Raw genomic sequence first — 288,358 nt, forward strand, 5'->3', positions numbered from 1 at the left:
ATGAGGTTTATTGTAAAAAAGGTTCAAAAATGAAGTCGCTTGGATGTTCACCGTAGAAGGGAAAAATACATGCAAATGTAGTTAAATAGAATAATCCATTATCTTATTCAAATCATTAATTCATTTTCTGCAATAAATTATTCTTGGTAATATACTGATTCAAGGGATAACCACAAACCTGTCTTTTCTTCATTTTGTCCTTTTATACTTCCTTTTATTCTTAACTTCTTTATACAACATAATAATTCCTAACATAATGCATCAAGGCAAGTGAGCCGTTTGAGAGCTGAGTTGACCCGAAAAAGCCGGTTCTCTAAAAAGAGACGGACTTCCTTTCACTACACAACTCGAACTCGTTTGACTTGATTGATTTGCCGTTTCGTGATAGTCGGTGTATACCGGATGGTACCCATAATTGACAAATTTGTGTACAGATTTTCTTGTACATCGTACACGTCTTAAATTCATAATAAACATACTTTGTACGGCAAAAACGCACAGGTTGACAGGCAAGCATCTCAGTAAGAAGTCACTTTTCCTAGAAAATTACATTCACACATTACTGGTGAGTTATTTTCAAAATCGGTCGGTAGGCTACTCAGGTGTTCCAAGGGGGCTACCAGCAGGGTTGGGTAGGGTTACTTTAACTGGATTATTTTCAATGACTTTTGGATTACTCCAATACCAAATATGCTCATAAAAGACAAAAAAAAAACTAAATATGAATAAAATGATGACTCACAACACGTGGTAAGCTTTCTCTCCTGGCTTTGATCTCTTTGATCTCCGGCAAAACTAACATAAAATGCAACACAAAATTTATTAATTTTATTCATATTTAGTTTCTTTTGTCTTTTATGAGCATATTTGGTTTTGGAGTAAACCAAAAATAATTGAAAGTAATCCAGTTAAAGTAACCCTACCCTACCAGGAGCCTGCAGGCACCACAGTGGGGACCCTCGCTCCATACGATTGACTTGCGACGGGGAGAATTTTGATTTATTCCAAGATGATTCAAACCAAACGTGTTACAATTATGACACAAGGGACATATTCGATATCAGATTTGACTCAACCACCATGATTCATTTCCACCGCGATACGATTCACTCAATGATCATATCGCACGATTAACATGCAGTAGAGTGCTTGACATGTTTTGCATAATCATTTGAATCATTACGACTCCTTCATTATTCACATGCATAAATCTGCCTGTTTTTTTCCTCCAGATTAGGCGCATTTCCCTCAACGCAGCGCACGCACATGCACTCACACAAACACACTCGCCAGAAGCGCCTGCTGTTACATGCATATTTTATGGACAACCTTTCACTCCAATTTTCGCTGCACAGTCTGCAGGGGGCATCCTGGTCAAAAAGTCACTGGGACTCGCTGGTCGGACCAAAAGCAAAACAACAACTCCACGCAATTATTTCCTGGAATAAATGCCTCCAGTTGACACCTTTATTTTTTCCGTCGCGACGCCAGAGCACGGAAGGTCTACGGGGAGGCCATGATGACATCGTCGGCGTCTCGTGTGGACAAAGGAGCGGGAAAAACAAAGCTGAATGTGAATAATGAATTTCTGCATCTCAGGATTCTCTGATTTGCCGATTTGTGTGTATTTATATTTTTAAAAATAGTTTAAATATTATATATATATATACCGCAGCCATATCCCCCTAGTGAGAGGTGGCTAGAGTCATTTCTGACTCTTTTGGGGAGATTGATTCAGAGGAGGGGATTCCCAGCCCCCTCGCTCAACCCAACTTAGGTGTTGGGAGTCATTAGGTGACCAAACCCCCCAATTCCAACCCCTAATGCTGAACGCCAAGCAGGGAGGCAACGGGTACCAATGTTTAAGTCTTAGGTAAGACTCGGCCGAGGCTTGAACCACAACCTCCCAGTCTTGGGGCGGGCGCCATACCCACTCGCGTAACGTTTCTCACAGTTTATTGGGAGGAAGGAAAAGGATAGCACACACGATCCGGAGATTGCTGCTCGCGGGGAGCATGCTGCTCAGACGCGGAAGTAGTATTTCCGTGGCGAGCGATGGCGGTGATCGGGCATGAAAAAACACGGGTCAGTAGCCAGGGTAGAAGAGCAAAAACGCGATCGGGAACGGAAACGAGTTGAAAGCCAGGAGAGGAGAGTAGACGTGTTCGAGAACCAAAATGGATCGTTATTCGGGACGGGAGAACCAACGTGGTCGAGATCAAAACAGGTTGTAATTCGGGATGGGAGAGCAGACGTGGTTTAGATCAAAACAGATCGTAACAGGAGACAAATAAGAGCAAAAATCAGGTGAAAAAGGATTTGCCGGGTAAAACAGATTCGCAGACGGACCGACAAAAGATAGTATTATTAAAGCTTTGAAAACTCTCTCGGTGTACCGTCTTTCTTTGTAAATATGTGTAACCATGTATAATATGTATTTGCAACTGAATATTTATGTAATGTATTTATTTTAGAAACTTATTCTGATATGTTTTGTACAAGCAAATGAGAAAGAAGGGGCGGGGCAAACGCGGGCTGACGGGAAGTGGAGTAAAGGTGAGACGTGTTTGTGGATGCTGCCGACAATAGTGGATATATATTTTACCCACCCTTACATTTGGAAATAGACACATTTTTTTTCCTTAGATTACTTTCAACGGGCACCTGGACTCTGCAGGTCTGCATTAAATATTAAGTACCGGTATCATTTTTCGTTTACTTTGACGGCTGTGTTTCTTGGACGGTATCGGGTATGGGTTAATTTCACTAACAAAGATGTCATATAATGAAATTGTGAATATGTTTGATTTTCGAGAAGGTTTGTTCAAACCTCACTTTGTGTTTGCTGTTAAAAACGTAATATTGGAATATAATATTGTGAATGTGCTTAATTGCTGTTGAGATTGTCATGATTGTTTTGTGTTTTTAGTGTCAATAAATATGTTCAAACCAAAAATTTCGTGTTTGTATTGCGTTTTTTCAATGTGGGCGCATGCGGCTAATATACAGGTGTGGCTTGTGTATGTACAAAATCGGTTCTCCCCCCGAAACGTGGTGGGTGCGGCTTATAATCAGGTGCGCTCTATAGTCCGGAATTTACGGTAATTGAATTTCTCCCCCCCAAAAATGCACAATAAGAGCTTGCTGCTGTTCCATCCATTCGAATCACTCCTCCATACCTAAGTGAACCGGCTTTGGGTACAAAATTCCTGGGCTGTAAAAGGAACCAACTTGTAAAATGTCCAACCATCCATTCATTATCTGCACCGCTTATCAGTTGGGTCACGGGGGTGCGGGAGCCCATCCCAGCTATCTCTGGGCTGGGGGCAGAGGACACCCTGGACTGGTTGCCAGCAATTTTCCGAATGTGGAAAGAAAACGGAGTGCCCGGAGGAAACCCCACGCAAGCACGGGGAGAACATGCAAACTCCACACAGGGAGGCTGGATCTGATCCCATGACCTCAGAACGGCACCGCGGACGCACTAACCACTCATCCCCCGTGCTGCACTTGTAAAATGTAACCTTACAAAATATTCTTGTGAATTCTAAAATAGACTTCAACGATTATTATAGTCCATCATTAGGAAATGATTCATTCCAAACATATTTCTTAGAAAGAGAAAATTACTCCTAACAAACGCTTATCTCATTTGCATTAATCACATCACGGGATCAGAACAATTATGGCCTGGAGAATAACATAAAGAACCAGATGCAATGGGGCGTTGCGGCTTTTAACAATCATATTTTGGCTGCGATTCAAAATTGCTTCGTTTGCAACCAAGAGCAATCCAAGCCTTCAGGGCGTTGTCATGAATTTACCCTATTTTACATGCTACATTTTATAAAAGACTCCCACATTCTCCATAAACTGGCCATATTTGAGCAGTAATTAATAATTGCCTTGAAGCCAGTCTCTTAAAAATCAAATGGAAAACGCAGTGGAGCTCTACCGTCCTCTACAGGTCAATTGTATACTAGTGTACAGTACATGTTTAAGCAACGGTTCACAAATAAAAATCATGTCATATTAGCATATTGCGGATGATAAAATGTTATATTAACAGGGTTGGGTAGGGTTACTTAAACTGGATTACTTTCAATTACTTTTGGATTACTCCAATACCAAATATGCTAATAAAAGACAAAATGACTAAATTTTGTGCAGGCTTGGGGAGTAACGGAACACATGGGACGGCAAAAATGATGTTGGCAAGCTTTTTGGATTTATTTTCATTTTGTTTCCGTCGCATTTGATGTTAGTTTTGCCGGGGATCAAAGCCAGGAGAGAAAGCTTGCCGCGTGTTGTGAGTCATCATTTTATTCATATTTAGTTTCTTTTGTCTTTTTTAGCAAATTTGTTATTGGAGTAATCCAAAAGTAATTGAAAGTAATCCAGTTAAAGGAACCCTACCCAACCTTGTATATTAATGTATCTGTTAGTATTTATATGTGAATATACTCCTGTTGTACTTGTATATGCCGATAATTAGTAGGGTAAAAATAGGTCAACAGAGTCAACCACTAAAACATTTGTATCGTAGAAGAGGAGTGATTTTCATATATGTAATATAGTCCAATTTGAAGAATTTTGGAAGAATTTATATTGTGATTAAAGACTGATTATGTCAACTGTGTTTGGCTGGTAATCAGTTCAGGGTTTCCCCTGCCCCATTCCCGAATTCAACTAGAATGGGGTCCTGCATTGAGGTTAAATATTAAGCCCGAGCCCAACCTGAAATTGGGGCCTAAAATGTCAATTATCAAGTTTGGGTTGGGGCTGGGTTTCTTTCTCGCTGACTTTTTTAATCCACATGTCATTGTTTGTGATTTGTGATTGCAACATCCTTTGCTGTCTGGTAATCCTGAAAGGGGGATGCCACATGTGCGGTCCCTTCTCAAGGTTTCTTCATTTTCCTCATATTGAGGTTTTTGGGTTTTTCCTTGCCCTTATGTTGGTTCCAGATCAGGGGATGGTGTAATAATAGTCTGGAAAAAATAGTCTGTGTAATAACCTGCGAAGCCCTTTGAGACTCTTTGTGATTAAGGGCTATAGAAATAAAAATGACTTGACTTGACTTGTTTTTCTTTGTCTCTCTGCCTCTATCTTTTAAAGTGCTGGAAATACTTAAAATTATTCCGCCAACTTAAAAAAAAAAAAAAATCTGTCAATGATGAAATATTGTCGGTCAATGTAACCTCTGCAGACATAGGAACATCCATCCATCCATTATATACACAGCTTATCCTCAGTAGGGTAGCGAGGGTGCCGGAGTCCATCATAGTCATCTTCAGGCAGTGGGCAGGGGACACCCTGAACTGGTTGCCAGCCAGTCGCAGGGAACACAGAGACAGACAACTCACTCGCTCATTCACATCTAGGGACAATTTGGACCGGCCAATCCACCTGAAATGCATGTCTTTGGAATGTGGGAGGAAACCGGAGAAACCCACGGGGAGTACATGCAAACTCCACATGGTGAGGTTGCGGAAGCTGGACTTGAACCCTGAACCTCTGCCCCGTGGGGCTTCGTGCCAAACACCAAGCTGCCGTGCCGCCCCACATAGGAAGATAAGAGATGTCTTGCTTAACTTTGAAAAGACAGGCTCTAAGTGTCACGCAAGGAGTATCCGCCGAGCAGTCTTAGGGGCCGCAGCGTCGGACCCATAGAACTGGGCACAGCCCAAATCACCTTTCCTCCTCCGGAGTCCTCACAAATAGAAAACAAAATTTTCAGGTTTCCTTCGGGTCCAGCAAATCAAGTGAATTAGTCGGGCTCGGCCTGGGTCAGGGTTTGATACCAAGGGGCCCAGGCCAGGCTGGATTTTTGAGGCTTGATCTTTTGTCTACTCCTGCATTCTTGCCACCTGGAAAATGAATGAATGAACAAACCAACAAACGAACAAACGAATGATCATGTCCATGATTTCTCACGCCAGAAATCAAAGTCCATTTACATTCCGAACAAAAAAAATTGTATGTTCAAAATCCAATGGTGCTAAATTATAACCTTCGTTTGCAACATTTGGGAGTCTTTAATTTATTACTGCTGCATGAGCAGCATTGACGTTCATGCTTAAATTATATGTTTGAATACTAGATGATAGTTTGTCCCAACAAATACGAAGCACTGTACAGTATTACGTTTTTTCACGGGGGTTGCGTTCCAAAAAGGGAGCCGCTATATTTAAAGCTAATGAAGTAGAAACATTTATTTATTTATTTACGTATTTCTCGATTTATAACCCTATTTAACACGCTAGTATACATTGAAATCAAAGAATAAAGCCTATTTACAGGCTTAAGCATTTCTTTAACATATATTGCTACTGTACTTTGTAACTTTTTTTTTTTACAAATAACTTTTGTACTGTCAAATTATAATTTCACAAAGTATCGTCCTGCCATATTGCACTACTATATATATATATATATATATATATATATATATATATATATATATATATATATATATATATATATATATATATATATATATATATATATATATATATATATACATATATATATACTTTAGTTGCTTGTTTTAGTCTTGTTTTATTTTTGCTTTATTGTTGTGTCCTATTATATGTACAGCGACTTTGGGTGTCCTGAAAGGCTATGTGCGCCGCTAGCAAAGTGTTGGGCTGGCATAGCCGGCCCAAACATTAGCGCAAGCTAGCTGTAAACACTGCTGGTGATCAGTTGGGCTGGCGTAGCCAGCCCAAGTATTAGCGTTGAGAGGTTGATGCTATGCTTACTCATGCTAGCAGTAAAAACTGCTGGTGAAGTTGGGCTGGCTAACAGCTATGTGCGCCGCTAACAGCTATGTGCGCCGCTAGCAAAGCCAGCCCAAGTATTCGCTCAAGCTAGCTGTAAACACTGTCAGCAATGGGTTGGGCTGGCACAGCCAGCCCAAGTATTAGCGCAAGCTAGCTGTAAACACTGTCGGCAATGCTAACTTATTCATCGTAAAAAGTGTTGGTAATGACTACATTTTAACGACTTCATATTTACAAATTATGCTAAGGGACTCATGTTAATGAGTTATGCTAACAGGTACATTCTAAAAAGTGATGCTAACGGCTAAATGCTAACTTTTTAATGCCAAAATTTTTTGGTAAAGGCAATATTTTAATGACTTCATATTTACAAATTATGCTAATGGCCTCATGTTGACGAGTTATGCTAATGGATACTTGCTAAAAAGTGATGCTAACGGCTAAATGCTAACTTCTTCACGCTGAAAAATTATTCTAATGCTAACATGCTAACGACTCAGCAAATTGTATGGGCTCAATGCATTCCGGATGGGCCAATTCAAATCGAACGGCCCATTCTATTTGAACATGTATATTTTAAAAGTTTTTAAAGTGTAATAGCAGTGTTATTACTATGGTTTTACCATGAATGTGTTTTTTAGACCTCATCAAAGCATATCCTTGTTGCTAACGGTTGTGGGCCCATCTCAAATGAACTTGCCAGAACCGGGGGGGTGTGGGTGGGCGGAGTCCCCCCACAGAACCAAGTAAAAAATGACGGAAACATCTCTCTGAGTTAAAAACTTTATGCTAACTCATAATGCTAACAACCGGGGTTATATATACATGACGGGATCATCTTCCAGATCAATCACAACTCTTACAATTGCCGCGGGAATTGTCTAGTTATTATTATTATTGTTATTAGTATCATAAACTGACCCCCTCATTTCAGTATCTTATTCTATAGTTGTAAATCCCAGGTCACTGGCCTTGCGGTAGAGCGCCTGCCCCGAGACTAGGAGGTCATTGGTTTGAGCCTCAGATAAATCATACCTATTTATAGACTTACAACATTGGTACCCATTCCCTCCCTGCTTGGCATTTAGGGGTTGGAGCTGGGGGTTTTCTGCACCCTAATGACTCCAAACATCAGGTGTTGCGACACATCGGTTGGGTATAACTATTGCCATATGACTGTGTACGGGATCCGACCCATGCTAAGATGGAATAAGGCAAGGAAAAGAAAGAAGATTTTAAAGTTGTAAATACAGTGTAGATGTGAGTATATACAGCAGGGAAAATATCTCCATGAGGACAAATTCAGCGTCTTTGTACTCTGTTAGTTGTACTACCAAACCTGTCAACCTCCACGGCTTCATGCCCGTACAAACTGTTGTATTTTCCCTTACAAAACAAAATAATCTTACACCTATTTTGTTTTTCGGAATGATGCATGATGGGAAATCCCCAGGCGGCAAACGCATGCGCACAGTAGCATCAAACCACTCGCTTCGTTTGCAACGATAAAACCGATACCGAGATAGAGGCTACCGCGGTGAACTCGTTAGACTTGATTGATTTGCTGTCTCGTGATAGTCGGTGTTTACCGGATGGTAACCATAATCGACAAATTTGCGTTTTTCCGTACAGATTTTCTTGTACGTCGTACACGTCTTAAAATGCATAATAAACGTACTTTGTTCGGCAAAAACGTACAGGATGACAGGTATGTACTACGCCTTTCAGTCTTAATCGTTGCTGGTAGGAAAAGGGTTGTTATTTACATCTTGAGCGAACGAAGATAGAGAACGTTAAAATCTTGGTCTGCTTTTAATGAGTAGCTGGGTATTGCACCATGTTGCAATGACAGTTGAGTTACAAAACGTTATCAATGAGTTCCAATACTCATTACCGAGTAAAGTAATTGCGTTCCAGAAAAAGCATTAGTCCCAACCAATGTTCCCTGTAATTTTCCACGGGTCTGAGCGTTCACACAAAGTCAATGAGCGTTGCTTGAAAAAACAGTGAGCAACAGCAATCCCAAGTGTGGCAACTAAATCAATATCAAACATGTGCAAAACTTGACATCAAGTTACATTTTGCTGAGTTTCTGGCAATGCAAAAAAAAAATCATTTTTGAATGAATTGACTCATGTATTATTGCAAAAGTTGTACGGCCTACAAACGTCATTTGTTTTTACAACAAATCTTTCACAAGATTTCCATTTCTTTTTTTTCCTGGTATCTTTTGTCGCATAATATTAACATTTTGGGGGCTTATTTAGTCGGTTGCACGATATACAACTGTATTTAATCACATTTTTAGTGGAAGTACAATGTTGGCAACAAGATTGACTTGGTATAATTGGAAATTATTTGAATGCAACACAAACTTTTTCTTCTTTTTCCCTGTTTTTTTTTTTTTTTAATTTTTTTTAATTCCTTTTAAAAAATCTCATTGTGTTTATTTTTTCCTAGCTGTTCCTTTTTTTCCTTGGTTTCTTTTTTTCTGTTTTTTTTCTGAATTTTTCCTTTTTTTTTCTCTTCCTTTTGTTTCTTTTTTTTCTCAGCTTTTCACTATTTTTTCATTTTTGTATTTTTTTTCTTCCCCCTTCCTTTAAGTCATTTTGTGCATAATTTAACATAGTATTTGGTCATATAGCGATGAAAGAAGCAAAAACAACCTGAAGAGCCGTTTAGGACCCGAAAGAACCGGTTCCTTTTAGTGAGCCGAGCCGAAGAAGCCGGTTCTCGAAAAACTCTACTGACTTTACTCAACTTCGTTCTACTTCGGCATTGACTTCAAAATACCGCATTTAGAACACAGCGTCAGGGGAAACTGTGTATTTTTACCTTCATGCACGGTAACTATGACTTAATCCGCTTCTTGATTAACAATTTCGAGCCCCGATTTCTGTGAGCTGGCTCGATTTTCTTGTGCGCGAAAAGCTCTGAGTAGTGCGCAATTGCGCACACATGCAGCTTAGAGGGAACATTGCGCTGGATAGATTTTCTTGTGCGCTGAGAATGTGCGGGCACTGCGCGTTTGCAGCTAAGAGGGAACATTGGTCCCAACCAGGGTTGGGTAGGGTTACTTTAAGTGGATTACTTTCAATTACTTTTGGATCACTCCAATACCAAATATGCCAATAAAAGACAAAAGAAACTAAATATGAATAAACTTACTACATTTTGTGAGTGCTTGGGGAGTAACGAAATACATGGAACGGCAAAAATGATGTTGGCAAGCTGTTTGGATTTATTTTCATTTTGTTTCTCTCGCATTTGATGTTAGTTTTGCCGGAGATCAAAGAGATCAAAGCCAGGAGAGAAAGCTTACCACGCGTTGTGGGTCATAATTTTATTCATATTTAGTTTCTTTTGTCTTTTATTAGCATATTTGGTATTGGAGTTATGCAAAAGTAATTGAAAGTAATCCAGTTAAAGTCACCCTACCCAACCCTGGTCCCAACGCTGGTTATCTTTCATAGAGATACGTGGTACCATTGTTGTAGACCTTATCAGGCGGACCCCGGTTCGTAAAGGATAGGTAAGTATCGTTAGCCTGTATGGTAACACCATTAGAAAACAGGTAAGTCCAAAAGTGTCCGCTATGACGGTCAATGCCGGTGTGGCAAATGACAGAGGCAAGCCGAAAAGTCTGCTTTGTGTTCTCATCCACATCCAGATCGAGTTGCTGCGGGGCGTTGACGCGATCGTGGCTAACGAATCCATCGCCGGCCACACGGTTCACAAAGAAAGTCAAAATGTCCGGGACGGTCCAGAACTGCTTGCAGACGGTCTTGTTCCCGCAGGTCTTGCACCGCCTCCGCCGCCGACTCGTAGCACGCTTCATCAATGACACCAGGGTCTCGCCGTTGAGGGGTTTGGGCAACCTGACAAAGTGACCCAAGTTGGAGACGGACGAAGAGGTATGGTTGCACTGAGGACACCAGATCACGTTGCGGACTTTGATACCGGTGCGGATCCCGCACTGGTCGAACCACGAAAGGAGCGGCTCCAGCAGGTCTAAGGAGTCGTTGTTCTCGTACAGAATGAGCGCCGGCACGCAGTTGCAGAGCTCGGCCAACGCCACGCAGAGTTCCGCCGCCGTGAAGCACATACCCGGGTTGTCCAGGGCGCTCAAGTAAAGGCAGGCGAACGCCGGCATCTCCGAGAGTAAAGTCACAAACTGCTGGATACGCCTGGGTAGCTGATCCCGCACCACGTTCAGATGGAGCGTAGCCTGCAGGGTAGAGTTCATCCAGCAGTTGTTGCAGTAGTTTGCAAAACGGCAGACCTTCTTGAGCGGGATCTTCTTAGGGTCCCTCGACCCTCTAAGAGGCTCCTCGTACCACAGGTCGACGCTTCCCGCTCGAACTGTCGGGTTGGGCGAAACGGCGGTACGTTTTGAGCGTTCAACCTGGCCGGATACGATGACGGTTTCAATACCAGCAGGTGAATAGCGTTGCTCGCCTACGACGACCCTCAGGGTTTTTGTGGCCACGGCTCCCAAGGCAAAACCCAAGAGGAGAAACGGCATATTGCTCTGGTTAAATCCAGCGATTCGCTGATCAACAAACAGCCTGGAAGACACCATGAGGGAAAAAATCCTTCTTTGTGACATCACAGGACTGAGGTCATTTTTCTGTTGACTGACATCACAGCCTCTTTGACACAGCTTCCTTAGAGTGACATAGTATCCAAGCATTTCTCCAGATACCCTCCTCCATCATGATTCAGCCTCATGCTATTCAAATGTTTTCACTTTTACCTATTCAACTGTGGTTCTGGATTTGTGTACGCTGCCCGGCCTTTGCGCAGTGGCAGTATCGTAGCCTATGAGGTTATGAGAACCCAAATGTATCGGCACGAATAAGAGCTTGCTCTGTCCACTCCACGCATCGGCAGTACTTCCGGGGAACGGTGCATTCGCAATGATCGCAGCAAGGCTTTAAGGCTAGGACCTTAGCTTGGCCTTTTGGCTGAGAGTAAGAGTCCCGGCTCCCAGGCTTTGTAGCGCATTATAACCTGAACGATAACGGATAATGGATAATGAATAAAGAATATAAATCAATAACCCTTAAAAAATCTCCCCCCCCGCCCGGCCATGGCTCTGTGGCTGGGACCTTGACTCGGCCTCTTGGCTGAGAGCAAGTGTCTCGGCCCCTTGGCTTTGTAGCATATTATGATTTGACCGATAACGGATAATGGATAATTGATAAAGAATATACTGTAGAACAATAAACCTTACAAAATCCCTCCACTCATATTGTTGGAATATGATGTAATGAAATTGTGAATGTGTTTAATTGCTGTTAAAAACGTCGACAAAAATTGTTCAAACGTCATATTGTTAGAAAATGATATAACGAAAGTGTGACTATTCTTAATTGCTATTAAAAGTGTCGAGAAAAATTGTTCGAACCCCACATTGTTTATTTGCTGTTAAAAGTGTCAATACATTTGTTCAAACCCAAAAAACTTAAAGGAGAAGTGGGTGAAAATAGCAAAAGGAAAACTGGTAAAAATGAAGGAAAATATCTCAGAAAACTGTACCACCCCAAACGAGTGCACAAAACTGTGAAAACATATCTTGTGACTTATCTTGTGTTTTTTCCTTTTTGTTTCTACTAAATGTTATGGCGCGAATGACAACTAAGATAATTCATTTCATCCATCCATCCATTATCCGCATCGCTTATCCTCAGTAGGGTCGCGGGGGTGCTGGAGCCCAACCCAGCTATCTTCGGGCAGTGGGCAGGGGACACTCTGAACTGGTTTCTAGTCAGTCGCAGGGCACACAGGGACAGACACTTGCAAATTCACAACAAGGGACAATTTAAACCGGACAATTTACCTAAAATGCATGTTTTTGGAATGTGGGAGGAAACCGGAGTGCCTGGAGGAGACCCACGCAAGCACGGGGAGAACATGTAAACTCCACACAGGGAGGCTGGTAGCTGAATTGGATCCCATGACCTCAGAACTTGGGCGGCAGTAGCTGAGGAGGTAGAGCGCTCGTCTTGGGTTCAAGGGATCCCAAGTTCGAATCCCGGCTTGTCCGTGTTACATGTCGAAGTGTCCTTGGGTAAGACACTGAACCCCTAATACCCCCAATAAGCAGGTTAGCGTCTTACATGGTTGCAATACAAGGCCGCTATTGGGAAATGTGAAGCACACTGTAAAGCGCTTTGGGAAGTCATTGACTTGAAAAGCGCTACATAAATGCAGATCATTTCATAACTGTGCCGCAGACCCGCTATCTACTGCGCTGCCGTGCCACAATCCAATATTTCAAATATTTCAATTAAGAGATAATTAGCTGGATAAAATTGAAATGGTTCTTTAAAGAATGAAAGGTTAAAAATAAGTTACCTAATTACACAAATACATGATTCAGTAAAATGGTTCCATTAAATAGCAAAGTTTTTGTGGAAACAGTTCCATAAAATTGAAACTATATACAATGAAAAGTGGGGCAGCACGGTGGTTAGCGCATGTGCGGCACACTTCATGTCTTGGGAACCTCCTGCGTGGGTTCAAATCCAGCACCAGACTTCCTGTGCGGAGTTTGTATGTTTATACACTTGGATTCTATGAATTGTCATTGATATAACAAAGCCATTGACGCGGCCATTCAAATAATTTGATAACGACCAGTGGACGTAATTGGTGAGATATGCTAGCTATATAGTTTTTGTAGTTTTAGTTCTCTATCTTGTTTCAGACTGATCGTGATGTTTCTGCGATGAGAATATTTTAAATTGGTTATCATATCTTGAATCTCAAGAGTTAAAGCTATCCAATGATATGTGGCATAACATATTTCAGTGACTGGTGACATGGTACAGACACAGGACGTTAAGGCGCTAGCATTGCTAATGCTATTCTCAGTTATTCTAAATAGCGCCCTTTGTGTTCACTACGGGTTACTACCGTCCATCATGGTGCCATCACGTGGGTAAATCACGTGAGCAAAGGGTCAATATTCTTAGGGAAAAAACAATTTTTTTCCTTTGCTGTAATACAGGAGTGTCAAACAGGCGGCCCGAGGGCCACATCAGGCCCGCTAAGTGATTGAATAGGGCCCATGAAACAACGCTGAGAGGAACGCATGAGAAAAACGAGCTGCAGGTTGAAATATCTCCACTTGATGTTGACAAAGCCAGGTGCCTCTCACACACGCTGTACTTGTATTTCTCTCTCTCTCTCCTCCCTTTTTCTCTCACTCTCTATCTCTCTCTTTCCCTCTTCCTTTCTCTCTTTTTTTTGTTCCTTTGTCTCTTTCTCTCTCTCTCTTTTTACCTTATTTTGCTTACTTTTCTTTTTTTCCTTTTCTCTCTCTTTTATCTCTTTCTCTGTCTCTCTCTTTTGCTTTCCCTTCTCTTTTTTCTCTCTTTCTATTTCTCTTTGGATTTCTGTATTTCTCTCTCTTTCTTTCCCCCTCTTTCACTATTTCTCTTGTTATCTCTTTTGTTTCTCACGTCATCTCACTCTCCCCCTCTCTCTTTCTCCCCTTCTCTCTTTCTTTGTCCCACTCTCTCTTTTTCTCTCCCTCTCTCTCTTATTTCTCTTTCTCTCTCCCTCTCTCTTTCTCTCACTCTCTATCTCTCTCTTTCACTCTCCCTGTCTCTCTTTTTCTATTTTTTGATCCTCTTTGTCTCTTTCCCTCTCTGTCTTTTTACCACATTTTGCTCGCTTTTCGTGGTTTTCCGTTTCTCTCTTTTATCTCTTTCTCTGTCTCCCTCTTTTCTCTCTTTCTATTTGTCTTTGGATTTCTTTCTTTCTCTCTTTTTCTTTCTTTTCCCTCTTTCACTACTTCTCTTGTTATCTCTTTTGTTTCTCACGTTCTCTCTCTCTCTCTCTCCCCCTTTCTTTGTACTACTCTCTCTTTTTCTCTCCCTCCCTTTCCTTATTTCTCTCCCTCTCTCTCTTTTCCTTCTCTAATCTACTAGTCCGGCCCCAGAAAGAATGTTTGTTCTATCGTGTGGCCCCCGAGTTAAAATGAGTCTGACACCCCTGCTACAATAAAACAGTGTACATGTACTTCCCCTTTAAGAGGCCGGGCTTGAGTTGGGGATGAGAAGAGGGACAGGGAAGCTCATCCGGGGGAGGAGGTAAGAAAGGGCACCGGCATTTTTTTCCATCGTTTTCAAAATGTTCCCCTTACCTTTTTGAACTCAATGACTATTTCCCCACGAGGAGGTGTAAAGTGATCGTTTCTCGCTGAAATGCGCCAGGTTTTAGGTTATTGACGTTGCATGGATGCGATGCAGCGCGGCTCGGTGGAGATGCGCCGCCCCCGTTGCAGCGTCGAGGCTGCGTCCGGACAGAGGACGTGATCTGCGGATTAGGGGGAAGGAGAGTGCCGGTGACCCGCTTCGACTGGCTCTGCGGTTCTCCGCCAGCATGGCCAGAGCCATGCGGAGACTCCTTCATTCACTGCTTTTCTGCCCTCTTTCCAAAGGCCTGCAGGTACACTTGATTATAGAGTACTGCGTCACTACTCTTATAAAATAATCAGTGCATCAAGATGTCGTCATTTTTTTTGCAAATACAGCATCAATCTTTTCTATTTTAATGTATATCGGGAGAATTCTACAAGTGTCTTAGGTAACAGCCAGTCATGGTTCACCAGTTTTCTAAAACCAAGCAATCATTGGGTCTTGCAGGTCACCTGAGCCCTGAGATGGAATTTTTGGTGGTACGAGCAAAATACTTTCAAAATGATCCATTCAAAATGATTTACCTACCCCCAAAAAAGGAGATCTAAGAGCAATCTAGCGTTGTTATTATTAGTGGCATTGAATGCTCACAATGTTTCTCAATGCATGCGTAACTCAAGTCATGTTTATTTGTGACGCCCTCAATCACAAAGAGTCTCAAAGGGCTGCACAGACAGCAGATTATTGCAAACCACAGACTATTATGACACCATCCCCTGATCTAAAACCTGCATGAGGGCAAGGAAAAACTCAAAAACCTTAGTCAAGTCATCTTTATTTGTGACGCCCTTAATCACAAAGAGTCTCAAAGGGCTGCACAGACTGCAGATTATTGCAAACCACGGACTATTATGACACCATCCCCTGATCTAAAACCTGCATGAGGGCAAGGAAAAACTCAAAAACCTTAGTCAAGTCCAGTCCAGTCAAGTCATCTTTGTGACGCCCTTAATCACAAAGACTCTCTAAGGGCTGCACAGACCACAGATTATTGCAAACCACAGATCTAAAACCTGCACGAGGGCAAGGAAAAACTCAAAAACCTCAACATGAGGAAAATCAATGATGCCCCCGAGGGATATAAATTTCACTGTATTGCAGTCTGATTAATTGGAGCAAAAAATAATGCTCTGTACTCAAACTAGGCAGATTTGTGGTTAAAGTTCCAACATAGACCTAAATAGTAATTTAATTGACAGTAATTTTTTTTCTTTAATTACTTGTAAGGTGTATCGATGAACTCAAAACACCATACATTTTATAATATATTACTAAAATGTAATATTACATTAGATTTAGACTCTTAATCATTAAATACTTATGCATTATAAGCAAAAAAAATAATAATTTTAATAAAATTACAATCTTACATCGACAAAATTTAGAGCCCTCCAATTTGCTACTGCTGCTAAGCAACATTGATGTCTATGCTAGAATGCCGCGTTTAACCGCTAAATTGCAGCACGTTCGAACAAATGCAATGCACTCAATACGATCTACCAGTGATCCACTGGTAGATCGCGATATACATAATGAGCACCCCTGCCTATAGTATGCTTTTAAACTTGTAGCACATAAATTTGATTGACCGGCACATACATCGTGACTACAAATTGTACACGTCAAGCCAAAACAATGTTCTTCCCTGCAAAATTTTTTTTTTCCTTTTTTGGAATTTTTTAAAGGTGTTACCTTAAAATGTTAGTGTTAGTAATGGAATTAAAAGTTTGATTGCATTATTTCATGAGGAACTTACTACTTAGGCCAGTCTACAAGAACTACATTGTCATAGTATTACTTTAACTACTGATAATTCTGCACTACAAGCCGCTACTTTTTTGCTAGGTTCTAAACACTGCGGCCTTAAATACAGTGGCGTATGGGTTGACGGGTATGTGTGCAACAAATCTGTCTTTTGTATTCAAGGTCAAGTACCTTCTTTTGGCGTGGTTGGGTGTTCTGGTGGCCAGTTGGGTTCTCTACGTGCAGTACGCCTCCTACTCCGAACTATGCCGTGGACACGTGTGCCAGGCCATTATTGTAAGACTTCGACTGCTTTCTTTCATGTTTTTTTCTCAAGTTTTTGTTTGAATGCTATCATGTAGCCACCTAGCATTGTGATGGGGCACGTACTACCACCAAGTACCATTCAAGAGGCTGGAGGACAAGGACTGAAAAAAAAGGACTGTAGAATTGTTTGTGAAGGCAGTATGTAGCTAGTTAGCATTGGCAAACCGGACCATGAAAATGGATTAGTCTACATCTTATCATCTCATCTCATCAGCTGCACCGCTTATCCTCAGTAGGGTCGCGGGGGTGCTGGAGCCCATCCTGGCAATCATCGGGCAGTGGGCAGGGGACACCCTGAACTGGTTGCCAGCCAATCGCAGGGCACACGGGGACAGACCACTCACTCGCTCAGTCACACCTAGGGACAATTTGGACCAGCCACTTCACCTGAAATGCATGTTTTTGGAATGTGGGAGGAAACCGGAGTGCCTGGAGGAAACCCACGCAAGCACGGGGAGAACATACAAACTCCGCACAAGAAGTCTGGAGCTGGATTTGAACCCACGCAGGAGGTTCCCATGACATGAACTGTGCCGCACATGCGCTAACCACTGCGCCACCGTGCTGCCCGGATTAGTCTACATGTTCAATATAAATCCGAGTTGAAATATTCTTATCATGCAGTTCTATTTTCCTTGATTTGAGTTCAGTGAACCCTTGTTAGGTTCTAAAATCAACCTGTGATAGGCGAAATCCATGAAGTAGAACGGTTTCTTTTTGTTTTTTTTTACAATTACACAATTAAAAGCAGTAGACCCCCGGGATACAGCATAAGACGTTTTCTTTAAAGGACTCCAGAACACAACTGCATAGTATTTTTCATGCCCCAAAAACGAATGACACAAAAACTTTGTGGTGTTAGTTTGTACGACATGTGACATCGCCAGGATACCTGTCTGCCAACGGTCGACGTCCTAAAATGTTGCCCTGATATTGGCTGAATTACCTCCCACAATGCCTTTCTCTATCTTCTCTCGGTTTAGAATCTTGTTTGCTTTGTAGTCTTTGGGTGTCAGCTGATACATGCCACATTTTCTTGGTACCGTAAACGTTAAACATTATTGGAAAACAAAAATGTGGCTTGAAAAATGCTTTTACCTTACTTTTTCATGTCAAGAAATTAGAATTTTGTCGGCAATGGATAGTATCTTCTTCTCTCTTTTGCTGCTTTTGTGGGTCGAGAGTGTTTCGTTAACATGACAGCTTTCAAAGAAACTAGAAATTAAAAAAGGTATGCGAGTAAAGTAGGCTTGCAATGGGGTTTTACGTAGAGTACGTGTACAAGAATATGATGAAAGTCCGCAAAGTAGTGAAACTGCAAAAAGTAAACCGTGATACCGGGAGGAATTATTGTACTGTACACTTCTTAACATTTATCTATGTATTTTCTCCCAACACCTACTTCGTTAGCAGGGTTGGGTAGGGTTACTTTAACTTGATGACTTTCAATTACTTTTGGATTACTCCAATACCAAATATGCTAATAAAAGACAAATGAAACTAAATATGAATAAAATGACTAAATTTTGTGCAGGCTTGGGGAGTAACGGAATACATGAAACGGCAAAAATGATGTTGGCAAGCTTATTTTCATTTTGTTTCTGTCGCATTTTATGTTAGTTTTGCCGGATATCAAAGAGATCAAAGCCAGGAGAGAAAGCTTACCATGTGTTGTGAGTCATAATTTTATTCATATTTAGTTTCTTTTGTCTTTTATTAGCATATTTGGTATTGGAGTAATCCAAAAGTAATTGAAAGTAATCCAGTTAAAGTAACCCTACCCAACCCTGTTCGTTAGTGACTGTTTAGCCAATCAGAATGCAGAACACAAGCAATTCTGATAATTAGTGAAGCAGCAATCTCGAGAAAAGCGCATTATATCAAGGGATTACTGTTATGCTGCAACGTAGCTACTTGGTTTCACAGATTTTAGATTTTTCAGTCATCTAGCACAACCATGAAGTCTTTTCTGGACTATGCCTTAAAAAGTAGATGTCCGGCACTTTTCCACCAAAACACTTGAGAAGTCTCCACACCGTCTCTAATCTATTTCCTGTGACTGATTTCCTGTTTCCTGTGTCAGTGTGACCATTACAGCAGAGGCGTCATCTCCGGGTCATCCTGCAAGGCTCTGTGTGAGGAGAAAACGCTGACCATGCGCCACTGCATGTCCACCTCATCACAACATCAGGTACACGCCATCCGAAGAAAGCAGTCTTGCATTTTACACCTAGGCCTTCAGTCTGTACCAATCTAATCCTCTAACTATTTATGGCTACAACTGTGACGCGTATAAACAAGGATGAATAATAACCTGATAAAATTGCACTTTTGTTTAGGAATAAAGTCACATTTAACGCACCAACAATCATTTTGATCATGCTCAAATCTATCCTCTTTTATTTCTTCTAGAAAATTTTAATTACTCCTACATATATTTACAGATCACTCAGTTCCATCAAAAAGTTTATTTTCTATCGCCATTGGAGCTAATTCTTAAGTAAAGCCTGCCCTTAAGTATTTCTGGCATAATTATTCCATTCAGGGCTAAAAAAAAAATGTCTGTTCGACATAAACATCGGAAAGGGGAGACTGCAGTGTTCATTTTACCTGTGAAAAGTGATGGGTCCAGGGGACTCGCATGCTCAAAAATCTATGGGTCCCAACAGAGATCTACAGGTCCCCAAAAATTAGTGTTATCAAGGTTGAAATTGTAAATTGGCGACAAATATATAAATCTATATATTCATTTAGTTTTAATCATCACACTTAACTGCTAATACAAAGCAGTTATCACTTCAGATTTTTCAGTTCACAAAAATATTGTACATTATACAAAATATTATTGCTGAAATATTAGTCTATATATTCATGCAGTTTTAATCACTTCAGATTTTTCAGTTTATATATTCTTCGTGGTTTGCTGTCCCGCCACAGTTGTAATGCCTTCTCAAGGTCCAATCGCAGCAACGGAATTTCCATAGCGAATTTGTGGTTTTCATTGTCGTTGTGCCGATCCAATGTGCTTTTCTGAAAGTTCGTATTGCGAATGCAATCCAGTTTTTTTGTCACGCTGGGTGCACGCATCACAGAACATGTAGCCTCCATTATCATCCTCCTCATAGCGTAACCAGGAATATAATTGAGTCCATTTTGGCAGAAAAGTCATTTTCTTGCTAGGAGTAATCTTTTGTTTATCTTTCGTCGAATTGTTCGCTTCAAAACACGTCTTTTCCTTGCCATCGCGGTCTCCTGAAGAATTTTTCCGCCGTTTTTTTATGCCAGAAATATTGCCGTTGTTACCACTTTATGTATTATGTTTCGACTTATTACCGACACTGAAGAAATTACCAATTTTTTGTTGAACTGCGCCTAATACCAACTGTTCCTACGGAGGCATACTTCTCTTTCACTCGACAACCACCAAAACAATGACGTCATCTCGAAGCAACGAGATCTCGTTTGCCAAGATCGGCATGAGACCAAAACAACAATGGCGGATCTGCCTGACGAAAAGTTTGTAGTATTGATGGTCAAAATATAATGAACATCACATCATTCAGTCATTTTTAGGCCAGCAGAGAAGACATCGCAGGCCCTGACGGCTCACTGCTGAAGGGAAGTCCAATGCACAGTCACACATTTTGTAACGTTACTTCTTATCACTGTCCGAAGGTGTATGCTGGCCAGTGGAAGGAGAGGCAAGTGGTGATAAAATGCGGCATCGAGGATGGAGCTAATGCCGATGGCGGTCCGGACCCGGCGACCCGGCGGAAAAAGAGCCAGTTTGACAAACCCACTCGAGGGACTTCCGTGGATGAATTTAAGGAAATGTTACTCAACTTCCTCAAGGTAGATGTTGGAATTGTTTATATTGCCCCTTTTGTGGCTTTGATGTTCACTATCAGGCATGTCAATCATAAGGCCTGTGGCACGAATCCCAGCCTGTTGGAAGTTTTATCCACCATAAATATCTGAATATGTCAAAAAAAAGAGTCTCTATGTAATTTTACCAAAAGTTAGGATTTTTTACATAAATGCAAAGTAAGTACTCTCCGACCGCTAGTGGGCAGTGTTGAGTTTGTATAGAGAGGTGAGTTGGTTCAGGTTAGAGGTAAGATGGGACCTAAACAATCAGACCCGCCCTGCGGGTATAAAAGCCCCAACCAGCCCGAACCCAACCGATTATTTTGATTAGAGGGACCGGGCCTGAAGTAAACCTTGCACTTCGTCGCCAAAGTGCAAGCTTCAATTGAAGTACCCTCGGCACCGAAGTGCAGCGCCAAAGTGTGTTCCTCAGGTTAAAGCACCGTTACTTTAGAATAATATTACTCAATTAGGAGTAAAAACAAAGTCATTTGAATAATTACTTGAGTAAAAGTTAGTGCGACAAACCGTGTGCATGCGAGAGAGAAGCTGGCCCAGCACGGCCCAACTGACCTCTACTTCAGGTGTAAAACATTAACTTAATCGTTAAACTAAACCAGTTAACACATTAAATGCCAAAAATGAAGATCTTTTTTCCTCATTGTTTTGAATTATTGCGTTGTGTTTAGAAAGTGTTACTTCTCGTCCATGATTATAATATTTAGGGTAGGTTACTAATCTAGGCTAAATGATAAAGCATAATACAAAAAAACTACGGTAAGCTAAAAATTTGGAGTTTACATTTCTTTACCGATTCGGCCCACCTCAGAACAAAAAGTCTGGATCTGGCCCCAGAGCCAAACTGAGTTTGACATCCCTGTTCTAAATCCTGAGGCAGTGCAACAGCCAAACATCTTGGCGTTAGTCGATTTTGATGTTGTTCTTCTGGCTTCGGCAGTGTCACAGCACTAAATTCTACTACTAAAACCTGACATTGTACAGTAGGCCCCTGGAATCTGTTCTGCTGTGGAGATACCAAAGTGATGGCGAAGGGGATAGAAACCCATGTTAATTAGCGAATGCTTTCCGAACCCCCGGTTTCCTACATTTATCCATCCATCCATTATCTGCACCGCTTATCCTCAGTAGGGTCGCAGGGGTGCTGGAGCTAATACCAGCTACCTTCGGGCAGGGGACACCCTGAACTGGTTGCCAGCCAGTTGCAGGGCACACAGGGACAGACAACCCTAGGGACAATTTTGGACATGCATGTTTTTGGAATGTGGGAGAAAACCGGAGTGCCTGGAGGGAACCCATGGGAGAATATGCAAACTCCACACAGGAGGTTCGATCGCACGACCTCAGAACTGTGCCGCACACGTGCTAACCACTGCGCCGCCGTGCTGCCCCGGTTTCCTACATAAAAACAACAGAATACTATATAATAATTAATACTTACATTCAATATAGGTGCATATGATTTATAAACGTTATAAATAAATATACAAGTAAAGGAAAACTAAAGTCTTTTTATATTTGATGTGGTTAAGTGGAGTTGTGGTTGGATGCGGAGGGATGCAATGGCAGATTGAAAATACATTTTAAAAAGTAATGCCTTTTGAGAATGACAATGTTTTAACCAGCTCCTTTTATTTACTAATAGTCCAGATCATTGATTGGTTAGACTCTAACCAATATTCTTTAACAATAGTAAGGATGCGTACAACTTCTTTGTGTTCTTAACAATCACAGCCTTTGTTTCCACGGTTATCATGTTTTGCTTCTACATTTAGCATCACTGTAGGCCTTGGTTCAAAATAAAAAAGTACAGTTTTGTATCACGGAATCATAAAATCTTTACAATAATAAATAAAAAGCCATTATGGAAGGTAGTTCAGCCAATAGCACATCTGTATTTTGATGATTCAGTGATGCAAAACACCATCTTATTCGACATCAACCAATAGCAGACAGGCATCTTAGAGACGCAACTTGTCACACGCATGAACAACTTAAAAGTTTTTATACTTTATTCTGTAGAGCGTGGCCCAAAAAAATCTTATACAATACATTAACACTGTTCTCGTTTGCCCGCGTCCCTGCGTCCTAGACGCATCATTTGTGCTGGGGACGCAACTTTTTTGACACAAAATGGTCATTATTACCCGACGACTTTTTTTTTTTTTTTTTTTAACAAAGATTTACCGCACTCCAAACTTTTCGTCAGGCAGATCCGCCATTGTTGTTTTGGTCTCGCAGTTTGAGTTCTCGTCTGCACGCCGATATCGGCAAACGAGATCTCCTTGCTTCGAGATTACGTCATTGTTGTGGCGGTTGTCATCGAGTGAAGTATGCGTCTGAAAAAACAGTTGATATTAGGTGCAATTCAACACAAAATTGGTAATTTCTTCAGTGTCAGTAATAAGTCGAAACATAATGCAGAAAGTGATTATAACGGCAATAATTCCAACACGAAAAAACGGCGGAGAAATTCTTCGGAAGATCGCGGAGGCAAGGAAAACACGTGTGTTGAAGCGAACAATTCGACGAAAGAAAATAAACAAAAGAATACTCCTAGCAAGAAAAGGACTTTTCTGCCAAAATGGACTCAATTATATTCCTGGTTACGCTATGAGGAGGATGATATTGGAGGCTACATGTTATTTTGGATAATGTACAATATTTTTGTGAACTGGAAAATCTGATGTGATAACTGATTTGTATTACCAATAAAAAGTGATGATTAAAACTGAATGAATATATAGATTTATATTATATATTTTTCCCCGATTTACAATTTCAACCTCGATAACACTAAATTTTGGGGACCCATAGATCTCTGTTGGGACCCATAGATTTTCTCAGCATGCGAGTTCCCGGCACCCATCACTTTTCAGAGGTAAAATGAACACTGCACTGAAGTAAAAACTGGAAGTTGCTCCCGAATTGTACTCATTGAATGAATGAATCATTCTGAATGATGATTTACTGTTTATGTTTTCCTTTTGAGGTGCATTTCAATGAAACCATGTAAATATTTGAGATGTTTTGGTTTTACTCTAGAAGTTCAGAAAAGAAGCAGATGAGGAGGCTAGCAATTGTTTTCTCTTACTTCTTTGTAAAAAAAAACAGAATTGTAGTTGTGGTAACCGTGGCGACTGCTTCCCCAGTTTGGCTTTATGTATTGTACTGAGATAATAACACGAATCCAAAAACTCAAATTTGTTCCCTTCGCATCCTGCAGGCGAATTTTGGGGATCAGCCGTCCTTGAACGCCCTGGTGGATAGATTCATTTTGCTAGCAGACATCAACCAAGACGGCAAACTGTCTCTGGCGGAGGCAAAGTCCATCTGGGCCCTTCTTCGTGTCAACGAGTTTCTCCTGACGGTCGCTCTCCAGGAGAAGGAACATACCCCAAAACTGCTGGGCTTCTGCGGGGACCTGTATGTGACCGAGCCACTGGGGCACACCTCCCTCTACAGACTGGAAGTGCCGGACTACTTGCAGGCTGTGGTTCCGGGGGCTCTCGTTTCCGGACTGAACCACTGGTTAGCCCCATCTTGGCCCCGCCGGGCACGGATCACTATCGGCCTGCTTGAATTCGTGGAGGAGGTCTTCCACGGACCTTATGGCAGCTTCTTAATCTGCGACGCCAGCCCGCGCCACGTGGGCTACAATGCTAAATATGACTGCAAGATGGCCAACCTGCAAGCTGTTGCTTCTGAGGCGGTGGTGCGGGCCCACTTAAAGGTATTCCCAAGCAAAAATTGTTTTTCAATTATGGATACACCGTGGAGTGGTCCTCCCAGAAATGATGCAAACGTTGCAAAATATTTCCCGCGTCGGGAAACTCGAGATTTACTCTCAAAGTTGTCGCGTTTGGCCTGTTTGCTGTAGAGCTGTGATGTCATCGAGGTAATGCAACTCTTTTTGATTACCTGCCGTCAGGTCGCCGTCTTCGCTCCATTTGAAATGAAATGAAATGAAATGATCTGCATTTATATAGCGCTTTTCAAGTCAATGACTTCCCAAAGCGCTTTACAATGTGCTCCACATTTCCCAATAGCGGCCTTGCAGCCATGTAAGGCGCTAACCTGCTTATTGGGGGTATTAGGGGTTCAGTGTCTTACCCAAGGACACTTTGACATGTAACACAGACGAGCCGGGATTCGAACTGGGATTCCTTCATCCCAAGACGACCGTTCTACCTCAAGAATACACGTCTTAAAGAGAGTTTTTACCCTTCTGCTATTCGCTTGTTCAACGAGAAATGATTAGGTTATTATGTATAGTATTATTATGCCAACGACACTCCTCCGACTTATTCTACTCTAGTCTTGTTATTTACATTTTCTTTCTTTTTAAACTATTCCATATAATTACCTTGTCTTATACACTACAATATCTTTATTACTCTAGTCCTTTACATCTATTATATTATCATTATTGAGAGTTCGCGTGTCAAATGATTTCCTGTATACATCATGTTTATGGTTTAAACTGGCTGAATACAAATAAAGTAAAGTTAAAGTATAGCGAGTCGCATTAACACAACATGTGAGGCTAGCTCCGAAACTGACAGCGATTGTCGTGAACACGTTTCTCTGACCTTGATTGAAGGGCCGATTATGACTAAAGGATGTCCCTGACAAAAGGGTCTGGGGAAAAATACATCTATTGTGCCAGATAATTAGATACGCAGTAATCCCTTGTTTTTTGCAGTTGTTGCGTTCCAAAAATGTCCGGCGATGGTCAAAACTGGGGAAGTATAGGCCTTTAAGTATTTCTTTCTTCCTAAAAAATAAGCCCAATTTACAAGTTTTTTTTTTTTTTTAACATAAAAAAGTACTGTACAGTAGAAACATATTTTTTTACCAATACCTCAATAACTCTCAAATTATTATTTAAAAACTAATCAATCCACTTTACTTTCCATGATACTTTGCCGCCATGTGAACGTTATGGAAAACGGCAGTCATCTTCCTTTTTTGTCCTATAGAAATAACATAATTTTCCATTATCAAAAATTTTTGAAACATCGCAAGCGAGCCACTCGGGAGGTGCCCGCATGTGGCCCTAGAGTACAGGTGTCAAACAGGCGGCCCGCGGGCCAGATCAGGCCCGCTAGGGGATTGAGTCCGGCCCGCGAGACAACACTCAGAGAAGCACAAGAGAAAAACAAGCTGCAGGTTGAAATATGTCAACTTGATGTTGGTAAAGCCAGGTACCTCTCACAAAGATACTGTACTTGTATTTATTTCTCTCTCTCTGTCTCTCTTCCACACCTTTTCTCCCTCTCTCTCTCTTTCACTCTTTGTGTGTCTCTTTTTCTCTTCCTTTGTTGCTCTTTGTCTCTTTCTCTGTGTCTTTTTACCTTCTTTTGCTCTAACTTCATTTTTTCCTTTTCTCTCTTTTCTCTTATTCTCTTCCTACCCTTTGCGCTTTCTTTTCTCTCCTGCTGTCTTTCTATTTCTCTTTGGATTTCTTTCTTCCTCTCCCTTTCATTCCCCCTCTCTCACGACTTCTCTTTTTCTCTTTTTTTCTCACCCTCTCTCTTTCTTTGTCCCGCCCTCTCGATTCTTTTCCCTCCCTCTTTCTCTTATTTCTTTATCTTTTTCTTTCTCTTTAATCTACTACCCCAGCCCCCGACAGAATGTTTGTTCTATCGTGTGGCCCCTGAGTTAAAATGAGTTTGACACCCCTGCCCTAGAGCAAGTTTAGCAGGTTGAAAAGTTCATATTTGTTGGCAATATAAAGCATCTTCCTCTGTTAGCCAATCAGAATGCAGAACACAACATACACAAAAAATCGGCAAAGTAGCGAAACCGCGATAAATTGTCCGCGATACAGCTAGAGATTACTGTACAGCCTTATCGGTTTGAAGCAGTGGTGACGGTTTGGTACCCAATGCCTCCCTGCTTGGTGCTCAGCATTAGGAGGTTGGAATTAGGGGAAGGTTTGGTTACCTATTAACCAGTCCCGACTTGTCAACACTATTTCCGGATGATCACTTTATACAAATTCCGAGACTTTATGAATTTAGCTAAAATGTCTTTAGTTTGGGCTGATTGCCGGAACCCTTCCGCTCTGTCAACTTTGAACTGTGACGGTGACCCGAAGAGCATGCTGGAAGCAGGCATGCGCACTGGATTGCCAGGCAGATTTCAAGCGATAGCCAGTTTGTCTATGTTTGGGAAACTGGGAGCAGATAATAGCAGCACGTACTGTATCTTTGTTTACTAGAAGCAAAATTTTCCTGTTCGGATACTTCGTAACCTGAAACTTTCATATGTAGAGACATTCGCAAGTAGAGGTACCTCTGTATATATACCGTAAATTCCGGACTATAGAGCGCATCTGATTATAAGCCGCACCCACCACATTTCGGGAGGAAAACCGATTTTGTACATACACAAGCCGCACCTGTATATTAGCCTCATGCGGCCACATTGAAAAACCGCAATTCAAACACAAAATTAACCCATACCCGATAAAGTCCAAAAACACAGCCGGCAAAATAAACGGAAAATGATATCGGTACTTAAGGTTTGATGCAGACCTGCAGAGTCCGGGTGCCCGTTGAAAGTAATCCAAGAAAAAAAGTGTATATTTCCAAAGGTAAGGGTGGGAAAAATATAGATCCACTATTGTCGGCCGCGTCCACAAACACGTCTCACCTTTACTCCACTTCCCGTCAGCCCGCGTTTGCCCCGCCCCTTCTTTCTCATTTGCTCGTACAAAACATATCAGAATAAGTTTCTAAAATAAATACATTACAAAAATATACAGTTGCAAATACATATTATGCATGGTTACACATATTTACAAAGAAAGACGGTACACCGAGTTGTCAAAGCTTTATTAATAATATTATAACTTTCATCCCCAACCGTGCCTGTGAAGGGTAGCAAAACGCTACTAGCAACACGCTCTCAACGCAGATAACAGCTCTGTTAAAAAACATACCGTACTTGTAATAAGCACGGTATACCGTCCTAATCTTCCTCATTATAACTGACGTCATCAACATCGTCTTCCTTCAGTATGGGAAAGAGACTTTGTCATGTAGACGTCAACCCACGCTCCCTTATTCACAAACACGCTAGCATCACGCTCGCAAAGTGAAGTTAGTTAAAATTACATGAATTGGCCGCATCACTGAATAAGCCGCAGGGTTGAAAGTTTTGGAAAAAAGTAGCGGCTTATAGTCCGGAATTTACGGTAATTTATGCAAAAACCATGTACTATTTCCTCACATTTGACAATTTGGTATTACCTTTTAAAGGGACAGCGCTGCGAGACCAACAGCGACTGCACCTACGGCCGCGACTGCACTGCAACCTGCGACCGGTTAGCCAAGCGCTGCAACGCCGACGTGGTGCAGCCCAACTTGGCCAAAGTGTGCGCTCTGCTCCAAGATTTCCTGCTTTTCGGGTCGCCGCCCGAGCTGAGGGGGGACCTGGAGCGCCAGCTTCGTACCTGTGTCACGCTCAGCGGACTTGCTAGCCAGATGGAGGTGCACCATTCGCTGGTCCTCAACAACCTTAAGACCTTGCTGTGGAAGAAAATTTCCAACACCCAATACTCCTGAGAGACGGACTGAACACATGGTAGTCTTAAGGTCTGTCCGGCAACATTGACAACCTGATGTGTCCATTACATCCAAAATGGCCGCAGTTGGCAAGGTATCAGGGCAACAGAATTGCGTGTACTGTAGTTTGCGGACTATGAATTCTACCTGATGAAAAACTGCACTAGTACAAACTTGTAAAACTAAAAAAAAAAAACATCTTCACATTTGTCACATTTTGTTTTGGGCAGAAGATGATGTCACCGACTTTTACAATACTAGTATCAGAAAGTGTTGGGAGAATCACTAAAAATCAGTAATCAGTTGGTTACTAGTTACTTCATTCAAATAGAAATTCCGTTACCCCCCCAAAATTACTGACACCCAAAAGTAGCGCGTTACTCTGAAATGAACTATCTAGCTACCAATTCTCGTATAAACCTGCATAAAGGCCAACCCCCTTTAAAATAGAATGGAATATACCTTTATTGTCATTGTTACAACATGGGTTGAATGGCACTCCAGGTCCACATTTTACAGTGAGGGTAAGAAAACAAAGAGATAAAGGAACAAATAAGATGTTTGTACTGTCCTTGTTGCATAAGCTTTGTTTTCCTCCGGAAGGGGATGTATGAGGGGGTGAGGGACAGACAGAGATGGCCGAATCCAACTAGATGTTTGATCTTACTGTAAAAAAACAAAGCTGCAGGTTGAAATATGTCAACTTGATGTTGGTAAAGCCAGGTACCTCTCACAAAGATACTGTACTTGTATTTATTTCTCTCTCTCTGTCTCTCTCTCTCTTCCAGACCTTTTCTCCCACTCCCTGTCTCTTTCACTCTTTGTGTCTCTCTTTTTCTCTTCCTTTGTTGCTCTTTGTCTCTTTCTCTGTGTCTTTTTACCTTCTTTTGCTCTAACTTCATTTTTTCCTTTTCTCTCTTTTCTCTTATTCTCTTCCTACCCTTTGCACTTTCTTTTCTCTCCTGCTGTCTTTCTATTTCTCTTTGGATTTCTTTCTTCCTCTCCCCCTCTCTCACGACTTCTCTTTTTCTCTTTTTTTCTCACCCTCTCTCTCTTTCTTTGTTTTTTCCCTAATTGCTCAGTCCTCGTAATAGCCACATAATAATAGAAATGGAGGAAAACGTGTACAACTTGTGGAAGCAGTGACCCCCTCGGTTTTTTCGGGCTTGTTTTTCGAGTTTACAAACGAATGCTAAGCTGAGACACTCCATATCCATTTTGTCTCCTCCATTTCTGGGGACAGTCCAAGCCGTTCACTTTTTTTTTCTCGAGTCATGGTGTGTGCAAAAAATACTTTTACAAATATAACGTGAATTCTCTGCTCCCATTGAGTTGGTTTAATGAAAATGGAACGACCCCTCCCCTGGCTACTGGTGACACACAACCAAATATGCGCATGTGAGCTGACCCCCTGATTTGACTATTTCATGTTACCGTTTTAAATCTGGCTTAAATGTGAGTATATACAGTAGGGAAAATATCTCCATGAGGAAAAATTCAGGGTCCTCGTGCTTGAGATGGTGCCACCATAACTGTATTAAGCTATGCCCACCCATTATTGCTGCTAGAGAAACAATATGAGTGATGCAGAATGAATCAGCAGTTGGAGATCATCACATTTCATTATCTGCATTTAAAGAGTAACACTGTAGAACTCCATATACTAAGGACACTTGAGTTAAAACGCATCTAAGTTGCATGCTAACAGTTAGCCAAAGCTAAGGAAATGACAAGATATTTTGCCGATGTAATAAGTAATATGGACTCGATAGCAACAATAATAAGGATTTAATATTTTCTCACCTGATATGAAGTATGCGCTGCAAACCTAAGCATTTTTGATGAATACCTCGGTCCAATCTTTTTGCTTTAATGCACGACTCCCTTGTTTTTGATCAGGACTGTCCGCTGGGATCCTGTAACATGTTTTTTCTTCGATTCTGGCTCAAAAACACACATGACAAGATTTTAACACCAAACTAGTCGAAACCAAATCTTGGCTTCTCCAGTTTAATAAATTTATTTTTGCCTCCAGCTATAAACCTCACCCGATTAAAAATTACACTAGTCAAAAATGTATAATTAGGTAGAAAAAAACAGTTACATTTTGTGTAGAAGAAAATGCTACTTTCCAGCATACAGAAATATGCTATTTTTTGGTGTAGAAGAAGAAGCAATCTTTTAGTTCAGATGGTAACAGTTTAAAGAAGACAGCACTAATTTCCGGTGTGAAAGATAATGGTTGTTTCCAAGTAATGCTAATATTCAGTTCCCCGTGCAAAGTACAGTATTCCCTCGTTTTTAGCAGTTAATCCATTATATAACCACCTGCTTCGAGTAGCTGCAAAGCAGTGTGGGACTTGTAGTACGATGAATGATATGCACAAACTCAATTTCCCAAAAAAAGCCTCATGTATATTGGTTGATTTCTTCAGGACGGTTCTCTGACCGGTTTTAGAGTCAGGGTGCTTGTAAAGTGATACCGTAATTCAACAAAATACTGTAACTTATTTTATTTGGCAACTTAATATTAAACTAAATTGTCTGATTCAACAAGGACACACATTGTGTATAAAGGGCAGAATTTTACTTTACAGTTTATAGTCAAAATGTAACACCGACAGACCACATTTCGGCAATAAATCGTTAAAGCTCATTAAATAATGTACTGTATGTTCACTGAGACATAAAAACCCAGACAAAAAACTGTAATAACCCACAAACGCTAGCCAAGCACAGAAAACAATTTCATTGGGTGATCAGTAGGGGTGGGCCGAGTTATGCACCACAGCACGCTTCCTTTTTATACATGCCCACTGCGCTGAAATACACCCATAAACTTTTCATTTGCAGTTTTTGGGACATATTTACAAAAGAACTTTGCTTGCACCCTGTTTTGATACCATTATTTATGAAAGAAATGAAGGTCAAAATGAGCCACAATGATCTTAAAGGGACAGTGTGTAATATGTCGTGCCTCCTAGTGGTACAAACAAACTTTCATTGAGTTAAAAAAAAAAACGATTTGAAAACTGGGCAAAAAAATGCATGATCAATTATACCTAAAAAAAATGATATGTTGAGAAATTTGTATTTCTTTTTCACACTTTTTTACTCTGCCGTAGTCTCTGTGCCATCTAGTGGTCAAATATTCCAAACTGGGGCTTAAAAAAACGGAGATAAGTTTAAAGTGGTATGTTTTTGATAGACCACACAGGCTTTGGCAATTTTATTATTTCATGAATTTAATCAAATAATCTAACCGCACACGAATAAGCTTTTGTTAGTAGAGCCGATTTGGCAGTTTTGCTGAATTCTGTAATAAAATCTACGGTATGGCTCTTTCTTTAAAAAAATCATAATAGTTGCCCATTATGGCTCTTGGAGTCAAAAGGGTTCATCACCCAGGCTCAACATGAAGAAATGTATTTAATTTTTGAATTGAAAGCCAGTGATCTTTTCAACAAGTAGGAAAAGGTTGGAAATGTTAAAGTGTGTAAATGAATGTTTACTAGTACAAAAATCTATCAGAGTATAAGTATCTGCAAGTATGTGATTGAACAATTCACCAGCATATACTGGACTGTCTCAGAAAATTAGAATATTGTGATAAAGTTCTTTATTTTCTGTAATGCAATTAAAAAAACAAAAATGTCATACATTCTGGATTCATTACACATCAACTGAACTATTTCAAGCCTTTTATTATTTGAATATTGCTGATTTTGGCTTACAGCTAAAAAAAAACTCAAAAATCCTATCTCAAAATATTAGAATACTTCCTCAGACCAAGTAAAAAAATAATTTTATAACAGCAAAACTAAATCAAACATTTGAAAATGTCCATTGATGCACTCAGTACTTGGTTGGGAATCCTTTTGCACGGATTACTGCATCAATCCGGCGTGGCATGGAGGCAATCAGCCTGTGGCATTGCTGAGGTGTTATTGATGCCCAGGATGCTTCGATAGCGGCCTTCAGCTCATTTGCATTTGTAGGTCTGGTGTCTTTCATCTTCTTCTTAACTATACCCCACAAATTTTCAATGGGGTTCAGGTCAGGGGAATTAGCAGGCCAATCAAGGACAGTGATGCCATGGTCAGTGCACCAGTTACTGGTGGTTTTGGCACTGTGGGCAGGCGCCAGATCATGCTGGAAAATGAAATCCTCATCTCCATAGAGCTTTTCAGCAGATGGAAGCATGTAGTGCTCTAAAATCTCTTGGTACACAGTTGCATTTACTCTGGACTTGATGAAACACAGTGGACCAACACCAGCAGCTGACATGGCTCCCCAAACCATTGCTGACTGTGGGAACTTCACACTGGATTTCAAGCAACTTGGATTTTGCTCCTCTCCAGCCTTTCTCCAGACTCTGGCGCCTTGACTTCCAAATGAAATGCAAAACTTGCTTTCGTCTGAAAAGAGGACTTTGGACCACTCTGCAACTGTCCAGTGCTTCTTCTCCATAGCCCAAGTCAGACGCTTCTTCCGTTGTCTTGAGTTCAGAAGTGGCTTGACCATGGGAATACGGCTATTGTAGCCCATTTCCCGGACACGTCTGTGAACTGTGGCTTTTGATACCTGGACTCCAGCTTCAGCCCACTGTCTTTGAAGCTCCCCCAAATTCTGGAAGCGGCTCTTCTTCACAATTTTGTTAAGGCTGCGGTCATCTCTTGGTTGTGCAGCGTTTCCGGCCACATTTTTCCCTTCCAACAGACTTTTTGTGGATATGCTTTGAAACTGCACTCTGTGAACAGCCTGCTCTTTGAGAAATTTCTTTTTGTGTCTTACACTCCTGATGGAGGGTATCAATGATGGTCCTCTGGACAGCAGTCAGATCAGCAGTCTTCCCCATACTTGTGATTTAGTTTACTGAACCAAGCTGAGTGTTTTTAAGGCTCAGGAAACCCTCGCAAGGTGTTTCGAGTTAATTAGATGATTCAGGTGATTAGTTGAATAGCCTACTTGTATACTTTTTCATGATATTCTAATATTTTGAGATAGGATTTTTGAGTTTTCTTAAGCTGTAAGCCAAATTCAGCAATATTAAAATAATAAAAGGCTTGAAATAGTTCAGCTGATGTGTAATGAATCCAGAATGTATGACATTTTTGTTTTTTTAATTGCATTACAGAAAATAAAGAACTTTATCACAATATTCTAATTTTCTGAGACAGTCCAGTAGTCCTGTTTGTGAAATATTTATATTTTACCATGTATAGATGGCGCCGGAATTATGAAGGTATAAGCTATGTGAAAAATTCGTAATCTTGGGGGAAAAATGCTACTTGTTTTTTGGGGGATCTTCTACCAGAACACATGAAACTTAGATTTAGAGATACATAAATGGAAATTGTTCTTTAATCAATATATTCTCATCATGTTTTTAAAATGGAGCATAGTTGTTACACAAGAGTAGACCATGGCGTATTTGAAAACATAAATATTCTGCGTTTGATAAAAAAAAAAATTGACGAACACTTAAACCAGGGGTCATTGACATTTTCTTGGAAATACGATTTATAACTGGTGGAAAAATAATCGGGTGTCATTTAAACATGGGTCCCGTGGGCTGGATCAAGCCCGCGAGACAACGCCGAGAGAAGCATGGGAGAAAAATGATCTGCGGTTTTAAATATGTCCACTTGATGTCGCCAGAGCAAGTCATTACTTACTCTCCTCTTTCTTTCTCTCTTTTTCTCTATTTTTCTTTGTTTCTCTTTCTCCCTTGTATTCTCTCTTTTTTTATATTTATCCAATTCTTTCTTTCTCTCTTTTTTCTCTATTTTTCTTTGTTTCTCTTTCTCCCTTGTATTCTCTCTATTTTTTATATTTCTCCAATTCTTTTTCTCTCTTTTTTTTCTTTTTACTCGTCTTCTTTTTTCCCTGATTCTTTCTCTTCTCTGCTCTCTTTCTTGCTTTGTCCCTCCTTTCTTTTTTTCTTTTGTTCACTCTTGGTTTCTCTCCCTTGATTTTTCCCATTTGCATTTTTATATCTTCTTGCTTTCTTTTCCTTTCTTTCCCTCTCGATATATTTTTTTTCGCGCGCTCTTATCTTTCTTTCTCTTCTTTCTTTCTATTTCCTTATTTTTACTTTCTCCCTCTCTTTCACTTTCTTTCTCTTTTACTTGTTCTCTTTCCTGCTCTCTCTTTCCTTTTGTTTTTTTTTCTGTCTCTATTTCATTCGCTATTTTAAAAACCAGCCTATAGTTTATATATGTAAAACACTCAGTGCCCTCATACAAGGCTGTTATTTTAGTGGTTGACTGAGCTTGTTTACCACGACTTCTAATAAACATAACCTGGTAATAACATAATTTAACAGTTATTTTGAAAAATGAAATCAAACTGGTTGTACCTTGTGCCAGTCCAACAAAAACGTAGCGCTCAGCTTAAAAAAAGGTTTGTGACCCCTGATATAAACAGAAGTCATTTTTCGTTTGGAATATATTGTTTATTTCAAACTGCAGTCAAATAATTTAAATACATAACTGAAATGACATGGGCGTTGTTAATAGGTAAGGCGCAACACATGATAAACTGCATTTACTTTGAAACACAACCACATTTTCAGATCTTAATTATGACTTGTATATCATGTAAGAACACTAAAGTGAATGGTTATATTAAACAGAAGGAAAGTGTTGTAAAATATTCTTACCAACAGATGTATGGATAGTAAAAATGTACCTTTTGAGGAGTTCATCTGTATAAATGGCAACTTGAAACTGTAATGGTCTATCCAATGAAATGCATTTTAAAAATGGAAATTCTGCATTTTTTTAATGAATATTAACTTTCGTTACCTTGATTTGACGCATATGTTTACCTTGGCCGAGTCATTCCTAAGACTTAAAAAGTGGTCGGCGGCGCCCTCTGTTGGCTGCGGCTGCATCGGCTCGCTACAACGGGTCAGGTGCAATCGACATTTCGTTCTGTGTACATTGTTACACAGAATGACAATACAAGGAAATTATTATTATTATTATTATTATTAATAAATATCTGTATTATAATGGTAACAGCCGCAAGGTGGTGCTAAAGCACTTTTTTTGCTTTGGACGATGACGTTTCGCGGCTCTAATGTGAAAATATGATGATTAATAAAATAAATAACTGAATTACAGTTGGGAAAACTCATCACAATAGTGACTTGGCTTTTTTTGGTTACATTTCAATGTTTATTTGAGGTCATCCGAGAAGACTCTTATTCTACGGGTGGACCCAAATACAGGGAAGCAAGGTAGGGGTTTCAAAAAATAAATGTGTTTGATAATAAAGTCAAGAACAAAAAGAGCAAAATTATTGACACCAGAAACATAAAACAATGAATCGACCATGAGTGCCGTTCAATATAAAAGCCTGGGGTAACTGAAGACCGGTTTGGTGGGGAAGGGACTCAGGCGTGCACAGTTCTGCCAATCCCCTCGCTTGGCACCTTCTTGGGGAATGTGTCGTGCCAGATCCTGACACAGACAAAACTTAAACATGTCATCCATATCCAAGTGTTGGTTTTCATTATAAATTGGGTCATATCAACGATTTTAGTATAATCCACATTTTAAGGCGCACAGCCCAAAGAAATCGTCGTTTGTTATATATTTTCATGTGAAAGGCGCACTGGAATATAAGGCACCTGGAATTAAAACTACATTATGAGCTAAATAATACATTTAAATTAAAGTAATTCATGGAACATAAATTAACATTATGGCATCTGGTTTCACCACTAGAACTAATTTTAGCTGTAAAATGCACCTCATTATTTTTGAAAAGAAATAGGAAAAAAGGATAAAATGAAAGAAAAAAAGGAAAAATGACCCCAAATAAGACAAAGAAAAATGACAAGAGAAAAGTAAAAAATAAAGAAGACAAAAACAAAAAAGTGAAAAGAAAAAAGACAGAACTTTTTTTTCCCGTTTCTTCTTTTTACCTGTTGTGCCACCGAAAACGAGTGCTAAAAGCCCAACGGAAGAAGACAAAATACGGTGATTCAAAGAGAATGAAATGCACCTTGTTATTTCTTAAAAGAAAAGAAAGAAAAAAGGAAAAACTGACAAAGAAAAAAAAGACAGAAATGAAAATTAATATTGAAATAAAAAGAGAGAACAATAAAAAATGAATAGTAAAATAGAAAGTTGCAATTTTTCCTGTTTTTGTCTTTTTCTGTCGCGCCACCGAAAACGAGTGCTAAAAGCATATACTGGACTGTCTCAGAAAATTAGAATATTGTGATAAAGTTCTTTATTTTCTGTAATGCAATTAAAAAAACAAAAATGTCATACATTCTGGATTCATTACACATCAACTGAACTATTTCAAGCCTTTTATTGTTTGAATATTGCTGATTTTGGCTTACAGCTGAAAAAAACTCAAAAATCCTATCTCAAAATATTAGAATACTTCCTCAGACCAAGTAAAAAAAATAATTTTATAACAGCAAAACTAAATCAAACATTTGAAAATGTCCATTGATGCACTCAGTACTTGGTTGGGAATCCTTTTGCACGGATTACTGCATCAATCCGGCGTGGCATGGAGGCAATCAGCCTGTGGCATTGCTGAGGTGTTATTGATGCCCAGGATGCTTCGATAGCGGCCTTCAGCTCATTTGCATTTGTAGGTCTGGTGTCTTTCATCTTCTTCTTAACTATACCCCACACATTCTCGATGGGGTTCAGGTCAGGGGAATTAGCAGGCCAATCAAGGACAGTGATGCCATGGTCAGTGCACCAGCTACTGGTGGTTTTGGCACTGTGGGCAGGTGCCAGATCATGCTGGAAAATGAAATCCTCATCTCCATAGGAGCTTTTCAGCAGATGGAAGCATGTAGTGCTCTAATATCTCTTGGTACACAGTTGCATTTACTCTGGACTTGATGAAACACAGTGGACCAACACCAGCAGCTGACATGGCTCCCCAAACCATTGCTGACTGTGGGAACTTCACACTGGATTTCAGGCAACTTGGATTTTGCTCTTCTCCAGCCTTTCTCTAGACTCTGGCGCCTTGACTTCCAAATGAAATGTAAAACTTGCTTTCGTCTGAAAAGAGGACTTTGGACCACTCTGCAACTGTCCAGTGCTTCTTCTCCATAGCCCAAGTCAGACGCTTCTTCCGTTGTCTTGAGTTCAGAAGTGGCTTGACCATGCGAATACGGCTATTGTAGCCCATTTCCCGGACACGTCTGTGAACTGTGGCTTTTGATACCTGGACTCCAGCTTCAGCCCACTGTCTTTGAAATTCTGGAAGCGGCTCTTCTTCACAATTTTGTTAAGGCTGCGGTCATCTCTCTTGGTTGTGCAGCGTTTCCGGCCACATTTTTCCCTTCCAACAGACTTTTTGTGGATATGCTTTGAAACTGCACTCTGTGAACAGCCTGCTCTTTGAGAAATTTCTTTTTGTGTCTTACCCTCCTGATGGAGGGTATCAATGATGGTCCTCTGGACAGCAGTCAGATCAGCAGTGATTTAGTTTACTGAACCAAGCTGAGTGTTTTTAAGGCTCAGGAAACCCTCGCAAGGTGTTTCGAGTTAATTAGATGATTCAGGTGATTAGTTGAATAGCCTACTTGTATACTTTTTCATGATATTCTAATATTTTGAGATAGGATTTTTGAGTTTTCTTAAGCTGTAAGCCAAATTCAGCAATATTAAAATAATAAAAGGCTTGAAATAGTTCAGTTGATGTGTAATGAATCCAGAATGTATGACATTTTTGTTTTTTTAATTGCATTACAGAAAATAAAGAACTTTATCACAATATTCTAATTTTCTGAGACAGTCCAGTATATGTATATATATATATATATATATATATATATATATATAAAATTTATATATACTGCCCAATGATTGCTCAGATGGGCTCCAGCACCCCCGCGACCCTACTGAGGATAAGCGGTGCAGCAAATGAGATGAGATATATAAAATATATAATTTAAATTTTAGCTTAAATATAAATTTATATATATATATATATATATATATATATATATATATAAAAGGCTAAAATTCACACAGAAAGCAAAGGGCAAGGTGGCAAAGGGGCCACTGCCATCATCTGGTGATTTTTTTGGGGTACAAATTTATCTTTATTGGCGAGCCATATTTTTCATTTCATGACAGAGGCCGCGGGCCAGTAAAATTTTAATCACGGGCCGTAACTGCCCCCTGGGCCAGACTTGGGGCATACTTGATGTAAAGGTATCAAGAAAAAAAAAGTAGTTTGACTAAATTTGATGACTTACTGTATCCGCCGCCCAAAATGTTCATATTGATGCACCTAAATAGAATGTTTCAAATGCAATGTCAATGTTAGTTTCCATGGATATCTACTAAGAATACATATGACTTGTTTTTTCATTTAAAAAAAATCAGGTTAGTATATATATATATATTTTTTAAATATATAGATACAATTTCCAAATAAAATATGTGAATAAAAAAATCATGATTTTTAGATCTTGAATCAATCGTGTATTTGGTTTTGAGGCAAATGTATCCCCATAAGTACAATGGCAAAGCGAAGCCACCAAAGAGCAGTTTTGGTGTCATTTTTAAGCAGACTTGTTGAAAAACATGGCAACAATTTCAAGCATTTACAAGCTCTTCGCCTAAAATTCAACGCAACATTAAAATTCAAGCAATCGCTCGGGGGGAAAGCGGTCATCTTAGGCCCAAAGAAGTCGCAGGTTTGATTCCCGGATCTTCCGAGTTAAGTGTCCTTGGGCAAGACACTAAACCCCTAATGTCTGATATGCAGGCAGTTGCCTTGAATGGCTGACTGCTATCGGGGTGTGTGTGTGTGAATAGGTAAAATGTTAAAGAACTATATAAATGCAGTGAAATTAACCATTTAGGGCAGCACGGCAGGGCAGTGATTAGCGCGTGTGCGGCACAGTTTTAAGGTCATGAGATCGAACCTCCTGTGTGGAGTTTGCATGTTCTCCCCGTGCTTGGGTGGGCTTTCTCCGGGCACTCCGGTTTCCTCCCACATTCCAAAAACATGCATATCAGGTTAATTGGCCGGTCCAAATTGTCCCTAAGTGTGAATGAGCGTGCGAATCGCCTGTCCCTGTGTGCCAGCGATTGGCTGGCAACCAGTTCAGGGTGTCCTCTGCCCACTGCCCGAAGATAGCTGGGATGGGCTCCAGCACCCCCACGACCCTACTGAGGATAAGCGGTGCAGATAATAGATGGATGGATTAACCATTTATTTCAAGAACCCTTGTAAACCACAGAGGAATTTATAGAATTTATAAACAGCTTACATACAAAGAAAATAAACACATGAAAGATGAATGTCTTTTTATTGAAGAATTGAGGGCTTCACGGGTCAGGTGAGTTAGGTGCCACCAGCCCGTAGAGCAGTTCCACCTGCTTCCTCTTGTCCTTACCGCGCCGAATGGCCATTTTAAAAAGGCGGCAGTAGAGCTCCAAGGCGACGGGGGTGTCGTCGTTGCCCGGCACCGGATACATGATCAGACTGGGGTTGCAGTTGGAGTCTACGACACCAACCGTGGGGATATTCATCTTGGCGGCGTCCCGCAGGGCCACGTGCGATTGGAATACGTTGTTGAGCGTATTCAGGAAGATCAGGAGGTCCGGCAGCCGGACGCCAGTGCCGTACTGGATGTGGGCGTTGGTCAGCAGTCCGCCTTGCCAATAGCGCGTGTGAGCGTATTCGCCGCACTCTTTGGCCGTGCTCTCGATCAGGTGACTGAATTGGCGACGGCGGTTGACGAAGAGGATCACGCCTCCGCGGTACGCTATGTGGGCCGTGAAGTTGAGGGCCAAACGCAGGTGCTCGGCTGTCTGATCCAAGTCGAAGATGTCTTGGTCCAAGCGGCACCCGTACAGGTATGGGATCATGAGCCTGAAATGCGTGGTTGTGAATTTATTTCAAATAAAAAAACAGAACTGCCGTTTGAGTATTCCGAAGCCGCACCAGATTTTAAAACGCATGCTAACACAGTGATAAAAAAGAACTTCACGTTTTACATTTACTACATAAAAAAAGAAATAAAACACGGGGAAATGCCCAGAACAGAAAAGTAACAATGTGCCGCGATTAAGACACTCTCGTTTGCGGATTGTATCCGCAGCGGTCAAACTGTATTAGAGGTGAGATCTTACACCCCAACCTTAACCCAAATCGAAATTAGGGTCGGGCCTGAAATGTCTATCATTAGTTTGGGTTTTTCTCTTGCTGCAGGGGTTTTTTTTTGCTCTCATGCTTTTTTAAATACACACAGGAGAATAAACTCCTGCATATACCCGAAGCTTGCCAAGTAAGTGGAATCCATGCGGTGCATACCCGCACCCAGCAGCAACAGTCAGTTTTTAGCGCAGCGGGTGGGCACGATAGATCCAAGGAGAATGTCCCTGAAACCTTGCTCAGTATACAGGCACTGCCCTACTTATACAGGCACTGCCCTACTTACCAACAAGTTCCGGACGATCGTTGGTAAGTTGAATTTGTTCTTAAGGTGCTTCAGTGCTATATTTTGTATGTTTAAGGTTTATAGAAGTATGTTCAAGGCTTGTATAAGTAACCTGTAGTTTTGTACAAAAAAAAAAAAAAAACATTTCATAAAAATAATATGGTCTAAGATTTTTTTAAAAAGTCAAGTTTAACTTACTTTTGGAAGATGAGCTTCAACAGTTAGGCGCCTTCCTGCTCCGTGGTAAAAAGTGGCCGAAAAAAAGTGTTCCGACCATTTTCTCAACCGCATAAAGCTTCCTTATTCCACTATCTTTTCAAGAGAAACAGCTCACGTCTTCCTTACACTTTACACCAACCATGTTGAATGGTTGCACGAGATATTAAACAGTAATAATGTCAAAGATCTTAGCGTGCTGGAGAGACAGTATACAGTAGTATGTTTACACACGAACTAGGAAGAGGATTTCTTCTTTGGGGTGGATGCTGGGTGACCTCTTACAGCGCCACTCGGCGGAAAGAAGCACTATAGTAATGTCCTCTACTCGGAAAAAGGTGCACACAATATAAAATCTAACAGCAATGTTCGGATATTTTTCGACATTCCGAAGAAAATGTTCGTATCTACCGTTTTACGTAAGTCGAATGGTTGTAAGCAAAATGGGTTTGCTTTGGGTGCGGTCCTGTCAATCAAGTTAATTAGTCGGGTTTGGGTTGGGTTTCAATACTTGCGGGCTGGGTCGGGCCGGGCTAGATTTTTTAGGCCCGATCTTGCCTCTAATCTTAACTAGCGCAGAAAACTATATTAATTAAATTGGCATTAACATATTCACATTTAGAAATAATGTCAAAACTAAACAAAGTACTGGATTGAGTAAAATTAAGAAGAAATAGGACAAAAATATTTTTTATGTACTCGCATGATCTTAGCGCACATGACAAAGTGATGGGGAGGAGACCAAGTATTGCTATGAGTACATTAAAAAATCAAATCAGGCTTCTAAATTTTAGTCATTACAGTACAATTAATTTTGTTTTGAGAATGCTTATGGCACACTAGTAGATTTGCTAATGCCAATTTAATTCATATTGAATATAGTATCGCTTTATAGCTGGCACCACAGTTTGCAAGCAAGCGTCTTAATTGCTGCCCAATTTGTTACTTTTCTTTATTTGGCATTTTCCAGATGATCATACATCATTCATCCATTTAAGTACGTTATTAAGTATAGGATGAATCATTTAGCTACCAAACGGAATCATAGTTACTCCTACCGTTTACCCGTCTTTCATTTAATTTCTTCACTTTAACATTCAGAGCACTGAGCAGAATTTAAATCACATCATGATGCGCAGCAGGCCTTAGCGATGCTTTGTTTTAATTAAACAGTCAGAATCCCCTGTTCTGCACCAGTAATAGAAAATAAGTAGTGGTTTGCAGTCAACAATGTTTTTATTTTTTGAAAATTGTTTGCTTACCTGTGTCTGCATCCTTTTTTGTGGCCAATGTGCACTCTAGCATCAAACAAGTTTTTAATAGTGAAAAGTTCAGACACACGGAAATAGTCCGGCTTCTCCAAAGGAAGTCTCGTAATTTCTTCTGCAATAAGACACCACAGACAACTTTTATAATTTTTCCCAGCGTCTCCCGCAACTCTTAAAAAATAAATACTGTAATCCCTTGTTTATCATGTGTATTGGGACCAGAACCACACAACCCCCTCGAAATATGTGAAAATCGGCAAAGTCGCCCTCCAACCCACAATTTAGCATGGCCTATGCTTGCAGCACTTTTCAAATGGGGATAATGGACCATGCTCATTTTAAGCGGAAAGAACAAAAACAAACTAAAAAAAGACACCCATGACAGAAATGTGCTTTTTTGATTTCCTCTTTCAGAAATAGTCGACTTGGGATAATGGATTGTAGGAAAAAAATGGCACACTTTATGTTAGGTGGGCTTCAGTCGGAACAAAATGAATACATAAAAAAATAAAAATAATAAGCGTTCTACTGGTCCCTGTTCTCAGAAATAGTTGACTGGGGACAATTGATCACGGCCATAACCATGGATTTTATGTTAGTTGGGGCTGCTTCTGACAAAAGTGCCTTATGCCAGTCCCCGGGATTGGGGATAATGGGACATGAGGCCGCATAAGTACAGCTCACTTTTTGGTGCACCAAATGGCAAAAAAAGCTGCCAGGCTCGACAGAAATGTTCTCTAGCAGCACCCAATTTCAGCAATACAAGATCGGATACAGGAATGGAAAAAAAGACCTACTTCGGCCCGATCTAAGTGCACTATGCAGTCCCCGCGATTGTGTATGATGAAACACGGCTACAAGAGTGCAGTTCACTTTTTAGTGTCCAGAACAGCGAAAAAGTACCACCAGGCAAGATACAAATGTGCTCTACAGATACTAACTCGCACCTATGTGCAATCAGGGATAATGGATCACGGCTGGAAGTCTAGTTCACTTGATGGACATAATGGCAAAAAAAGCCGCCAGGCCCAAAAAACAAGTTCTTTAGTGGCACCTGCTCACAGCAAAATGTGATTGGGGATAATGAACTGCGGCCGCATGAGTAGAATTAATTTGAAGAGGAAATACAGCAATGGCTAAAATGAACCACTAGCCTTGACGACAGTGCACTATGCGACTGGGTGATAGATCACGGCTGCAATAGTGCAGTTGACTATTAAGTGGACAGAACTGCGTAAAACTGCCACCAGGTCGGATAGAAATGTGATCTGATTTGCAGCGACTAGGGATAATGGATCGCTGCACATGTCTAGTTTACTTTGGAATGGACATTAAGGCAATAACATTCGCCAGGCTAAACAAAAAAAAAGCAATTTAGCGTCACAATCTTGAAGCATTATAAGATCGGGGATAATGGCTCGCGGAGTATTTTTCAACCTGTGGTTCATTGAGACAGAGGAATAGCAAGGGATTACAATACATGAAGTTAGCAACATTAGCTTACCTAAGACTTGGTCTTTCTGCAGTGGTGGAGATTTAATAGAAGTTGCAGTGGAATAATTGAAATACTGATAACGTCTTAGTCCCCATAGACCTGAAAAAAAAACAACATTTTAGCACCCAACTATTGGTTTCAGTGACAACCTCCTTTAAAAATGACAGCGTTACGTCGCGAATAACGCTGTCTACCTAGTGTGTCAGTACAAATTTAGGACCGTCTCACGTTCAAGCAAACTTTTGCAAATATACATTACTGAAAGCAGTAATAATTTAAAATATTTGGAGACATTACAGTACCTCTTGTTATTGTACGAGTAGCCATGCTTGCTTTTAGCACAGAAGGTCAGCGCTAATGCTTATGCCGTCTTCTTCTTTTAGGAAAAAATGCTAAACATTGACTCACTACTGCCACTGACAGGTGTTAGTCCCACATATGCAGTATTGTGGTAATACTGTAAACAGTTTCTTCTATTATTTAATTTCACATGATCTACTTTATAACGATCTTTATTTTCACTTTTATGTTTTCGTTGATTTAAAATGTTTGGTCTTAAATACTAGCGTAATGACAATAATAAAAGTGACACAAATGCTAAGTAATTAAATGTAATATTTAGTCATTCCATTTCGCAATATAGCTCGTGGGTCACCTGGACATAGTCTGAAAAAAAGCTCACCAGTGACTGGTCACAGGGATTTTCTAGGAAATTTGATTTCTTACATGAGTAATCAACACACGGGCCTTTGAATACATGATTAATTCTTCCAAAAATGTTTAAAAAAATCATAATACAATCCATATTAGTTAATCACACAGCACCATTAAATAAAAAAGATGTTTCGGTGGTTGACTGAGTTTATTTTAACGGTACTTATTTTACAACCAGGTAATAACATTGTAGGAATGCATTATACAGGGTTCTGACGCCATTGAAGGCAGACTATCATTTCAGCTCCCTTCGAGTATATATACATATATAAAACGTTTTTATGTACAATATATTTATTCATATCTAATATTTATAGATTGCTTATTATTAAAATAATTGTCCTCATGCTGAGTTTTTTTTTTAGCTTTTCCTTGTCCTTGTAAGGTTTCAGATCGGGGGATGGTTAGATCAGCTGTAGAGCCATTCGAGATGTCCTGTGAATAAGGGCTATACAAATAAACATGACTAGAATTTTGCAGGGCCATATTAAAGAGCGTTTTAAAGGACATTATAGGTATTATTTTAATTTCTCCAGTACCATTCAAAGAAATCCAATGTGAATCAATACATAACCCTTTTATCTCAGGTCACTGTGTGCAGCTTGTAAGAAAAAATAATCCAAAAATGTGATAAATCCTAGGGAAAACATTAAACCAGTTGCTATCATTCAGTGAACCTGGCATAGAAAATAAAACTGTCTGTGCCGAATTTAATTAGAGTTTGCTGGTTTTTTTGGGGGTCTGTGGTGTTCTTATTTTTCTTACAAAAAGCACTAGATGACGTTAGACTGTAGAGAAAAATAAAGCCAAATCTTCAGATTATGTGTTGAACTAGAGTCTGCGTCATTTTTAAGCAGACTTGTGTTATTTTACTTTATTTGATGCGTTGGTTATCGAGTCAGGCTGGAGAAACATGTTCCAGCATTGACAAGCACTTTTAAACTTTGATAACATAACATTAAAAATCAAGCATTTTCAAGGATTTCAAGCACCAGTACAAACCCTGAAAACAAACTGGTAGCTCTTCGCCTTAATCAGTGACAAAAAAAAAATACTCTCGAATTAAAAAAAGGTAGGTGACCTCATTTCAAGATGAAAATTATCAATAAAAACAAAACTCCACCATGTCCTTAAAACAGGAACATTTATAGTAACAAGAGACCGCTGGTACAGTTTAAAGGCAACGTATAAAAACAACAATCTGCAGTCAAAAAGCGATGTGAAGGTCACATCATCAACTCAACAGAGGCGAAATAAAACAAACATGGAGAAGTGCTGAGCATTCAACTATCTAACATAGAAAATGTGCAACATTGTAGATGAACCCAACTTTTTGCCAACGATGAATTTAGCGGGTACGGCGTATACGGTTTTCGTCATTCCTCCTGTAACAAGACGAGATGATGAGTTTTAAACCAATCGAACGTTGACAACAGCCACACAATACCTGTTAACGGGAAGAAATTGAAGCTTTCTTTTGACATTTACCATCTCGTTTGTCTGCAAACAAATCACTTTTTAAAATAAGAACATCAGGTGCATTGGCAAGAGAAAATCCCAATTCCTACCCTTTCCAAAAAGTAGTGTTTTCCATACTACATGTCGCACCTAAAATCTCTAAATGAGCCAGAAATTTTAAAATGCGCCTTGTGATCCAGTGATAACATTGGAAAGGCAGTTACAATTAAATGACAATGAATATGGTAATTTCTGGTGAATTGGCCGGTCCAAATTGTCCTTGGGTGTGACTGAGCGAGTGAGTTGTCAGTCCCCGTGTGCCCTGCGATTGGCTGGCAACCAGTCCAGGGTGTGCCCTGCCCACTGCCCGATGATTGCTGGGATGGGCTCCAGCATCCCCACTAAGGATAAGCGGTGCAGCTGATGATGAATATGGTAACTGTTCTGCCTTTGAGAAACAGGGGTCTTTTGAGTGTTTTCCTGTGGTTAACATTTTTTTGTTATTAAGGGGAAACCAAAGAAGCGCAGAACTTCAATGACTGCTCAGCAAACTTTACCAATTCTCTTTTGTTGTTGCCTTGGACATTAATTATCAGTAATTATGGAACTCTTTGGGATTACTTGAACACAATTTTTGACGGTAACATTTTAGATAAAATTACGTACTCTTGTTTGAATGGTCGTTAAATAATATGGTAACTGTTCTGCCTTTAAGAAACAGAGTGGTCTTTGAAAGCTTTATTGTGGTTAACATTTTTACTAAAATGAATTTTAGTGATTAAACCAGATGTCATTTTAACATGTTCTATGAAATACATTGAAATTAAAATTATTTTTATGCAACTCTAGCCCTGTTTTAATTTTGTGCGCCTTATAGTCCAGTGTGCTCTGTAGAGCGCAGTGAATGAAAGCTGCGCTGTGACTGTGTGGCATATTACAACACAGTTCTAGACTATTTTAGATTTAGATTTGTTGTAGATTTCTGGGGGGGAACTAGGGAATGATTTGTGATTTTTCCAGAATGTTTTTCAAATCATTGTGTAATCTAAAGCAGTACAAATGGAGAGAAAATTACGCTGGATTTGCTTTTAGGTGGTAAATTTGTTGCAATGTCAGCAAACAGAAAAGTCAGATAACTTGAACAACCACAAAGAAGGAAAAATAAGTCGAACTGCCATTGTGCATAGGATGAGACAACCTTCCAAAAGAGGATACCTCCTTTTGGTATCTTCTGTAGAACATGCTTCTGCGCTCCTCTGTAGAAAGAGCGATGCACGGCCTTATGTCGATGCCGGGGTCGATGGCGGTGGACAAGGACCTGCATGGGCGAGCAGGGTTGGGTAGGGTTACTTTAACTGGATTACTTCTAATTACTTTCGGATTACTCCAATACCAAATATGCTAATAAAAGACAAAAGAAACTAAGTATGAATAAAATGACTAAATTTTGTGCAGGCTTGGGGAGTAACGGAATACATGGAACGGCAAAAATGATGTTGGCAAGCTGTTTGGATTTATTTTCATTATGTTTCTGTCGCATTTGATGTTAATTTTGCCGGAGATCAAAGAGATCAAAGCCAGGAAAGCTTAATACGTGTTGTGAGTTATAATTTTATTCATATTTAGTTTCTTTTATTAGCATATTTGGTATTGGAGTAATCCAAAAGTAATTGAAAGTAATCCAGTTAAAGTAACCCTACCCAACCCTGTGGTGGAGTCACATCTTGTCAAACTCACCTATCCTGTCCCATCCCAGAACCGTCAAAGAAAATAAAACACAGCATAATCGCCATGAATGCATAAAATAGGAAAAGAAACCCAACTTGTTGCTTGGATTGCACTCTTTATTACACAGATAAAAGACACGGCAAAAAGAAAAAGAAAATAGGTGAATAGTTCATACAAAATATTTACAAGACTGGCAATGCACAGCATGTTCAGTTTTTTTCAATAAACAAAAATAAATAGCATCTTTTTTCACTGGGATGAACATAATAGAGAAACCTAGAGACGACTTAAACGAATGGAGTTCAGAAGTCAGGACAGAAAGTTAGGGGGAAAAAAGGAGTGAATTTCCATCATGCCACAAAGAAAGACCGAAACAAAGCACGAACTGATAATCGCACGAGATTCTTTGCAGTGGGCTACAAAGAAAAACAAGGACTGCGAAAAAATTGTAGTCCTTTTGCGAGGAACTGACAAGTGAATTGATTAATCATGTCTTGGAGGAGACCAAACCAGGCCACAAGGAAAAGGAGAATATGTTTGTAAATATTACTGCAATTGACAATTATTGGCAAACAAATGCGTTAAGTACATCAGATATGTCACGCAATGGATATTTCGCATGACATTAACACTTGAATATTCAGGTCTAGTTGGTTACCAAAATGGAGCTGTGAGTCAGTGTGAAAGATGAGTAAAAATGGCATGAAATTGGTTAATCTAGTCTCCATCTGTGAGAAATACTAAATGGGTGAAGACAATAAACACAGTCATGTCATAAAGCTTAATAGAAGAGTCAATTGCAAAAAGTAAGAATGGAATAAACAAATTACAAAATTCTCCCAATTGCTCCGAGCGATTTCTCAAAAAGACAGTTTACATTGTTGCACAGACATAGTTTTGCAGTTAAAAAGTCTGATGAGAAAACGGTTGATGGATTGACCATTCAAACAGTCATTTCATAGCTATGCACTTGGCTAAAAACAGACAAAACGTTTTTAATAAATACTTTAGCCACATCAACAAATTATGAATCGACGACTGGTTATTAATTTCTCAAAGCGACAAAAACAGCCAATGACAAGTTGTGGCCACATAATAGACCGTGCACTTGAAAATGCTGTAGGTAACTCAACTATATTTAGCGATTAGGGACAAGTGATCAATTAGAGGACCGAGTGCACAGTCTTGACATATATAAATAGTATTGTTAAGTCCTCCTATCATTCTCCATATGATATTGGCACGATATTCCCGTATTTCTCAAAAAAAGCAGTCAAGAAAAAGTACAATAGTCTACGGTGCAATAACATAGAATGGTGTTTTGACTGGAAATGTAGAGAATCAAATTTCGTTGAGGTCAGATTTAATAAAACATGATGGGTGGCGCTGTTATGATTCTTAGGAAAAGAGCGCACAACCTGCCATTGTTTTACCATTATGAACAATGACTAAAAAAATCTAACGACAATTATTGAATAAACGTCATTGAGGAAAAAAAAAACAACCTTTGAGTAAAAACACCACTAGACCTGTGCAAAAATGCTGGTAATGTTGGGGGAGTAGACTGTTAAGAGCAGCTCTTGTTATGTTTTTTTGTTTTTTTTAACAGTTTTCGGTTTGTACCATCTTTCACGCAAACAAAACAGATTTCTCATGAAACTGCATTAAATTGTGTGGAATAAAAGGTCACGTCATCCTCCAAATAAATTCTAAATTGAGTCTTATGAAGCAATAGGACACAGTCATAATTCAAATCATACATAATCTAATTCATGTGGTTTTTCATCTTGAAAATCTGTGACTTTTTTTTGTTCTGCATGCCAAAATGTGGCAATATTGCTTTTTGGTAATCTCATGGCACAAAACACAGTTATCGTCGGCACATTTCCTAAAGTCCCAGACGGGAAAACGTAATAATCCAAAAAAGCAACACGGATGGCCACACCGGGCGGGACGTGGGTCGGCTGAAGGGATACTTACAAAGTGCTCTTTTTCTTCCCTGGACTCTCAGCCTCTGACTCATCTATAAACTCGTCCTGGGCTCCCTCGGGGCAAACGTCTCCACCAGCTTGGCCCTCGCCAGCCCCGGCGTTTCTCTCATGGCTCTGCACCTGGACGTGGTTGGTCCGACCAGACTCGAGCTCAACAAAAATGCTCTTGTCTCTCGGCACATGAACTGTGCTGGCCGCACCCTGACGCTGCCCTCCAGGGAGCACATCAGAGAAAGGTTTAGAAAGCGGGCTAGCTGCCTGTGCCTTGGCGGTTTTGTCTGTCGACCACAAAGGTTTTGCAGAGGACCAGAAAGGGCCTGAGGTGGGAGTCTTGAGCTTGCCGTTTCCCTCTTGACACAAAGACGCTGGCGACAGACCAGTTTGCATTTTGGACGAGCTTATATGAAAGGGCGTTCGGCTAAAATTTGTAGTGGGGAGCCCAAAACTCTGGCGCCACTTAGTGGACTGGTCCAAAGCCGGGACCTTTTCGCTTTGAGCGACCTCAGCCCTTTCAGGTGTGGCAGGATTTTGCTCTGTTTGAGCAGACCACGGCGAAATCCTGGGATTGCAAACCTTAGGTAACACAGGGCAGTCTGGTGACACAGGCTGATTGTGATTTGGACTCAAAGGATTTATGCTTGGATTTGAAATTTCAGCCCGCTGATTTTCATATTTCACATTACGTTGCGACAAAGAGAGGTTTCCAGCTTGAGCAGACCAAGACGAACTTCTGGAGCTGCAGGACCACGTCAGATCAACCGCATGATACACAGGGCTGTCCGGTGTCGTGTGCATGGCTCGGTTTTGAGCTGGGCCTGAAGAACTTATGCTTTGACTTGGAATTTCAGCCTGCTGATCTTCCTGTCTGATTTTGTGTTGCGGCGGGGGTGGCTGTCCATTTCCAGCAGACCAAGGCCAATTTCTGCGGCTGCAAGACCCCATCAGACCACCTGCAGGGCTGCTCGGTCTCACAGGCACAGATCGATTTTGACTTGGACCCAAAGGACTTATGCTTTGACTTGATATTTCAGCCTGCTGACATTCTGGTTTTATTTTGTGTTGCAGCAGAGCGAGCTCGCCTGTTTGAGCCGACCAAGGTGAACTTCTGGGGCTGCAGGACCACGTCAGACCAACCCAAGGCTGTTTGCTGTCATGGGCACCGATTTGTTGTGAGTTTGATCCCAAGGACTTACACTTTGCCTGGGAATTTTCAGCCTGCTGATCTTTGTGTTTGATGTCGTGTTTCGGCAGGGCAAACTGTCCAGGTTGAGAAGACCAGGACGAGTTTCTGAAGCTGCAGGACAGCGTCGGACCAACCTCTGTCATGGGCACCATTTTTTCGTGAGTTTGACCTGAAGGACTAATACTTCGAGTTGGAGTTTCAGCAGGCTGGTTTTCCTGTATGATGTCATGTTGCGACGAGGCAAAGTCCTCGGCAACAGTGCCGTTCTCGGGCGCCTTGGAATTGTCAGTTTTTTCAGAAACCTTCTCAGCCTTCTTGGCAAGGAAATTTTGGATCTCCTGTTCAATACCATCATCACTGTCTCCTGAGCTGCTTTCCCCTTCAATATGCTGAGAAGTTGAGGGCAAAATGTAATTATTTGGTGGTCTCTTACTGAGAGGCGGGTTTGGTAGAGGTCTTTTCTTTGTTGGCCTGACTGTGTCCTTCGAGTCGCCCTTCCTTTTGTGGGCCTTTTTAGAAACTGGGGGTGAAGAATGCTTAATTGACTTTTTAGAGTCAGCTCGAGTTGGTTGCCCTTCCGCCACTGAATGCTTCCTGGAATCTCGTGCAGACCTTGTCATCTTAGACTTTTTTTTTGTCTTGAGGAGGGCTTTGATGGCCGTGTCGAGATCCTCATCGCTGTCTAGCGAGCTGCTTTTGTCTCCGCTTAGCGACCTCTTTAATGCCACATGTTTGGTAGGTTGATCTACCATGCACATACTGGATCCAAAGTTGTCTTTGCATTTCCGCCTTTTTGATAAGGACAACCTGGGGGGTTTCTCTTCAGTCACTTCATGTGGCGTAGTCATTGTTGGGGGTTCTCCAGGTGGAATTTTGAGCATCTGTGCTTTCTGCTCGAGAAATTTCATAATCTCTTGCTCGATCCCCTCTTCGCTGTCGACAGAGCTGCTGTCGTCCTGCTCCGGAGTTGTGGATTGTGGTGCAGCTCCAAGCAGGGCACAGCCAGTCGGGCCAACATCCAGATGGGACGTGAAGCTCCCTGGCATGACGGTTTTGGAGATGTCCAGTATTGCTTCGGCGCACATCAGCTCAGCTGTGGTATTGGCTTTCGGGAGGGACAAGGTAGGCGGACCATGGAGGCTTTCCACCTTGAACGAAAGCAAACCATTGCTTTTATTTCTCTGATTGGCATTGATGGAGTCAGTGAAATAAGTTGGAGGTTGCAATGATTTTGTCTCCTTATCTGGTCGGGTCTTTTTCTTTTTTAGTTTCCGTCTTTTAGCAAAGTCAAGGCCAAAGGCCTTGGGCAGCAGTTTGTCTTGTGGTTTAGGGACACTCTTATCTCTGAGCTGTTCACGCTGATAGCTGCGAATGGCCTCCTCAATGCCATCATCACTAGACGAGTTGGATTCTTTCATTGAGGCAAGCTGTTTGAAAGTGTTCTGATTGGTCTGCTGCTCAAGTTGGTACAGTTGGATGGCCTCCTCAATGCCATCGTCACTGCTGGAGCTGTTGGAAAGGTCTTCCGCTTTGATATTACAGACGATACTGTTTTGCTTTATGAAGTTGGTTGTCTGATCCTGCAGCATGATGCGCGCCATCTCGGAGTTTCTGCCTGCGGCCTCGTGAAGAGAGGCTTTGTGTTTAATGTACTTTTTGACTGGCGCAGTTGCTGGTGTCATTTGAATGGCACTTTTGGGAAAGTGGCTTCTCGTTATAGAAAAGGCCTGGCTTTCAGACTCGATTTCAGGAGTGGTTTGCCGAGATGACTGAATAAAAGGTTCTGCCTTACATTCATGGCCATTTTTCTCCTTCAGGTATTCAAGTATGGCCTCCTCAATTCCTTTGTCCACTGAGTCATCACTATCACTGCTCTGTTCTTTGAAAGTAACACGTTTTTTGGTTTTACACTTGGCCGCCACAAGGGAACCCACCATTGACTTACAAGCCTGAGGAGGCCCCTCCTGTCTCTGAAGCATATTTCCCTCCAACTCGTCGCTCATCTCGAGTGAGGACTGACTGCTCCTTAGGCTCTCAATGATCATCTGGACGTTATTTGTGATAGAAGAAGCCTTGGTTGACAAATCATTATCAGAGTCATTGAGGCAGGCGGAAATGCTATAGACTTCGAGTGGTCCGCATGCTCTCCAATCTGTCCGAGGCGCTGCAACACTGGGCGCGTTCAAGTACATTCTACCCGAGTGATGTGAGATTGTGGACCATTGGGAGTGCAGCTGCCTCCTTCTGGTGTCACATTCTTAATTCTGGGAGGGGAAACAAAAAGAAAAAGCAAATGAGAAGAAAATAGTAGAGCAAATATTTGGCAAGAATTCTCGTATATGCAGTGCTCATTTCATTCTTGGTAAAACACTTATGATTTGGCTGTGTTTAATTAGACTCCTCGTAAAAAGCAACACGAGGACAGACATTTCATGAGGAACAAGCTTAAAATGTGTTAACATGAGCTTTGTGTACTCAACCTCTGACCTGCATACTCCATCACAATAGTAGATGCTGGGTGAAAGGGAGCAAACAGAAGAACCTTACAGAGGCACATAAACACAGCCCAGAAAATTATCGTCAGCTCTCTGCCCAGACTGGAACAGTGCCAAGCCACAGAGACATTATTTTTTACCTTTATCACTCGGGCCACAACCTTTTGAATTTGGGGATTTGGGGCTGAATCTGGCCAAACTCGTTTTAGACAAGTCTAAAATTAGTTATTTTAACCCATCTAAAGTTCATCAAATTAGGTCTAAAACAGTCATTGGATTTATCTTGACCAAAGTGCTCCAAGTTTATTCCCATAAAAGTTGTCTAAAGATATATTTTTTAACTTTCATTCTGCAACCAAATAAAAGAAATTTGGAAATAAATAAGCATATTTTATAACCATTTTTTCCTTGATTGTATTTGTTATTGTTCTTGCCTTTAAAGTCATTTATTTTGCAGATTCCAAAAAAGGATCCAATTCGTGACTCTGATCCATGGACCGACCCGGGCTATGAGTTTTCTGATCTGTTGCATCTAAACTGAAAAACAATTTAAAAAAATTATGAATATATGATCTTCAGATGCAAAAATTTTAAGGATGTAAATAATAAATAATCCTTTGAGACAACAGTCAACAGTCAATTAAAAGAAACAAAAAAAAAATCTAGTTCTGTCACTTTCCATGGAACGAGTCTTTGAGGTCTCATCAATATCTCATAACAAAGAGCTCTTGGGATCTTAGGGCTTTCACAGTTTCCGTACCTCAATCCGATTATTTTCCTTTTTGAACCTTTTTTCTTACCAGTCGCTACGTCTCTCCCGATTGTTCATCGCTATCATGGCTTTCGTCTGATGGATTTGGTATTTTATGGTCTTGTCATGGCATTACTGATATTGTTCTATCAACATGTGGATATAAAACGCACGACACAACAAATCAATGAACTGATCCGTAGCTAAAGCTTCCAATCATTGATTTTATCAGTTATTTTGTTGCAGCCTTAGTGTGAAATACATTGTAAAGCACTTTGGGAGGGCTTCAATTACTTGAAAAGCACTAAAGAAATGCAATCCATTTACCATTTGTTCTTGTTCAGTTACATCTAGTAAGTGTGTCGGCATTATATTTCATGGTTTCTCCGTCTTGCTTTCTCATTGTTGAACTGTAACGTGTGGGAATGTTTCTTATGTCGTCTTGCTTTCGTGTTTATTTTTTCCAGTTGGTGTTGCAACATTGTGTAGGTTTATCCATGCGAGAGTATGTTCCCTGTGTCAACTTTTTTCTCTGGGTTCAGTTAGAACCTGTTCTCTTACTTTCAGTTTGTGTTTCAACCTATACTGCATCTCATCATATTCATGTTTTTTCATTTAGATCCAATTAGTGTTTTGACTCAAACAGGCTCAAATAAATTTTCTTCCCGAAAGCCATGACCCCCCCAAAACAAGCGCACAAGTCTGAAAATATATACATATATTGCCCTAAAAAAATGATATTCATATCTTATTTATCGACTTATTCAGAATTTTGTTGCTGCTTAATGTTATTGCAGTATTTTTCAGTTTCAGTTGTATTTTTCACTTCTCTATTGTTCACATGCACTTACAATTTAGGACAGTGTTCAAAAAACAAAAATACAAACTCGTTTTTTATTCGACCAATCTCGTCTTGCCCATATTGGCTCTAACCCGGAATGTCTCGGTCACTTGTAGAATACAACAACATCGTAGATTGCTTATATTGTTGCAGTACACTAGCAAATGTTTACTGCAAGTAGGGAAAAAAACTATGAAATATTCTGAAATAATTTGTTGTGTTGTTTATTTGGTAAGTAACATTAACACAAATCATTTTTATTCTACAAAGTCTGTCTTGCTCTGAGTAAATAGGTGACAATTTGTGTTTGTTAAGTTTATTATCGCTTGATAAGGGGAATTGCAATCATTAAGGGGAACAATTTTGACAGGCATTTTATCCTAAGATTATTTTCATCGTATTCTTTTTCAAGTCTTTGTTAGGTGTTTAACCTGGAGTACAATGTCTAATCTTGTTGTAAACAATGTTCACTCGATTGTTATCAATGACTATCCATTCAATTTCTTCCGCTTGTCCGGGGTCGGGTCGCGGTAGGTAGCAGCCTCAGCAGGGAAGCCCAGACCTCCTTATCCCTAGTCAGTTTATCCAGCTCATCTGAAGGGGTCCCAAGGCATTCCCAGGCCGACATAGAGATGAAATCTTTCCAGCCTGGGTCGCCCCAGGGGCCTCCTGCCGGTGAGACATGCCCGGAACATCTCCCGAGGGAGACTTCCAGGAGGCATCCTTATCAGATACTGAGCCACATCAACTGGCTCCTCTCAGAGCGGAGGAGCAACATCTCTACACTGAGTCCCTCCCAGATGACCGAGGTTATCACTTTATCTCAAAGGGAGAGCCCTGTAGAGAAAACTTATTTCAGCTGCTAGTATCATGTTCTTTTAGTCATGACCCACAGTTCAAGACAATAGGTGACAGTAGAAACATAGATCGACCTGTAAATCGAGAGCTTTGCCTTTCGGCTTAGCTCCTTCACCACAACGTATCGGTACAGGGTCAGCATGACGGCAGACGCTGCACCGATCAGTCTGTAGATCTCCGGTCCATCCCACCCTCACTCGTGAGCAAGACCCTGAAATACTGGAATTCCTTCACTTGGGGTAGGATCTCATCCCCAACCCAGAAGGAGCTATGGTCTCGGACTTGGAGGTGCTGATCTTCAACCCGGCTGAGAACCCCTCCTGAGAGACCTGAAGATCCCGGGATGCAAAGCTGAGGCTTTCAAAACTGGACCTCTTTCCCGCCAAGACGGTGCCAAGAAAATTTTCCCATAAAAGTTAAGAAGGGAATCGATGACAAAGGGTAGCCTTGGCGGAGTCCAAATCCCACTGGAAACAAATCTAACTTACTGTTGGCAATGTGGACCAAACTCTGGCACCGGACATACAAGGACTGTAGAGTTCTTATTGACGACAATAAAGACAAATCTAATTCTAAAAAGATGTTGTGTTGTAGATGTGTAGTTGAACATGTGCTACTGTAACTTAGAGTTTTGAAATCCCTTTAAATTCCATTGCTTTGTTTCAAAACACTGACACCAATTCATTTTCTAGTACTAAATTAATTTCTAAAATCTTATTTTGTGTCTTCAATAACGGGATTGACTTCTACGAGTCATGCTGCAACCTGGCAGAAATATTGTTAATTAGTTTGCTGTTGTAAATGTACTAAGAACATTATTAGACGACAGAAATACAATAATTATTATTATCGAAACTGGAGACAATAATGCAAAAGCACCTGCCAACATCAGAATTTGAATGCTGCATTTGAAAAAAAAAGTAAATAATAGCAATTTACGTACATATTTAAAACAGAATTTACGTAGAGCTAAATGTCCTCCATTACATGACCCAAACGATATGCAGCGGATGCTAACATGGAAGTCGGCGTGTTTTATCCAGCCAGCACCGAGACGAAGGGGGCACCTCAATCCCTGATCTGACTACTCATACCACATCCATTCCACCAGAAAAACACAAACACACACAAAAACCCACATAATATAAATTCCCTTCTTGCTTGTTAGTGAGTATTTCAAGAAAAAACGGAGATAACGTGGGCCCGAGTTTGGGCCATTACCATGACCGGCTAAAGCCTGCAGAGGCGGCCGGAAATCAACTGCGCCAAGCGGCAACATATCGTCTCGAGAGCCGCGCGAGTTATCGGAGAAAAGACAAATAAAACCGAACTGAATCTTGCAATATTTCATACAAATCTGAGAAGGAGCACCATAAAATACGTTTACAAAGCGTTTACGATACTTAACATGCCGCACACGGGAGGTTTTGCCACGGAGCAACCCCCGCTCTTCTCGTCTCACTCTAGCGGTGTCGAGAGTTCTCTTGCTCGGCGTAGGGGCGCAAAGAGATGTCGCAGAGCTACCGGCACGGATTTCAATTATCAACCGGTGACAAAACGCATGGTTAAAAGATAATTCGGAAGAAAAATGATTCGGTTGTAAGATGTGGAGCTTGTCCGGTAGTGAGAGGCGACATAAGATGCGGTGGGCGGCGAGCAGAAAGGCGGGAGCGGGGCCTCCCGGCTGCCGCAGCCCCGGCATTTTCTCCGGCTAGGGAAGCCTTTGTATTCACGCCTCGAGCATCGGTTACTACGCCAGCTTCAAAACACTTGAGAAAACAGCAAAGACGAATTGAAAACTTACCGGTTTATGATAGCGCAAAATGGAAGAGAGCGTATTTGAGGTACGCAGCGGCGGTGGTGGTGCTGCAAGAGGCCGTCTTCAGAGCCCTAGCACCGGCCGTTTGAGTCGAGGTATAGCGGCCACCTTCGACTGGCGGGCGGGCAATTGCTGCCCGGCTACAGCCGAAAGGACCCCTATCAAATAAGGCTACAAAATCCTCCCTCCACCCCTTATGAAATCTCATTTTTGTTGTTGCTATTTCGTGTCCAAAGAACTTAGATCAAAAGACGAATTCAACAAGCTTGAATACAACTTGAAATATAATTTAAGTTTGGGCGGATGATGAAAACTTTTATTTTCAGGCACTTGAACATGATACCAATTAAAATTAGTTTTTAATTGTAAACAAAGTGGGTACGAAGATGACACTGATACCAAAATCTCGAGCTTTCATTAATCCTGATACCATACACTGATATATGATACCATTGAATAATAAAATTCCTGTTGTAATAATAAATAAAAACGCACTATAAGGCGCACCAGAGTATAAAGCACACACCCAGAAAATAGTCTTGTGTGATATAGTTTTCATAAATAAGACGTACTGGGCTATCAGGCACATTGAATTAAAACTATAATGAGAGTTTAGGTTAAGTCAAGTCATTTTTATTTGTATTGCTCTTAATCACAAAGAGTCTCAAAGGGCTTCACAGGTTATTACACAGACTATTTTTTTCAGACTATTATTACACCATCCCCTGATCTGAAACCAACATGAGGGCAAGGAAAAACTCAAAAAAAAATCAACATGAGGAAAATAAAGAAACCTTGAGAAGGGACCGCACTTGTGGTATCCCCCTTTCAGGATTACCAGACAGCAAAGGATGTTGCAATCACAAATAATACAGAGATATTGTCCACGAAAAGTATTGGTTATTCATATGCTATAGCGTAGAAGTGCGTCTTAAGCTTGGATTTAAACATTTCCACTGAGGTTGCAGATCAGATCTCAGGAGGAAGAGCATTCCACAGCACCGGTGCCCGGATGGAGAACGCTCTCGAACCAGCGAAATACTTCTTGGCTCTTGGGATCACCAGAAGACCGGCGCTCTCAGATCGAAGGCTTGGGATCGGAACATAAGGGGAAATCAGATCTGAAAGATATGAGGGAGCAAGTCCATGTATGATTTTGTATAATACTAAGAGAACCTTGAAATCACATCTTAGGCTAACAGGGAGCCAATGCAGGTTAGCCAAAATCGGCGTGATGTGATCGGACTTTTTTGTCCTAGTTAAAAGCCTCGCTGCGGCATTTTGTACCAGCTGAAGACTTGATTCTGGACTTCGGGAGACCGGAGAGTAGTGCATTACAGTAATCGAGACGGGAGGTAACAAACGCGTGAATTATAATCTCCGCATCCCACTGAGACAGTATATGACGAATTTTAGCAATGTTACGAAGATGGAAGAAAGCGGTTTTAGTAATTTTCTTCACATGTGTTTGAAAGGACAGATCGGGGTCAAATATGACACCTAAATTTTTAACTGAGTCACTCTGTGTGATGTGACATTTGTCAATGTTCACAGCAGTTTTTGAGAATAAGTCGCGGCATTTAGATGGACCAATAACTAACATTTCGGTCTTTTCAGAGTTAAGACGCAAGAAATTGAGTGACATCCACTCTTTTATCTCAGTGAGGCAGGCCTCCAAATTTCCACAATTTAGTGTGGCAGATTCCCCCAACGGAAGATATAGTTAGCAGTGTCATCTGTGTAGCAGTGGAAACTGATATTATACTTGCGAATAATATCACCTAATGGAGGTTGCATACAATATAAATAAATACATTTGTATGTAAAAAAATAATATTATAAAACATAAATTAATATTAAGAGATGTGGTTTCACCACTGAAATTAATTTTAGCAACAAACAATTATTATGCTAACCACAAGAGGGCACTCAAAGACCATTATATATGTTTCTCAAAGGCAGGACAGTTAGCGTTTGTTGCATCATTTAAAAACAATTCAAACAAATAGCAAATGGTCTGCATTAATATAGTGCTTCTCAAGTCAATGAAGACCTCCCAAAGCGCTTCACACTTACCCATTCACACACATACTCACACACCAAGAGGCAGTCAGCCATGCAAGGTGCCCACCTGCTTATTGAGGGCATTAGGATTCAGTGTCTTGCCCAAGGACACTTTGACTACTGTATTTTACGCACTATAAGGTGCACCCGATTATAAAGCGCACCCCCAGAAAATAGTCTTGTGTGATATAGTTTTCATAAATAAGACGTACTGGGCTATCAGGAGCATTGATTTAAAACTATAATAAGAGCTTAGGTTGCATACAAAATAAATAAATACATTTAAATGTAAAAAAATAATCTTATAAAACATAAATTAATATTAAGAGATGTTGTTTCACCACTGAAATTAATTTTAGCAACAAACAATTATCATGTTAACCACAAGGGGTTAGGGTTAGTTGTATATGTTTCTCAAAGGCAGAACAGTTAGCGTTTGTTGCATCATTTAAAACAATTCAAACAAGAGTAAATAATTTTGTACAAAATGCTACGATAAACAAAAATATTCATTCAAGTCATCACAGTACATTACGTTTAATACTTACATACAATTATCATTAAAAGCGACAACACATTTTGAAAGTTGGTGTCTGAACTGCTGTCAATGTTCTGCATTTCTGTTTTGTTTCCTAGAAAGTTTCTTTAGAATTGGGATTGTCTTCATTGCCATTTATAAAACATTAATTGCAACAAAAAAATAACTAAAGATGAAAATAAGATCAAAAGAATGTCAGGATAAATTAGCGAAAAATATTTAGAAGCTAGTGCTTGGAGAATGGCTTATATTATCAGTGCATAAGACCAAAAGTGTCATGATTACCGATATGAATTACCTGTGCCCCCTCCTTTGGCGCCAACTGCCTCGGACTCTGAGTGGCTCCCTGTCCCTATTCAAACCCACTCCGATCTGTCCCCTTTTGTCAGTCCATCTGCGAACCTCAGTTAACACTATGCAAGACTTTTTCGACACTGACTACCATCTGTTTTTTGCTCCTGTCTGTCCCCCGGCTTCGACCAGTTTTTGATCCTGACCACGTCTACTCTCCCGTCCCGGCTTTCGACCTTTCGTTTTTGCTCTCCTGTCCCTACTGACCTGTTTTTTCGTTCGCGACACCGCCATCACTCGGCACGGAAGATCCACTTCCGCGTTCAGAGCGACCTGCTTCTTGCGTCCAGCAATCACTGGATCGTGGGCGTGACCCTTTCTCTTTCTTCCAATAAAACTTGTGAGAAACGCAACGCAAGTGGGTCCGGTCTCCGTTCTAGTCCTGACAAAAAGTGCAACAACATGTAGCAGCAACATAGTTTCAAAATAAGTTCAGATTTCATTGTATGTCTTTAAAAATAAGAGTCTATTTATTGCAGAGGGTAAGGAATTTCTATGTGAGTTTTTCCCTTACCCTCATGTAGGTTCCAAATCAAGGGATGATGTAATCAGTAACCTTTAGTCTGTACAGTCCTTTGAGACTTCTTGTGATTAAGGGCCACATAAATAAACATGACTTGACTTGACTCCCAGCAACTGACAATTATCATGTTAACCACAAGAGGTAACATGAAGACCACTCTATGTGTTCCTCAAAGGCAGAAAAATTACCGTATGCAGTATCATTTAATTATAGCTATATATCTCCAAATTTATCCATTGTATTCTAGGCGTACCAAATTTTAGACCGTGCATTGTAATTTCTGGCCAATGGAGGCTTTAAAGCTACATCTTAAAGTCTGGAGAATATATTATTTTGAAATCCCTTTCGAGTGTTCTCCTTTCTATAAAATAGATTTAATGTATATTTAATATTCTTTTAATTTCAAGTTCGTGAGTGTTAAATGGCGAGAATAAGTCAATCAATACTACACCGTACTGTTGGTATTGGTATTCTGCCCATTTATGAGAAAAGTTCAATAAATATATCGTCACAATTATACATCTTAATGGAACTTGTTGTGCGGGTATAAAAAAATATTCATAATGATACTAATTGGCAAAATTTTCAGTAATCAGTCATTTAAACATCCATTGCAGCCTGGTCATCCTGGAAGGTGGATTACCTCATGTGCGGCCCCTTCTCAAGGTTTCTTCATTTTCCTCATGCTGAGGTTTTTGAGTTTTTCCTTTTCCTCATGTAGGTTTTAGATCAGGGGACGGTGTCATGATGGTCTGTAGTTTGCAATAGTCTGTGGTCTGTGCAGCCCCTTGAGACTCCTTGTGTTTATGGGTGTCTCAAATAAACAAGGCTTGATTTGACTCGATACTCATACTAGTACGGATACCATTGATAAAATTCCCTTCCCTCTGTAAAAGCTTTTTTATTAATTTAATTTTTCCAAATTTTATTTTATGAAATGAAATGAAATGAAATGATCTGCATTTATATAGCGCTTTTCAAGTCAATGACTTCCCAAAGTGCTTTACAATGTGCTCCAAATTTCCCAATAGCGGCCTTGCAGCCATGTAAGGCGCTAACCTGCTTATTGGGGGTATCAGGGGTTCAGTGTCTTACCCAAGGACACTTCGACATGTAACACGGACGAGCCGGGATTCGAACTGGGATCCCTTGATCCCAAGACGAGTGCTCTACCTCCTGAGCTACTGCCGCCTCAAATTTTATATTAATAGTAAAGGCATTCATTTTAGACAGATGCGATACCAAAATATTTAATAAACATTTATACTGATGCCAAATATATGAAAGGTTTAACACCTCATCTCATCTCATCTCATTAGCTGCACCGCTTATCCTCAGTAGGGTCACGGAGGTGCTGGAGCCCATCCCAGCAATCATCGGGCAGTGGGCAGGGGACACCCTGAACTGGTTGCCAGCCAATCGCAGGCCACACAGGGACAGACAACTTGCTCGCTCATTCACATCTAGGGACAATTTGGACCGGCCAATCCACCTGAAATGCATGTCTTTGGAATGTGGGAGGAAACCGGAGTGCCCGGAGGAAACCCACGCAAGCACGGGGAGAACATACAAACTCCGCACAGGAAGTCTGGTAGCAATCAATCAGTTATAAATGAATCCAACATTTGCGTGGGCTGTATTTACCTTAAAGGGACAGTGTGTAATATTTTACGGCTAGATGTCGCCATATTGTGTAGGGCAACCAAAAAAAGAGTGCTGTAAAGCGCAAGGTAGAAGACAAACTACGGAGACTCAAAGTGACCAAACTGCAACATCTTTCCTCTAATTCTCTGACCAGCCTTTTGTGAACAAAGAAAAAAAGGATCAAATGAAAAAGAAGAAAGGACAACAGAAAGGAAATTAAAAAAAATATTTTAAAAAGGAAGAAAACGATTTAATAAAGAAGGAAAGAAGCAAGAAAAAAAGCAAGAAAAAGGAAAAGAAAATGGTTAACCCAAAGAAGAAAGAATAGAAGAAAAAAAATTCAAAGAAAAAAAGAAAAGAAGAAAAAAAGAACAAAGATAAAAAAAGACAAAAGAAAAAAAGAAAAATTGAGAAAAAAGAAAACAAAGAAAGGACTGAAAGAATTAAAATAATGTTTATTTTGACTTTTGGGTTTTCCTGTTGCAGCAAGATGGCGGCTGATCATGTCAACTCACTCTCGATGAACTCTTAGGGAAGATAAATGGAAACTTATCAACCTATGAGAAATTAACAAATGCATTTTTTATTTTTAGTTCAAGTCTTTTTTTCTTATTTTTCAATCAATATTATTTTAATGTTTTTTTCCACCACTTGAGGCCACCAAATAATACACACTGTCCCTTAAAACTTTTGTATTAAGGCGAGGGTCTCAAACTGTCATCCCGCGGGCTGCAATTGAAAACCCCTGCTGTAACACACCGTCAAGGGTGTGTTGATTGCATTCAAATGCTGCCGGAATTTACACCTACTTTGCACTTGCTCGACTCTAAAACGAGTTTGAAGCAAAAAACACTCCCTTCCCTCGAAATCACACAACCACCCCATTCAATATTGGATGGGCAATCTGACAGATCAAAAACATATTTGAAACATGATTAGAGCTCTATGACCACGTGACGTGAGGAAGAAATGAAAAAAAAACGTCCGCAGTCCAACTACGGGAGGCGTGACGGTATTACCGAGGTTACCTGAATGCAACATTGCCTCCTTCTTCCCAACACACACAGATGGAGCAGCCTGGACTGGTAGCGGCTGCCCGTCGACCAGCTTCCCGGCTATTTCTCCTCTCCAAAGAAACGGTGACAGTCGGAGCTGGGTAATGTAGGCTTCCATTGACTGATTCAAACTCTCCGTTTTTATAACGTTTAGCGCCACGAACACCTGGCTCACCGGCTAGCCAAAAAGCAGCTGTCTCCCATGGAACTTTATCCATATTGTTAGCATTAGCTACCACTGCTAACTAGCATGGCGATGTATCGATGTCCGGGACTTTGCTGTCTAAATAAATATCCGTATTGATTTACAGCTGCCCGGTAGACGACAGCAATGCGGGAATCGTTCCGGCCGGCCGGTGTCGGATTACTGGACGTGCTGGTGATGCGACTCAGAGTTGGGCTCGTTACTGAAAACAAGTAATGGTTTACAGTAATTAGTTACTTCATTAAAAAGTAATTGCGCTACCCTCCTAAAAACGGACACCAAAAAGTAGTGCGTTACTCACAAAGTAACTGTTTACAAATTACTAGTTTCATCACAGCAGATCCCTTTAAACTGCTTCAAAATAGCCACAAAATAAAGAACAAAATGTGTACTGTGCATGAAACATGGACGCAGTAAAGTCCCCATATGTCTTGTCTTGTGCACCCTCGAGAGCTAGCAAACAAACAGCCCGAGACACTCCATATCCATTTTGTCTTCAAACCACTCAAGGATTTCCTTCTACTTTTCTGAGTAATGTCCAATAAGTTATTTTTCTCCAGGTATGGCTTATTGCAAAAATAATTTTACTACTATAAAGACTGAAATGCAGCACACTTTTACCACAAATTCTGTGCTCACGTTTGCCCCATTTATTTCGTTGTTCCTGTATAAGCCACACTCTTTCCCTACGCACTGCCTACCATTCGCTACCAGTGACACACAACCAATTATGCGCTTTTAAATTGACCCCGTTTTCAGAATATTTTTATAGTTGTAATGCGGCTTAGCTGTGAGTATATACAGTAGGGTTATGTCTGAATGTCAGTAGGGAGAAATTACGCGGGCTCGTACTATGGGCTTGAGATGGCCCCACCGTAACTGTATTCAGTTGTATTTTGTGGATATATATAAGCACGCCTAACCTTCATTTGATTATTGTATCTGTGTCGTGTTGCTGGCAGATCGAAAGACTAACTAACAAAAAACAGAAAATATTGTAAAACCTCATCTGCTTTTATAAAGTAGCAAAGTAACCAACCATGTTCTAACTTCAGTTGCGTTTCAAAATTTGATCGCTAACGCGTTACAATACTCCATACTGAGAAAAGTAATTGCGCTCCAAGAACAAGTTCCTTTGTAACACGTTACTCCCAACACTGGTGCGACCTCGGGCATCATGAGCGACAGCTACCGCTGCAGAACGTCGCAACTGGCCTATGTTGACAGCGGGGATGGCGAGGAGTGTTGTGTGCCCCTCTCCCCGGTGTTACTCGACGCTTCCGGAGCACCCATCATCCCAGTGCCCGCTCTAGAAATCCGCGCTTCGGGGACGCTAGGGGAGAATCTGAATAAAGCAGGGCATGAACATCGAAAGGTCCTCTTCAAAGGAATCCGAAATGTGGTGGGGAGCAAGTGGGAGAGAAACGGGAACTACGCGACTGGTCAGGACGATGGAGGCAAACTCTTCAAGAAAAGGAGGCCGGTGACTGTGGACACGTCCAAAGCCAAAACCTCCCTGGAGGGACTGAAGATCAGCATTAAGCAGCTCAAATGGAAAGAGGTTTGTTTCATGAGAAATGCAAATTTGACTCATTTTAAACTTGAAGAGTTGCACTTGTAATAATTAGGCTCCATTCCTGCTAGGGATACAACTCACGACTATTTTAATAGTTAACTACGACTATTCAAGCAATTAGTCGAAAAACTGGATAATTGTTCATTTATTTTTTAATATAGCATTAAGTTCATTTAATTATATAGCTTTATTAAGGTACTGCTGTGATATGTAAGGTCTGCTTTGGAAACTTTGCCATATCCAGGATAAAACGCTCCCAAACTTTATAAGTCTGGTATGCATACTTGATACCGTCATTCTGTATGTTACCGCTCGAGACGAAGACGCTATTGCTCATCATTGACTCTCAGCAGAGATTATAATCATGTAACAGGGTTTGTACAGGTGCTTGAAATCTTGAAAATGCTTGAATTTTAATGTTGTGTTTTTAACGTCAGGAAACTGCTTGAATTTTGGTTCTTGAAAGTGCTCGAAATTATTTCCATTGCCGTGTTTCCTGCAGTCTCACTAGAGTCTCTTCCTTTTGAAGAGGACCTAGTGACTAGACCGTGCTTTTAGATGGAAAAAAAAAAGTGCAAGATTGACGCCGATGGTGGCACCAGTCCTCATAATGTGAAGCATTACTTACCACTACTGTCGTATCTAAGAGGACAGGTTTAATAGATTAGTCATAATAATTCTAGCTCCTTTTCTAGAAGGGGCTCTTTTGGCTTGGCTCACTGAGAAGAGCTTTTTTGGCCTTAAACAGCTCCACAGATTTTTTTGGGGGTCTGAAATGTTATCAATGATAAAAAAACATTATTCACCAAATTATTTAGTATTGATTAATTTTATGTTTTGTCAGGGATCCCTGGAAAACACAAGAAATATAGATTTAAATATTCACAGATCTTCAAAATAGTGTAAAATACATAACAATTCTAGATTTTTACACACTAAAGTGATTTAAAATCGAAGAACAACACAAAATCCCTGCAATGCAAAATAATAAATTACAGATTAAAAACAACTTCTTCAGTGCTATAACTGAATGATAAAATGAAAAAAAAATGAATAGAATAGAATTTACGTTTATTGTCATTCTTTGTAACCATGCACACAGAACAAAATGTCGATACACCTGACCCGTACAGTTAAACTGTAGCGAGCCGATGCAGCCGCAGCCAAACAGATCTTCTGAAAAACACGCAAAAATATAAATTAAAATAAATTAGAATTAATTAAAACAAAAGGCAAAAGGTCATCAGTTTTTAATATTGAAATATTGAAAGCATTCTGCTCCGGAGCAATCAAAACCACTTAATTTGGCTAATTTTTCTGCTTTTTATACATACAGTACTTTTGCCATTTTGTGTGAAAATAGCTGGGAGGGGCTCCAGAGATACAGATGTTGGCTGTACTAAATCACTAATGGACAGACAAAATGGTTTACCACAATCTTATACTAGCAAAACTAAAAAGAGGGAATTCCTCACAATGCAAAATCAAAAATACCTGTACAGTAAGTTCTTGTTTAAACCGTTTATAGAAGGTTCTGATATAACACTCAAGGCCACTTATGGATACAAAATAAGTACAACTTAAGTAATGGAAAAAAAATATGATCAAGTCTGAATAAATGAACAAGTTATAATGACTGAAATAATGTTATAATTAATAAAAAATAGGCAGTGACATATGTCAATATTATAACAATAATTAGTCTTTGAAACCCGTCTAAATTTGTAAAGTATTCAAATCAACTTATGCATCTTTTTCCATTGTCGCTTGTAATCCAATAAAGCGGCTGCTTAAAAAGTCACATGACCCTCTGGAGCCTCCATCCGAGGGGCTCTAGCTGTGACCCTTGGGGAACACCACCTTTTGTAAAGGCCTGTTTTGAGTCACTTAAACAAGATCTCATCTGTCTCTGTTGTGAAGGAGGTGATAACAATTTGGGATGACTTGCAACCTGATTGCGACAGGTTGTTAAATATTTACGAAGCTGCTAATTGATCCTTCGTACTCCTATTATTGGGTATTGCTATGGTGGCCGCGACTTGAACCCACTTATGTGAAATGGAAGACCAATTGCTTTATCTAGTTGGAAACTGTTACCCATTTCAGCTTCAATACATTTGCTCGATCTTGCACGGTGAAAATAATTATCTGTCGTCAAAGTCTTCTTTTGAGCGTAGTAGAAATAGCTAAATGGTTGTCAGAAACTAGATTGTCCACATCAAAACAAAATATTTTGATATCAAAAAGTAATGAAAAACACAAAATATGCAATTACTGTAATATAGTAGTACTACTGTTTAATAAGTATATTTTACACATACACAATTAAAAATGCTAATACATTTAGAATGTGTTTATGATGCAAAAATTGAAAGAAAAATGTTTGTATGAAATGTATCAACATTAATTTTTCTCAGTAAAATAGAAACACTTACATGTAAGTATTTGTAGATGTTATTTTTCAGCTCGTCTCATGAGTAACACAATACTTGAGCATTTTCCATGCATTTTCCTCTGGCGGCTGCCCTCCCTCTTTGGCACATTTGCATGCTGACTCACTAATGGGATGCTCTTGTATAAGTCTATCAGGGCTCATCCTCCTGCTAAAGTCCAGGTTGCTCGTGCCAAGATGGACGACGCTGTCCCGTGAAAGATGTTTTACTAAGCTTTTGTTTTGCCAGAAAGCACCAAATTGAAACATCAAAACTTGGAAATGACAACAAATACACTTAAACCCGCAACTTGAAATTAATATCAATGCATCACTTGTAACATCCATCTACATCAGGGGTCGAGAACATTTTTTAATCAAAGAGTCATGAAACCAAATATTTAGATTTTTTTTAAAGGGAAAACAATATAAAGCCACATAACTCAAGACGAAAGCAATTTATTGAGTTCACTTTTTTCTGTCTAATGTTTGATGATTTCATCAAATATATGAAATAGTTATAATTCCAGGGCCTGTGTCCATATCAACAAATGTCCCACTTTATTATTAGTCTCCCTCCCGCAGTTACTCAATATCATTGAGGCTCATATTGATTGTCATTTTTGTCATGAATAATGGTTTCAAAACAAGGTGCAAGCAGAGGTCTTTTGTGAAAATGTAATGAAATACTGCAAGGAAAATGACACAGAAGTATTGACCTTCAGCTGTGGGACAACACTACAGTTCTTCCTTTTTTGAACGTAATGGTCAGTATTTGTCCTCCAATCTGTTTTATAGATGCGATTCTTGGACATCTTGGAAGTTTACAAACATTCGTCTTAAAAGTTCTCATGCCCAAACTTCACGCTTGAAAAAAAAATCCTGTAAATCTGAAGGTTGGCGTCATACTCATCTCATGCATCTCATTAGCTAGGAGCCACAGGATAAATCCTTGTTAATTTTTTTACAAACCTTAAAGGTAGAAAAGCACTACAGCACTAAAAATACGGCATTGCAGTCCCAGCCTAAGTGCGTTTCAACCGTGATTTTTTATCTCAGAGCCTGTTGTATTCATAAAAAGTGCCACACCTGGCGAGCAAGCCATACTTTCCTGACCCCTGATCTACTTGCATTGTCGTGCCTACATTTTAAAAGCCAAAATATCATGTATCTGTGTCATTGTATTTGATTAACTGGGCACACTAATGCCAGATACTTACATTATTTATAGTGGCTAAGATGATAAACATGCCCGATTGGGTGTCACCACGCGGTGCCTTACGGCCAAAGGATCTTTAAAAGCATTGTGAAGTGTCACTTTCACAGCTCAAGGCCATGTAACCTGCCCTAGCAACAGCTTATCAAGATTATCCCTCCCAAAGAACGGACCTACGCTCTAATCTCTTTGCTCTGATGTAAAACGCGCGTATGTTTTGCGCTCACCTGTCGAAAATAACACCTGCCATTCATACCTGTAGATTCCCATGGGAAGACGAGCCGCATGTGACATCTACTGGCACGGCGTCTCCTTTCATGATAATGAGAACGTCACGTCAGGCCAGGTGAACAAGTTCCCAGGTACGTTAAGGTCTTTGGTGTTGATTCCATTGACATCACTCCCTGCAATGATTCGAGTGTCTGCGAAACGCGCCCAACTGTTGTCCCCTGGCAATACTGAAAAACAGTAAATAGTTACAGTTACTAGTTACTTAATTGAAAAAGTCTATGGGATTGAACCACTTGAATACTTCCTTCTCCATTCCTGGGTACTGTCCAAGATGTTTTTTTTCTCTCCTGGCTCAGTGTATTGCACAAAAATTCAGCACACTTTTACTGAAATTCTGTTCCTTTGTTTTTCCCCTTTCCTGTTGGTTTGTTGTTCCTGTATAAGCCATGCCCCCGTCGCCACGCACTGCCATTATTTCTGTACTGGTAATACACAGCCAGTCGCATATAAGCTAGCTATTTTATATTTGTAAATTCAGATTAGATGCAAGTATATACGGTAGGGAGAATATCTACATGAGGTAAAATTCAGCATTCACCTAGTTTGTGCTTGAGACGGTGCAAACTTGACTGTATATACGGTAGGGAGAATATCTATATTAGGTAAAATTCATCATTCACCTAGTTTGTGCTTGAGACGGTGCAAACTTGACTGTACTGACTTTCACTTGCTAAGTAAATACATACATGCCCACTCGTTAGGAAGTGTAGCTGGCGGATTAAAGCTTGTATGTGACAACATGATGGATGTAGTCGTACTCAACAATCAGTGAACAGTGTTACATATTCTCTGCGTTTATTAAATAGCCGAATAATATGGAAACGTTTTATTAATTACGTGTTACTGTACTCGTTACTGAGAAAAGTAATTGCGTGCCTTTGTAATGGGTTGATCCAAACTACTCTCTACCATTTGACAGGAATGGTGGAAATGTCCCGTAAGATCAACCTGAGTCGAGCCGTGCGTATTATGCAGGAGCTCTTCCCCGTAGAGTACGACTTCTACCCACGATCCTGGATCCTGCCCGATGAGTACCAGCAGTTCTCCTCACAGGTCAGTGCTAAGAAAAATGGGTAAGAAATTTGTCTTAGAAAAGTCATGGTTTCAATAAGCCACAATGGGGGCTGTCACTTGCCATGAGGTTTTCGTTTTTCTTTTCCTTTTTTTTCTCCATTTAAGGCATATGTGTTTTTGGGTGTCTTGTTTCGGACTGATCGCCGTGTTTCTGTAATGAGTATATTTTTAAATGATCAGCATATCTTCAGGCGATGGTGTAATTGTAATCCTGTGCAGTCCTTTGAGACATCTTGTGATTAAGGGCTATACAAATAAATGTGACTTGACTTAAATCCCAAGAGTTTAAGCCTTCCAATGATATGTGACATGACTTATTTCAGTGACCGGTGACATTGTACAGACACTGTGTTTGTACAAGTCTGAGACCTGTATTTGCTTCTCAACCATCAACGTTAGGGGGTTAATAAAGTTTGACTGTCCTATCCGATTGTTTTGTTGGTGTTCCAACTATAGCGCATTTTAGTCCGGTGCACATTATGTATGGAAAATATTTGAAAAAAAGAAATTTTTTGGGGTGTGTGTGCTTTATTGTGCAGAAAATACTGTACATATTTGCAGGTGTATAGCATACATTTGATCGTATTGTTATTTGACAAACACTTGGGTTGTTTTATTGTTTTCTTTTTTATATAGAATAATTTGTGCATATTTTTCTATCCGTCTAAAATTTCAATATTTGAATATAGGAGTATATTAAAAATGTGTCGTTTTAAAAATCTGACCGATTCATTGGTTATTAAAATTTCCTGTTGACTTGTCTCGTCGGCTGTCGTCAGCTCCGCCTGGTGAAGGAGCGCGACGCCACGCTCAACCCAACGTTTATAGTCAAGCCCGACGGCGGCTCTCAGGGCGAAGGCATCTACCTCATCCGTGACCCCGCTGAACTGAGGCCGGTGACGTCCCGGCAGGCCGTGGTTCAGGAGTACATCCACAAGCCGCTGCTGGTGGACAAGCTCAAGTTCGACATTCGCCTCTACGTGCTGCTCCGGTCGCTGGAGCCGCTGGAGATTTACATCGCCAAGGAGGGCCTGACCCGCTTCTGCACCGAGCCCTACCAGGTCTTTAGTCAGTGTTTCTTCTTAACATTTTATGTTTCCATTGTTGAAGGTGGGGTGCGTCGATTGAGGTGTCCTTAAAAAAAATTAAAGTTTAATATTTTCTCCAAGGCTGCACAATTTTGGAAAAAATTGTGATTTTTCGGAATAGTAATGCAATATTGATGCGGTTTTCGACTTTAAAAGTACAGAATTTTTCTTTAGAGAACTTAATCATTGTGACATGCAAATTTACCTTGAGATTATGTCATTACGGACTTAGAGTATACGACTGTAACGAAACAACAACCATTGGTCTACAATTAAAAACAGAATTGCTGTTGAATAAATTATCTTTATTTTCATAAAAATTGCCATGAAATTGGAGGGCTTCTCCTTTCAGTGCAAGAAAACGATTTAGAGGTTGGCTGGAGCAAAGTCTCCTCGATGATTAAAACAAAACTGTCTCTTATGTAGTGGTTTTCCACAAGTTGTAGCTCCTGGTTATCCGTTTCTTGGGTAATTGATATGGTGTTGCTGAGATACAGCCTGCACAAGGGGGTGGCTTAAGAGAGGTTTTAGCTTAGCCATAGCAGTAGGTAGACTTTTGCTTTTGGGTTCGCTCCCGACGCCCCCTTATATAATTTCTTGGACCCAATAACAATCCACGGAGCACCCGCTGCCTTTCACCATTTAAATGCACTCTTCTGACTTTCCTTAGAGACCAATTTCTTTTCAATGTAATGAGCTGCGAAGACTACTAGCTTTCTTGTCGTGCTGTTGTTTGTTGTGGTGGCCAATACAGCCTATATGTTACGCACATACTGCTTGCAAACTTTGCTTTGTCTTTATTCACTAGTTTTTGTAAAAAGGATTGCAAAATAAAAAAAAAATTCTCAATTAGGCCTAGAACGCGTAGTGTTAGCTTGGTCTGCTTTGCAAATTTTGCAAGTGGTGTTTTTATTTGCTGTAGCCAGTTTCTAATGACGCTGTCATTTCCGTTTGTTACCGCTTGAGACAGAGACGAACATGTAAGATGTCTCACTCGTGTCTGGTGATAATAGTCAACAGATTTCTTTGTCGACTAGTTATACTGACAATTTTTGTCGACAACGTTTACTAATCATTATAGCCCTCTTGCCCCCACCTCTCTCAGGCATTTGCAATGATACCTCGCTGTTGTGCTTCAGGAGCCGAGCCAGAAGAACCTAGGCCAGGTCTTCATGCACCTGACCAACTACTCGCTCAACGTGCACAGCAGCAACTTTGTACACTCGGAAAGTCAAAGCACGGGCAGCAAACGCACGCTCTCCAGTGTACTGCAGCGTCTGGCCAGCAAAGGCGTGGACATTAAGAGGGTGTGGTCCGACATCATCGCCCTGGTCATCAAGACCGTAATCGCTGTGGTGCCTCAACTCAAAGTTTACTACCAGGCCGACATTCCGCCTGCCAAGCCCGGCCCCTCCTGCTTTCAGGTGAGACGTTCACATCCGTAAAACGGGGTACAAACAAAACAACAGATTCTTAGCCTATTGGTGCTCTTTTTATTTGTTTGATGGAGAAATGTATATAGTATATCTTTCCCGCACTACAAGGTACACCAGATTATAAGGCCGCCCCCCAAAAAAGTGTCTTCTGTAAGGCTGCAACAACGAATTGATTATTAAGGGGTTGGCAACTAATTAATTCATCGGTTCATTTTGTTAGGCGATAGATGAACCAATAAGCACGTTAAATCAATGTGAATAAGTGCATTGAATCTCGTTGTGAAGTTGAGGATTGTACTCCACTGTGGTCTGGCAAAGAGTGCCTTAAGACCGTTTTCATAAAAGTATCTTACTTTTTTCATATCATTTTTTTCATTGAACAGTGCATCATTACGAAAGAAAATAAGCATAAAACAGTCAAACTAAAAAAATTTCAAGGAAACAGAAAGTAGTGCAGAAATAGAAAAAAAAAACAATCTGGAAATAAAGTTATAAAATAAAGTAAAAAAAAAAATAATGCCGTTTAATTCAACACTGAGGGCAGATTGTTTAGAATATGAATTATCATTTGCACATTGGGAATGTTTTTCATATTTAAAGATTTTTCTAAAAAACTGATTTCATTGATACAATTTTGAAAAGTGGGTTTTTATACAGTAAAACTCCGTTAATATGGATTCAAATGAACTGGGAAAATGTTTGAGGTTTCATGTGAAAATATGCTGCGATATCATCTTCATGCCAGTGTGATCATTACGGTATTGTATGATCTTTAATTTTTCTCCTAATCTCCGGTCCTCTCGACTCCTTAACTGACGCCGTGATGTGACACCCGGCGTAGTCTCCTTCAGTGTCGTTCTGCACAAATGGATCGCAACTTGAATCGAAGCACAATGAGATAGTCAGTCAGTGATAACCGGGAAGACGTCCCATAGAGGCATAGAGAAATTCGTTTGTCTATGGACAAAAGGATGGCATACACTTTCCAGGAAAGTTGCGTCATCCGGCCTCCTCCGGGAAGAAGTCAAAGAGGACATATCGACTTGGAATACGACTCCGGAATAAACATGGCAAAATGCATAGGATTGGATTAAAATGGTTTGGATTTTTATCCGGAATATATGGATTATAAAATCCGGAATATGCATAGATTTTTCCGTAAATCATACATTAGAAATCATCCGGGCCAAACTTTTTATCCGGATTTGGCGAAGATCCGACTAAACTGAATCTGGATTAACCAAGTTTTACTATATTTGATATTAAAAAAAAAAATGTATAGCTCTTTCTTCATTTATGTCCAAATGTATTATCATCATTGGGTAAGGTGGTAGGAAAACAGTATCTTACATATTTGCATTTGTGTAGCATACATTTTTTTATATATATTTGTGTATCGTTAAGTTATTCGACACTTTTTTGTATTGTTTTATATTAAATAAAATGTTGTGTTTTTTTTGCAGTATTTTTCTATCTGTCCAAGACTGCAATATTTGTATAAAGTGGAGGAAATAAAAATGTGTTATTTTTTTTAATCGGATGCATCGATTAATCGAAAAAATAATCGAAAGATTCATCGATCATTAAAAAACTCGTTATTTGCCGCCTTAGTATTTTGTGAAACCTTTTTGATATGTATGGTGTACTAGACTATAGGCACATATATTTAAACTACACTAAGCGCTAGGATTTCACTAATAATAAACTAGTACATTATTTGTGAATTGCTTGATCAGACAAAATATATTGCTGATCACCATTTACAATTTTTTATGTCAAAAAGAGAATATTGTCAGACATTACACCAGTCCATGGTACAGAGAAGGTCGGGGACCACTGAAATACAGTATTGTATCGCCGACTCGCACGAGTTCTGAACTGAATTGTGAGAAAAGCATTGTGGGAAGTAATTTGATCATCCTAGAAGATATTAAAACGCATGGCCATACGTATTCAACCACGTTTGTCACTTGTAATGCATAGTGTGAGTTAAGAAAAAGTGAAACAAATTTCATATGAATCAGAAATCATGTAACATTTGATGAGTTATAGTGCCTTTTCCTGCATAATCCATGCTTGTAAGGGCATGCTGGTTGGGATACTGTGACCTTATTGTCAGGTTTGATTTCCGTAGCTACCATTGTTATGCAATTATGGTCAGCAATAAATATCAACTGATAAATGCGCAAATATGATAATATACTGGTATGCATTTCCAATTTTTCCATACACAAGGTTCACAGGATTATAAAGGTGCGCTTTTAAAATTCTGGCCAATTTGGGTTTTTGGGTGCACCTAATAATAGTCCTGAAATTACGGTATACTTATGATTAAACTAAATTTACTGTACAAAAATATATCCCCATCATGTCAAACTATTTCACTTTTCTTCTCAAAGAAATAGAACATCTCCTGGAAAAAGTCCTTAAACAAACAAAAAACAAATCTTTTTTTTTTTTTTAAATGTGTCAATGGATTACGCTCTAGATTTTAATGTAAAAGGAAACGCATTATTTTAATCCCAATCAATGCAATCATTCTGTCAACCCAAGAGATATTTTTAAAGTTCAAGCGATATGCTGAGAGCACCAAAAGGTGGCAGTGTTTCTTTGCATAAAATAAACACCCCGCAATGAAACCACAACTTCTTTTGCGACAGGAGTTCTCAACGTATTCCTAGAAAAATACAGATTAAATGATAAGAGAGCCTCTTTTTTTAAAATGCATTCTACGAGGATCACTGACATCTGTTTATTTTTCCTCCAAACCTCAAACGAGCGTTTTTTCAGGGTTAAGTTGAAAATATAGAAAAATAATACAGGATAATAGTGCCACTTATGAGTTTTTCTTTTTTCTACTATACCAAACTCACCGGTATCCGTTATTTTCATTCCCAGAACAAAGACAAACATTTGTAAATGAGATCTAAGCCCCAACAAGAATATATTACGTTGTATACATTGTGTATGTTTTCCCTAAAGTTTAGGATTTAAAATGTAAACAAGTGAAATCTTATGTATTTCCTTTGGATACACAGAAGTGTTTTCAATTTAGAAAACAATAAGGGCTACAAGTGCCACCATGATTTTTAAAATTTGATTTATATTTCACCAAGCACATTTTTGCCCTGAAAACTCGGAGCCTTGTCTAGGGTTGATAAAACATTTTCAAAAATAATATTCATTTTTCTAAATGTTACTTTAAAAACAAATGAGTCTGCATCTGCTGCTGTATTGACTGCTATATATATATATATATATATATATATATATATATCAACCATCCATTTAACTAAGCTTGTTCAAGTTTAAAGGGACAGTGTTTAAAATAAAAAAAGGATTATGGATTGCTTTAAGTGGTTAAGGATTAAGGGTTTCTTGGTCAGTCGGTCCCAATTATCCCCTGCGCCATATTTTGGACACCCAAGTTTTATGTATGTTAACTACAGTATTTTCCAAACAATAAGGCGCACCCAAAAAACCCAAATTGGCCAGAAATTTTAAAGAGCAGAATACACTGGCTAAGATTAGTAGGAGTGCCGTACTACACAAGGTTTTTTGCTATAATACCACATTCGTACGATGACGGAGCAATTGATAAACATCGCTGACCAAAATCGCATTAGATTGTATGCAATGGGATTCCCACCTGGGTCTTGGCAATGAGAGTGCTGACACTTTACCACTGGACCATTAGGTGACATGCGAAAAGGCATAATGGAGAAAACAAGTTTTTTCTCCGCACGTATACATTCGACCTGCACGATTAACTGACATTGAATTGATATCGTGATATGACATAGTGCGATTGTGTAATCACAAGACACTAGTTTTTTTCATAGATTGATAGTTTGTTATTTGAGTGATTGAGTGTTTGGCCAACCAGATTAGTCACAGTTCGAGTTTTAATGGCGACGGCCAATCATAGGCGAGTGTGTGTTGGGTGTGTGAGCAACTGCGATTGGCGGGGGAATGCTGTCAGTCAAACTGGCCACCCAAAACGAACGCGACGACAGCTAGTAGCTTTTGTGGCTCGTTACATTGGAAATAAATAAATCTGATAAATCTAATAAGTCAGAAGAGCGCAAAGAAATGCTGATCACAACCACGTGCACCGTGGATTGTTATCGCATCTGGGAATCGACTGAGGTGGCGTCGGGAGGGAAAGCAATAGCGAAGCTTCAGGTCCGGCCTACTGCTACGGCTAGACTAATTATTTACCAATCCTGAACCTGTATCGCACCAATGCCAGATCCATTACCCATGAAACGGATGACTTGGAGCTACAACTCGTGGGAAACCGCTACATTCTGGACTCTTGCATTTTATTCATCGCGGAGACCTTAGCAAAGTCACGGTTACCAGATGTTATGTATGAACAATATGATAGACATTACAGATGTTGTTTTGTTTGTACCCCGTAATTTTAACCTGACCTGTACAATTATGCCTCAAACTACAGTTACTACTTGCATGTTTTTTGTTGTCAGATTTTAGGTTTCGATATCCTCCTGATGAAGAACCTCAAACCCGTCCTGCTAGAGGTGAACGCCAACCCCAGCATGCGCATCGATCACGAGCTGGAGGTTTGTCAGTAGATCCCTCGTCGTCTTTCCTGGCTCTTTATCATTTTCCGTTTTTGCGTTCCAGGTTTCGCCAGGAGTGTTTGAATGCGTCCCAAGTCCGGTGGACGAGGAGGTGAAAGTGGGCGTGATCAGGGACACACTACGTTTGGTGGACCCCGCACTCAAGAGACTCTCTTCGTATGTCTACTGTCCAGCTCAGTCTTTTTGTTCCTTGAAACATGGGTCACCAACACAGGCAGCAGGTAGCCCCCAAAGAACACCTGAGTAGCCAGCGGACAGGTTCCGAAAATAGCTCACCAGCGATGGGTCATAGTGATTTCTTAGTCAATTTGATTTCTAATTTACATGTTTTTGTGGTTGACTAATCCTGGTAATAACATACCGTATTTTCCGCACTATAAGGCGCACCTAAAAGTCTTAATTTTTTTCAAAAGCTGACCATGCGCCTTATAACACAGTGCGCCTTATATATGGCTCAATATTAAATTCGCAAGGTCTCGCAACTTACTCAACAGCCGCCGACTCGATTTTACCCCGAACGTGGAGTAGTCAGCGGTGTATGCTGGGATTTATATACCGGCGTTTCATTGGCTAACCAATGTGTCAATCATCATTTGAATCGATCACTATTGGCTGAAGTTATTCGGAGCCTCGGATTGGCTAGATGGCCAAAACAAACCCTGCAATCGGCAGAGTTTAGCAATGGCGTAGCAAGTCCGCGGTGTATGCTGGGATTTATATACCGGCGTTTCATTGGCTAACCAATGTGTCAATCATCATTTGAATCGATCACTATTGGCTGAAGTTATTTGGAGCCTCGGATTGGCTAGATGGCCAAAACAAACCCTGCAATCGGCAGAGTTTAGCAATGGCGTAGCAAGTCCGCGGTGTATGCTGGGATTTATATACCGGCGTTTCATTGGCTAACCAATGTGTCAATCATCATTTGAATCGATCACTATTGGCTGAAGTTATTCGGAGCCTCGGATTGGCTAGATGGCCAAAACAAACCCTGCAATCGGCAGAGTTTAGCAATGGCGTAGCAAGTCCGCGGTGTATGCTGGGATTTATATACCGGCGTTTCATTGGCTAACCAATGTGTCAATCATCATTTGAATCGATCACTATTGGCTGAAGTTATTCGGAGCCTCGGATTGGCTAGATGGCCAAAACAAACCCTGCAATCGGCATAGTTTAGCAATGGCGTAGCAAGCTTGCTAAAGTACGCCATAAAGAAACATGTTTCATTAGTCTGTATTTGTAAATATTCTACTCTCCTGGATTTACTTCACTCACGGTTGTAAGAAGACCATGATTGCGTATCATTATTGAACGTGAGAACTTAGGTGAGTTATGCGGCTTTATATTTTCCCGGTATCTTGTTTAAGAACGATCTTGATGTTGCTGTGATGAGTTGAGTGAATTAAACTCAATTCCAAGTGTTTATTGTCATATGCACAGTGAAGTTGTGAGCGAAAAAGAAAATAGAAACATAGAAATGTTTGGCATTTCTTGAATCCCAAGACTTCAACCTTCCGAATGATATTTGAAATGACGCATTTAAGTGACATCGTACGGACACCGCATCCGCACGTGTCTACGACACGTATTTGCTTCTTTGCAAGCTTAGGGAATGTTAAGGGGGTAATCCGTTTGACTGAATCATCTTGTCGACGTTCCCATTGTAGCGCCTTATAATCCGGTGCGCCTTATCTATGGAAGATATGGGACCAAAAACTATTTTTGGGGGGTGCGCCCTAAAACCCGGTGCGCCCTATAGTGCGGAAAATACGGTAATTACAACATGTAACAACAAAAGTTGTTTTAGCAATGTATATCAAATCGGTATCCCTTTGCCCTAATCAGTAGTTAAATGTAGCTCTCTGCTTTAAAAATGTTGGTGACCCATGAAAGCTTTTTTTTACTTTTGAAATATGGCATTAAAATTAAAGATGATAATCAAAATTATCTTGGCCACCAGTTATGAAGAGATAGGGAAAAAAACAGCACAAAATGTTTGTAAGAGTGCCAGTTTAAAATAGAATTTAAAAAGCCTTTTTTTATCTTATAATAATTTTGGAGGGGGGTGCAACAACACATTGTTGTCAAAATATATGTGTAAAATCCATCACATGAAAAAAGCAATTTTTCTGTGCTCAAAAGGCAATCAAAATAAAAATTTTTTTTATGTAGAATCTTTTATTTGTATGTATATGTATGTGTGTATATATATATATATATATATATATATATATATATATATATATATAAAATCTACAAAAAAGCTATTTGAACTCAGTTAGGCATTGTTACCACATACTTAATAGAAAAAAATATTTAATTTTAAACTTTTTAAGGGCACCTCAAACTACTCACTCAACCCGGAAATTTTTATATATACATTTCCGGGTTGAGTGAAAGTTTAAAGTTAAATTAAATATTTTTTTTTATTAAGTATGTGGTAACAATGCCTAACTGAGTTCAAATAGCCATTTTGTAGTTTTTCCGGCGGGGGGTGTTGAGTGACTTACCTACTGGTTGGTTTCAGTCTAGGATGAAAAATGTGAAAGACAAAGGACTGTTTCAAATACAGTCCAAATGCCAACCCAAAACTAAAGATGACAAAAGAGTTTATCCAAGTGCATCTAAGAGAGACATGTTCGTGCACGCGCAACACAAGCAGCTTGACAGAGGCTGCAATGATGATTTTTGGCAAAAATGGCGTCCGCAAGTAGAATATTTTGGAAGTTATGGATGCCACCTTTAAAGGTGAAAGCTAAAGATAAAAGCAGAAACGTGCAGTGAAAAAAAATATATTAAGGCTCTTTGAACTTAGCTGGGGCAACACAAACATAATAGAGAAAATATTTAATTTATTATTAATTTATTTATTAACCTCAAACTATGCGCACCCGACCTTCAACTCACCCCCATTTAAACAAAGTATAAAAATAATTGTGAACGTGTAAAATTTCCTATTCATATGAAATCACTTTTTTTTTTAATAATATGATTTACAAAAAAATCATTTATTTTCTAGTAAATTATGAATTTAAAAAAAAAAAAGAAAAACGTAAGTATATGAACTGTGGTTTGTGCACAATGTGTAAAGTTGCCAGAGGAAGTCGGGAGACGAGGCGGCAGGCGACGGGCAATCCAGGAAGCACCCGGACGGCATGCCCTCTCCGTGCCTGAAGCAGGTCTACCCCAAGTACAGCCGGCAGTTCAACTACCTCCGGCTGGTAGAGCGCATCGCCGCCCTCTTCGTCCGCTTCCTCGGCGTCAAGGGCAACATGCGCCTCGGGCCCACCGCTTTTAGAACCTTCATCAGGTACTACAACGTTTTCATAAAATACTTAAAGGTATTCCCAAAATATTAAACATGCAAAATGTGAGGGTATAGTTCATGGTTTTTGCATAAAATCTACCGTATTTTCTGGTCTATAAATCGCTCCAAATTAGTCGGCTCAGCCGAAAAAATGCCGAATTATTGATCTATCTATTTTGGTCATATCCCTCAAAAGGGGTGACCGACAGCAAGACAAACACATACAGTAACAAATAAAATAAAAAGAAAAGAAAAAAAAATAAAAAGGGGAAAAAAGCACAAAAAAACCCACAACATTTTTTGGACCATGGCCAACCCAAATGCCTAAACACCCAAACGGTTAGGCACTTCGGCACCTAAGTTGGTCATGCTTTCGTCCCTCCAGATGAAACGGGACACAAGAAAGCGGCCATGTTACTCAAGTCAGGGTGACACAACACACTTCTGTTCAGCAGCTGGGCCCCGACAACTTTCACTGGTTTACCCCTGCCGCATCATACAGGTGCCCTCCCAATCCATTAAATCGCGTCCAAACATCCCACTAAAGCAGGGGTATCAAACTCATTTTAACTCGGGGGCCACACGATAGAACAAACATTCTGTCAGGGGTCGGACTAGTAGATTAAAGAGAAAGAAAAAGAGATAAAGAAATAGGAGCAAGAGTGAAGGAAAAGGAGAGAGAGAGAGAGAGCGTGAGAAACAAAAGATAAAAAGTTTTGAGAGAGGTGGAAAAGAAAGGGAGAAGATGAAAGAAATCCGAAGAGAAATAGGAAACCAGAAGGAGAGAAAAATGAAAAGAAAGCGCGAAGGGTATGAAGAGAGAAAGAGAAAAGAGAGAAAAGGAAAAAAGGAAGTTAGAGCAAAATAGGTTAAAAGACACAGAGAGAGAAAGAGACAAAGAGCAACAAAAGAAGAGAAAAAGAGATACACGGAGAGTGAAAGAGACAGAGACAGAGTGGGAGAAAAGGGGTGGAAAAGAAAAAAAAAGAGAGAGAGAGAGAGAAATAGATACAAGTACAGTGTCTTTGTGAGAGGCACCTGGCTTTGGCAACATCAAGTTGACATACTTCAACCTGCAGCTTGTTTTTCTCTTGCGCTTCTCTGAGTGTTGTCTCGCGGGCCGGATTCAATCCCCTAGTGGGCCTGATCCGGCCTGCGGGCCGCCTGTTTGACACCAGTGCACTAAAGCATAATTAAAAAGGAAAAAAACCTAGTTGCAAATGTTTTTGATAAAATCATACAGCGAAAAGCATACGTGTCATTTTGAAAGGCAATTTAAAATAAAAGAGAGAACAACAGGCTGAATACTTGTGAATGAGATGCCTTGTATTGTCGGGATTCATGTACTATTATTATTCAGAAAACTCTAGCATAAAGAACATGCTTACCAAACTATCAATTTCACTCCAAATCACTAAATCCAATAAATTCTTTCTCCTCGGTATCATTTTTAAACAACTACCCCAACTCGGGAGTTAGACAATGGGCGCTTCCTCTTCTATGTGGTTTACGTCAGACTCACGGTCACCTCCGCTTCTCGCTAACTTTCTTTCTGCTTTCCGCTGGATATTTCTCTATTGGCAGCTTGTAATCTGCAGAATATGATTTAATTGTTGGTGCCGTTTCGGTTAAGCCCTTCTGTGTTGTTTTTATGAACTACCGGAGATGTTGAAATGATCAACTCAGGCCCATAGCGCGCCCTCTTGCGGTTTAGTGTGAAAATAACACGTGAAATTATATAATAATGTGTTAACAATTCCACACAAAAGAAGCACCAGAGTAGAGGTCCGATCGAGCTTAAAAAAAATCCAGCCTGACATGACACACCCCGCGGGTATTGAAGCCCAGCCCTTACCCGACAAATTACCTTGATTTGAGGGACCCATCCCAAAGCAAACCTGAATATTCAAATTTTTATTTGTAAGCAATTGGGAAGAGGATGATTTTTTTGCCTGGCAGTACGGCGGCTGAGTTCTGAGGTCATGAGATCGAACGTTCCTGTGTGGAGTTTGCATGTTCTCCCCGTGCTTGCGTGGGTTTCCTCCGGGCACTCCGGTTTCCTCCCATATTACAAAAACATGGATGTCAGGTTAATTGGCTGGTCCAAATTGTCCCTAGGTGTGAATGAGCGAGTGAGTGTTCTGTCCCTGCAACCAGTTCAGGGTGTCCTCTGCTCACTGGCCGAAGTTAGCTGGGATGGGCTCCGGCACCCCCGCGACTCTACTGAGGATAAGCAGTGCAGATAATGGATGGATGGATAGAGGGATGATTTTAGCCAGTTGTTGTCTGTTTCAGAGCTTACCTCAACGGTATTTGTCATTTTGAAACTGTTGTGTTATTTCAATGACGTCACACCTCCACAGCAAACAAGCCAGAAATGTTAAGTTTGAGAATACATTTTTTAAGACCAATAGCACGTGGAATATTTTGCAACATTTTTGCAAAATTGTGGGGAGTAGCACTGAAAAAATATCTGTTTGGCAATACCTTTGAGGAAATGATTTCAGGGATTTTTACAAGGCTATTGTGTGCAGGAACTGCAAGCTGAGCAGCGGCAACTTCACAATGGCGTCCGTCGACATCCTCTACATCGACATCGCTAGGCGCTGGTCTGCCGCGTTGCCTGATTCTCGAGAAGGAGGTGAGGAGGGAACCAGAATCGACTGGCACCAGCCTTGGGCCGTCGTGCAATTGAATAGACATTTCCTTTGATTAATCCGGGGCATACTTTCACTTTGCCTAATAATGACGCCCTTGTGTGCTTCGATCTGACTCCTTAGAATAATTAAAGCAATTTTGTCATTGGATTGAAGCTTTTCTAAGGAGCACACCTCTTGGTGGCAGATGAACCGGACTTTCTGTCCTTACAAGACAAAATTTGTTTTTTTTCCACTCTAATATTAGTTTCCGGCGCGAGTGAAAATTGTGTTACAATCAGATCCAATGTAATGTAATGCCGAATGGTCTCGTGGTCAAGTGTCAGTGCTCCTAGTGCCGGAACGTTGGTTAGATTCCTGTAGCGATTTTTTGACTGATCAAAAAATACTGTGTGCGTTTCCAATCGTATCGATCACATTTTGCGGTGTATATAAGTCACACAGGATTATAAGGCTCACTTTCAGATATCTTGCCAATTTTGATTTTTTTTTAGGTGCGCCTTATAGTCCAGAAAATATGGTAACTTTAATCACCGAAACTAAAGTTTGCTGCCTTAACGCTTAATGATCTTTTTAGGAATGGGCCTACAGGCCTTTGTGGAGGCCTTCCTCCACTTGGCGGGACGCAGATTCAAATCTCAGACGCCGTGCGAGCAGGCGGCGGCCCTCCTGGATCTGTGCGAGGCCCAGTTGGAATCTCACACCCCGGTTCCTGAAGAGCGCCGCTCTTTGAGCTGCGGACGCTCAGCGTCCCGCGGTGTGGCGGCCGTTCCCAAAGTCTCGGGACCAGTCCCGCTTTCTCCGGCTGCCGCGTCTTTGCCGCGTCGAGCCTCCAGCCAGGACTGCCGGCGAGGCAAGCCGCGATTACGAGAGGCCCACGCTGAGAACTGACTGTTCTTTCCGGGTAAACGTGCACACGCTTATCCAGGGATGGGCAAACTATGAGCCAGGGGCCACATCACATTGTTAGTGTTTCTTAGAGGTAAGATCGGGCCTAAAATATTCAGTCTGACCCGACCCAACCCGATTTGCAGGTACAAACAAACCCTTATATTTGTGAGGACTCAGGAGGAGGACAGGTGATTTATGACAACAAATTAAAGTAACAAAAGTTAAACAAACTGGATAAACATTTACATCAGGCAAGTCAAACAACGGCCCGCAGGCTGGATAACTTTTGAAATATGTCAAAAAAAGATAAAAGTTTCTGGGTCTATTCTATCGAAAGTTATGATTTTTTTTTAAATAACTGCAAAACAAATGCTCTCTGCGGCTGCTGGATGGAAGCGATGAGTTTGTATTTAGTGTGGGGAGTTGATTCAGGTTTAATACTGCATTCCCTTAACTGTTCAAATAAACCAGTTAACGCATTCAATGCCAAACTCAAACAATATTTCCCCCATTCGGTATGTGAATAAACGCATACATGCCAAACATTAAAAGGCGGTAGATTTTATTGCACACTTTTTAAGTGCTTATAAAAACCGAAATCGGATGAAGCATTTAATTCACGCACAGAGATTTAGGCTGAGTCCCATTCTTCGCACTTTCACTCGCTATGTGCCCTAGTCACTCGGTTTGCGCGTTCACGTGAAAATGGGGTGTGTCCCGATACTCTCAAGACCGAGGCAGAAGTGCCCTCAAACCATGTCGTAGCCACTTCAAGACCGAGGGGGCTCTCGACCTCACTTGGCGGCGAAGTGACTACCCAGAAGGCTTTGCGAATTCTCAATATCAACAAACATGCCCGGAAAGGAACCGCACAAATGTAAGTAGTTTTCCACAACCACGCATGTATTTGCAACAAAATGTATTGAGATATCTTAGTTAGACGTAAATGCAATAGAAAATCGTATTTTCGCGTTAAAACACGAACATTGCAAAATCGCTACTTTACGAAGTGCACTAATCTACCAAGGGAGCTGGCAAAAAAAAAATCTTCACGCTACAAACTTTAAAGTAGGATAACTGGGCAGAAAATCACGGTTCAGCCCATCCCTGTTTTTATCTTAAACGAGTCGTCCTTTTACATCTACTGTACATGGCCAGTCGCTAAAGGAGCATAGTCAGAATACCGTTCTGGACATAAGCGCTTGTTTACTGCACACAATTTCGGGTGTCGTGTTTTATTTACAATATGATTCTTTCATGTGAGATCAGAATGCATTAGTTTTCATCATGCATTATGAGTAATGTCTCCGAATTTCACGTGGAAATACAGTTGAAACAAACTACTATCACATAGTCCACTGCCTTCTCTGTAAACACATATTAAGTAAACTAATTACCTTCTCAAAATGTTGTCCAAATGTGGAGACAATTCTAAAGCATATGTGATGCTGGCCAATAGAAGGCTCATACAGCCATAAGAATAACATGTCAATTTTGTGTATCTATTCACTATCAAATAATTATCCAGAACACATCCTATAATTTCCTGTCTCACATCAACTTGCTGAGCATCCTATACTCAGTTGTTTTTGTACAATACATCAGCATTAAGTAATTCTTGTTTTTTCCACCCAACCTAAAGGCCACTGTAGAACGTCCCGTGGAAGAGCTGGTCACCATCACAGCTACCACGCCATCCACACCACCGGGCACGTCGTTGGCACCTTCTAATCCGGCGCCAAACCCCAAATCACCCAGAAAAAAAAGGAAGCACGATACACTCCTTGACTTTTTGAAAGCGGAGTCTGCCGGAGTGAGGAAAAGGCTCGAAGAAACTGTGGCCAAAACTGAGCGGTTCCCGTCCTTTTTGGGAAGCTCGTGGACAAATTTCCAGAACAGTGACATCTCTGCAATGTTTCCCTTTGTTTTATAAAAGGATAATATTGTTTTTTTTATTAAGAACTCAATGAAGTTCCAGTTTGTGTTTTCCAGCTTCATGGAAGTATTGGTATATTTTTGTTAAAATTTGTGACACATTATTTACTATTATGTATTTTGGCCCAATGTGAGTTTGTTTTTCTGAAAGTAAACTATTATTTAAGCTGGAGTGATTTGTAGTTGTTTTCTGTCCAACAGTCACATAGTTCACACACAGTATCTCACATCATTATGAAATAAACCACCAAGGTGTTACTCAAAATGAAGATGTTTATTGAATAGTAATGCAGAAAAGCACATAATGCAAATGTGGGTCTGACTTAAAGAGCCTAAATATGGCTTTTGGGCAATTTATTCCATATTAACTGTGGACAATTCTTTGTACGGTGGACCTGGGAACCCTGAAGACCCGTGACACCACACGGTAGGACAGAGCGTGGGCCAGCCAGTACACGTAGATCAGGACCTCCAGCCACGGCCCTGTTCCCTCTTTAGCAGCTCATGCAGGGCCCACATAACCTTCTTGCTCAACCTTAAGTCCTGAATGAGTTCTGACTCCACATCCAACCATAAGCACAGGATGGGAACATTCCTGTCCAACCTGTCCACGCTTATGGGACAGCCACTCTGGAACACAATAGATAACAATTTAGACATAAAAGTGGGCATAGAAAAGAAAAAGACCGCTTTAACTGTGATGTAAGCATCATGAAAAAATGTTGAAATGACCTTTTTTATATCCAATGACAACTCTTTTGAATTAAATTCCTTATGAACTAAGGTTTTTGGGTCGTACAGGGAAGTTTGGTGACGATATTATGTCAGCTTAAGGGTCAGGTGGACTGTTCTTGTGTTTGTTTACTTTTCGTCATGTCACACATTCAAGACCCCTACTATATGTCATAAAATGGCATTAAGATACTAATAAGTAGGTTGTCATTTATGTCTACACAAACATAGGGTATTATGTGAACGTGCATTGTATGTTAACTCTTACTGTATTTGACCGAACGGGTCATTTTTTTTAATGAGTGTACGTACCTTGTAAAGATGAATCAGCACTACATAGCGCCAAAGCTGTCTTCAGTATAGCACATTTCTCCTCCGTTGATTGGAGACACGGAAAAGATGATGAGCTTTCAGGCAATCGGTAATAACACAGCTGTAGCGGGCATTTTTAACGTTGCACGAACTCTCCAACTGACACACTACGTTGAGACTCGAGTTGTTTACATGTGACGTAGGCGTATACGTCACTAAGGTCTACAGCCAATTAATATTACCGCCATCTCCTGGACAGGGGTGGAACCTTGCAAGTCTTGTCCAAACCTTTTCCGCTTTGCACTTCACTCGCGGAGGGCACTCCTCTTCGAGGGACCTCACTGGAGGGTCCTCAGGGCCGAGTGAGAGAAATGGGATTGGGCCTTAGTCTCGCTTCAAATTGAAGCAGCTGTAGATTTAAACACTAGTCTAGAATCGGGATTATTCTTTGTCGGTGTTCAAATTTAAAATAGGTAGTCTGACGTGTGAAACAAAAGTGTTGCCAGGTATGTGTAGGTTTTAGAAGAGATCCCTTATCTGTGATTAGAATTGGTAGGGTCTTTTTCTAATGCAAGCTGAATGATAAAGAATACTGTATTACTGAGACACAAAGCTAAACATTTTTGAGTTCTTTTACTGATCCGCCCCTCCACAACAGAAAGTCTGCATCCGGCCCCAGAGCCAAACTGAGTTTGACATCTCTGATTTACATCTTTTATAATTCTGTGTCTGCAGAAGTAACAGTAACCAACAATTTTCCATCGTTGTTGGATATTTTTTTTTAGACTTGAAGGAGGATATTTACAGGCTGTCTATCATTTTGACAGGCTGAAAAAAACACTGCAGCAGTACTTCCTTAAAAATCTAGCGCGGCACAATATGAGAGAGTGAGAGGCAGAGAGATTGAAAAAAAAAAAAGAAAAAGAACAATGACTGGTGGATAATGGACAGAGAGAAAGAAATTCTTTGAATTGACATTGCAAGAGGTTAGTACCATATTTTTCTGATTTTGATAGTTTGTCGGAGGGTGCGACTTATTTGCAAAATGATTAACGCTCCATTATATCAATGAGTTTAATTTTTTTATTACCGGTATATTATTTCATATATTATTTTCACACTAAACCACAAGAGGGCCCTATAGGGCTGTGGTAAAAAATTTAACCTTGCTGTGTTGTGGCGACAAAAATCCCCTAGCATACAGCACTCGTGCAAACTTCACTATAAGTATTTTTTAACTTATTTTTTGGGGAAACGCGTGGGCCATTTTTGTATTTTATTTTTATAAATTGTCTTTCGAGATGACATGCATGTTTATGGCGTCGGATTTTATCAACTTGTTTTTCTTTCTTAATTATGCATTTTATGCCTGGTGCGACTTATACTCCAGAGCGACTTTTAGTCAGGAAAATACCAAAGATTGTGTTGTGACAAGGCGATTCGTTTTTTGAGGACTGGCGTCTCTTCGAACCAAAACCACTAACAGCCTCAAAAGTTAGCAGTGTTAGCGTAGCAACATAAGATACTAATAGATACTACAAGATACTAATTCAATCAAGGTTTTTTTGTTTTTTTTTCTGGGAAAAACTTCATAGCCTCTGCAACTAGCTCAGATACTGAATTTAGTATACCTTTTTAAAAACATGTTTAAAAAAAAAAAAAAAGTCGGGCCTGACTCCAACGTAATGATCGCCATTTTAGGCCCGATCAGACCGAAATTCGGGTCGGACTCTGGCTTGGGATTAAGATCTTACCTCTAGGTTTCCTGGTGTCAATATTTCTTTTATTTCTTGTCGATAATTAGAAATATTAGCATACATAGCGAATCTATACTCTAAATATTTGGATTGCCCAAATAAATATAATGGCATGCAGTAAAAGAGGTATAACATTATGCATGTCATAAACTGTTCTTCTGTTAGGATAACTACTGTATTTGCATAGTTTTGCACTTTTTTTAACTTGGGCATTTAATAATTGCTTGGTTTTTTTTTGTGTTTTTTTTTTTAAGGGACAGTGTGTATTATTTAGCACAACTGAGTGATTAAAATAAATTAACAATTAAAATACAATATTGATTTGGAAATAAAAAAATGTTAGTTTTCATATAATCGTGCTGTTTTTAAATAATTGAAGTCTGAAAATTCAAATTTGAAAATGAGAAGTTGCTGCCACGGTAACCCGAAAAACAAAAACACGTTATTTTCCCTTTTTTATTTTCTCTTCCCCCCCCCCCCCCCCCGTTCTTTTTCCCTTTGGTCCTTGTGCTTTCCCCGTGCTTTAAAGCAGTCATTTTTTTGCTTGCACTACACAAAACAGTGACATCTAGTGGTCAAATATTACACACTGTCCCAGTAGAACACTGTTACAAAATTGTTTAAAGGGTTTTTAAATATGCTCCTGAAATATTGAAGTTGGAACAATTTTCAATGCATTATTACAATTTTTTAAAATATATTTTAATTTTATATATTATATTTTTGGAAATACTTTTTTAAGGTACTTATATTTTTAAGTTTTATATATTTTCTTGAGCTACAAGAAGATTTACTATATAATCAGATCTTATAATTATTCGGAAAACAAAAAAATGTATTCCTTTATTTAAAATTTATTTTTATGTAAAATAACATGCTATTTTTTAGTCAATGACTTCATCGGTATATTATGAATGCATCCGTTATTGCATTTTTTGGACTGTGTCTTTAAATGGATGGACACATCAGGGGGGCGGGGCTTGTGCAAGCCAGACAGTGAATTGATTGGAGGTCAAAGCAAAGGGGCAGAAAAGTCCATATTTGATGTCATTGATGAATCAACGACCCGAATGTGGCCCCTCGGGCGCAAACGTTTGCCCACCCGTGCGTTTAGGATTACGCTCCCTTATTTTGCACACGTGTATGCATGAGTCTGTACACTAAAGCAAAGAACAAAACATGAAAGGTAGGTAGAGGTCCATTCTGTTTTGACAATGGAAACAGGGTGGCCGTGGAAGTGGATACTTTGAGTGCTGTTGGAGAAAATAAAGTTTGACAAAGTCAACTATCGGTTTTTGTCACGTTTGGCCTTAGCTTGGTCTCGCTGCTTTTTTTTTTTTTTTTGCTTCGGGGAATAACAACCAGGCAGTGTGGAGGTTATGGGTGTCAATCGTGTGTTCTGTGGGCTGGATCAAGATTGCCAGGGGTTTTATTCGTGTGAAAAAGAGAAGCACAAGAGCAAAATGACTTGCAGTTTGAAATATGTCCACTAGATGGCGCCATTCAAAGTCTCTGGTGCTGAATTTCACTCATTCTGTTTTGTTCTCATTTCTCACTTTTAATCTTTCTTTACATTTATCCCTCTTTACTTATCACTTTTTCCCTCCTCTCTACCTCTCACTTTCTTCCCTCCCTCACTCTTTTTTTCTCCCATCTCCATGTCTCTCTGCTCTTTCGCTTTCTCCCCAGGTCCATCCTTTTTCCTTCCTTCTGATCTTTCACCTGGTGTCTCTCACTCACTTTCCTCCTCACTCTTTCTTTCTCTCCATTTGATCCATTAGTCTGGCCCCATAATAAACCTCTGTAGAACTTCAAACTTTGGGGTGATGGTTAGTAAAAATAGAAATGATAAGCACTAAAGAAAGGCAACTTTTTTAGTTGACATCTAAAAACCATATGTCTATATAAAAACACACGAAAGTTGCATTTGTGGCTCTGTAAAATGATTCACACCAGATTCATTGTTTTAATGGTACCAGAAAAGAAATTGGAAAATTGGCTTTGATAGTCCCTTTCAAATTGAATTCGGCCATGAAAAGGGTGGGAACCCTAAAAGCGCTTCTCTTTGAAAGAAAATGTCACATTTTTGAGGGAAGGAAGGGGAAACCACCACATGTTAAAAATAGCTAAATAAAACTTTAATAATAGGTCTTGTTGCCAATGTACATACATTGCACGGCCACATTTGGACAACACAAGTTTCTCTGTACATTATTGTTTTCTCACGTTTTTCGCCGAATGGAAAAAAAATCTCTCCCCCCAAAAACCCAAAACAGAATTGACTATTAAACAGAACAAATACTTTCAACATACAAAAAAAATATTTTCTACACGGTCATAGAAATCATACAACATACTTTGCTGTATTTATAGCTGATTCATCGTGGAGCTTCTCTTGACTGTAAACTCGGCGGTGTTAGCTTAGCATAGCTTAGCATGGCCTAGCTTAGCAGGGTTTAAACCACTTACGCTAAAACTTTAAATTTCTATTATGGGTGCGGTATCTAAGACTCCTTTTATTCCGGAACAAGAGACTGTGCAACTTTTTTAGCAAGCGGGCTAGAATTGAATTTTGTACGAGTGAGCCAACGCACACGTAAATGGCACGGAGTTGGGATTTATAATGAAAATGAATCCACATAAAAAAGTAAAAATACCATAAAACGTTATCTATAACACGACCCCAAACTTTATTTCCATAGCTACAAAGAATTGCCCATTATACGGTATACCATAGTTGTATTGTCGATAAATAATTCCCAACGTTCATAGCGTGGTCTAAAACAAAAATAGCCGTTTCACGAAAATCTACGAATGTAAAATAAAAGAATACATAAACCTGGTGAAATGTTATGCTCATTGTATGATAAGAATATGACAATGTACCCTTATGTTGTGTTACAATGGAATAACTAAATATGGTTGAGGATGGATGTAGTATCGATTATATTGGGTTAGACTTCTGGTCATAATTGAACCTACAAACTTATGACATCATCCTCTGATTTAAAACCTACACGAGGGCAAGGAAAATGAAAAAACCGTGAAGGGACCATAATTACAAATGACTAAACCCTAAATCATGCTAATATGATTTTACGTGTGTTTTTACTATTTGAATCAATGGTGTTTTATTTTTTAACAACGGAGGAAGCATTTTTTTTTTTACACCACCAGGGGTCGCTATACTTTACACACTAGGGGCTTTAAATACAATTAAAACGGATTGATCTATTTGTTTTTCTATACGGGCTAAGCCACCAATTTAAAAAGGTGGGAAAAGCCATTAGCAAATAGCCCAAATGCTATTTTTTTTAAAAATTGTATATCATGTTAAATATCAACCTCTGAACTTAATTTGACAGTAAAACAAGTGCAAAAAGCTGCATAGTCTCTTGCCCTGATATCCAAGTGATCTATCGTAATCCTCTTAGAAACTAGCACTCCCTTTTCTTTTGTTAGCTAAAAAAAAAAAAAACAACCCCAAAAATAAGCCAACACCAGCCACTCAACGTAAAAGTGCATAGACGTCTGAGCCATGAGAAAGCCTCGATTGTGCTCGCCGATCTCAATCTCAAAAAGCGGTGTGAGCCCCCACCCTACACACCGAAAACGTGTCTGGTTTTAGCTAGCATTAGCGACACAATGCTAGCGCCGCTAGTTTGTATTTACAACACCCGGGATGATACAGCAGAGTTACGATAAACAAGGGAAACAACAAAAGTACGTTTCAGTGTAACCTCGTGTGTGTGTATATAGTTATAAACTGTTTATTACACTTTCTGCGGATTAGTGATGATTAACCTGACGATTTAACTAGATCTTTGACAGGTTGCTCTCCCAATCCGCAACATTAGCCTGTCTACGACTTAAATAAGCAGGGGTTACGATTAGCCGTCAGGGGTTAGCAGGAAAGTGGCAGTTTTTTACGATTTAAAGCTAGTAAGTGTGATGAGTTTTGAGTTAATGTTAGGTAAATATTGAGGCTTAAGTTAAGGACTGAGTTGCTGGAAGAAATCCAGTCTTCTTTGTTATTTGTGAAGGGGTTTAATGTAGTTTAGGGTATAGAGTCAGACGAGCATGGTCTGTTGTGGTTTAAGGAAACAAGTCTCAGCTCTAGTTTAAAAAAACCTGACATTTCTCGGTAGTATGTTCACTAAAGTGTTAGAGGTGTAAGCAGTTTGGTTTTAGTGGAGAAGAAATACTGGGAATATAGACTTAGGGGATTGGTTTTAGTGAATGGTTTGAAGGTAGTTTAGGGTGAGGGTCCTACAGGTTTTGTATGTTGTCGTCTTACAGAAGGGTCTCGAGATAGAGGTCCAGTTTAAAAGACAGGAATTAGGTATTCGGAGATGGTTTTAGTGGACAATACAGGGGATTCAGTCAGTCTTTGGATAATAGTTTTAGGGAAAGTTGGGTTGGTAATCTGACGGATTTTGTATGTTGTGGTACGAAATGAGTCAAGATAGGGCTCTAATTTTTAAGACTAGTATTTTTCTTGACTATTTACTTGAAGAAGTGGAAAGTGTTCGGTTTTAGCAAGGTACAAATACTGTGAATCCAGTCTTGGTCAATTCAAGTTAGGGTCTAGAATCCAAAAGGCGTGTTGTGGTTTTACAAAATGAGTTACGACAGCCCTAGTTTATAGATTCAAATTGTTCTTTTGTCTATTGAATTTAGAAAAAAACTTGGAATGGGTTTGGTGCTAGCAGAGAAGGAATACTGGAAATGTATCCTCACTTTAGTGAAGGGTTCAAATCTAGTTTAGGGTAAGGAATTCTATGTTTTGGTTTTACAAAATGAGTCTTAAAATGGACTGGAATTCGGTATTTGTTGGGAAAAATTGGGTAATAATAGAGTTTTAGTGAAGGGTTTGGAATCGGAGAATCATTGTATGTCGTGGAGTCTCAATATAGAGCTCCCATTTTAAAAACGAATATTTTATACTGGTAAATTCAGTCTTAAAGTGACTAAGGTTAGGTTTGAATCTCTTTTAGGGTCTAGAATCAGACAGGAATGGTATGTAGTTTTCCCCAAAAATAGTCCAAAGAAAGAGCTCCAGGTTAAAGACTAGAACGGTGTCTTGGTTTGGTTTTTAGCAGAGAGTACAAAGAATTCAGTCTTCAGGTGGTGGTTAAAGTAAATGGTTTGAATCTAGTTTAGGTTGTCAAGGTACAGCTCTAGTTTTGAAGACTGGAATCGGGTATTTGTTGGGTAAAATTGGATAATAATAGAGAGTTTTAGTGGAGGGTTTGAAATCAGAGTCATTGTATGTTGTGGTCTGACAAAATGAGTCAATATAGAGCTCCAATTTCAAAAACTTTAACAATTTACACTGGTAAGTTTTGTCCTAAAGAGTCTAAGGTTAGGGTTAGTGAAGGGTTTGAATCTATTACAGGGTCTAGAATCAGACGGGAATGGTATGTTGTAGATTTCCCCCAAATTAGTCCAAAGATAAAGCTCCAGTTTTAAAGACTAGAATGGTGTCTTAGTTGGTTTTTTAGCAGAGAATTCAGTCTTCAGGTGGTGGTTATAGTATATGGTTTAAATCTAGTTTAGGCTGTTGAAATGGACAGGCATGGCATCTTGTGGGTTTATAAAATGAGTCTCAAGGTATAGCTCTAGTTTTGAAGACTGGTATTGGGTATTTGCTGGGAACAAATTGGGATACACTTCTGGTTTTAGCAGACAACAAATACTGGGACCTAGTTAAGGCTATTGAATCGTACAGGATTGGGTATACCCCTTAAGATAGTGTTAAGCATACATTTTCTGAGTCATGTTTTGGGATATTCAAGTCTGTAGTGAAGGACAGGGAATGTCATTATTTCAAAAGGGTTCTACAGGTTAGATGTTGCAAAGGTTTTGGCGGTGTAATTTCGGGTTAACCCCAGAAAGAATATAGAGCCATCCTATATTAGGGACAAATGGCTTGGAGGATTTGCATTCGGGTAAACAAGATGTGCAGCTCTAAGAGTCGATGTGGCAACCCAAAAGGAAGCCTCCTTTACCTCCACCAATCACATCTTTTGGACCTCAACAAATGGAACGGTCCGTTCCCTGGTGGTCTTGCCAGTCCAGTGTATAGCAACATCCATCCGGTGCAAGAAAACCTACCCGTCTCTCATCCTTTTTTTAGAAGCATAAAAATAAAACTCCTAAATAAGTCTTTCACCTCTGACATTATCAAATATAGTCACATGTGTGTGTACTCGTGTGTATAGCCCCCCCCCCCAAAAGGAAATGCATACATCTATATTAAGTTGCATTAATATAGTCTGACATAAATCTCAAGTACTTACATATTACATATACCTTTTTACAAATCCACATCTCGTTGTGCCTTTTTTTTCCTTCCTAAACTTTTTGCAGAAAGAGGGAGCTGTCCAATCAAGTCCGCCGTCCTTAGTTTAAGGCGTTGCATGTACCAATAGCTTTCACAAAGTGCATACCAGGGGAGTCCAAAGGGGGGTGGGGGGTAACCTACCCACTGGTTGGAAGTAGAGGTCATTTCGGACGTCAAATCGGAAAGGTCTTCAGATTCTATTTGGTTCTTGAGGGACGTCGACTCGTATCTAAAGGACGGTCCGAATGTCCTCGACGTCCAGAAAGACGGAGCGGTCAATCATTTTGAACCTACGTAGAAGCTCCGACCGTGCCCTCATTGTTCAGGTCCGTCCTGAAAGGGTCTGGTGGACCTCACAAAGAACAGGTTCCTGTCTTGGATCTTGCTTTTGGAGTCTTAACAGTTGCTGCTGTTGCGGAACTCTCCGTTCTCGGTGATCTGAAGCTTGGTGGGATTGGTGGGCGAGATGCCGTTGCGTGACTGCGTGCTGTAGCGCTCCTTCAACTGCGTCAGGGCGCTCATCAGGCGGGCGTTGGCGGCGTCCAGGGACGCGATGCGTTTCTCCTGTGTTGGGGGAGAGAAGGTTTTTAAGTTTCGTTTCGAAAGACTTTTTCATTCCCACATCTCTTCTAAGGACGTTTTATGGGTTCTTCAAGGAACAGATTTTAAATGGAGTCAACTGCTCTCTCCAGACGGGCGATTTTCCCTGCCGCCCTTAAAATGGCTGTGGTGAGGGCCCCGTCTGAAGAAGAGCAATTTAGACTCAAGGATCCTTGATAATTACTGTCCAGTGTCCAACCTACCGTTTTAAGCCAAGTTTTGGAAAAAAAGTTATTTTTTGGGTGGGTTGTGGGAATTTTACAATCTTGTATGCTTAATTTATTTTACGCAGCAATTTGAGTGGCTTTTTTTTGGCCAGAAATTTGATTGGATTGGAAAATTCTAGCACTTTTCAAGAACTTTCCAGGCGAATTCAAAATATATATTTATATTTTTTGATTGACTAAATAAAGTCACTATCGTGGTGCTAGCACATAATTTGTGCTGTGCCCATCTATGATCTTTTTGTGTCAATGGACTGCTATAAACTGACGTGAATTCTGCCATTCTGCTTCAACAATGCACACGCAGCTTGACTATGTCACAGTTGTTTACAAACACGGGAAGGGATCTATAGGAGTTGGCTAATAAATGAGCTCAATACAGAAGCCAAACCATGTAAGTATGTATTAAAAGCTGAAAAATGAGCCAAATTTGGAACAGTTTTAATGATATTGATTGCTGATATTTAGCTTTTTCATTTATTTTTCATTTGCATGTTTTTCAGAGGACCTGTGTCTAAATTGGGTCAAATAGAATCATAAATAGTTCATCTTTTTGCATCATATCATTTACCGTAAAAATACAAGCTTCGACTTTTCTGCCAAGCTTTCAACCCTGCGGCTTATGCAATGATGCAGCTAATTTACGCATTTTTTCCAACGGGTACCAGGGGGCGCCCGAGCTGAAAAGGTAAGAGCGAGACAGGTGGACTATATGTGTCGAGGAATAAGCAAGTTAAATGTAACTTTGTGCTTTTTGCATGAATAAAACTAGCATGAACAGACAACCATGGAAATGGTGTCAATCGAAAAGGGAGAGCCAAGTACCGACACTCCCCTACTTACGACCTTTCGGCTTAGATAGCTATTTTCCGGCCATTTCCTACCACGGAGGAGGAAGGCGCCTAACTCTTGAAGCTCATCTTCCAAAAGTAAGTTAAACTTAACTTTATTTATCTTCATAGAGTGTATTATTAAAAGAAACGTTTATTTTCTAGTACAAAACAACACAGGTTGCTTACACAAGCCTTAATCATACAAAATATAGCACTAATGCAACTTACAAATTCAACTTACTATCGTCCTGAACCTCATTCGTAAGTAAGGCAGCGTCTGAACCATATTAGGAAGAATTTTTTTCTTATTTGTAAACAGAATTAATGTTGGAAACGAACGGATGACAAAAAGCAACGTCTAACAAAGCAACAAATCTTTCAGGCGGATTTCTATTCATCTGTTGGCAGTATCGTGTATTTTGGAGCAAATATTTTCCATGGTTTGATTTTATGGTTTGTCCTTGATGTAATAAAGCCGTTTTCACTGACGTTCAAGGAAGTTGAAGACTGCTAGGGGACCTAATGGTGAGGTACGCCGGCTATAATTTTATCTTGTAGTTTTTATCGTGTTCAGACTGATTGTGGTGTTTTAAATTTTAAAATGGTCGTCATATCTTGAATCCCAAGAGTTTAGGCTTTCCAATGATATTGTGATTCGAGTATTCCAGTGACTGGTGATATACAGACACGTATTTATCAAAACTCCAGGGGCAATTGTGATAAATATCAATCAGTGTTCATTTTACCTGTGAAAAGTCATGGGTGCCGGGGACTCGCATGCTCAAAAATCTATGGGTCCCAACAGAGATCTATGGGTCCCCAAAATTTAGTGTTATCGAGGTTGAAATTGTAAATTGGTGACAAATATATAATAAAAATCTATATATTCAGTTTTAATCATCAAATTATTGTTGGTAATATACTGATTAAAGGGATAACCACAAACCTGTCTTTTTTTTTCATTTCCTCCTTTTATACTTCCTTTTTTTCTCAACTTCTTTATACAACATAATTCGTAATATCAATCATCAAAGCAAGTGAGCCGTTTGAGTTGAGCCGAAAAAGACTGTTCTCTAAAAAGAGACTGACTTTTCACTACACAACTCGAGATCGGCGTGTAGACGAAAACTCGAACCGCGAGACCAAAACAACATCTGCCGGATCTGCCTGTCAAAAAGTTTGGAGTGCGGTAAATCTTTGTTTAAAAAAAAATGTAATCGGATAATAATGACAGTTTTGTGTCCAAAAAGTTGCGTCCCTAGCAAAAATGATGCGTCTAGGACGCAGGGACGCGGGCAAACGAGAACCCTGATCAATTATTGCACAAAAATGATATTACACTGGTATGCATTTCCATTTTTTCCCCCGTACTTAAGGCACACCTGTTTAAAAGGCGCACGTTTAACTTTCTGGCTGATTTGCAGTTTTGAAGTGTGCCTAATATTCAGAAAATACGGTAACAATGATGAACTTTAACATAGCAACAAGCTATACAGGCAAACGTTCCCATACCTGCGCATCAATGATTTTCTGTTTGGAGTCCACCACCGCCTGCATGTCCGAGTGGTCCTTCTTCAGTTCCTCCTCTACCGACATCAATCTGCGCAAAAGGATCGGCGTCAAATAACAAGCGTCTGGAAACCACTGCGACGTTCTCCGTACCTGCTGATGATGCCCTTCATCTGAAGGTCCTTGTCGTCCTGCTGCCGGCGCAGGCGCTCCTCCGACTCCTCCAGCCGGGCTTGGTATTCCATCAGGACCTTCTGGGCTTGCTCGTCTTGGCCCTTGAGACGGGCTTCATACTCCTCCAGCTTCTGCACCGACGCCCGGAGTTTCTCTTGGAGCAACGCGATCTCTTGCTGGTACTGGACCATCAAAAGGATTTAGTCAGGTTTGATTGACATTAGTGTTTTCTAAGAATTACAGATTTGAATTTTTTATCAAGGATCCTCGAACAATCCATACAAATATAACTGTATGCTAGATCAGGGATGTCATACTCAGTTGGCTTTGGGGCCAGATCCAGATTTTCTGTCCTGAGGCAGGCTGGAACAGTTAAAGAATCTCAACTGCAATTTTTTAGCTTTGTGTTTCCGTATTGTGCTTAATCATTCAGCGTACATTAGTAAAAGACCCTACATATTATATTCCCAGGAGCTTTTCTAAAAACTAAACATTTTATAACAATAGGAAAACAGATTTTCATGGTTTGTATTAAATGTGTTAACTGGTTTGTTTTAACAATTCAGTGAATGCAGATTTACACCTGAACCAACTTACCACGCTATACAAATGTACCGCACTATGGCCTCTAGCGGCCGGAGAGAACATTTTGTTTGCATTTTTTCAAAAACTCATAACTTGATAGAAATGACCAAGAGACTCGTTTCTTTTTTTGAAATACTCAGGAATTTATGGCAGGCCGGCTTAAATCATTCAGTGGCATCTGGCCAGAGAATTTGACATGCCTGTTCAAAGATAAGTTACTATTTATTACCATATTAATTCGTGTATAATGCTCTTTTTTTAACCTAAAAACAACTTAAAGTTTGGGTGTCCATTTTACATGAGGTTTTAAGGTATATAGTCATTTTTTAATCAGGCAAGAATGTTCAAGTTCAATTTGAGAATTTATTAAGAATTAAAAGTAATGGTAGCACTATTTTTTAAATACTTTTAAGTAGGTCAGTTTCTTTTATTTTTTTTTAATTAGGTTATCTCATTTAGGTTTATCTTATTTGTTGGTATATATTTTGGCTTTTTTCATAAATGTGAGTGAAGAAACATTTTAATTATAAAATGATATCTAATTGTAATTTAATAATATTTTTTTTTTAACTTTTTCCCTGTTTTTAAAAGTTTTTTTTTCATAAATGTGATGAGCATTTTGATTTAGTTTTTTTTTTTTATGTGTATTTGGTTTCACAGTAGTTCTGTTTTCACGGTGGTAGTGTTAAAAATTTACTTAGTAAGTGCCAAATTAACACATTAACTGACTACCTCAAAATAAACTATGTTAAATTAACAATTATAACTTTTGATTTATTTTTTTAATAGATACTCAGAAATTTGTTGCATGGTTGGATCCGGCCCGCGGTCAACAAGTTTGACATGCCTGCGCTAGAGGATTCCCCCCCACCTGTTTCAAATAGGAATTTTACCAGGGTTCCTACATCTTAAGACAAGTAAAATTCATGACTTTTTTTTAATGCTTTTTGAAATCAAATTAAGACCAGGTCACCAAAAAGCAATAGAAACAAACAAAACTAAGACAATAAATTTGAAGGACGTTTATAGTTCTTCTTGGATCTTCAGTCAAAACTGGCAGATAGCTACTTTTTCCAAATAACTATTTTACTACATTCATGAAGCATTTTTTCATGATGCATAAAAAGATGACTTCTTGCTCCAGTGTAAAACGTTGATTCAAAACAGCACTGCTATGTTCGGGACCAATTTTGAGTGTAACATCATGTTTGGGGGGAAAAACAGACTCCCTGGATGTGGTCATTTGATAAATATCAATAAACTTTTGTGTTTTGTGCCATGAGGCTCTTTAACTCCACCCGGGGGAGTAAAAGCCCATATTAAACCCCACCCCATATTTGCATATTACCTTATTTTTATTACAGTGTTTATCTTTAGTAGCATCCTTTTACATACTCTTTATCAACACGTTATATAGGGTATTTTTTGTATTCTATATCTAATTATTTTATTTCTCAACACAAGGATACTGCTGGAAGTGTGAATTTCCCTATGGGGATGAATAAAGTATCTATCATCTATCTTTTTTATTTTTAAGACTCTCAAAATTGATTACTTCAATGCTAATTAAGATCTTATTTTTAGAATAATGACTTTAATGCCTTTTAAGACTTTTCAAGGATCTGTAGGAACCTTTTTTACCTGAAAATTAAGGCCACATGTTATGAGACATTTTCTGCAATGAATCACATTGAAATGATTAGTAAATTAGTAATTATGCAGCACTAAACACAACTAGCGGCATCAACCTTCCGAGACGGAGTTAGTTAATGGTGCAAGGATGGTGCCGTGGTCGGTTTATTTCTACAAAAAAAAAATGAAATTAAAAAAAATGCAGATGCACACGTAAGCGTAGCAAATGTACACATAAAAAGACACGCAGACACACTTTACCCTGTCATGCTAAAAAGTAATGCCCTGAACTGCAGTCTCAGACGTATAACAAAGACATATTAGGTGGGGGAGAGGGGGTCTTCAGGGTGGTAGGAAGGTGAAAAGGAGGTGAAGGCAGGTTACCTTCTGCACCTGCGTCAGATCCTCTCTGTGTCTCAGTGTGTCCAGCTCCACGGCCTCATGGTCTAAATACTGCACATTCATATTCAAAAGCCACGCTGCCGTGCGGTCCAGCGCGCTGGGGTTCACGGGGGAGGGGGCCTAGTGGGAACCAACATACACACACAGACGCATGAGCGGGGGGTGCACGTGGCGGGCGGGGGGCGAGTGGGATTGTCGGGGTTTGCAAAGCAAAACGAGAGCACAGCAACGACGGAAAGAAGCTTGTCGGAGGACACGGCGAGCGCATGGGATGGACGGCTTGCGAGTCCTTCGAGGACGTGGGAAAACGGAGTCTGTTTTTTTTTAAACAGGCGGACCTGGAAAGTTCCCACACATTTAAGTCAGTGAAAGCACACTACTTGGTGTCAAGTGTGAATTGTACAGAGAACATCAAAAAGTATTTGGAGTAACAGTAGCCCCTCTACATATAAGCTGCGGATGCTGCCCTACTTACAAACGAGATCGTTTGTAAGTTAAATTTGTTCCCAAGTTGCTTCAGTGCTAAATTTTGTGTGTTTAAGGTTTATACAAAGATGTTTAAGGCCTGTACAAGTAACCTGTATTCTTTTGTACTAAAAAAATAAACGTTTAATATAATGATATGCTCTATAAAGATAAATAAAGTTAAGTTTAACTTACTTTTGGAAGATGAGCTTCAAGAGTTCCTCCTTGGTAGAAAGTGGCCGGAAAAAAAAAGCGATCCAACCATTTTCTCAACCGCATCAAGCTTTCTTATTCAACTTTCATTTCAAATGAAACGGCTCTCCCCTTCTTTACACTTTACACCAATCATATTGGATTCATCTTATTACTGTATTTTTATGTTCAGTTACGTCTTGGTTTTTAGATGTGTTTTATAGCTCTTCAGTGTTACCTTTGATGATTTCGGAAAGCGTGGAACTGATTCATCGGTTTTCAGTCATTTTCATTGGGAAAATTTGGCCACGATTTCAGAAATTCTAGACACCGGTTTGATCCAGTAAGGAATTGATCTTGTATGTAGAGGGTCCACTTTATTTACAGTTTCTCGGTCCCCACTAAGCATGAAATAACCATAGGTACAGTGTACTTGGGTAAAAAATGGGAAATTCAAACCGATTTTGAAAAATCAGGTACAGACGCTGCCCCACTTACTGCCCTGGACGATCGTTCGTAAGTTGCTTCAGTGCTACATTTTGTATGTTTAGGGTTTATATAGGTGTGTTTTGGGCTTGTATAAGTAAACTGTATTCTTTTGTGCTAAAAAATAAACATCAAATAATATGCTCTATAAATATAAATAAAGTTCAGTTTAACTTACTTTTGGAAGATGAGCTTCAAGAGTTTGTCGACTTCCTCATCCGTGGTAAAAAGCGGCCAAAAAAAAAGCGATCCAACTATTTTCTCAACCGCATCGAGCTTCCTTAGTTCACTTTCATTTCAAATGAAATGGCTCGCCTCTTCTTTACACTTTACACCAACCGTATTGAATGGATGCACGGGATATTAAACGATAAATATGTCAAAGTTCTTAGCGCGCTTCAGATACAGTATAGAATGTTTACACAGAAACTAGGAAGAGGAAGCCGGATTTCTTCTTCGGGCTGGATGCTGGGTGAGCTCCCGCAGCGCCACACGCCGGTTGTGGCAGAAGGAAGCACTACAGTACTGTCCTGTCCTGTCCTCGGGAAAAGGTGAACGATGTTAAATCCAACTTACAGCAATGTCCAAGTATTTTTCGACATCCTGAATTATTTTTTCCGTATCTACCGTTTTTCGTAACTCAAATGTTCGTAAGTACGGGAGCGTCAGTATTGAAGAACCATACATGAATGCTAACCGTTTGGCATAAAAAGTGCTAAACACCATCTGTTTACAGAATATTAGAACAAAACAACATGCTTGTTGAAAACCAGAAGTTTGCAAACTTTTCCCAAAATGGAAATCGAATGAGACCGTTGGAGCAGTTTATTTGCGCGCAAAGACTTTGATAAAAGATGAAACTAGATAGACTTAAAATACTAAAAAACAGGGTCCATTTTTACAGTAGTGTTGGTAAGTATGAAAGTGTCAAAAAGCACACTACTTTTAGAATATCTTTGTAGTTAGAGTATCCCCTCTACATATGAGCTATATTAGAGAAAATCCAAGTTACTAGCATTTTAGACTCTACCACTAGAGGGCTCTCTGAACGTGCATCTCGTGGTCCAACCCGCGTACACAGTTGACTCCCTCCATGGTAAGTGCTCATAAAAAACATGTTATTTTGTATATTATCTTATTACTGTTTTTAACTTCAATTTACTATTTGAATGTGTTTTAAAGGTTCAGGCAGCTGTGTTTTATAGCTATTTAGGGTTAACTCGGATGATTTTGGGAGGCCTGGAACGGGATGCATTGGTTTTGAGTTATTTCTTACGGGGAAATGAGAACTTGGATCCGGGCAGGATCCGGAAACAAATCTGGTTTGCAGAGGGGCCACTGTATTTACCGTCTCTTGTTCTCCAATAAGCAGGAAACTACCGTGGGTACAGTTTGAAACGGCAACAAACACTGTAGTTGTAAATATACACACACACGCTTATAAATACCAGGCCAGCTGTTAGCCCCCTCGTGCGTGGAGTTCCCTTTCCCATCACCTTGTGTGTGAACGTGAAGAGAACCTGTTAATACTAAGAGTGCTGAGCGTGCAAATTAGCCAATAAGGAGGGACACGCCCACATTCATTTGGAATGTATTTTTCGGACTGTAAGGCGCACAGTCTTTAGTCATTTATTCATCATACACAAGGCGTACTGCACTATAAAGTGCATGAAGTAAAGACCACATTAAGCTGGGCTTTTTCTATCCTTACGGCATTTGATAGAGCAATAGTTAGCTGATTAAAATGGTAAAATGTTGTTTGCAACAGGAATTGATTCCGGAATGAAGCTGCGAGGGCGCCAGTATTTTACCACGAGACCACCAGAGGCACGGATGTACAAAAAAGTATTGGGGCTTAGTAATACACAATTTTGCCAGAAACACTGATTTGCATAGTGCATTCAGTCTCTTGCTAGATTAGCGAAATGTGTCACGGAATATGTTGTCACTATTATTGTTATTTATTCACCACATCATTATTTTAATATCAACATTATTTGTTTAGTTGTTATAACTGCACTTTATATTTGTCCATATATTGAATGAAGTATTTATTTGCTGCATTTGATGTTTCAATGCCTCTTTTCGTTCAAGTTAAGTTTGCTCTAGAGGCCGCTATACTCTTATTATACCGCATGCAATATCCAAGTTAAAGCCAGTCTTAACAAAAGGTCTCTTGTGAAGATGTGACTCCCTTACTTTAGCTCCTTGAATTTTATTTTCCAGCTTGGTTTCTCTTTTGTCAATCTACGACCCTTTCCTATAAGACAGTGGTGAGCCATTTTGTCTATGCTTGTTTTACAGAGAACTTTGTCCTGATCATAAGACCTAGAATAATCTGATAATTTATTTCTTATTTTGTTCGTTTGAAATAAAACTTTACAAACTAACTAATCTCTTCAGCTTCGTCCAAATACTCTGTCGGAATCTCGGAATTGATCACACGACGTGACATGGATTGTCTACGCCCGACCTGGGCACTCATGTCCTGCCTGCTTTTTGAGGTTTCTCTGCTCTAATACAGGTGATTCCAAGCCCCAGCAGCTTGCTATTAAACTCATAATTTGTGTCACCTGAGTTAAAGAAGAGAAACCTACAAAATCATGCACGACTGGAGTTCCCCAGGTCCGGTCTATGCCAACATTGGTGTACCCGATGCTTTCAATCTCCACCTGTGTCAATGATCTCTAATTTTAATATAACGTTATTGACGCACAGGTAAAGTGGAGGGGCTGTTTAACCTATCAGAATGCACTATGCTTAAGGACTACTTCCCAAATTCATTCAATTCGTGGACTGAGCAATTAGGGAAAAAAAACACTGGACCGTGTGTACAGTAAGATCAAACATCTAGTTGGATCCGGCCATCTCTGTCTGTCCCTCACCCCCTCATGCACCCCCCCCCCCCTCCGGAGGAAAAAAAAGCCTATGCAACAAGGACAGTACAAACATCTTCTTTGTACCTTTATCTCTTTGTTTTCTTTGTCCTCACTGAAAAATGTGGAACTGGAGTGCCACGTCCAATTTCGTTGTCACAATATATTCAACCCATGTTGTAACAATGACAATATGAAATGAAATGATCTGCATTTATATAGCGCTTTTCGAATCAATGACTTCCCAAAGCGCTTTACAGTGTGCTTCACATTTCCCAATAGCGGCCGTGCAGCCGTGTAAGGCGCAAATCTGCTTATTGGGGGCATTAGGGGTTCAGTGTCTTACCCAAGGACACTTCGACATGTAACACGGAGGAGCCGGGATTCGAACCTGCGATCTCATGATTCCCAGACGAGGGCTCTACCATATTCTATTCTATGAAAATCTGTGTTTCTGGCACTGTGAGCAAAAACAGTGTGAGAACTAGGTAAGCTCTAATGCCTTTTTGTATATCATGGTGGTTTAAGTGTTGAAATGTCAGTTCAAAATTCTCACCGATTAGAGATGTTTTAGGTGTGTCTTATAGTCCGGAACATTCGGTACTTTCATTTTGGATTCCAACTTGCTACGAACGCTAATGCTAACCTAGTCCCCGTACCTGTTTGTGCTGCGCCCTCTGTTTGGTCTCTGGACTGTCCCCTTTAGACGAGGACGGCTGCTGCCGCAAACGAGCTCCGCCCATCGGCCAGTCGGGCGAGGAGGTCATCATGCCGCCGCCTGACCCGGGCCGGGCGTAGGGGCCGCTGTTGAGCAGGTTGGGCGGCGTTCGGCCTCGCGTCACGCTCTGAAGCGGAGGCGGTTGGTCTATACGGCGCTGGGGTCCGGCGCTGTTCTGCCGGGGTACTGCGGGTTGGTGCTGCGCCTCAGTCAGGGACAGCTGCCGGCGGGTAAACTCGCCCGAGCGTCGGGCGTACTCCTCGCCGCTGCTCCCGCCGCCGTGGTTGAGGAACGGGAGTTTCCCGGCGGGCGGCACGTCCTCGTTGTTACTGTGCGAGCTGACTGAGCTGTGGCACTCGGACCCCGAGTCGTTGAGACCCCGAGGGGACACCGGAAGGCAGGTAGCCATCTGTAGACACCAAGATGGATTAAGGGTTTGTACACCTTTTCACAGCCACATTATTAAGCAGTTCCCAAAGCCGATTTTCAAATTTCTCCAGTACACACCATTCTGGTCTTTTTACCTGAAAACACCATACAAACTAATGCCAGCTGCAGTTTATCACAAGGGAAGAAGAAATGCAATGGCAGATCAAAGCCACCAGAGGAGTGTCTGTGTCATATGTGCCAAGACTTATTTACCTTCATTTAATTCACTGGTGTCAAACAGGCGGCCTGCGGGCCAGATCAGGCCTGCTAAGGGATTAATTCGGGCCCGTGAGATAACACTCAGAAAAGCGCAAGAGAAAAACAAGCTGCAGGTTGAAATATGTCAACTTGATGTTGCCAAAGCCAGGTGCCTCTCACAAAGACACTGTACTTGTATCTATTTCTCTCTCTTTTCCACCCCTTTTCTCCCACTCTGTCTCTTTCACTCTCTGTGTCTCTCTTCTTCTCTTCCTTTGTTGCTCTTTGTCTCTTTCCCCCTCTGTGTCTTTTAACCTCTTTTGCTTTACCTTCCTTTTCTCTCTTTTCTCTTTCTCTCTTCCTACCCTTCGCACTTTCTTCTCTCTTTTCTCTCCTTCTGTATTTCTATTTCTCTTTGGATTTTTTTCTTCCTTTCTTCCCCCTCTCTTTTATTTTTATCTTTTGTTTCTTTATCTCTTTTTCTTTCTCTTTAATCTACTAGTCCGGCCCCCGACAGAATGTTTGTTCTATTGTGTGGCCCCCGAGTTAATACGAGTTTGACACCCCTGATTTAATGTGTGGTCTATTGAGTTTGACTGCAGGGAAACATGGCAACAATTTTAAGCATTTACAAGCACTTCACCCAAAATACAAGTACCCTTCAATTCTTGAAAATACAACAATAAAATTCAAGCATTTTTAATTTCTGTTTCTCCTCTCTATACCTCTCAGTCTCCAACTGTCTTTCGCCTTCTTCGTCTTACTCTTTTTCTTCGTCTTTCTGTCTCTATGTCGCTTTCTCTGTATTTTTCTCTATTTTTGTCTCTTTTTCTTCTGTCTTTTTCTCCCCTGTCTTGCTCTTTCTCTGTTTCTCACGCTTTCTTTTTCTTTACCTCTTTTTTAATCTTTCTCTTGTTCCCTCTCTTTCTTGCCAGTTCTTTCCCTCTTATTCTTTCTATCTCTTGCAAGCTCTTTCTCGTCTTTCACTCTTTCTTTCTCTCCCTCTCACTTGTTCTCTCTGTCTCTTTTGCTTGTTTAATCCCTCTCTTTTGCTTTCATCTGCTCGTCCGTCCCCCGTCAGAATGTTATTTCTACCATGTGGCCCCAAGCTAAAATCACCTTGGCTGACATTGAGCTGAGAAAAAGTGAAACAAATGTGTATACCAAATTTTAATCGAAAATTAGGGGTACACATTATACACTAATACGTGGATGCATTTCCCCTATATTTACTGCATTTGCGTATTGGATTATATGGTGTACATTTAAATCACTGGCAAATTTGAGGTTCTTGGGTTCGCCCTACTGTCCAGAAAATACCGTAATTACCAAAACATGATGAGCTTAGTAGAATATTTTCCGCTACCTGGTAAACCGGGTTCTGGAAGGACAGCGGGGCAAGTAGCTGGGCAGGTCGTCCCGGGGCGCCTTCCTGGCTCGGGTTGCTCGGAATCTGGCCGGACCGTCTCATGTTGGGACCGCCGGGGATGTTACACTGTGGCACCCTGGCGGACCATCCCAAGGAGGATACCGGACCTTCAACTAGGGTTTCCGAAGGTCCGGGACTAGGGCCGCCGCCTTCCAGACTGCGTGGGTCTTGCAGGTCCACCATGGACAGACTCTTACTGCCGTTAGCCATACCCAAGTCGGGCTCGTTGGTCTCAGAGTAACTCGAACTCCGCGCAGGGGACGGTTGGATCCCTGAACTTCTTGTCACGAAAAATAAGTCCTTGTTTTCTGGAGTTGGGGAGGGTAACCGGGTGAAGTCCACCAATCTGAAAAGAGAATAAAGGTGTGATGCAGTGCCATTGCAAAAGTATTACCCAAAAAAAAACCTTTTGACATATTGCCATTTTTCAGGTTCTTGAACTTCAACAACATGTGAGACACAATTTTGAAAAGAAACCGGATAAATCAACATTTTATAGTGTGCTAACAAATAAAACATGTAAAATAGGCGTTAAAAACATTGTCCCCCTTTAAATTAATACTTCGTACAACTGCATTTTGCTGCAATCACACGCGTAGTATTTTTGGGCATGTCTCTCTAAGTGTCTTGAAAAAAAATATATCCGCCCATTCTTCCTTACAAAACATTTAAGTTCCTCAAGGTTTGATGGTGATCATTTGTGTACAGCATCTTTCAGATATTTCCACAAATGCTCAAGAAGATTGAGGTCTGGACTTTTTCCTGGCCTTTGCAAGAACTTTTCATTGTTACTTTTAAACCATTCCATTGTAGATTTTGCTTCATGTAGAGGTCGTTGTCTTATTGGAAGGTGAATTTGCGCCCCATTTATAGGTCTCTTGCAGCCTCCAACCAATTTCCTTGCGGAATCTCTATTTGGCTCCATCCATCTTCCCATCAACTGCAACGATCCTACCATTCCCTACTGAATAAAAACAACCCCAGAGAATGATGCTTCCACCACCATGTTTGACAGTAGAGATGGTGAATACAGGGGTGTGTACAGTGTTACTTCTACACCAAACGTAACACTTTGCATTCATCCCACAAGTTAAATTTTGGTCTCATATGACCAGAACACCTTGATCCATGTTATTTGTGTCTCCCATGTGGCCACTTGCAAACACCAAACTGGACCTTTTATGGTATTCTTTCAGAAAGGGCGTTCTTCTCTTCACTCTTCCATAAAAGGTAGCTTTATGCAGAGTACAACTAATGGGTGTCTTATGCACATATTGTCCCACCTCGGCTGCACGTACCTGCAAGTAATTTCAATGTGATAATGCACTTCTTGGTTGCTTCTATGGTTAGTTTTCTTCTTGTTTGGCTGGAAAGCTTAGAAGGATCTGCAAGGCCTTGGTAGGTTTGTAGTGGTTTTATGCTTTCTCCATTTTGATATTGTTTGCAGTGTTCCAGAAAATGTTTAAATGTTGACAAATCTTCCTGTATTCCATTCCTGCTTTAAACTTTACCACAACTTTATCTCATTCTTTGAAATGAAATGATCTGCATTTATATAGCGCTTTTCAAGTCAAGACTTCCCAAAGCGCTTTACAGTGTGCTTCACATTTCCCAATAGCGGCTGTGCAGCCATGTAAGGCGCTAACCTGCTTATTGGGGGCATTAGGGGTTCAGTGTCTTGCCCAAGGACACTTCGACATGTGACACGGAGGAGCCGGGATTCGAACTGCGATCTCTTGATCCCAAGACGAGCGCTCTACCTCCTGAGCCACTGCCGCCTCAGTGTGATGTTTGAACTAAATGACCCCCAAGTGCACTTTGTTTTTCATTGTTAGACATTTAGGACATTAGACCATACAAAAGTCATCAGAAAACGTCTTGAGTCAGAGGGCTAAGTTGAGAGAACAGGGGCCTAATATTTTTGCAACAACATTTACTTTTCAGTGTTTTTTGTTCTAAATAGAAAATGTTGAAAATGTTATTCCACGTCAAGATTGTGTCTCATGTTGTGGATCCTTCGAAAATGTTTTTAGCTTAAAGTTTGGACCTGGGTATGTGGCAATATGAATCAAAGTTCTAGGAGAGCATTACTTCCGCTAGGCAACGTATACTATATTTTTTATTCTAGCTCAGAATGGCTAAAATCTTGCTCGGAAGAGTTTTTACCCCGTGAGGTCATTGTCGATGACCATCTTCTGCAGACCACTGGAGATGCTGCAGCCGGCCTCGCCGGGTGACGAGCCCTTCTGGTCTGGTGACCCAGCAGAGGGTGCAGGGATCCCGGACGGGTTGCTAAGCGCCATGCTCACCTCACGTAGGATCCTTGGCAGAGGTCCCAGCTTAGACGCCGCGCTCTTTTTAAGAAAGAAACAGATTTTGTTTAGTGTTGAGGGCCAAAAAATTAGTCAGTGGCCACTGTAGGGCCTCCCAGTAAGTGGGTGCTGCTCTTTATCCACATCACATATACATATAAATATGTGTGTGTGTCTGTTTCAAGTATTTAGTTTTGTAGTATTACTGTAGTAGTATTTTTGTTGTATTTTTTTACTATCAAAATTAAATCAAAATAATATAATAGGTCTCTTTTTATGCACCAAACCTGATATTAAGTTTTGAAGTAACTTTAGAATTTTTGCAGTATTTTTGTAGTATTACTGTATATGTATTTTTGTAGCATGTATGCGATATTACTGTACTGTATTTCTGTATTATGCTCTTCATGTAGTCATATTAATGTATCATATTAAGTTTTTATTAGTATATCTGTATTATAATATTACTGCAGTTGTATTTTTGCAGTATTCTATTTTCAGAATAAAAGCAAATTAATACATTAGGTCCCTTTTTGTAGCACTGAATTTGATATTCAGTTTTGTAGTATTTTCAGATTTTCTGCAGTTTTTCTGTAGTATTACTGTAGATGTATTTTTGGAGCATTTCTTTGGTAGTATTTCTGTAGCAGCAAAGTATTTCTGTAGTATATTATTTCTGTGTTAGTATTTCTGTATTATAGTATTTCTACAGTATAGTGATATTCGTTAGTATTTCTTTTCAGAGTGAAAGCAAAATAATATATTAGGTCCTTGTTTTTAAGCACTAAATTTAGTTTTGTAGTAATTTTGTAGGTTTTTTGGTTGTAGTTACGTAGAAGTATTTTTGTTTTATACACACAAGCGGGCGATAGGCACAAAGCTGGCACCATAAAATTTACATTTTTAGTACGAGTAGTTTATTTAATATAATACTGAATATTGTCATTATGCTTTGACCACTTTTCTTCGACTGATGGGAAAAATTGGTCACTTAAAGTCTTCGTATTTTGTATTTTTCCTTGTGCTTTGTAGCACTTATTTTCAATTGCACTACACAAGAAAGCATCATCTAGAGGTCAAATATTACACAGTGTCCCTTCAAACTGCTATTAGTGTCGCATTGCAAATAAAATGAGTTAATAGTAGAATGACTGAGGTCCAAAAATCTGTCTCTGAGGTTCAGCTGAGCACTGAATTATAAAACAAGCACTAAGGCCTGAATTATTGACGTTTTCTCCAACAGATGGACCAATTCATAAAATGATTAGCAGCTTCCCCGTCTGTTACCGAACGTCCCCAAAAAAGCATGATTACTTATGACCTCCGAGGGCCTTCCGCAGCGTTGCGAGCTGTTTACGTAACGCCGTGATAAATTATTGATCTCCAAACCGATAAGCAAACCCACATATTCTGAGCACGATTTCGGGAAAGACGCTTCCTTAGATGTTTTAAAAATCAAATAAAAAAATCTTTATTGTTGAAGAACTATTTAGTAGCTAATCATGAGGACGGTCGTTCTATTCATAAAAATATGAGATGTTCTTTGTTGTCTCAAAGCAGAGCCAACAGTTTTCTTGGCGAGATTTAATAATGGAGGACACAAAAATGCCTGCATACAAATCATACACGAAAGTAAATTAAATTGCTAACAAAACTTTTAATAGAAAAATAAGTGAAATAAAAAGAAACCCGATAGAATCATGTTCAGTGTTAATATAACACTCACTATTATTCGACAAGGACCAATTGTTCACTGGGGTAGTGTTGAAAATTAACTCTCAAAGTGTTGATTTAACATAATTTATTGTGTTAATTTAGCGCTTACAAAGTAAACTTAACTCTACCACGGTAAAATTTAGTCCTTACATTGAAACTAATTACACATAAAAAAACCTACATAAAAACAAAGGAAAAATAAAACTAAATGTAAAAAAGACGCTCATCACATTTATGAAAAACAAAAATGTGGAAAAAAATACAAAAAAAAATTAATAAATTACAATTAGATATCAATTTATAAAATTTAAAATGGAAAAAGCCAAAATATATACCAACAAATAAAATAAACCTAAATGAAATAACAATTAAAAAAAAGAATAAATGAAACTGACCTACTTTAAAAGTATTAAAAAAATAGTTCTACAATTTACTGAGTGCAGTTTTTACTTTTAATTTTTAGTAAATTCTCAAATTGAACTTGAACATTCTTGCCTGATTAAGTTCGGACTATATACCTTCAAACCTCATGTAAAATGGACACCCAAACTTTAAGTTGTTTTTAGGTTAAAAAAGAGCATTATACACAAATTAATATGGTAATAAATAGTGAATTATCTTAAAACAGGCATGTCAAATTCTCTTGCCAGATGCCATTGAATGATATAAGCCGGCCAGCCATAATTTTTTCTATCAACTTTTTGAATAAATACAAGAAAAATGTTCTCTCCGGCCCCTAGAGGGCAGTGTTAAGTTTGTATAGCCCGGTGAGTTGGTTCAGGTGTAAAACTGCATTTGCTTAACTGTTAAAATAAACCAGTGAACACATTCATTGCAAACCATTGTTTGTGAATTAAAGTGTTGGGTTAAGAGAAGATTCTTCGTCATCCGTGATAATAATATGAAGGGTAGATTCATAATGTAAGGGGACTAAAAAGACAAAAGCTAAACATTTGAAGTTAACATTCTTTTACTGATCAAGCCCGTCAAAGAACAGTAAGTCTGGATCCGGAGCCAAACTGAGTTCTACAACCCTGTCCTAGAAGGCTTCAATTCTGTTTAACATAGGTAAATCTCTTCTTCTGTCTTTAGGCACTGATCTGAGTCAACATCAACATGATTGGCAGGTATAAACCTCTTTCCCCCGGTCTAGGATTTCATACCTGGTCCATCTGAGAGACCACCTCAGACAGGAGGGAGTGCAGGGTGGAGAGCTCCCGGCCCAGATCAATGTAACCCTCGAAGCCGGCCGTGTTGGAGATGGTCTCCGGGTTGGAGATCTCCAGCAGGAAGCGTTGCATGTTGGTCCACTCGTGCTCCAGGAACTGGTTCATAAAGGACATGTACTCCTCCTTGTTACCGAATCTGAGGGACATGACAGCAAGAAATTACATCCCTCATTAATATTTAGATTAAAGCAGGGGCGATTTTAGGTTCGGAGATTTGGGGGTGCTGGGCATCCAGTATCTGGCTGGTTAAAAAGCATGTTTTTCCATTAACTTAAATTTATAACCTGTTCAAAATGTTATACCTATTTTTATTCAAAATGCAAGTTATACACAAATAAACACAGTTATTTTATCAAATAAAGACATAGAGAAAGCATTAGACACATAAAAGTATTGGAGCCAATTTTGCCCAAATAGCTGCAATTACCGTACGTATTGTAACCAAAAAGGGGAGACAAAATTTGGGGGTGGTTAAACACAAGGTTTTAAGGTAGTAGTATATAACCGAATTTTTGCAATGATTAGTCAACAAAAATTGCCGACCATATTTGGGACATATTTTAATGCAACGGGATTGAAACTCTGATCGCAGCGATGAAAGTGCTGATTCTTAACCAATGGATCACTGATTATAGATGACATAGGAAAAGGCTTTAGGTGGGGCTAAACTATGAACATGATACCAAAATACTATTTACAACCTACTTATTTAAGGGTGGGGTGCCTAGTTTGAGGTGGCCTTGAAAAGGTTTATAGAGTTTTTTAAAAACCATTTAAGTTAGTGTTATCAATGCCCAACTGAGTTCGAAGAGCCTTTATATATTTTTTTCCACCACACCTATCTGCTTTAACACATTTACCCTCAGTGTTCTGCCTACGTTGGAGGAAAGGTGGTGGGGGGTGGAGATGGATTGCAGGTTCTGGCTTGGGGATGTTTGGGAGTAAAGGGATTTCACACACGCGCTTGCAGTTTTTCTTTATTCGAGGATGAAAATGGTGCGGGTACGTAAAGGACTGTTTCAAATAAAGTCCAACCCAATGATTTCGATCATAAATGGCGATCGCCAACGTGCACGAAACGTCATCCCTCTCTGCACCAACGATGAAGAAGGGACTTTGTCATTTTATTGGAAATAATAAACAGGAGCTCCGAGCTCCATGCACCACCATATCAGTTTCTTGTTTTGACTGTGAGTGGATAACTGGATGCTCCAAACAATTTTGTTTTTCTTTGACAATTACAATACATTTTCTGAACTTAACTGAAAAAAAAACTGAGGCCTAACTGTCTGTATTGATATCTTCGCTTTTCTCACAACACTGCGCTTCCTCGCCATGTGGGCGCCTACACACTGTCATACCGTGTCATACATCGGATACAGGACGTAAAACTAGGCAGTAGGTGTGTTGACAAAGATCTGATCAAAGCCACTTCTTCCATCTAATCGAGGTTTTTCATGCTGAACTCATTCCCACAGGCTTGGTACTTACTGATTAGGAACACATAGGCCTTTATAATAGTTTATTTTGAATACAACAGCAAAAACAACCTACTCTCTTGTGTGTTATACACGAATAAATAATTGACATCAACTTTCGAGTCTCCTAGTCTTACTTGGCGAAATTGGCGAGGTTCTGCGTGACTTTAGCGATGAGGGTGAGGGTGCGTGCCGTGCGATCGTCGGGGTATTCCTGCATCAAGTTGAAAAGCGAGGGCGACATGATGGCCGGACAGAGGAAGCGAAGGAAGAGCGAGGCGCTGATCAAACGCTCGCTGATGTCCGGACGGCCGCGGTTGCTGCACTCCTGCCGCCAGGACGCGAAAACTTCTTTCAGTTCCCGCGGGAAAACGCTAGGAAAACAAACCCAAAAAAACAAAGTTTAATGTACGGTCATTTCCTGGGATGTTTTTGCAGCCTACACTGCTGCTCACCAATAAGAGTTGATGATCTTGCAGAAGGCCAGCTCGCAGCACATTTTCAGGTTGCTCTGGTGCTCCGGCAGGTCCCCCGAGGAGCACTTAGACGGGTCCACTTCGCAGTTTTCGTCGGACTCGTACAAAGCCTTTATGAACTCGCCTTGACAACAACAAGTGAAGTTGTGCTTGTGAATTACTTGCTGTGGAAACACTTTATAATAATAATAATAATAATAATAATTTCCTTGTATTGTCATTCTGTGTAACAATGTACACAGAACGAAATGTCGATTGCACCTGACCCGTTGTAGCGAGCCGATGCAGCCGCAGCCAACAGAGGGCGCCGCCGACCACTTTTTAAGTCTTAGGAATGACTCGGCCGGGGCGCGAACCACCGACCTCCCAGTCTCAAAGCGGGCGCCTTACTGGCTACTGAGCTGGTATATCCCAGGGGTGTCAAACTTATTTTAGCCCGAAGGCCAGAAGGTAGAAAACACCTCACCGGGGCCACACTAGTAAATCAAATGCAAAAAAGTGGGGTGTTGGATTCTTTTTGGAGGCTCACAATTAAATCACGATTCAGGGATGTAAATTTCATTACAAAAGAATAATTATGGGTTTTAATTCTTCTATGTTTATTGTAGTGGTTATCAACCGTGCATTTGTTTAAGAAAAAAAAGCAAAACAACAATTCAATTCATTTTCACAACAGTTTATTTAACTCGGGGAACTTATGCAGACTGGAAAGGAACAAAATAGCATACAAACACTTGTTTGAATGATTGGTAAAATGATTCAAGTCTTTCTGCTATTTCTTAATGAAAATGTTTACCCAAATATGTAAGTAATACACTGGGGGAGTCAAGGGGGCGTCAGCCTGCAAAGTTTGGGAACCAGTGAATTAAAGCAATCCAATAAGACTGATAATTGTATTTTGTTCGGACACCTTTCCTTTTATTTTGATTGTCTATTAGAGTTTAAACTTATCAAGAAGTTGACCCAAAATCCAAAATATAATAAAGAAGCTAAACATGGAGCCAAACAATGCTGAAATGAGGCAATCATATTTTCCCACTAGGGACAAGTGAATCTATTTTCCTCCCTACTTTTGTTACCCCAGAATCTTGAGTTATCTGTAGATTTCAATAATTTTGCAGACGTCTAACAAACACCACATCCAGTGCAGCAATGCATAATTTACGAGTCTGCTCCAATATTCCCGGCCAATCATCCTCTGGAGCCGGGCCGATTTTAACAAACAACCCATGGATGTGAAATAACACTCCAAAGTAGTCGTAAACAAGCGTCGACTATTTGCAAAAATTCCAGGGAAATGTCTGCCGCTTACCAAGGGCGTCCTGTAGGTACTTCTGGCCCACCAGTTTGAGGTACTCCTCGATGGCTTTGGTCGCCAGCGTGTTCTCGCGGAAGATCAGGTGCTCGTTCTCCCCGCAGCGGTCAACTTCTGACATCATAAGGTCTGTCAGGAAGTCCTGGAGGACAAACAGGTGCAGGGTCAGACCACAAATAAGAATCAAAATTATTGTGCAACATTAAAGCTAGAGATTGTATACACCGTAAATTCCGGACTACAGAGTGCACCTGATTATAAGCCACACCCACCACATTTTAAGAGGAAAAACGATTTTGTACACACACACAAGTCGCACCTGTATATAAGCCGCATGCGCCCACATTTAAACATGTAACACAAACACAAAATTAACCCAAACCCGACTTCAAGTCCCGCGATTGAAACTAAATGTCCTTCATTAAAGTCCAGTCTAAAAATCACAGCCGGCAAAATGAACGGAAAATGATATCGGTACTTAAAGTTTGATGCAGACCTGCAGAGTCTGGGTCCCGTTGACAGTAATCCAAGGAAAAAAGTATATTTCCAAAGGTAAGGGTGGGAAAAATATATCAGATGAACACATTTACTCACGCAACTCCTTTTTCTTTAACCAACTTTTTACCCCCTCTTCTTTCCTTGTCTGTCCTTCACCTTTAGCGGTCCCCACTTAAACTCGGCACCCCGCGTTTGTTCCGCCCCTCATTTTTCGTTCACCCGTATCATAATAAGTGTCTAAAATAAATACAAATACAAACATTACAAAAATATACAGTTGCAAATACATATTATACATGGGTTACACATATTTACAAAGAAAGACGGTACACCGAGAGAGTTTTCAAAGCTTTAAAAATAATAATAATATAACTTTGACAGGGCAGTTAATGGTAGCAACACTCGAGCGCCGCTAGCGGCGTTAGAAAAATGACATAAATTGGCCACATCACTGAATAAGCCGCAGGGTTGAAAGTTAGGAAAAAAAGTAGCGGCTTATAGTCCAGAATTTACGGTATATATATATATATATATATATATATATATATATATATATATATATATATATATATACACAAACACGCTTTGCTCGTGGGTGATGATCTGCTGCCATTATCACAGGGTATTCTCTTTTTTTTTTACCGATTAGCATAAATAAATTACCAGTTCAACGTGCATTCCTAAAATGACTGCTAATCACATACCTGTAAACCTCCGCCAATTGATCCCTTTGTTAATGATTGCAGTTCCCCTTATTAAGCGACAATTAACCATACAACGTGGCGCCTATTTACTCACAACAAGACCGACTATGTAGAACACCAAGACAATATTAGCAATCAACAATTACTTTGTTGGCTGCAACTAGTGACTGATACGATGTGGATGAGAGCCAAAATGGGTAAGACTAGATCAGTCTGACAAAACAAATATATATATCCTTTTCCCATACAAAAATTGTTACATGGCATACACAATTTTATTAGTGTAGCATGAAAATGGTAAATTTAAGTAAAGGCCTGTTTCAAGTACATCACAGGTGAGCCATTTTTAGAACCAGTACAGGCTACTCAGGTTCCTACAGACACCACACTACAGACCTCTGCTGGAGCATGTTTGGACTCTTTCTAAAGCTAGCCATCATTTCTTTCTCGTGTTAAATATTGTAAACGATTGTATTGTAATTCTTCCCAGTTTGTATTTTTACTCTCAGCATTGGTTTATTCCTGCCAACGTTGATTTTGTTCAGGTTTTCTAACGGCCTAAGCCTTGACACTGGACCGTCTAAACCCCTCAGAATCGGAGGTTCCTAGCAGCTTCAGTAAGACATGAATTTTTTTCATTTTCAAAATGTTTGAGTCGGCAGAAACTGTTGTTTCTGGAGAGTCTTGTTCAGATCTTATTCCCGAGACTGTATCTCACAGGAAACACATTCCATGTTGGATACTCTTATGTTGCATAGTTTCAAGTCTTTAGGGGACCTTACAGAAGTTTGCTACATTTCAAAGACAATCTCCTTCCGGAATGAAGATAGATTTTAGAGGGCTGAGAGAACAAACCGAGTAGCCTTGGTAGAGTTTTGCGATTGTTCTTTGGCTTTGCTTTTCCGAGAGGAGCGGCCCGTCTTTTTCGTTTGCTTGAAAGGAAAGGGACGCATCCGCCTTTCTCTTTTGTGCTCCAGCCATGCATTCGTCCATCTACTCGCTTCAGCACTAATAAACAGAAGTGGAACGCGCTTTGTATCGCTGCCACATCTCATTAAGCATCAAGCTTGTCTCGAAAAGATAAAAAAAGAAAAAGAAAAAGGAGGCTGGGATGAAGACACGGTTGATGGCATCTAATGAAAGGAGTCAAGAGAAGCTTTCTGTGGATAGCTAACTAAAAACTTTAGTGACATGATGATGAATGCTTTGAATGTTTTCTTAGAATCTGCTGGTGTCAGTGTGCGTCTCTATATCACAGTAGTTCAACGCCGAATCGCAGTTTACTTTTCATGTTTTCGATACTTTGCAGATTTTTAGCATACATTGTGTTCTGCAGCATACAACACATAGCAAATGCTATCACCGTGGCAGGATGTGGAGGGCTTTGTGGGAGTGTGTAGGGTGGGTGTGACTATGTAGGTGCTCTGAATTTATCTGGTCTGGGATGAGACTGAGGCGGTGTCTGTAGAGACACCAATAACTGGGTTGCAGGTCCGGCTATGTAACATCTTTCACAAGCCACCAATTCCAAACCAGATCCATTACCCATAAAACAGATGACCTACAACTGATAAACGAATTGATAGAATAGAATAGAATATACCTTTATTGTCATTGTTACAAAATGGGTTAACATAATGTGACAACGAAATTGGGCATGACACTCCAGTTCACACATTCACAGTGAGGTAAAAAACCCAAGAAGATAAAGGAACAGAGAAGATAAGGTTATAAAACAAGGAGGATAAGGTTATAGTTATAATTTACACAAAATTTACCCAAGAAATGTCGGCATATAGGATGTTACATATCCTGGGAAAACGCTACATTTGTAACTCTTAAATTTTAATAATCACTGAGACCTGGCACAATTCGAGGATACCCAAAGCTAGCAGGACACTCTCCACATTGCTTTTTTACACTGTATACATGTTAAGTTTCAGAAATGGGAAATCGGGAGATTTTTTTTCCGACGCGATTATTATTATTATTTGAAAAGACAACAATAAAATTTGTTTTTCAATCTACTATATTGTTTTTCTATGTTGATGTGTTGATGTTTTATGTGATTATTACAATGTTTAATGATTTCAAATTTTCTGGTGTTCTTTAACATAGTCATATGTAGCACTCTTGTTCGTCTGCTGCTCTCGAAGGAATGAGATCACGTGGAGTTCCAGATTATGATTGCCGAGTCTCGAGCAAAGCTTTTTCCGGTGTAGAACGGCGAAAAAGACGATGACTACGGATAATACGGCTACATTTTAATCGGCAAAACTTTGTTCACATCGAAATTTTGGCGACAAAAAATAATAATAAATACATTTTTAGAAATCGGTAGGCGGGAAAATCATAGCCAAAGCGGTAGTCTCCCGACCAAATCGGGAGACTTAACAAGTGTGCACTGAAAAGAGAAACCCTCCAATTTTGTTGTAGTGTATAATGACAATAACTACCATCTATTCATTTAACTGCAAATCTGGTTCTGTGTTTTGATTTGAAGCTCTATGTGTTGTTACATATATATATATATATGATATGATAGCTCATATCATGGGACGTTTTGGGAACACAACCCACATGAAAAACAAGGGATTACTGTACTTGGAAAAAGCGAGCAAAAATAACCCAACACAGATTTAAAAACAGATGAGGTGGAGCAAAGGATTTGAATTAAAGTTCTCTATATTTAGATTTCCCTGGACAACATGAGGACACAAAGGAAAACAAGCAAGACCAAAACAATCACACGTTAACATCAGTGTAGCTCTAATGGCGTGCCACAATCTCTGCCTGTTTCAATGTCAAATTAACACGATAAGCAACCTCCAAATGCCCCTGACGTGCAATGGAATTCCAAATGTTCTGCACGGAAAGAAATGAATACAGAGTATTTAAGAACGTGAACGTCTCTCGGGGAGGTGGTGCTGAGCAGACTTCTCCCTCATCAATCAACAGGAGATAGACGCGACTTCTTAAGGTCTAATAATTCACTGCGCCGACGGACCAGGATCGAGCAAGAGAAGGATTTCAAAAAGCTCTTCTCAGGTATCAAGAGATGGCGACTGATGAAGCAGCAAAAAAAGACAATGATGACAAGCGACTAAAAGTCAGAGTTATTTTGGTCCCAGACAATGGAACTGCTTCACTTCCTGTTCTTATTTTTAGAATGTTGCATATATTCAGAGGTTAGGATGTAAAAAGATTGTGTCTGATGAGCAATACGTTCGTACTGTCATGATTACTGATGCGGGGCACCTGAGTCTGCTCCGTTGGCCCCAACAGCCGCGGACGCTGATTGGCTGCTTCCTCTTTTTTAAACCCCTGCTTTTCTGTCAACATTTGTCGGATTGTCTGTGAACCTACACTACACGCTAGGCAAACTTTTGTGACTCCTGACTCTCCTGTCCTGTTTTCCGTCTGATTCCCGTTGCCGGCCTTTTTCTGGACCCGTTTATGTTTTTGCTCCTCCGCCCCGGCCATCGACCTGTTTATTTCTCTCTGTCAACAACTACCGTTGCTCGACACGTAAGTGCCACTTCTGCGTTCCAACACACGTTCCATCTGCTACCCCTGACCGACGATCATGGGATCGCGCATGCAAGTCCTATTCTCCTTCTAAATAAAACTGACTAAAACAAACGCAATTGGGTCCCATCTCCGTTCCTGGTCTGTGATAGTACACCCTTTTCATGACCAATTTCAAGCACTTTTCAACCACATTCAAAGCCAATTTTCCAAATTCTCCAGTACCCCTAAAAGAAATTTAATGTGAATCATTCCATAGCCTTGCTGATTGAGGTCAATCACTGCTGCATGCAAGAAAAAGAAACAGAATTGTATACAGGGGGTCCCTATTCCTTGTCCTCACTGCTGGGCCAGCATTCCACCTTAGCCAGCACAGGTAGGGAGAATCACAATCAAACCCTTGCTCCTAGAACTCCCTCCTTGCTGAAGACTAGTATCTCCAGCCCCACACTTGCCTTCCATCGGACTTTGGTTTCCCCATCCACGCTTAGACTCTATCATTATTTCAATAAGTCCTGTCCTGTGACATGCTGGTCTGAATGTTTCCCGAGTGCCTGACACGCTTGGCTGATTGTACTATTTGAATCACAACAATACATTTGTATAAATCCCATGCCAAACATTAAACCAGCAACTATAAATTCACTGATTGCGTCATAGAAAAGGAAACAGAGTTTCTGTGCCCCAAGTCATTACTGTTAGCTGCAGTCTGTTTGGTCTATGTTGTATCAAATTTTCATGTTCCTTTTCATACTGACAGCGCTCGATAACGTCAAACTGTAGAAAAAGAAAAGTATATTCTTCGAAGGTTTAACTCATGAGTGAACTAAAGCCTGTTGGCCTCATTTTTAAGCATACCAGTTTTATTTTCTTGGTTATGGTCTATCGAGGCGACTGCACAGAATCGTAGCATTTACAAGCACTTCACATGAAATTAAAACACTTTTTAAACCTTGAAAACACAAATTCAAATTTAAGCATTTTCAAGGGTTTCAACTTGGCACCGGCACAAACCCAGGAGTTGCACGATTTTTTTTTTTTTATGTGACCAGACCATGATACTAAAGGGCCAAATCTTGGGAGCATGACATTAATGCTCTAATTTTGGGCAATGATTTCATTGTTATGGCCTCTGTAATGCTTTTTCAGTCTTACTACGTTTGTGTACTTGGACAGCTGAAGTTGCTGAGGACCTGTTCTGAAAATATCTCACCAAAGTCATCGCAATTTTATTGTATAGTGATTTGTGGGGGTTTCATGGGTGACTGGGTCTATTTAACCCTACTTCCAATAATTAACCTGGTCATAACATAGTAACAACAAAGTAAACATGATAGAAATCCATATCAAACAGAGTGCTCTTTGTACTAGTTAGAAGTGAAAGACAATTCTCGGCAAGAAAAAGATTGGAGATCCCTAATCTACAACTACGAGCAAAAACTAGTTTAGAAAACATGTTGAAAACACCGGAGTATAATAGTAAACGAAGTACCAGTACTACTAATAATAAAACGATTACATAAATTATAAAGAAATACATTATATATAAATTATTATAAATTATATATAAATTATAAATACATTTTATATAAATTATTATAAATTATATATAAATTATATATAAATATAATTGGGTGCCAACTTCTTCCCCATTATCCCTTTGAGTGTCTACTACAAAAATGACTACAGAACTACTACAAAAATACTACATAATACAAAACTAAATATGAAATATAGTGCCTGAAAACAATGACCTTTACATTCTGAAAAAAAAAAAAATACTGAAATACAAAATAACTACTACAGAAATACTACAAAGGTACTACTACATAAATAAAACCAAAAAACTATATATATCTATATCTACAGTAATACTGCCAAAATACTTAAAATAATAATACAAATGCCCTTCTTAAATAAATTCTTCAGAAATACAACTACAGAATACTACAAAACTATATTTTAACTTTAGTGCTTAAAACAGAGACCTATTATATTATTTTGCTTTAATTGTGAAAATTCCAAAACAAATTTGATGAGACTAATTTCAAAGAACAAATATAAAGAGGGAAATAACGTGTAGATGTCTGCATATAAAGTTATTAATAAACAAGAAAAATCGTACACTGGTAAGTCTCTAGAACTAAACCAATGCAGCCTGCCAATCCAAAGTTTTGCCCACACCTGCTCTATATACCTGTAAGTCTTTGTTTGGTTGAAAAGTTAAAATTGTAAAAAAGCTGTTCAAAAAACATCTCAAAATCTCGTTCTGATTTAATTTGGGCCTTTTTGGACAAGGTAAACACAATGACTCTTATTGGAACGAGTTTGGACCCAATTAAAAGGGCTCAACAAAACCCCAATTTCAAACATTTTTATTTTTGGACTAAACCAAGTCTAATAGGGACCAGACCAGATTTTGCCGTAAAAGCAATGTCTAAAAAAAAGTCGTGTGCAACTACCCCTAAAAAGCTAAATACGGATTAGAATATCAGGCTACGACTTCAGAGCTTAATGTTCAGAGGTGTAACTTCCAAATATTTTCATGATCCAAGACCTTTCTTTGTCATAATCCTACTTTCAGGTTTGGTTATCCCTCCATTTCTCTATCTCTCCCTCGTGCTTGCCATTGCCTTATTTAGTCACTCACTTCCTGGCTCTAATCAACACACACACACACACTTGGTGTCACTTGTCCCGATTACCCTCCAATCACACCTCTCCCTCTTCACTATTTTAACAGTCAGTTTTCTTGGCTCGGTGCTAGTTAGTTTCCTTTTTTGCCAAGTGCCAAGCTATTTTGTCAAATACTTCTTCTATACAGTATATCAATCACTAGCCTTTGATAAAACAAGTACTGCATGCTGAATTCTTGAATTGCCACCTTTCCTGCCTGACCCATCGCCCGCCTCTCGGACCATGATTGCCGCCTCTGGTTTCCAAGATACTCTTCCCTCGATACCCGACTGCACGTGTGTCGAACTCTGAAATAAAAACGAAGGTACTATTTTGTGCTTCCACACCACCCTGACATTCTTTGGGTCTTGGCAGGCCTAATTCCGAAAAATGAATTCTACCAAGCGCTCCAATTAAATTCCTTGTGGCAATAATTCCAATTCCTCAAACCCTGGGTAGACTTGTGGATTCGTGTAAGCATGGCATCCTATTCTGCACTCCTACACATTCCAAATGTAATGACTAACACCTAATTGTGATATGTATGGAGAGAGTATTTTTTAGGGATGCTTCTTTAGTACATCTTGTGGAGCTGACTCAATTGTGTCTTGCTCTGCAATGTAACAAATTAGGGCAGGAAATCCACATATGTGCTAAAATGTAATTAAGGCTGTTGCATGCTAGAGGAAATAATTTTCCTCTTTGTCCGGTCTCTCGTCTGCAGTATTAGAGTAGCTAGGTGAAAAGTTCACAGCTAGGGCAACGGCCCTTGTGAGAATATTTAGCCTTTATATGTAATAACAGTTCTCTCATCATACCCTGATAAAACACAAAGCTTGGGTATTCTGCTTAGTTCAACAATAACTGTGGAGGGTACATGTGCAGCGTGGGATATAATGCAAAATCATCAAGGGGAGTCCTATTCTTTGGTGAATTGAGAAGTATTTGGTAAGTAATTGTTAAGTATTGGACATTACAGATTTTTGCACTAGAAATGTATGAGTACAATTAAGAGGGTGTGACCCAGTCAATGGTTTTAGAGCCATACGTCGTCTTAAAGCCAACGTTCAAATGGCCCCCCAGCTCGCGATCTTCATTGCAATCCATCTATTTGGCTCCATTACTCCCCTTTAAAAATGAACAGACTCATCAGAAAATTTTCGATACTTTCGTTAGCCTTTGACCTTTTGATTGACACCACTCTTGACCTAGTCCTTAGCCTGTGACAGCCTATGAAGTCCAGTATTGAAAAAAAACAAACGAGCCGATAATGACTGATTCAATGGTGGATTGACACATTGGTACACCAATGAGATTACTAATGTAAATATTTACACATTTACAGTGTGTATTCAAAACAGAGCTGAAAGTAAACATGCGCAAAGCCAATCGTGATTCATTATTGTGTGCACACTCATTCATTGAGTTCTGGTAAGAGAAGCAAAACATTTACAACTCTTTTGCAATGTCTAAAAATTGGCCAAAGTAAAATACACAATTGCAAAGTATTTAGGGACGTGAACTGGTGGTTTCCAAATGGCCACTTTTGGAAAATTTAAGACCCACCATTAGAAAAAAATGGTTGAAGTACAATGTTTAGTTTTTCGGATTGTGATCAAATTTGACAGGGTACTAGGTAAGGCTTCACGCTACTGTCTAACGTATTTTCCAGCTACACCTCTTTTAGAGGCATTTGATTGCAAAAAAAAAAATCCAGGTGAAAATGAAAACCTATTTATGTGTCTTCGAACTCAGATTAACCTATGCTAGTAGTACTTGGAGTGATTATTTTAGTTTGGGACAAAGCTTCAGAGTCTCTTCTTTTAAAAGAAAGGAAAACATCCATATTCCCCCAAACAGTTCAAGAACAAGATTCAATTAATTTAGGTAGATTGGGTTTTTAGGCAGATTTTACAGGAACAGTAAGAGGTTAGGCTATTTTACTAGCTTTTTTTAATGGTTTTACTTGCACCAAAAGAGGAAGCCCTCCAATTTTGTTATACTGTTGTAAAATGACAATAAAGGCCATTTATTCATTCACTGCGATTTAAGGAGTGAGACCCCTGAGCTGAGCAAATGGGACTACAACATGTGTGAGTCGTCTTTGCCTGGTATGTTTTTAAATGGTACAATTTTAAGAACTACAGTGGAGAAATATTGATTTTAAAATTAGTAGAAAAAAAACGTTACATAAGAAAGTAATTTTGCTCGAATTTAGGAACATTTAGCCAAATAATAAATTAAAGCTTGAAAGTTCAAAATAGTGCTTTTAGCGCAAAAGTTGTAAACTTTTAATTGCTGTAATAATAATAACAAAAATATCTCTGCTTTATTTTTTTTCTGGGTTCTTTTTTATTTTTACTGAAGATGAGCATAGTATTACAGGAAATAATTCCATGCCACCACTTCAAGGCTATGGAAAGCAGCCACAACTTTCATGGTGCGTCGGCGCTAAACGATTTCTGATCGCCAGGTGTAGAAACATTTTTAACTTGGAGAAAACATGACACTCGTCAATGTCACATTTAAACAAGCTGACTAATCATAGTGTACGCGGGGCAGGACAACCACTGAACAGGGGGGAGGTTCTGACGGACAAATACGTAGCACAAACACACACCAAAGCATTTGCAATCGTTTATATAAAATTGAAATGTAAAAGGTTTTTTGATTAACTTTGCATTTATATATATTATTAAATAATACACATTTTGAGACTCTGGTGCGACCAATTAAACCAGAATCTTCTTATGTATGGGAAACACTGATTAGCCACTCCTTTGTTCTCCTCTGCTTTACCGTACTCCATTGCTATTGTTATTGTATAGCGACTTGTTTACCTGACTGCCCATTTTGCACATTTGTTTAGCTGCTCCTCTTGCACTCTTGCACTACTGTATAGTACTCAAAGCTATAATTATTTAGTATATCATTAGTATTTCAATACTCCAACTCAATACAACATTTTCTCTATATCCGTACATTCAAGTAAACTGTGCGGGTCAGATGTATCGACATTTCGTTCTGTATAATTGTGTACAAGAATGAGAATTAAGTATATCTGAATCTGAATCCTCCCAATAAATCTCCACTTACTTTAGCTTTGCCGGTGCTCTGCAGGATATGAACCAACGCACACGCCATCTCCTCCTTGTTCTTGACGCTGATGCTGGGCTCAAGCACCGAGCAAAGCAGCATGTAGTTGTTGGTGGTGTACTCGGCAAACTCCTTGTACAGCTCCATGGGGAGGATGTTCATGCTCTGGTAGCGCGCCTTTAAGCGGATCATGGGTCCGGACGTCTTCCCCTTAGTGGGGTTGGGTGTGCTCACCGGGTACCACTTCTCCACAAACTGCCGTCCAGTCACTGTCACCACGGGGATGCTGACCAATCCCACGTAGTTGTTCTTGTCCTTCTTCTTCTTCTTGTCTGTGTCCTTGTAAAGGTGCGCCGTGATGGAGTGCACCGCCGGGAGGTTGTTGAACTCAAAGTGTTCGCCCCAGAAGACGTTGTCCGTTTTGAGTTTGCTGGTGGTGCGGGCATAGAGCGCGTCGTCCAGGCAGAGCTCGCAGAAGTACTTCTTTTTGGCAGGGAGGTCTTTGGCTTCGATGAGCCACAGCCGCAGCATGTTCTCCACCCGCCGGCTGTTGTCCTGCAAGTGAGATGGTGACAGAAAACATGATCATGAAAAGATGTTCAATTGGGATCTGGAATAAAGTTCCGACAATTGCCGTTATTTCTACACACTATAAGGCGCACCAAGTTATAAGGCGCACCCCCATTTTTCACATATTTTTCATACAAGAAGGCGCACCAGGGCAGCACAGTGGTTGGCATGTATGCAGCACAGTTCTAAGGTCATAAGAGCGAACCTTCTTGTGTGGAGTTTGCATGTTCTCCCTGTGCTTAGGTGGGATTCCTCCGGGCACTCAGTTTTCCTCCCACATTCCAAAAACATGCATGTCAGGTTAATTGGCCGGTCCAAATTGTCCCTAGGTATGAATGTGTGTTGTATGTCTCTGTGTGCCCTGGGACTGGCTGAACACCATTTCAGGGGTTCCCCTGCCCACTGCCTGAAGATAGCTGGGATGGTTCCAGCACCCCCGCGACCCTACTGAGGATAAGCGGTGCAGATAATGGATGGATGAAGGTGCACCAATTTACAAATCTCATCCGCCATATTCTGCGGTATACAGGGCGCATCTGGTTATAAGGTGTGGTCAATTGGGGTTTTTAGGTGAGCCTTATAGTCCAGTAAATATGATACTTCTCATCTGCACTCTGTTGGCTGCACTTAAAACCTCCTCACCTTGTTCGGCTGGACGGCCCTCCGTAGGTTCTCCATCCATTTGTCTCTCTCGGCTGAGGAACGACAGGAAAAACATTTGCTCCCTGAAGATGTCGTCACCTGCGGAGTCAAATATCAGCGAGTGAACAGCAATTACAGGTAGTCCTCTAGTTACACTTTCCATTTGCAGATGTGAACAAATATCGTAAAATGCTATTTAGCGATCGCAAGTTTTAGGTGCATTAAAATACTCTACAGCAGACTTTTTACTGGGAGGGACATATTTTCCCTTCTCTGATGAGGAGCTGGGTTCAGTTTGTAGCAGAAAAAGTGACAATTGCAGAAGTGCCTAAATGTAAAAATGTATTGTTTCTCAGAAAGATACAATCAAATAACCCTTTTCTGGATTCATAACAGAACAAAAGTCAGAAATAAAATAATAACACTATTCATGAAATAATAACAAGATTACACTCTGTGGGTTCATGAAACTGTCGCGCCGTCTTAACAGGTCCAAGAGCAACTTAGTTGACAGAGCACTAGAACACTACTGGTTTACAGTGAAGAAAATATGTATTTTAACACCCTGCTATTTTGCTATTTCCCCCCTAAGAAATCAAGGAAGGGTCTGAAATTTCAGGGTCAGAATTCGAGATGATACACAGGTGTTCAAATACTTATTTGAAGCTTTATCACACAAATAAATCGTTAAAAAATCATGCAATGTAATTTCTGGATATTTCTTTTTAGTTCATCTCTCACAGTGGACATGCACCTACGATAGAAATTAAAGACCCCTCCATGATTTCTAAGAGGGAGAAATATTAAAATAGCAGGGTGTTCAAATACTTATTTTCTTCCCTGTATATGACTTGCGAGTTTGGAAGAGTTTGCTGCTTGCCGACTCGGGTTCAAATCCCGTTACAATGAAAAGCGTGCACACCCCTGGTCTAAAACCTAGTGTTATTAAGCTAAACAGCTCATTTTTTCCACATGTATCATTTTTTTTCTCGCCACCTGCCTTGCACCCCCTTCGCACACGCGAACCTCTAGGGTGGTAACTTGTGAGGAGCATGTGGCTAACGGTGCTAATCTCAGGCAGCATCATTCACAGCGCGTTGCAAATGACTGGGTTATCAAGAGGTTAAATCCCACCGCTGGCGACGCAACAGATTACACCCTCTGCAGAACTCGCATTTGTTTTGAACCCTCCCGTAAAAAAAAAATAAAAAAGCACAATCATCTCCAAAGGCGTTCTCACTGAGAGCATGTTACGTCACTGCCGTTTCAATCTGAAATCCTCCCCCAAAAAGCGATATAAGGTGCTTAATGGGTTCTCAGCGTTATAATCTTTATGTAATCTTTAAAAAGCCTCAGTCGGCCGCAGTGCACTCACCCTAGCTTAAGAAAAGCGGGATATTCCTCCTTTAAAAAAAAAAAAAAAAAAAAAACCGGCACTTTCAAAAAATAACCGGTAGAGAGGCCCAATTGAGAAGTATAAAAAATTAGCCAAGGTGTGTTTGTATCCAAACATATATTGTGAGCTTTGCTGTTGCAAATTTCTAAAGTATCAATTTTGTGTGAGAAATACTACATATTTACAGGGTTCGTAACCCTTTTTCATGACCACATTTAAGCACTTTTTAAGGACTTTTAAAGCCATTTCTCCAGTACCATTAATCGAAAATATCCGGTAAGAATCTGGCACTATGGAGCCATTAATATATCTATAGAGTTTAAATTGGCATCATTTTCCAATTCTACCCTCTGCACCAGCGCACAAATTCGTGATGCTAAAGAGATGACACCACACATATTAACCAATCAACCAATTAAGCAAAAGTGAATGAAAGGACAAAAAAAAGCGTGCAAGAGAGCACACCATGGCGTTTGAAATCTTATGTGTAATGACATATCTCACAAGTTATTTTGATCAACTTCGCATTGATATACAGTGGAACCTCGGTTTTCGAACGCCTCTAAGTTCGAACAAATCGGAGTCCGACCAAAAATTTCGAGAAATTCTTGCTTCGCTGTTTGGTCAAAAAATCGGAGTGCGAACGCCGGTAATGCGTGAGTGGGTACGCTAGGGTGCGATGCTGAGCGGCGTACGGGTGTAGATCGCTCTTTTCTTGACCAACTGTTATCGCGTGCGGACATGCTTCGTTTTGTTTTTGCTTTTAATATAGGTGTGCGAAGTGTTTTAGCCCCTATTTATGCCTCCGAAGAAAGTCAGTGCAGGCAGCAAAGTTGCTACAGGTTAAAAAAAAAAAGTAGTGCGTACAACTATTGCATTTAAGAAAGAAATAATAGCAAAATATGAAGGGGTGCGAGTGTCTGATCCTCTCCCCACCGTCCACCTGCGCCTTCTGCTGACCACCACAAAGGTAAGAAATCCTATTCATAATTATTTTCTTTATCCTTTTGTTTATTTTTACACGTTCATGTTAGCGTAATACTTTCGTACGGAAGATTACGATAACGCAAACGTACGATTAGCCTGGGTTAGCATTATGTTTACGTTGAACATTCAGGTAAACATTCAGGGTGTTGGAACAGAGCCCAACATTGAGGGTGTTGGAACGGAGCTCCCTTTCCAATGAACCGCTCACCACTTGTTGTAGAGACCCGGGTGCTAAATGACTTGTAAATGACCTGATTTTTTTATTTTTACACGTTCATGTTGGCGTAATCTTTTGTACGGAAGATTACGATAACGCGGACGTACGATTAGCCTGGGCTAGCTTTATGTTTACGTTAAACATTCAAGGTAAACATTCAGGGTGTTGTAACGGATTAAAACAATTTACATTATTTTTAATGGGAAAAAATATTTCAGTGATCGAACAAATCGGTTTTCGAACAGGGTTCTGGAACGGATTATGGTCGAGAACTGAGGTTCCACTGTATATTAAAAATTATTATTTTTTTTACAAATAATAATATTTTGTAAGATTCTGCCGGGATCAATTCAATTCTGGTAGCCCGCCAAAAATGGTATGGGAAACACTGGAATCATTTTATCATAGTCACATTTATTCAACAACCTTTGTCACTTGCAATGCTTAGTTTCGGATGAGAAAAAGCAAAACGAAATGTTATATTTAATCAAAAATGAGGGGGCGCACATTGAGTCCGAGTCATATATGAATAAATACAATACATTTTGTAACTGATTTCATTGTCACTATCGCATGAGTTTCCTAGCTATATTTAATCATCATATCATTACTTTGACAATCACATTATTCATTTAGTTTCCATAAATACACATTATGCATATCAACATAATTGAATAAATTATTTACTTCCTGTTTTCACTTTATGTTTCATTGTATCCTTTCATATGCTACTTTACCAGCAATGGTCTTCTAATTTGTCTTCCCTTATTATACGACTTTCAAAATCCAGCTGGGTCCAGTTTTAACAAAATACTCTTGTAATGATGTGACTTTCTTATATTGCCTAGTTAAGTTTTATTTTCTATTTTATCAACTCCAAGCCCATTTTCTATAAGAAAGAGGCGAGACATTTTTCGATGCTTGTCTAAGTAATGACTTTATCTTGATAAACTCAGAGTATACAATGTTTATTTTGAAACTTTGTGATAAAAGTGCCCAAATTAACTGTTCTCTTTAGCACTTTTTTCTTCTTTCAAATACGAATCCCGGAAGTTGAACACACACGCCAACAAAATCCAGATGTGGTTTTTGTTATCTTGGCGCATCGCTAATTATTGATAAGCCTCACCTCAAAACAGTAGTCCTGGCCGAGGATGCTGCTGTGCACAGGCTTGATGATGACCTCGTCCTCCATGCTTAAGTCCAAAGCTTCCACAGCACTGCTGGGACTGAGCAGAGATTCATGGGAGCGCGACTCCTTCAGCCTTGGCATCAGATGAGATCTAAGAAGACGCAGATTAAGAAAGGGACTGAGTCAGAAGGAAATGGTACTGCAGTCGACAAGAGGGCTAGCATATGTGGCGCGCGCTAGTTAGCCGGCGCGTGGGCGGACAAGTGTGAGGACGCCTCGAAGGGAGTTTTTCCGCGCCATCATTTTATTCAACAACATCAACATTAACTAATGGATGCTTGCTGTATCACGGCCATCAAGAGTAAGAAGCCACATTGATTATCATTAATGCCAGATAAATGAGGACACTTTTGGGCAACATACACAAAATGGAGCACGCTTGATGTCTTATGAATCATTCACCCATTTGCAACCTAGAAGAAATTCCAGGGCAATGTGTCACAAGTGAGAACTATTTCCCAATAGTGAAAATCGACCAGTTAAATAGTAGTTGCTACCAATTAGTTAGCAAACATTAAATCCATGCTATTGCTTCAACATGAATCCACCCCAAAAAGTTGTATAAGGTACAGTTGCTAAAATACTAAAAATGTGGTTATTACCCCTATTTTCTGCACTCTAAGGCCCCCCCCTAAAAAGTATTTTATGGAACAGTACACTTTTTATTCAGTGAAGAATATACATATTTGCACACCCTGCTATTTTGCTATTTCCCCCACTTAGAAATCATGGAGGGGTCAGCAATTTTCATCGTAGGTGAATGTCCACTGTGAGATGGATAAACTAAAAAGAAAAATCCAGAAATCACAATGCATGATTTTTTTAACAATTTGTTTGTGTGATACAGCTGCAAATAATTATTTGAACACCTATGTATCATCTAGAATTCTGACCCTGAAAGACCAGTTAGTCCGCCCGTTAGAAGCCCACCTGCACTCCATGTATCATCCTGAATTAGATGCATTTGTTTAAGGTCAGCTGCATAAAGACACCTGTCCAGCCTATACAATCAGTAAGACTAACTTATAACATGGCAAAGACCAAAGAGCTGTCAAAAGACACCTGAGACAAAAATGCACACCTCCACGGGGCTAGAAAGGGCTACGGAGCAATTGCCAAGAAGCTCGGTTAAAAAAGGTCCACTGTTGGAGCAATCATTAGAAAATGTAAGAAGCTAACCATGACGGTCAATCTCAATAGGAGTGGAGCCCCATGCAAGATATCCCCTCGTGGGGTTTCAATGATTCTAGGAAAGGTGAGGAATCAGCCCGAAACTACATGACAGGAGTTGGTCAATGACCTAAAAAGAACCTTTCCAGGGTTACTATAGGTAAAATTTGAAATTATGCATGGCACGAAAGGTTCACCTGCTTAAGCACATGTCAAGGCCCGTCTTAAGTTTGCATATGACCATTTGGATGATATAGTGGAGTCATGGGAGAAAGTTCTGTGGTCAGATGAGACCAAAATAGAACTTTTTGGTCCACTAAGCGTGTTTGGAGGAAGAAAAAAAGAGTACAATTCGAAGAACACCAAACCTACTGTGAGGTATGGGGTGGAGCATCATGCTTTGGGGGTGTATTTCTGCACATGGGACAGAACGAGTGCACTGGGGAAATTTGGGGGAACAACCTCCCTCCCTCCCTCAGTCAGAGCATTGAAGATGGGCCTGCTAACACAACAACCTCCCAAAGCACACAGCCAGGAAAACCAAGGAGTGGCTCTGTAAGAAGCATATCAAGTTTCTCGCATGGCCCAGCCAGTCTCCAGACCTGAACCCAATCGAAAATCTTTGGAGGGAGCTCGAACTCTGTGTTTCTCAGCAACAGCCCAGAAACCTGACTGATCGAGAGAAGATCTATGTGGAGGAGTGGGCCAAGATCCCTGTGCAAACCTGGTTAAAGACGCCGTGTCCAGCGTTGGTAAAAGTAAGATAAAATCAGAAAGTCGCAGAGGAAAAATAATATAGAAAAGGCTCTTTGCACACATACTTAAGAAAATATTGTTTTTTCAACTTTGTAAGGAAACCTCAAAGGACACACCCACCTCTATGTCCGTGAAAATGGCTTTGTAATATCAAGGACAATCCAGATAATCCAACCATGTAAAATATTTACTCCAAAACACATAATAATGCCGACAGAAATAGAAATCAGCCTAAAAAATGTCTGCTTTGTCGAACAGACAGGTAAAATTATTCCCAATATGGTAGTTAGCCCTCCCCTTTCGATTGACACCTTTTCCATGAGGGTCTGTTCATGCTAGTTTTATTCATGCACAAAGCATACATTTTCATGAAACTTGCATCTTCCTTGACACATATTCCACGTCTCACTCCTACCTTTACTGCTTGGGCGCCCCTGATGGCCATTTGAAAAACAATGCATAAATTATCCGCATCATTTCATAAACTGCAGGATTGTAAGGTTTTATAGTCCGGAATTTACGGTACTGCACTACACATGATTATGTTGATTTTTTTTTTAATTGTTAAAGTGTTCATGATTATTTATCTTGGGTTAAGATGTGAATTATGTTTCATAAAATTCCTTGCTATCATATCATATTACATGACATATTTAACGTAAAAAGTGTTTTGATTGTCATGGGGACAGGATCAAGCTCCAGCTTTTTCCTGTTAGCCGTTTTTTTCCCTTCTGTTTCATCAATTGTTTATTAAAGCTTAAGGCATTAAAATCTTGTATATGGTGATCAGTGGGGAAAAAAAATAAAAATGGCAATCAATGTTTTTTTGAAAGAGTGACAATTCAGAAAACGACCTAAAGATTACCATACAACACAGGTGAGATACAGCTAAAAGAACCCAAGCTTATGTCAAGTCAATTGCTGTTTATTTGAATAGACCTTAATCACAAGGAGTCTCAAAGGGCTGCACAGACTATTGCAAGCTACAGACTATTATTACACCATCCTCTGATCTAAAACCTACATGAGGGCAAGGAAAAACTCAAAAACCACAACATGAAGAAAATGAAGAAACCTTGAGAAGGGACCGCACATGAGGTAATCCCCCTTCCAGGATAACCAGGCTGCAATGGATGTTGTAATAACAATTAATACACAGATATCATCAACAGGAAATATAGCTCATTCATAAGCTATATAATTAGAAGTGTGTTTTAAGCCTAGATGTCTTAACCACTTCCAAGAAAATTGTTGTTCTTATGAATAACAATTTTCCCATCCAGACTACAGAGTACATTTCGTCTCATTCTTCTCCCAGCGCTCGCTGCTCAATAGAAACTCACTTATGTGTAAGTCAAGCAGCATAATAGATCCTGAGTGTGTCTGGGCAGCAACCTGCACGCTTTACTTAAGCGTACCACTTGAAAATTATAAAAAAAGCCTTTAAGAAGAGCGTCGCGTGATTGTCAGGGCATCGGAGCACTCGGAAGCATGAGCAAAGAGCTTGACTAATGCAACGCACGAGGCAATAACGAAACTTTGGGAAAATGAGTGCATCTTGCGAAGCGCCGGCGGCATTGTCGGCACATTGGCGTCCGCGTGACGCTAATATTTGCTGTGATTTGTGTTGGTGCTAAAGAGCAACATTCGATAGTAATAGCTTGCCAACAATAAACGTTTCCCTGAGTGTGTTTCCAAGGTTCTTAAACAAAACTTTTTGCTTTTGTGCAAGCAATCCAGCTATGACTCTGAATCTGCGACAAAATGTTAACAGTTGAGGGGTTATTTTGGTCAAAAAACCAACTTTGGTACAATTCTCTAACTTAACTTTGCTAAATTGAGTTATTAAAATATATTGTTTTAGTCAGAAGTAAATGGAAGGAGACCAAGAGGAAGGCCACGGTTGACGTGGATGGATGGTGTTATGAGTGCACTGCAGGAAAGAGGTCTAAATATAGTGGAAGCTCGAGCTCTTGTTGGTGATAGGAATGAGTGGAGAGGTGTTGTAAAAGGATAGTGGGATGTTTGGACGAGTTCTAACGGATCGACAGGACACCTGTATGATGCGGCAGGGGTAAACCAGTGAAAGCTGTCGGGCCCTGCTGTTGAACAGAAGAGTGTGTTGTGTTACCCTGACCCGAGTGACACAGCCGCTTTCTTGTGTCCCGTTTCATCTGGAGGGACGAAAGCATGACCAACTTAGGTGCCGAGGTGCCTAACTTGTTTGGGTGTTTGGGCATTTGGGTTGGCCATGGTCCAAAAATCTGTGTGTGTTTTTTTGCTATTTTTACCCTTTTTTATTTTCTTTGTTATTGTATGTGTTTGTCTTGCTGTCGGTCACCCCTCTTGAGAGATATGACCAAGGTAGATAGATGGATAGAAATGTCCCGATCAGATACTGATCATATCAAAATCACCCGGTTTGATTTAATGTAATCGATTCAATCTGATCTCATCCAAAATATCCAACATTGGTGCTCACATAAAAACGTTCCATTTAAGTTACTGCTCCTGTAACTATCTAGCAGTGTCTTTCAAAACAGAGAGTCGGGTGGTTTTTTCTTTTGCTTTGGTAATTTTTTTGGCCCAAATTGAGATGAACAGGACTAAAATTAAAGTTGATAGTGTTAACCTGAATCGACCCAGAGAACCAGGATAATGCCATCTTAAATTATGTTACGCCTTAAGACAAAAACAAAAAAACTCACCACGCTACCATTTATCATTTCTACTGATATCGGATGGGTTGATAGCTGTATCGAAAGATAGCACAGACTACAATATCTGCATCCTATTGGATGTTAAAAACGTGTATGGTTAATTGCCAACTGTACCCAGTGAACATAAGAGTCACTACTCTAGCCAAATCAATAGTGACGAATTAAATTCATTGAACTTCGACTCAAGTAAGCAGTCCAAGATGAAAACAAAGTCAATCCACAATTTACTCGAAATTAATCTGATTTCTGACTAACGTTGTCTGACTATTCATGGAATCACTACTGAAACTTGGTGAATCAAAGCACAGATAACTCATAGGTGATTCTGAATTGAGTCAAGTGAGTTTACTATCAGAATACAGACGCTGCCCTACTTACGAACAAGATCGTTGGTGAGTTAAATTTGTTCGTAAGTTGTTTCAGTGATATATCTTGTGTGTTTAAGGTTTATATAAGTATGTTTAAGGCTTTTATAAATAACCTGTATTGTTTCGTACTAAAAAGTAAACATTTCATAAAATAATATGATCTATAAAGAAATAAAATGAAGTTGAACTTACTTTTGGAAGATGAGCTTCAAGCGATCTAACCATTTTCTTAACCGCATCAAGCTTTCATGTTCCACTTTTGTTTTAAAAGAAACAGCTCGCCTCTTCTTTACATTAAACATATTGAATGGATGCATGAGATATTAAACAATAAAAATGTCAAAGTTCTTAGCACGCTGGAGATGGTATAGACATAGTACAGACAGTCTAGAATGTTTGCACACAAGAGGATTTCTTCAGGGTGGATGCTGGGTGACCTCTTACAGCGCCACACGCCGGTAGCGGCGGAAAGAAGCACTACAGTACTGTTTTTGCACATAATACAAAATCTAACTTACAGCAAAAAAATTTTTGTATCTACCGTTTTTTGTATGTCGAATGGTTGTAATTAGGGGAGAAACTGTATTTCTGAGTCGGCTATATTTCTGGCAAGAACACAAATTAGAGTCAGAATAAACACTATGAAAGATTATCCAAAACTCGGGATTAATCAACTTGGATAACATAAATTGGCTAACTCTACAAACTACATTAAACAAAATATTTTCTTTCTGAATTGAGTGACCTCAACATTTTAAACAACTTCAAATCTTGACTTAAAAAGTCATCCATCTGAGTACATTAAATCGATTCATTGGAGTCAATGATCCCAATCATCTGAGTCAGCAGCAATACCTGTGAGTCGGTGAACGAAACGATTTTTTTACTGACTGCAGTTACACACTTTCACCACCCATCACTACGATACTGGGATTTAGAATGAAGACGAGTCCAAATAATGGATTGAACAACAGAGGATATATACATAATACTCTGATTTTAGGGCAATTTAAGTCATTTTATATGTAATATGAAATGAAATTATCTGCATTTATATAGCGCTTTTCAAGTCAATGACTTCCCAAAGCGCTTTACATTGTGCTTCAAAATTCCCAATAGCGGCCGTGATCTGTGCAGCCATGTAAGGCGCTAACCTGCTTATTAGGGGTAATTGGGGGTTCAATGTCTTACCCAAGGACACTTCGACATGTAACACAGAATGTAATACTGCCTGAAAACCCCAACAAGCAGGCTAGGACAAAGTGACAAAAGTAAAACAGAAAAAAAAGGGGCCGTTTGCCTTGCGCCTCGAGTGTTGCATGGGAAGCTATTCGGTGCCCTCTTTTATTCTGCCACGCTGTCTTTTTCTCGGGTTTTCCTCCGCCTTTGTCCATTGCCACAGGGCGGATTGAATATTCAGGTCAAGAAGTGAGAAGCAGAATTTCCGCTCGTCGTTTCTATCACTTCGCCCGTGTAGCAGTGCGTCAGCTCCCTTGAGCGCTAATGCTGCCGTTACGCAAGCACTTTGTGGTACCTACTAGTTGCGATTAACTTTATTCACCATTTTGGCGAGCAGAGAGTGTAGAGCTGAGTAGTTATGTATGGAGGATGGAACAAATAACAGTTTCAAATACATTAAACTTCAGCATTCAAAAAAACAAGTGCCAGTGAATGAATGTTAGGTTCAAGGACAACCCGAGTAATTCACAGGTCTGTTCAAAGAATAAAAATAACTAATAACTATGCTAGTTGTGCAGTAACTGCTGTAACAATAAAATGGATACTTTTCGTGTGACATCAACACACATACCAAATTAAACAGTCGGCCATATTGGATGGGTCCACCGCAAAACAGTTTGATGTGGCCACAGGTCCACACAAATTTTGTTGGATGTTCAAATCCATTAGTTCCACTAGATCAGGGGTGGCGAACAAGTTTGACACAAAGAGCTGAAATTTTTAACCGTGAGAGTCAAAGAGCCACACCACGCACTGACCCGCATTAGACGTAACCAATGCAGATGATTGGCAGTCAGTTGTGTCCGGAGCAGCATAAAGTCAACAAATCTGCCAAATTAATTTCAAAATATGATTTATTATTTGTTATTAACTCTGATGGATTCAAGTGTGTTTTAAGAGGGTAAAAAACTAAACATGAAACGAGGCAAAGAGCCACAGTATATAGAAAATATGATGAAGCAAAGAGCCGCATTCTTATTGGCCAAGAGCCGCATGTTCGCCACCGCTGCACTAGATCAATAGTGACACAGCTGACACAAAGACATTTGGTTTGATGACATCATCATTAAACCAGTCCGTAGAACAGAAAAAATTGGGTACCACTGAAATACACTATTGTATCGCCGACTCGAAAAGTTTTTACGAAGTACAAAAGATTCTGAACTCAATGAGGAGAAAGAAATAGTGGGAAGTAATTTGGGAGTTTTGAAAGACATCAACGCATGGACGCATGCATTCAAGAACGATTGTCACTTACAATGCTTAGTTCGAGCAAAGAAAAAAAAAATATATATACTAATTTTTAATCACTTTGTTTTTTCATTTCTCCAAAATTTGTACCTGGTACCATGACTAAAAATAGTGTGATAATAAGATAAAACCTGTTGTTTTTTCCTATATCATCTATGTCCCTAGTGGCCTTGTAGTTGGGATTTGGCGCTCCTACCGTGGCTATCTGGGTTCGAGTCCCCTTGTCACCATTGTTATGCAATTGTGGTCAGTAATAAATATTGACTGATCAATAGTTGCACAATTATGATAAGACACCAAAATCCTCACTCAAGGCACACCAGATTATAAGGCGCACGTTCAAATTTTTGGCCAATTAAGGTTCTTTGGGTGACCCATACAGCCCGAAAAATTCAATGTGTGAGTCTATAGGGTTATGAAGTGATTTTGCCTACTTGAAGTTAATAACCCCAATTAGTTGAGTTGGCTGTTCGGTGTTACCCTATGCATTTGGTAACCCAGGCTGAAGAACGGAATGAATTGTGTTTCTTGCATGTTCCCCTGTGAATCATTTGAGCCAATTATGTAATTCCATGTTACCCTGGAGTTCCGCGAATTCAAGGAACCAAATCATTATGTTGCTCTCCAGTGCTTTTATCTTAGTGTTAACTCAAACTGCAGAACTGAGTCAAATGAGACTTCTGCAGCGTTCTCTAGTAAGTCGAATTATTTGTGCCATGTCATGCGAATTTGCAATATTACCAAGTATTTTTGCTAACGCAAATCAATAAACCAAACGCAAGTAGCCACTGCTGCTTTTTGATGTGTGCTAAATCTTTTGATTAGATTTAGTGAACCAATTATTTAAATCTGCTGCTGTTTTTGTGATTCAAGCCAGATTCTGCAGCACATTTCATATTGAATGACCTCATTTCAATGTGTGCCCAGTACCTCGAAGAAGCAAACCTTTAATTTGCTTCTGTCCAAGTTGACACATTTAAGTAGAACAATGTTACCAAGTGATTTCGCTACCTGGTGTGCAGAGTCCTCTGAGTCCACTGCTAGGTTACCAGGTTACTTTGTGAGTCAACTCACTGGAGCCTTAGGGCCCGGTCACACAGCCGTTTGCGTCTGTATCGCGGGTAAAATTTTGCGTTTTTTTTTTTTTTTTGCCCGTGGTTGCCCGCGATGGAAAATGCGCAAAATTGGCCAACCCGCTGTTCATCGGTGGTATGCCCGCAAAACAGACGCCGGCGACTGTTCCGCTTCCTCATCGCGTCATTTCCGCGTCATTTTCTCGTGTGGACCACGGGTATAAAAGCTCCCGAGCCGGTGTTGTGCCCAAATCCGACTCCGAAATTTCTGGCCGTGATTCAGCCTCGATACGCCCGTGAAAGGCTGTGTACCTGTGCTCTATAGTATTGAGCAGCGCAAAACTTTTTCGCGCTGCCAACCGCGCATGAATTTCCGACCGCGTGTTAAGCACTGCTGTATCTCGTCTGTATAGCGATCTCAAAGCGTCCAATAGCGTCCGCCTCACAGGCAGAAATTTCTGGCCGTGATTCAGCCGCAAACGGCTGTGTGACCGGGCCCTTAGTTAGAACAGTAATCCCTACTTTGTGCTGGTTCACTGCTTTTCAGACTTTGAATTGAATTTCCATTGAACTGCCATTGAAAGTAACATATTGTGCACTGTGTTCTGCAGTAGATTGCAGACAGCAAATGCTATCACAGGGGCAGGTTCTATGTGGCTGTTTTGGGTGGGCGTGACTGCCTGTGTGCAGGAATGTGACAGGCTGGTGTATGCCGTCAGTCAAACTGCAGATCCTGGCGCCTAGCTTTTAGTGGCTTGTTACATTGAAAAAAAATTCATCAATTCAATTGGAATCTAAGGAAAACCAGAACGGAGCAGAAAAATGGTCATCACCAGCAGGTTATTATTGGGTTCGGTAAGAGACCGAAGCAGCGTCAGAAAAAAATGCAATAGCAAGACTGCAGGTCTGACCTAACGTTACGGCTAGGTTAACAACACTCAGCCGAGGCTGTATCTCATCAACGCCAGATCCATTACCCATTAAATGGATGACCTGGAGCTAAAACCACTACATCCGTCACTCTTGTATTCTAAACCAGTACGGAGACTCAAATCGAGGCTCTCCAATGTAGAGGTAAGATTGGGCCTAAAAATGCTAGCCCAACCTGACCTGGCCCGCGGGTATAAAAGCCCCAACCAGCCCGAGCCCAGATGATTAACCGGATTTGAGGGAACGAGCTAGATGTAAACCCGAATTTTCACAATTTATTTGTGAGGAGGAAGAGTGATTTTGGCAGTCTCTGAAAACAACCCTCACCACCTCCTCCACGCCTGCGTTCTGTGTCCGACAGTGCCGCTGATTAGCGTATGCTCCAAACACGGACAGCAACAATCGGCCAGGACGGCACCGATCAGCCGGCGCGGCACACAAACATGCTGCCTGAATCTTACATGGAGAAAAAGAAAACATACAGTAGGAAGAGTTGGTCATTAAAAGAAAGGATCAGATAAAGAGAAGCCCTGTCCAGCCTATTGATGGACATTTTATGCTCCAAATTCGGGCAGTGTTCAGGCCCGGGCCCAAGATCTCACTTCTAACGCTATGCTAGCCAGCCGCTCTCTGAATCGCTTCCCAAGACAGAAAGTGGAAGCCCTCGTCTTTTACTTTTGTAAAATGACGATAAAGATCATTCATTCGATTGCAATTCTGTGTTCTGTTTTTATTTGTAGACTTATACTTATTATTTGGTTACAGACGTATACACTCAGGTGGTAAGGACATCATCTCTAGGTAAGTTTGATAAGTTTTATAAAAGCGCCACTACCTCACATATTTTCACATTTCGAGGAGGGATCTGGTCCCTATTAACCGCGCAAATGGAGGGATCACTGTATACATAATAGCAATCGTCCTCCAACCGCCGATTCCAGGATCAGCAAGGTTTCCAGTCTTCACTAAGAGTGACTCAAAAAGAGCAGTGCTCTCATTCAGCATTGCCTACAGCGTTGAATATTTTCTGCTGTCATGCCCGCACATGTTCCTATGTTTTTTTCTCCTCCTGTCTTGCAGACCCTTTGCCTTTCTCCTCGAACCTCTTTGCACGAAACGACGATTAAAAAAAAAAAGCAGCAACAGATGCAAAGCTGGTAAGAAAGATTCCCACAACTCCTAGTAGATATCCACACCTAGGATGAGGTGGCACCCGATGCAAAGGAACACTTACACCCTGCTGATGAGCAAATGAAACATGGCACGGCGGAGTCTCTCCAAGACGGAAGCACGACTCCCGCGTTGCGTTTGCGGCTTGCATTCCTCAAAATGAGATGTCGCCCTATCGGTTATTTTGTTACGCTTTTTTGTCAGAGAGTCCCGGGAAACGTGAAGAGAGAGAGTCCTTGCCCCTCTGAGTGCGACTTCCCCCGAAGGATGTGCGTTGCTAGCAACATAACACTCCTCGCAACATTTAAAAAGACAGCGCTCCGGATGGTTGGGAGTCTAAAAGGCTGGGAAAAAAAAGAACACTGCTGGGAAAAAAAGGGAATATGACTGACATCGCCGTAACACGCGGCATGTGCTAGAGCAGGGGTGTCAAACTCATTTTAACTCGGGGGCCACAAAATAGAACAAAAATTCTCTAGGGGGCCAGACTAGTAGAGAAAGAAATAAGAGAAAGAGAGGGAGAGAAACAGAGAGGGTGGAACGAAGAAAGGGAGAAAGAGAGAGAGAAAAAAGAGAATGTGAGAAAGGAAGTAAGTACAGCGTTTGTGAGAGGCACCTGGCTTTGGCAACATCAAGTGGACATATTTCAACCTGCAGCTCGTTTTTCTCTTGCGCTTCCCTCAGCGATGTCTCGCGGGCCTGAATCAATCCCTTAGTGGAGCTGATTTCGTCTGTCCCGTCCTGTCCGGTATTTTGCTCCAGTGTCCAGTATCCGGTATCGATCCTGTCTGTCCTGTCGTGACTGGTAACTTGCTCCAGTATCCAGTATCGATCCCGTCTGTCCCGTCCTGTATCTTTGCTCGTGTGTCCAGTACTCTGTATTGAGCCCGTCCTGTCCGGTATCTTGCTCGTGTATCCAGTATCAATCAAGCCTGTCCTGCCCTGTCCAATATCTTGCTCCATTGCCGGTATCGATCCCGCCCTGTCCGGTATCTAGCTTGTGTATTCAGTATACAGTATCAATTCCGCCTATCCCGTCCTGTATCTTACTCAAGTGCCAGTATCAATCAGTCTGTCCCGTCTTGTCCATTTATCTTGCTTGTGTATCCCGACTGTCCCGTCCTGTCCGGTATTCGGTATCAATCCCGTCTGTCACGTCGTGACAGGTAACTTGCTCCGGTATCAATCCCGTCTGTCCTGTCCTGTATCTTTGCTCGTTTATCCAGTATCCAGTATCGATCCAGTCTGTCCCGTCCTCTGCGGTATCTTGCTATTGTATCAAGTATCTACCCCGTCTGGCCTGTCCTGTCCTGTATCTGCTGGTGTATCCTGTCTGTCCTGTCCGGTTTTGATCTCGTCTGCCTCTGGCTTCCTGTTTTCCTGCGCCTGACTTCTTCTGCCCAGCGATCGCCGAATCGCTGGCGTTTGTGTTCCCGCACATCACTGCCCCGTTACCGTAAAGTAAAGCTTGTGTGAAAACGTTAAACGTCTGGGTCCACCATCTGTTCGGGTTCTGACAGTTTGGTAATATGTAGCCTACATTTAGTTGCAGAAAGTTTTTCCACTAGGAAACGCCACCTTATTTTTTTCATGGCCCATAATAAATGTTCATAATGTATATGTAATCTTTAAACTAATACACCTTCCATAGTGCCCTGTTTAGGTGCCACATTCACCTGTCCCTCCTGGTTGTGACCTGTAGGAAGCAAAGATGCTTCTAAATGTAAATGGTCTGCCTTTATATCGCTTTTCAAGTCATTGAAGAACTCCCAAAGTGCTTTACAATGTGCTTCACACTTACCCATTCACACACACTCACATACCGATAGCAGTGTCAACCATGCAAAGCAACTATCTGCTTATCAGGGTCATTAGGGATTCAGTGTCTTGCCCAAGGACACATCGACATAGAACACAGACAACGCTATATAAACTAATGTCAGCTGCCATTAATCAGGAGAAATGCTAAGCGAAGCCACCAAAGAGCAGTGTTGATATCATTTATAAGCAGGCTTCTTTGAGTTTTCTTCGTTTAATGTGTGGTTTATTGAGTCAGACTGCCAAGGGACATGACAAATCGCTTTTCTAACCTTGAAAACACAACAAATCAAACATTTTTAAAGATTTCAAGCACCTGTACAAACCCTGTAAAATGTTTCCCCCATTTTTCTTTATCCAAACCGGTAACTCAATTTAATATTTTCTGCTGTTGTTATGGTTTTTCTATTTAAACTAATTATTAGGTCGCTTTAAAGATTCATCGACAAATGATCAACCAAACGATATTTGCAGCCTTATTCGTGATGCTAGCCAAAAGATTCTAAAGTCGAACAATGAATGTGTCTCAAAATAGATCAGTTTACTTTGATCAGCTTCCTCTTTAAAAGGGGATAAGCTCGAACTGCTCCCAGTCTGGCTGCTAGCTGTGTGACAGTCGATCTCCCGAAGGACATATATGGAGCGCGAGACAGCCTGGCAGGAAGTAGGGCCCCTCCCTCCTCGGTTCCGCCAAAGCAGGAAACAGACGGGGAAAACATGTCCGGAGAGCCAGGCATGGTCAATTGCAGCTTTTCAGCATGCGGGCAAACGGGAAAATAGTGGCCGGTTAATGGTTAACTACTGGGGCCCGCCAAGGGAGAAGGGTAGCGTAAGGGGGCTTTCCTCATTCCAGGCACAGCTCGAGATGATGTCATTGCTCACCAAGCGTTTGTTTGGAGTGCAGCTGCTGGGAATATTCAAGACGGGGAAAGAAACTGAGATGCTCTTGTAGTTAAACATAACCCTAGTTTGTTTGATACCTGTAATATACCGTATTTTCCGGACTAGAAGGTGTACCTAAAAACCCAGATTTGGCCCAAAAATTTAAAATGAGCCTGATGAGCCTTATATACTGCAAAATACTGGTGGACAAAATTGCAAATGCATACAATAATCATTTGTGTGCATTACTACACAAGGTTTTTCGGGGTACTACCGTCTTGTGCAATGATCGATCAATTGATAAAACATCGCTGACTAAAATCACAAAACATTGTATGCAATGGGAATCCGGGTCACAGCGGTGAGAGCGCCGCTAACTAAGCACTAGCTCTCCAGTGATACAGATGACTTAATAAAAGGGGTTTAATTTGATCCCATTATCAAACTATTTCTACTCATGGGGCTAGAAACAAATGTTAGAAAATGCAGAGACATTCTGAATCTTGATTCCTCATTAGATACACCAAAGAGTTGTTTCCCTCATCGTGCTTTTTGGCATTAATTTAGATCCTTCAGGGCGATTTTGTTTTTTTTCCACTCTATACAATCAGTTTCTGGCACTGTAAGTAAAACAGTGTGATAATGAGAAAAAAATTCCAATACCTTTACATGCGATATCTGTATCCTTAGTGGTCAGGTTTCTGCGCCCTCACTGCCAAGACCCGGGTTTGATTCCATCGGTAAATGTTTTGGGATTTTGGTCAGCGACATGAACTGATCTATCATTGCATTAACATATACGATATTTGCATAAAATGCACAGAGGTGACACACAACTTCTGTAGCTATTACAGTGTTCTCGTTTGCCTGCGTCCTAGACGCATCATTTTTGCTGGGGACGCATTGTGTCAAATCAACGAGTGGCCCCGAGACGCAACTTTTTTGACACCAAATTGTCATTATTACCCAATTACTTTTTTTTTTTTTTTTAGACAAAGATTTGCCGCACTCTTTTCGTCAGGCAGATCCGCCATTGTTGTTTTGGTCTCGCGCCGATCTCGGCAAACGAGATCTCGTAGCTTCGAGATGACGTCATTGTTTTGGTGGTTGTTGAGTGAAAGAGAAGTATGCCTCCGTAAAAACAGTTGGTATTAGGTGCGAATCAACAAAAAATTGGTAATTTCTTCAGTGTCTGTAATAAGTCGAAACATAATACAGAAAGTGGTATAAATGGCAGTAATTCCGGCACGAAAAAACGGCGGATAAATTCTTCAGAAGACCGCGAAGGCAAGGAAAACATGTGTTTTGAAGCGAACGATTCGACGAAAGATATACAAAAGAATACTCCTAGCAAGAAAAGGACTTTTCTGCCAAAATTGACTCAATTATATTCCTGGTTACGCTATGAGGAGGATGATAATGGAGGCGACATGTTCTGTGATGCGTGCACCCAGCGTGACAAAAAAACTGGATTGCATAAATCATTTCGCAATACGAACTTTCAGAAAAGCACATTGGATCGGTACAACGACAATGAAAACCACAAATTAGCTATGGAAATTCTGTTGCTGCAATTGGACCTTGAGAAGGCATTACAACTGTGGCGGGACAGCAAACCACGAAAAATATATGAACTGAAAAATCTGAAGTGATTAACACTGCATGGATATATAGACTTATATTTCAGCAATATTATTATGTATAATGTACAATATTTTTGTGAACTGAAAAATCTGAAGTGATAACTGCTTTGTATTACCAATTAAGTGTGATGATTAAAACTGAATGAATATACAGATTTATAGATTTATATATTTATTTATATATTTGTCGCTGATTTACAATTTCAACCTCGATAACACTAAATTTTAGGGACCCATAGATCTCTGTTGGGACACATAGATTTTTGAGCATGCGAGTCCCCGGGACCCATCACTTTTCAGAGGTAAAATGAACACTGCTATTACTATAATTTCAATCCCATGTGTTTCATATAAGCAAAATATCTGACAAAAAGAGGATTTTTTTGAAGGTGCGTTTGATAATCCAATGTGTGTTATGTGTGGGAAAAAAACTGTATATTCATACAATAATTCAATCACGGAAACAAATACCAAGTACAGTGTCCTGGCTTGCGTCCCAGATCTCCTACAATCCCCAAATAGTCAAGCCAATAGCGTTGTGTTTGGTTATCTACCACTTTTGCTAGCATTTGAGCAAAATCCTGCCTTAAAACAACATTTGATCCCAAAGAAGAGATGGTAGAAGGGTAGAGGGTAACACACGCCCCCCAAAAAGTGCAAAATCTATTGATATGTTCTATTAACAGTGATTGCAATGTCTGCTTTCCAGTTGCTTATCCCAGAAGAGCTTGATCAATGAGATCAATGGATGTTAACCAGAGCGTCTCCCTTACTCTATGCGTCCAAAGCTCCTGCAAGGCCAGGCTCAGGTTAACCCGCAACCTCGAAAGAAGACAATGAAGAGTCTTAGAAAATGGACGGCTGCATTTTTAGGCCAATTATGCAGCGTACATAATGTAGAACGCTCCTAGAAGGCTGTTGCATAACTGCAGCTGTGATGCGGAACTAACACTGTCGCGCCGAACTGTATTTACACCTTTGGGCTCACCACCTTTATGTCCTTCAATTTCTGCTTGGTCACTCGCATCGTCATGGATGTATTGGTTTCCTGTTACAGTATTCAGTCATCATATTAACGCCGCAGACTGCTTAGCCTTACCCTCTGACATGCTCAACCAATGGTGCCGTGTAAGTGTTCAGATCGTGAACATCCATCCGTGTGCATACAGACATTTTATCCTCACAGTTCCTCTCCTCCAACGACCCAGAAGCTGTCAATGGGGTGAAGGGGAGGGGGAGAGGGTAGTAAATACAAATAAAGGCCGAGACAAGTGCCTCCAGGGGAATCAATGCCTTGATATGACCGATAAAAATTGCAGGGACACAAGCCCTGAATCAGTGGCACCTGAATTAAGGATAGCTATAACAATATATTTTCTGAATTTAATGTTAAATACAAAATGAAGCTCCTCTCAACTCGCTACTACATACTGGGATCAATGGTTATGATAAAATGGTGACGCATCACATAAATCAGAAGCACCCCATGAATCTACATAAAGCATTTGATATCGAAATACAACACACCAGCTTATCGTGGGCATTTCAATTTCAAAATGACAGGTGCTAGCAATCAGCTAGCTCTTGAGCTAACCATGTTTGCCTAGTAAAACCAATCATCTGTTATCTATCCTTATGGTAGATGGTCCTTGAAATATTTTTTCTAAAACCTTAAGAGTCTATGTTCAGCACAGGTTTATCTTAAACATGCTTCTTCTGTAATTTTTATAAGCCAACAATTTAATGCAATCGGCAAGAATGGTTAAAAACGGGGTCTGTTGGTGTGACACCTTGACTGTAAGCTGTAGTTAAAATTGTGTCCTATATATACTAGACCAACAGTATTGTCTAGGCTTCACAAGTTGCACAAATTCCATTTTATCTCCGAGCCAAATGTACTCATGAAAAGAGCCATATATGGCTAGTGAGCCATAGGTTTCCAACCTGTGCAAGAGAGGTTGGGTTGTAGTCCAAAAATCAAACCAAGGGTTAATACTTGAAATCAAGGCAAATTGAGGTTGTTTTTCATCTGGAACAAATAAAAATTTGCTTCAAGCATTTTTTTGAACAGATGAGATATTTCAGAACCGAATATCGATATCTTGATGTCTTGAAGCGTTTTATTCTTATTTATGGCCTACATGTGATCACAATAAATTTCAGCCATCAAATATCTCACATAGTTCACTGTTGAAAGGTCATTCAAAATAGTTGTTTGTGTTACGCTTCTTTACAGGAACGACATACTAATCCTTTAGTGTATACCCTGACCTTACAAGCAATTACACCCTCCTTTTACATGGACGACTGTGCCTTCTTCATGCAGCCTGATCCAGGGCGGAATCAAACTATGCCTGAGACGCACAACTCGTAATAAGAGATAAGAAAATCAGCCGCTTGCCTTGGCTAGAACGAATGGGACTCGACCTTTAGACCAGAGGTTGAGCACATGTATATTTATATAACGAGCGAGTAGCTACACTGACAGGGTGGTCAAAAGGAAATGTGGTAGCAGGCGCAGGGTTGATTTGTGATTTTGGCAGATTAAAGCTGTAACGACTGATGTGTTGAATTGAATCAGAGAAACCAGGTCTTAAGTGTCACATAAGAGAGCAAAATCTCCTGCGCTAAAAGAAACCGTCACTGTTCTACCACTATTATATGTCACATTAGGTGCAGTTGAACAGATTTTATTGCTAATAGACTACTGTTAGCCACCGGAACAAGATGTGACCATAACAGTACTTTTTGCAATTTGAAGATAGAACGGAATGTTTACCAGAATTGCTAGGCTATGATGAAAATAATCGAAAAAAAAAAGTGGTATTTATTCATCAAACCTAACAAGATGTGACTGCAGTAGGTTGTCGGGTCGCCGCAGTAGCACATATTTTTATGACCTAAATGTTCCATTGTTTCCTTCCTCATCCGTTAGTTGTGTGTGCGAGAGACAAAGGCAATTGTGTTTAGTTTAATATTTTGCATAACTGAATAAAAAAGTAAATAAAAAAAAACCTGGGAGTCATTCAACGGGTTCTCTGTAAAATATGGATGATTCTGTGATTTACAATGCTTGTATACGACTCCCAACCAGAATATGTAACTGTTAGAGACTATGTCTCTCACGATTGTGGTACGTTGGTGTGGTTTCTTAAGAGTACCACGTCTTTGATCCAAACTCCAATTGCTTTGCCCGGGTATGACGTAAACATTATTGTGTTCGGTTTCTTTAGTCTGTTCCGTGTGAAAGAGGCAGGCGTTTTTTTTCTGTGTGAAAGGAGCAAAGTGGCGCTACAAAATCCAAGGATGTTTGACTGTCTCAAGACTGTGGTTCATCTATTAGTTTTTTACAGCAACTCGTACAGTATCCAAAGAAAGGACAGTCACATGCTTGGTTTGGTTAGCTTGTATATCAAGAACATATTCAAATTCAAATGTATTCCAAATAGAATGTCACACCAGAAAAGCAAAATCCTTGGAAGAAAGTCTCTGAAGTCCTTAGACCTACCTGGTCTACAGAACCTGTTTAAGACATAATAACTGCAATTCCAGGCAAGTTGTACCAAAAAACATACGCAGCATCTCAATTGACATATCTATGAGTGACTCATCATCAGTACCAGAGCCAAACCGTGACTAACCAGCAAGTGTATTACCAGTAACATCCAAGCCGTGGATTCAACGTGATGTGTTGCACCCCTTGGCCTGCTAGCACCTCTCTGGGAATGAATAGCAACACCCTTATCTGCTGCGGACAAATGTCTCTTTTGCCTCAACCGGAATTTAAACCAATCCCTCCATTGCACAGTGAGGCCTCTCGGGAATTAACAGGGATTTATATAATAATGAAGCACGCACACACAGTCAGAATGCAGTTCCCCATTAAGAGATCCAACAGCACGTGAAGCGGCGGGATGGAACTCACCAGGCATCGTCAGAATTCCACACAGCGAGTGAGGGACTGCGAGGGAGAGAACAGGCACGGAGAGAGAACTAGAGAGAGAAGAGGAGGAGAAGAATAACCCCGTGAGGCAGGGATGGATGCTTTTATGTTTGGTCCGTCTTGTTGCTCGACTTTCTTCTCCTGTGCTTTTCCTTAACCAGCTGGAAAGCTACGACAACTCCTTCCAATCCAAAGTCTACATGCCCTACTTTCCCCTGGTTTGCATCCTGGAACAGGGGGGGTTGGAAGACAGCGGTTTACGTCAACCTTTTGTCCTACTGCTCGGCTCAACCTCTCCCTTTCTCTGTCAGTGATTGAGTGTGCCTTCTCATTGCCGTCTCCTCGTGCGGGGAGGAGCCTGGCTGGAAGAGAGGATAGGCGAGAAGGGAAACGGCAGGGAGGGTGTGTTCCAGCACATGGAGATGTGTGTGGTGCAGGCCAGCACATAGACATATACACATAGAGACCTTTCATCCTGGATTGCATAGTGGCGCCATTTTGGATGTGGCAACGTCCACTGGGTCATTTACAGTGAACCCTTGCTTTAGTTGTTCACTTTTCACAGTCTCATCGTTTCACTGATTTGCATCGTGTTCTGCATTCTGATAGGCTAAAGGGTCTGCTTTCAGTTAACATTGATGATTATTATGTGACCATAGAGCATTATCATTTACTAGCTATCTATCTATCTACCTTGGTCATATCCCTCAAAAGGGGTGACCGATAGCAAGACAAACACATACCATAACAAAGAAAATAAAAAAGGGAAAAATTAGCAAAAAACACACACAAACTTTTTGGACCATGGCCAACCCAAATGCCCAAACACCCAAGCAAGTTAGGCACCTCGGCACCTAAGTCGGTCATGCTTTCGTCCCTCCAGATGAAACGGGACACAAGAAAGCGGCCATGTCACTCGGGTCAGGGTGGCACAACACAATTTTGTTCAACTGCAGGGCCCGACAGCTTTCACTGGTTTACCCCTGCCGCACCATACAGATGCCCTGCCCATCCCTTAGAATACGTCCAAACATCCCACTATCCTTTTACAACACCTCTCCACTCATTCCTATCACCGAAAAGCGCTCTAGTTTCCACTAGATTTAGACTTCTTTCCTGCAGTGCACTCATAACACCATCCATCCACACCAATCGCGGCCTTCCTCTTGGCCTCCTTCCATTGACTTCTGCTCTGTAGATCCTCTTCAACATTCGCTCCTCATCCATCCTCTCCATGTGTCCAAACCAACCGAGTACTCTCTCATCCACATGCTTGCTCAGTTCCACTACTACTCCAGTTCTGTCTCTCACAATTTAATTTCTCAATCTATCCAATCTTGTCACTCCTAACATACTCCTGAAACACTTCATCTCAAAAACATTTAATTTCCTGCTCAAATCTGCGTTCAGGCTCCAAGTCTCTGCACCATACAACACAGTCGGCACAATCACAATCTCATACAGTCCGCTCTTAACATCCATACTCTTACATTTTTTATAACTGGTAAAAGAAATATACTGTACAGTCATAACTTCTGTCTACAAGCACGTCGAAACAATAATTTCGATGTACGAGATTCAAATACGACACACATTTCTTTAAAATATCGTGAAAGTGAAATTGTTGTGCGTAGAAAAAAAACCCTAAAAGTTACAGTATCTTTAATTTTAAGCCTATTTATTTGACATCAAAAAATCTAAAAACCTACTTGAAACCTTTTTTTATGTGAGTATTTCGGCGGGCAATAGTACAAGTCATCATTATCATAATGTAATCTAATTACAAATTTATAGACCTACAGTGCCGTGAAAAATTATTTGCCTCCTTATTACCATTTTTTGAATATTTATTTATTTATGGCAGAGATAAGTGATAAAAGGTTTACGATAATTGGTAATGAGTCTTTCACTATGCTGTGGAGGAATTTTGGCCCACTCTAGGCAAAATTGTTTCAAATCTGCCATATTTGAGGGTTTTCTAGCATGGACGGCCCCTTCGAGGTCACACCACAAACATTTTTATTGGATTTAAACTTGGCCAGTCCAGAACCTTCATTTTGTTTTGTTTTTTGAGCCATTTAGAGGTGGACTTGGTGTGTTTAGAATCGTTGTCCTGCTGCATGATCCAAGAGCCCTTGAGTTTGTGGGTGCGAACTGAAAGCTGGACATTCTTCTTCAGGATCTTCTGGTTAACACCAGAACTTATTATTCTGTCAATCATAGAAAGTTTTTCAGCTCCTGAGGCAGCAAAGCACCAACGCCAGATCCTTTACCCATGAAACAGATAACCTGGAGCTCGAACTTGTGAGAAACTGCTACAAAGGGACTCTTGTATTTTAATCATCGTGGAGACCTGGCTCCATCGGAGGAGCCGCAATGTTAGTGTGGAGCAAGCCCGACTCTTTCTAACTTGTTTTCTTGCACTGAAAGAAGCCCTCCAATTTTGCTGTACTTTAGTATAATGACAATAAAGACCATACAATTAACTGCAATTAAGTGGTCTGTGTTTTCATTTGTAGATCTATAGTTGTTATTTTGTTACTGTCGTATCCTCTCAGTAGTTCGGGACGTCATCTCAAGGTAAGTTTGCCCCCTGGGGGCTTTTATGAAGGTGCGACGCTACTTCACGGAGTTTCAATTTTCCAGGGTGGTTCTGGTCCCTATTAACCATAAAAACCAATGGGTCTCTGTATTTCTGATTAGTTTAATGTTATCTTCATTGGAAAAAATAAGGATTGGTATTGTGCTATTATGTCTAGTACATTTAGTATAGCTCCCCCACCGCACTAGGTGTCTATGTGTGTATATCTATGGGCCATCGTAGCCCTGCCCCCAGGGCACCTCCCCTTTCAGCTCCACTGGTGTTCTTTGTCCTGTCAGCTGTGGTGTGAGTTGCATCTCTGCCCCCAAGTCAGCTGTTGTTGTTTATATTCAGTGGGGCGGACTTATCCGGGGCCAATGTTTAAGCAGTAAAGAAAAGAAAATATAGGCTACAGGGTGAGGGTTTAATTAATAGGGCTTAGGGGCTGAGAAGTGATTTAGGGGAGCAACTTCTAGAACCAACTGGAAGTGGAGGGAGTGCAGCAACAGTGAAAGCAATTAATTTCCTGCCTTCTGCGCTGAATGATGTCATTCAACATGACATCATTATCCTCATTTATTTGCAGATGAACATGATTGCAGGTCAACGCAATGCATCTGACAAATGGGCTGTGTACTACAGAACAAAACAAAAATAGTAGCATTTAATAAACCAATGTTCACACCTACATTACAATTTATGGAGAAGCATTGTAATTGTTTTACATAATTGTAATACCAATTTGCACCACAAACATGCCAGGGCAGTGTTGAGCACTACCGCATGTTTAGGGATTTTAACAGTGTTTTTATACTATAGAAAGGGCCGCCATGATTTAATTTGTCCTGCCAGAGTCTCAGAAACTTGTATTGTAAAACATCTAATGATGTTTCAAAAGAAGATATTTTGGTATATTTTGATATATTAATCGTCTTTACAATATCTATCAAGATTTTCTTTGGGTATCATAGGCTATACAAGTCACTAGCATTATTAAAAGTAAAAAATGTTTTACTTTTTTTTTCTGGAAAAGTTGGGTATTACGTGCTATACAAGTCACTAGTGACACTAAATTTGAAATGGGATTTCCTAGATTTATGAAATGAAATGAAATGATCTGATCTGCATTTATATAGCGCTTTTCAAGTCAATGACTTCCCAAAGCGCTTTACATTGTGCTTCACATTTCCCAATAGCGGCCGTGATCTGTGCAGCCATGTAAGGCGCTAACCTGCTTATTCAGGGTAATGGGGTTTCAGTGTCTTACCCAAGGACACTTCGGCATGTAATAATAATAATAATAATAAATAATTTCCTTTGTATTGTCATTCTTTGTAACAATGTACACAGAACGAAATGTCGATACACCTGACCCGTTGTAGCGAGTCGATGCAGCCGCAGCCAGAGGGCGCCGCCATTATACCAATTAGGTATGTCTCGGTCGAGGCGCGAACCAGCGACCTCCCAGTCTCAAAGCGGGCACACTACCATCTAGGCTACTGAGCTGGTAAGACGGACAAGCCGGGATTCGAACTGGGATCCCTTAATCCTAAAACGATCGCTCTACCTCCTGAGCTACTGCCGCCCCAATTTATGACTTATCTTTGTAGAGTTTTGTTTTCTTGTTTTGACTATACTTCTTTTGCACAGAGAAAGTATTTATATTTTTGTTTTAACTCCTAGAAAGTCACCATGACCCATCACTTGAGAGCTATTTTCAGAACCAGTTTGCAGACTATTTAGGTGTCCTTCGTATGCAATGGAATATTTTTGCAGATTTTATTAAATGTACCCGAGAAAGCATTTTCAAGAAATTTCGTTAACAATTCGTGTTAGTTTGTGTGTGCAAAAATAATGTAAATAGTTGTGCTAAAGGCAAATACTTTAATCATTGTTATTCATAATTCTGTGATGCAGTCAAAACTTCTGACTCTGGTACAGCTCGCTGCTAAACGCTAGCCACCCTCACATAGTTGTGGGCATTGGTCGCAGTGAATGAACACAGATAAATTCAATTAGAAGATTCAATTAAATTCAATTATTAGACCCTCCGTTTTTTACTCCCTTAATGAGACAAAAGCAGGGAAAAACATCAACCTTAAATTTATAAAGGGTTTTCAGGCATCATTTTAATAAAATCAAGTTAGCATGTAATAGGCATTTAAAACCTTTAGCTCTAGAATGAAAGGTGTGCATCTAATTCATGTTTGATTATTTTTCCATTGAAAATAAACATTTTTCCACGATAGCCGATAAATGGAGGCTTTGGACAAAGCTATGGGATCATCCGCATAATGAGTTTAATTCCTCCAAAGCGGAGCTAAGCCAAGGTTTGTGCTGAAGTACCACTTCAGCTTTTGAAAGACGAATGGGCAACAACATTCACAGATAAGCCCAAAAAGAAGTACACATTTTCATTTAAAAATAATGTAGAAGTACATCCACAGGTTAAGGTGTCCCTAGTTTACAATGTTGTCAAGTCACAATGAGAAATACAATGTTTTTTCGGCCCGTTGTTATGGCGTTTACCCCAACAGACATCGACAACAGATCCTCAAAATATATATGTTAAGTCGATCTCTGGGTTACACCATTCATAGCATCACATATATTTACATTACGATGTGGAATAAGATGCATTTTACCCCCTTGTTACATTTTGCCCAACATATGATACCATCAACAAAAATTAATTCTCAGAATATTTATTTATAGTAAACGGGTTAGGGCGTCTCTTTCCTATGATATTTTCACGTTACGAAATTTATCAGCCCCTCGATACAGCGACTGAATATTTTACAAGGGAATGAACGCATATCTTTTCCAAATAAATACACAGTAGACCACCAGATTATTGCGTCCCTAGTTTACGATATTTTCATGTTATGATGTGGGATACGACGGTTTTTCGTACACTCGTTACTGCATTTTCCCCAACATAAACCACAAATTGTTGTCTCGCAGGTGGGTGTAGCAATGATGAGACAAATGGCGAGAAGCCAAAATGGGGCGAACTTGCAAAAAAAACAGGGGCTACTCCAGCCCTTGACACGGCAGGCTGCTATAGAGGATGAACCGGGACCTTTCAGCGGAAAAAAACGTGAGGCAGACTGACCGAAAATCATGCAATAAGCAGCCAGAGTAACCACGAGCCACGGCAGCAACAAACACTAACCCAGCCGTGAGAAAAAAAATGAGCATGGTCGGCTGGCCAACTAGCTGACTGCTATCGGGGCTGACCTAGACCGAACAAAACTGGCAGCCTTCGCGAGCCCGCACCCTAACAGGGAGCTATCTGGAAAATAATAAATTAATTGCTATGCAATATGTATTCTGTGTAGCACTATTTAGTTATTCTATATAACACGCTACAGTGGGTATTTGCACGTCACACTGGGTATTTGTATATTGTATTCTTTTTGCTTTATTATTGTATTGTTCTCAGCTCAGGGATGCTGCTGGAAATGTGAATTTCCCTTCGGGGATGAATAAAGTATCTATCTATCTATCTATCTAGACAAGCGGCGAAAACCACTAGAGGAAAAGTCACAATCACATACCAAAAATGAGGCAAGGACACAAAAGGAACGCACGCTGTACGCAACGGCAGGTAAAAACGTACCCTTTGATAATCAACTCGGACAAAACAGTCAGAAGTCCCCCAGCAACAAGGTAAGCAAAGTTCCAATTACTCCAAGCTGAAATAAGCGCTGTGCATTTGCCAATTACAACAATCGCTGTCTGTTTTTTAATGGGATGTTTTGCTTCTCGTAGTCAACCGGTGAGGTAAAACAGTTTACTTAGAAAATTAATTTCTCGAGATCCATGGCACATGGAATATTTTGGAACATATCTGCATGATTGTGGGGAGAAACACTACACGTTCTGTGTCTGATTGAAAAAAGGGTCTATTATAATCCCTTTAATAATGGTAAAAGCTAGAAACGTCTTTTACTGAAAGACGAGGTTTCAAGCTTTCTACGTCCTGTGGCCATATAGCTGCAAAACTAAATGTGCTGTTCTTCCAATTTAAGAAAAACATCTGGCATTAAATGAGTTATAAAGTCAGACATTATACAAAGGTGGTTTGGACCAGGGCAGCACGGCGGTGCAGTGGTTAGCGCGTGTGCAGCACAGTTCTAAGGTCTTGGGAACCTCCTGTGTGGGTTCAAATCCAGCTACCAGACTTCCTGTGCGGAGTTTGTATGTTCTCCCCGTGCTTGCGTGGGTTTCCTCCAGGCTCTCTGGTTTCCTCCCACATTCCAAAGACATGCATTTCAGGTGGATTGGCCGGTCCAAATTGTCCCTAGGTGTGAATGAGCGAGCGAGATGTCTGTCCCTGTGTGCCCTGCGATTGGCTGGCAACCGTTTCAGGGTGTCCCCTGCCCGATGATTGCTAGGATGGGCTCCAGCACCCCCGCGACCCTAATGAGGATAAGCGGTGCAGCTGATGAGATGAGATGAGGTTTGGACCATAATAGTAAAAACCTAAATTTTATTCGTCATAGATGAATATTAATATTTTGTCCAATTAAGGTTAAATTAGGTAAAATCCTTCTCAGCGGTGACTAGCTTTGTAACATTCTTAACTTTATACTTTTTTTTTCTTTTGAGAAATCTTCCCGGAAACTATAATTCGGTGGTTTAAAAAGACATGGGGCCCCAGAAGGGGAAGTATGAGAGATAAGAGGGCCGTTTGAAGACTTCATAAATGCTCCATCACGACAACAGCCCCTGCGCTCTTTTGAAGGCTGTCGTGCCGATACTGCATTTTAATGATGAGGATGATGAAAGGCCACTTTCCCATTTTGCTGTGACTCAGTACTCGCTATACCATGCCCTTAATAGAGAGTTCACAAATTTTTTATGTTGTACAAAATGTATCTTTGTAAATGCAAAAAAGTATTGTACAACTGTAAAATATGAGAATCAGAGCGTAATGTTGTAGTTTTTAAAGTTTTATTCTAAAATATTTTTAGAAATGTATATATATATATATATATATATATATATATATATATATATATATATATATATATATATATACATACATACGTATTATATATTAATGTTTGCAGCTCGACACTGCAAAAATTAGATACAAATTCATGGTGTTGTTATTATGCAAACAATATAGTAGAATTGCCAAATAATAGTCACAATCAAGGCAGCATGGCAGCGCAGTGGTTAGCGCATGTGCGGCACAGTTCTGAGGTTCTTCAGATCGAACCTTCCTGTGTGGAGTTTGCATGTTCTCCCCGTGCTTGCGGGGGTTTCCTCCGGGCACTCCTGCTTCCTCCCACATTCTAAAAACATGCATGTCAGATGAATATGCCGGACCAAATTGTCCCTAGGTGTGTGTGTCCTGCTACTGGCAGGCAACCAGTTCAGGGTGTCCCCAGCCCACTGCCAAAGAACAGCTGGGATGGGCTCCAGCACCCCCGCGACCCTACTGGGGATAAGCGGTGCAGATAATGAATGAATGAATGAGTCAGAATCAATGCAAAATGTTTTCATAATACATTAATTATATTAAAACAAAAATATCATTTTTTTAAGTTTTTTAATAGTTGCAGCTATGCACTGCAAAAATTACATCTAAATTTTGCGGAACATATTTAAAAAAATGCAAACAGTATAGTAGAACTGTGAAATAATCAGTCAGGAGCGGAGTAAAATGTTCTTCTTGTATGTATTTTTTTTGGTAAAGATTTTGATTTTTTTATTTCAATGCTTGTAGTTAAACACTGCAAACATGGATAGATACAAATTTTGGGGGGGGGGCTTTAAATAGAGATTACTATCTTGGGATGTTGTTTGAAATGTTTAAAAAAAAAATAGTTGAGTAAAGAAATTAAAGAAATGAGCGTACTGCATCGGTAAGGAAAAAGAAGTATAGTCAAATCAGTAAAATAATGGAGTTCTTGTAATTGTTACATATTTTTTCTTATTTAAAAAATATATGCATACACACATACACATAAATCTAATGTTTGGATCTTATGTTTTGTGAAAATAGATAAATAGAAGTGAGTAAAATAATTCAGAAATTAATTGAGGAGAGTAATTCTAGATAACATTTTATAAACAAATAAAAATGCAGTTCCTTGCTGATGATTAAGACTAAAAAATCGTGATTCATTATTTTTTTAAAGAAAAAGAAAAACTTCAAGGCCAAATCAAGGCAACCAATAAAAACATTTACTTCTGAATCAAATTACATACAAATAAAACTATATTTTCTGTTAGTGCTTGTTCCAAGACCTTATTCATTTTAAATGAACCAAAAAATATATAAAGATATAATATATAAAGATGACAAATTGGGATTTTTTTCAATAAAAAAAAAACACAAATTTTGAGTGCATATCAACGCAAAAAAAAAAAATCCATTTGAAATTGCATACAAAAAAAAGTATTTAATATTTTCTGCTAGTCATTGTTCTAACATGAATTTTCTTTACTCTGTGCGTGCACATGTTGTGCTAAATTTGGAAGCCAGAGAGTGTCCGGCCTGCGATTATCATGGCTGAATATTTGATTTTGGGAGTCAAGCTGCTTCTGCTTCTCATCTGCAACTCGGTCTCTCCATTCTGCCTCAGGGGGCCGGGCTGTTATTCTTTGTATGAATAAGTACTACATGTGCAATCAAAATACTCCCTGCAAGAATTCGCATATTGCAACACAGGTATTTTTTTCGGTCCCTGAAATCCCCTCTCTATCATCCCCTCTCTATCATCCCATTTCATCATGTACTGGTCAACACTGAAGAAAAAAAACGGTGACCACCATTGCAGGCGCCCCCTGCAGGGCAGATAAGACTCCTCTCGCTGTGCACTGCTCTCCAATTCTGCGAGCGTACCATTTCCCAGCGTGGTAGAAAGCCTCTAGGGAGAGTTTTATCATCTGGCCTCCTATAAAACAGGGTTAGCAAAACTACGGCCCTAGGGCCACATGTGGCCCTAGGGCTTTTTCATGCAGCCCAACCAAAGTGCTCAAAATATGATGGTAATTATTCATCCATCCATCCATTATCTGCACCGCGTATTCTCACCAGGAGTGCGGGGTGGCTGAGGCACATCCCAACTCTCTTCGGGAGAGTGGGCAGGGGACAGCCTGAACTGGTTACCAGTGAGTCGCAGGGCAAGACGTACAGTCATACCTCTATTTACGAACGTCTCGACATAGGAATTTTTCAGGCTACGAGCAAACTGAGCCTAAAAAAATTGCCTCAAGGTACGAAATATTTTTCAGGATACAAATAAACAGACCAGTACCGTGCGCGCTGCTTTTCGGCGCTCCGCAGTACTGTACCTGGCAACCCGAACTCGTATGCGTGAGCGCCAGCATGCTCTTGTGTCTACCGCTTATTCTTTGTGCCCACTTACGGTCCCATTCCCGCTCTGTGAACAGTACTGTACTCTACTATATGCTAGCGATACTAAGCATTAATGATGGACCCCAAGAACAACATTCGAAAAAATGAGCAGCAAGGAGAAAAGAAACGGAAAACAGATTGCAACAAAGCAGGAAATAATTGAACGTTATGAAAAGGGGATTTGTATTTGTGATGTCGCCAGATTAATTGGCCGTAATACATATACAATTGCCACGATTACTTAACAGAAGGAAGCGCCAAAACATGTGGCTCCTTCCAAAGACATCTCGGTCATTTTGAAGAAAAGGTCACCTGCGAACGATGAGATTGAGAGGTTGTTCATTCCGTGGATTAAAGGAAAATAAATTACCGGCGACACGGTGACCGAGGAAATGAAGGAAAAATTAAAGACATCTTGGCAAAATTCCATGAAGTCTCGAAATTCGTGAAACTTCATCACCCAGAAAAGGTTTTGACTGGTCGGGCTATTGCTCATTATGATGACGTCTGTCTCACGCATTTCCGAGGGATTGTCAAAAGCCGTCAAAGGCAGACGTCATTGGATCAGTTCTTAAAGAAACAGGACAAAAAACACTGCTGAGGACCAGTAAACAAAGAGGCCAGTTAAAAAGTAAGAGAATATATATATATATATATATATATATATATATATATATATATATATATATAATTATTTCCTTTATTCTTTAACATTGTGTGCCTCTTGTTTGAGGTTTTTTGTATGGTATTTGTTTCATTTTCTGATGCTTTTTATGATTTATTGGGGAAAAAAACAACATATTTTTGCATTTCTTGGAACGAATTAGCGGATTTACATTTAAAAAGGCGCCTCTACTCGCAAATTTTTCAGGTTATAAATCTACTCGCGGAATGAATTAAATTCGTAAGTAGAGAACATAATAATTTGTTCATTCATTACTGTTGGAGTTGCTAGGATTTTAGCTGAGGGGCAACATGGTAGAAAAAAATACTCTCCTAGGGGCCAGGCAAGTAAATTAATGGCACAGCGCCATCGCTGTAGGAATGGAGATCTTTCGGAGGCGACAAATAAATCCTGATTCAGGGATGCCAGACTCGATAATAGAATGGATATTGAGGGTTTCTCTTCCTCAAGATTGTATTAGGTTCACTAAGATTAAATTTATTTAAACATTGTAAACTGCGCATTTGGAAAAAAAAAAAACAACAATTAAATTCATTTCCGCAAGTTTATCTAACTCGGGGAAAATCATGCTAACTGGAAAGTGACAAAAATAGCACACAAACACTAATTTAAAGCCCCACTGTGCTGTCTGGTATGAGGGACAGTTATACATGGAAGAGCGTGGCAGCAGGATGCCTGAAGAACATGACGCCGATCCCAGAAGGGATTCCACGGTGAAAAATAAATATAACTTTCTCAACCTGTGATTTTGCGACGTGTGCAATCAAATTGTCCTAAAGAGCTCTCCTGTGACTTCTACTTTATGTAAAATAACATCAGGATGGATGTATCCTCATATGTCCTATGGTTGAGAAGTGGTAGTCAGAAAATACAGCTACTGTGGGGGGTTTGCTTTGATAGTGGCGCATAGCTTTGGCAATACCCAGTGGATATATTTAAAACTGCAGGGCATTGACGTGATATGGCTCACTTTTCTCATGTGCTTCTCTTGGCATTGTCTCGCGGGCCAGATTAAATCTGCTGGTGGGCCTTATCTGGACCACGGGCCATATGTTTGGGAAATAGAAATGAATGAAATCACCAAAATCCACAGTCTAATAAGTCTTACTTTTTGTGAGAGATGAATCCGGCTGAAACATTCCTTGAATAGGTTTTAAATAAGTCCCACCTGATGGCATCAAGCCACAGCATTTTGTCCAAATGAAATTCCTCAACTTACATCGGCATAGTTCCTCAACATGCCACACAAAAAAAACGCAAAATCTACTTTTGTCCAAATAAAGCACCTCAAACCCACTTAGGCTTAGTGGCTTGGCACAAAGATGCTGCAAGATAACCGCAAAGCACTACTTTTATCTAAATGAAGATCCCTAATTTATTTGCTGATGTACCGTTAATTCCGGACTATAGAGCACACCTCATTATAGGTCGCACCCAGTAAATCTTTAAAAGAAAAAACATTTTGTATATACAAAAGCCGTACCTGACAATAAACCGCAGGTGCCCATATTGAAGCATGAGATTTACAAAAAGAGACGGTACACAGAATTTTTAAAATATACGGTACCTTAAGTTCTTGACGGCCGCCTGCAGGCTTTTGGACTTTTTGATAAACAAATACGTGTCTGTACAATGTTACCAATCACTGAAATCATCATGCTTAATGTAATTGGAAAGCTTGAATTCTTGGGATTTACAATATGATGACCATAGATAAACATCACCATCAGTCTTAAACAAGATACCCAAAAACCATAAAGGCGGCGTAACTAACCATTACGTCCCCTGGTCATCTTCAACTTCTTCGAATGTCTGTGAAAACTGCTTTGTTACATCAAGGACAATCCATAAAATCCATCCATCCATTATCTTCACCGCTTATCCTCAGTAGGATTGCGGGGGTGCTGGAGCCCATCCCAGTTCTCATCGGGCAGTGGGCAGGGGACTCCCTGAACTGGTTGCCAGCCAGTCGCAGGGCACACATCGACAGACATCTCACTCGCTCATTCACTCCTAGGGACAATTTGGACTGGCATATTAACCTGAAACGCATGTTTTTGGAATGTGGGAGGAAACCGGAGTGCCTGGAGGAAACCCATGCAAGCACAGGGAGAACATGCAAACTCCACACAGGAGGTTCGATCTCATGACCTCAGAACTGTGCTGCACACACAAAGTGCCAAGTTACATTAAACTTGCATCTTCCTCGACATATACTGGTATATTCCACCGGTCTCACTCCAACCTTCACTGCTTGGGCGCCCCTGGGGCAGTTAGAAAAAAATGCAGAAATCAGCCGCATCATTGCATAAGATGCTGAACGACGTTGAAAAATGGTGACATAGTCCGGTATTATGTTTCAGACCTCCCAAGAAATAATGATTTCGATAAAACTCCATGCTGTAAAAACAACATTGCCCACAGCATGTTGACAATGTGCGCAACCAACAACACTGCAGCTCTCGCCCAACTTTGACTCACCTGTCATTGTCCACATTCCTGAAGCCCGGTAAAATGTGCCGGAAGCTGGAGTTGCGGTCCAGCTTGGGTTGACTTTTGGTTCGCTTGATGGAGCCCTTTAGCCTCCGGCTCAGGAAGCCCTGATGAGACAAAAAAAAACAAAAACAAAAAAACATCACATTCAAGTAGGGCTGCAACAATTAGTCGATATAGACAAAAATCGCTAAGAGAAATAGACAATAATGAATTCCATTGACTATTGTCAGGTTTTTCTATCAGACACTCAGCTGGGAGTCGCAAAATGCAAGAGCTTCTTTGTATAGAGTGCCAACATAAACAAAGAAATGGCAGCGTCGACGTCAAGTATCCGTAACAAAACTTAAATTTTAGCATGGATATGGCGAATGAAAAGACTACTTGCAAAGTCTTCCAAGCAGAATGTGCGTATCATGGCAGTAGCTCAGTCATGCACTAGCAAATAAAAAGCAGGTCTGACAGTAGAACAAAACGGAGTCCGACTCGTCCCAGTATGCTTAAAACACACTTCTATTCTATAGCATATGAATGACCTATATTTTATTCTGTCAATATCCGTGTATTATTTGTTATTGCAGCATCCATTACAGCCTGGTCATCCTGGAAGGGGGATTACCTCATGTGCGATCCTTTTTGAAGCCTTCTTCATTTTCCTCATGATTTAGGTTTTTGAGTTTTTCCTTGCCCTCATGTAGGTTTTAGATCAGGGGATGGTGTAATAATAGTCTGTGGCTTGCAATAATCTGTGGTCTGTGCAGCCCTTGGAGACTCTGTTATTAAGGGCGTCACAAATAAACATAACTTGACTATGATTCAAGTACCGTTTAAACCGATATAGTTTTGATAACATGCGTTGTATATCTTTATAAGAGAGCTTGAGTGACTTGCCAGATAGTGTCTGACAAATTTGAACTTTGAAATTAAATGAATTCAGTCCCAAGAACAAGTGTCAGTTGTTAAGATGTTCAAAACGACAAATGTCAGTTTTTCAAAAGCGATTTCGAACTGTTGAGAATCAATAAGTACTTTTGTTAGACTTCGCAGTTGACAACTGAATGTTCTTCACAAAATGCACCCAACATTTGTTTTATTTACTGTTCTACTGCTACCTATGAGCCTGGTCTTGCTTTAGCGAGATAAAATCAAGAAATAATGTTTTTTAAGTCAAGTCATGTTTATTTGTATAGCCCTCAATCACAAAGAGTCTCAAAGGGCTGTACAGATAAAAGACTATTGCAAACTACAGACTATTATGACACCATCTCCTGATCTAAAACCTACATGAGGGCAAATAATACACAGATACTGTCAACATAAAATTATAGGTTATTCATATGCTATAGAATAGAAGTGTGCTTTAAGCCTAGATTTAAACAGTTCCACTGAGGTTGCAGATCGTATCTCAGGGGAAAGAGCATTCCACAGCACCGGGGCCCGAATGGAGAATGCTCTCGAACCTGCGGATCTCTTCTTGGCTCTTGGGATTGCCTGCCGTTAAGAATTTTCCAAGGTTTATTTATGCATTTATGTACACTGTGCTTAATAGGTTTTAGTCCATTTTAATATATTTTTCTACAAATCTGCGGGATGTTCAATACAAGATGTTTTTGTCATTGTAAACATTTTTCTTGTGTTTCCATATAATTAAATCAACTTCATGCGAAATTTAAGAAAAAATGTAAGAATCATCCAATTATTTGACTAATTGTTTCAACGGTAGGTGACTAGTCGATGATTGAAATAGTTGTTAGTTGCACCCCTAAACACTGCTGCTTGTACACCCAGTTTGTCCGCCTTTCCCGCCAGGTTGTTCATCTTCTGTCAGGACAAGGTTAAAAATGTCATCTAAACCTAGAGGCGGCAGGAAGCAACAAAAGTGACGACCCTCTTTATTAAACAATTAGGTGTTGTGGTTCCGTGCTAATGACATCATTGGTCTAACCGTTCCTGGTGTCGATTCAAACACGGTAATCAAGCACTAATTCGCCTCACACACGCCTTGCGCTCAGCTTTATTTTCCTCCTTCGTCCTTTTTCTTTGTATGAACGCGTTTACTTTCACCCTGGCGAACATCTGCAATCGCGCTCCCCAAGCGCCCCACCGTTGCCATGGCAACTGTCGGCTGGCATTTGGAGCGAGGAGAATACGGAGGGGAAAAAAAAGTGTCGGGAGGCTGCCGGTGTTTGCAGAGACGAGGGGCCGCTTTGATTTGGCGAGAGAAGCGAGGGGGTTGAAGAAGAGAGGATGATTGCAGAGTGCTAATTAAATGTAGCGTGTTTATGTAACGGTGCGCAACTGATGACTATTTACGTCCCGGAGAGGCTCGAAGGATCTAGTGAAAAATTTTACGACTGTTTTCCTCTTCTCTGCTTCTGTGCAAAACCAACTCTAATTTTTCAGAAATCTGACCCGAAACAGGGCGGTGGTTAGCGCGTCCGCGGCACAGTTCTGAGGTCATGGTATCGAATCGCCTGTACGGAGTTTGCATGTTCTCCCCGTGCTTCCGTGGGTTTCCTTCAGCCACTCCGGTTTCCTCCCACATTCCAAAAACAGGTGAATTGGCCGGTCCAAAATGTCCTTAGGTGTGAATGAGCGAGTGAGTTGTCCGTCTCTCTGTGCCCTGCGACTGTCTGGCAACCAGTTAAGGGTGTCCCTTGCCCACCGCCCGAAGATAGCTGGGGATGGGCTCCAGCAAATCCCGTGACCCTACTGAGGATAAGCAGTGCAGTTGGATGGATGACTCGAAACCAGTATTTTAGTCTACGGCTGCTTTATTTTGAAGCAAGACTAAGCCATAAACAGCTCTAACGATCGCATTAGATTTCTGTTTTCGTAAAAATGTACCACTCCAGATTTTAAACGAGCGAATTTTTGTTTTTCTTTTATATTGTGAAGACAGGTTGTGTTTTGTGCGTAAAAATAGTGTGAGATAACATCTAGCACTTTTTAATTCAAAGGGTTGACATGCACAGAGGCTCCCCTACTTACGACCATTCGACTTGCCTAAAATGGTAGATACGAATATTTTTTTCGGAATGTCGAAAAATATCCGGACGTTGCTGGAAGTTCTATTTTGTATTGTAAACACTATACTGAATCTCCAGCGCGCCAAGAACGTTGACATTTTTATTGTTTACTATCTCGTGCATCCATTCAATATGGTTGGTGTAAAGTGTAAAGAGGAGAGCCGTTTCATTTAAAATGAAAGTGGAATATGGAAGCATGATGGTGTTGAGAAATGTTTGGATCACTTTTTTTTCTGCCACTTTTTACCACAGAGGAGAAAGTCGCCCAACTGTTGAAGCTCATCTTCCAAAAGTAGGTTAAACTTAACTTTATAGAGCATATTATTTTATGAAATGTTTATTTTTTTTTTTGGTACAAAACCAAACAGGTTACTTGTACTACGATTCATTAAAATGTTTTTCATTTGTTTATCCCGAACCAGGCATGATTTCAGATGCTAGAATGTGAAAACAATTTTTAATATTCATATGCTAGATTGCTCTGAAAATGTCATGCTATTGAGTATCTGCCTCAAATCCATGTGTGCCCAAATAGCGGTTGTTGGGACGGATCAATTTGCAAACAGAAAATTTGTCATTAAATCATTAATCTTATTTTGCACATAGCATGGGGGGGTCAGCCACAGCTGGCTCTGGGGACACATTCAGCTCTTTGGCACTCCCTAGTGGATCTGTGATGCTTTTTCAAAAATGTGTGATAATGGGAAATTATTTGGTGTCTGTAAGACAAACATGACACAATTATTAATGTTTTCAAATAAATATAGATGCATACAGGATATATATAGAGTATGCCTTCCTTATAAGGCTTATATAACCTTTGAATCTTTTGTAGCTTCAAACATGTTTTTTGGGTCCAACAAGGCTCTTTTAACATTTCAGGTCGCCTAATTCTGACTGAGCATCACCTACTACGAGCTCAATCTTTCTAATGTCTTCACCCGATTGTTTACACTTTTTTGGTCTGAACGCGACCATGTTTTGTCTTCGCTCAGCCCTCCTTCAGACATGTTTACCATTTCTATTGTTTCACAGCGTCCTTGAATTTTGTTTTTACGCCGTTGCGCCACCAGAGTCGGACCATTAATGCACCTGCGAAATCACGCTTCAAACATAAGAGATAATTAGACGGTGACTTTTTTTTTGCAGGGAAGAACACTTGTCGCCAGGAAACGAATCGGGAGCAAAACTAGTATGCACAAAAACGATAACAGGAAATACATGAAACTGCATCAATTGACTGAATTGGATTTTTTTTTTTTCAAACGTTTATTTCAAACACTCAGGAACGTTTCACAAGAGGGCGCTAGGTGCAAAATCAAACTCACATGACAAACATTTGCCTCAGATTGCAAAAATATTTCCTTTATCAACGCACAACTGCTTTATTTTCCACTGCGCCTATTTTCTATTGTCTTACTTTTGGCAAAACTGTTCGGGGTGGAACACATTAGGTAGGACGAATGGGGCAGAGGGAAGGTCTGGAGAGTGAAGTCGAGCTCGTGCCCAGTTTTTTTAAATATGTATTAGCATGAAAAATGGTGAAATTAATAAGATGTTTAGGTATAAATCAAGAGGCCTACCCAAACCCCAAGAAAAAAGAAAAAAAAGCTTTACTCGAGCCCATCTAAGAAATGCACGTACTTGCACGCACGCGCATGAAAGAGCTGCCAAAGGCTGCAATCATGACTCAGCCAGGAGATGGCTGCGCAGAGTAACTCATTTCCAAATTCTGTACAGCTTATTAGATTTTGAATTGTTATTTAATTCTGAAGATCAAGTATGTCCAACTCAGTTTGGCTCTGTTGCAGGATCCAGACTTCAATCATTGGATTAAATCATCCAACAGGCCAGATCTGGCCTGCGGGTTGTATGTTTGACATGCCTGCATTAGATAAATTGTTTTAACTGAGGCTGGTCGCCAAAAACTTGCGGTCTGACAAAGTGAATCGGGGAAGAAGAAAAAAAAAAACAATCATGTACAACAATAATGAAGACGATCACAGCAGATTTATTTCCCATCGGTGTGTCACTTCTTTCTCAGCGGAACCTTTTTGCAAAGGTTCAATCAGAAATCTGTCCAAAGACTGACGCCTACATTAACCTAGCTCGCCCCCTGGAGGGAGGGGGAGACTTGCGATGGAGGGCGCATATCCACAGGTCGGCGGGACCGCCAAGTGCAGTTAATTTGCCTTTGTCAGGCGGCTAAAACAACGGGTGGGAAAAGACATATGCCGAGGGGAAGTTAAAAGCAGATGCATGCTGAGGTAAATGTCAAGTCGGGGGGGCGAAATAGAAAATGGGTGGCCAGGGAAAGATTGACAGACTGATAAAATGACCAAATGAATGGGCTAGACCGACATTTAAAGGAGCTGTACGAAATTTGGAACTTTGTTACTTTTTGCCGCCATCTCCTGGCTGGTGTCATTGCAGCCCCAGTCAGCTCATTCATGATGCGGGTGCAAGGACATGCATATTGGCGTGCATTTACGGACTCCAAGCACCCATGCAAACCCTGATCATAAATATATGTGTGGAGAAAAAATGAAATGTTATTTATCTTTAGTACGACGTGACTTGGACTAGACTAAATTACTGTTTTCATTAATTAATTCCCAAACAATTTTGCTCATTTAATATATAAATATACACACACACACACACACACATTAAATTTAGTAACAATTCTGAAAATTAAGCATCGCTGCCGGAGACATACTTTTTTGCCTATTTTTTTTCTTTTGAATCAGACAAATATTTGTTTTTTGCAAAATCTTGTGCATCCCAAAGGTTAAGGGTTTTGTTGCCAATAGTATTTACTGATACTGCTTAACATAATAATCCCTTCACATTTTTGAAGAAATCTCAGTAAATTCCCACTCTTTTTTTCTTAAAGGCACAGCGTGCATTATTTGACCATTCAACGTAGTAGTAGTGCAACCTAAAAGAGCTACAAAGCACAAGGAAGAATACAAACTACTAGTGACCAAGTCGCACTGTTTCTATTCTTCTGTTTTTGCCTAGACTTACACAAGGTTTTGAGATTTCTAAGGGTACCCATAGCAGCAAGATGGCGGACAACCATTTCAGCTCCCTCTATGTTTGCTCATGTTATGTCAAATAAGTACAAATTTAGTAAAAAAAAAAGCCTCACACCTTTACACGATAATTCAGGTATTTTTGCTTATACATATCAATACTTCAGAAATGCTAAATATTACACAATGCCTTTTCAAGGAAAAATTCCCTACAAGTAGTTACTCAGAAAAGTATTAGTTCCAGAGCGAGCTCTGTTGTGGGCAAAGAGCTGGACAGCCTAACAACAGTAGCTGAGAGACGGGCACTGGAAAAGCTGCGGTCAATCATGGACAATCCATCGCATTCACTACACAGCATTATCTCCAAACAGAAGAGCAGTTTCAGCGACAGACTGCTGTCACTGTCTTGTACTACGGACAGACTGAAGAGATCTTTTCTTCCTCATGCCATGAGGCTCTTTAACTCTACCCAGCAGAGTAAAAGCCCACAGTAAACCACACCACCTACATTGCATATTACCGAATCTTATTGCAATATGTATTCTGTGTAGCACTATTTAGTTACTCTATATAACACGCTACAGTGGGCATTTGCACGTCACACTGGGTATTTGTATATTGTATTCTTTTTGTTTTATTATTGTATTGTTCTCAGCGAAGGGATGCTGCTGGAAATGTGAATTTCCCTTCGGGGATGAATAAAGTATCTATCTATCTAGTTCCATTAACACATATCTATTTAAAAAAAAAACTAATATAAAACAAGTGTTCAATTATATCGTTTCATGGTTTAGTCAGCTAGGCACTCATATTGTTACATTAATGTGTGATGTTTTTAGTAGTCTTTCATGTTGAGTGCAGTTAGAACTACTTAGTGTTCCAATAATATGCAATTATGTATATATGTACCTTGTTTCTATTGGGCGAGTGGAAAGGAGATTTCATAAGATGCCATGTCCTTATTTGGACTCTGCCATTTGTTTTGACTTTTGCATCATTGTTGCTACAGGCCAATCATGTTGCTGTTCTTTGATTCCTACACCCTTTAGGGCTGATATGTTTTTTTTTTTGTAAATAGGCCTAAAGATTTAATAAAAAGAGGGGTATCGGAGGAAGACTTTAAGAAGGGATGGAATTTTCTTATCTGAGAGCCTCTCTCTCCGTCCTCCGTGCAAGTTTAAAATCTGTTAATGTCTTCTCGCCTTTTTATTTAAATGTCTGGTTGGTAGGTAGGTGGCTCCATTATCCGGGAGGATTGTAGGGACACCATTTCCTGCAGTGTGTCTTGGGCAAGTACAGCCTGGTGGGACCCATTCGTCTCCAGGCCAACAAATGGGGACCTTTTGGTGTTTAGGAGAATGCTCTAACAACTAATGTATCTCATGGATAGTCCATATGTGATTACTTCACACAAATCTGAAAATATCATGCCTGTATTTTCTTAATCACCTTGTGTGCCATGCGTGATAGCAAAGTGGAACTTTGGTAGAGAGTGCAGAAACGAAGCGGCACTCAAACAAGGTGACAAAAACATTTTGACAGATTGAGCTCAGGAGCACTTCAGACATTGCCACAGACTCTTCCGTGGGAAACGGACGCATCGACAGGACATTATTTGGGTAAAGAAGTAATTTAAAAAATGTACACCCCAAAAAAAATCCCACTGTTTTTGAAGGGATTACTGCTTCCACTGGTTGGTGTACATTGTGATTCTCTAGGAAATTTGATTTCTCACCTGGAATGATGTTTAGTATTTGACTGAGCCTATTTTAACCTCTAATAATTACAAACAGGTAATAACATAGTAACAATATAGTAAAAAAGCGTTATTTTAGATATGCATAACAAACTGTCAGTCCTTTCCACTAAACAGTAACAAAAAAACATAGTTTTCAGCTTCAAAAAGGTTTGCAACCCCTGATGTAGAGTGCTACTGCATTTTTATTTGATCATTCTATTTATATAATAACAATTTAACCTACCATATAACCTCAGTATATTTAATATCAATATATAAACTGGAGATCAAGAGTACCTTCAGCACATCTGCTGCCACAGGATAGCACTAGTGCCTCACATTGCTATGGTATGATTTTGGCCCATTCTTCTTCCAGCCTTCTCCACAGTTCAGTGATTGTAGATGTTTTTTGCCCACAACTTTGTCACCATGGATTTTCCTGAGGTGTTTTTATTGGGTTGAGATCAGGACTCTTCGCAGGACATTCCATTAATTCAATGTTTTCACGTGAAAGGAAATTCTACCCATTTAGCTGTGTGACCAAACCACAACACTTCTTCCACTACCTTTCACTGACATTTTTTACACACTTTGGGTTTAGTCATTCTCCAATGTGTCCCCGAACATAAAGCTTCCCATCATAACCCAATGAAATATTTTTTCTTTCATCACCGAAGTGAACTTTGAACCAGTTCTCCTCTGTCCACACAACAAAAGCTCAGTCTAGCTTTTTTTTTTTTTGCTAATGAGAGGTTTGGTCATTGCAGTGTGGGCCTTCAGTCCAAATTCTATTAAACGGCAAGACAGATTCTTACAATTTTCAGCACTGAACTGGCAAGCAATTCCAGCTACAGTGTAAAAACGATTACCCATTGATATCCTTCGCCGTGACCCGTCCTCTCTTAAAGTTGTCTTCCGTGGACGTATAGCCTTCTTGGGCGACTTGAATGAGTTTGTAGTTTCTTAAAGATTCAATATTCTTAAAATAACCGATTTAGAATGCCAGTTAAATGTGTGTTTACAGATAATCACGGAAATTAGGACCATGTGCTAAACTAGCACCATTAAGTGCGAAGCACCTAAAAGTGTTCTCCATTTTTCATCAATGCATCCTTAGCAAAATGCAGGTTTTTGTTCAAATACCTTATCCATTTTGCAATAGCATTGTAAAGACACGACAAAATGTCCTCAAACTGTTGAGCAGTGAGGATGAATTTTTCACAAGTAATTCCTTTTAAAATATGATCTCTAGCGTGTGTGTGTGAATATATTTATGATTCTTTTTACCACCACCAGGCGCTACATAATTCACACTGTCCCTTTAATAAACTCTCCAGTGTTTACAAGTCACCTCTGCTGTGCCATTTGGCTCGTTCCCTATTCATGCAAATATCCGCAGCTAATTGTTAATTAGCTTCAAATTGATGACTCATCACTGAATTTCACGCTCAATTAACCGGCTGTTTGTCTACAGAATTAAACGTGGCACGCTGCATATTGCCCCGGAATATGAATGGTAAAGATGCAAATGTTGTGAATGAATGAATGAAAGGCATTTATTGTCATTATACAAGTATAACAAAATTGGAGGGCTTCTCGTTTTCAAATCAAGAAAAGGAAATGAAAAAGGTGCAGGATACAAAAAGGTTTAAAACGATATATTAAATAATATATATTAGGGCTGCGAATAGTAGTTACTTTAATAATTGACGAAAGAGTCCATTATTTTTTTGATTAATAGCTAATTCAGATTTTTAAAAAACTCACATTTGTAATATCCGCCTCTCGGTGGTTCGCGCCCCGGCCGAGTCATTCCTAAGACTTAAAAAGTGGTCGGCGGCGCCCTCTGTTGGCTGCGGCTGCATCGGCTCGCTACAACGGGTCAGGTGCAATCGACATTTCGTTCTGTGTACATTGTTACACAGAATGACAATACAAGGAAATTATTATTATTATTATTATTTAAATATTGAGGTTTAGGATTTCAAAATTGGGCAGAAAACATACTATAATTGTTTTATATGTTTTAATATAAAAACAGAAATACAAGTGTTAGTCAAATAGTTCAACAAAAAACATACATTTAAAATGTATGTTATACACCAGCAAATATGATGAGGGGGGTGAGGGTCAAACAGAGTTGCTGGATACAACCAGAATGTTTGATGTTTGATCTTACATTACACATTACACATAGTCCAGTGTTTTTCCGAATTGCTCAGTCCACAATTAAATGGATTTGGGAGTACAGTCCATAAACATGCCCGATTAAAGTCGCCGTCGACGAAGGTCCGTTGGGGTGTGCAAGCTGCTGTTTTTTGATAGCAGCGGGCAGGAGATTTAGCGCTATGCTAATGTTAGCATCCGGTGAAACGGTTAGCGGTGGAAAGTAAACAGCAAACACAAAGACCACAGTTAACTCTCCCAGTACATAGAAGGGTCTCCACGATACTGCTAGAAACTCCATATCGAGTGAGCAGTGTGTGTCAATGGTTCGGCTGTTATTGTAGCGCGTAGTCTCCAAACCCTGTTTTTACCGGAGTCTATATACCAATTGAAGTTGCATTTTGGTGTCTGAAAAACACAATACAGTAAAAATAAATTTGGGTTTGGATCAAGATGACGCCGTGCATTAAAATATGGTCTCGAAGCGCCCTCTGCCGGACCACAGTTCTCACACACCTTGATTTTCAGTTAATGGGGACGAGAGAAAGAAAAAAGAAGGTGAAAGAGAGCAAGAGAAAGAGTGTAAGAGAGCGAGAGAAAGAAAGAGAAAAAAGGGTTAGGAACATTGTTTAGGCAACATTACGAAGGGTGCGGGACAAAAACGCTTCTCAGCGAGATGCAGAAAGAACGTAGAGCAGGTGTCCGGTAACAGGATAAGTATGAAAAACACTGACATGAATTGGCCAATCGGCATTGGAAATATCAAGTCAAGAGGTGCTGGCTAATTGGCCTGCATCTTGGCTGTCTGAAACGTTTCTCGATGGTGCGGGAAGCATTCATTGTATTCTTCATTTTTGTGTCCTTCACGCCATACGAAAAAAGTTCAGAAAGGCACAGAGAAATAACGAATGCTGTGACTAGCAAGGAATTCTCTGGGGAGCCAAGGGGGCGCTCGCCTACAAAAGTTTGGCAACCATTGGTTTTCTGCAGCAGGAGTTGGGCCTCTCGTACAGCTACATGGGGCCGAGTGAATGCAAATGTGTATCAGAACCTTCTTTAACAGCACATGGTTTCTTGCTTGCGTTCATTGCCCGCAGTCTTTGCTCATGTCACACAGCAAAATTATATATATTTTTAAGTTGTTCTCCCTTATATATATATATTATATATATTTGCTTGTGTATGGTGTGCTGGCCTGTGTGCGCCGGCTTCAACCCGCTTTGATGTCACGCAGGGAGAAATGAAAGCAGAATCTGTGGAGAACCGGCACCGACACGCTCAAACTCAAACCCTGGGCGGCACACATAAAAAAAAAAAGATCTCCACTTCATCAAAGCTGCCAGGTTTTTGTCTTCTCCATCTGGATGCCAGACTGAGTGCTCACCAAAAGTGCTCACTTGCTGTGTTGAACTTTTGGACTTACCATGGCTTGTTTTCCTGTTTTTTTTTTTTACATTCAGTTTTATTTTGTGTGGGACAGGTTACTGTTTGTATTTTTCAAGAATGTATGTATCTATTTATTCAGGGCAAAATTAAAAAAAAAAAAAAAAACAAGTATTGAGTATTTGACAAAAATAAACACAGTGTGTACTTCCTACTTCAGTATTGAACACAAAACATCTATCACGACTAATCTTTCACTTAAACCAAAATCTAACAGAGAAGGAAATATATTAGGCTTAGCAGCAATTCCTATGAAGGTACATAAAATCTTATATAGCTCCTTGATTTTTTTTTTAACATAAATAAAAATGTCAATACAGTCAAAATGACTTAAATTAGCTTAAAGCAAAAAGTGTGGGCACTCCTGTTATACAGCCAGATTGACCAACTAATGTTATGGTAACAGCTAAAACAGCTAAATCTAGCATGCTTTTTATGCTCTCTACATTCACAAACACACATGCTTAATAGATGGACAGATGTTATGATAAGAGCTAATATATCATTCTCCACCTAAGCGTCCCTAAAACAAGTTAACTAAACGTTTTACGATAGCTCATAATCACACATACGCTTTTCCACCACTGGCTTTAAAATCTTATTATTAGGAGCGGTTTTACAGGCATGTCGGGACTCAGAACTGCCACTTTGCTCTAACGAGTTTCTCCTACTATTTGAAAAAATTGTAAAAGTCGTGAGATGTAAAATTTCTGGTTCAGTGGCTTTGCCCCTAGTTTCTTATCCTATCAGAAGGCTCGGGGTGGGTTGCGCCCGAGACATTAGGCACGAGAGTGAGAGAGGCTTGGCTGCATCGGAGTCCAAATAATCGTCCCATACCGATATCCACCAAATTCCCAAATATCTGTGCTGATAATCCGCCCGCCTGATAATCGGTCGACTTTTAAGAAATACTGTGTATTACGATGTTAAAAAGAAGCTAGACACACTCACAGTACTCACTGTGACTCTGAACGGCGTGGCGGCGGTGGATGAAGCCTCCATGGCGGGCGTGGTTTTGTCCGTCGGGCTGCCGGGCATGCTCCGTCGGCGCCCGGACCTCTCTGGAGGAGACTCTTTAAAAAACAAAACAAGAAAAAAAAGAAGTTTACAGTTTGAATTTTTTGTAATATTGTATTTTTTTGTTCCTTTTTATTTAGGCACATCAGAAAAAACAACATCAACCATTGATAAACAAAAGGAAATAACAAAAGAGTTTCACAAAAAAAGACTGCTAAAAGACTGCTGTACAATACAATGCTAAAGCAGATGCCCAAATAGAGTAGGCTGAAGAAAAAGGCTCTAAATTCCTATGCTATTCCAATTTTCCATGTCTTTTTAATGCAAAGATCAGGACACTCAAGAATGGTGGTCCAGCAGGTTCAATGATACTTCTATGAAGGAAAACACACACCGCATAGCTATCAGTTGTCACCATGAGCACCAATGAGAATTATTATTATTATAATAGATACTCTTATTATATAGTATGCTGAAAATGGATGGAGACAGCAATGATAACAATGAGGGCGGTGAAAGTGGTGGTGGTGATGATAATGAGGATGATGACTGAGTGACTGTGCATCCACAAAACCTAGGTAAATATGTATATTTTTGAGGTTATTAAGGAGGTGGGGTAGGATCAAATAAGCATATGCTTCATCCTATTCCATTTCTGACGTGCTACGTTCACATTGTTTTTGTTTTACTTTTTGTTTTCTCGTGTTCGAAATAAAGTTTCATTCAAATTCATTGAAAATTAAACCAAGAACACAAAACAAATACATTTTATACTTACAATAGTATCGCTGGCAACCTCTATAGCATATAATACCCAAAGAAACTCACTAATACGACATAAAACTGAGGATGAAAATTCTAAAAGAAATATATAGTATCTCCATTACAACAGGTTTGTTGCTAGATTTTGCTGCAGGAATGACAAACTCAGTTTGTTTCGAGATGGAATCCAGACTTCCTGTTCTCAAGCAAGCTGGATTAGTAAAACAATGTAAACTTAAAAGATTTATCTTACCATAGATACTTACTTTAGTAGCCTACCTTATACATTATAGGGATCTTTTCTAAACATAACACATTTATTCAAACGATAGGAAAACATGTTTGGCATTGACTATGTTCACTGGTTTTAACAGTTGTGTGAATGCAGTTTTACACCTGGACTAACTCACCACACTACTCAAACTCAAAACGAAGCCATGAATAGAATTTCTTTTTGTTCTTTAATTGTCATTCGATTTCGAAATGAATGAAGAAGGATTAGACTGCAGTAGATCAAACTATAAGCTGGGCCAACTAAAGCGGAGTACATTCTTCTCTGCCCTTTAGCAGCCAGAGGGAGTATTCGGTCCTCATTTATTTAAAAAAATCATAACTTGATAGAAATGACCTAGAGACTCGCTATTTTTTTTTTTTTTTTTTTTTTTACACACTCAGAAATTTATGGGGGGCCGGATTAAATCACCCAACAAAAAGGGTATGACCTGCAGGTCAAAGGTTTTGCCATGGCTGTTTAAGTACATTTGGTGCTGTAGAAAGCACAGCTCATGAGGTATTTAAACAACCATGACTGCGGATCTGCACATGTCTGGCTGGAATCTGAGGCAGCTATAACATGGTTGCGTGATACCATAATATTTGTGCCGTTCAATTTAAGCATTTTCTCTAAAAGGAAAAAAAAAAATCAGATTCAAGTCTCAATCTTCCTTTTCCATCTGCACAAAGAGAAATTGTAGGGAGAGTATGAAAATAGGAAATGCGTATATCAGCCAAATAGCCAGTAACAATTTCAAAAATAATTAATTCTGTATAAGCTTACATAGCAACTAGCATGTATACAAAGTCAAATAACCAGTGTTTAAGGAACAAATGTTTACTGACTTAGCATTAAAAGATAACTTTTTAAGTTGTTAAGTGTACTGAATAACTAGTGTTAAATTAACAATTGCAAAGCATTAGACGCAACGTGAATCGAACCTGGGTCACGGCAGTGAGAGCGTCAAATCCTAATCATTAGACCACCAGTGATATAGATGACAAGAAAATGCATTAAATTTTACCTTGTATATTATATATATTCACAGTACCAGACAAATGTTAGAAAATTGAGAAAACAGACACAATCTTCCTGAAACATATGAATAAAAGCAAAAGAGGAAAATAGCTTTTTGGTGTACAGTAATCCCTCGATTATCGCGGTTAATGGGGGACAAAAACCACCCGCGAAAAGAGAAAATCCGCGAAGTAGCGACACCCCTTCGAAAATGCTTAAAAAAATAAACAAAAAAAATTTCGAATCGGACTTTGAAGTACTTGAAAAATATTGTAAATTGTATTTTCCTTTGTGTTCATAATTTACATTGTCAAGAAATTATTTTAAACATAGCCGCACATATTCAACTTTTATCACCTACAATGCTTAGAGCTGAAAAATGTTAAACAAAATTCTATACAGACATCAGAAGTTAGAACTGCGTGTTATACATGAACATAGTAACAAAATTAGAACTGCCTTGAAGTGGAAGGATTTCCTGACAATAATATGTTGTATGGGTCCAACATAGCAAATTTTTAATCAATTCTTGTCATGCATTTTTGCAACTTTCTGTTTTCCCCATTTTCTAACATTCATCTCTGGTACCGTGAATAAAACTAGTGTGACAATGAGAAACTTGATCGCCTTTTCGTATGTCATCTACATCACTGGTGGTTTCCAGGTCAGGATTCCACGCTCAATTCCTCTTGCATGAAATGTTTTGAGATTTTATTCAGCCCAAACTTTATATTTTTGGGGTAATACTACATGAGTGGTACTACTGACATGGGCAGCCCTAAACATTTGGCGGCAGGAGTAATTACAAAAGTTTACAGTGCACAAATGTGCGTGTTTTGTGTTTTTCCACACCAATTTCCCCACTTGTCAGCGCTGCCGTCTGCTGTTTAACGGGCCTGCTGACGAAACGAGCGACGGGGCGTCAATTGGCGAAGCAGACGGAGGAATCGCGGCTCCTGGCTGTGCAGCCTGCTGGTTTCCCTCGCAAAAAAATAAATATTAACGCCCACCTTGCCACCCGGCCTCAATGTAAACAAGGCAAAACAGATTTTACTTTCCCGCCACACCTGTCGCATGCAGTTTTTTTCTTTCAAAGTGAGGACCATCTGCGTTTGGGACGGTTTGCTACTGCGGAAAAGTTTGTTTTTGAAACACCCTTTTGACTTTAATTGAAACATCATGCGCATGATACATTTAATAGGTTGGCAGGGAATCATGAAAAGTGCTTACCACGCTTTTTAGAAACTTCAGCGTTGCCGCCATTGAAATAGGCAGACTTTGAGTGGCGTTAATTTTACCGCTTTGCAAGGGGATTTTTAGGGTTTCTTCTCATGGTAGACACGTGGACCAAATTTCTTTTGGATAAGAAAACTGAGGGGGTTTATTTGCGTTTACTGGCAAATTATACATCATTGAAAAGACCCAGGTAAAATAAGTGGAAGAAATTAGAAAGGGAGTTACATTTTTCCGATTAAATGTTTATAATTGTAAGCAGATTATTTTTCTATTTAAATGTGTATATATTTTTATTGTTTTAATATTTTCTCTTTACTAAATATGTTTCTTCAATGTGTCAAACCCATGACCCATGGCTCAAATGTGGCCCACCACATCAGTTTGTGTGGCCCGCGAGAGCTTTTGAATGAATGAAAACCTTATTTCGAAGATTAAAATAAAAACAGGACAAAAACAATAACTCAACAACAAAATAATGTTATATAACATGTTCGAAAAGGGGTAGAAAGAAGCAGAAGCTTATTTTCCCTACCCCTTCATCTTCCCTATTAAATACATTTTACAGATCCTCTTCTCCTCTTGTGTCTAATATAACAAAGTCTCATGGATAAACATATTACATAGCTCAGATATCAATAATTATGATAAAAACAATAGTCACATATTTTATACACTAATCTTTGTCGCACCCATCCCTCAACGCCATAATAGCACTAGTCACCAAACGTCACTGCGGCACCAATGATAATAATAACAATAGCAATAATATTAATAATAACAGTTATGATATAACAATAGCAGCAATAAAAACAAAGTTAACCATAGTTGGAAACGCACTGTTTCCAATTTCTTATTGTCTTAAAAAAAAAGGTCAAAGAGTAATTTCACCAAAACTTACACTGTTTCCATTGCTAGATTCAAGCACTTAAGGAATTTCAAAGCCAATATTTTTATTTCTCAGTACCACTAATATATCTGTAATTTACATATCTTGCATTTGCATCTATTAAGACATGATTTTTAGATCTTCTGAAAATAACAAATATATTTGATTTGAGACAAATCTCTCCCCATATGGGTGATGGGTAAAAATTAAACGAAATGTGAAGCTTTTTCAGTCGCAAGAAGTTCTTCCGATTACAATTTACCACTGAGAAGCGCTACCTTCATTTTTTGTATGGCCTATAATAAATGCCATAATTTATACGTAATCCCTGCACTAATACACATTTAATTTCCCCTGTTTAGTTCAAGCATGTTCTCTTGGATGCGACCCATAGGAGGCAGAAGCTGTACAAACTAATGCCAGCTGCTCTTGAGGACAAGGGAAGAAGAAATACAATGCCAAAGCCAAGCCACCAGAAAGCAGTCACACAACATTGAATTCAAGCTTTTTCAAGAAATTTAAGCACCTGTGCGAACACTAATTTTAGTGAACGAGAAAAAAAAATTAAGGAAAAAAAATATAACTCTATAATCGTTTTATAAATGAATCGTATACACCCCAGAATCATAATTTATAGCCTCCAAAAGACTTTCAGCCCTACAGCTAAGGCACACTTTTAATGGGCACTGTGAGAATGTTCTTTTATATGATGTGAGTTTAACACCCCTGACTTAATCCCTTGTAACTCATTACCAATAACAATACAACCCACATCAAACTAAATTATATTTTCGATCCTTTTTATGAATTTATTTTTGTTCTGATAATAGAACTGGTAGATAAAGTGAGGTATCTGACATGTATTAGCTTGATATTTATATAAGTATTAGCACTAGCACATACCTAGAAACAAATGTTGGCTTGGAAATGTTTTGGCAGAATTGAGTATATTTTTTTGTTTTGCATTTTAGATACATTTACAGTTCTCGGCTATACCGGTTGATAGCGGCCGAACCCCCAGCGAACTGTGATAATCTGCAAAGTAGAAACCTTTATTACACAAAAACAAACACAAGTATTTGTTTAACAGATAAAAGTACAGTACTTCATAATATTATTTTACAAATAGCCTCTGTACTGTGAAACTATAAATTTCAAAAATAAAAAGCCACTAGGGAGCGCCAAAGATATGGCATATGGCTCATGAGCTGGTTTAGCGGGTGGAGCGGTCCAAACTTTGTTTGAAAGCATCTTCTGTTTAGCCAATCAGAATGCAGAACACAATCCATGATGGAAAATGAACCAGCGATAACCAAAGCGCGAAGTATCGAGGTGTTTCTGTATACTGTGGTATCATTTTATACAATCCTTTATCTCCTATGTGTTGGAAGCAGGTTGGCTTTGACCATCTCTTTGACCATAACGCTCCCCCATTACCCCCCTCACTTGCTTCCTTCCTTCCATTAACATTCACTAATATAGGTCACCTTGCACATTTCCTCTGTATGCAACGTTGCCTCAGACCGACCACCGGTTCAACCCTTGGAGGAGAGACCGAAGCGGGACATTCCTGTCTCCTGCAGGCACCAAACGAGTCAAAAACACACAAGAAGCTCAAGAGCAGACGGCTGGAATTCTCTAAAGTTCAGGGTGTCCCCTGCCCACAGCCCGAGAATAGCTGGGCTACAGCACCCCGCGACCCTAGTGAGGATAAGCGGTGAAGATAATGGATATGAAACTGTCAGTGTCACATAGATAGCTTTCGTTTGTCTTGATTAGCTGTGTCATTTTCAGTTTAAAATCATTTTTGTTACCCCTCCTTCCCTTGGGGAGAAACTACAATAAGGCCGGAAAGCTGCTGAATAAACAGCCACAGGAGATTATGCGGCGGTGAGCCAGATTAAATTGTAGGGAGTGACAAAGTACAAATACTTGAAGATTGCATTCACACAAACTCATCTCGTTACTACGTATACATACGCCGCTTCAAAGTGTTGCGTGTGTTGCATTTGTTTATAGTTAATTTTAGTTAGCACAATAATGACGGTCAGCACTCAACAACAGCATTAAGCAAAAAAACTTTAATTTGATTTATGTCTATTCTGTTTCAAAGTCCTACTGTTGTAAGTATCAAGTATTTCAAAAAACAGTGTTTAATTTAGGAACTCCCATAGAGGTATTTTTTTATTAAAAGTAAAAACTATGTTAATCTACATAAGAAGCAAATGAAGTATCATTTAAACGTGATTTTTTTTACATAAACATATGCATTTATTTTACATAATATGATGAATAATTGATGGCCATCATGCTGCTACAGGTACACAAAAAAATGAAAACAAAAGCTTACAGTAAGCTTGGCTGAAAAAGAAGAAAAACGGTGCAGTTTGGTCAATGATTCTCTGAGTTTGTGTTCTTCCATGTGCTTTAAAAGCTCATTTTTATTACACGGCACAATAGAGCGATATTTAGTGGCCAAATAATACACTGTCCCTTTAAAATTTGATCTAATTGCACTTGGGTTAAAGATGGCATTTTGCATCAGAGATTAGCTATAAAGAAGCGGATTAATTATGTTTTGGAGCTGGAATTTTGAAATTCCACTGTGAATAGTAAAGACATGGCAGTGTTTTAAGACTACAGTATATCATTTTAGATTTGCCCAAATCCATGGCAAAATATGTACTTAAATCCAACTGGTAGGCATTAATTTACATTTAATTAAAAATGCAAATAAACACCTCAGACAGCAGGATTGTCTTTTTGGGGAGGTATTGTGAAAGAGTTTTTGTTTTTTTCTAATGAATGTTATATACAGCAGTAGAAATAAATCCATTGCAGGAGAGAGGGGAAAAAACAGGTCCTTCCATCAGTGGATATAAAATTTATCACCCGAAGTAAATACTGGTTCGCTGTTGTGCCAGAACAAAGTCGATATACCCTTGCCAGTGTTTTTAGTGTGCCAATAGTTCAGTCTTTAACAACCCAAGGCAAATATTTTGTCTCTTATGTAGTAGATACCAGACTCACTTTTTACAGCGGCCCCATTTTGTGGGAAAAACAAAGCAAAAACAGGATCACTGAATTTCCTAAAAATGAGGAAGGCGTTGAAGCCGGAGCCTCGCATTGTGGGACGGCTACAGCAAGAGTGCACCTCGGCAATGCCAAATAAAACTAGATGTGAAAATAATAACCGATTTAGAGCATGCCTCCTTTGTGTTGACAAGAAAGAATAAAAATATCTTCCAAAAAGAAATGAGAAGTCTTTTGTTATGACAGCAATGCACAGGCAAAGACTTTGAAGTTGTCTGTCTTCCATCTTAAAATAGATCTTAAAATAGGCACTGCGGTGAGGAAGATAGTCGACTTATTTCTTGGAATTTTGCAATATTTCTCATGGTGTAAGTAATCCCACCGGGGCAGTACACCTTTAGTTAGGCAACCACAAAAAACTGAGTTGCACTATTTTTATTTCATTTGGAATCCTGTCAAAATTTTCTAAAGCGTATTCCTTGAATTGCAGCTCATGGGATGGGATGAAAGAGTATTGATGGGATAAAAGAGTATTGATGCCGTCCATCAGTAAGGAAATCATGATGGTAGCTGAGATAGTACTGGAGCCAACACTACCTCAAGGTCTGTTACTGGAAATCGGGACCCAGCGTTCTTTCCATGGCTAAGCCATTTCCCCTTCACCCTAGTTCTAAATTCATGACACACCCCAATATCTTTATTGGTTGGTTGGATCCCTTAACCACTAAGGTCATAGGGACACCATTTCCTGTGTTGTGCCTTGGGACAGTGCAGCCTGGTGGCGGCCGTCCCTCTCCAGGCAGACAAATGTTTCCACAGTCTCGAACCAGGGACTTTTTGCATGTTAGGCGACTGTGCCAACGACTGCACTACGGAAACGAAAAGCTTTATTGCTCCCTCACATCAATTTTAGTTTCATGGTTCAGAGACTGATAGGTGTGAGTTGGCAAAAAAAAAAAAAAAAAAAAAACACTTTCACATCCCTCAAGCCAACATAATGACTTGAAAAACTGTCAAAACTTGGCCGCGTTGTTTAGATCCTCCAAGGGCCAACAAGATGTTTGGAAGGGAGAATAAAATATATATACCGTATATTGAAAAAAGAAAAAAAATAACATTCAACTGCCGGCTTGTGCTAGCCACTAACTCCCACCTGCCTATCAGGTGTGAGCCTCAACAAGCTTGGACGGCATCTCTTGAATTTAAATGGGTGCGAGTTAATGTCAATCACAGAGCGACGCAACAAGAGACAATTTGGGCTCCTCGAAAGAGCGGCCTCATTAGCGGCTCAACGCTTGAATGGGGATCCGTGTAATGAAGGTCACAAAGCAGCTAGCGCACGTTTCTGGTACGGTTTTGAACGACACGGGCAAGTAAAAAATTGGTTCTTGACTGGCGAGAAAGTAAATAACAAGGTCTCTGAGCGTAACACGACAACATTTGTTGGACTTTGGACCCGAGAGTTGTAGTATTTGCACAAGATAATAGACTGAAGACGGGTCACTTCACATCAAACAGTTCATACTTAAGATGATTTATTTTGGTGAACTCTAATGTGAGTTAGACGCGAACTCGCACACTGGTGTAGTATTGGATTCATGGAACTGACTCAAGTTTTTAGATGAAGCATAACAGACACAGATTGTTAAATTGTAAAGGTTAATTGGCCAAAGTAGGTAACAAGTGGCAGCACATTGAAGCATTTGTATTATATTTATAGATTCACCAGTTGAGTCACTTGTTCATCATACCAGACTTAATTGAAACTTGGGTCTCAAAACTTTTATACATTTTTTAAGTTAATTGAGTTATCTGAATCTTTATAAATCCAGCAATTAAAACTTAATTCAACTCACATAATTGTGCAGTAGTGGATTCAATGGGGCATCACGGCGGTGCAGTGGTTAGCACGTGTGCGGCACAGTTCTGAGTTCGTGGGTTCGAACCCCTTGTGTGAAGTTTGCATGTTCTTCCAGTGCTTGCGTGGTTGTCCTCCGGGTACTCCGGTTTCTTCCCACATTCCAAATACATGCATGTCAGGTTAATTGGCCGGTCAAAATTGTCCTTAGGTGTGAATGAGCGAGCAAATTGTCTGTCCCTGTGTGCCCTGCGACTGGCTGGCAACCAGTTCAGGGTGTCCCCTGCCCACTGCCCGGAGATGGCTGGGATGGGCTCCAGCACCCCCTCGACACTACTGAGGATAAGCGGTGCAGATAATGGAGATAATGGATGGATTCGATGACATGAGCCAGAGACTCACCTGAGGCGATACAGACACGGATTGTTAAATTATAATACCGTTAATTGGCCCAAGTGCGTGGGTTTAAAATTAGGGCTTAAGTGACAGTTTATTTGTTTTTGGTGATAAACATCACAGACTCAAGTTTATTCTGTTTCTTTATTGAATGATTTGAATTATAGTTTGATAGTTATTGGGTCATGGGTTCGTTAAAGCAAACTAGCTCAATTTAAATTTGTTTCTTATGTTGTATGACTTAATTGGTATGTGTTATCTGACTCGTTATGAGTAAATAAAATCAATTTATTCAAATGTTGTCATCTGGTAAAAGTCACATGTTGGGTCGATTGATTAAATTTGAAGATTTAATCAACACTTGATAGAGAACGAAGTCATGGATGTTCCGCAGAGGAAATTAATGTGTTTGAAAACCACTAACAATTTTGCAGAAAGCTCAAACTCCATCCCAAGAAAACAGCATCTGTGTAATCTTGGATCCATATTTATAGACAACGGGCAGGATTAGCTTGCACCTGTTTTCTGGTATTTCAGTCTTAGAACGATGCTCAGAAAAAGCACCTAGTCATCTGGACATTCTCCACCATTTACTGAAGGCTGAGCCAGCAGTGAAGAATTGCATCTTAAAATTTGGGGTGGAATGGTAGCAGTGAACAGTTAGTTAGCAAATGGTTCAGGTAATAGTTAGCTGAATCAAAGAAAAGAAGTAGTCACTGGAACAATAAACACAGGTCACTTGGGGAAAGTTAGCTTACTCCAAAAACATCAGAAATGGGTCAGATTTTTTTTTTGTATTGGTCTACTGACTGAAGGGAGTGGCTAACTAGAAACAATTTACTGTCTTTAGCAGAATCAGATGATTAATTCGGGTTTGGGGATTCCCTGGAAACACTGAAGGCCCAGATAATTCAGTTATATTAGAAAGCTCACAAGATTTTGTTGAATTAGGTCACTGATTGGGACGGTTGAGTCAGGTTAATTTACTTGTATCAGTTAATTGTTACTTGTTGGTTCGCTAAAGTAGAAAAAACAAAGATTCCATGTGTTCATTGATTGTGAAAATAAAGATGTTTGCAAAACAGGTTTGCATAAGTACAGCTAAGGGCTGTCTTGTTTTTTTCCCTTCTTAAGTCCTACTTTGTGGGAATTCTTGGGTTGAAATATAATGTGCATTTTGGAGGCATGCTATGCTTACTTATTTTAAGAAATCCCGCCAAGTCAAATATTGCTGCTCCGAGAGTGTAACATTTTTAATTGAAAGACTTTTTGCTCTTGTTTTTTGAGACCCGGTTAAACGAGTGTGCACGGTGTCACGCGCTATGCAAAAATCACCGAACTGGCAAGAGGGAGAAAGGGGAAGCAGAGCAGACTGATAGCAGATTTTCCGTCCACACGCACATGCAAACAACAACAAAAAAGCTCACGTGGGCGTCAGAGGGACAAGGACCAAAAACATGTCGTGAGGTGCTAGAGAGACTAAACTCAGATTAACGCCGTGACAGCAGTGTAAGTTCAAGGAAAGGTGTTTTTTTTTATGTTTGTGCGATATTTCCGCACGGACGAACCTGGTAAACCTTTCATCTTTCTCAGAGCCAACAAACACTTGGCGACAGCCTGGAGATTTGAGTGTACCAATTCTAAGTAACAACTCATTACCCATAATTGCTACGTCATTACTGTACTTCAGTAGATTTTCAAGTATGCTTTGAAAGAACTTTGGCAACTTCAACCTATTCAAGTTAGGACTTTTCACACTGGGAAAAAAACTTGTCACGAGAGTGCGAAAAGAAGTGCCATACGTAACCTTGACCTGGAAAGTAAGTCTTACCTTCAACAAATGACTCCGAGAGCACAAAAAACAAACAAGGCTTAAAACCCCAATAATCACCTCACGAACCCAAGCAGGAAGCATGACCCCAAGCTATCATCTGTCAACTGTTGCCGAGGCGACGTCGGAGTAGCGTCAGAATGCAAATGCCAACGCCAAACTGCCATGAGCCGCGTTGAAACCAGACTCACTTACTTTTCTAAATCACACTGATGGATATGCAGTACTTTTTGTGAATTCGGCAGCTCCTATGGGAGTTTTATTAATTGAATAAGATCCTTTTCATTAGGAAACTCTAAATGCTTGAGAGCTATTGCGTGGTATTGCTCCTAGCTACCATACAAAAAAAACCCTAATAGCTACATTCACTACTAGCTAGCACACTGTATGCCAGTAATTACTGTTTTCAGTCTGTTCAAATAATCATGCTAAAATACAGTAAATTTTAAATAATACATTACGGATCACTTTCCATCTTGCTAGCCTAATCATTTTATTGACTGAACAGTGACAAATAGCAAATGAATGTTAGATAAAGGGCATCCTTTGTTTATGGTGTTGTAGCTTACCGGTCATTGAGGAGAGTCGATTTTAACTTATTTGCTGAAAATATGCTATTAGCTGTCAAAATTATATTCATTTAAACCTATGGATTGCCAGTTGGCTGTAACTTTGTTAAGAACTTAGTTTGATTTTGCAAAATTGGTCAAATTTAACATCCGAGAAGTGTTTCTACAACCAAAATTTACTATCTTTACCATCTTGGCTAAGCAATGAAATATGCCATTGTCAGCCATAATAACATGTTTTAATGCTGAGTATCGCATACTGCCCGCACAGTAAAATATATAACATGCATCATACTTGTCTTTAATTAAGGTATTACTTTGACAGATTTGGTCAGCCTGCATATTTCCCCCTTACAGCGGTTTCATGTAACTGTAATAGAAAGTACTCCAGGTATAAACACAGAGCAGTTCATATTCTGGCTAGCAATCTGAAGGAACATAAAGTGAACCAGGGAGTAATAACACGTTTAAAAACAGAAAAGCAAAAAACACTATGTTCAATTAGAAAGTTGTTTGATGCTACCCGCTAGAGACTGACTTGCGGCAAACGCGTTGCGTCTTGTGCATGGCCGCAAAATCGGCCGACGTTTATCATCATTACTTTAAGTTACATTTTTGTTTTGCTAGTTCAAAATTTTATCAAACATAGAACCTTGTAATTCAAGCTACTAGCCCTTAATGCATGCAGTTTGATGGGATGTCAAGTGGCAGCTAAGAAATCAAACCATAACTTTCACAGCAGTTGTGAATACTCATTTCACTTGGGTCATAAAGTGACAACGGTAGAGATTGACAATCCCAGAGTTTTTTTTTTATTTTTTATAAACCATACAGCGTTTATTACCCTTGTTTACAGCCGGCCGGGTACGACTGCGAGAGCGACTGCGTTGACGCTGCAGTCGGGACTTGCCCAGGAATCTGTAGTAGTATGATCGTCTCCCGGATCCCTTCCTGGTAATCCCGGCCATCTTTTTGCAGCCACTACGGAGTCTGATCACAAACCTAAGTCCTTTTCAGCGTGAACAAAAAGTTTTCATAGGAAAGTGCTCCTGCAATGCAACCCGTCCATTGTCCAAACATTCCACAGGGTAGGATGAGGAGATTGCAGCTGCTCAACTCCTGCTTGTCCCTGCTACTCCACCTTTAGAACACTCCCACCAACAACCCCTCACGACTCCCCCCACTTAAAAAAAAAAGGTTTCCCACAACAAGATCCCATAGGTCCGGACAAGTGCGTGTGTGAGCGTGTATCCTGGTGGGCAGGAAAGCTTCCTAGTGTGGTAGACAGAAAGAATGTTATCACACAAAAACCCAGTGTTGCTTCTTTGATAGCCAAAAGAAAGATCCCATTGTGTTGCAGTTAAAGTTACAAGCAAAACCTTTCTCGATTTAGAGGAAGAGGGTACATCAAGGACAACAAAACAAAATAAGACTTAAAAAAATATAACGGCCCGATATTTAATATCTGGATCGAGATAAACTGGCAACTGGTGTTTTGTTACCAGCGACATTTATGTCACTCAGGTGCCACTACAAAGCCACTATTGAAGGCATAGAGAAGAGGAACAGGTGTGTTTGTCTTTGAAAGGAGAACATAACAGTGAACAAACTAATCGTCGCAATCTGGGTTTTTCTTTTGCAAAGTCGGTGTGGTAACATTGAAATCGATCCCCAAATTTCCAGATTTTAGAGGTGCGCTGAGCAAACAGAACCTCTGACTCAAGTCCTTGAACCTGACTCAGACCTATTACTGTGTTTAGGGCTTACATCAGAGGTTGTCAACCACCAGGTAGCCCCTTAAGAACACCTGTGTAGCAGGCGGATCGGTTCTGAGAAAAGCTCCCCAAATCAACTGGTAAATTTTTACCTTTTAAGGTAGAACCTTCCGCACTGCCCATCAAAGATTTATTTTCTGTCTAAACGTGGAATGGAATGAGTTGAGAAACGTTGTCCATAGCATTAGCAAATCTGCCCAGGGGTCTACCAGTTTCTTCCTCTGTATGTAAGGTACTGATGAATGAGGGTAAAATTATAGCGTCAAAAGGCCATTTTTCCAACTACAAATCCAAGATGACTTTGCTCTATGACTATGACAACAGTTTAAAGTACGCTTCAGGGTTTAGAAACATCATACGCTGTTAGTTTTTAGGCTTGTGAAACCTGTAAACCAAAATTATTATTACTACCTGAGGATATTAGGGTTTTACTTTGACACTTTTTATAACTTGCTTTTAACTCTGTGGCCAACGAGACATGCCTTGGAGGTGTTAGGCTATAACAGATGATCCAAACCTGCTTACGTCTCTGAAAAGATGTATTTTAAAAATAATATAATCAAACAATGAAATCAAAATTCCATTAAATATAAATGACTACTTTACTAACAGCACAAACAAAGCTAAAAATAATGCTGTTATAAGCTCTAATACTGATCCCCAGTGTTGGTACTTGGCCATCACTAATGAGAAACTCAGTCATCTCATTGATACCAAGATTGTGTCTCAGATATCTAAAATACATTCCCAAAACAAATAGATTATCTTGAAAGTAAAAATATTGTATAATAATGCATGGAATCATGCCGATTTTTCCAATGTCTTGTTTTTGAATTTAAAAAGGCCACAAGAGGGCTGACAATACTTGGAATAAACATGAACTAAAACCTAGTACTTGCTCAGTGTCCCCTTCCCCAGCTCAAAACAAGCTAATTTCATCAACTGATATTACACAATAGATAAGGGTCAGCAACCCTTTTGACTCAAAGACCCAGGAAAGAAAAATATTCAGATTTTCATTTCACTGTGTGACATTTGATGATAATGCCAGATCCTGTGTCTCATATCAACAAATATACCACTTAAAATGTGTCTCCCTCCCGCAGCTACTTAAAACCGAGAAGGCATGTTTGACCATCACTCCTATCGTAAATATTTGTTTTAAAATAAAATGCAACCAGAGTTATACTGTAAAAATGTCAGAAAAAAAAACAATTTAGAGGAGTGTGCTATTAGTGCAAAGATTGTTCTGTGTTTTTTCCTCAATAAGTGTCTCAACAGTAAACATACATTGTGCAATGAGATTTCATATACAGGATTACATAGAGACACACAGCCAAAAAGTCTGTTGGGGTGGAACACCAAGACAGTATACTGTAGTTGAGACTTTGCCCTTTGTATTCTAGACCGGATCTAAAGTCTCCTTTGTGGCTTTGGCTTTGCATACATTAAATTCGGAAAGAAAAGATTCTCATGGCCCTTATTTTATTTTCAAGCCAGATCTAGTTACCGTATTTTCTGCACTATAAGGCGCACCGGGTTATAGGGCGCACCCCCCAAAAATAGTTTTTCGTCATATATTTTCTATACATAAGGAGCACCGAGCTATAAGGCGCTACAGTGGGAACGTCAACAAAACAGTCAGATAGTCCAGTGAAACGTATTAACCCCTTAACACAAAAGCTCGCAAAGAAGCAAATACTTGTCTCAGACATGTACGGACACTGTGTCTGTACGATGTCACCAATCACTCAAATGCGTCATTCCATATATCATTAGGAAGGTTAAACTTTTGGGATTCAAGAAATGCCAACCACTTCTTAGTTTCTATTTTCTTTTTTTGCTGGCAACTAAGTGGAGAGCAAAGAAAGAATTCATTGTACAGGGAAACGTGGTTCTTTGCAGTGTATATGACAATAAACACTTTGAATTGAATTTTAAAATAAGGCTCATCACAGAAACGTCAAGATCAGTCTGAAACAAGATACTGGGAAAATATAAATCCGGGGTAGCTCACCAAAGTCGTCTTACAGCCATCACATTCAATAATGATACGCATCCATGGCCCTCTTACATCCGCGAGTGTAGTAAATCCAACCATGTAAAATATTTACATACTCCAAAACACGCAATAATGCGGACAAATAAAAGAAAAATGTCAGACAAAAAGCATCTCTGCATCGATGGACGTTGCTTGTCGCTAGTGGTCTGTTTAGCCCCATAATTCCTGTTTACAAATACAGATCACAGTAGTAAAAAATGTTTTCTCCAGGCCGTAGAGCAACCAAATATGTGATTCACATCTTTTTCGGCCAATTGCAGGCTTTGTTTTACGCCTTTTTAGCACTAGCCTGTAAATGCTAAAAAGGACCCGCCTCCTTTACCTCCGAATAACTTTGGCCAATAGTGACCGATTACAATGATGATTGACACTTTGGTCAGGAAATGGAACGCCGGTATATATATCCTAGAATGCACTGCGGACTACTTCGACAGGAGGAAATCTAGTCAGCGGCTGCTTGCCTTAGTTGCAAGACCTTGCGACTGAATATTGATGCATATATAAGGCGCACTGTATTATAAGGCGCATGGTCAGGTTTAAAGAAAAAAATAAAAGCTTTTAGGTGCACCCTACAAACCAGAAAATACGGTACTCATAAAAAGAGCAATAGATAGATAGATAGATAGATACTTTATTCAATACCTGCCTCGTGAACCATAAGTTCCTAAACCCTGCAATAGATAGATAGATAGATAGATAGATAGATACTTTGTTCATCCCCGAAGGGAAATTCACATTTCCAGCAGCATCCCTGAGCTGAGAACAATCGAAAATAACACGGGAGCTGCTGGAGTGGCTGCCATTCGTGACGGCGCCGGAAGAAAAGATTCAATTTGAATCATGTACAAACAAACAATTGAATCATGTACAAACAAACAAACAAACAAAATATTCATGTTTCAATAAGTGGAGTGTTAATAAAATGGGGGGAAAATAATTTCTGATACTGATATAACCAGGTAAAACTAATTTTAAGTTACCTGTCCAAATGAATGTTGTGCCATCTCACCTTTCCCACTCTCTCTCCTCTCACCTTTCCCACTCTCTCTCCTGCATGGTCAGATTCAAGCAATGAAAACACATTGGAACTCTTAAATGGATTATTATTACCTTAATGAAAAACCAAACAGTTTAAATATATTTTCCCTTTGCAAGTAACTACAATTGAACTGTACAAATAGTCAACACTTCTTTTTTGTATTCCCCACACACTCTAAGCATACTTTGAGAATCACTGATGAGGAGTTTACGGATGCAAAGGAGGCGGCATCGATCGCCGGCACTCAGCTCTATTGTCCCCGTATCAATAAGAAAGCCTGGCGCGGAATGTGCTCGGTTCTGTTTATTTAGCCATCGACCGACAAAAAGCGTACCCACGTGGCCCCCGCATGTTCAGGAAAGGGCCTGCACTTGACCAGAAGTCCTTTAGTTGCAATTTCCAGCAAATCTAAAATCATTAAGATTAGGACCAAGTTTTTCCAAACTACATTTCCTCCTTGATGTGTTTTTAACCGTGATGAATTATTTGACTTGGGAAAAGAATTTACCAAATCGGGTGAAAAAAAACCAAACCTGACGGAACCACAAGTTTAGTGTCAAATTTAACATAAAATCAAAGTAAATTATAGATTGTATATGTAAATGAAGCAGAAGGAGGGATTAGCCAAATCCTAGCACCTGATTAAAAACACCACATCGAGGCTAATGATTAGCTTCAGAATTCAATAACTATAGTATTATACTTTTACTGGTTTACAATTGTATTTTCCGTATTTCTGGTCTATGAGACGCAGCAGTTTATAAGGTGCACCCTCCAATTTCTGGCATGTTTGGGGTTTTTAGGTGCGCCTTATAGTCCTAATAATATAGTACTTTCATATTTGAATCTATTTACAGTTGATTCCAATTTTAGTTACAGTATTTCTCGTTTATTTAAGGCACATTTTAATTTCTCGCATATGCAGGGTTATTAGGTGCGTCTTACGGTACAAAAAATATCTTACCTTGTTTTAGGATCCGATTATTCAGTATGATTTTGTAATCCTTTGTGTCAACTCTGTATTCTTTTAAAGTTTGTTCTTTTATATTGATTGTCAAAATGGCAGCAGGCACAGTGGGAGTTGCTTATGGCTCTCCAACTAGTTTTTATTTTGTTACCCTTTTTACTTTCCTTTTTAAGTACATGTGTGGCCAAATTATGCCTACAATTGCCAGGAACTTGACCTGGGACTGAGGTTGGATTTTTACTTTTTTGATGAGTGATAAACACAGTCCGGAAGATAACTGGCTGCTCTTAGCCCAGTCTAGAGGACTTTGCAATACAGTAGCAGAGCTATCAACATTATAAATGACTCTTCCCACCCCCGCCATTTCCACATTGACCTGTTGCCCTCTGGTAGAAGTCCCTAAAAACACAGACAAACAGGCATGGAGACTGTTCTTCCCCGGAGCCATCACCATCCTAAACAAGCTCACAAAACTGAAAAACATATACTGTGACATAGTTTTTGTTTCTCTTTTTTTGTTGCTGCTAAATGTTATTGCACAGAACTGAAAATGTATACCGTGTGACTTATTTTGTTTTTTTGCGGTTAAATGTTTTTCCAATCATTTTCATTGCATCATTGTTACGATGCACTTTTATTTTTCATTCACAAACGTTGCACTAGTTTGTAACTTGGGCCAATCCCTAAGCACTATGCTGTAAAAAAATGTTCTGCCTTTCAGCCCCCAACCCCCCTTAAAATCTCTATTACTGGTTTACCCTGGAGTGACATGTCTAATATCGTTGCATCCAATGTTTCACAACGTTGGTATCAATATCACTAAAGATAATTCATTTTTATTCAATTGAGCAAAAGCACCAACAGGACCAGAATTACAAAATGGTTCAATACTGACTCCTAGCGGACAAAGCGGTAATACACAACTCAAACCAACAGCATCCATGTTTTCCTCTTGAACTCAAATATTCTAAAACTAGAATATGGAGTTATTAATCTTAATCCTACTTCCATGGAGATTTGTGTATTTTGCAGGTCAAATAAGTAATGCTAATACCCTCAGATTTTTATTTCAGATCCAAAGGACAAGATGGCTGCAGGGGGGATTATTTAAGTGTTAAGCCGAAGGTCATTGCATCATAAACCGTGTTAACTTTTCATCTCCCTCCTCTGTGGTCTTTTCTAATCAAGTGTTAAGATCCTGTAACATTGCTTTCCTAGCGAGAGCAATTTGCAGCCTGCAGGGTCAATTTGACCCAGCAGCTACATGAATTCATTAGATTTGGTTATGTTTTCTATTTGATACAACTTGTGTCAGCTCGACTTGGGCAATCATCTTTTGATAGACCAAAAGTACACGAAAGCAAAAACAATTTTAAGGTCATGACGTTTTTTTTATTAATGAATCAAAAGTTCAACATGGGTTAGTATGACCTGCGGTATGTTTAATAATCCTGAAATATTCAAAAAGTGTTTCTGTGCGTATGCGTAATGGGGATTGAACACTGTTGCAAAGTTAATGACTCAGTATGAATTCATTCTTTTTTGGGCTCTTAAAGATTGTCTTTAACATTTTAAGTATATAAATCTGTCCCTAAGAATCTCCCTATACTATTATTGTTATAGTGATTTTATTAATGGTCATCAATGAAAAATAAATCTCAAAATACATATTTGGACAGGATACTAATAGATAAGAGTTTACAATTTAAATATTAAGTGACATGAATATTCAGGTTATTGACCTATAAATGTGCAAGAGAAATCACATTTACGAAATTTGTAACCATTCAGTTTAAACGCTTCAATATTTATTTTTTATAATTTGTCACTTTCTTAAAACCCGATTTCCCCATATTTTATATTTCCAATGACCTAACTGTACTTGAAAGGACAGTGTTTATTATTTACCCCCCCCCCTTAGTTGTAAAAAGAAACGTCATTTAAAAACACTAATGATTTAAATAACAAGCAAATAATCCACCATCGTATAATCTTGAATTTTCTTAAATACTAAAGTTTTATTTGAGATTTGTTTCAGAATTTATTTGACATTATGTACACACGCTTCACTTAGAGCAGGGGTGGCAACCCAAAATGTTGAAAGAGCCAAGTTTGATAAAATAATAACTATAATATTCATATGTGTGTGTGTGTATATATATATATATATATATATATATACTAAATACTGTAATCCATCAAAACGTCTCGCACTAGTGAAAACCAGCGAAGGTGTTCATTAATTTGATTATTTATTGATACTTAAAAACAAACGAAGTATACAGGCTCAAGTAATGTTTAACAAATTCAACTACTGTACTTTCTAGACATCTTTTTTTACATATGACTTATAATAACTTGTAATCAATTTATAATTTATAGAATAATATTGGTACTTTATTGCACAAATGTACGGATATAAGACACGATCCACTTTACTTTAAAGTATACTTTGCCTCCATCATGTGGACATTATGGAAAACTGCATTTACCTTCCAGTTCTGTCCTACAGATACCATGCATTTCTCAAACATGTCTTTTAGCGCCAAAAGACCCACACGTGGCTCAAGAACAAGTTTCGAGGGTTAAGAAGTTCAAGATTGTTGGCAGTAGAAAGTATCTTCCTCTGTTTAGCCAATTAGAATAAGTAAACAATGCACAATGAAAATCCATGAATGGAAAAAATTACAAATGTTTTTCCTCCTACAAAAACAATATAATTTTCCATTATCAAACTTTTTGACAAGCGCCAAGGAGCTACTAGTAAGCGCCAAAGAGCTGCATGCAGCCCCAGAGCCGCTTGTTTCTGCCCCCTGTCTTAAAGGGAGTTGACACAATTGTTGCTGCTACAGAAACCGAAAAACCTTAAAAAGGCTGGACAAAGCAATAAGAAAAATGGTGCGGTTTGGTAAATCTGAGCCTCCGCAGTTTGCATTTTATCTTGTAGCACTACACTATGCACAACATTTAGTGGTCAAATCATACACACTGTCCCTTCAATTAAATTAGTGCTTACAGTGATAAAAACAAGTCAACAAAAATTGAAAATGGCTAAAAAAAAGTCAATCAACACCATGAAAAAAATCCGACAGTCATAGAACTGCGCTGATGTTTAAATAGTAGGCTAACAAGCGTCAGAAGTCAGCGTCAACCATATCCGCAAGCAGTAAAAGTGGCTCCCTACCCCAAACAGGAAGACGGAGACGTCATCAATCTCATTGATCCCTGGCGAAAGCTAACCCATGTTAGCACACGGTTTAAAAATAAAAAGCCGCCGTCCTGCGCCTCCTCCCTCCTTGCCTTGATTATAATCCTGTTCTTTTTTAATCTAGCGGCCAAGTGCCGTTTAAATCCCCCCAGCTCTTGGCAGGCGACATGCTAGCTAAAGAAGATAAACAGAAGGAATGCAAAAAGAGAAAGCCTGAGCTTGCTTCCATGTTGTGGGCTAACTTCTTTAGCTAACTTTGTGAGCTAACGTACCTAATTAAATACTTGTGGTTTAGCAGACAACATTTTATTTCATTATTTTTTCATGTATTTGGACAGAACAACTGGAAGCTCCAGATTTAAATACGGTACTTTGAGGGGTCGTGTTGGAATATTGAAATGTGTCACCGCGGATAAAGTCACGATATTATACCTCAAATATAACCTTTTTATTATTCCAGTCATTTATAACTCCGCCTATTTAGTTGTAATTCATACACTTCATGATCATTCCGGTATTTGAGTGATATCATTTTTCTCGACGGTTTCCCATACCCTCAAAGTCTATGGCCGCCACCAAGGATTCATTTGTCTCGCCAGAGTCTCATTGACTTGTATTATTAAATAAATAATAAAAGTTTTAAATACATATACAGTCCATGCAAAGTCAATCAAATTAAGATATCTCATTACATAAAAAAAATATCAAACGCAATGGTGTGCACGTCTGCACGCTTTATGTCCTTTCACTCGCCTTTGGTCAATTTTATTTCTGTCCCTGTGCTCATTTGGTAAAATACTATACGTAGCCATAATACAATACAACTTTTACTTATATCTGTACATTCGAGGAAACTGTGCGGGTCAGATGTATCGACATTTCGTTCTGTATACACGTGTACTAGAATGACAATAAAGTAGATCTGAATCTGAATTTGTTCCCCGAACAGAGGGAGAGGGGCGTCCAAGCAGCACTAGTGAGCACAGGAACCGGTCAAGAGAGGAAAGAGTGCAAGACAAAGTCAAGTCATGTTTATTTGTAAAGCCCTTTATCACAGGATGTCTCAAAGTGCTGCACAGACTACAGATTATTGCAAACCAGACTATTATGACACCATCCTCTGATCTAAAACCTACATGAAGGGCAAGGAAAACCTCAAAAACCTCAGTCAAGTCCAGTCAAGTCATGTTTATTTGTGACACACCCTTAATCACAAGGAGTCTTCAAAGGGCTGCACAGACCACAGACTATTGCAAACCACAGACTGTTATGACACCATCCCCTGATCTAAAACCTACATGAGGACAAGGAAAAACTCAAAAACCTCAACATGAGGAAAATGAAGAAACCCTGAGAAGGGACCGCACATGAGGTAATCCCCCTTCCCGGATGACCAGGCTGCAATGGATGTTGCAATAACAAATATTGTCAACATAAAATATAGGTTATTTACATGCTATAAAATAGAAGTGACATAGAGGACAAAAAGGAAATTTAAAAAATGAGGGAAAATGATCCCAATTTGGACTCACTTAATGACATTAATGGCTCCAAAGCAGAGTGAATTGTCCATCACTGAGAGAAGAACCCAAATCAGTTCATCTAAGCTTAGGCACTTGTTGTTCCTGAATGCCAATCTTCAGAGACTAATGATTTTTCTTTTTGTATGACACATTCTAATTTATATACTTGAATTATTTTAAGATGCTCTGCTTTGTTACAGTCTACAATGGTTAAAAGTTGAATTGAAAATAGTTAAACATTCTTCTAGTTAAGAAGTTTTTTATGGAACTGAAAAGTTCATATTCTTAATCATGATTTTTCTGTCTATTTTATTTTTCAGGGATTATGTGTTGCTTGATTTTAGAGTTGCTTAGCATTAAAAGGTTCAAAGTTTATATTAGTTAAAGTTGACTGTACAATGAAATTAATAAAGGCTAGCATAATGTCATAGTATGATGAGGGGTGGACCCCTGAACCCCTAGGTTCATAGTGGCACCATTTCCTGTGGTGTGTATTGGGCAAGTACAGCTTGGTGGGACCCTTTCTCTTATGGCCAACAAATGTTTCCATCCAGTCTCGAACCGGGGCGAATGCGCTAACCCCTGCACTACTACATTTGGGATTAATTCATTTCATGCATAACGTTGCGTTATCATTCAAAATATGTGGGTTGAGGAAACCCCAAAAATCTGAAGACCCATTTGGGAGCCAAAGAGAGGGTTTTCTAAAAATAGCTGGAATTCCCATCACTAGAATACCTGTCAACTTATACGTTTTCCCTCTATTTTATACACTTTTAGACCATTTCAGATTGCCAATAGTAAAATGGCTAACAATTTTAAAAAAGGGAACAGACAAAATGTCTTCCATTAAGGCAAGAGGAAATACTTGGTTCATTTTTACTCTTGCTTCACTCATGATTTATTTAGGTCACATTTGTTGGAGCTACTAATTTCATAATAGCCATTTCCAAAACTAAATGACTCAACATCACATCATTGTTGACTGAATAACCTTTTATTTTGTAATTAGCATTTTTTTTCTAATCATTCCAGGGTAGACCTTTAATCTCAAAATGTATGAATACCTTACTCACTTATTCCATTTATATATTTTTTTCAACATTTTTTTTTAACAAAGAAGCAGTTCCTCCACAGCTTAAATTGTATACATTCGGTCTCGATAGATTTAGCACCTTTTTTTTTTTTTAATCCTTCAGTACAGGGGTCTCAGATTCGATTAGCTTGGGGCTAGGGTCTGGGTGAGATTAGGCCAAATCCAGGTCTTCCACCAAAAAATATTTCACTCTTTTCAAATATCATTTTTTCTCCACACAAAATAAAATCTAAAAATAAAATAACATTTCGAATTAATATGAAAATAAATATATCAATCAGTAAAAAAATGAATCCACAATTTGCTAGGGACAGTGTGTATTATTTAGTCCCTCCTGGTGGTAAAAAATGTCATTCATTCAACAAAGGATTTTTATTTTTAAAAATTCAGCAAAAATACTGACTATATAAATAAATGAAAAAAAATAAATGCTGTAAGAGCCTTACTTAGAGAGAGATGACATTGTCTACCATCTTGCTGCTACAGGTAACAAAAAATAAAAACCTGGCGAAAAGTTGAGCAAAAAAAAAAAAAGGAAAAAAAAAAGAAATGGTGCTTTAAGGTCACTGAGTCTCTGTAGTTTTCATTCTTAATTGATATTTTTACCACTCGTTTTCTGGTACATGAAAGAATACCACAGCATCTAGTGGTGAAATAATACATACTGTCCCTGTAATTTTCCCATTCTAGCGGGGGCCTCAAACTATCATTCATAGCGCCGCCAAAGGCCCCCAGGCCGTGAGTTTGAGACCCCTGCTATAATACGATATATAAAACTTGTCTTATATTTGAAACACAACAAGCTTGACATTGAGGGAAAAAGACTGAAGGGCATTATCTTGGATTTAGCTGTCCACTCGTTGAGTATTAAGTAACACTCAGTGTTGTGACGTCGGAATCTGAGGAATTCGCAGCTTCTCTTGAAGCCACAGAGGCTTCATTGTCGACATCAACAATGGGAAAAATTTGTTAAATGACCATGCGCATTTCAAAATGCTTCCAAAACAAAGTGCCTGTGCACGATTTGTAATCTTATGCAATTCTACGTAATTAAATGAAGCGTAAGCCTAGCCAGAAGCTACGCAAGCGTTGGAAATATGGGCACCATAACAGAACTTTTATTTGCTAAAAAAAAATAACCCTTTATTTACAACTTAGTAGGTAGCAAATAACTTATATGGTGGGGTGCTTCGTCTGAAGTGTCCTTAAGATGTTGAAAGTAGCAAATTTCTATCTATTAAGTACGTGTTAAAAGTGCCCAATTGAGTTCAAAGAGCCTTTATAAAACCTTTCCCGCCACGCCCATCTGCTTTTATCTTACTTGTAAGCACAGCTGTTCCGGGACACGCAACACATTAAGAAGAAGGAAAGGAGCTAAGTGAAGAGGGATTTCATGCCCCCGGGTTCTTTCTGTTAGTGTAGCCTAAAAATGGTAAAACTAAGAAAATGCCTGTTTTTGAATAAGGGAGCCAAAACCCAAAACCCCCCAAAAGAAGAGTTTATTAGTACTTAACGAATGAGCTGATGAGGCTGTAATAATAGCTTCAAATAAAAATAAATGATCTGCATTTATATAGCGATTTTGAAGTCAATGACTTCCCAAAGCGCTTTACAATGTGCTCCTCATTTCCCAATAGCGGCCTTGCAGCCATGTAAGGCGCTAACCTGCTCATTGGGGGTATTAGGCGTCTTACCCAAGGACACTTCGACATGTAATATGGACGAGCCGGGATTCGAACTGGGATCCCTTGAACCTAAGACGAGCACTCTACCTCCTGAGCTACTGCCGCCCCCAGATGAGATGGCAGCAGAGAGTAAAAGTTTCAAATTTCAGACAGCACCTTTAAGGTAAGCAAAGGAGCAGCCTTGTCATAGTCAAAACAAAACTATTTGTGTTTTGTTTACCAGGTTCTTGGTCAATACTGACTTAGTAGTTTTAAACCTACCAAAATATAATCAGTAATGATACGGACCAGCAACAAAAACAAAAAAGGAGAACAAATAATAGCTACCTAGTGACCAACATGACCTGATGGACACACAAATATAAAACATCCAAGTATCACCCCACCTTTGATGAGTACTAATTTGGGCAACCAAGCCAAAAGCTACCAGATACTGCATTTTGTGTTACTTTTAGTAAACATATTCCCTACAATGCATCTTTCTCATCAATCGCTACAGGACTGTAGACACTAAAAGAGGAGGTTGCAAAGTTCAGTCCGCACACAGCTGCTGCAACAAAAGATAATGGCTGCATTTTCCTTAAATATAGCATCCCTGTTGTGGCTTGGCTGGATCACGTGGCAGGAAGTGAGGTACGTTTGAAGGGAAAACGGGGAACCTCAGGGAGCGGAGTTTATGTTCCCGTCTTTCCTGTTTTCCGTTTTAGTTCCTAATCCAACCTCTTCTTTCTCTGATGATACTGTAAGTAGGAATTAAAGTTGGACACTATCCTTTGTCACACATTTGACAACCTAGGAGAATTACAGATGCTGCTCTACTTACGAACGATTGTTCGTAAGTTGAATTTGTTGTTTCAGTGCTAGATTTTGTATGTTTGTATAAGTAACCTGGATTGTTTTGTACTAAAAATGAACATTTCATAAAACAATATGCTCTATAAAGATAAATAAAGTGAAGTTTAACTGACTTGTGGAAGATGGCCTTCAAGAGTTAGGCTACTTCCTCCTCCGTTGTAGAAAGTGGGTTTAAAAAAGCGATCCAAACATTTTCTCAACCGCATCAATCTTTCTTATTCCACTTTTATTTCAAAGGAAACGGCTCACCTCTCCTTTACACTTTACATCAACCATAATGAATGGATGCACAAGATATTAAACAATAAAAACGCCAAAGTTCTTAACGGGTTAGAGATACAGTACAGTATACGTAGTATGTTTACACTCGAACTAGGAAGTAGAAGCTGGATTTCTTCTTCAGGGTGGATGCTGGGTGACCTCTCACTGCGCCACGCGGCAGAAAAAAGCACTATTGTAATGTACTCTATTTGGAAAAAGGTGTACACAATACAAAATCTAACTTACAGTAATGTCCAGTTATTTTTAGACATCCCAAAAAATGTTCGAATCTACCATTTTTCGGAAGTCAAATGGTCGTGTTTTTGTCAAAGTGAAATTAACTTGGAAAGGCACAGAGAAATGGTATAAAGTTAAAATAGAATGTAAAATAAGTACACTTGAACAAAAATAAAACTGCCCTAACAGATAAAAGTATGTTTTAAGACAACTCAGTTTTCTTGCAAAAATTGTTGGTTTTTGCGATCGTTGACCAGCTACTGTATCTCAGAAGAGAAGTGTGTTATAATATAACTATATTTAAATAACAGCTTCGTAATAAAAAAAGGTATTCAGTACAACAATGCAAAATGCCAATTAGCAACATGCGTCCCGTCATACACCAACCACTCAAAATTCTTGACGCTTCGCTCGCGACTACATGCCCCGCCAACAAATTCCAACTTACAGCAACGTCAGAGCTGCCAGGCGCCCTCACTTGTCTATGGATTTACAAGTGGTTAATTACATATACTCTGTTTGAGAAACTGGAAGCAGAGCAAAGAAAACGAGGGCAAAACCTCCTTAGTAAAAAAAACAAAACAGTGAGGTGTTTGTGAGGTGGGAGGGGGAAGAAGGAGTAACGCTGTCTGCTTCTCCCAAACACCTCATGAAACGGTCTCACTTTGAGTTTTACCATTTACTCGGGTAGCAAGGACGAAGAATTGTCAAGTCATGTTTATTTGTATAGCCATTAATCACAAGAAGGCCTAAAGGGATGTACAGACTACCATTGCACCATCCCCTGAGCTTGTCTTTCAACTTGCACAATGGTCGGAGGTCTGTGCGGTGAAGATTTCACCAAGACTGCGGGAGTGTTGAGTATATTGCGGGGAAGAGTAACATTGTTGTTCAAGATCGAAACCTCACCACTACGGCAAGAATTGTTCTCGGCGTGAACAGGACATGCAGGCTAGTGTGTGTGGAAAGTCCTAAGCGAGCCGTTCACACAACTGTTGCAGCTTTGCACATTCAGACCACCGGACCCTTTGTAGTGAAATGTGTCCTTGGCACAGATTAATCCAGATAGAAGATGGAAAATGTCCCAAGGTCAACTCGAGCCTTCTCATTTTGTTTTTCAAGATTGTAGCATGCTTGGAAAATGCAGCTGTTTGATCATTTGAATCACTCTTCAGTATGGCGGACAATAGCCATTGTCCTAAAAAGACGGTGGTAATAGCCGTAGTAGTTCTTTATCTTTGGTACAACATCAAAGGGATGAACTTGAGCCCTCCACAATCATGCAATTGCACTTTGAAAATGGTGACAGCCAGGTTTGAAACATTAGATCTTTGAAAACCTTAAGAAGACATCAATGGATGTACATCTCAAATATTAGAGCACCAAGTTCGGTCTTGGTATATAAATCAGAAAATATCTTAGCTAAGCGTCATTGCTTCCCAATTCTGCAATGCAGGGTCTCGTGATGTGTGAAACTTGAATCTGGCATAAAATGGAAGCAGGTCTTGGGTATTCAACTACATACTTCTCTCTGAAAACTCCCAGAAACTCTTGGGTAAAACGTGTTGATCTCTAATGCTGAAACAGCACCTTACAAAAGCCGGCTTCAGATAATAAAATGCACGAAAACTTAGTTCAGCAACAAAAGGGTCGTAGTTGTATGGTTTAAGGTGTTAAAATTTAGATGGCTTAGTTATTTTGTTGTTGTTGTTGTTGTTGTTGTGATAAAGGGCTATACAAATAAATATGACTTGACTTAATAGTATGTTACAGTCTGATACTCAAGAGTTGACTTTAGGCCTTTGATCAAGAGCATCAGTATAACACAGCAACAGAAAGTTTGGAAAACAACTTCAGGTCCAATAATCAGATGTGAGTATGACACTGACAACTGTTTTTGACATAATGGGGATCAGAGCAGAAAATATCGCTATTTGGACACTTCATCCAGGATATTATCTGAAGACAGCAAACCCTACCGATAACAAATCAACAGTGTTGACGTAAGGTGCACACAGAAACTGCCATACGGGGAAAGACAACCTTCAAATCTCTCCGTCCGCCGTATGTTTCTGGCAACCACAATTGAAGGGAATGTGGTCACCCCCCAAATCAGGCCGTATTTCCCGCTGGTTCACCCCCTCATAACCCTCCCTTACCCCATTTCTCCCACCCCCCAACGGTAATCCCTCTTCCCTGCCTCACTTCCTTCCCCACAGCTGCCGGCACTCTAATAATAGGACAACAATGCCCCCAAGACGCACATTCACAGACACAACTATTACCACAGCCTGGAAAAGTTCACCTAATGCGTAAAATCTGATGAGTTTCGCCACACACTCTGTGGCATAAAAACACAAGTCGCCATTGGTAACAGATGACAGTGTGAAATCCGGGGAGGCTTTTCCTTACCTCAGAGTCTCATCCCGAGAAATAAATCCCAACCAAAGCAACAAGTAGGAGCTTGGGTTTTCCTTTTTTTGCGCCGTCTGCTTCCCTTTCCCCGTCATGCAGGAGCTTCTCTGCAAGTTGATCAACCAAGCAACTCCTCCGCTATGTGAGAGTGTCTGAAAGAAAGTGAGGGAGTGCATGTGTGTCCTGGTCGAGGACTCCTGCAGGGCTGGACCCCCCCCTCTACAGTTCTGCCACCTCCTCCCACACACTTTCTCACAAAGCCGGAGCGTCCCGTTCTTTTCTTTTCGTCTTTGCTGATTTCAGTTAGGAGGTAAACGGTTGAGTCCCCCCACTCATTGTTGAAAGAAGGTAGAGGGAACAACGTGGTGTTCCTCAGGGCGAAGAGAGTGGGAGGGGGAGGAGTCAAGAGCGAAATTCCAACATCACTGCCCGGCCAATAGGACGCTTAGTTGCAGGCCGAGCGAAAAACCGCGGGGCCAGGCTCGGGCTTTGCCAGAAACACTCTGTTTTCTCCAACACTGAAACCCCTCGCTGGTTTTTAATGCAATCACTGCAGAAACTCAAAGAAAATCAAAGAAAAAGTACTTTAGTTCTCAGTTGTGTTTTTGTTCCTAAACAGCATTTTTGACCCCTCCAAAGACAATTCACCCTAAATGTACAGTATTATCGGTTGTTAGTGGGTTTTCATGAGATCAGAATTCTACTTCGTCTATAGACGTTCTAAAATCCACAAGTGACAACTCACACAAAGACTAGCCAAGCAAGTTTTACGAAAGACAACACCCACCCCCCATGTTGGAAGAATGACACTCGTATTTCGACGTGGGACATTTGTCAAGCTGAACATTTGCCTGCAAAGGTGACATAAGACAAAATGCATCCGCCCCCCCACACCCCCAGGCACAAACTCCGTTTATACACTTCACATGACACCTTATGCTATCATCTAGTCACACTAATCAAAAGATTCCTTGTATCATCAGTGGAAGATTAAACTGCTCTCACACAAAAAAAACAGTTCTTTATAATACACGTTGTGATAAGGATAATAAGTATTCTTCAATTATTTTCAGTTAACATCACTTGCTAAATACATATTTAAAAATAAATATGTCATTATGATAATAAAAATAGATTATAATTGTTAGTACTTTTGTTAATAATCTTAAAGAACACATTACAATAAAATAAATTAATTTGAATTAGTATTATTACTAGCAGTAATATTAATACGGATTTACATAAAAATGAGTATATAAAATTGTAATAGTTTTACTAGTAAATGATTAAAATAATAAATATAGCTATGTTCATTACATGACTGTCTCCGATGTTTGAATATTGTTATCAAGTTCCTTATTTACTTTTTTTTTTTAAAGTCATGCATTCTGCATTTAATATCAATTAACTGAACCATTACAAGTCTTAAGTCATTTTTTTCTAAATTGCTCAACATGGCACACATTTAAAGATCCCATACCATGAAAAAGTATACTAGGTTTTTCACCTAATCAGTTATATTAAAGTAAAATGCCATGTTTCAGAGAACCAGAATGTACAGTATAAGATTTGTTTTTTCCTTGCATTGCAGAAAATCAAGGACTGTATCAGGATATTTTAGACAGTGCTGTATAACTATTGTTATTTTTAGGGAAATCTAAGAAATATTTATAAAATATTAGTATATATATATATATATATATATATATATATATATATATGCACACATATATATTCAACATGCATACTCACACAGTTCGACCAACTACCTGAAATTGGCCTAATTGATGTTGAATGACTTTAAACCTCAAGATTGATAAAGTGGAACAGACGTATTAGTAATTTCGTAACTCCAACCACACTACAATCAATTATTGGCCTATACCAGTGGTGTAAAATTCATTTTAGCTAGGGGGCCACATGGTAGAAAACACTCTCACGGGGGCTGGATAAGTAGATTATATCGAGAGAAAGACACAAAGAAAAAAGAGCGAGAAGAGAAATATAAGAGACAGAAAAAAAGAGTGAAATAGAGAGAAAGTGAGAGGAAGAGTGAAATACAGAGAAGGGTAGAAAAAAAGACAAAGAAAAAAGTGGAAAAAGAATGAAAAAGAGAAAGTCAAAGAGAGAAATACAGAAAAAAAGAAAAGGAGAGAAAAAAGAGAGAACAAGTAAAAGAGAGAAAAAGAAAAAAAACAGAGCAAAAGAGATACAGAGAGAATGAGAGAAAATAAATACAGCTATATTCAAACCTGCATCTCATTTTTAACTTGGGCTTCTCTCAGCGTTGTCTTGCGGGGCAGGATGGTAAATGGTCTGCATTTATATATTGTCTTTCAACTTGATGAAGACCTCCCAAACCGCTTTACAATGTGCTTAAGAATTACCCATTCACACACACACCAATAGGGAGTCAGCCATGCAAGGCGCCTACCTGCTTCATGGGGTCATTGGGGATTCAGTGTCATGCCCAAGGACACTTCGACGTATAACACGGAGGAGCCAGGAATCGAACCTGCGACCTTTTGATCCCAAGATGAGCACTCTACCTCCTGAGCTAATGCCGCCCGATGAATCCCTGGCCACAAGTTGAAAACCCTGGCATATACTGTACTCAAAGTATATAATAAAACCTTCCATAAAAAGACGTCCAATATACCACATCACAATAAGTTTTAAAGCTGCAACCCCACAAAAACCGCAATAGAGACATCCATCCGTCCATTATAGCAAGCGAACACGTTGTGGTATGCAGCCGATAGAATTACAAAGTGAAGCGACGGCCGACTCCCCCCCAACCCTATTCATTTACTCGCCCCGTCCTTAATCCCGCAATTGCTGTCACTCACTTAATGTCTTTTGTCACGCCTGAGAAAGCGTGAAAAGGTAATGGAAATTATATTCAGGCCAAATGTGATTATTATAGTGTGAAGGTGAACAGTGAGCAAGCACTTTCAATGAGCGACACAATGACTAACTTTGTAGTCGTACTTCAATTTTTGGACACGTTAGAGCCTCCAAAATATGCAAGTTATTGCATGTCACAAAAGTATTATAAAATCAGACAGGCACAGTGGAAAATAAAGCATAAGGGCTCTTCAAACTCAATTGGGCATTGTAAACACATAATAGAGAAAATATTTAACTTTCCACTTTTTAAGGACCCCTCAAACAACACACCCCATCTTTAAATAATCCTTAATCCACTTAGTTAATATGTTTTCGGCGCCAACTTTATATTTCGGTGCATCCTTAGTAAAAATTGTCCAAATAAAAAAAAAAATCTTGGATTTTTGTACCTTAACCTAGAAAGCTTGCATATGCTGATTGTTGGTCCAGCTCATTGTCGTGACTTGTTCTGAAACAGTGCTCTGAACCTTGACTAATGTGATACAACCCAGAGTGACTTGTCAAAGATCCAGTTATCACATTTGATCCTAATCTGTCGTTTCAGTTACATGTGAAAAATATTACTAAAATAGTTTTTTTCCAGCTCAGTATTATTGCGATGATTCGCCCGATGCTGTCAAAATCGGAGCTGAGAATATAATTCATGCATTTATTTCTTCTCGGCCTGATAACAGTAATTTATTGCTTCCTGTTCTTCCGAAGTCTGGCATCAAAAGTTTGCAGCTGGTTCAAAATGTGGCAGAGAGACAGACCTTTGACTGGGACAAGAAACTTTAATCATATTACTCCAATATTAGCTAACTTGCACTGGCTCCCTATCCATTACAGATACAACTTTTAAGGTTCTATTACTTGCATACAAAAGTTTATGTGGAGTTGCCCTAACTCATCTCTCGGATTTGTTTTCCGGTTTTTCCTGCTTGCTCGGAAAATGCTGGTTTGCTAGTGGCTCCAAGAGCCAAGAAGAAATCTGCAGGCTCGAGAATGTTTTCCATTCAGGCCCTGATGCTGTGGAATTCTATGATCCCTGAGATATGATCTGCAGCCTCAGTGGAAGTGTTTAACACAGACTTAAGAAAAACTTATTCATAGCTTATGATTGATGCAGAGCTCGTAGTTTTTTTTTTCTGGCTGCTTGGTTGGTGGCGGAGGGAGGGAGAAGGACAAACCTGAATGAGTTGGTGGACCAACACCTGTACCTGAAGTATGTAATTTGCATTCACCAGCTGGCTTGGATAGGAAGCTGCATTGTTGCTGCGATTTTGCCGCCTTGGACTTCTTGAACAATTTTACGACTGTATGTTTGTTGTTGATGTTGACTACGTTTTGTGTATCGTTACCCAATGCAACATCCATTTCAACTGGATCATCTTGCAAAAGAGATTACCTCTTGTGTGGCTTATTTCAAGCTTTCTTATTTTTTTCATGCGACAGTTTTTTCATTTTCCCTTGCCCTCATACAGGCATCAGATCAGGGGGTTCTTTAAGTCGTTTTGTGATTAAGGGCTTTACAAATGTGACCTGACTGGAAATCGTATGTAAACACCCCTTTCCGCCAGAAATGTTTGACCTCCAGCGTGGAAAAAGACTCGCTGGACTGCATTCTGTCTCGATCCCTTGCGATCACGCTGCGCTGCAAGATTTTCCGCCTTTATGTCTTTGCGCACCTACGTCTCCTACTGCTGTCACCAGGGCCGCCGGCACACTTCACTCAGCGTGGGAAAGACAAATTTACATATGAATTAGAAGTCATGAAATACCTTGCTTGGATGACTTTGGAAACGTACACAAACATACAAAAGCCTTGGATAACTTCACTGGGTAGCCATGTTTTATATTCACTCCTCTTTACTATTTTCCGATTGAAAAAAAGCTAGTAAATACAATTCCTGTTATGTTAGCGGAATAGATTCAAAGAGTCTGCACACCTTTTAAAAAGATTTGTGATTTTTGTTTGTAACAAAAAGGGCATCTTTTCGAGATATATTCAATCTTTCCCACAATTTTTTTCAGGAGGTAAATAAAAAAACAAAATAATTTGCAGAGACAAAGACAACAATGAAAAGGAAACAACAGACGGAAAAAATAAAATAAAGTCAAAAAGTGAGAAAAAAATATACAGATGCTCCCCTACGTACGACCATTCGACTTACGAAAAACGGTAGATTGGAACATTTTTTTCAATATGTCGAAAAATATCCGGACATTGCTGCAAGTAGATTTTGTATTGTGTGCACATTTTTCCAAGTAGAGGACAGTACTGTAGTGCTTCTTTCCGCCGCTACAGGTGTGTGGTGGCGCTGTGAGAGCTAACCCAGCATCCACCCCGAAGAAGAAATCCGGCTTCTACTTCCCTCTGCATGTGTAAACATAATGTACTGTATCTCTAGCGCGCTACGAACTTTGACATTTTTACTGTTTAATATCTTGTGCATCAATTCAATATGGTTGGTGAAAAGTGTAAAGAAGACGTGAGCCGTTTCTTTTAAAAAGAAAGTGTAATAAGAATGCCTGATGCCTTGAGAAAATGGTCAGAACACCTTTTTCAGCCACTTCTTACCACAATCTTCCAAAAGTTAAACTAAACTTTATTTATCTTTATAGAGCATATTATTTTATGAAATGTTTCTTTTTTTAGTACAAAAATACAGGTTACTTATACAAGCCTTAAACATACTTATATAAACCTTAAGCATACAAAACATCGCACTGAAGCAACTTAGGAACAAATTCGACTTAGGAACCATCTCGTTCGTAAGTAGGGCAGCGTCTGTAAAGGGAAAAAGTAAAACGCTAGAATAGTCAAAAGAACAGAAGAAAAATTAGAAAAAAGAAAGGAAAAAAGCTTGGGGGGAAAAAGGAGAAAAAGAAAAAGGAAAACAAAATAGTACAAAAAAGAAAAAAAGCAAGTCCTCTCACATTATGAGGCATTATAAACTCACATAATGCTGGCATACAAGTTTCTGTTGAGCCTTTCCTGTACTCAGGTTACATGAGAGTGGAGCTTCTCTACTTTAAAATGTGTAAAAACTAGGTTAAGAAGCTCACTTTCTCAGTAACTTTTGGAGGCCTTCATGCTGATGTACACTTAAAAGGAAATTCACATGTCTAAAGACGATGACATGGTCACCAGCTCAGTAGCCTAGATGGTAGTGTGCCCGCTTTGAGACTGGGAGGTCGCTGGTTCGCGCCTCGACCGAGACATACCTAATTGGTATAATGGCGGCGCCCTCTGGCTGCGGCTGCATCGACTCGCTACAACGGGTCAGGTGTATCGACATTTCGTTCTGTGTACATTGTTACAAAGAATGACAATACAAAGGAAATTATTATTATTATTATTATTATTATCAACAAAGTTGCGGGGACCAGTGCTTTACTTAGAAGGATTTATATTTTAAGTAGCCTACGAAAATGTGTGTAGTGAAGCTACTTTATAAGAGTTATAAGAGTTTACTGTTAGGCCTAACAATCTGTTGGAAAGGCAGATACAGTTTTTATTTCAAATTACTGATACTGTACATAGGTAAACGTTTCATCATCTATACCAGAATACTTATAAAATGTTTCTTTGAATTAAAATGGCTATATTATTTCAGTGATTCAAAATTCAACCTTGGTTATAAAACTCCCGGGCTGAAAAACGGCCCCACCCCGGCTCTGGAAAGGACACTAAGACCAATAAACTGAATGTATATATCTTTATGTTGGCAATGATAGTGACCTCAAAGTTCATGACTGTAGAGTTCTAAATTTAATCTTTGTGGCCTGCCACAAAATAGACTCCCCGCTCTTAAAGCAAGATTACAGCATTAAAAACAAAAAAAAAACCATGCAAACACAAAAACTGCGGGGCGGTTCTTAAAAACCTAAAATACACACGCCACGATCCATGCGGCAGTAAACCCGGGCGCGATGGTTAACACATGACAAAACAAGCACGGCTACGCTCATATAAAAGTGACGCATTCTTTCTTAGCAGAAGCTCAAATACAAAAAAAAGCAAAAACCCCGATGGCACTTCAAACCACAAAACCACTGCGTACATCTGGATGAAATCTGATAAATTTCAATAAGGTTTGCCGCATTACTGTGGAAAATGAAACAAAAGGTGTCCTATTGTCGTATATAGACTGGAGTTCCTAATTTGCAAACAAGCGAAAAAATAGATTACACTAATAATTATTTCTGATCTCACGGTTGCTATGTACAGTAACTGAGGACAAGCGACAGTCATGGAAGGTATTGAAATTTATTTCAAATTTTGTTAGAGGGCTTTGTAAAATGATCTCCCATGGAAATAATCGATCCAGAATTATGACAAATTGTGCATAAAAAACATTGCACTTATATTAACAATTCACTGAATAAAAGGACATTTATATTTCCTAAAATTAAAAAAAATAATAATCATAAAAAATGCTCGTCTCATAGCAAAATAAATCCTGTTTAAGTTTTTAAAATATAAAATAAAACTATTTACTGTATATGTTCTTAGATTAAATAATAAAGATGAAATGAGGACAATTTGATATTGACCAATGGTAGCTTATTTTGCTCATTTTATTATTTATTTATTAATTGTTGAAAATCATCCTTAAAGATGGGGTGCATCGTTTTGTACTTTTAGCAGAGCTGTTTGACCGCAGAATACATTTGGTAGGCAGATCGGTGGGAGGGGGTCGAGTTGAAGAGGAACTTCAAGCTCATTACCATGTTTTTCTTTCTCTTTGTTAGTGTAGCATTAAAATTGTGAAACATAGGGCCTATTTCATGTATAGTCCAAACGCCAACCCAAAACCCCAAGAAAGATGAGCTTGTCTCAGAAATGCACGTACCTAACTGCGTATCATGAATGAGCTAAGGAATCATGGTGGAATCTTGACTTTAAGCCAGGAGATGGCGGCAGAGTTTTAAAGTGATGAATTCCATACAGCTCCTTTAAATGCCCAAACTTATTTTCTAAATTGGTTCATTTCAAGTGTTCTCTTTTCCTTAATTAAAATTATCATTCAAATAGGCATAATTGTGATTGGATGTTACGTCTATTGGTAAAACAAATCCTGATAATTACTAAAATTGTGTTATATAAAGCAGATGTTCTCCACAAATCTGTTTTCAGGACGCACCATGGCACATTATTCACAAGCCACGACACAAATCGAAAAAAAAATCCACGTATCAAATGTAGTTTAGACAAGATATAGTAAAATAGATTCACATTTTTAAAATCAAAACCAAATGACCACCAAAACGACATCAAATAATAATATTTGTAACGAAATCTAAAGCATTTTACTTAAGTGGCTTTGTCTTAGAGATGATAGAATCCATATTTCATATCGTCTCCTTTATCTGCATTCGGCCCTGCTCAACACATGTAAACAAACTACTGCATTATTTGGACTATAAATCACATTTTTGGGGTAAATTTATTATAGAAAATCCAACACCAAAACCATACAGGTCAAGATGAAAGGCGATTTAAAATAAAAATATAAATCGAGAACAAAATGCTAAAATGGTATACAGACAGGGATGGGCGCCACCAGGCTGAACTATCCCATGACACACCATAGCAAATGGTGCCCCTGACCTTATTTGTTAAGGGATCCAACCAACCAACCATACTAATTTCACATGATTGACGTGCCTTGTAATGTCAGGAAAGACCAGACATATTATGAGTTATTCAGGTAACGCTAGCTAATCAACTATCGAACTATCAATTTTACTCCAAATCACTAAATCCAATGAAATCTTGGTCCTCTGTGTCACTTTTACCGGTTAACAACTCCCCCAACCCGAGAGGTAGACAATAAGCCTTTTTCCCTACGTCGAGGTTAAGGTTGAAATTATCAACACAGGCCTAGAGCGCCCCCTTGCCGTTTGGTGCGAAAAAAACGTGTAGTGATAAATCGGTAATAACAATGTAAAACTCATTGACGTATTAATGAGTTAATAAATTCACAGGTAAGTCTCAAATATAACAAAAATATAACAAAAAAAAACCCCTGCAAATTATACAGTGGGACCTCGCTACTTCGCGCTTCGACGTTCGCGGGTTCAGAGCTTCGCGGCCTGTAATAGTTAAAAAAAAAATAATAATAATTTAAAAAAATAACAATATGAGATGCACCAGCCCCCCCGCGACCATAATGAGGATAAGCGGTACGGCTAATGAGATGAGATTAATAAAAAAATACAAATTAATAATAATGAAAAATATGACATTAAAATTAGAAATTACATTATTTTACAAAATTTGAAAACAAAATATTAAATTAGAATTAGTAATTGCATCATTTTACAAAATTTGAAAACACAAAGAAATGTAAAGCGTCACGGCCATAAACGCAAGCTTTTTGGCCAGCACTCGCTGAATACTCGACTCCCCATTGGCCCATTCACTACAGTAGACCACGCTTACCTCGTATACAGTACGCTTCTCGCAATAGCTCGCAGTTAGCCTTTTTCTCACAATTTTTTAAGTCTAAAAGTTTTTTGAAGCCCTTTGTGATGCCTCCCAAACGCTCTTTATCCCTTGGTGCATCTAGTGAACCGAAGAAAAAGCGAAAGATGTTAACGATTAACGAAAAAGTGAGTTTATTGGACAAATTGAAAGCAGGAAATAGCTACGCGAGCGTAGCACGACAATATGGCCTGAATGAATCCACGGTACGGTACATAAAGAAGGAAGAGAAGAACATTCGCAAAACTGCTGCAATATCTTTCACGAAAGATGCCAAAAGGGTTGTAGACACCAAGAATAAGACCATGGTGCGAATGGAAAATGCACTGGTTATTTGGATCCACGATTGTAGGGCGAAGAAAATCACCCTGGATGCAAACCTAATCCGAGGTTAAAAGAACTTATTGTAAGAGGTAAGTTAAATTTTGTTTTATTGTTTAACAAGAATCTCTCTCTCTAACCGTATTCCATATGGTGTAATGTATTGTACTGTATACAGGGGGGTGTCCTGCAAAGTTGTTTTTTTTAAGGGACGTCGCTACTTTGCGGATTTTCACTTTTCGCGGGTGGTTTTGGTCCACATTAACCGCGATAACCAAGGTCCGACTGTAGTCCTAAAGAAACGGTACTTGTCTGTGTCTGTGGTGTGAAATAGGGGTAGGGAACTATAGCTATGTACTGTTTAAATGAACCTTCAGTTTTTTTCTTTGCTTAGCATTATTTTCCCGAGGCAAAAGCTCGCGACCCACTTTGAGGTTCCAACCCACTAGTTGAGAAACACTGATATAAGGTACTTTTGATGATTTTAAGAAATTTTGCATAAAATAACTTAAAATACTTATCAACCAGGGAAACAAGGTTTTAAAAAAAAAACGTGATTTTTTTCTCCTAGCTTTAGCGCTAGCATCCCATGGGACTTTAATATTACTCACAAGATTCCCCTTTTCAATCCCAGACAAATTTGCTGAGTGGACGGGAGCGGCGTCCAAATGCGGAAAGGAGTCGGTGCAACGGCGGCACGGTGCCGGTGCTGTTATTTGAGTTATGCAGCGTCGCCGTGGATCCAAAACATACGCTAAGTGCAGGAGAATGTCCGGCATCAGCAGAACTCCCACCGGCAGCAACTCGGGTGGAAAAAAAATGGAAAGATGTAGCATTGTCTGAGGACTGGTCCAAATTGAGTCCAGACACCCTAACCTACTTACATTTACAAAATATTTACACTATGAATACAATCGAGTCAGAAAGAACCCAACTTGGGGAAAAAAATAGACACAATGAGGCAACGTACAGTGTTATTTTGTACAAAACGACCAATATTAAATATATAAAACATTCCATTTTGGTCAGTTTTAACAGAATTAAGTAGAGACCCAGTTATTTGGGGTGGTTTGGAAATGAAATAAGGCCATTCTTTGCTGTTAATACCAAATGAACTTGAATTTTGGGGCGTATTGATAACTAATCGAAAGTATCATTTCGAGGTGTCGGACAACGCAATATTATTTTTATTTTTAAAAGTGACAGTTTATTAAGGACGTACAACAAAATGCAAATCTATTTCTGTCTAAAAGGACCACGTTTTTGTGTAATGTTTTGAGCAAAATGACCGATTTTTGTAAGTTACCTATAAAAAAGAAAAAATGGAGGTTGTTAATCAAGAAAACCCATCTTGGAGTAAAAGTAGGGTAAAAATCAACCCAGCTTGTGGATTGGTCCGCTTCCTGACCCAAACTCCATTATTTTGGTTTATTTTCATTATGACACAATTGCTTTTAAAGCATCTCTTATAGATATAGTCTTCATAGCATCATAGCAATGGTGGGCTGTGCATTTCACACCTCGGCCTTCAAAGATGTCCTACTTAGTCCGGCTAGAACAAGTATTCATCCAAATAGCATAATTTCTGGCATCACAGTTCGAGAAATCTTAGACAGAAGCACATGTGCGAACGACTTTGAGTCACATTGCCTTTATCATGTACGCCACTGGCTATTTTCCAGAGCACTTAAATATCAATAGACCTGAGTCAGCAATTAAATTTATCACCAAACATAATAATGCAAACATTTAAGGTAAAATATTTTGAAACTAAACTGTCCTTAAAGTTTTACCTCTTTTGAAAGGTCCTTCTTGAAAATGTCTGAGCAAGTATATCTCCTTCAGCTACAGTGGATTAACATTTTACCATGACACAATTTTAACATTTTTAACTTTAAAAAAAGCTATGATATAGCCTTGGTTGAACTGTCTAGCACTGTCTTCACTTAAGTGAGAATACAATCACAAGACGCGTACACTTTATGTTCAACATAAGGCCTTGTAGCTGACCTTTACTGTCGCCATCTCGGGATTCGATTGGCTATTGCAAAAATCTATCAGCTACATGTAGCATGGACTTACGTACAGACGCCAGCACTATTGATTCTGAAGGCCTTGGGCAAATTTCATACAGGCCGATAACACAGATTAGCTGTATTCTAAATGGATAACAAACTACTGGAAGGAGTGAAACCAAATGGATAAAAGATACCATAAAGAGTACAAAATCTGGAGAAAAAAAATATAAACATGTACAGACGCTCCCCTACTTATGACCATTCGAGTTACAAAAAACAGTAAATACTAAAAAAGATCTCGGGATGTCGAAAAACACTTGGACATTGCTGTAAGTGAGATTTTGTATTGTACCGGCGTTTGGCGCTGTGAGAGCTCACCCAGCATCCACCCCGAATAAAAATCGCCTAACTCTTGAAGCAATCTTCCAAAAGTAAGTTAAACTTAACTTTATCTCTCTTTGTAGAGCATATTATTTTATGAAATGTTCATTTTTTGGTACAAAATAATACAGGTTACTTATACAAGCCTTAAATATACTTACATAAACCTTAAACATACCAAATATAGCCCTCAAGCAACAAATTCAACATACGAACGATCATCCTGAACCTTCTCGTTCGTAAGTAGGGCAGCGTCTTTATACACTTTGGAAAAATACATTTAAAATGAAATCGACTTTTGTGACTATCATGATAATAATGGTTATGTTAGGCCAACAGAGAAGGCCTTGCTAACTCTGACAGCATTATGGTATATATATATATATATCTGTGAATAAGTCTTAAGTACAGAAATAGATAGATACTTTATTCATCCCCGTAAGCAAATTCACACTTCCAGCGGTATCATTGTGTAGAAAAATAAAGATATAGAATAAAAAAATACCCAATATAACGTTTTACTATAGAGTATTTAAATAGTGCTACGGAAATACAAACTGTAATAAAAATAGGGAAATATGCAAATGTGGGAGTGGGGTTTAATGTGGTAATTTACTCCCCCGGGTGGAGTTAAAGAGCCTCATGGCATGAGGAATAAAAATAGTTTGATTAGTAAAAGCTAGTTGCCTCATTTTTGAAAGATTTTATTTGGATTTGAGATTAAAGATAAAGCAGGATTTGTGTACAGGTCAGGGCAAGGTTCGGGTTGAGGGTATAGCATTGGTTGCAGGTGCAAGACTTTTTTCGTCCTTAACTATTGAGGTCATCTCTCTTCTCTGCTGTTTTCAACTAGAAGATTGATGAAACAATCCCGGGCAGCCACAAGCACAAAATCAACATCTTTTCAAGGTCTCGTTAAAGCCAACTTTTATTGCTCCCTGTCCCCTCTCGCAACCCCGCTCCCTTTTTTCCCTCTTACTTATTCTTAATGATCCGGTTGAGCCTCCAACATTCCGGGCTGCGGGGAGCAGCAAGGAGGCCGCAGAACAAGATGAAGGAGGGAGGAGCAAGGCGGGGGAAAAAAATACTACTCTGTCGCCTTGATCCTTTCGGGATTTATCTGTGTACATAACTCTTTTTTTTCTCCCTCTGACTAAGAACCCCGCACTACACTCCCCACCCAAACACACTCTTTTTGGAGCTCAGACAAACACCCACGAGCGAGCGACATGCTGCATACAAATTAGGATTGGCAGAAGCATGGCATTATCGCGCCCACTATTCAGTCGACTGCTGGAGTACAGCGCTACCTCTTTATAAGAACACCTCAGCACAAGAATTTCGGTATACGAGTTTTATTTGCAACTAAAATCTTGCTTGCTGTACTAAGGAACATCCACTTTGAGAGCAATCCCAAAGGCTACCAGTAGAGACTGCTAACTACTTGTGACCGCTTGCCGCCAGCTTCATTTGGCCGACTTTGTGCATGCAAACTGTCACTCCTTTTTCATTGCCGAATTCAAGCCATTTTTTTCTAACAAAATCAGGTGGGAGTCATGTATTTGAGAGCCATTTCCATATGTAACTTTTAATATTGCGTGTGCACTTATCAAGACATATGATTTTTAGATCTTGAGTAGACAAATCTCTCTCTATAAAAGGTGTTGGTAATACGTAGCTTACAATTTCAAAGAGTCTCAAAAGGCTGTACAGGCCAGATTATTGCAAACCACAGACTATTACGACACCATCCCCTGATCTAAAACCTACGTGAGGGCAAATAATACACAGATATTGTCAACATAAAATAGGTTATACATATGCTATAGAAGTGTGTTTTAAGCTTAGATTTAAACATTTCCATTGAGGTTGCAGATTGAATTTCAGGGGGAAGAGCATTTCACAGCACCGGGGTCCGAAAGGAGAACGCTTTTGAACCTGCAGATCTCTTCTTGGCTCTTGGGATCACTAGTTCTTTCCATTACAGTTTACGAATAGGAAAAGCTAACCTTCATACTTTACACGGCCCATGATAAATATCCATATTTCATAGTTCCCTCTAGTGACCCATAGGGAGCAATGACGCTCCATAGGACAATGCCGTACAAACAAATGTAACTGCCGTTAATCACAAGGAAAGAAACGCAATAGCAAAGCAGCTAGAGAGCAGTGTCTGCATTATTTTTAAGCAGATTTGTTGTGAAACATGGCAACACTTTGCATCATTTACGAACACTTCACCCAAAATTAAGCACTTTTTAATCCTTGAAAACACAAATTAAAGCATAAGGACTTCAAGCAACCAGACAACCCTGGATTTGATTTTCACAATTTTTCTCTAGCATTGTGAACATCACAAAACAATTTTAGCACAAGCTGTGAGGTACCAAAGTCGATCTGGGACACCAGCTGAGGACATTTCATCATGTTAAAAGATTGTTTCTTCATCACAAAATGTGAAAGCAAGCAGAACACCGCGGTCGGAGACATATTGAGAATATTATTGCCAAAAAAAAAAAAAAAGTTTTTGCCTTGCATCTCTTTTCGAGATGAAACTTTTCTGCTTTCCAAAGCATCTGGTGAACACCGCCGGCAGTAACTTTTTCAGCGTCCTGAAACGGTCACTCACCATTTTGAGAGTCCGGTTCAAGCTCCATGGTAACTCACACATCCATGTTCAAAAGGTCAAAAAGTGCCGATAATGCAACGGGTTTTTTTTCTTTTCGTCCTCGGACCAAGCCGCTTCTGTTCAACTAGCATGAGCAGTGTGAAAAGGAGACTGGGAGGGAAAGAGTACAGTGCAGCAGAGAATTGGAGGGAGGAGGCAAAGATGTGGTTTCCCTTTGTGAGGGGAGGTGGAGGGCGAGTTGTCATGGGTCCTACGCAAACGAAACGGCGCAATGGACAGCCTGCTCCTCACTAATAAGGAGGATCCTCCAAAATAAACTCTCCATATTTCCTCTTTTTCTCTCTATGTATTTCTCTTTTGCTTTCTCCATCACCATTGGTTCGTCTCTTAATTGTTTTTTCTCTTTATTTTTCTCGCTTTCCTTCTCACTTTATTTATCAGTTTTTATCTCTTTATCCCTCTTTAGCATTTTGTCTGTATTTCTTTCCATCTATCTCACTCTTTCCTGCTACTTTTTAATGTTTTTTTTCTTTTCTTTCTTGTTTCTCTATTCCTTTCCATTTATCTGCATTTCTCTCACTTTCTTTGTCTGTTTATTTCCCTCACCATCTCCTCTTCAGAGTTATCTTTCTGGTTCTTTCTTTGTATTTTCCATTTCTTAAAATGTATCTTTATTTCTCTCGATATTTCTTTTTGGTTTTGTTGTTCCTAAATGTTATTGCATTTTTTTTTAATTGCTCTATTGTAAAGATGCACGATTATTTTTCAATAGACTACTAATATAAACAGTGTTGGGCAGGTTACTTTAAGAAAGTAATTAGTTAGTTTTAGTTATTTACTATTTCTTCCAAAAAGAGTCAGTTGAATAGAGAATAAGAGACAAGTAGTTCTGTTAGAGACCCTAGTATTATTGATTGCATTTCACAAACAGACTTATACTAAATTTGAAGAGCAACAGTAAGCAATATAATAAAATAACAATCAGCAGTAAACAATTCAAAGTGAGTTAAAAAATTAATACTAACTAGTCCGCTGTAGAGCTAGGAGTCCCGACTGTTTTAGAGAACCGGCATTTTCAGCTTGGCTCACTTAAAAGAGCTATTTCGGCTCCCAAACTGCTCTTCGGGTTGTTTTTGTTGTTTATTCAATATATTAGCATGTATTAGGGCTGCACGATTTCGGAAAAAAAATAAAATAAAAAAAAATAAAAAATAAATTGCTATTTTTCAGACCAGTATTGCGATTTTGATGCAATTTTCGATTTATTTTCTCAAGTACATTTTAAGTACAGTTTTGTTTGTGTTAATACTCGACCGTATTGAAATGCTAAACCTAGACAAAATCTTCTGGCCAACTTTGTTAGGGTTACTTTCTGTTGACTATTTTTTACTTTTCAATTCCTCAATCGATAGAAGTACTGTACCTACCCACCTATGAAATGCACTAGATAGCACTTCAAGCTCTTTAATAGTGGTCTACACATTTCAAAAAAAATAAATTAAAAAATAAATAAAAAAATAAATCACAAAATAACATTCCAATTATTTATTTTGACATGTCTTCATAACCGAACAAAGGCAACCTCTAACATAATAACATTTGAAAAAAGGAAATAATGAACATTTGCACAGTATATCAGATAAAATGTACGCACTTAAACTAACCCACACCAAACAAAATAAACAACAACAAAAATAAATTGTGCACACTATAAAAGGTAAACATTGCACACTTCAAGGGCTGTACAGTAGAATTTACATGTCGACAATAAGAGTAATATAAAATTAACTATGTTCATCAGTGCAAGAAAGGTATTTATCCAAATGCACCATACAAAGGTAAATATTGCACACTAAAACAGTCCACACAAAACTAGTAAAATCATGTGTATTTGTAAAGCCCTTAATCACAAAGAGTCTCAAAGGGCTGCACAGACCACAGATTATTGCAGACTATTAAACACTCCCCTGATCTAAAACCTACACAAGGGCAAGGATAAACTCAAAAACCTCAACATGAGGAAAATAAAGAAACCTTGAGAAGGGACCCGCACTAGACGTTATTCCCTTATCCAGGATGATCAGGCTGCAATAGATATTGCAATAACAAATAATACACAGATATTGTCAACATAAAATATAGGTTATTTATATGCTATAGAATAGAAGTGTGTTTCAAGTTTAGATTTAAACATTTCCACTGAGGTTGCACATTCAACATAATTATTTAGAAAAAAATAAATTGTGAACTATTTAAGAAATGTAAGAACATTTGCACACTATAAAATGTAAACAGTGCACACAAAAAAATATCCAAAACACATTTAAAGCTGTATATGCGATAATAGTCTGCAATTAGTGTAATATAACATTACCTATATTTCAGGTTGATACAGACGCTGCCCGACTTACAAACGGACGATCGTTTGTAAACTGAATTTGTTCAGAAGTTTCTTCAGTGCTATATTTTGTATGTTTAAGGTTTATATAGCTATGTTTAAGGCTTGTATAAGTAACCTGTATCGTTTTGTACTAAAAAAAATAAACATTTCATAAAATAATATGCTTTATAAAGATAAAGTTTAACTTACTTTTGGAAGATTGCTTCAAGAGGTCCTCCTCCGTGGTAGAAGGGACGAAAAAAAAGCAATCCAACCATTTTCTCAACCACATCAAGCTTTCTTATTCCACTTTCATTTCAAAAGAAACAGCTCGCCTCTTCTTTACACTTTACGCCAACCATATTGAATGGATACACGAGATATTAGACAATAAAAATGTCAAAAAGTTCTTAGCGCGCTGGAGATACAGTATACAATGTTTACACACGAACTAGGAAGAGGATTTCTTCGGGGTGGATGCTGGGTGAGTTCTCACAGCGCTACACGCTGGTAGCGGCGGAAAGAAGCACTACAGTCCTACTACTGTCCTGTACTCGGAAAAAGGTGCGCACAATACAATCTAACTTACAGCAATGTCCGGATATTTTTCAACATCCCCAAATTTTTTTTCGTATCCACCGTTTTTCGTAAGTCAAATGGTCGTAGGTAGAATATTTTCTGTACAGCCCTTTGATTCTTATGATTAAGGGTTATAGAAATAAAAATACCTTGACTTATAAAAACAACCTCATGGCGCCCTCTGTCGGACCAAAGTTGTTGTACAACTTTACAACGAGATTTAATGCGCTTATTTACATTGATTAACATGCTTAGTGGCTCATAAATTGTGCAACATGATTAATCAATGAGGTAATTACTTCGCCAATGCTTTTACTGAACAATTTTAATTGATTCGTTGTTGCAGCCCTACCTCAAAATCACAAATAAGACAATTCCATACAATGAATTCAATAGTTCTCTCTGAATCCTTCTCTTTTTTACTCCCTTCTCTTGAAAGTGCTTTGGACTGGTCAAATAAGTGGCATCATGTTTTGTTTGCTTAGCATAAACATTTTGAAAGTTTGATGTCGGTTCATTGCGGAGTTAAAACCTTAAGTCTATTATTATACAATAGCATAATACATTTCAAGATAAATATGGTGCATAATGTTTCAATATTATTGGTAAAATATAATTAAAAACCAAAATAAAAAATCTGAAGAATTGTTAGTGAGCCGAAAGAGCCGGTTGGTGAAAGCAGCTGGCGGAATTCCCATCTCTAAGGACAAGCGGGTGTGTGTGTGTGTGTGTGTGTGTGTGTGTGTGTGAGTGAGTGTGAGAGAGAGACACAGAGAGAGAGAGAGAGACAGCGAGACAGACAGAGAAAGAGAGACAGAGAGAGAGACAGACAGAGAAAGAGAGAGACAGAGACAGAGAGAGAGAAAGAGAGGTTTGTGGTTGCAGACAAGTTTTTGGCCCACCAGTTTCAACTTTGATGCCGATCAGCACATTTTTTTCCCCGCGGCGGGGAAATTTAGCCGCCGGGAAAAACCGAGAGAAAGCTTGTTGTTATTGGGTTGTTTGCTGGCACTGTTGACGTGTTTTTGGAGTACAAGCGGCAGGCAAGCTGGCATGCAATGGAAAATTTGCGCAAGGATAAAAAGAAGATATAAAATGCTTACAGTGGAAATAAAATGTCTAGGAATGACTTGTGTGAGTGCGAGATTTTGTTCTGTTTTATCAAAAACTGTTCTTTAAAGAGTAGAACACAGGGGTCTCAAACCTTTTTCAAGCTGAGAGCTACTCCTTGTTACTAATTAGCGCAAAGGGCATCCAGTTTGATATGCATTTCTAAAATTACAACTTATGTTTTTACTATGTTGTTTTTATGTTATTACCAGGTTCAGGGTTTGCGAGGGTGCTTGAAATCCTTAAAAATGTTTTTTTTAATGTGTTTAAGGTTTGAGAAGTGCTTGAATAGTGGGTGAAATACTTGTAAATGCTTGAAATTGTCGCCATGTTTCTCAGCATTCGGACAAGATAGATCAGGCAGCGACGCAAACCACCTGCACCTAAACACCACCAAGACCAGAGAGATGGTGGTGGACTTCAGGAGAACCAGAACTCACCCGGTTCCTGTAACCATCAAGGGAGAATGTGTAGAATTTGTCCAGACCTACAAATACCTGGGTGTGCAGCTGGACAACAAACTGGACTGGACTGCCAACACAGAAGCTCTATGTAGGAAAGGGCAAAGCCGACTTTACTTCCTCAGAAGGCTGGCCTCCTTCAACATCTGCAAAAAGCTCCTGAAAATATTCTATGAGACAGTAGTGGCAAGCGCCCTCTTCTATGCGGCAGCGTGTTGGGGAGGCAGCGTCAAGAATAAGGATGCCTCTCGTCTCAATAAAATGGCTAGGAAAGCGAGCTCTGTTGTGGGCAAAGAGCTGGACAGCCTAACAACAGTAGCTGAGAGACGAGCACTGAAAAAGCTGAGGTCAATCATGGACAATCCATCGCATCCACTACACAGCATTATCTCCAGACAGAAGAGCAGTTTCAGCGACAGACTGCTGTCACTGTCTTGTACTACGGACAGACTGAAGAGATCTTTTCTTCCTCATGCCATGAGGCTCTTTAACTCCACCCGGCAGAGTAAAGGCCCACATTAAACCACACCACCTACATTGGATATTACCGAATCTTACTGCAATATGTATTCTGTGTAGCACTATTTTATACTCTATATAACACGCTACAGTGGGCATTTGCACGTCACACTGGGTATTTGTATATTGTATTCTTTTGGCTTTATTATTGTACTGTTCTCAGCTCAGGGATGCTGCTGGAAATGTGAATTTCCTTTAGGGGATGAATAAAGTATCTATCTATCTATCTATCTAAATCACTGGTTCTCAAATAGAATCAGAACCATTGACTTCGGGAAACTATCTTTTTTACTTACCAATAGCACCTCCACTACACTAGGGCGCAGTTGTGTTCTCATTGGCATAATGTTTTGCTTACATTTAGCCTTTATATAGCATAGAGTAGGCGGCACGCGGATAAGTGGTTAGCCTCCCTGTGTGGAGTTTGCATGTTCTCCCCGTGCCTGCGTGGGTTTCCTCCGGGCACTCTGGTTTCCTCCCACATTCCAAAAACATGCATGTCAGGTTAATTAGCCGGTCCAAATTGTCCATAGGTGTGAATGAGCAAGTAGATGGTTGTCTGTCTCTGTGTGTCCTGTGACCGACTGGCAACCAGTTCAGGGTGTCTCCTCCCAACTGCCTGAAGATAGCTGGGATGGGCTCCAGCACCCCTGCGACCCTACTGAGGATAAGCGGTGCAGGTGATGGATGGATGGATAGCACATATTAGAAGCATTGAATAAGAAGCTTAGTCACTGAGTGGAAAAGACCATCAAGTGACTGCATGGAAAAAATATTTAACACAAATGCGGACACAGGCGAAGAGCGAAAAACAAAAGTCTGCTACCAAAAGCTAAGACGAGGAACTTTGACGAAGCGTATGTAGCACTTCACTGTTGAGGGAGCCGAACAAAGCCTGGTGTGCTTGCCATGTTAAACATACTGGCAGCGGACAGCATAAGTCCAAATAAATTAAGCTGTTACTTAAAAACATTACATCCCACGCTGATAAGAAGCTTGGGGTTTTCTCAGCAAAAATATGCCAAAAGGTGAAGATTTGGCATGGAGGAAGGTGACGTGTTACCAGCGATATCGAACAATCATTGTTTTGTCCCTGCCAATATTATGTGATCACTTCAAGAAAAAGATCCTTCTTGGGGAGCGCGAGAGGATTTCTTCCTCCAAGGGGGGACATGACAGAAAATAATTAAGAGGCACTGCAAAAATAAAACTTTCTGCTTGAGAATGAAAAACAAAGGGTTTATCTGAGTATGCCTCAGAAATGCACATACTTGCACACACATCATGAATGCTCTTCATATGACGTCGGAGCTCAGAAAGTCACACACGAAATACATTAAAATGCACTATCTCGGAAAAGAATTTGAATATATCAATGACATTTATATAGATATTATACAAAAAAATATTTTCTCACATTTTGTATGTTTTACAATTTAGGTATCCCTTAATCCTATAATTAATATAGAAAATATTTAACTTTTTAAGGACACCACAAATGATGCACTCCACCTTTAAATAAGAAACGTTTATAAGATATGCAACTAAGGAATTCTATCTATCTGGTTTATTTTAAAGCAAAATACCTAGACAGCTAGTTACCGCCCTATGTAACTCATTTGCTTTCTACCTTAATAGCTGTGATTATGTTTTTATCACTCCATTTTCTACTTTCCTGCATTTAGGTCAACCGACAAAAGCATCAGTCAGCATTTGATGACAGCGAGACAGAGGGGAAAAAAATAGAACTGATGCATATTCATATTTCATATCCATACCCTCGCATTCCTTTTTGAACAAGGAAATCTGAATTATGAGACATTTGTCCTCAAATCTTAGCAATGCAAAGGATGTGAGGGTGGAAGGACACAAAGCTTCTTGCGCTTGCTTGGCTTTCATTGTCTTGTCACATTTCAACATGACATACAAGTCATTTTGAAAAATACGTTTGATTTTTGTCCCCGGTGCAAAAATAACAATTATAGCAGCATTTTTGAAGAAATTGCCCACATATTCTTTGCAAAAAATGCACGGCATCGATCAGAATTTGGTTTTCAGCCAATGTGCTGCTGGTAACTATAACATTCATCCATATCAGTAGGTGGCACCATACCATTACTTTTCTTTTTATATATTCATCTGGTCATGAAATAGCAGAGTATATGTATATATGTATAACACATTTTGTTTGATGAAGCAGTTAAAGAATGCAGAGCAAATAATACAATAAATGAAATAGAGTAAGAATGTTCTATATACATTTTTCTGACTTTATTCCAGTGCATAAAAACTGGGTTCCAATTGTTGTAGTGGAAGATATTTATTAATAATAGTTTGCTTATTTTGAGTATTTTTTTTTAATTTTTTATCAAAATGTAAAAAACAGGTTAGAAATAAAGTAGAATCCCAAATTATAGCAATATTTTTGACCAAAGTAAATAAAATATTACCTACTGAGCCACAAATGATTGAATAAAATTTACATTAAAATTTAGGTAGCTGGATGATTTCAAAGGAGAACAAAACCGTCCATATTCTCCAATCGGTTCATTCATTTTACTTTGGGTACATCTTGGATTTGGATTTTAGGTGAGTTTTACAGGAACAGGACAGGGTTAAAACAGCCACATACTAAAAGAAATTCAAAATATTTATAAAGTGTACCTAAACATTGAAAATTATTAAGTTGCTTGTTAATTAACATTAATGTACTGACAAACAGCTTAAAACAAAACATTTCAAAACATTAACTGTACCTTCCAGCAGCGCTTCAATGACACTCACTTGTACACCATTTTTGTATTTCACAATTGTTTCCTTCAACTCAATTTTGTCAATGTTTGTCTTAGCCGTCCACTTTCCGTCCCCTTAACGCCAATTTTCTTGGTACCCATTATTATGAGAGGAAAAGGGAAATAAAACCAACAAAATCACAAAAAAATGAGATGTGGTTTCGCTCGAACGCGCTACCTAAGCAGAACATTATTGCCATCTACTTTTGAGTGTAATTGGCTTTTTCTTCTTAGCATTATTACGATAAAGCAAAGGTCCGCGACCTACTTCTGGGCGCCGACCAGTGTTCCCTCTAAGCTGCGCGCGTGCGCAATTGCGCACTGCTCGCACAAGAAAATCTAGCCAGCGCACAAAAATGAGGGCTCAAAATTACTAATTAAGAAGCGACTTAAGTCAAGGTTACAGTGCATGAAGGTAAAAATACACAGGTTCCCCTGACGTTGTGTCCTAAATGCGGTATTTTGTAGTCGAGTCGAAGTAGTACGAAGTTGAGTAAAGTTAGTAGAGTATGTCGAGAACCGGCTTCTTCGGCTCGGCCCACTAAAAGGAACCGGCTCTTTTGGGTCCTAAACAGCTCTTCAGGTTGTTTTTGCTTCTTTAATTCCAACATGACCAAATATTAAGTAAAATTATGCACAAAATGACTTAAAGGAAGGGGGGAATAGAACATAAAAGAAAAAAATACCAAAATGAAAAAGTTGTGAAAAGCTGAAAAAAAAGAAGGAAAAATTTAGAAAAAGCCAGAAAAAAAGAAAATAAAAAACGTAGGAAAAGAGTAAATAGAGAACAAAAAGAAAAAGTAACATCTCGGAAAAAATAAACACAATGAGACTTTTTTTTAAAAGAATTTTAAAAAAAGAAAAAAAACACGGAAAAAGGAAGAAAATGTTTGTGTTTCATTCAAATAATTTCCAATTATATCAAGTGAATCTTGTTGCCAACATTGTACTTCCACTAAAAAATGTGATTAAGTACAGTTCTGTATCTTACAACCGACGAAATAAGCCCCCAAAAATGTTAATATTATGCGACAAAAGATATCAGGAAAAAAAAAGGAAAGGATATCTTGTGAAAGAATTGTAAGAACAAATGACGTTTGTAGGCCGTACAACCTTTGCAATAGTACATGAGTCAATTCATTCAAAAGAGAAAAATAATTTTGCATTGCTGGAAACTCAGCAAAATGTAACGTGATGTCAAGTTTTGGACATGTTTGATAATGGATTAGTTGCCACACTTGGGATTGCTGTTGCTTACTGTTGTTTCAAGCGTTGCTCACTGACTTTGTGTGTACGCTCAGACCCGTGGAAAATTACAGGGAACATTGGCCCCGACCCACCAGTTGAGAAAAACGGACTTAAAGAACAATTCACGTGGTTGCAGACTGAATGAAGTATCAAATCCAGAATTTAAAATAAATTCACTGATGTATTGAATCTGGTTAATTGATTGCTACTGAATAAATAAATCCTTTTCAAAAGTCATGTTTCCTCATCCTCGATTTTTGCAGAGGTGCGTCACCTCTCTTGCAGGAGTACTAGTGTTGAATATCGAACGGGCAGCTTGATGAATGATTGAATAGTGAAGCTCACCTCGCTGGCTCTGAGGGTACGGTTGGCCCCGCAGCTCGCTCAAGTGCGTTTCGGCCGGCACGCTTATTGTGCGCCGTAGAGCGCCCGACCTGCCAGACAGCCATCTTCTGTGTCCCTCAAGCAATATCTGGTTTGGAAGGAAAGTGAGATTTTCAATTCTTATTACCGGTATACCATTTCACGTTATTTTCACACTAAATGCAAAAGACGCTCTAGGCCTGTGTTGATCATTTCAACCTTGTCCATTTGTGGGGGCGTGGCATTTTTGGGCACAACATAACAACTGAGAAGAGCTGAAAAAAAATGGCAACGAAAAGAGTGAAAAATGCAGCTTGGAGGTAGCGAGAAGCAGAGGTGACGAGTCTGACAGAAGTGACGTAAAAGTGGAAGGAGGAAGCGACGCATCGTCTACCTCCCAAGTAGGGGGTGTTGTTTACCGGTGAAAGTGACACCAAAGATGAAGATTTGATTTGATGATTTGGAGTAGAGGTAAGATCTTAGCGGTAACCAGCCCAATTTTGGGCTTAAAATGTCAATCATTAAGTCGGGCCGGTCTTGTTCTCGCCATTTTTTTCCCCTTCGTGGAGGATCTACACAGCATGCACTTACTTGTACTCAAGTAATTATAAAGATAAAGTAAATGCTTACCAAACTATTAGTTTAGAACCAAATCCAAAACAATTTTCCTCCTAGGTGTAAAAGACGCGCGGCTTCCTCCTTCCACCTCCCTCACGTCAGACGTCATTTCTGCTTCTTGCCAATAGCTTACAAGCTTTACAAACTTTCTTCCTGCTTTATGGCCAAATCCTTCACTATTTGAAGCTTGTAATCTGCAGAATCAGATTTTTTTTCTCGGTGTAGTTTTGTTCAGTTGCACGTTAGTTCGCAGCACGTCGCCAAGACGCGCACTTCTGCGCCAAACCGTTCACTTTGGTCCTGCTCGTGCAGTGCACACTTGATTTGCGTGACTCAGCCCCAAGTAACCCCCAATCTGCATGGTAAAGCTTTCCACACAGTTCGGTGCCGAGTTAAGCACGGCCGCAGCAAAGCTTTGTTGTTTACATTTAACCTTCACGAAGCACAGCGTATAAGCATTGAGTGTGATGTGTAGGCGGGCACTTAAGTGATTCCATGAAAAAAAAAATAACCCAGACGAGGAGAAAAACTTCTTGCAGGGGAGCGAGAGGATTTCTTCTTCTGAGGGTGGTTGGGGGGGTGGGGGAGTCATGACAGAAAATAATTGAGAAGCACTGTTCGTGGACCGTTAAAACTTATTTAAAAAACACTGAAAATGAATGAGAAATATCTGAAACTCATGAAAAGTTATTTAAAACTATTGAAAACTACTTATATGTATAGAAAGTACTGAAAAGTTGTAAAAAGTTTGAAAAGCACTTAAAATGAAAGGGGAAAACGTGTATATATGTTAATTTGTAAGTACTTTCAGAGTTACATGCTACTTCTGGGTGTCAGTTATCTAAGCAGTAACAAAATTAAGCGTTTTATACGAAGTAACAATTAACTAATTTCTATTTTTCAGTAACGAGTACACCGCTGGAAAGTGTCTCAAAATGGCGCCACATTAAAATAGGTTAAATTAGCATAATATCTTAAGCTCCACAAACCACTACTTTTTAACCAAAATACCGGGTTTATAGCAGATAATATTGTTAGAAAACATTTTGGGGCGACTAATAACATTTTTCTACCTGCTCTTCGTTAAAGAGCACGAAGCGGCTTTCCTGAATGACACCGGGTCTCGGCCTCCAAGCGTTCCGCTCCTCGAAGGATCGGCCGCGTGACAACCAGCGTTGGCGGACATCTGCAAGGAAGAAAATGGCGGAGGAACTTTATCAGAAGATCAATTCTTTTTAAAACTAGATAGGTGGGATTGCGATCAGCAATTCAGAGGCCACAGCAGTGCGAGGAGAGATATGCAAGGCTATTCTTTGAACCTCGTGTTTCTGAGTCCATTGCTGCACTGTAAGGAGAAGATAAGCCGCGTTCTGATTTAATAGCAGGTCGCTGTCTTTTCTGTGTTATTGTGTTGGTTTGCTAACTTCTCCCCTCTAGTGGCGAATCCGTAAATTGCACGGATCAGTTTAGTTGAGTTTAATTTTCTCTGCTTATAAAAATGAGATATTACTTTCCTAATACTTTTGATTATTTTTTCTTCGTTAATAATGTAATGTAATGTAAATCTGCATTTACATAGCGCTTTTCAAGTCATTGAAGACTTCCCAAAGCGCTTTACAATGTTTTTCACACTTTTCCGTTTTACACAGAAAAAAACCAGAAATCATAAAAGTACTGTAATTCTACAAAAATACTACAAACACACAATCAAAAATCTACTATTGCAATACAACAATAATACTACAGAATTATTTAGAATTTACTACTATGAAAAAACTAACAAAAAAACTAGAAATAGTACAAAAATAAGAGTAATACTACAAAAAACGACTGAACTTAAAAAAAAAAAAAAAAAACTACAGAAACACTAAACAATATTTTTTAAAAAAGTACAACTACTGTAACACTTGAAAACTAAATATCCAATGATTTGGCAAAAACAGGGACTTCAAATATTATTCTGCTTTTATTGTGATCGTTTTAAAACCAATTTGATGAGACTAATCTAGTTCAAAAGAACTATACCATTCCCAGATGAAAAAATTGGATCTTTTTCCAAGATCGGCCCCTTGTCCAAAACTTTTGAACCCGATACCGCCCACGACTCAAAATCATTGCCCACCCCAGGGTTAGAACCAGAACAGGATCAGGACCCAAACGCGTGACGTTCTCACACAAGCTTTTTATTTTACGGGAAATGGGGAGTCATGCACGCTAGGCAGCAGTCTGGCGTGGAAAGACAGGAAGCCAGAGGCCGACGAGATCGATTCCAATTGCCCGAGTTGCTATTGCACAGATGGGGTCGATACTGGACAAGGACGGGACAGACAGGATAGATAATGAATCAGGATATCAAAAATAAACAGGACACACTAGACAGGAACTAAAACTGGAGAAAATAATAAACAGGACAAAAATAGACACAAACTAAACTGAAAACCGATATTAAATAGGACAAAATAAACAGGAACAATACCGTACAGGAAATACCCACAGGGACAGGACAGAGTCGAAACCCAGGTCTTGTGGGGCAGAAGTTCGTTAACGGGCTGACAAAGTAAGGATAGCGCACTGAGCTTAAAAAGACGGCAAGCCAATCTGTTAATGAGCTGCAGCTGGCGCCACACAGGCGGGGCCGATTGGGCGCCATGGCAACCGTGACAAGAACATGGAATGAGTTCTAGTATGGATGCAAATGATCAAGTAATTAGGGGCCCCAAATCAAATTTTGCTTAGGGCCCAATGTAGGCTCAGGACGGCCCTGTTTGTGACACACTTGTTCGGTTTATTGATCGCTGGGTTTATTGCTCGGTTGGGTAGTAAGTGACGTAGTTGGTTAATCTTATATTTTATTCAGCCATTTTATCCAACTGGGGAGGTAAATAGTTAATTATACATTAGATGAGTTATTTGGTTGCTTTGTGTGCAGTTTCTAGCTAAGTTGTATCTTTTGTTTGGTGGATAGTTAGTTTTCTGGTCAATTGTAGCTTCCTTCTTGTCAGGAAACGGACCGGGAAGCAGGAAGTCGGAACTCATATGCGTAGACGATCTTTAATTAGGAAAGAAAAAGTTGTCCAAGACACAACCGGACCAAAAACAAAACAAAGCAGGTTCAAAGGCAGGCAAAATTACAATCTAGGCATTACTCAGGTCAAACAGGCATGAACAGGTTTTCCACAAGGTTAAGCAATGGTCTGGCAACGGGCAGTCCCAAAAGGAGAGTTTAAGTACTCCAAAAGCAATCAGTCCAATGCGTCTCAGCCGGTCAAGGGGCGGGGCCAGCTGGGCGCCATGACAACCATGCAGGACATGACACTTCTTGTTTAACGCGTTAAATGATCTTTTGGTTGATTAGCTGGAATGTAGCAAATGTTTCTTTATTTTTTTTTTTGCATTTCCTTAATCTTTTTTCAAATGGACTTTAAATCTAATTGAAATCTAATAATTTTAACCCAGATGAGGATGATTAACAAAGAAATTTACAACCTGTATGGATTACAGTAATTCCTTGCTGTATCGTGGTTTCATCTTGCATCCTGTTCTGCATTCTGATTGGTTAAAAAGTCATCCTTCCTCTTTTCTGCCTGTGTCTGCCTGTGCTGTCTAAGTTGTACACAAATAGCTTGACAAAACCTAAATTGTATATTTTTTTTATATCCTTTTTAAATCTAGGCTTAAAACACACTCATGTTGAGGTTTTTGAGTATTTCCTTGCCCTCATGTTGGTTTTAGATCAGGGAATGGTGTAATAATAGTCTGTAATAACAGTCTGTTGTTTGCAATAATCTGTGCAGCTCTTTGAGACTCTTTGTGATTAAAGGTGTCACAAATAAACATGACTTGACTTGACTTTTCAAGGGTTTCTGCTTTGCATAAAATCTTGAAATTAGTTTGATTTAGGTTTTCCAGATAATAGCTTGCTGTTGCAAATGACTGCTAGCATAAATGCGCTACAAGATTAGCACGTTTTTCCCTCCATAGCCAAGTTTGCCTGAAAAAAACGTGCGTGTGTCGTTTGAGGCTGCTGACAAACAAAGTCGCGGCAATGAAATAAACATAACCACCCGGGTTGGAACACGCAAACGTGCTTCCAAATGCCTGAAATATTCAAAACACCCCGACCCGGCGAAGAAAACGAACCGGAAACCATCGGAACACTGATGAGCGGGGGCACTTAAGACAATTGGCAGGCAGGATCGAGGGGTTGCCGTGAGAAGTTAATGATTGGATTTTAATAACACTTATTGTGTATTTGGGACATGGCCTCTAAATCCATTAGTTGATTATTAATTATTTACAATGATGAGTTATTTAGAGTGCATTGATGGTATTTCGGTTGAAATATTCACAGCAGCTTGGAAACATGAGGTCAGACCCTTCAGAAAGAGATTTTTCAATGTATAAAGTGTGAAATTTGCCCAGGGGGGGCAAATGTGGATGATTAACAAGGACATGTATGACCTGTATGGATTACAGTAATTCCTTGCTGGATCGTGGTTTCATCTTGCATCCTGATCTGCATTCTGATTGGCTAAAAAGTCATCTTTCCCCTTTTCTGCCTGTGTCTGCCTGTGCTGTCTAAGTTGTACACCAATAGCTTGACGAAACCTATAATGCATATTTTTTTAATTTCTAATTTCTCTAAGAGCCATCTTGTCAACAAAACACCCTGGACTGACAAAAGCACCAAAAAACATAAGAAGATGCTTTCTATTGCTTACAAACTTGGACTTTTCGCACCTGCTAAAGGAGGATGAAAGCATTTTTACAGTTTTATCCAGTAGCATTCACATAATGGCCGCGAAATATTATCTGAAGTAAACAAGCAACTTTAATTCTAAAGAACATAGTTTGACAGTTCAGAAGTTATATGTCCCCCCAAAAAAACATTTTTACAGTACGGTACTTTTAGTTCTTAAACAAAAGGCTTGAACCAGTAGATAGGGCTTGTTCTTTGGTTTCAATGAATAGAAAAGTATTTTATCCATACATACTGTATTTTTAGTACTATTAAGTGCACTCGATTATAAGGGATACCCTCCAAAAAATAGTCTTTGGTTATATATAGTGGCTTGCGAAACTATTTGGCCCCCTTGAACTTTGTGACGTTTTGCCACATTTCAGACTTCAAACATCAAGATATAAAACTGTAATTTCTTGTGAGGAATCAACAATAAGTGGGACACAATCATGAGGTGGAACACACTTTATTGGATATTTTAAACTTTTTGAACAGATGATCATGGGCCTCTTGGCTGCATCTCTGATCAGTTTTCTCAGTGTAAGAGCTGAAGGTTTAGGGAGACGGCCCGATCTTGGTAGATTTGCAGTGGTCTGATACTCCTTCCATTTCAAGCTTGGGAAATCTTTTTGTATCCAAATCCAGCTTTAAACTTCTCCACAACTGTATCTCGGACCTGCCTGGTGTGTTCCTCGTTCTTCATGATGCTCTCTGTGCTTTAAACAGACCTCTGAGACTATCGTAGTGCAGGTGCATTCATACAGAGACTTGATTACACACAGGTGGATTGCATTTATCATCTTTAGTCATTTAGATCAACATTGAATCATTCAGAGATCCTCACTGAAATTCTGGACAGAGTTTGCTGCACTGAAAGTAAAGGGACTGCATAATTTTGCACACCCACTTTTTCGCGTTTTATTTGTTAAAAAAGTTTAAAATATCCAATAAAGTGTGTTCCACTTCATGATTGTGTCCCACTTATTGTTGATGCTTCACAAGAAATTACAGTTTTATATCTTGATGTTTGAAGTCTGAAATGTGGCAAAAGTTCACAAAGTTCAAGGGGGCCAAATAGTTTCGCAAGCCACTGTATTTTTATATATATAAGGCGCACTGGAATGTAAAGCGCATGGAAGTAAAACTACAATATGAGCTACTGTATTTATTCATGTTCAAGCATATATATATATATATATATATATATATATATATATATATATATATATATATATATATATATATATATATATATATATATATATATATATATACATATATATACACCAACAGTATATATAGTGATCATTCAAAAAATGTTGCAAAAAATTTAAAGCAACGAGTAACAAACCCGGGTCACAGCAGCGAGAGCGCTGCAACCTAAACGCCAGACTACTAGTGAGACGGATGACATTTGAAAAGGCATTGGATTTGATCTCATTATTACACCATTATTACACCATTATTACACGGTGCCAGAAACGGATTGAGAAACCAGGATGTTGTCCTGAAAGATATAAATAAACCCAAAAAGGACGACAAGGGAAACAATTCGTTGGTGTATCTGATGATCAAGCGGACTTTCCATTCATTTATATGTTTCAGGACAACTTTCTGTTTCCTTTAACATTTGTTTCTGGCATCATGAGTAAAAATAGTGTGATAATGAGATAAAAAACAAATGCATTTCTGTATGTTGTGTTAAATGTTTGTCATGATTACTGATTTGATGCACCTGTACCCGCTCCTTTGGTGCCAACTGCCTCGGACTCTGATTGGCTCCCTGTCCCTATTTAAACTCATTCCTTTCTGTCACCTGTTGTCAGCCCGTCTGCGAACCTCAGTTTACTCTAGGCAAGCTTGTCGACCCTGACTCACTCCTGTTTCCCGGTTTCGACCCGTTTTTTGATCTTGACCACTGAAAGAAACAAGTGGGTCCTGTCTCCGTTCTGGTCCTGACAATGTTTGCACTCTCACGGCCGCAACCTGGATTTGATTCCCGTTGCAGATCATGTTTTTCGTTTTTTCTGTTTGGCCACTCATTGCATAAATACGGTAGAACATCGTAACACACACATATAAATTCCATGTTTTTCGGTATTCAAGGTGCACCGGGTTATGAGAAGCGCATCGAATTTTCTGGCCAACTTGGGGTTTTTGGGTGCGCCTTATAGTCCAGAAAATACGGTAGATGAATTGTTTTACTTTGCAGGTTTTGACTAAAAATGAGGGATTATCGTATTCTAAACGAACTATGACACTATTAGAAATACCTGGATGGAAATGAACACTTAGCCCGAAAGGTAACCTTTCATCTCCCTCAAGTATTATCCCATTAGCACTTTTAGCGCCTTGTTAATTGTTGCCGTAAATTCAGCATTAACAAGCTGACCAGAAATCCGCTGCCGGAGCAACTGTTTCCGTGGCGACGCTCACTGGACCAAAACAAAAAGCAAGGGCTCCGGCCTCTGGCCTCGGGCCTCTCAGGTCAGTCGGTACTGGCATCAATTAGCAGATTCTTTGCCTCGGTTTTTCACAAACTTTTTGCACTTTGGCTCGCAAACGTCTTGTCATTTGACTTTTTAACTTGGCAGCTGTTGGTTATGTTACCAAACTCTGTGCACAGGTTCTACAACTTTGTTTTTTTCCTTGTTTTGTTCCACTCGTTCCCTTAATCACAGCAGTTATGTAATCTTGCTGGCCACCTGCTATGTTGCCATTGCTCCGGGCGGCCACGCGGCACACTTGAGTGTAAATAATGCGGAGCTAGCGTTGCTAATTGCAGCCGTCTGGCTACCTTGAAAAAAAATATCAAATTAAACGAACTTCTGCATCCTAAAAGTCTGCGTTTTATAGTAAATACAGATTCTTTTTAATGGAGAAGCAGTTTTCTCATCAATATCATTCATAATTCTTAATTAAAGGTTCTTTACAGAATTTGGAACTTTCCCACGCCATCTTGTCTCATCATTGTAGCCTGTGTCAAGCTCTTTATGTTGCACGTGCAAGTTCGTGCATTTCTTGGATTTGCTCTAAAAAACTCTTTGGATTGGCATTTGGACTGTACAGTACTAGAACCAGGCCTTTTCTTACTTTCACCATTCTATAGTAACAAAAAACTGCAGTGACAAGCAGAAAGTAGCTTTCCAACAACCCCCATGCACTTTTCTGTGGACAGACAGACAGATAGATAGATAGATAGATAGATAGATAGATAGATGGATGGATGGATGGATGGATGGATGGATAGATAGATAGATAGATAGATAGATAGATAGATAGATAGATAGATAGATAGATAGATAGATAGATAGATAGATAGATAGATAGATAGATAGATGGATGGATGGATGGATGGATGGATGGATGGATAGATAGATAGATAGATAGATAGATAGATAGATAGATAGATAGATAGATAGATAGATAGATAGATAGATAGATAGATAGATAGATAGATAGATAGATAGATAGATAGATAGATAGATAGATAGATAGATAGATAGATAGATGGATGGATGGATGGATGGATGGATGGATGGATGGATGGATGGATGGATGGATGGATGGATGGATGGATAGATGGATAGATAGATAGATAGATAGATAGATAGATAGATAGATAGATAGATAGATAGATAGATAGATAGATAGATAGATAGATAGATAGATGGATGGATGGATGGATGGATGGATGGATGGATGGATGGATGGATAGATAGATAGATAGATAGATAGATAGATAGATAGATAGATAGATAGATAGATAGATAGATAGATAGATAGGTCGAGACTCTCTCACCTGACAGGTAATCAGATGCCGCGTTGTCTTGTTGCTGCATTCCCATCCTTATGCCCTCCGTGTGTAAATGTGTGTGTTAGGTCAGTGGGGATCCATTGAGCAAGGCAGCAGCAATAATAACAAGCCAGGAGGCGAGAGTAAGCGTCGGCCATCCACCGCCACTCATCTCTTGTATGTGTGCGTTGTCGTAGTACACAAAGTGAGCGTGGAAGGAACCAGTGTGGGGGGAGAAAGAGGAGGAGCACGAAAAGAGGAGGCAGGAGAAGGGAGATCTTGGTAAAGCAGAGGTGGGAAAACTACGGCCCATGTGCCACCTGAGACCTGTCAGGGCATTGACTGCCGAAACGTCCTACCGTGTAAACAATGTTTACCACGAGATTAGACATGCGGCTCCAGGATAAACACGCAAAGAAAAAAACCCTTAAAAGACAGAACTAAGTAATAATAAATGTCATGATGAATAGGCAAAAAAATTAAAATTTTAACATGGTAGTGTTTAGAGCACAGGTGGCAAACAGGCGGCCCGCGGGCCAGATCAGGCCCGCTATGGGGTTGAATCCGGCCGGAGAGAGAACACTCAGAGAAGCGTAAGAGAAAAACAAGCTGCAGGTTGAAATATGTCAACTTGATGTTGTCAAAGGCAGGTGCCTCGAAACAAAGACACTGTACTTGTATTATTTCTCTCTCTCTCTTTCTTTTCCACCCCTTTTCACCCTCTGTGTCTCTCTTTTTCCTCTTCCTTTGTTGCTCTTTGTCTCTTTCTCTCTCTGTGTCTTTTAACCTCTTTTGTTCTAACTTCCTTTTTTCCTTTTCTCTTTGTCGCTTCAGAACCTTTGCGCTTTCTTTTCTCTTTTCTCTCCTTCTTTCTTTCTATTTCTCTTTGGATTTCTTTCTTCCTCTGCCCTTTCCCCCTTTCTCACGACTTTTTCTCTTTTTTTTCTCACGCTCTCTCCCTTCTCTCTCTTTTTCTTTCTTTGTCCCGCCCTCTCTCCTTTTCCCTCCCTCTTTCTCTTATTTCTTTATCTCTCTTTTTCTTTCGCTTTAATCTACTAGTCCGGCCCCCGACAGAATGTTTGTTCTATCGTGTGGCCCCCGAGTTAAAATGAGTTTGACACCCCTGGTTTAGAGAATGGTTTAGAATAGTGAAATTAAAAACTGTTCTGTGAGGTTTTTTTTTAAATGCAAACCTCGCTCTTACCCTAGTTTTTATTTCACGCACCTCATAGTTAGGTACGCCTTGTATATATAAAACATTTTTGACAGAGGATAATTTTAAATATATGTGCGCCTTATAGTGTGGAAAATACTGTGAATTGTAGTCTATTCTGAGGTCATGGGATCAAATCCAGCCACCAGCCTTCCTGTGTGGAGTTTGCATGTTCTCCCCATGCCTGCGTGGGTTTCCTCCAGTTTCCGCCCACATTCCCAAAAACATGCAAGACAGGTTAATTGGCCGCTCCAAATTGTCCCTGGGTGTGAATGAGCGAGCTATCTTTGGGTAGTGGGCAGGGGACACCCTGAACTGGTTGCAGGTTGCAGGGCACACAGGGACAGACAATTTACCCTCTCATTCACACCGAGTGACAATTTAGACCGGCCACTTAACCTGACATGCATGTTTTTGGAATGTGGGAGGAAACCGGAGTGCCCAGAGGAAACTTACGCAAGCAAGCAAGAAGAGGCGAGCCGTTTCCTTTTAGATGAAAGTGGAATAAGAAAGCTTGATGCGGTTGAAGAATTGGTTGGCTTGCTTTTTTTCGGCCACTCTCTAACACGGAGGAGGACCTCTTGAAGCCCATCTTCCAAAAGTAAGTTACACCTAACTTTATTTATCTTTATAGGTCATATTATTTCATGAGTTTTTTATTTTTTTAAACAATACAGGTTACTTATACAAGCCTTAAACATACTTATATAAACCCTAAATATACATTCCACACAAAATTTAGCACTGAAGCAACTTACGAACAAATTCAACTTACCAACGATCGTCTGGATCTTGTTCGTAAGAAGGGCAGCGTCTGTATTTTACTTTTAGTTGAACCTTTGTTTTTCAAAACCAATTGGATAAAATTAACCCTTCATAGACAAATCGACAACATAAGAGAAAAAATGGATTGGCTTATATTTTTTCTTTATGTTTTGCCAAAGTATCAAATAAAAGACTCAATCGGCATATAAGAAAAAAATAAATGCATCAATCGGCAGTATTTTTTTCTCCTGCGTAGCCATTATTCTAATTTTTTCAACCAAATGTGGCTCGCGTCTCAAAATGTTTGCTAACCCTCTCATTAAAGACTTGGGTTTCACGGAGCAAAAATAATAATATACAAAACCCTTTCTTTAAAACAATTATCACATAAAACACATTTCATATTCACAAAATACCTAACCACTCACACAGTCTGACACCCCCCTGAAAAAAAAATAAAAAAATAAAGTCAAGTCTTGTTTATTTGTGACGCCCTTAATCACAAGGCGTCTCAAAGGGCTGTACAGACCACATACTATTGCAAACCACAGACTATTATGACACCATCCCCTGATCTAAAACCTACATGAGGGCAAGGAAAAACTCAAAAACCTCAACATGAGGAAAATAAAGACAATGAAGAAACATTTTGAAGGGACCAGGAGGTAATAAAATAAAAAATAAATAAAAAAATTCAAATTCACTGGAAAGGTTCACACCGATTCAAAATTGCCATGCGTCTTAGTGCGCCACAGCTCTAAAACTGAAAACACGACCATTTATTCAGTACATTTAAGAACTCGTTCAATGCCTGACATTTCTCTTAAATGGGAAGTGCAGGTACCAGCCCATTTTTTCGCCATTTATACTTATTTGCAAAGGGTTACAAAAAGTGTAGTTCTGTAGCTATATAGACATAGGAACTTAGAAAGAAAGCTTCAATCTTTCATGAGAAAAAAGTATGTTCCTCGCTTTGTTCCTAGCCTAAACAACAGTTCAACATTGCTAAGTTATTTGAAAATACTTGTTTCCAAGAAAATTTCTTAAAAAAAAGGCTTTTTGTAAAAGGATTTCAAGCAAAACTTTCACTTGGATGCTTTTTTGCATTTGTGATACCTCCAAAATCCAAACAATGCTTTCCATAAGCATTTTCCTTGCAAAAGAACAATTTATTGCTCTGATGTTTTTCATGAACCATGCATGAACTTTGCAGTAAACTATTCAGTGTCCGATGCATCCGGTGACAATCTCACACGATTTCCGTCACTCGGGGCCGCCAACACACTCTCAATCGCTGGATAGAGGAAGCAATGCAGCACAAATGGGGGTTACTCTGAGTCCAGAAAAGAAAACATTGTTACCTTTTGGAACTCAGTGACCATGCTTTTGAAAATGAATTTATTGGTTATGGCACTGAATGAGTTAAAAACACAACTTACTATGCTAGAATTAATTGAGTTAAGTATATTAAGTGACCCGATGACTTCCGGCGTCAATAAAAAGCGTCGGCAAATGACAAAATCCGCAGATGTTTGCCAGGCTTATTTCCATCCACACGGCTTTGGCAGTTACGCATTAACGCTGTCGCTAATCCGAGCCCGACGCTTCTTGCAAGATGGAGCAACTTCGACTCTTGACTACCGACGGTTACGTTGACGCGTGTTTTCAAAAACTTCTACTTTGTTGACCTTTCTAGCTGAAGTGGTACTGGGCTCTATCAGGAGCCAGGTTTGGCGTGGTGGGTTTATTTTCACTGTCTGCGAATAAAGTGCAATTACATCTCTGCTACATTAGGGGGCAGTGGCCCTCTCATTAGTAGAGTGTGCCCTCAGTCGTGAAGTTTTTCTAATAGCGCTTTGCACAATTCACAGTATTCAAAGAGTATGTAAGTGAAGACCAGGGTTGGGTAGGGTTACTTTAACTTGATTACTTTCAATTACTTTTGGATTACTCCAATACCAAATATGCTAATAAAAGACAAAAGAAACTAAATATGAATAAAATGATGAATCACAACACGTGGTAAGCTTTCTCTCCTGGCTTTGATCTCTTTGATCTCCAGCAAAACTAACATAAAATGCGACGGAAACAAAATGAAAATAAATCCAAACAGCTTGCCAACATCATTTTTGCCGTTCCGTGTATTCCGTTACTCCCCAAGCCTGCACAAAATTTAGTAATTGTATTAATATTTAGTTTATTTTGTGTTTTATTAGCATATTTGGTATTGGAGTAATCCAAAAGTAATTGAAAGTAATCAAGTTAAAGTAACCCTACCCAACCATGGTGAAGACACAGAGTGTAAAATATTTAAAAGGGATGAGGAGACAGGCAGAGAGAAACGGGGATAAAAAGCCAAGATGAGGAAATACGATGAAGCATATGTAGTGCATTACAGAGGTTTTCTTCTTCCTAGGGGGGGCATGACACAAATAATAGAGAAACACAGAGTGAACAGTAACTGTAGGTTTTTTGTGCAAGGAAATCAGGTGCGACTTTAGTGGTCACATATATGCGATTTGAGAAACAAAGGCCGTTTATAATACATGATGAAACAACCGAATTTTGAAAACATGAATTATAGTGCCTTGCAAAAGTATTGCTTATGGGGCTGTATTCTTGCTACTCTTACATAATGGGTAGAAATATTCAGAGTTGTCTTGAGACACAGATTGTCCCACCTCAGCTGTGTATGCCTGCAGCGTATCCAATGTGATCATGGGTCTCTTAGTTGCTTCTCTGATTAGTTATCTCATTGTTTGGGCCTAAAGTTTAGATGGCAATGTTTTGGTAGGTTTGCAGTGGTTTTATGCTCCCTCCAGTTTGATATTATTTCTCGCACATTGCTCCAGGAGTTGTGTAAATGATCTGAAATATTTCCTATAACTTCCATAACTGTGTTCTTTGGTCTTCATAATGCTGTCTGTTATCCAGTGACTCCTTTCACAGACCTCTAATACCATCACAGAGCAATTGCATTTAAACTGAGACTCTAAGCCACACTGCATGCCGTTTGGCATTATCAGACATTTAGGTCGACATTGGATCATTCAAAAGTCATCGGGGAACTTCTAGAGTCAGTTGGCTGAGCTAAGACAACAAGGGGGCAATCATTTTGCAACACCTACTCTTTTGTTTTTTGTTGTAAATATAAGATAGATTGTTGAAATAATTTGCTTCGACTTCACCTTGAATTCTGAAATCTAGCAATACATTTTGTTGGGCCAAAACTTTCGCAGGGCACAGTCATGTCAAGTTAATCAATCACTTTGTAATTTTTCATTGTTCGTATTTTTTGTGAAACGTTTCAAAGACATCAATGACTGTTTTGAAAATTAAAACACAGTTTCGTTCCATTTTATATTTATTTTTGCGTGTATAATAGTAACCCATCTGTTTCTAATCATCATAGATTATTTAGTCTTCCAAGAACTTATGCATTTTATTTAGAGGGGCAGTGTGTATTATTTGACCACTAGATGTCACTTTGTTGTGCCGTGCAACCAAAAACGAGTGCAAAAAAGCACAAGGAAGAATAAAAACCAGAGAGACTCAAAGTGACCAAAACACACTTTTTTTTTTTTTTTTTGCCCTGCATTTTTGTAGTTTCTGGGTATCCATAGCAGCAAAATGGAGGACAATGATGTCACCTCCCTTCACATGAGGCCATGTTATGTAAAATGAATGCGAATTAACTTAAGAGTATTTTAAAAATGCAGTTTGCGTGATAGTTTATGAATTCTTACGAATTATTTAAATCAATTTTCTTTAGTTTTGTGAATAATGGAGTTCTTCTTGGGCAGCACGGCGGCACGGTGGTTAGCACGTGTGCGGCACAGTTCTGAGGTCATGGGTTCAAATCCAGCTACCAACACCCCTGTGTGGGGTTTGCATGTTCTCTCCGTGCTTGCGTGGGTTTCCTCCGGGCACTCCGGTTTCCTCCCACATTCCAAAAACATGCATGTCAGGTTAATTGGCCGTCCAAATTGTCCCTAGGTGTGAATGAGCGGGCGAATTGTCTATCCCTGTGTGTCCTGCGATTGGCTGGCAACCAGTTCAGGGTGTCCCCTGCCCACTGCCCGATGATGGCTGGGATGGGCTCCAGCAACCCCGCGGCCCCACTGAGGATAAGCGGTGCAGATAATGGATGGTTGTAGTTCTTCTTTAACCACCCACAGGGGGTAATTTTCACACAATGTCCCTTTAATCAAAGATGAACAGCATGTTGTTTGTATTCATCAATAATATACATTCATAGTCAGTCTGTGTGTGTTTTTAAAGACACTCTACGTACGAAAAGACATTTTATGAGTGAAAAATGGAGAATGAAAAAAAGAAAAAAGACAAAGGATCCGTACAATGTTACATTGCTAACCGAACAGCAGAGAGCGCCATAGCCTCAAATTTGAAATTCATGCAAACCGGAAGCAAGACGTCCATTGCAATTGTTAGAATCGTTTTTATGTCTTGGATAAAACAAAAATTGAAACAAAAACGAGATTAGACATGGCACTCTGAGTAAAGAGACAATTGAAACACATTAATCTTGCTGAGAATGTCAGGATAAATGAGCAAAAATGTTTACTTGTAGACTGGCCCAAAATGTACCGGAAAAGAGTGTAACAAAAATAGTGAAATGACATGTAACATACATAGTGTGCAAAAAAAGAGAAAGCAAATAAATAAATAAACGAAGAACCATCTCTCTAATGAAGGAAGACAGACTTTTCACTATTGGTGTTTGCTTTTTTGTTACTGTTTAGCATTCCCAACTTATGTATCACTATGTTGCTAATGTGTTATTACCAGGTTGTCACTATTAAATCCAAAATAGGCCCCATCGACCACTAAAACATCATGCCAGTTATAAATTGAATTTCCCAGAAAATAACAAAGACCCATCTAGGTGAGCTATTTTCAGAACCTTTCCCTTGGTGCTACATTGGAGATCCTTGTGTCTGACCCACCCACCTACCTAATGTTATTTTGTTAAAATGGGTCACTGAGTATGTTGTCACCATAACACGAGTTTTCCAGCTATATTAAGTTTATTATTTAATCATCACAGTATTACTTCAATAATAACATAATTCATTTAGTCGTTATAAATGCATTTATGCTCATCCACATATTTGAACGAAGTATTTACTTGCTGGATCCTTTTGTATCAGTACTCTTCCAGCAATGGTCTTCCACCTACCTACCTACCAACTTCCTCCCTACCTACTAAGAGCGTCAGACAACCCGTGTCTACGCCACATGTTCAATTTCCGGGACCAGACCGAGTATTTGAACAAATGTGATTTTAAAAGCAATGCTGTGATGATTAAATAATAAACTAATATAACTGACAACAATGACCTATTTTAATAATCTAACACTACCTCCCTCCCTACCGACCAGCCTACTCGCTTGCCTGTCCACCTGCCTGCTTGCCTGCCCGCCTACCTGCCTGCCCATCTTCCTACCTACCTGCCCCCCTTTCTATGTACCACCTACCTACCTACCTACCTACCTCCCTACCTACCTACCTACCTACCTACCTACCTACCTACCTACCTACCTACCTACCTACCTACCTACCTACCTACCTACCTACCTACCTACCTACCTACCTACCTACCTACCTACCTACTAAGAGTGTCAGACAACCAGTGTCTACGCCACATGTTTAATTTCTGGGACCAGACCGAGTATTGAACGAATGTGATTTTTTTAAGTAGTGATGTGATGATTAAATAATAAACGAAGATAACTGATAACAATGACCTATTTTAACAACACTACCTCCCTCCCTGCCGACCTACCTACCCGCCTACTTGCTTGCCTGTCCACCTGCCTGCTTGCCTGCCCGCCTACCTGCCTGCCCATCTTCCGACCTACTTGCCCCCCCTCCTATGTACCACCTACCTACCTACCTACCTACCTACCTACCTACCTACCTACCTACCTACCTACCTACCTACCTACCTACCTACCTACCTACCTACCTACCTACCTACCTACCTACCTACCTACATACGCACCCACCTACCTACCTACCTACCTACCTACCTACCCGCTGAAAGCGTCAGACAATCTGTGTCTACGCCACATGTTCAATTTCTGAGACAAGTTTTCGGATGAATGCAATTTTTAAAGTAATAATGTGATGATTCTATAATCAACTATTATATCTATTTACTTACCTACCTACCTACCTACCTACCTTCCCACCTACCCACCTACCTACCTACCTGCTGAAAGCGTCAGACAATCCGTGTCTACCCCACATGTTCAATTTCCGAGACCAGTTTTCGGATGAATGTAATTTTTAAAGTAATGATGTGATGATTCTATAATAAACTATTATATCTATTTACCTACCTACCTACCTACCTACCTACCTACCTACCTACCTACCTACCTACCTACCTACCTACCTACCTACCTACCTACCTACCTACCTACCTACCTACGTACCAACAAACAAAGCAAATACATGTACCGGTACTTATAGACCTACCCACCTACCTACCTAACTACCTACCTACCTACTTACCTACCCACCTACCAACATACATACCTACCTACTTACCTACATACCTACCTACCTACCTCCCTCCCTACCGACCTACCTACCCACCTACTCACTTGCCTGTCCACCTGTCTGCCCGCTACCTGCCTGCTCATCTTCCTACCTACTTACCCCCCCTCCTATGAACCACCTACCTACCTACCTACCTACCTACCTACCTACCTACCTACCTACCTACCTACCTACCTACCTACCTACCAACAAACAAAGCAAATACATGTACCGGTACTTATAGACCTACCCACCTACCTACCTAACTACCTACCTACCTACTTACCTACCCACCTACCAACATACATACCTACCTACTTACCTACATACCTACCTACCTACCTCCCTCCCTACCGACCTACCTACCCACCTACTCACTTGCCTGTCCACCTGCCTGCCCGATACCTGCCTTCTCATCTTCCTACCTACCTACCCCCCCTCCTATGAACCACCTACCTACCTACCTACCTACCTACCTACCTACCTACCTACCTACCTACCTACCTACCTACCTACCTACCAACAAACAAAGCAAATACATGTACCGGTACTTATAGACCTACCCACCTACCTACCTAACTACCTACCTACCTACTTACCTACCCACCTACCAACATACATACCTACCTACTTACCTACATACCTACCTACCTACCTCCCTCCCTACCGACCTACCTACCCACCTACTCACTTGCCTGTCCACCTGTCTGCCCGCTACCTGCCTGCTCATCTTCCTACCTACCTACCCCCCCTCCTATGAACCACCTACCTACCTACCTACCTACCTACCTACCTACCTACCTACCTACCTACCTACCTACCTACCTACCTACCTACCTACCTACCTACCTACCTACCTACTTACCTACCTACCTACCAATTTTATACATTGATTTACAGTACTGGAAGAGGCTCAACACATTGATACTGTAATTATCAAGACATCCACCGAGAGACGCTGTTACCATTCTGCAAATACTCCCAGTCTTTTTTTTTTCATTTGAATGAAAAATCAGTGGACTGTTCATTTTTCCCAAGTAAGAAAAAGAAGAGGGGAGAAAAAAAGGAACTTGATGTAAATGTGACATGGTGAGAGCAAAGCATGACTCATCTTCGCTGCCGTCTTCACACATTCGAATGCGGAATCAGGCCACGGGGGGTTCCAGATACATCCCAGCCTGCACCCCAATGTGCCCCCCAGGCAACCCAAAAACCCAAACCATGCACATTAGTACATGCTCGACCAAGGACTTTTGAAGTGGTGTCTGGCTGCGTCCTGGTCCGGCAGCGAGGCGGATATCTGCAGGTGGCCGCTCGTCTCCAATATCCCGAAAGCTCATTTATCTCTTTTTCTGGTGACTTCCTTTCATTTTGGCCGCCTAGATACATCTCGGGCCGTGAAGACTCGACCAATGAGATGCCATTAATCTCTGTTAGGGGTGTGTAAACGTAGATGAACATTTGTAGCGGAAAAAAAGACAAAGGTAAAAAAAATATCGTGTTCATTAGAGTGGAAAAACAAATAAGGATTCATTTTAAAGCGGCTAATATCACTTTTTTTGTGAGATTTGTTATCTATAATAAACCATGCAGTTTATGCTTTACATCGAGTTTTGACAAAAGTAGGCAAACTTTCTCAGTCACATTGGGTTAAAACATGTCAGGACCAGAACGGAAACATGACCCACTTGCATGACGTTTACCACAAGTTTTATTGAAAGAGAGAGGAAGGGCTGCGTCCATGATCCGGTGTTCGCTGGACGCGGGGAACAAGTTGCTCTTGTACCAGGATTGTGATCCAAACACGGAAGTGGATCTTCCGTACCAAGCGATGGCGGTGTCAAGGACGGTAGAACTGGTGGGTAGCCGGGACTGGGTGAGTAAAGCGTGGTCAGGGTCAGAAACGAGTCGTAAGCCGGGGCTGGGTGAGTAAAGCGTGGTCAGGGTCGGAAACGAGTCATAAGCCAGAACCGGAGAGTAGACGTAGTTGGGATCAAAAATGGGTCTTAAGCCTGGACAGGAGAGCAGACGTGGTCAGGATCAAAACAGGTCGTAGCCGGAGGTAGACGGGTGCAAAAACGGGACAGGTTGGAGTCACGGTCAAAAAAGGCTTGCCTAGTATACACTGAGGTTCGCAAATGGACTGACAACAGGAGATTGACAGGACTGGGTTCAAATAGTGACAGGGAGCCAATCAGGACCCGCGGGGGTTGGCGCCAAATGAGCGGGCAGAGGGGAGTCAAATCAGTAATCATGACAAAACACGTGGCGAAAACAGATTTTATCCATTGTATCAACCAATACAGTCTCAAACCTAATACCTCATCGAGTCTAGAGGTCTAAAGATAATGCAGCCCTTTACAAAGGGCAGTTTCTTTCACTTTTTTTTTGCACATTCCATTTAGCAAAAATGTAAAAATGACATAAATATGAAACAAACATTCAGACATTTGCAAGACTATAATATATTTCTTTTTTTTAGTCTACAAACCCATCCATTCACCCATTATCTGCACCGCTTATCCTCAGTAGGGTCGCAGGGGTGCTGGAGCCCATCCCTGCTATCCTCGGGCAGTGGACAGGGGACACCCTGAATTGGTTGCCAGCCAGTCACAGGGCACACAGAGACACACAACTCACTCGCTCATTCACACCCAGGGACATTTTGGACTGGCTAATGGACCTGACTGTCATGATTACCGATGTGAATCACCTGTGTCCACTCCTTTGGCGCCAACTTCCTCGGACTCTGATTGGCTCCCGGTCCCTATTTAAACCTACTCCTATCTGGCCCGTTTTGTCAGTCTGTCTGCGAACCTCAGTTAACACGAGGCAAGCCTTTTTCGACCCTGACTACCACCTGTTTTCTGCTCCCGCCTGTCGACCCTTTTTTGATCCTGACCACGTCTACTCTCCCGTTTTCGACCTCTTTTTGTCCCCGACCACATCCTTTTCTGGCTTACGACTCGCTTCCGACCCCGACCACGTTTTTACTCTCCTGACCCGTTATTCCGTTCTCAACACCGCCATCGCTTGCTACGGAAGATCCATTTCCGCGTTCCGGACGACTTGCCTCCCGCGCCTAGCGAACACCAGATCGTGGGTGCAGCCCTTCCACTTTACTTTAATAAGACTTGAAAGAAACGTAACGCAAATGTGTCCTGTTTCCGTTCTGGTCCTGACCCCTGACATGCATGTTTTTGAAATGTGGGAGGAAAATGGAGTGTATAACTAAGTGTTTTGTATTTTTTGGATTTACGTCTGTTGTTTATAATAATAATTTAGCCTTAGCGGTTTGTTATACAATGTTTTAATTACCCGCGGACAAGGAACTCGTCGAAATGGCGTTCGTGACGCATTTTCTCTGTTTTATATATCTCGCAGACAGCAGATGTATATATTGTAATATGTTTTTGTCTGTATTCTCAGTTTTGAATACCATTAAACCTGTGTGACACTGCCACATGTGGAGAGTCCTTGGTAACAGAAAGGTGTTGGTCAAATCCATGGTTGCAAAGGCAGCACATCCATTTTTTTAAGTCGCAGCAAAGGAAAACTAATAAAAAATGAACACAAGTAAAATTCAAAATTGAGTCTTAAATCCAAGCACTTTGCTGTGATTACCGGTATGTTTGCAAAAAAGCATCGTTGCAAAGTCTTAAGGATTGATAATCAGAATATATAACAGAACAACTCTTTAAAATTAGGTTTATTTTAAGTCTACTTGTGGGCAGCACGGCGGTGCAGTGGTTAGCGCGTGTGTGGCACAGTTCTAAGGTCTTGGGAACCTCCTGTGTGGGTTCAAATCCAGCTAACGGACTTCCTGTGCGGGGTTTGTATGTTCTCCCCGTGCTTGCGTGGTTTTCCTCCGGGCACTCCGGTTTCCTCCCACATTCCAAAGTCGTGCATTTCAGAAGGATTGGCCGGTCCAAATTGTTCCCTAGGTGTGAATGAGCGAGTTGTCTGTCCCTGTGTGCCCTGCGATTGGTTGGCAACCAGTTCAGGGTGTCCCCTGCCTACTGCCTGATGATTGCTGGGATGGGCTCCAGCACCCCCACGACCCTACTGAGGACAAGCGGTGCAGCTAATCAGATGAGATGAGATAAATCTACTTATAACATTCATTGCGTGTATACATCGCTGTTTTCCATCTTCCATCAGTATGTACCTGTATTAACTCATCTTCATTCATGCAATGTTTGCGTTGCGTCGTCTGCTACAAGCCACGTGAACTCCTCTTTCCACTAGGCTTTTAATGTACGTTTACGTTTTGTAGCGTCATATATTGTGTTAGCTTCTTTTGAATCTGAGGTTTTGGCTTGATTCCTAACCACTTATCCATTTTTCCTGTGTTCTTTGTGCGTCTACTTTGGAAAAGGATATGCAAATGCGGGACCTTATAACGCTCGGGAAAGTTTGTAAGCACGAAGTTATCCGATGCAGGCGTTCGATTGGCTGCCGAGTATGCAAATTGCCAAACGAACCGAAACTCCTAAATTTCCAAACCGAACAAATATTTCGAAATCAGAATAAAGCAAACGTTTGATTTTTTTTTCTTTCTTGGGGGCAGAGACGTTTTGTAACTGCACGTAAAAAATGCACGCTCTGGGCTTCCGGGCAGACGTTATTTCAGACACTGCGATTTATTCTGACGGTCTTTTATCTTATTTTTTCATTTCATGTTTTCCCCGGAGATCTCGTTGCATAAAATGTATCACCACGTTGATATCAATGACAACAAAGACAATTCCATTCTACTCTAGTAAAAAGCTAATAAGAGTTATAACAAACAAAAACAAAATCAAGCGGACTTCGATCCCGTTATGTCCTCCATTAGCTGCTATCGCCGCCAGATGTAACCCACAAATATAAAACAGTCAATTTACAGTATAAAATGACCTTCCGATTCGTAGTAAAGCAAACATTGCGAGCTTCATTACAGCCAGGGACATTTTACATAAAATCACTGGAACAGAACTCCCATCTGTGTTCTCGCGCTGGCATGTAATTTCCAAGCATGGCGCCATACCATAATGTGGATCAAGAAGGTCGCCGTAAAGACGGGAGTGATGCATAGCAACGTTCAAAAGCGAGGTCAGACGAAGGGGAAGCATCTAGGGGCTTGCTTCGCTTGTTCTGTTTGCTTTTGTCTTCGTCACGACACTTCATGAGACGCTTCACGAGACGCTTCCAGGGAAGAGGATTAAACCTAAGGGCAGGATGGGCGGACCTCATGAATAGGTTCGTTCCTATTGGCAGCATAATTTTGGAAACGAAGTGGACTCTTTGATTCGTCGCCACCGATACTTTGCTCCTCGATCAACATCCACCTCATCATCAACATAAAGGCTAGCAAAATAGACTGCTCGAGACCTCGCACTGCCAGCATCAGCTTCTCCCAAACTACTCACGGCCAGTGTTCCCTCTAAGCTGCGCGCGTGCGCACTGCTCGCACATTCTCAGCGCACAAGAAAATCTAGCCAGCGCACAAAAATGAGGGCTCAAAATTACTAATTAAGAAGCGACCTAAGTCAAAGTTACAGTGCATGAAGGTAAAAATACACGGATTCCCCTGACGTTGTGTCCTAAATGCGGTATTTTTAAGTCGAGTCGAAGTAGAACGAAGTTGAGTAAAGTTAGTAGAGAACCGGCTTCTTCGGCTTGGCTCACTAAAAGGAACCGGCTCTTTCGGGTCCTAAACGGCTCTTCAGGTTGTTTTTGCTTCTTTAATCCCAACATGACCAAATATTATGTACAATTATGCACAACATGACTTAAAGGAATGGGGGAATAGAACAAAACGGAAAAAAATACCAAAATGAAAAAGTAGTGAAAAGCTGAGAAAAAAAAAAACAAAAGGAAGAGAAAAAAAAAAAAAGGAAAATTTAGAGAAAAAGCCAGGAAAAAAGAAAAGAAAGAAATGTAGGAAAAAAGTAAATAGAGAACAAAAAGAGAAAAGTAACAAAAAAGTATAAAAAAAACACGGAAAAAATAAGAAAAAGTTTGTGTTGCATTCAAATAATTTCCAATTATGTCAAGTGAATCTTGTTGCCAACATTGTACTTCCACTAAAAATGTGATTAAGTACAGTTCTGTATCTTACAACCGACTAAATAAGCCCCCCCAACATGTTAATATTATGCGACAAAATATATCAGGAAATAAAAAGAAATGGATGTCTTGTGAAAGAATTGTAAGAACAAACGACATTTGTAGGCCGTACAACCTTTGCATTAGTACATGAGTCAATTCATTCAAAAGAGAAAAATCATTTTGCATTGCCGGAAACTCAGCAGAATGTAACTTGATGTCAAGTTTTGGACATGTTTGATAATTAATTATCTTGCCACACTTGGAATTATGGTGGCTCACTGATGTTTCAAGCGTTGCCCACCGACTTTGTGTGAACAAAATTAGAGGTAACATTGCTCACGGCTCATAGATCCCTTGACTGCCAGTGTTGTAGGGGCACCACTTTCTTTGGTGTGTCTTGGGCAAATAAAGCCTGGCTACCCCTATCCCCCTCAAGGCCATTCTTTTGAGTAAGGGTTTGCTCTCTCAAATGAAACAGATAGTACTGGTTTTCATGGTTACCAGTTGCAGGAGAAACCTCCTGATCTACTCAGCTACAGCACCTCCATCAGCTTCAGAGGTTCGCCAGATTTCAGTATTGATGAGCAGCGGCTTTTGTGTGACAATGCTGACTAAATTTGGGGCGGCAGTAGCTCAGGAGGTAGAGCGATCGTTTTAGGATTAAGGGATCCCAGTTCGAATCCCGGCTTGTCCGTGTTACATGCCGAAGTGTCCTTGGGTAAGACACTGAACCCCCAATACCCCCAATAAGCAGGTTAGCGCCTAACATGGCTGCACAGATCACGGCCGCTATTGGGAAATGTGAAGCACATTGTAAAGCGCTTTGGGAAGTCATTGACTTGAAAAGCGCTATAGAAATGCAGATCATTTCATTTCATTTCATAAATCACAAGCAGGGTTGGGTAGGGTTACTTTAACTTGATTACTTTCAATTACTTTTGGATTACTCCAATATCAAATATGCTAATAAAAGACAAAATAAACTAAATATGGATAAAATTACTACATTTTGTGCAGGCTTGGGGAGTAACGGAATACATGGAACGGCAAAAATGATGTTGGCAAGCTGTTTGGATTTATTTTCATTTTGTTTCTGTCGCATTTTATGTTATTTTAGCCGGAGATCGAAGAGATCAAAGCCAGGAGAGAAAGCTTACCACGTGTTGTGAGTCATAATTCATTTTAATACCATAATTTTCGACCATAATCCGTTCCAGGACCCTGTTCGAAAACCGATTTGTTCGATCACCGAAATCATTTTTCCCATAAAAAATAATGTAAATCGTTTAAATCCGTTCCAACACCCTGAATGTTTACCTTGAATGTTTAACGTAAACATAAAGCTAACCCAGGCTAATCACACGTTCGCGTTATCATAATCTTCCGTACGAAAGATTACGCTAACATGAACGTGTAAAAATAAAAAAATCAGGTCGTTTACAAGTCATTTAGCACCCGGGTCTCCACAACAAGTGGTGAGTGGTTCATTGGAAAGGGGACTCCGTTCCAACAACCTGAATATTTACCTTGAATGTTTAACGTAAACATAAAGCTAACCCAGGCTAATCGTACGTTACGCTAATATGAACGTGTAAAAATAAAAAAAGGGCTAAAACACTTCGTACACCTATATTAAAAGCGGAAGCAAAAAAAAGCACGTTGAAAACTCTCGGTGTACCGTCTTTCTTTGTAAATATGTGTAACCATGTATAATATGCATTTGCAACTGTATATTTTTGTAATGTATTTATTTCAGACACTTATTCTGATATGTTTTGCACGGGCGAATAAAAAAGTAGGGGCGAAAAAAATGTGGGCTGACGGGAAGTGGGGACCTTACCGGTGAGTGTTTGTGGACGCGGCGGACAGTAGTGGATATATATTCTTCCCACCCTTACCTTTGGAAATATACACTTTTTTCCTTGGATTACCTTCAACGGGACCCGGACTCTGCAGGTCTGCATCAAACCTTAATTCCTGTTATCATTTTCCGTTCATTTTGCAGGCGGTAATTTTATGAAGGACATTCAGTTTCAATCGCGGGACTTAAAGTCGGGTTTGGGTCAATTATGTGTTTCTGTTACATCTTTTCAATGTGGGCGTATGCGGCTTAAATACAGGTGCGGCTTGTGTAAGTACAAAATCGGTTTTCCTCTTAAAATGTGGTGGGTGCGGCTTATAATCAGGTGCGCTCTATAGTCCGGAATTTACGGTAAGTATACATCTTCAAAGATCCAAATGCATATGTTTTTAAACTCTAAACAAATCAGCGTTCAAAGAACATTTTGTTTTTGTCAGGGATAGACATTATTAAGACTATTTAGTGGCTATATTTGCACAGATAAAATACATGTAAATAGTTTAATTCTACATGATGGTGGAAGCAAAGAACTTACGTCCTTCCTGGCTAAGGTCCCAAAAAGAGAGAGGGAGTGGTTTATTTCGCGTCAGAGAAATCAGTACAGACAACATGACTTCAAAATAAAAGAATACAAGATTGATAAACGTACAAGAGATATAATTACACTCATTGTTGAAACGTTACTTTATGTGTGTGTGTGTATGAGAAACATTGTTTTTATATTTAGGAATATAAAAACAAGCTAATTACCTTGAGACAGAAATTCAAGAGATTTACATTGAAAACCTGACATTTTTTGTTTTGGGACAACTTAGAAACCGCACCGCCTCGTTTTCCCGTCCATCAAAGACATTTCTGCGAAAATTCGGTCGACGCTTTTGTAGTTCTAGACGGCGCTCAGGTGCATTTGGCAGACTTTTCACTCCATCACGGCTGACTCTCTGGCCCGGGATCACATTGCGGCGCCTCATAACACACGAGAACCCCGTCCCACGAAAAAGAAAGAAAAAAATGCCCTCGGAGTAATAAAAGCTCTCCCCTCACAGAGATCAGACAAACAGCATATCTTGTCATCTTGCTTCCATTCTGCTCTTCGATCGCCGTCCCCTCTGCCCTCAAAGTCACAAGAGCGAAGCGCGCCGGAGCGATTTATTAGAACCGAAAAAAGGAAAAATCCCAACGCCGCGGCGTTTATTCCTCCCCCGAAGAAAAGAAAAGATTACCCCAGTGAAGTATTTACGTTGGCTTAGCAACCCAGGCAAAGTGTTCATATCCAAAAAGCGCGAGTAAAGCATTTTAAGCCCTTCTCTCGCCAGGAGCGAATAGAGAGAGACTGGGAAGGAAATAAAGTACAGGAGCATCGCCTTCCCTGACAAAAGCAAGAAAGAGCAGAAAAGCGAAAAATCCTCCGGCAATCCTCTCGGACGAAATATAAAAGGAAAAAAGAAGCCTGGGTTTTTTTATCCCCGTTTCCCAGACTTCTTGGAAGCCGACGCAGAAACCGCAGTAGCATGAAAAACCCACAAATAAGGCAGGTGGCTGCCTTGTAGGAAAAAATAACATTTACCTCTCACATGAAATAAGAAACTCTTACATGTAGAAAGTCTGTTTCAGTCACACCACCAACATATCTCTGCCACAGAAAACCTCTGAAATATCTCTCTCACGCACAACTTCCACCAGGATTACAATAATTCCTCGGTTATTGCGGTTAATGGGGACTAGAACCCCTGTAAAAAGGGAAAATCTGAGGAGTAAAAGCCCCAGGGATCAAATTTACCTCGAGATGACATCTTTACCAACTGAGAGTATATATGACTAACAACTTTAGATCTACAAAAACACGCAAAACAACGAATTTGTTGAATGGATGGTCTTTTGAGTGTAAGAAAGCGATGTAGATAGCGGCCGGCTAGCCACAAGCGGTTTGAGCCAGGTCACTCGTTTCATTGGTAATGGATCTGGCGTTGGCTCGGTAAGAATGGCTAAAAAGAGCTGTTAGCCTAGCCGAAGCAGTAGCCCCGATGTGCAGCGTCGCTATTAGCCAGGGTTGGGTAAGGTTACTTTAACTGGATTACTTTCAATTACTTTTGGATTATTCCAATACCAAATATGCTAATAAAAGACAAAATAAACTAAATATGAATACAATTACTAAAGGCTTGGGGAGTAACGGAATACATGGAACGGCAAAAATGATGTTGGCAAGCTGTTTGGATTAATTTTCATTTTGTTTCTGTCGCATTTTATGTTAGTTTTGCCGGAGATCAAAGAGATCAAAGCCAGGAGTAAAAGCTTACCACGTGTTGTGAGTCATCATTTTATTCATATTTAGTTTCTTTTGTCTTTTATTAGCATATTTGGTATTGGAGTAATCCAAAAGTAATGGAAAGTAATCCAGTTAAAGTAACCCTACCCAACCCTGCTATTAGCTTATATCCCGACGCCGCCTCATTCATTTCTCGAACCCGATAATATTTCATAGAACCACTAGTAATCAAAATGTCTGTCTGATTTATTGAAACATTTATTTTCATTGTAACGAGCTTTTAAAATACTACCTCAGCTTAGTAGCCGTGCTCCAAAAATTTTTGGGGGCGGGTGGTGATCACATTGACTTCCGCGACCACCTCGCCATTCGACTGACAGCATACTCCAGCCTATCACAGTCGCACATACAGACAGTCACGCCCACATAACACACATACCCTTCCTCAAACTCATTTTAACTCGGGGGCCACACGATAGAAAAAACATTCTGTTGGGGGCCGGACTTGTAGATTAAAGAGAAAGAAAAAGAGAGATAAAGAAATAAGAGAAAGAGGGAGGGAAAAGAAGAGAGAGGGCGGGACAAAGAAAGAAAGAAAGAGAGAGCGGGAGAGAGCGGGAGAAACAAAAGAGATAAAAAGAGAAGTCATGAGAGAGGGGGAAAGAAAGGGAGAGGAAGAAAGATATCCAAAGTGAAATAGAAAGAGAGAAGGAGAGAAAAGAGAAAAGAAAGCGCAAAGGGTAGGAAGAGAGAAAGAGAAAAGAGAGAAAAGGAAAAAATGACATTAGAGCAAAAGAAGTTAAAAAGACACAGAGAGAGAAAGAGACAAAGAGCAACAAAGGAAGAGAAAAAGAGAGACACAGAGAGTGAAAGAGACAGAGACAGAGAGTGAGGGAAAAGGTGTGGAAGAGAGAGAGAGAGACAGAAAGACAGAGAGAGATTAATAAATACAAGTACAGTGTCTTTGTGAGAGGCACCTGGCTTTGGCAACATCAAGTTGACATATTTCAACCTGCAGCTTGTTTTTCTCTTGCGCTTCTCTGAGTGCTGTCTCGCGGGCCGGATTCAATCCCTTAGCGGGCCTGATCTGGCCCGCGCCCGCCTGTTTGACACCTGTGCCCTTCCCTAACCTGCCCCTGTGATCGTTTTTGCTGTCTGCTCTGAACACAATGCACGATACATCAATATCAATGATAATAAAGACAATTCAATGAAAAATCTGCGAAGCGGTGAACCAGCAATAAACGGAGCAAACAGTAGTGAGGGTTCTCTGTACACCTGGTTGTCACACATAGATGTTCACTTATTAATAAAGCCCTAAACCTAAAAAAATACAGAAACCCAGACGATTTTTGAAAACTTTCATACAGTTCAGTATTTACACATTGACAAAAGTTGGAGAGAACAGCATAGTGGCAGAAAAGTGAGAGAGAGAGAGAAGAAAGTTATTTATTATAGTTCATGTTTACTTTCATGGTAAACGTTCAGGGTGTTGTAACGGATTAAAACGATTTTACATTACTTTTACCGGGAAAAACGATTTTCGGTGATCGACCAAATCGGTTTTCGAACGGGGTTCTGGAACGGATTATGGTCGAGAACCGAGGTTCCACTGTATCTACAAGTTTGAAGCCTGAAATAAGGCATTATGTCAAAAGGTTCTTGGAGGGTGGGGGCGCGTTAGGGCACTGCAGGGCACTCTAAATCACAACGGGTCTTGTGACCGACCATAGACGAAGCAAGTCTTCTGAAAGTTTCGGTTTTATTTTTCCATTGACCTATCCTTGTTTATCTGCAGGTTGCAACTGTCGTGGTTTGAAGTTGTTTCTTTTCCCCCCTCGCAACGCATGACCAAACAGGTGAAAACATTTTGCTCCTGTTTACCTTGCTCCTCACAATCTCAAACCTCCTTTCCCACTTCAGAGCCCTAAATCAAATCCCTTTGCCTGCGTCTTGTGGCTCTTCACTGTGAAAGAAAAAACAGGCTTGTTCTTTTTCTGAATTAATTGTTTTCCAGCCCGGCCCGCTCGGTCAGTCGGCCCGCTCGTATTTTTCAGCCCCGTCTCACCCGATGGCAATACCTTGTGGTGGGTGCCTACAATTAACAAGAGCTTAACCGTCATATGAAAAGTTCACAGGGTTAGGATTTTGTTTGGAAGACGGGTATTGGTTAAAGCTCGGGTTAGGGTTTTGCTTGCAGATTTAGAGGGCAGGAGTTTTTATCCCTAAACTAGGTACCTGTATGCAATGTTCCCTCTAATTTTCCACAGGTCTGAGCGTTCACACAAAGTCGGTGAGCAACGCTTGAAACAACAGTGAGCAACCATAATCCCAAGTGTGGCAACTAAATCAAACATGTCCAAAACTTGACATCACGTTACATTTTGCTGAGTTTCCGGCAATGCAAATTTTTTTTTCACTTTTGAATGAATTGACTCATGTGCTATTGCAAAGGTTGTACGGCCTACAAACATCGTTTGTTCTTACAATTCTTTCACAAGATATCCATTTCTATTTATTTCCGGATATATATTGTCGCATAATATTAACATTTTTGGGGGCTTCTTTCGTCGGTTGTAAGATACAGAACTGTACTTAATCACATTTTTTAGTGGAAGTACAATGTTGGCAACAAGATTTACTTGCTATAATTGGAAATTATTTGAATGCAACACAAACTTTGTCTTCTTTTTTCGGTGTTTTTTTCTCCTTTTTTTTTAAATTCCTTTAAAAAAAATCTCATTGTGTTTATTTTTTCTGAGCTGTTACTTTTTTCTTTTTGATCTCTATTTACTTTTTTCCTACATTTCTTTCTTTTTTTCTGGCTTTTTTTCTAAATTTTTCCTTCTTTTTTTTCTCTTCCTTATGTTTCTTTTCTTCTCAGCTTTTCACTACTTTTTCATTTTGGTATTTTTTTCCTTTTTGTTCTACTCCCCCCTTCCTTTAAGTCATTCTGTGCATAATTTTACATAATATTTGGTCATGTTGGGATTAAAGAAGCAAAACCAACCTGAAGAGCCGTTTAGGACCCGAAAGAGCCGGTTCCTTTTAGTGAGCCGAGCCGAAGAAGCCGGTTCTCGACAAACTCTACTAACTTTACTCATTCAAAATACCGCATTTAGGACACAACGTCAGGGGAACCTGGGTATTTTTACCTTCATGGACTATAACTTTGACTTAAGTTGCTTCTTAATTAGTAATTTTGAGCCCTCATTTTTGTGCGCTGGCTAGATTTTCTTGTGCGCTGAGAATGTGCGAGCAGTGCGCAATTGCGCACGCGCGCAGCTTAGAGGGAACACTGCCTGTATGGTTATCAACTGTAGCCTGACTGCTAAGGTTATTGAGGTTCACACATAGGATTTTGGATTCAGTCCGCCAGTCATGCAAGTACAAATAGAAGGTCATGGGGTTAGGATTCTTGTTGTGAGTTAGGGTTTTGGTCCAGGCTTGGTGTAGTGTTTTGGTTGGAGCTCGGGTTAGGCTTTAGTCGGAGCTAGGGTTTGGGTTAGGGATTTGTTCGGAGCCAGAATTGGAGTTTGGGTTGGAGTTAAGATTTTGGTTGGATAAGGTTGGGGGCTACGGTTTGAGCCGCGAACTAGGCTTAAGATGTGTTATCAATGGTAGCTCAACTGGTTAGATTAATGACTTACATACACAGAGTTATGAGTTTGATACTCAGTCTTTTTTTATTTTTTTTTTCTCATTGTCCATTTTCCATTATCCATTATCCATTATCAGTCAAATCATGATACACCTCACAGCCAACAGGCCGAGACACTTGATCCTAGCCAAGAGGCTAAGCCAAGATCCTAACCAACTCAGTCATGCTAGTAAAAATCACAGTCATAGGGTGAGTGTTTCCGGGAAAATTATTTTTTTTGGTTTAAGATAGGGTTAGGGTGTTGGATGGAGTTAGGGTATTTTTGGCGTAAGGGTTGGGGAGTTAGGGTTTCAGCCCTAAACTAGGTGTCTGTATTGTAATCACTGGTTTCTCGATTAGTAAGAGCATTGAATTGCATACCCAGGGTTATGTGTTTGATCCCCAGCCACGACAGTACAGACCTAAAACTGTGAGAAGAGTATAAACAGTGCAAGGAAACAGAGGGAATTACTGGTGTTTTCTTAAATTGAAACCACTTATCGATGCTAATGAACAGGTTTGATTCGCGATAAGGAAAGAGCAGGCGAGTGCTTTCCTGACTTGATAAGGAACTTAATCAAAAAAGCAGGTCAATACCAGAGCAAGGTAGGGTTGCCCTTAACGGGTCATTGGGGTTTTTAGTGATAAGAAGGTCAGTCTTCGACAGAAGGGCATTAAATTGTGAAATTCTATACAGTCTCCACAGTAGTGGAAGATTGTCAACAACACAAAACATTTCGTCAAATTTAGTTGTCACACAAAACCCGCAGAAGACAATTTTATTGTCACAGGTTTTAAGGGACAGGACTCGACTTTAAAGAAGCAGTATGGCCTGGTTGTTTATCCTCGGGTTACAACAGATGTTGTTGTGGTAGTTTTCTCTTATCTCCTGGTTTATTACCGTTGCCCAATGATGTGGTTCCATTTATACATTTTCCCGAAATAGGTACCAGTATTTCTGTCTTTGCACTTATAAAAAAACTTGTATTTGTAGTTATAACCTCATAATTGAAGTTTAAGTGCCTGGATAGAAAAGCACGGTCCTTGTTTCTGTCCATCACTGTCACAAGCGATAGGTACCTTCAGTTGCGGCAGGGCATATTTGTTCTATGAAATTTGTTTTAGAGATAGATAGATACATAGATAGATAGAAAGATAGATAGATAGATAGATAGATAGATAGATAGATAGATAGATAGATAGATAGATAGTGTCATAATTACTAACTCTGATCACCTGGAGCAATCATGTGGGTGCCTTCTGATTGGCTGGCACTTCGCTCTTAAGCACGCTGCGCCCGGACCTCCTCGTCAGAGTGTACTTTTGTAACTTTGTGTGACTCTCCTGATTTCCTGTTCGTCAAAGAACTCTGCTTACCTGTTTCTGCCTGCCTTCGATCCGACCTCTTTCCGTCCCAAGCTTGGATCTCCTCTCGACCTGCCTGACTTCCGCACTTCGATTGGCCACTTGATCCGAAGCTATCTCTCCGGCTCCGCTGCTGACGTCTGACGGCCATCACGTCTCCCGCAAGCCCTGAACGCTTCCTTAAATAAAGAACTGAAACGAATGATCTCTAGTCTAGGGTTTCTTAGTCTGTTCTGGTCTCCTGATGGATAGATAGATAGATAGATAGATAGATAGATAGATAGATAGATAGATAGATAGATAGATAGATAGATAGATAGATAGATAGATAGATAGATAGATAGATAGATAGATAGATAGATAGATAGATAGATAGATAGATAGATACTTTATTCATTCATGGTAGGATATCCATAAAAGGACCTATTCTCAATTAAAAAGAACTTTGTTGAAATAAAGTCAAGAAATACATTAAACCATCAATTAGTAGCAATTACCGACAGGATAACCAGAGTGACCAAGATCTTTCTTTTTTTTTCAGTTGTAACTACAACAAGGTCAAGTCAAGTCATGTTTATTTGTATAGCCCTTATTCACAAAGAGTCTCAAAGGGCTGCACAGATCAAAGACTATTGCAAACTACAGACTATTATGACACCATCCCCTTATATTGTCAACATAAAATATAGGTTGTTCATATGCTATAGAATAGAAGTGTGTTTTAAGCTTGGATTTAGACATTTCCACTGAGGTTGCAGATCGGATCTCAGGGGGAAGAGCATTCCACAGCACCGGGGCCTGAACGGAGAACGCTCTCGAACCTGGGGATCTCTTCTCGGCTCTTGGGATCACTAGTAGACCAGCATTTTCAGAGCGAAGGCTCTGGACCGGAACATAGGGGGAAATTAAATCTGAAAGATATGAGGGAGCAAGTCCATGCAGGATTGTGTATACTACCAACAAAACCTTAAAATCACAACTTAAGAAGGGTGTGAGTTGAGGCGAGGGGCAGCAGTGGGATCTCTTCTCGGAATGCTGCTCAAGATTCTGATATCAACTTTTCTTGTCTCTCTCTACCTTCGCCATTTGAAATGTAAAGCAGAAATTCTTGACTATCATGCTCCCATTAATGTCGTTCCCCCACAATTCCCCAAAAGGCACCAGTGCGTCAACCAGCCACACGGCCAACATCTGGACACAGAAGCTGTTCCCCCAGGACACGCAGGTGGCCGTGCTGTAGTGTGAGTTTTTATTCCCAGTGGCTTGCTCCTGCTTCAGTCCATGGCACAGCAGAGACTTCCCTATCCTTCGCACCACAAACCCATCCTTCTATCTGCCGCGCGTATTATTTCAGACTTAGGAGCAAGTCGAGGGTATTGGGTCATACAGTTCGAGGGTTCTCCATCTGTGATTTCTGAAGCATCTGTGGTTTGAAAAGAAAATCAATATTCCAAGAATGTTTAGTATCGAATACTGATAAGGACCGTTTGTACAGTATGAGGAGCAGCTGACAAAAACTTCAGCCCATAATGTGGATGTCAAAATAGAGAGAGTCAAATGAATAGAATAGAATATACCTTTATTGTCATTGTTACAACATGGGATATATTGTGACTACGAAATTGGACGTGGCACTCCAGTTTCACATTTTACAGTGAGGATAAGGAAAACAAAGAGATAAAGGAACAAAGTAGATGTTTTAACTGTCTTTGTTGTATAGGCCTTGTTTCCTCCGGAGGGGAGGTGTATGAGGGGGTGAGGGACAGACAGAGATGGGCGGATCCAACTAGATGTTTGATCTTACTGTACACACGGTCCAGTGTTTTTTCCCTAATTGCTCAGTCCACTTGTTGAATGGATTTGGGAAGTACAGTCCTTAAACATGCCCGATTAAAGTCGCCGGCAACGATAATGTGTACATTGTTACACAGAATGACAATACAAGGAAATTATTATTATTATTATTAAAAGTTATTTATTGATAGCAGCGGGCAGGAGATTTAGCGCTATGCTAACGTTAGCATCCGGTGGAACGCAAACAGCAAGCACAATGACCACAGTTAGCTCTCTCGGTATGCCAACCTTCATAACGTAACCTCTGTGGTGGAGTTAGGATTATTGTATTTTATTCATTCATCATTCAAGCACTTATCCTCCCAAGGTTTTAAAGTGTGCCATAGTCCATCGCAGTTGACGTCAGGGAGCGAAAAAGGGACATCCAGGACCCGTTGCCAGACGATCACATATACACACACACACACAACACTTCATGCCTAAGGACAATTTTGACCCACTAATCATTTTGCGAGACTCTACACGTGGAGTTTGGTTGCTGGAATTGCACCCAGAACCTGGGAACTGTAAGGGAGAGGTACTAACAATTCACTGTGCTGCTAGCTGTATTTTATACAAGACATACATATATTCATATTTTTCTCTCTTTGAACGAGTCTACTTAAACCCATCATCTCCTTGATAGGTGTCAGAACTTGGTGTGTTTTGCACTGTGATTGGCTACCCTGCGTTTCTGTGCAACTTATCGTCCGGAACCACGCAGCTGTGCAGGTTAATATGCACACAGGCCAAGGTTAAGCTGATGGACGTAATTCTGAGTGACCCCTCTGTCGCTTTTTCCATGCGGCCTTTTAGCTCAACTCAAAAGAACCTCCCTGTGGTGCGCCCTCGCCTTGTTAGGGCAACCGCACCATACGTCGTCTTTTGTATCAGCCATGCTAATGCATGTCCTCTTATCCATATAGATGAGAGCAGGTGATCGCCAGATGGCCGGGGGAAAGCGGGAGTCACCTGGTGCAAGAATTAACCACCGACGCCAGTATTCCCTTCCACTTTACCCCCACCTTTGGGAGCTGAAGATTTACAATATTCGCCTGTAAAAATGTCACAGCTCGGCGATTATTCCCCATTAAAACTTGGCATGGCGCAGAGGCAATTGCGAGGAAAAGTTATAAGAAAAGAGAGGGTCATTTTACTGCTGCAGAGACTCTGTGGGTCCATTTCCAGTTTGCTAAGAAAGTGTAACAGAAAAACCACAATCTCCAAATACTTTGAGATGAATACCACAAATAATACTAGGTGAGTTTTCAAGACTGAACCATTCGCTGTAATGCAAAATTGTTGATTTGGAGCAGCCAAAAAGCTGATAGATTCTTTGCGTCATTTCAACATTTTCACTTGAACACATGGTGCTTTATCTGAGAAAAACTATAACACCTACTTGCATAGATAGATAGATAGATAGATAGATAGATAGATAGATAGATAGATAGATAGATAGATAGATAGATAGATAGATAGATACATAGATACATAGATAGATACATAGATAGATACTTTATTCGTCCCCGTAGAGAAATTCACTCTTACAGCAGTATCCTTGTGTTGAAAATAAAACAATAATAAAGGAAAAGGAATGTAATACATAAATACCCAATGTAACGTGTTGATATAGAATATTTAAATAGTGCTACATAAAATACACACTGTAATAAAAATAGGGTAATATGCAAATGTGGGGGTGGGGTTTAATGTGGGCTTTTACTCCCCCGGGTGAAGTTAAAGAGCCTCATGGCATGAGAAAGAAATGATCTTCTCAGTCTGTCCGTGGAACAAGACTGTGACAGCAGTCTGTCACTGAAGGTGCTCTTCCGTTTGGATATGATGCTGTGTGGTGGATGTGACGAATTGTCCATGATTGACCGCAGCTTTTTCAGTGCCCGTCTCTCGGCTACAGTTGTCAGGCTGTCCAGCTCTGTGCCCACAACAGAGCCCGCTTTCCTCACCAGTTTATAAAGACGAGAGGCATCCTTCTTCTTGGCGCTGCCTCCCCAACATGCTGCCGCACAGAAGAGGGCTCTTGCCACAACAGTCTCATAGAACATTTGCAGAGCTTTTTGCAGATGTTGAAAGACGCCAGCCTTCTGAAGAAGTTCAGTCAACTTTGACCTTAGAGCTTCTGTGTTGGCAGTCCAGTCCAGTTTATTGTCCGGCTGCACACCCAGGTATCTGGCGGTCTGGACAAATTCTACACATTTTCCTTTGATAGTTACAGGAACCGGGTGAGTTCTAGTTCTCCTGAAGTCCACCACCATCTCCCTGGTCTAGGTGGTGTTCAGGTGCAGGTGGTTAGTGTCGATCCATTGGACAAAGTCCTGAATGAATCAAATACAAAGTTAATAAAGGACAATATAGACTAGTAATATAGGCTAGCCAAACCAGAAAAGGAGAGTAAGACAAGGTCCAGAGTATGACTTGTTTTTAAACCTTAGCCAAGTATAGCATTATGATTCATGCTTTTGGCCTACTGTGTAACCCCCAACGGGATGCCCCAGCAGAAGATCATTAGTCCGCTTGTCATTTCTAACTGCATTACGAGGGACTCTTTCGCAACCATATTACTCCGATATTGCTCCTCTTGAGATAACGCGGCGGCGAGGCACAATGAGCGCCATTGATTTCCACTCAAACCCCCAAATAATCAGAGCATCTGGACAAATTGCAGCTGGAGTGAAACTCACTCTCGTGTCCGTCACTTGTCAAGTATGTTTGTTTTTTTTTGCTGACTGTAGCCTTTGTGGTAATAACCATCACGGATCATAACTACACGGGGCACGTCGAAATCAGCAACAAAATCAGCAACGGAATCGATTTTTGTCCTGATGAAAAAGCGCTGCGAGTGCACGAATCCGATTGGTGGGCGCCCATGGATGACGTTCATTGATTCAACAACATCAATTTATTTTATTGGATGGCAGAGTTTTAGTAAAACAAAATCGAAAGCGTGACTGATGTGTTTCTACGATCGTGGTTTAATTCTCTCCATTTATCACTTGATTATTATTTTTTTTAAACATCTGGTCACCGTCCATTGCTAGAAAATCACCTTCTGGATACATTTCTTTTAAAAATGAAATGCTTTTCAGTCGTCTGTTTTTGTTGTCTTACAGACAGACTTCACCAAAATTTGATGCAACCGGTGTATCTCAGGTGCATATGGTCTAGTAATTTCAGGCCAAACCCAATAAAGGATGATGCTGTTGCATCTGGTGTAATAGCTTAGTTGTTATTATCATCCTTACCATCTGTTTGAGAACTCTTTGAGCATCAGAACCCCTTTAAAATTATGGAGCCATTACCTTCATCAGCTACTCAGTTTAGTAGCTACAGGCTGAAAAAGGTTGTCTTTTAATACCTGCCTCGTCCTGTCTTACCCCAATATGAAATGGACCTTCTGGTGGACGGCAGACTCTTTTCTCAATCAGGGTGTCAGATCTCGAACAGACAGTGGACCTAAACGCCTAACGTTTTCTCACCAAGCCTTATTTTACGGAAGCGAGCAGTCATGCACAGGAACACAAACGCCAGCGATTTGGCGATAGCTGGTCAGAAGAAGTGGGGTAGAGAAGTCAGGCGCGGGAAAACAGGAAGCTAGTGGCAGACGAGCAGCATACCGGACAGGACAGGACAGACTGGATCGATACCAGATTCAGGTTGCACGAGCAGGAAACCGGACTGGACGGACAAACGGGATCGATACCGGATACAAGATGCACGAGCAAGATACCGGAAAGGACGGGACAGACGGGATCGATACTGGATATAGGATGCACGAGCAAGATACCGGACAAAACGGGACAGAGGGGATCCATACTGGATGCAGGATACACGAGCAGGATACCGGACAGGAAAGGACTGACGGGATCGATACCGGATACTGGATGCATGCGCAAGATACCGGACAGGACAGACGGGATCAATACCGGATACTGGATACACAAGCAAGATACTGGATCTGACGGGACAGACGGGATCGATACCGGATACTGGATACACAAGCAAGATACTGGATCTGACGGGACAGACGGGATCGATACCGGATACTGGATACACGCGCAAGATACCGGACAGAGTCAAATTGCTTGCCTTGACAGAGCAGAGATTTGTTGATGGACTGACATGGAGTGAATGAGAACACTGAGTTTAAACAGGAGGAGAGCCAATCAGGCAACGAGCAGCAACTAGCGCCAAACGAGCAGGCACAGGTCAGGGTAATGGGCAATCGTGACACAGGGAAGCTAATGCACCCTCAACTCTCTCCCTGCGCCTTGAAATAAGCTTCATACAACCTCATCGTCAAAATCTTTTTCCCACAGTTTGCTACTCTTCCTACTACTTTAAAAAAAAGCCTGAAAAAGGCGCTCAAGGACTCTGAAGCCAGAACTGATAAATAAATGACAGAACCTCCCAATATCTCGCCTGGAAACCTGCTTGGCCCTGTCAGTGCACGAGACGCTTGCATCAGTCTTTGCTCTACCTGGAATGCTGAGAAGAGGATTAGAGTCAAGAAAAAGCAGCCAGCGGGGCAGTGAAAAGATGGAGAGGCAGAAGGGAAAAAAAGAAAGGGGGAAAAAACAACAATAGTCAATTCTTGGTAATCCACCACCCGATCTTTACGGAGGATTAGGAGATGATAAATGGTATTCGCTTTGGTCGATAATGACTCTGATCAAGGGGTCGGATGGGGTTGACTGGTGCCATCGTTTGCGGTGCAGCCTCTGAAAAATGCGCTTTTGCATTGCGCTTATGAAAATATGACAACTTATGTTTGCCTGAAATAGATTCCACACTGTGAGCAAAAGGACCATGACCTTCACTGCTATGCGATAAACTCTTTGTGTTCAGTAGTTGCAAGAAAAAAAAAATTCTACCGTACTTTGAACTCCTTCATAGCTTCAGTCTCCCCGTGGATTAATGGACCTAAAGGAATTCACTGAGACTTTTGGGATTTTTTTTTAGAGCTTCATGCAAGATAACAGTTCTTAATTTCAGAAGTAGTCAGGGAGCTCTGAATTGAGAAGCAGAGAAAAAAATCCAAAATCATTTTTAAACTGCAAAAATTGTCTTAACCAACCCAGTCATCTGTTTTCTCTGTCTTCTTGACAGACTTCATCCAAAGTTTAATGGAGCTGGTGCGTCTCAGGTGTCGATGGTCTTGTCTTTTCAGGCCAAACACAACAGTGTGCTAGTGTAGTTTTTAATATCATTGTTATTGTCTGTCTGAGAACTGTTTAACTATCATAACTCTTCGAAAATAATCAAGCCATCGCCACTATTAGTTACTTAGCTGAGCATTTGCAGGCCAATGAGGGAAAGATTTTAATGCCTTACCCCAATATTAAATGGGCCTTCTCTTTTCCCACTAAGGGGGACCGATGGCAGCCAATATACCGTATTTTCCGCACTATAGGGCGCACCGGGTTATAGGGCGCACCCCCCAAAAATAGTTTTTGGTCCTATATCTTCCATAGATAAGGCGAACCGGATTATAAGGCGCTACAATGGGAACGTCGACAAAACAGTCCGATAGTTCAGTCAAACTTATTACCCCCTTAACATTCCGAAAACTTGTACGGAAACAGTGTCTGTACGATGTCACTCAAATGCATCGTTCCAAATATCATTCGGAAGGTTAAAGTCTTGGGATTCACGAAATGCCAACCATTCCTTAGTTTCTATTTTCTTTTTCGCTCGCAACTTTACTGTGCATATGACAATACACACTTGGAATTGAGTTTAATTTAAAAAAAGACCCATCACAGAAACATCGATATCACTCTGAAACAAGATACTGGGAAAATATATAGCCAGAGTAGCTCACCGAAGTCGTTGTGTTCAATGATAATGTGCAACCATGGTCCTCTTATATCCGTGAGTGTAGTAAATCCAGGAGAATAAAATATTTACAAAATACAGAATAGTAAAACATGCTCTCTCCATGCCGTAGACAACCAACCAAACTTGCTATTCACATTCATCTTTTCCGGCCAATTGCAGGCTTTGTTTAGTCCCTTTAGCCTATGCAAGCCCGTAAATGATGAAAAGGATCCGCCCTCTTTACCTCCGAATAACTTTAGCCAATAGTGATCGATTTAACTGACGATTGACACATCTTTTTCGGCCAATTGCAGGGTTTGTTTTGCCCCTTTAGCCAATCCGAGCCTGTAAATGATAAAAAGGATCCGCCCCCTTTACCTCCGAATAACTTTAGCCAATAGTGATCGATTCAAATGATGATTGACACATTGGTTAGCCAATGAAACGGCGGTATATAAATCCCATCATAGACCGCGGACTACTTCACGTTCGGGGGGAAATCTAGTCGGCGGCTGTTGCATTAGTTGCGACACACCATTGAGCCATATATAAGGCGCACTTTATTATGAGGCGCATGGTCAGCTTTTGAAAAAAATTAAGACTTTTAGGTGCGCCTTATAGTGTTGAAAATACGGTATATGCTGGTTGGACCACAGGTTTTGTTGCTTTCTAGACAATCGGATCCAAGACCTAGACCAGAACGCTACTAAACCAAGTTTTTTGGGGGTTGAGAGGAGGTAACCAAGTTTAGGAACAGGTAACAGACAAGCGACATTCATTTTCTACTCTTCATTCATTTCTCAAAATGTGGTCTTCAAAAATCGGAACTCAAGTAAATAGGCGCTTAATCATTGGTATCAATTTAAGGTCATTTTTCATCCTGATAATGTTCTCTCCCAATAAATTAAGTATTGAAATGTACAGATCAGTTTTAGTCCCATATCAGGTCAATCCTAGACTGGAAAAAGACCAATAATAATGTAATCCTGAAGCCAAGTCCTTTTTAAATGTTTAGCTTTTACAATACAAAGTGGGCTGATGCTCTTAGTCCCTTAAGGGGTTATTAGCTGAAACAGAGCTACTTGAGTGTAGTTGATGGTAAGAGCAGAGAAAAACGGCATGTTATGCTTTAAAATCACAAAACTAAGAACAAAAAGGAAAGTAGAGGGACAACAGATAACCTCCGACTTAAGACCTGCCTGATTTATGTCCAGCTGTACTTACATCCACGGCCAACAGATGCTCATTTCTTCCAGCAGAAGCTTGTTTCAGTGAATGTCTTACACTGCAACACGTAGCAGCCCGGCAACACGTTTAGCAATTTTGCCAGCCCTCTGACACTGCTGTTTACCGCTACACTTAGTACACAGATCTACCATCTCAGCAACAGATGTACTGGATTTACGACTTGTTGGTCGGACCCTATACCGGCCTTAAGTCGGAGGTTAGCTGTATTTTTGGGCAGCATAAAAAATATATTATACATTTTAAATATACAGTGGAGCCTCTCAGTTCGAACAAATCGGAGTCCGACCAAAAATTTCCAGAAATTCTTGCTTCGCTGTTCGGTCAAAAAATCGGAGTATGAACGCCGGTAATGGGTGAGTACGTACGCTAGGGTGCGATGCTGAGCGGCGTACGGGTGTAGATCGCTCTTTTCGTCACCAACTGTTATCGCGTGCGGACGTGCTTCGTTTTGCGTTCGCTTTTAATATAGGTGTACGAAATGTTTTAGCCCCTAATTATGCCTCTGAAGAAAGTCAGCGCAAGCAGCAAAGTTGCTACAGGTGAAAAAAGAAAAGTAGTGCGTACAACTATTGCATTTAAGAAAGAAATAATAGCAAAATATGAAGAAGGTGTGCGAGTGTTTGATCTTGCTAGGGAATACCCCACCGTCCACCTGCGCCTTCTGCTGACCACCACAAAGGTAAGAAATCCTATTCATAATTCTTTTGTTTATCCTTTTTAGTGTAATCTTTCGTACGGAAGATTACGATAACGCGAACATACGATTAGCCTGGGTTAGCTTTACTTACTTACTTACTTATTGCTCCAGCGAAGGTCGGGGGGTCCCGTCCCTGTGCGTTGAGCCGACCAGATGAACCAGGTTTTTCCAATGCTGGCGGTCTTGTGCCAGCTGTTCTGCATCCTCTACGGCAACTCCGTGTTGTTGGAGGTCGCCCGCAACGACGTCGAGCCATCGAGTGCGGGGTTTCCCTCGTGGTCATCTCCAGCCTGCGGCCTTTGGGTCAAACTGGAGAATGGCTCGTGTCGGATGGTCTGGTGGTAGACGAAGGACATGGCCAAACCAGCGGGTGCGGCGTTGTGCGACCAAGGAAGATGCTTGGGGCTGGCACGTGCGGGCTCTGAGCTCTTTATTGGAGACTCGCTGGGGCCACCTGATGTTCTCGATGGTTCTGAGAGCCCTGCTATCAAAACCATCGATTCTTGTGGCCAGGGTGTCGTTCAGGGGCCATGTTTCTGAGCCATAAAGCAGGATAGGGAGTACGGCGAGGTTGTAAATGCGGAGCTTCGTCTTGCGTGCGATGGTCTGGTGCCGCCAGAGTGGTTTCCAGAGAGACTGCAGAGCAGATGCTGCCAGGGCTCTTCTGCGGAGAATCTCTGGTTTTAGGTCCCCATTGTCTGTCACCATGGACCCCAGATATACAAAGCTCTTGACAGGCTCTACGATGTCGCTACCAATTTGGATGGGAGGTGGATCTGGTCCATCACCGACATACATGAACTTGGTTTTCGTCCAACTCACTTGCAGGCCAAGCCGCGCTGCCTCTTCGCTGTAAATGCCCAGAGCGTCTCTCAGCTGGCTGTAGGAAGTGCTGAGAATGATGGTGTCGTCAGCATACTCCAGGTCAGTCAGGTGGTAGTTGCCGAAAGACACTCCGGGGATGCGCTCACTAACCCTGAACATCAGATGGTCGATGATGCAATTAAAAAGGTCGGGAGCAGCCACACAGCCTTGGCGAACGCCGCTGGAGATAGCAAACCAGTCGGAGTCAATGCCGTTGATACGGACACAGCTCTCTGTGTTGCTGTAGAGCAGCTTGAACAGGGCTATGATCTTGGGTGGTGCTCTGAGAGCTTGGAGGATGTTCCACAGTGAAGAGTGGCAGACGGTGTCAAAGGCGGCCTTCAGATCAATGAATCCGATATATAGATGGCGATCTTTACGGAATTCACGGGTCTTTTCTATCAGCAAACGGACGGCAGAGATGTGGTCCGTTGTGGAGCGGTTGGGCATAAAGCCAGCCTGCTGGGGACGGCGGCAGCTTCTGATTGCTGGAAGGGCACGGCTGAGCAAGATCCTGGTAAAGACCTTGCCCGGGATGGAGATTAAGGTTATGCCCCTGTGGTTTCCACAGACAAGCCTGTCGCCCTTGCATTTCCAGAAGGGCAAGATGACTCCTCTGGTCCAGTCGGTGGGCAGCTGCTCCGATTCCCACACCTGGTTGAATAGGCGGGTTAGCCACTCCACCATGCCATCACCGCCGGCCTTGAGCATCTCGCCGGTAATGGCACAGATGCCGGGGGCTTTCTTGGTGTTCAGCTTCTTCAGAGCAGCTCTCACTTCCTCGGGTGTTACAGGGTCTGTGCAGCAGGTGTCGTTAGGAGGTGCTGTGCTCGCAGCCCCTAGGAGGGTGGGATCAGCCGGGATGGTGCTGTGCTGCAAGAGGAGGCTAAAGTGCTCCTTCCAGTGCTCGAGGCAGTTGGCTTCTGTCATGATGAGGTTGCCGTCTGAGTCCTTTACCAGGGCTGTCTTTATGTGTGGGCCGCTACGGGCTTGGCGTAGTAGACTGAATACGCGGCTCATGTTGTTGTTGTTGGCCGCGGACTCAAGCTGTTGGGCTTCTGCCTGCCAAAACCTCTCCCTATCTTCAGCAATGGCCACATTGCGCAGGCGATTCAGTCTCCGATACTCTGTGAGGTCGCCTCGGAGTCGGGCCTCACGCCGCTGGTCTATGATGTTTAGTGTCCTCTCTGATATCCAGGGCTTTCTCGGGGAGGATCGCGGGCGTCCGAGGACATTGTGAGCAGACTGGAGGACACTTTCCTTGAAGGCCGCCCAGTCTGTCAGCTTGTCAGGAGCCAGGGTATCAAGAGAGCGGCGGATGGAGCAACTGAAGTCTCTGGCGATGTTGGGGTCGCTGAGTCGGGAGGAGTCGGGGCGAGGCAGAGTCTTGTGCTGGTTGGCTCGGAGCTTTAGCTTGAGCTGGGCCACCAGCAGACGATGGTCTGTGTTGCCAAGCTGTGCTCCTCTGAACACCCGGCAGTTGGTTACAAACGACTTCCAGCGTCGTGGTATCAGGATGTGGTCCAATGCCTTCCTGGTTCTGCCATCTGGGCTGTACCACGTCCAGTGATGGATGCATTTCCGGGGAAACCAGGTGTCAGCAACACAAAGGTTGTTTTGGTGGCAGAGGAGGAGGAGGCGGTTGCCATTGTCGTTTGTTGTGCTGTCAACGAAGGTGGTGCCGACAGGTGAGCCGGGGGACCGATCATTGCTGGATAGAGTGGCGTTGGCATCAGTGAGGATGATGGTGACGTCGTGTGGTGGGGCTTGGTTGACAGCCTGGTGGAGTTGGTCAAAGAACGCGTCCTTCGCATCCTCATCAGCGACATCGGTGGGGGCGTAGGCGACGATCACTGTCATCTTGCCGTGATGGTGGAGGAATCGAGCAGACAGTAGTCTGTCGCTTATTGGTGTCCAGCTGATGAGGGACCTCCGGAGGGCTTTTGGAATGGCAAGAGCCACACCGTAAAGGCCGGTCCGACTCTCGGGGCCACTCCAGATGTAGCAATGGTTGCCAGCTGTTGTTTCACCATTGCCTTGCCATCGTACTTCACAGAGCCCTGCCATGGTGATGTTATAGCGACAGAGCTCTCGGGACAGCAGGGTGGCAGCTCCGGGGCGAAGGAGTGTCTGGACATTCCAGGTGGCGACACAGGTCTTATGACGAAGATCGATCCGTACTCGTTGGTCGGGGGCAGGCTGGGGTCCGTTACCGTGTTGGTCAGTCCGGCTTCTTTCTCTGGTCAGTTTCGTAACAAAGTGTGTTTCTCCTGGGTGAGTTGTTAGCCCTCCGCAGGATAGTCGGTTGGTGGGGCTGCCACCTCACAGCGTACCGACACGCTGGGGTCTTTGTTTGTCTGGAACCTACCCCGGAGACCGGCCCGCCATGGGTGACCCTACCAGGAGCAAGCTCCCGACGGTATCGCTCTCCAGGGTCACTGGAACACGCAAGCCCCCTCGCCGCATCAAGGCCAGACCCATCCGGGTCAGGGTGTTGGAACGGAGCCCAACATTCAGGGTGTTGGAAAGGAGCCCCCTTTCCAATGAACCGCTCACCACTTGTTGTGGAGACCCGGGTGCTAAATGACTTGTAAACGACCTGATTTTTTTATTTTTACACGTTCATGTTAGCGTAATCTTTTGTACGGAAGATTACGATAACGCGAACGTACGATTAGCCTGGGTTGGCTTTAGTTTACGTTAAACATTCAAGGTAAACATTCAGGGTGTTGTAACGGATTAAAACGATTTACATTATTTTTAATGGGAAAAATGATTTGAGTGATCGAACAAATCGGTTTTCGAACAGGGTTCTGGAACAGATTATGGTCGAGAACCGAGGTTCCACTGTATACCAAAATCCAGAGAAGACATGTTTAGACTAAGTAAGATTGTATAAATGGCCACATGACCTGCTAGGACCCAACTTGGGCCTCGTTTAAAACTTGAGAGACTTGAGACTTATGGAAGATTTGCATGTGACTCACTCCCACATCTGGAATCCGACTCCAGGGAGGCACGAAAGGAAAAACCTATTGTGTTTTGCAAATTAGCTACCAACAATCTCATTAGGTGAGAATGTATGTGAACAGATGCTACCACGGCAACTAAATATAGGTTTGCCGTCCGCATTTGTGCTCCTGTTAACTTTATTTTAAAACGAAAATGTTAGATTTTTTTGGGTTGTTGGGTGTGATGGAACCTTATGGTAATGTGTTACCACGCGTATTTGGTTCGAATGTAGAAATGTGATGATGCCCTCTCTGCTTCATTTACTTCTGAAATATTCTGGAATCAAATCAAATGTAATTTATTGGGGATGAGCCATGTATAGTTTGTGAGAAAAAGACAAGAGGGGGTAGGGTGGTGGTGGTTCAGCTGAAGGGTGCCGCTAAAATAGTCGTCTAGCACCTCCTTGGATTGCTTGGTAGTAGGCCATTCCAGGTCCCAGCAACACGAACAGCAAAGGACGCCTTTCGACGGTTTAGCCGGAACCGTGAAAGCTGCAACTTCTGGGAGTGGCCGCGCAACCTTTTTTGTAGTCCAGATGTGAAGAACAACCCTTCGCCAGAGATCCACGTTGCCATTGATGACATTTCAAGCCAGGATTAAGTTGCTCTCCAGCTCGCCAGTGCTGGAAGGTTGAGAATCTCCGGCTGCTGCTTGTAAGAAAGGTTGAGGAGCCCCTGGACCATTTTGGTCACCAGTCTCTGAACCAGTTCGAGGTATATGTCCTTCACCAGGTAGGGACAAGATGCTTGGATCCCGTACTCAAGGATGGGTCTGAGGATTTGAGGATGTCGACTGACACTGTGTCAAACAACCGGTAAAAGGAGCATCATACCACGATTTTTGTTTTCCGCAGGGATGCACTGCACTGTTGACTTAAAGGATGAGTCAACAAGTATGCCCAGGTCTTTTGTGTGGTTCATCTCTGGTAGGAGCAGGTTATCAGGCTCGAAGTCTAGAGCACTGGTTGGTCTTGAGCAGATCGCTACATGACTGAATTTGTCAACATTCAGACAAAAATCTCAAATGTTTGACCATTCCAAACTTGGAGGCATCACAAAGTTGCTTCCGGAAGAAAAAAACTCATGGACACCAGGAAGACTGGGGGGCAGATCACTGATCCTTGAGGCAGCCTATTCGGAGGAGTTGATAAGTCAGGATCGATCAGAGAGGAACGCACCAATCCATCGCACGACCTGAGGATGTACGGCGTAGGCGTGAAACTTGAGAAGGAGCAGCGGTTGATACAATCAAAAGCTTTGGCGGAGTCTAAGAAGACATTTCGGCTTTCTCGTCACAGTCCATGATTTTAGTGACTCACTCCTCCATAACCAACAGGTTGGCCAAGCAGGATCTCTTTGGCACAAAGCCATGTTGAGATTGTGAGTTTGATGCAGTGGATAGGAGGTGGGTCATTAAGGCTGAGGAGGCCCAAAGGAGGCCCAAACAATGGAGTTAGCAGCGTCTTTAAGGGTTTGATAGTTGAGGGCTGAATAAACTCGTCGTGGTTGATCAGAAGTAGGGAGTGCTGTGATGAAGGGGCTCATTTGGAGTTTGAGCACAACATGGTTGCTTTTGCCGAGGGATGCACAGTATTGCACCCCTGTAACAGAGTTGGCATAGGTGGTGAAGACGAGGTCGAGGCTGGAAGATTGTTTGTTGCGATAACAGGTGGGAGCAAAAACATAGAGATACCATTAGGGATCGGTCAAAGCCTGGTGAAAGACATGTCGATGAGGTCCAATCAATTGAATGGGCACTAAAATGCCGCAGAATCAGAAATTCTTGTGTTCTGCAGCAACAGTACTGAACATGGTGAAAGTCAGCTTGCGGGGAAAAGATAACTAACCAGCAAAGGGAGGCGGACAACAGTCACATGCATAGTTGGAAACAGACGACATCATAATTTTCTGTTTCCTGTGTTGAAGGGTGGGTATTGGCAGTACGATTGCTTCAGGGAAGATTTCACGATAAACGGTCATACCGCCTCCTAAACGGCTTTTTCGATTGCAGGGAATCAAAGAATAGTTCTCCATGCTGATTTAAGCATCTTCCATATCAGCAGTGAGCCATGTTTCAGTGATAACTATGATATCAGGATTCTCTAGGTTTGCTGGTAATTGTATGGTTGGAATTGGGGGGTTTGGTCACCTAATGACTCCCAACACAGCAGTTGGGTCTAAAATGGCGGCGCCCTGTTCGGCTGCGGCTGCATCGGCCCGCTACAGTTTAACTGTGTATCGACATTTTGTTCTTGTATGCGTGCGTACCAGAATGACAATATAGTAAATTCTTCTTCTTCTAATTGCAGCCCACTAAGCTTGCGGAGTAGGGAGCACTACTTGATATACAGGATATTGAGTGGTGGCTGTTGCTGAAGATGCTGTGCTGCTGCTCAGACTGTGCCTTGACTTTACTATGCACAGATGTGGCTTTAGTTTTGCTTTGCTGCTGGTGTTGTTCAACAATCACCTGCATTTTAGTAGGTAAAGAAAGTAAAGGTAAAGACGAGAATAGTTTATGTCAAAATTTAGGACAAATTGAAATACTTTTCAAACAGCTGGAATCACGAAGTGAGTAAATCCCTAATGCTGGCATGAACCAGGATGGAATCTCGGACCCAATTGCGTTTGTTTCAAAGGAATCTTTATTAGAGAGAGTTGTCGGAACTGGCTTTGGATGCTGGCGTTTGTCGGTCATCAGCCGCTTCGGACGGAATGGCAGTGCCGTGACAGGTAGGTGGAATCGGTACAGCTAAGCAGGCAGGTCGATGGCCAGGGCGGGAGAGCAGGTCAAAAACGAGGAACGGAAACAGGTCAAAAACAGAAGGCAGGCAGGAATCAAGCAAGAGTAGTCTTTGGTACTTAGTAATCTGGTGAAACACTCAGGAATACAGAAGTACGGTCTGACGTCCTCTTCTGTACGCTGACCGCTTAAGAGGAAAGCCAATCAGATTGCCCCCAGGTGACTTCACTTTGGCAATCACGACAAATGCAATGTTTCTAAATTGGTCCAATTAACTTAATTTTCATGACTTGGTGTCATCTGACTTGTTAGTGTGGAAGTTATTGCCCAACACAACTAGTGTGTAACTTGACACTGTTTAATTAAACGGAACATAAAAAAATGACCGTTTTGGAGCTCAGACTGAATGTTACAATAAGTGTCTCAGTCGAGTTGGTGCGATATTCGTCCTTAGAAGTGTTTTAAAATGTTGAGCCGGGAATCGCCACGTCTTTTCGGTGAATGGAGGCAGAACGCTGAGATCGTGCCTCTTCATTTAGGCAGCTGTCGACTGCAAGGGTACATTGGCGGAGCGAGCTATGTTAAGCGTTACCTCGCAGCTCATGTAGGCCGCCATACTTGGTGGTTGCGTGTTGATTTTCAGCAGATTTGAAGGTCCATGCAGATTGATGAATGGGTCTATTAGACGGCCTACTGGACTGTTGGTGTATATTTGAATAGAGCAGTCAAAGTTGTCAGGGGGTTTGAGTTTCTGTTCCATACTGACCACTGTATTACCCTGGTTTATGTGTCTAACCAAATGACCGAGTCGATCTTTTATCATTGAGTCTCAGTCTCATATCTGACTCAAAGCAGGGTCAGCAAAATCTTTGCAAATAAAGAGACCAAACCGTTACCTCCTAGTTTTCGGCAGTCCTCCAGGCTCTTGTTTTGATTAATACTTAACACTCGAGTGTACTGATGAGATGGTGTTTGCAATCTTTTTCAGCCTTGGTGGGCAAAGTACTATTGATTTTCTTTTCTCCAATCCTTTCAGCAGGTGGAATAAGAAACATGTTTGCCTATTTCAGCGGAGCAACCTGGCGATGGCTAAATATGAAACTGACATTTAGCTATTGCCTCAACTGACATTTCTAGCTAACAGTCCGACAAATAAGCGACAATCTGTCAGGGGCCGGCAGACGTACTGCAATATTTGAAACAGTTCAAACGATTGGATTAGGATGAATGTGGATGCGATGAAATAACTGTATTGATTTTCGAAAAGCTTGTGAATCAAATGATGGAGTTACTGCTGGAGTCCCAGTTTCAGAGAGCCGTGACAACTTTTATTGCTCTTTGTGAAATAGAATATTGAAGTTTCGTTCACATTCCTGGTTGCGTTTTTCACCCAAGTTCTCAAAACTATCTGTACATCTGTCATTGAGTGAGTGGTTAATGAATGGATGTGCGTTATTTACAAGTACCAATTTTTAAAATAGGGTTAAAATAAGAGTGGTTTTCTAAATGGGGCCTGGCTTAGCAATGCAGATTGGTCCAGTGGTCTAGTGGTATACCTGTTGTTTGGTTGTCAGAGACTGCATTTATCAAGAGTGTTTTGATAGTGAAGGTGGAAATGGGAGCCATCTCAGGCTTATTTGCTAATTGAGTCAAAAACGGTAGGTTTGTTGGAGGGTTAACTTTTGGTGACCAGTTGCATGAATAGTTGGTCTGCTGAGTCCTGGTTGGTTTAGCACGGTTGGTTAGTTATGTGGTTTAGGAGTAGTGGTGCTTTTTGTATTTGGTTTACATGAAAGGTTTTTCAACTTCGAGAATTTCAAGCTCGAATACGTTTTTTTCAGTTTGCCAAAAGAAAAAATCCAAGTGGTGTTGTCTACTTACCCCACCTGCCGGTGACAGTTGGGAGATAATCTGGCACATCTGATTCAGATTCAGATTCAGATATACTTTATTGTCATTCTTGTACACATGTATACAGAATAAAATGTCGATACATCTGACCCGCACAGTTTCCTTGAATGTACAAATATAAATAAAATGTTGTATTGAGTTGGAGTATTGAAGTACTAATAATATACTAAATAATTATAGCTATGTATAGTATTATACAGTAATGCAAGAGGAGCAGCTAGATACTCTATAGAACACGCTACAGTAGGTATAAGCATGTCACATTGGGTATTTGTATATTGTATTCTTTTTGCTTTATTGTTATATTGTTTTCTCAGCACAGGGATGCTGTTGGAAATGTGAATTTCCCTGCGCGGATTAATAAAGTATCTCTCTATCTATCTATCTATCTATCTATCTATCTATCTATCTATCTATCTATCTATCTATCTATCTATCTATCTATCTATCTATCTATCTATCTATCTATCTATCTATCTATCTATCTATCTATCTATCTATCTATCTATCTATCTATCTATCTATCTATCTATCTATCTATCTATCTATCTATCTATCTATCTATCTATCTATCTATCTATCTATCTATCTATCTATCTATCTATCTATCTATCTATCTATCTATCTATCTATCTATCTATCTATCTATCTATCTATCTATCTATCTATCTATCTATCTATCTATCTAACCAGATGTGCAAAATGGGCAGTCAGGTAAACAAGTCACTATACAATACCATAATGATTACCTTCTCTGAAGCTGTACCCGCATGACTTGTGCAAAAAGGTAAAGACACCTTTCTTTTCTTTACATCCGAATGCTGACACAGTGAGCTCAGTGTCATTGCAAGACACTGCTAAATTACATCCTGTAGCCCTCGGACGCGTCATACCTATTACAGCAAGTGCAGGGCTTCAAACGACCAAAAGGAACATAAAAAGCACCAATTCACATACAGCTAATGTCTGTAGAGTTGACAGAATCTATCCATTCCAGGAACACCGCCGTGGAAAATACTAGTGCTGTTAGAAAACTCTGGTAGAGTAGCTGCTTAGGTAAACAAAGGACACGTCAGGGAAGGCATTAAGACAGGTAACTTAGGAAGGTATACTTCAGTGGTCTACAGACACATTCTGAGAGACTACTTGGTAGATGACCAGGAATTGTCAGTTTTTGGTCAATTGTTTTCATATGCAAACTCTGATTGTATTTCAAACAATACAAATGTTCACTTTATATTTTGGACTGACTGGAACCTAGTTTGGTGCAGTAGACCTAAGCACAGACACATGAGGTGAATTACAAAGAAGTTTATGAAATGGGTTGGGGTAGGGTTTTTTCAGACAGAGAGAATTAACAAAAGGCGCTCTGCACATGGTAGGGGAGAGAAAACGGGTGACAAAAAGTCCGAAAAGCACCCAGTTCGGGACAACTGTTCGGGACAGAACACATTAGTTAGGGTGAAAAGGGGAGGTAAAGTACTGGAGTTAAAATCATGCTCGTCCCCGCAGGGTTTTTGTTGTTGTTAGTGTAGCACGAAAATGGTGAAAGTAAGAAAATACCTGCTTCAAGTAAAATCCGAATGCCAACATAAAACCCCAAGAAGGATGACATTTCTCTAGTTAAATTTCTGTTTATTCGAATGCGTTAAGAAATACACGTATTTGCACGCACCTGATGAATGAGCTTATTGAAACGGTAATGATGACACAAGCCAGGAGATAGTGGCAGCGAGTAAAAAAGTTCATAATTCCATACAGGGCATTTGATAAAACCTCAAAGAAAAAGATAATGCGATTTTTGGGAAGGGAAATACATTTTTTAGCTTAACGTGCAAAAGTTTTAGTCACTCAGGGTTGACAGGCGTTTTATCACCAAATAAAGCTTTTACGCGTAGAAAATCCGTGTCCCGCAGCGTGTTAAACTTTAGTGATTGCGACCAAGTATTGGGATGAACAAAAAAAAAACTGAAGCGAGGGGTTGAGGACTTTTATTACAAAGGTACAAAATAAAATACAAACAGAAGATTCTGGGTTCATGATCAGGACAAAGTTCTCTCTGTGACAAGCGTGGATTAACAAAAGTAAAATTTAGCTGGAATATGAAACTTAACCAGGCAATATAAAGGAGTCACATTTTCATAAGAGACCTTTTGTTTTATGCAGGGTTGGGTAGGGTTACTTTAACTTGATTACTTTCAATTACTTTTGGATTACTCCAATACCAAATATGCTAATAAAAGACAAAATAAACTAAATATGAACAAAATTACTAAATTTTGTGCAGGCTTGGGGAGTAGCGGAATACATGGAACGGCAAAAATGATGTTGGCAAGCTGTTTGGATTTATTTTCTGTCGCATTTTATGTTAGTTTTGCCGGAGATCAAAGAGATCAAAGCCAGGAGAGAAAGCTTACCACGTGTTGTGACTCACAATTTTATGAAATGAAATGAAATGAAGTGATCTGCATTTATATAGCGCTTTTCAAGTCAATGACTTCCCAAAGCGCTTTACAATGTGCTCCACATTTCCCAATAGCGGCCTTGTATTGCAGCCATGTAAGACGCTAACCTGCTTATTGGAGGTATTAGGGGTTCAGTGTCTTACCCAAGGACACTTCAACATGTAACACGGACGAGCAGGGATTCGAACTGGGATCCCTTGATCCCAAGACGAGCGCTCTACCTCCTGAGCTACAGCAGTTACAGTTTCTTTTGTCTTTTATTAGCATTTATTAGCATATTTGGTATTGGAGTAATCCAAAAGTAATTGAAAGTAATCAAGTTAAAGTAACCCTACCCAACACTGGTTTTAAGATGGTGAGGGAAGACTCATCAGAACACCGCTTAGAAACATTGCCGGGAAAGTACCGAAACAAAGGATACATTGAAACGTGCTTAAATGTTTGTCATCTCCAGAAAACGTTTTGAAATTCACATAAGACACATTCATCCCACCCATCTACTCACCACTGAAAGGTACAGAAACAGCAATCTTGCGTCCTAGCTTCTTCATGTTGTAAAAAAAGTGAGACTAGAGGCGTGGGAGGTGACGGATGTCATGTTTCGTCAAGCTAGCGTAGCTTCACCTCGGCTGCTGGGTGGATTTTTGGCGCGCCGCTTCTGCATTGATTCCCAGTCGACACTCAAAACCGTGTAACCAGCCTGAAGGCTCTAATTAGCCTTCGCAAGGCTGCTGCGTTATTGTCGCTAGTGCCACTTCAATATGCAATGCCGGGCTGCGGAGGCGCTATCTCTGCCGTCGGCTGCGACTTAGTCGACTTAATCTAACCTCTATCCCATTGCAATTAGAGAAACTGTCAATACTTTGAAAAAACGAAAAACGGGTAGCTCACAACTTCACGTCTACCAGTGATGCCGGTAATGTGTTTTTCTGTTTGGATTTTCAATCGGGAAGGACGATGCTATCAAGTTCTAAAAACACAATAGGAAAGCAAAAAAATACATTAAAATTGAGCACGGAGTGAATCTAGCCGATCGGGTACCAGGTTGGAGACCCCTGCGCTAAAGTATTTGCAACATAATTTGTCAATTTAGTGTTGAATTGATGTCCTCATCCAAAGTAGAATGCAAATGAAAAAGTAACATAAAGCTTACTTTAAAAAAACAAGTGCCATATTCATACCTGTCAAGCTCCAGGGCTCCATGCCCTTACAAACTGTTCTATTTTCCCTTACAAAATACAAAAAAATCTTTTTTTTTCAAACGTGTTTACTTATGTAGTTTAACATGTTATATTGTACATGTGTTTCGTTATATCATATATATTGTTAATTAACATTTTGTTGTGAGATACTCAGTTGCTTGACATGAATAAGGTTTATTATAAAAAAAGTTCAAAAATTAAGTAGCTTGGACGTTCACTGTAGAAGGAAAAAATACATGCAAATATAATTACCGTAAATTCCGGACTATAAGCCGCTACTTTTCCCCCCAAACTTTCAACCCTGCGGCTTAGTCAGTGATGCGGCCAATTTATGTAATTTTTCTAACGGCCGCCAGCGGCCCTCGAGTACAAAAGGTAAGATTAAGACCGGTGGAATATATGCACCGAGGGAGACTGCAACTTCTTAGCTTGTGCACAAATTAAATTAGCGTAGACACATCCTCATCATGCAAATTGCAAAAAGGAAGGCACATGATGCAACTTTCAAGCTAAACGCAACCGAGCAGTCCGATAAAGAAGGAAACAGCTACTGCACATAAACTTTACTTTGAGAGCCTGTTGCTAGCGTGTTTTTTAATAAGGGAGCGTGGGACGACGTCTATATGACAAAGTCTCTTTTCCATACTAAAGGAAGACGACTTTGATGACGTCAGTTATAAGGAGGAAGATGAGGACGGTACATTTTTTTTAACAGACCCGTTTACTGTGTCGCGAGCGTGTTGCTAGTAGCGTTTTGCTACCCTTCACGGGCACGGTTTGGGATGAAAGTTATAATATTATTATTAAAGCTTTAAAAACTCTCTCGGTGTACCGTCTTTCTTTGTAAATATGTGTAACCATGTATAATATGTATTTGCAACTGTATATTTTTGTAATATATTTATTTTAGAAACTTATTCTTATATGTTTTGCACGAGCAAATGAGAAAGAAGGAGCGGGGCAAACGCGGGCTGAGGGGAAGTGGAGTAAAGGTGAGACGTGTTTGTGGACGCGGCCGACAATAGTGGATATATTTTTCCCACCATTACCTTTGGAAATATACACTTTTTTCTTTGGATTACTTTCATTGGGCACCCGGACTCTGCAGGTCTGCATCAAACATTAAGTACCGGTATCATTTTTCGTTCATTTTGCCGGCTGTGATTTTTGGACAGGATCGGGTATGGGTTAATTTTGTGTTTGTGTTGCATTTTCTCAATGTGGGCGCATGCGGCTAATATACAGGTGCGGGTTGTGTATGTACAAAATCGGTTTTCCTCCCGAAATGTGGTGGGTGCGGCTTATAATCAGGTGCGCTCTACAGTCCGGAATTTACTTGCTTTGATGCATTATATTACGAATTATGATGTTGTATAAAGAAGTTAAGAAAAAAAGGAAGTATAAAAGGAGAAAATGAAAAAAGACAGGTTTGTGGTTATCCCTTTAATCAGTATATTACCAACAAGTCAAGTCAAGTCAAGTAATGTTTATTTGTATAGCCCTTAATCACAAAGAGTCTCTAAGGGCTGCACAGATCAAAGACGATTGAAAACTACAGACTATTATGACATCATCCCCTCATCTAAAACCTACATGAGGGCAAATAATACACATTTTATCAACATAAAATATAGGTTATTCGTATGTAGAAGTGTGTTTTAAGCTTAAATTTGAACATTTCCACTGAGGTTGCAGATAAAATCTCAGGGGGAAATTAACTTTATAGGAGCTACAGACAATGTGCAACAATCGCTCAAACAAAAGTAGGCAGGTTAGGTACATAAACCCAGGCAACCCAACAGAAAAATTACATCAATGTGAAGCACATTGTAAAGCGCTTTGGGAGGTCTTCATTGACTTGAAAAGCGCTATATAAATGCAGACCATTTACCATTACATTGTTTATTGTTTTTATACAAGACGAGAGGAGTTGAACCAGCAACTCCTTACTTACCAAGTATTTAAAATGATTTAAAAATTGAGTTTTGTCTAAATTAAGATATTTTTGTGAGTTTTTCAAAATAAAATAATAACTTTATTAACAGTGGACCCTTTTTAATTGTGTAAATTAGCATTAAAAAATTACTTTTAATTTTGAGTTAAAATAAAAACAATAATTTAATGCAGAAAATGAATTCATAATTTGAATAAGAAAATGTATTATAATACTTAACTATATTTGCATGTATTTTTTCCTTCTACAGTGAACGTCCAAGGGACTTCATTTTTGAACTTTTTTTATAATAAACCTCATTCATGTCGAGCAACTCGGTATCCCACAACAAAATGTTAATTAACAATATACAGTATATGATATAACGAAACACATGTACAATATAACATGTTAAACTACATAAAAAAATATGGTGTAAGATTATTTTGTATTTTGTAAGGGAAAATATGACAGTTTGTAAGGGCATGGAGCCCTGGAGCGCGACAGGTATGTAAACAAAACATCTGCATTCATCTTCAAACCTAAATAAATATAAATATCTTGAGTCCGGAAAGGAAAGGCAAAAACTGGCATATATGTTGGAATCATCAAAGATCGTAGGATGCGATTGCGGCCCGAAGATCGTAAAAACGAAACTAACCGCCGGCGTCCCGCCATGCCGACTATTAGCTTCCTTTCCCTGTTTGTTTCCTGACCGTATAGAAATTGCCTGGCGGGTTTCTACAGAGCAGCACGCCTGATATTTACTGCAGCCGTAATGCTGTTTTCCCCCGGAAAGGTGACCTCCGATCTCGACCGTGATGAATCTGTTGCAGATTTCTGCGCCACCTTGCTACACGAAGGCTTTTTTTTTTTCACGCAGGAGGGCTAAAACTGTGAAACGGAGTTAATGACGCCTATAAATAGTCAATGAATAGAGAAAGTCAAGAAGGGAAAAAAAACATCAAGCTTGGGAACGTGCAAAGTACGTGGGTTAATTGACCTTCAGAATAAAAGGGCAGTTAAAAACTAAATGGGACGCAAATTACCCATTTACCGTATTTTACGGACTTTAAGGCGCAACTAAAAAGGTGGAAATGCATAATTACAATGAAATATTGTTTCATAGGGCGGGGTCAGCAACAGGCGGCTCTGGGGCTGTTTTATCCCTGGTGCCTCCTGGTGGCACTTTTTCAAAAATGTTTGATGATGGAAAATCATATGGTCTCTGTAGGAGGGCCTATCTATCTATCTATCTATCTATCTATCTATCTATCTATCTATCTATCTATCTATCTATCTATCTATCTATCTATCTATCTATCTATCTATCTATACTCAGTTTTATTGATAAAGAGAGAGCTTGCTTGCTTCCA

At 40.1% G+C, this 288,358-nt stretch overlaps 6 protein-coding genes and 3 long non-coding RNA genes across 19 annotated transcripts; 3 read left to right on the forward strand and 6 right to left on the reverse strand.

The window, feature by feature from the left end:
• Positions 1-9,369: 9,369 nt before the first annotated feature.
• Positions 9,370-11,388, reverse strand: LOC148350335 (uncharacterized). The gene has a single exon (XM_088356085.1). It carries the CDS (start codon positions 11,365-11,367, stop codon positions 10,246-10,248), a length of 1,122 nt encoding a protein of 373 aa, XP_088212211.1. The 5' UTR covers positions 11,368-11,388; the 3' UTR covers positions 9,370-10,245.
• A 3,412-nt stretch (positions 11,389-14,800) lies between these two features.
• On the forward strand, positions 14,801-28,977 carry dipk1b (divergent protein kinase domain 1B). Of its 2 annotated transcripts, XM_088320053.1 has the most exons (7): positions 14,801-14,887; positions 15,011-15,245; positions 16,922-17,035; positions 19,149-19,256; positions 20,741-20,917; positions 24,177-24,683; positions 28,219-28,977. In XM_088320053.1, the coding sequence occupies exons 2-7, from the start codon at positions 15,036-15,038 to the stop codon at positions 28,522-28,524; spliced, it is 1,422 nt and encodes a 473-aa protein (XP_088176179.1). In that variant the 5' UTR covers positions 14,801-14,887; positions 15,011-15,035; the 3' UTR covers positions 28,525-28,977. The 2 variants fall into 2 exon arrangements, with proteins under 2 accessions (XP_088176179.1, XP_088176180.1); XM_088320054.1 differs by lacking the exon at positions 14,801-14,887 and having other exon boundaries at positions 14,897-15,245.
• On the reverse strand, positions 22,511-35,482 carry LOC148350337 (uncharacterized). Its single transcript, XR_015847102.1, has 4 exons — positions 35,218-35,482; positions 30,328-30,464; positions 28,210-28,488; positions 22,511-23,289 (listed from the first exon to the last, which is right to left on the reverse strand). It is a non-coding gene; the product is annotated as an uncharacterized LOC148350337 (long non-coding RNA).
• Positions 35,483-39,821: 4,339 nt separating this feature from the next.
• On the reverse strand, positions 39,822-44,420 carry mrps2 (mitochondrial ribosomal protein S2). Its single transcript, XM_088320055.1, has 4 exons — positions 44,254-44,420; positions 43,961-44,050; positions 42,451-42,571; positions 39,822-40,404 (listed from the first exon to the last, which is right to left on the reverse strand). Exons 1-4 carry the CDS (start codon positions 44,276-44,278, stop codon positions 39,858-39,860), a joined length of 783 nt encoding a protein of 260 aa, XP_088176181.1. The 5' UTR covers positions 44,279-44,420; the 3' UTR covers positions 39,822-39,857.
• A 1,372-nt stretch (positions 44,421-45,792) lies between these two features.
• Positions 45,793-57,952, reverse strand: ppp1r26 (protein phosphatase 1, regulatory subunit 26). 2 transcript variants are annotated; one of them, XM_088320051.1, is made up of 5 exons: positions 57,775-57,952; positions 49,832-53,289; positions 47,339-47,441; positions 46,113-46,165; positions 45,793-46,050 (listed from the first exon to the last, which is right to left on the reverse strand). In XM_088320051.1, the coding sequence occupies exons 2-5, from the start codon at positions 53,215-53,217 to the stop codon at positions 46,014-46,016; spliced, it is 3,579 nt and encodes a 1,192-aa protein (XP_088176177.1). In that variant the 5' UTR covers positions 53,218-53,289; positions 57,775-57,952; the 3' UTR covers positions 45,793-46,013. The 2 variants fall into 2 exon arrangements, with proteins under 2 accessions (XP_088176177.1, XP_088176178.1); XM_088320052.1 differs by having other exon boundaries at positions 47,322-47,441.
• A 7,198-nt stretch (positions 57,953-65,150) lies between these two features.
• ttll11 (tubulin tyrosine ligase-like family, member 11) lies at positions 65,151-84,805 on the forward strand. Its single transcript, XM_088356118.1, has 10 exons — positions 65,151-65,730; positions 69,655-69,754; positions 70,603-70,736; positions 71,537-71,818; positions 72,985-73,269; positions 77,772-77,867; positions 77,932-78,044; positions 80,980-81,198; positions 83,730-83,836; positions 84,430-84,805. The coding sequence occupies exons 1-10, from the start codon at positions 65,347-65,349 to the stop codon at positions 84,741-84,743; spliced, it is 2,034 nt and encodes a 677-aa protein (XP_088212244.1). The 5' UTR covers positions 65,151-65,346; the 3' UTR covers positions 84,744-84,805.
• Positions 84,806-85,370: 565 nt separating this feature from the next.
• Positions 85,371-86,850, forward strand: LOC148350341 (uncharacterized). Its single transcript, XR_015853050.1, has 2 exons — positions 85,371-85,620; positions 86,386-86,850. It is a non-coding gene; the product is annotated as an uncharacterized LOC148350341 (long non-coding RNA).
• An 83-nt stretch (positions 86,851-86,933) lies between these two features.
• LOC148350342 (uncharacterized) lies at positions 86,934-88,114 on the reverse strand. Its single transcript, XR_015853049.1, has 2 exons — positions 87,723-88,114; positions 86,934-87,308 (listed from the first exon to the last, which is right to left on the reverse strand). It is a non-coding gene; the product is annotated as an uncharacterized LOC148350342 (long non-coding RNA).
• A 3,481-nt stretch (positions 88,115-91,595) lies between these two features.
• Positions 91,596-239,610, reverse strand: dab2ipb (DAB2 interacting protein b). Of its 9 annotated transcripts, none has more exons than XM_088356110.1 (19): positions 239,470-239,609; positions 232,000-232,112; positions 230,291-230,417; positions 177,084-177,196; positions 164,698-164,816; positions 132,547-132,700; positions 128,818-128,916; positions 127,606-128,160; positions 117,101-117,245; positions 115,768-115,912; positions 115,450-115,686; positions 113,769-113,970; positions 110,744-110,931; positions 108,515-108,923; positions 106,463-106,930; positions 101,767-101,904; positions 99,145-99,347; positions 98,995-99,082; positions 91,596-96,389 (listed from the first exon to the last, which is right to left on the reverse strand). In XM_088356110.1, the coding sequence occupies exons 1-19, from the start codon at positions 239,513-239,515 to the stop codon at positions 96,222-96,224; spliced, it is 3,717 nt and encodes a 1,238-aa protein (XP_088212236.1). In that variant the 5' UTR covers positions 239,516-239,609; the 3' UTR covers positions 91,596-96,221. The 9 variants fall into 9 exon arrangements, with proteins under 9 accessions (XP_088212236.1, XP_088212235.1, XP_088212237.1 ...); XM_088356109.1 differs by having other exon boundaries at positions 177,075-177,196; XM_088356111.1 differs by lacking the exon at positions 101,767-101,904 and having other exon boundaries at positions 177,075-177,196; positions 239,470-239,610.
• Positions 239,611-288,358: the final 48,748 nt, after the last annotated feature.

The sequence above is a fragment of the Urocampus carinirostris genome, chromosome 16 (assembly GCF_059441175.1).
Source record: "Urocampus carinirostris isolate Australia breed hairy pipefish chromosome 16, RoL_Ucar_1.0, whole genome shotgun sequence".
In the NCBI taxonomy this organism is placed as follows: domain Eukaryota; kingdom Metazoa; phylum Chordata; class Actinopteri; order Syngnathiformes; family Syngnathidae; genus Urocampus; species Urocampus carinirostris.

What these genes read in the sequence shown, in the direction of transcription:
- mrps2 (XM_088320055.1), bottom strand. Translation starts at nt 44,278, where the DNA reads ATGGCTACTCGTACAATAACAAGAG. An exon ending in GCAGAAAGACCAAGTCTTAG is followed by an intron (nt 42,572 to 43,960) that starts GTAAGCTAATGT and finishes GTCTTATTGCAG; the next exon opens with AAGAAATTACGAGACTTCCT. An exon ending in AAAAAAGGATGCAGACACAG is followed by an intron (nt 40,405 to 42,450) that starts GTAAGCAAACAA and finishes CACGCATTTCAG; the next exon opens with GCTCATGATCCCATACCTGT.
- dipk1b (XM_088320053.1), top strand. Translation starts at nt 15,036, where the DNA reads ATGCGATGCAGCGCGGCTCGGTGGAGATGCGCCGCCCCCGTTGCAGCG. An exon ending in ACGTGTGCCAGGCCATTATT is followed by an intron (nt 17,036 to 19,148) that starts GTAAGACTTCGA and finishes TTCCTGTGTCAG; the next exon opens with TGTGACCATTACAGCAGAGG. An exon ending in TGGTGCGGGCCCACTTAAAG is followed by an intron (nt 24,684 to 28,218) that starts GTATTCCCAAGC and finishes TACCTTTTAAAG; the next exon opens with GGACAGCGCTGCGAGACCAA.
- ttll11 (XM_088356118.1), top strand. Translation starts at nt 65,347, where the DNA reads ATGAGCGACAGCTACCGCTGCAGAACGTCGCAACTGGCCTATGTTGAC. An exon ending in AGCAGCTCAAATGGAAAGAG is followed by an intron (nt 65,731 to 69,654) that starts GTTTGTTTCATG and finishes TCATACCTGTAG; the next exon opens with ATTCCCATGGGAAGACGAGC. An exon ending in GCCTGATTCTCGAGAAGGAG is followed by an intron (nt 83,837 to 84,429) that starts GTGAGGAGGGAA and finishes TGATCTTTTTAG; the next exon opens with GAATGGGCCTACAGGCCTTT.
- dab2ipb (XM_088356109.1), bottom strand. Translation starts at nt 239,515, where the DNA reads ATGGGAATGCAGCAACAAGACAACGCGGCATCTGATTACCTGTCAG. An exon ending in ATCTGACGCAGGTGCAGAAG is followed by an intron (nt 99,348 to 101,766) that starts GTAACCTGCCTT and finishes TTGATGGTCCAG; the next exon opens with TACCAGCAAGAGATCGCGTT. An exon ending in AGAAAATCATTGATGCGCAG is followed by an intron (nt 96,390 to 98,994) that starts GTATGGGAACGT and finishes CCCCCAACACAG; the next exon opens with GAGAAACGCATCGCGTCCCT.
- LOC148350335 (XM_088356085.1), bottom strand. Translation starts at nt 11,367, where the DNA reads ATGGTGTCTTCCAGGCTGTTTGTTGATCAGCGAATCGCTGGATTTAAC.
- ppp1r26 (XM_088320051.1), bottom strand. Translation starts at nt 53,217, where the DNA reads ATGTACTTGAACGCGCCCAGTGTTGCAGCGCCTCGGACAGATTGGAGA. An exon ending in GGGAAGAAAAAGAGCACTTT is followed by an intron (nt 47,442 to 49,831) that starts GTAAGTATCCCT and finishes TCGCCCATGCAG; the next exon opens with GTCCTTGTCCACCGCCATCG. An exon ending in CAATTTCTTCCCGTTAACAG is followed by an intron (nt 46,051 to 46,112) that starts GTATTGTGTGGC and finishes GTCTTGTTACAG; the next exon opens with GAGGAATGACGAAAACCGTA.